This window comes from Semicossyphus pulcher, unplaced genomic scaffold (assembly GCF_022749685.1).
Source record: "Semicossyphus pulcher isolate SPU_LCO1_2020_fin unplaced genomic scaffold, fSemPul1.0.p SCAF_9, whole genome shotgun sequence".
Lineage (NCBI taxonomy): Eukaryota > Metazoa > Chordata > Actinopteri > Labriformes > Labridae > Semicossyphus > Semicossyphus pulcher.
In genome coordinates, this window is record NW_027211770.1 from 18,632,653 (window position 1) to 18,860,826 (window position 228,174).

The window sequence follows — 228,174 nt, forward strand, 5'->3', positions numbered from 1 at the left end:
ATCTGGATTTCTTCCTAAATAGCCTACATATATCATTTTCTATTAAATAATAATTGTGGACACTAATAGTAATACAATTCTCTTAAGGGAAATTCATTATTTTATTTATTTTTCCCTCTGGATTCAATTGTACTGAATCTACAAGTATCTATTAGCAACAGTTTATTAACATCAAGTTTTTTGGTTGGCAATTTTATATTGAAATAAGGTCTTTACTGTACTGTAGAAAGAAATATGTAAGTATGGCAAACATATAATTACTGAAACCCCCATTCCAACATAAAACAGGCAATTAACCAAAAATAAGTCTTTCTTTGACGTAATAATAATACAGAATTCATTCTTTTTACATATAATATACATGCCCTACTTTTTCTGAAGCAAAACTTTAACCATAACACAATGAATTACACATCATCCTAAAGAATATATTATAAACCTGCAGGGATACGTCAATCCTTGCCATAATATTACTTTGGTATAGTGTCTTTATGTAAGTCAATATTCGAGAGTTCTGGCTGATTTATGATGCTGAGATAGTTTCACTGATATGTTGCCAGCTTCAGAGACACTCAGCTAAAGGTTAAATCACCAGACTACTCTCACTTCAGTGAGCAGCTCACTCTGCAGGGAAGTGTGAAGGGTTTTGTATTGCCTCTAGGACAGCAAAGAATCTGAACATAAAGTGACAAATACCCATTTAATGATCTAATTTATAATGTCAGAGGAAATAACAACGCAGACACATCGGTATAAATCAGTGTTTATTTAGTGTCTTAATAATTTAAGAGTGTTTAACAAAGGGTTTGATGATTCTCTAGCTGCACCACCACAACCTTGCAGTATCTGTAGTGATCTAAAGCCGGCCTTGCTCTTTGTCTTCTGACACACAGATAAAGTAGAGATTATTACGTTCCTGGTCCGCCTCTGCTGCCCTGTTTGATCTTCCGACTGGGACGCCTCAGCCTGTGGCACACGTAGCTTAATAAGTAGAGACAACATTCCTGAGTGGCCTCTTGGACAGAAATTAGCAGCTCACATCCGTCTCACATCAGTCTCTATGGAGACCGCAGCCTCTACAAGCATTGTTTAAAACAAAGGCCACTAGGTGTAAGATTCATACTCTCACATTGAATCTAGGCTACACAGATCACAGACAGCGATGCTCTGAAGCTGGTTATACTCTCATTATCCAGTCTGTGAGCGAGTCCCACATAGAGGTTAATCTGTGGCAGTCCCTCTGTGGAAGTCACAGGGACGACAAATGATGAGTCTGTTCTGGTCCTGTTGCTGATTTAAGTTATGGTGCTGTAGATCCTTCCTGCTTCTCTTTGTAGACTCGGACAACAGCCTCACACACAAACTGGAACTGACACTGAAACACAGAAATAACATAGTGTTATTAGGTATTAAACGCTGCTGCTTTCAGAATGGTAATACTGGATATATATAAATGGATACATTTTTATTTTATTGTTAAAATATATCCCACTAACAAACGCTGTCCGCTGTCTTCCAGAAACTTTAAAACACATTAATGAGTGACTCTATTGCACTGGGTAACTTGTTTCTTTATCACCAAGAACGTGGTCAATCCAATATGCACCATGCTCCTGCAGTCACCTTAAATAACACACCAAACGCATATTAATGAAAGGCTAAAATAGTCCCTAAAAATGCCTGTTTTTACTGCAGTGTGAATAATACTTACCCCCTGCTTTTAAGAAATTAGGCCATGCTAGCAGCTCTATGAGGACGTACTTATGTATAATGGTACTTGAGCTAAATGCTAAAGTCAGCATGCTAACATATTAATGAAGACGTGCTAACATGCTGATGTTTAGCAGGTGTAATGTTCACCGTCTTAGTTTAACGTGTTTGCATGCTAACAGTTGTAAAATAAACACAAAGTAGAGGAAAGGCTGATGGGAGCTAAATGCTAAAGTCAGCATGCTAACATGTTAATGATGACTTGCTAACATGCTGATGTTTTGCAGGTATAATGTTGTAAAATACACACAAAGTACAGCAGAGGCTGATGTGAATTTAACTGTTATTTCAGATAATTGGCCCGAAACAAAAGTTTAAATGTATTGTTAGTGTCAACCTCACAGTGGAGCTAAGGGAAAAGTTAGAAAATAGTGACAGTAAATAGAATTTGTGGCTAGCAGCTCATGTATTCATAATTGAACTTTGAGCTAAATGCTAAACTCAGCATGCTAACATGTTAACTTGCTAACATGCTGAAGTTTAGCAGGTAAATTGTTTACCGTCTTTGTTTAGCGTGTTTGCATGCTAACAGTTAAACACAAAGTACAGCAGAGGCTGATGGGAGCTACATGCTTAAGTCAGCAAGTAGTTTTAAAACCATGATTGGTGCACTAATTTTTATGGGAAACCAAGTTATAGTTGTTAAAGTTGGTCTTAACCAAAGTGGTTGACTGACCAACAGTCCATGAAGCCATGCTGCTACTATCCATAAAAATAAAACTTACTATTGACTACATGTGCTGAGGAAGATTGTGTGATCTGAAAAACTCAAGAACAGGCTAATGAGTGGACTTGGTAGTTGGATTGATTTGTCATCTGTATGTTGACACCCAATTTAATATTTTTACACTTGCAGGAGGAACCAAAGAGTGTCACAGGCAAGGCAAGAAACCTGGAATTGATGGGAAAATGTACCAACACATTATTGGTTTTGGTCTTTTTATGGGATTTGTTGACAAAAATATAAACACAGAATAATCCCAGGCTCATCATTCAGCATATGGAGGGTTTGTCCTCTAACTGTGCCTGTTTTCCGTCACTGTCAGAGACACAAACACATGAGGGAAACCTGAGGAAGCTTTCCATCAGCACAAAAACATCAGAGAGAAGAAGCCTGCAGGGACAGGATCTCCTTTCAAAATAAGGGTGATAGTGGTGGCGGTAGTGGCCCAGAAGGAGGCTGGTGACTGGAGGGCTGCCATATTCCCAGCACTACCTCCCATCAAATCAATGAGTAACACTTTCCTCTCCCTCCACAGATACCACTGAGAGAGCGCGGTTTCCAGACCTCTGCTTGCCTCTTCTCACTCACCAGCCATCAGTGTGATACTGCGGCAGTCACATTTCTGCCAGTTAATGAAGGTTAAAGATGACAAAAACCCCACAGATGTCCAAAAGTGTGACATTAACCTCTAAAAATAATTTAGAGTTAATTTGACACAGTAAGTCTCCTGGAAATTTCTAATATGGGGTTCTAAGAGAAGCTCTTTCCTTCAACTGTATTTAACCAAACTATCGACAATTTAACATAATTATTATCCGGCTAATAAAGGCAAAAACCAAAGCTGCTGTTTTTATTTATTACAGAAACGTGATTTTCCAGGACTTAAAGGGCCATTTTGGCCGATTTTAAATCTCAGTCCTATCATGCTATTGTGGGCAGCTAATGCCATTATGGTAAAAAAAAATGCAAATTTGCTCTGTGCCTTTGGAGGACGCTATCCGCTTCTCCAACGTCGTACAACGCGTCATCTGGCAGAGGACAGGGAGCTTGCTAAACTACACTTCCTCAATCTAGGACGCCCGCCTCCAATGTCATGTCTCGTTCAAAATAGTCAGCTTTGAAATGTAGACCACAGACCCGAGGATTTTTTAGACGATCCACCGGTATATTCTCATCGTATTTCGGATTCTGAGCCATTGCCTGCAGCGAAAACGGTAGTATTTCAGTCCAGCGTCTCTCGCTGGGCCGTTCTTTTCAGGGGGAGAGGCGCAATGCATGCTGGGTGTTGTAGGAATGTAGAATGGGCGAAACCACGATCTGTTTGTACAACTTTCTCCACAGCTATGGCGCCAATTTCAAACATTATTGCTTCTATCGATTACAGAGAACACCAGCTTTGACTGACAGTGGCTTTTTCCAGGGGCGAACTGCTCCTTTAAGAACATTACAGTGAAGTGACCTTTGAGCTTTTGGGTAAAAAATGTCATCCCGTAATTATTTTATCCTAGCTACGGTTAAGCTACAACGTTAAATAAATAAGGTAAAAAACAGACACTGTAGCTGAGAGTATTATCATGAATCCCTTATCTGTGTCTCTGTACCGTGGTCTGAACCATCATGGCTCGCTGATCTCTCAGTGTTTTGACAATGTCCAGCGGGAACACCGGCCGACCCTCGTCCAACAGACACAGTGCCGTTTCCATGGTGATCAGAACACCTGTCCGTCCAATCCCAGCGCTGAAACAGTAATTCAAAACAAACATGAAGTGTGTAATAGAGGAAGGTACTAACATGCTGGAAATGCTCAATAGAGTAAGTGTGTGTGTGTGTGTGTGTGAGTGTTACCTGCAGTGTACCATTAGTGGCTCTTCACCTCTCCTCCTCTCCCTCACCGAGCTGATGAACAGCAGGAAGTCTGAAGGGTCATCGGGTACGCCGTGGTCCGGCCACGCGACATACTGCAGGTGTGTAACTGCACGTTCCTCGCCCCGCTAACACACACACACACACACACACACACACACACACACACACACACACACCAAACAAACAGACACACACACAGAGAAAGGCAGACAATCAGAGAGATTTAAAGTATTACATAACCTGTATTTAAAATGATAAACATGAAACATGAGACTGCAGCGCTGCAGGCTCACACACAGACAATATCCAGTGTGCGATAACACTAAAACCCATACAGGGGGAATAACAGAGCAGGTGAGCAGAACAAAACTGCACGTGACCAGTAGGTGAGATTAGGACATGTAGGGGGACACGGTGAGATGAAAACAGAAAAACAGGTGGAGGGGAGAGAGCATGGACTAGAGTTGAAAAAAAAAGTGAAGGCAGGGAGGAGAACGGCTGAGTTTAGAGTTTATACTGGTCATGTGACCTGTGACTCCATGCAGGGATTAACTCGCTCCGCCAGAGGAACAGATGGGCCCACACAGCAGTATCTGTGTATGCATGTGTGTGCATTCTGACTTCATGCCTCCTTGAGCATCATCTGTTTATTTACCTGTACGGTGTGTGGAGTACAGCTCCTTTAATAAGGTTATCTACCAAATAGTTGTTAGAAAGAAGAGCCTCACACCAAAACATACCTGCCCACCAACACCTACGTACAGGTGTGCTAAGAAACATTGTTAATACACCCTAATGCTCACACCCACCCACACACCAAACCACCCATATGGAAGTGAGTGTATGTTGGCTGATTGTTAGCTGCCCGTGGTGAGCTCTGCTATGTGACATATGGCACAAACATGGTACATGTCACTGCAAACATACAAACAGAAACGCTCCGTGTTGTGTGGTCATGCACGTGCTCTTCTCATGTTTCACGTGGATGATTTTGCTACAAGGGGCTAATTCTTTCTCATAATTTGGTAATCTGCCAACAGATTTTCCCAATTCCCAAAACAGTTAGGCAAATATAAGATCAGAAAACAGACAAAAGAGATGTCAATGATCTTGTTTTTATCTAAACAAAAGCCCCAAAGCCAAAATAAACAAGAAAAAGCTGCACATGTTCACATTTGAAAAGCTGAAACAAGACAATGTTTAAATATGTAAATTAATGATTTATCAAAAAGGTTGCTGATTCATTTACTGCTGTAATTAATTGATAATGATTGCAGCTGTATTTGCTTTTGTACCTGTGTGTGTGTCAGAGTGAACTGCCGCGTCACGTACGCCAGGTTGCACTCCTCTGAGTGACACTTCACCCGCATGTGCCCATAATCCTTGACTTCCGGCGGATGCGGCCAGTACTGGTGGCACTTGGTCTGCAAGTGTATGACATCAACAACAAATCACATTACATATGACGTGAGTCATCAGTCAGGATAAAATTTACTGTCCTTGCTACATCAGCTGAGCTCGGCTCTCATGAAGCCACACTTATGTTCAACAGCATGATAAATTCAAGCCGGCGGACTGAGGAAGAAAAGCAATTCATCAGGATGTGAACTGATTCTCAATTTATGGGTGTTTGTGTGTGTTGAGTGTGTATACATGTGTGGGTGCGTGTGATCTGAAGTAGACAGAAACTCAAGGTACTCGACTATCATCAGGAAAATGATCAATTAATGAAAGCATCTGGTAACCAGGCAACAGAGACAGAGACATATTCATTCAACAGGACCTTGATATCTTGCTGCCTCCGTCGATGTGTTTTCACCCTCAGATGATTTATCTCTCTGGCACCCTGCTCACACTTCATATTTAGCTTTTCCCTTCACACTGTAATTATTCACAACTGTGCCAATTGATTATTATTGTGTGCAAACATCACCGCTGAGGTTTGTTATTAAAATAATAATCCACCAAATAACATGAGGCAGCATGTAACAATGAGCACACAGTGCTGCCTGAACACTGTGTAAATGCACTGCTGGTATCGAGCTGTATAATTTAAAATGTTTCTCCTGTTTACTCCTTCCTGTGTAAATGTGGCTGTTTACAGGATAAAAGTAAGAACGTGTAGAAGTATGTATACCCGTCCCCTCTCTGTCAGAGTTGTTAGCATGATGATGGTGTGTGTCTGTTGCTCCCAAACAGTCTGCCAAAAGTGAGTGCAGGTCTGTGGCAACGGACCCTGAGCCGCAACATAACGTAAACATACACCAGACGCTGGGGGCGCCACCTAAGAGACGGACAAATAAACACACACAGATGCACACGCAGGACGCAGAGGATGAGTTTACATCAAAATGTCAGACAGGGACAGTTTCATATCAGTGATGCACACCGTAACGTGGCTGGCGTTGATGTAGTCCTCCTGGCCATTCAGCACCACTCTGGTGGCATCATCTGGAAGGAGAGCAGGACGTCAGTGCATGCGAGGGTCATAACAGAACCACAGGCTCCACCAATTAAATTTCATGAGATGCCACAGCAGTGAGCTCCACATCAAGGTTAGAAAGGTAGCACAGAGATGAGGTGGAGGGGGGAGCAGGTAGGGCACAGGGGGTTAGAATAAGAAGCACTTACAAGGTAAAACATCCTTATAACGATTCTTCTCCATGTTCTCAGGGAGCCGAGCATCGCTGAGAGTAAGACCAGGCTTCCTCCTGTATAAATTCTAGAAATTACAAGCAAAAAAAACACACACACATGCAGGTTAGCATATTGTGGCATCTTTGTTTTAGATTGTCAGGAGATTTGGGCCATCATCCGCCCTGATATCAGCACTTAAAAGGCTTGTTATGATCCCCACAAATACTGAGTGGAACAAAATCCCACTTTGAAAAAAAGTATTAACTGTACATAAAAGCTTTTAAATACCCTGTCACCGTTTAGCTCCCACCTGCATTTTTAATACCTCAAAGTGGAAACACAGTGTGCCAGACTGTATTCCTCTCTCCAGCTGCCTCATGGATTCCTCCAGTGTCGTGACCCGCTCCGACTGGCCCGATGACGGGGACTTGTCTCCCTGTGATTGGCCGGTGAGCGTGAGGGCGGGAGGCAACTGCAGCAGGGGTGCCACGCGGCCAGGACCTTAAATACAAGGAGAGTTCAAGGCTGTGATAAATATTCATTGAAACTTGACAAGACAGCGTGCACTTCTGAGTCACACGCAGCTGTCTTGTGTCTCTGTCTCTCATACACACACCTTTACGTCTGATAAGCAAGGCGAGCTCTCTGGAGTGCGACTCTCTGCTGGCTCGTATGAACATGACGACCTGGTCATGTGTGTGTTCAGAAATGTCTCGACCGTTGATGAGCACCACCAGGTCTCCCTCCAGGAGTTTGGGCTCACATCGACCCGCCTACAAACAACACAGGCTCATATAAAAGCTCCACAACAAACACCGCTCCATCTTTACAGTCAAATACATCTTGCGTTATAATTATCCATCAGTCCAAATTGTGCTTCTGTTTCATCATGAAAGCCATTGTGACACAACCTGGAGACAGCAGGCTGTCAAAACACAAACACCTCTGAGTCTGTTCTCACCGGAGAGTCAGGTTTAACGTGGGATATGGCTAGAGGCATCTTCTGATCCACCCCACCCTGGCAGGAGTTGGGAAATAAAATGGAGCAAGAGAGGAAGAGGAGGAGTGACAACAAAAACACAATGTGAGCAAACAACAAAAAACATTTAATACTTTGGCAAGGTAAAGGACGCAGGTAGAAGTGTAGGAGTTTCACCTACTTTAACATTGAAGCCAAACTTGCCCTCATGATCCGGGGCAATACATATAAGCATCAAGTCACTGTCGCCAAGCGCAGCCTGTGAAGACACGAGAGCTCAGAATCCAATCGCATTTACACACACAAGCACGGATACATAGTTATTACTTCAATTATTTTGACTGAAAAAAAGGAAAGTCACTATCTATCGCCAAATGAGGTAACACAATGGTGATTGAGCCTATGGCCCACTGATGAAAGCCTTTGCAGTTGCAGTATTACAGACTGGGTGTCGGAAAAAATCACAAGCGGCGCCCAGTTAGTGACACGTTTCCCATCACCCAGCAGTGGTTGGTCTGCCAGAGAGGGTAGGCGGAGCTAAGCGGCTGCTTTTCCGGTCTCTGCAAGTGTTGCGAGTAAACAGTAATCTACTATGACTCAACAAACAAAGAAAAGATCGATGACTACAGATACAACTTCAAAAATAAGTGAAAATCCAAAGAAAAGGAAACAAATTCGACGTTCAGATGAAGGCAAACAGTCTAAAAAGGAAAGCGACCGTCAGCGAGGAAAATTTAGGAGTTACAATCGGAGCCAACCGTGGACATTGGTTAAATTGGTGTCCTCCTGCAGTTACCTAGAGGTGCCAATGAGAACAAAGCTGAAATCTTCGAGATAACATCTTTAATGATTAGATAATAGACCTTATCGTAGTGTTGTAAGCTGTGGTCACCATCCTCCTCCCCGATGCTGTCATCAGTTTGCAACAAAGCTTCATCTGTCCCATGGCTGTAAGTGCCAGAAAGGCTGAAAGAGAAGAACAGAGGAGATTCTTTTCACCCTCAGTTGTAGATTGTAGAACGATGAGTTAATATGATCAAATCATAATTCTGACTACATCCTTATCCGTCACTGTTACTTTAAATAAATGTATTTGTATCTGCGACCATGTGCAAAATACATTAATCTCCAAAAAAGAGATTTGAAGCTTACAAGCTTATCTCCATCTTTAGTCCCTGTGCAGCTCAACTGTGGTTATGGACATAAATAGTGGGTTAATTTTGGGAACATATTCAATATCTGGTGGTCTACACAGTGTTCACCAGTAATCTCAAATGAACCTCTTTATGTCTTTCCAAACATCCACATATGAAACAATACAGAGTGGTGCCTCTTAAGTCTTGAATAAACCATCTTTGGTTGAGGCTTACTGCTGAAGAAAGGCACATGCATGAAGAGTTCCTTTTAGTAATTTAGCTAATCATTGGAGGTAACATCACAGCCAAATCTTAGAAAAATTGGAGGCAGCTGTCACATCAGTTGATTACGAGAATGCTTACCTCTTACATAAAGGTGAGACATTAGCATAAATGCGCTAAGTCAAACTTTAGACATAAAAATGATGAAACTTTCATGCCACCAAAGTCCACTGACATGACAGAGAGACTGAGAGTGTCCCTCAAAGGTAGAAACCGCATTTTTGTTGTAGCTGGTACTAACTCTTGGGGTGAGGAGTCTCCTTCACTGTCCTTGCTGCTGCTCACAGACACCCTGTACGTGTAGAAGACATCCTCCCCCTCTGACATGTCTTTCAGGTCATTGGTCAGTTCCACCGAGGAAGGACGAGGCTTACGGATGCCGTGGCGAATTCGAGGACTTCGCCTGCCAGAGAGACAAACCAGGTCAGGTTAGCTTTTCTAAAAACAAGGTGAATATAGGACTTATGAAATGACAGTGAAGAGAGAAGGACTGCAGCATCAAGAGCTTATAGTTCGGGTTGATCCTGCAGGTCGTACCAGTTGGGGGTGGACGGGGGCGATCTAGAAGGCAGACTCTTGGTCTCGAGATGCTCTGATGAAATTGACCTCCGCAGGACTGGGTTCCACACCATCCCCCCCACCACACGCTGGCACACTGGACCACTGCAAGTGAAGGATTTAAAGAGAGCTCAGTATTAATGACGTACATGTGAATGTACATGACCAAGCACAGGCTCACCTCTCAGGTTTACTGTTGCCCAGCCCCAGGTGTTGTGTTATCAGCTTCCTGTAGGACTGAACTGTGCTGTTGTTGAGTTTGGGACTCCGGGCAGTGCGGTTGGAGCTGAAGAAGGAGTGATGGTCCACGCAGGACCTCCACAGGTTCTTACAGGTCTTTGGACAGGGCAGAACCAGGGACACCTCACAATCCTGGGTCTCCCCCTGCAACATACACAGTTATTGTAATGTAACTCCCATATTCAAGGTCACATCACTGTTATGTTACTACAGAAATAAGAGGGGATAAAAACACTGCCTTATCTTATATTATTTATGAATGATTTATAACTTCCTGCCAAAAGTCTGGAGATGCATAAATCATTGTCATGTAAACAACTAAGTACACCATGCAAAAGCTGGGCTTGTATTTGTGCAATTTGAGCATAATTCCTGCGCCAATATTAGCAATACCAAAGCTCGATATAAAGCAAAAAAAGTTAATTAGTTTCGAGGAAATTTGTAACTGTTAGGAACAAATAAATCATCGAGGGACTCACATGTTTACGTTTCAGATGAATAACAAAGCGTCTCCTCTTGAATGAAATCTTGATGATGTTCCCCCTGCATGTGAACAATCAACTGGATAAAAGCTTCAGAAATTACAGGAAACAAGCCGTGCAATTAGTGGCATCATCATCACTCACCAGGGGAAGAAACTGGAGCAAATCATATTACAGAACACAGCAACACCACTGGAGGCCAAGCCCACCATCAGAGGGGCGTCGTTCGAGTCCTGACAGAAAGTAAGACGAGGCGAGAAGCGTCTCACGTGAGAGGAGGTTAGAATAAAACATGAAATATTTAATGAAAGTTTAATCAGGGTACCATGGCAGCATGCAGCTCCACTCCGTACAACTCCAGCGTCCGTGCCGTGTTGAGGAAACACAGCTCTGCCTCACTCTGCTTCAGCCCCCTGAAAGCACACAGAGTCACACATACAACAACAGCAAACCAGGTGTTTAAGAGGCAACTACATGTAAAGAACTATCTGGGTTACTTGTGCTGTGGATGCAGATCCTCCACTTTAGACAGGAAGTCTTCGTCCTGCCCGGGAATGAAGTAGCACTTAGAGAGGTACCCAGGAAGGCGGGGCGGACAGTGATCCCCCATCTCAGCTGCAGGTGATTGACAGAGAGCATCCACACACTGACATGTGCTGCTTATTTCGAGCGTCCTTATAAAGGACTATTACTCACACTGTTATTTTTAAGTCATTAATCATTTGTTTCTCGAGAAAGAGATGGGACTTACACTGCACTGCATAAGAGGACAACACTACAGCTGCACTCAGCGGGCACTGCAACCTGCAATCATACTCCATGATTATACATTGAAACAGCTAAATACAACTGTGCACAACTGGGTGGGAGGTTGAGTGTTGTGTTTAACTAACCGTCCTTCTCTAATGTCACTCCTGATCTGGAGGAAGTAGAGGTGCCTGCAGGGAAAACACAAGAGGAACTTTACTAACACAAGCCAAGTCCTCAGGAGGGTGTCGGGCTTTGAAGCCAGTCTGACAGTATCACATAGGGAAAGAGAGGTCAGGATGATCCTTTTTTTTTAGGTGCATCAACTTCCTTAGCAATTTTTTTAAATCATTAAGTCCTAAAAGTAGTAAAATTCACTTCTATGGTAGCTAACAGAAGGTGCAGCTAAGTTAAAATCCTTTGGCTTCAATCATCCCTGAACAACTGTCAAAGGAATTAAAACAACTAACGCTGTATCCAAACTAGGGATAGACCGATTATCGGCCGGGCTGATTGTCGGCGCCGATATTCGGCATTTCGGACGCATATCGGCATCTGCCTTTCTTTTTTTTTCATCTGACGGCCAATAATAGATCAATTTAAAACTGGGTTATTTTGGCTCTGATGCAGCCGCGCCCCTCTGTCTGCAGTCACTACTCTGTCTCCAGCATTGTCCCACCCACAGCACTGATTGGTTACACGCAGAGCCATGGCACAGGTAACAGCCCATCAGCAGTGAAAGCTGTGCATGCAGAGTGCTCACACACACGGCGGAGAGGAGAAAAAGTTCATTTCTTTGCAAATTTTATTTAACTTTGTTTTATTTACTTAATAAAACTTCAGGAAGTTATTTATTTATTTATTTAAATTTTCAGTTAACTTTATAAGAGATGCTGCTGACCCTGGGAACTCCCTGCGCTTTTTGTTTGTTTGTTTAATAAACATATGCTTAAAGGCATTTAAACAAAGTTAAGTGTTGGAGTTTGTATTATTCAAAATTTTGACGCCAATATTTCCCTTTTACTGCAAATGAATATCCGCTCCAAATATCGGTTATCGGCCTCCTTGACTACTAATAATCGGTATCGGCCCTGAAAGAACCATATTGGTCTATCTCTAATCCAAACCTTATAAATCCATATCTCACACCTGTATTGTCTGTTCGGTGCAGAAGCATCTTTAAAGGCGGGGTGTATTATGCTAAATGCAGCTCTCTAAAGCCTGCCGAGGCTACACTTTGTGACGTCACCAAGTGCAGCGTGTAGAAAAAACTGTGTGAAACCTGCCGTTCACAGCAGCCCGCAGACTGAGCTGAGAAGCCTGGGGATTACCCCCAACATACTTTTACCTACAGATTTGAAACTTTACCCACGTTTAGTCTGGACATCCAACACTGTAACATTATATATATCTCTTAAAATGTGAAACAGCATAATACCCCTTCTTTAAACATATTGGTGTTATTAGCCAAACTACAGGCCAGGCTCTGGTGATCGCATAGTTGGTCTGTCAGAAAGTTACTCTACAACCTTGACCCAGATTGAAATATCTTCTAAGTCTTCTACAGAGAAATATTTCAACATCTGAATTTTGGATTGCCACAAAACTTTCAACATACATTTATGGTTCCCAGAGGATAAATTGTACTAGCTGTGGTGATCCCCTGACTTTAGCTCCAGCTCCATCAGCAGGCTGACATTTGTGGTTTTGAGTGAAATGTTGCAAAACTATTGCATTGACTGTCACATAATCTGGTGCACACATTCCTGTCCTCCACAGGAACAACTGTAATAACTTTTATGATCTCCTGACTTTTCATCCAGTGCCATAATCAGGTCAGAATTACAACACTGTAGTTTATGACCTGCAAGACTGACATTTCCATCAGTCTCTGCTGCGTTTTGTGTTAGCTAATAAGCGAATATTAGCATGCAAACACACTAAACTTTGATTGTTAAAAGGCTAAACATTAGCAACTTTTTAGGATTGTAGCTGTACAGCCTAAAAGGGCTGCTAGCATGGCTACAGCCTTGTATAACTTTCAATAATAGCTTCAGCTGAATCACGAAAACAGGAACTTATTGATTAAACCGACCTGGAGTGAGACAAACGTTGATAGCTGACTAAAGAATGTCAAAAATGAATAAGACCCCAACCAGTAAATCCTTAATCTTCCTGATAATTTAAGTGACGAAGCAGGTTATTCAGATAGATATCTAGTGTGATATCACAGCTACAAAAACCCACATAACAGAGAGGCACGTGGACTCACCTTGTCTGTTCATGCTGCAGAGAGTTGGGATCAGAGATGAAGAATCGTACTCTGAAGTTCAGATAAAAGGGAGAAGCGAGACCTGCAGAGAGATGTCATCTTGTCAGAAATGGCTTATATCTATTGTTGCTAGTTCACCTCCTTCATCTACTGGACCTCTTCTACACCTCCTCAATATAAAAGAAATAAAATAAATCTTAAAACAACAATGTAAAAATACATTTGTCTAGAGATTCTGGGTAAAAGACTTCTGAATTCTCAGAAGGATACCTTTTATCTGCTTCTTCAAGGGTTTCTCAGGCTCCAACCATCTCTGACAGAGAGGGAGAGAGAGATTCATTAAGTGTAACGACTAACTGGGGCAAGAAAAAGCATCTATGTAAGCACACCCCATGGTTATAATCGTCTAAACAGCAATCAGCCAGTGTAATACATTACAATCTCAGCTCAAATGTGCAGCAGATGAACAGTGAGCTCACAGGAGAGTGTGTGTTGGCCGTGATGGAGGCGATGGCTGTGCTGGATTCTCTGATCTGCAGACTGAAGAGCTGCCTCTCCTGCAGGCCCAGGTGGTCACATACTTGGTCCAACAGAACAACACCTTCATCCTGCTTCTGAAAGATGGAAACAACAAACAACTTTAATATCGGCCAAAAACTTTGAGCGACATTTAACGGCTGATTATTTGTGACGATACCGTGCGATGTGTATAGATTGGGTTAATCTGTGGGCTTCTCTGTGCTGAGTTTAGAAATTAAAACTGGTTTTAAATCTGAAATGTTATTAAAAATCAGTCATAAAGATATACAGGTGATTTCCAAAAGACCATCTGCTGCACCACTCTCTGAGGTTTATCATTTTTAATTAATCACTTTGAGGGAAAACCCGCAGCTCATCCGCATTCCCCCATTTTCCTCCCCACTTTATGTTTCCAGAAACAAAGTCACATCACAAGAGGACAATGTTTACTGTAAACTGTGGCGAACACTGTGTTCTTGCAGCATGGAAACATCAATTTTGATGTATATGATCACAAAATCTGGGTGAAGATCGCTCTCAACCGGACGGAGAGAAACAATAAACCGCAGTCTACAGAGGACAAACAAAGAAGCCATAAAAAGAGAGTAATGAAGAGTTTATTATGGGAATCCTTCTGCACATTAAACCACAGCACTCCCCCTGCTCTCCCAGCGTCCACATAAAGACGCTGCACAGCCGCTGTCCTAGAAAGCAATATTGTGATTGCCTCGCTGCATGTGTGTGTTTATGCCTGTCACTGTGTGTCAGTATATACTGCTGTCAGGCTCTGCATGGCTTGCTATGCGGATCATGTAAAAAGGCTCCTACAGTTAGTGTGACAAGCTTCATGTAAGCAGGAGGTGAGCATGTCCTTCAAACTCAAGGTCAACGTGTTTAAGAAGAGGTGTGGATCAATGGGAGTGAGAAAGAATAGTCGTCACTACATCATACAGTGACACTGCAATCATTAGCAGAGCACAGAGACCGATAGAAGCAACATATGATCTCCTCATACACAGACAGGAAACAGGGTGTGTGTGTGTGTGTGTGTGTGTGTTTTGTGTGTGTGTTACGCACGCTGACTCTGAAGGTCTCGATTGTGCCGTCCAGCAGCTGAACTAGGCAGAGCAGGTCCGGTTTTGGCATGTCTGTTACCACGGTAACTCTGCCTCTCTCTCAAGACAAACACCCTGCCCTTAGCTCGTCACTGAGAGGGGACCTGGAAACACACAGACACACACACACATGACACACGCAACCACAAAAACAGTGTCAGATGTTTCCAGGCTGTTGTCTTCAAATGAAAGCACCTCCCTGAGGATGACATTGTGTGGTGAGTAATATATGTGCTGGATGGAGCATCGGGCTGCAGTGAGTAATGCACTGTGAATGCAGAGGAGTGACTGCTTGTGTGTGTGTGTGCGTGCGTGCGTGTGTGTGTAATTCCTTATTATTTGGCCTGGGTCTGAACATGTCCCTTCCCTCTCCCTGCCTCTCTCCGCCTTTCGCAGGCAGCTGAATGATAAGAATGTTAAACATTTTCAGAGCTGAACACGCCCATCAACAGCACTACAACTGATCTCAGAGCAGCCGCTAGAAGCAACATGAACACAAACACACACACATGCAATACTAATGCGTGCATGCACGTAGTCACTCAAGGCCAATAACTCAGCCTAGCTTTGAGACTACCAATCTGTGTGTGTATGCGAGCATCTATATGCATGCAAGTGTGTGTACGTACATGTGTCCTGTCTTGGTTTCCAGGTGAACGATTAATGGATCCAGGGCGGCTTGTCTCGCACACTGCTTCCTGAAAGGACACACAGAGTTTGGGTTAATGTTTGAACACAGTGACACACTTTGAATATGTTAAAACAGAGCTGGTCCCAGTTTGAAGACTTGTTTTCCATAATAACCCTCTCACAGGCAGGCCTCTGTTTGAATTTGAATTTGATGAAGTTAATGCTATATTTTAAAGCAGATTCATTATCAAAATAGGAAGTATGACTTCATCGTGTGTTTTGCATATTGCATCAATTTCTGACATCAGAAAGGTGGGAATGCAGTCCAACTTGCCAACTTTATGATGCTTTTAACAGTTAAAGATTTGTCAGACATGTCATTATTGCACAAGTTAAAAGTGAACATAGCAGGATTGAAAAAAAACCTAGCATAGATTATAAGGCTCAAATTTACTGCTCCACCAATCGTACACATACCAATGAATACACAGGGCCTATCAGAGTGTATCAGGCCCATATCTCTGTTGTCCGACTCTCCCAGTCTGTCGATAATGAACTCTGCGTTGACCCCGCTGTACTTTGAGCCACAGCGCGAACAAGGAACCTGTTGACAACCTGAAGTTTTTCTACAGCTACACCCAAGAGGAGGAACCCTTCACGGGCAAACTTTACTCAAACTACGGCGGAGCTCGCAACTACAACTTGGCAGTCTGAATGTTTTCTGTTTTTTGGGAAGAGAAGGTTTAAAAGACTAAAGAATAAAGTTGTTAATACCTCAGCGGTCTCTTCAGAGTCGGGTCATATTCCTCAAAGTGTCCGCTGTGAAAACCTCGGGACGGGGCGCGTCGGAAGAGCCAGGTATAGTTAGGTAAATATCCGGGACAAGTTTCTCATCCCTGGCTGCGCTGACTCCGCGCGGCCCCGCCCCTTTCGCCGCGCGCGCTCCCCGTGGGATGCGCGCTCAAAGAGGAGCGCGCGCGCGCGCAACGCTTAGTAAACACAGTAGCTTCGGATCATAAACCAAAGCGTTGCAGTAGGTCGATATTCATTTGGGCGCCTTTTCCCAAATATACTTAATTCATAACTTGGAGGAGGAAGATCTAACTATAGTCTACTCCAACCTTTTAAAACAACTAAAAGCATTTTCTGTAGCTACAAGTAGATTAAAAACTAGTAAAAATACCAAATTATGAGTTTAAAAAAATCTGCTTTCAAAACTTTTGTCAAGTAAAAGTACGTAAAATGATCATCAGGAGTACAGTATTTTAAGAATCTAACTGCATTAAACTGTTATAGGCTAGTATTAAATTGTTAATGAAGATGCTTCATTGTTTTAAGAAGCATTTAACTGTTGCTGTAGCTGTTTAAAATGTAGTTTGAGTCTACTTGATATACAGTTTGGTGGTTTAGTTTAGCTTGGTTTGGTAGCAAACCATTCAAAGCTAATGACTCACTGACCTCAGAGGCATGGCAAGAGTCCACAACAAGACACTAATTTTTGTGAGAATCAGTGATTCTGATTTGGCATTAAAATAATTAAAATACTCTACGTTGTACTCAAATACTACTCTTTAGTAAATGTAATATGTTATTGTTTTTTCCAGTTATTGTCGTGATCACCATGTGTCTTCAAAATGCTATCACAGATGTTAATTTTATACATTTTATAATGACTCATCAGTTAATGGGATGATTGCTGATTTGTTTTCTTAACTTGTTTAGAACTTGTTTTTCTTTCTTGTTTTCTCTAGTCATAGGAAAGTTTTAATTCTGGTTTCATGTTCTGGGCGACATGCTTTAAAGTTCACAGAATAACGCACACTGATCTTCATATAAGGAGGAGTCATAATGCATTGTGGGAAAGGAAGTTTTGTCCTTTTCTAATTGGCAGCTGATGGCAAGATGCTTTTATGAAGATTTCAATTCCTGAAGAAACAAGAGTGTCAGTCTATTTTACGAATTCCTCTGGTTTGCTGGCACCATCTACAGGACGGATGAAGTACTACTGTTGCTGTGTGTAGTGAGATATTTAATGTGCTGTATATACTGTATGTAAACTGCATTAAAACAGGCCTAACAACTACATTTAAACAGCTTGTACTAACCTTTAACACCAAACCATTCTGAAAGCCCCAATAAAATGTAATTTAGTTAAGTATATTTATCCTTTTACATATAATGCAGATACGTCAAACCTAAGTATTAGGGAAAAAAGTAGTAGCTACTACACTGTAGAAATACTCAGAATACACATAAGTAGCCGTGTGGAAATATCTATCACAAGTAAATGTCCTGCATTCAAAAGTAACAGTACAAGAGTATTAGCACCAACATATATTTTATACTCCCAAAAGTAACAGTACTCATTGTGCATAATGGGCCATTTCAGAGTGAATCTTACTATAACATTGGATTTTAATTATGGATTATATTCTTGTAGCCTATTAGTGTACTGTATAGCTTGTGCCTAAACTCTATTTTCACTCCTCAAGAAGGTCTGTAACCAAACTGCTTTGACCCAACATTTCCAAAGTCAACCAAAAATGTGTCTGCAGCTGACAGGACTCCCAGATATCTGACTGTAGGGATACATCCTGAGTTTGAAAAAACACAAGACATTCCTCCAGTTGAGAGACAATAATGATTTGAAAGTAAAATGAGATGCTTGAATTAGATAAATAAGGAAAAAGAAGAAGCTAAAAGTGGTGATAATGGATTCCCCCCCTCCTGTCAGGCCTGGTGCTGAGGCAGCGAACCAGTCCTGACTGGTGGGTTGGTTGGCGGCTGATCAACTTGTGTCTTTGGAGGGTTTCCACTCTTATCGGAATGCTGTTAGATAGTTGAGATGCGTGTGCTGTGTTCAGTGTCCCCTTGTTGCATGCCTGCAGAAGCAAAAACCAGCCCCGGCCAGTTCCCCTGTCCCATCAGAGTGATGGGACGAGAGGTGTCCCAGAAGGATCGGTCAGACTAGCAGAGGCCAGTTCACTTTGGGGTGACAGGTGGGAAGAGGAGAAGGGGGTGAGTGGCGGGGGGTCTTTCTCACCACCACTGTAAAAGAGAGGAACCTCCCCCTGTTGCTGTCGGAGGATCGGCTTTCTGCAACAGTAACCAAGACACCCTGTACTAACTCTGCCCTGAACCCAGCTGCTCCAGATTTAGACTCAGGGACAAGTTGCACCTTATGTTCTATTTATCTCATTTACACCCTCTTATTCTGACGGTATTACTGGGTCAATTTCCAAACGCTCATTTCCAAGTAACAGCAAAACTTTCTGTAAGAAATATGGGTTCATTTTTATCATGTTACAAGGCCCAGTCACTTTCTCTATCTAATTTCCATCTTTATAAAGATGTATGTTGTACCTCTCTGTCTCTCTTAAGAATTTGTTTACTACTTATAGTGCCAGACTTAAAATAGTTCCTCTTTCTATTTCCTTTTATTATATAACCACATGTGTATGAATTTGTGCTTATGTAATTCAGTCCCCAACAGGACAATCTGGACTTGATAGTGTCTGTGAAAGTGGGCAGCCTATACTGCTGTGATAAAGACAGCCAGCCACTGTAGGTCATATATCACAACCATAAAAGTATAGGTCTCTGGTGGTGTGGACAGGCCCTGGTCGGCCTCCTGCGTGCAGAGGCCACATGAGAAGAAAGAAACTATGTCATCATGTGCTGGAATGCTGTCATGAAATTTACACATGTAGTATGTGAACTTAATTTCTTTGTAGATCTCCGGTCATGAAAAATTATGTTTATGACGCCAAAGTAATATCTGAGCTGCATACATGCCCCTAATAAAGGCGTGATGAGAAAGACAGAAAAGTTATCTTAACAGGAACTCAATTGGTAACTTTACAGATATTATGACTACAGGGCAGTTTGCTGAGCACCCTGTCCCACTTTTCCTCAAGGGGGTCATGAGCTCCGTGTGCTGCCTTCAGGTACCAACAGATCTTTTCCTTTAGACCTGAAGTATTCTACTTGAGTATTATGACTGCTTTTGCTTTTTCACTGAACACAGCTCCTACTGCTATCAAGCATGTAACCTGTTCTGTATTTTGTGTTTATGTCTATTAATTTATCCCATAATTATTGGCTTTATAGTTTATAAACATTTTCTACTTTTTACTGGTTTATTTTCTAATTCTAAGCCTTTAGGTCTGCTGTTACGTTTGCAAGTCACTAAAAAAAGATGTAACTTGTAAGTAAGAAACAGCTAATTTCAGTCATCTGCAACAAAAAAAGCTCATTCATAATCATTAATAAATTATTTTTAAAAAATCATTAATAAATGGCTCTGAAACATCTGCAACATTCATGCCGTTTCAGACGTTTTTAAGTTCTTAATAAAAGAAGTTTGATCTGCAAGACCACAAGAGAGATTGTCCTCTTGTCACAAGCCAAAAACAAGGAACTTTTGTAAATATGTAACAATGCATTTCATGTTAAAGCGTTTTTTAAATGTTAAATACTAATTTGAAAAGAAATAACTTGTTTACAGCTGTTGCATAGATGAAGTGGAATAAAAAGTAGGCTACCATATACCCCCTTTGTTCGTTTTTGGTTCACACATTATAGCTTTGACATGTCCGAGGGTATGTAAATGCAGCATTGCCGGTGGTACTCTCCCACGACAACGGTTTTTAACTGAGCAGCGACGCACTGAAAGTTTGGAAGAAGAGAAGAGGCGGTTGCTGGACAGGCTGGCTTTACTGTGAACTGCTAACTGGTCTCAACATTTTTTAATGTGTTACAAATACCTCCAGTCAGTCAGTTAATTTTTTCTCCAGATGACTGTGACGAACGAACGAACGATGACCTATTCCAAGATGAGGGGGCTTGTTTCGTTTTTCTCAGGTAAATTCAGGTTGTCTTGGTAACCAACCTCTTTTAACGTGCGATAGCGTTCGAACGTCGTAGAAAGAAACCTGCTATATCGGACAAAAGGACCATATAGTATAAAGAGGTCAACCTAATAGTGCACGAATACTATATTTGAGTGTTTTTAACAAAGCTTCGTTCTTTTAAAAATGAATAAGAGCCAACCGTTGCTTATTAATTTTTCACAACTTCATTAAAGAGTGTCATGGTCATTAGATAACTTGACCTATTGAGTGGCTAACGCTTAATACAGCTGTTGAGCTCTTATGTAAGGGTCCTCTTGCATTTCTTACAGCTCTGCTCAAGGGGAAGAAAGTTGGCTTCAGTGACTTCCTACACAAGTTTGTTTCCAGTCAACAGCTTTGCCAACAGTATGTCAGCCAAACTTATTGTTTGCAACTTTTTGCTTTGTGCTGAATCTGATCAAAAAAACTCACATGTACTGCTTTTGACCTCCTGATTGAAGGCTGGACCCTCAGAAAATCCTGCTGCGACAGAGCAAATTGAGGAAAGCGAAGGAGGAGAAAGGTACAGGGGTGAGTAATTTACAGTGGGAAGATTTTTTAAAGACTGCTGCTCAGTGTTGACAGGAGTTGAAACTAAATCTGACCTCCTGACCTCCCTGTCCCTATGTCTTTTCTCTCCACAGAGCCCAGTCAACAGAGAAACCTCACAGTAAGTTTCTTCCTGACGCCAAGAATTATTTCATGACAGAATGAAACGTTAAAGATTACGATATTACTGACAAACAATTGAGGAGTGTGCCTTATTTGAAAATGTTACTGTCTGTTGACTTTGTATCTGCACACATATCTGACAGTTTTCTTTCATGGTGTTGACCAGAATGAAACCGTCAGATTTTGACTACCTCAAGGTTATCGGCAAGGGAAGCTTTGGGAAGGTAAGTGTTTTCATTATTTTGAGTTTTTGTGTTTGTGTTTGTGCTTGTGCGTGTTTTTTAGGGCAAAAATGACTGTTACTAATGTCGAACTGTTACAGGTGTTGCTGGCAAGGCACAGAAAACATGGAGGTTACTATGCTGTAAAAGTGCTGCAGAAACAAATGATTGTCAAGAGAAAAGAGGTAACTATCTATCTATCTTTCAGTGTATCTCTCAGTCTCATCTGTTGGTCTATCTGTCGGTCTATATGTCAGTCTGTCTGTATCCTTTGTGTCTCTGTAGCAGAGACATGTGATGGTTGAAAGGAGCGTGCTGCTGAAGGGACTACAACATCCATTCCTGGTGGGGCTCCACTTCTCTTTTCAGACATCTAACACGCTGTACTTTGTCCTGGACTACGTTAACGGAGGGGAGGTACGTGGATTAAAAATACTTCTCTCTGTCTGAGCTGTGTCTGCTTAAAAACGGGGGGGGGGGGGGAATACAAGTACTCCTTTGTCCACAACCAGTAGGCGATATAAGGAATGATGAGGAATGCCATCCCACTTGTGGCAAACTTCACCTTTGTGTTGGCCAAAAAGCCATATTTTAATTAAAGCTTTTACTATAGATGTTATGGTTGATCTTAGCTGCTTTGATTGGAATTTACAAATCTCTAGCATATAAACAGTAGAGTTAGATTAATATATTTTAAGGCTAAGCATAAGCCATTTTGAGGCTAACAGACACCTAAACCAGGCTCAACAGGTTGTAAGCAACGTCTCTAGGGTGTTGCTAATGTGTTGAATTTCATTGTAATTTGTGAAAATGTGTATTTGACCACTTATCTGTTTCCTCCCAGCTTTTCTACCATCTTCAGAGAGAGGGCTCATTTCCTGAACCCAGGGCTGCTTTCTACGCTGCAGAGATGCTCATGGCGTTGGGATACCTCCACTCTCTTGACATTGTTTACAGGTACAAACAAACACAGACACTCACACACACGCACGCACACTCAGAAATAGACAGTCAGTTCAATGCAAAGTCACTCTTGAAGGTTTTTTTTGGGCTCACTGGTTAAACATGTTTCCCGTGTTTAATTAATTCATACAGAGAAATCCCCATGAAACGTTCACTTTAATGAGAGCTCTGCATAGAAAATAATGTTACTAAAAACATACCATGTCCTCCAACGGCACATTAAATATAAATAGGAAAGTCAAGCGAGGTTAAACCAGACAAAAATGGAAGAAACAGCAGTATAAAGCTAACATAGCTTTTGCATGAACTCACAGATGAATCCAACACCCATTTGTTTCTCTGCCAGAGACCTGAAACCAGAGAACATCCTGCTGGACAGTGAGGGTCATGTGATGCTGACTGACTTTGGGCTTTGTAAAGAAGGGGTTGCCCTGGGTGGGATTATGCACACATTCTGTGGGACTCCAGAGTACCTCGCTCCAGAGGTGCTACAAGGACAACCATACAGTCCAGCTGTGGACTGGTGGGGCCTCGGCACTGTGCTGTTTGAGATGCTCTATGGAATGGTGAGCAGGAAGGGAAATTATCTTCTTCTTTTTTTTTTAAAACCCTTATCATCTTCTTCAGCCTCATCACTTTTCATCCATCTTCCTGCTGTCTCTCCCAGCCTCCGTTTTATAGCCGTAGCAAGGCAGAGATGTTTGAGAACATCCTTCACGCTCCTCTGCAGCTGCGTGCCGGTGTGTCTCAGGCTGCCTGCTCGCTGTTGGAGAGATTGCTGCAAAGAGACGTCAACAAACGCCTGGAAGGGAGCCGTGACCTTGTAAGTACAGACACAGAAACAAGCAATGATGTATGTTAATACACCTAAATACATAAGGTCTAATTTCAATGTGTCTCCAGCTGCAGCTGCAGGATCATCCCTTCTTTGCATCCACCAACTGGGACGACCTCCTGGCCAGGAAAGTCCGACCCCCATTCATCCCAGAAGTGGTAGGAGTGATTCAGAATTGTATTTTTTAAGTCAACACACAGTATACCCGTGTGTCTTAATTTTCCTGCTCCTTTCCAGACTGGTCCCTGTGATGTCAGCTACATCGACCCTGAGTTCACGCTCCTACCTGTCCCTGCTTCTGTGAACGGGAGGTGCCAGGCGGGCGGGACCAGCGAGGCCTTCCCAGGATTCTCCTTCATGAACCCTGTGGAGTACATGGCAGCCGAGCCAGTTTCATAACAACGGCAAATCCTCTGGGAGAATGTTTGTGACGATATTTATTTTACATAAATTATTAAATCAATGTCTTTTTTTAAACACTTTTGCAAAATATTCTTACAGAAACACTGCGATGAACTGTGTGTTTTAACACACCAAATTATAGTATATTTTTATGTTTTAACTGTTATTTAAAGCGTCTTTTCATAATGTGAAATAGGCTGGTCTCTGTTTCACAAGTCTTAGCTACCTTAATGTGTGAGTGTACTAAACAATAAACACTAAATCGGAAGCAGTTTTATTTGTTAGAGCTTAACATTTATATGTCAAAAATATAATACAACGGTCAAGTATTGCAACTTTCCCATTCTGTTTTTACATTCACAGCTTACAGTGGTACTGAAAATACTTCACAGGGTGCATTAAATCCTGCTTAGTGGCAGAGGCATTGTGCATGATCAAGCAAAATACAAAGAACATCTCATTACGGCATTTACATAAAAACAATAGGATGCCAATCTGTTGGCAACCCTTTAACGCAAATTGGACCCAGCTCTGACTTTACATTCGATTGTGAGGCATATTTTTTTGGAGTGACAAACAGAAAAGCCATCACTGTGGACCATCTTATGGGTGTCTCCAGGAAGAGAGCATCTGGTCTGATCCAAGTATGTTTATGAATCAGTTTAAACACAGAGTAGCTTTCTGTCTGTCAGTAGATGCTGAAGGAGGCGTAGCTCTGGTCACTCTGGCAGGTGAAGTAAGCTATCAGCTGACCATTGCAGATCATCAAAAACAAGCCGCTACCTGTTAAGCAATAAGAGCATTAGAAAAATTAGGCTGAAGCAATACCTTAGAGACTTCAAACCTGTAAGTGATGTTTTAATTACCTAAAGCCAGCCACCACTGCCACACCATGGGAAACTCCAACATCACTGCAACACAGAAACATATTGTGCAATTTCACAACACATTTGGGAATTTTTGTGTACCTTTGTAGATGTATTGTCAGATTTTCTGCTCACCTATGCTGGTGATTATCACATGCAGAAGAGTGACCGTAAGCGCGTAGTCCCAGACACGCCTCCTCACCACTGCAGCAAACAAAAGGCCGCTGCAGAAGTAGGTGAGCTCCAAGGAGAGGAGGTTCACTGCAAGAATGACCAGATTAATTGAACAAACATAAAGTGAGAAAAGTTCATACTCATTGTTGACAATATTGGCTGTATTTCATGTACCTACCCAAGTATTTGGAGTTAGATTCAGCAGGTTCAGTCTTAAAGTCAAATGGAATGAGTCCGTCGAAGTGATCCAACCTAAATGAAGGTTTTAAGGTTTAAAACATCATTTTATTTAGGAGTATTTATCATGAGGAAGAAGAATAAAGTCTACACTTTCTGAGTTTCCCTTGTTCAAAACCCTACCTTTACATTAGAGTAGATACGTTTAAAATGTATTGCCATTGCACATAGTACAAGTGCAGAGACAAGTAAATAAAGTTTAGCATTTTACCATAAGTGTAGAAAGCAGTAAAGCACAGATTTATGCGCATATGCACACATGGTTACATATGGTATGAATAGAAAGGTAGCTATGGATAGGAATGAATGGAAATATACACTCATTATAGCTTATTTTACTGATGTGTGTTGAACCTGGAGGCTCTTGGGAATCTGAGGCCTTTGCCCAGTTGTAAATCATACTTATTTTGCATTAGGTTTCATTCTTCTTCATATAATCTGATAATTTAGCTTGTTTCATTTGGAATTTGATTGTTCAAGATTTGTCTCAGGGTTGGTCATTTTGCTTTGAAGAGCTGGTTTGCATGCGTGTGAGGCTGTGCGCATGCGTGTGAGTTGTGCTCACCTGAAGGCACCAAAGCATACGCTCCCAATCATGTAGAAAAGAGAGTAAAATATGAACAGACACAGCAGCAGATTGAAGAGCACGGTCTGGAGGAATGAGGCACAGAGGGAAAGAAGATTTCACAATACAGTAACAAATTTGTCTAAGGAGCAAGAGCACATATTTTCCACGTAACGCAACATTACAAATACAAGCTGTGCCTGCAGTCTTACATCTTATAGGCTATCAGGCTGCAGTGGGAGGGATGAACGCTGTAGTTAAGCATGCAAGCAGCAAATCTTATCTGCTGCAAAACCTGACCGGCTGTTGTATCTGTTGTGGATCATCTTCATTTTTTTTTATCGCACATGATTTCTCCACTGTCGCTCCCGATTGACGGACTGACAGCTCACAGTCAGAGACGCATGATAAGGCTGAATTATAACATAAACTCTTACCTTTGAGTCGACCGCTTTGCCTTTGAATGCCATCTCATGGTTTGTGCTTGATGTTGTATTGCACAATAATCCAGGCTGCAGCACGATGCACGACCCCGTTAATCCCTACAGAAAGTGGACTTCTTCCGCCATCTAGCGACAAACACAAGACACAGACCTGCGCCTGTTCTACAGCCGAGGACTGAACTCAATTCACCTCGTATCAGGGCGGCCTTTGTTGACTGAAATAAAGACTTGTCTCACTATGTACCTGTTAGAAAGCGATTGAATGCGCGGATACTACAGCGATTATACGTAGAATAAACGCATGATTGAAAATGGCCCATAAAATGTGTTGCTTCAATTTACCGGGGATATCATAATATGTGGGAGGGATTGCATAGGCTACTGCTGGGTAGCTGGTGATAATTTGGTGAAACGTGAGTTTCAGAAACACTAGCGACACAACAATACTTCTTATCAATCTAAAGACCCCATACAGAGAAAGCTGCGTACAGTAATCTCTCAATTTAATTAAATGGATTAGCTGTCACATTAAAACCATCAAGCATACATCTAGTAGGCTAGAAGTGAGGTCATACCACATAGTTCGGTACACTAGCTTATAAGATATTTACTTTCAGCCACACTATAACCCCACAGTCGTATTTCAGCGTGTTTATACGTCGAGTTTTTGATGCTAAACTCAATATGTGTAGTCATCCTATTCGACTTAATTTACAGGGTTTGATGGAGCCAAACGCACTAGCTATTCTACCTGTATTTGCGTTTTAAGACCGAAATGAGTCCAGACTGCGTGTAACAACGTTTTTGGGTGGCTTTGATGAAAAAACTAGCACTTCGGGAATTTTACAGGCCCGAGTATTTAATCCTACAGTTAGCACCGCCGCTTACACACTGATTATCGCCTCTGCTCGGCTCTCATACACAAAAATTGGCCATTTTACGATAGTATTAGGTTTGAAAGCGGGGAAAAACAGGCAGTTGGACCAGAGGGGGAACTAACCGCTCCTCAACGGTCATAATGGAAGACACTGCGGTCCCTGCGCTCCATTGATACACACTCGTACTTCTTGGGGGGATACTTCTGAGGTTGTTGTGAGCTAAGAGCGGGTATGAGCTCCAGCCCACCAGTGGTATTCGTTATATCGGCACTGAACTGAGTTCTGGGCGTGTTATAAGTGCAGAAAGGCCTGGTATTGACCACCGATAGTAAACTGAACTTTTCCGAGACCCAAAGTTGTCAGGCAGCGCATCTTACACGCATGCGCATCCTTCTATCCAGCTCTAAATAAGAGTTAAAACAGAAACGAGGTGAGTTCCACATTTTGAAACAATACGGGCGTAAATACTCATTTATTGCCGTTAACAGTAGCAAAATTTGAAAAAACAGCCTTCGTTTTTCTGATTAGCGCTAGTTTACGTTATTTCCACTCTGATTTAAAACGGCGAGAATAAATCGTTTTTTCAAGTTTCTATTGAAGAAATTAATCATGCAACAATGTTGAAGCTCGTAACAGTAGGGCGGTGTTATTGTCGGTGTGTGTTATATTGTGCAAAATATATGCTTGTTGCAAAATGCGTTTTTCCTATTGTTATTAACCGGGAAACTTATTTATTACAGATTGTCCTTAGCTGCCTGCATCCAGTCACAATGCTACGGCTAGCCGTCTAGCACTCCTCAGTTCAGTTGAACGGAGCGGAGCTAGCTGCCTGTTAGCTTCATGTCAGCGCTAGCTAGCAACCTGGGCTGACATTCCGTGACAAGGGGAAAGTGAAGAAAATAACCCGAGTGAAGGAAAACAGCCATTCAGGAAATTACACAGCAAGCGTTCGCTTGTGTTCGACGCGTAGCGGCTTTGCATGATTTGTTTAAATGGGTAACTTGAGTAATTTACATAGTTTAAACGTGTTGGTGGCCTCTTCCTATGCTCCGCCATTTTGTATAAGACGAATGCTAATCATGGGCGCTCTTACATACACTTTATTTATGGCTAGAATAAAACTGAGGTCTTAAGTGCAAAGTCAAACTTAATCCAGATCTATTAGCTTGGGCTGTTCCATACTTTTCACATACTTATTGCCACCATTAAAACAGAAAATATCACCTTTATTTAGTGTTGAACATGCGTCAAGACTAAAACGTTATATCGTATTATTGGTGGGATTAAAACGCTTTTAAGTTTTGCCAGTCAGTGCAGAAAACAGTGTTCTCTTCACAATTGATAAACAAACTACCCTCTCAGTTGTTCATAAACAGGCAAACAAGCGATTTTAAGAGATACTGTTAAAACGAGGAAAAGATGAACTTGTGTGCTTAACTTAAAGTTTAGACACATTTTCCCATGTTTGTCACTGATCATGATGAAGGTTCACTCTGATGGGGCCGTTTTTGCTCGCATTTATCCGTTTGTTGATCAGCAAAACCATAATATTATTGACTGTTTTGTCTGAAATCGAAGTGCATGGTGTATCCTGCAAGTCAGCGCACAGTCGCCATCTAGCGGTGATGTTTTAGAAACGCTGTTTACAAGTGCAGGTAGAAACTGCATTTATCTTTGGGAGCACTTTGAGGGTAAAACCAGACAGGGGGGGCTGCTACACTTTCTCACATAAAAACACAAAATTATTTTACACTGTAAGTTTTGTTTTAATTTTCCGTCTATGACAATCCCTTTGATGTGACTGTGTTTATGTATGTGCAGGTTGGGGATATTGGAGGAGTGGGAATGACTGACACTCCACCTAGTGATGGCCCCTCCCAGGGAGCTGAGTTTGACATGATGGGTGCTCTGGACTGGAAGGACGGTATTGCCACGCTGCCAGGGAGTCCCTTCAGGGTACGAGAGATATTTAGGTGCCTGTCCAGGGTCCTCCCTGATTATTAAGTCTCTGACCACACACAGATTCATTAGGGCAGGGTAGCCCATTGTGTTTTGTAGAGTAGATGAGCCACTTACTCGTGACTTTGTAAACCTCTCAACCAGCCAACGTGCTTGCATCACCTTTTGTACTTACAATAATAATATTGCCATCATATAAAGCTTATTTGGCCCTAGGGTTTGACACTATTCTAATTATTAATGTAGCTCGGTGAGGACTTATTTATGTGGTAGAAGTAATCTAATATCATAGTAATCTTCAGGTTTGCTGTACCAATTTATGAACAAGGGACCTATGTTAAAGGAATCATTTGACATATCGTTTGTTTTTGTTTTCCTCGTGTCTTTCAGTTTCGCATGACAGAGTTTGGGACTCTTGAGATGGTCACAGACGTAGAGGTCAAAGGGCAGGAGGCTCAGCCTAAATCTGAGACCTTGGACCCTGCACAGTCTCACACTCCAACCCCTCCACCAGAGGGCCAATCACAGACAGCCACAGCCCCAGCTCCATCCAATCAGATTAAGCCAGGAGCATCTCAAAGTAAAGGTGAGACAGCACGTGTTTAACCCTTACAGCATTATTGTTATAAAGACTTGCAGTGTTTACTCTGTGTGCTGTTTTAAGTGAACCATTTCTGCCCCTTCATCCTGCTTTGTGCTCCAGCCCCCCGTCCTGTGCTTCTCTCTCTAGAGGAGGGCCCCAGTATGGAGGGCCCCAGTGTAGAGGTCGGTCCCAGTGTTGAAGTTGGCTCCAGTGCAGCAGAAATGGGCCCAAATGGGGAGCTTTCAAGGTGTCGGGCGTGTGGAGGCAGCGTTCCCAGGGATGCCCTCCTTCAGGGCAAATTCTGTAGCTCTATTTGTGCCCAACCCTCCAGTGGCAGGTAAAAAAAAAAACCATACACACATGTTGTATTCTGTCTTTGTTCAGATGATTTAGTTGAGGTGTTCATCATGAGCCAAACTTTTCTCTTCTGCAGATCGTCTCCAGGGGAAGCAAGGGAGAATCAAGCCATAGAGGGTGAGAGGCTGGGGAAACGTGTGCGCAAAAAGAGGAAGATCTACATGGACTCTGGTGATGAAGAGGAAGATAACCAAGAGGAACCAGAGGTCAGGAGCAAACTCTTTCCTTTAAAGAGCTGTTGTCCACCTAAGTGTTCAGTACCTGCTGTATTAACAAAGATAGGTGAGATAACAAGTTTGTAGTTCTGATTATTAAAGTGCTTTTTCATTTCCCCTTTTGTAGGAAAAAGCCAAGGCTACCAAAGGCAGAAGAGGTGCCAAAATTGCCAAACTGGGTATGTTAGACTGCTGACACAGTCTTATTGTTTCTAAATTTCATCAACATCTTTAAATGACTAATATGGCAAGCTAAATGTAGGACCTTAAAGGGTATTTTATACTACTAAAGATGATATTTTATGCCTTAAAAGAAGCCTTCAAGTCTTAGAAATGCAGCAGTTTAATGTCTGGTGAAGATAAAACCTCTAATATATCAGCTTTTATTTGTGTGTATGTGTTTTTTTGTCTTTTTGGCATTTAAGTAGCATTAAATTTTATAACATATGAAACTTACACGCACCCTTTGTGACACATGACAAGAATTAGTTTCTATTAAATAGGTTCAATCAACATTCGGGTCACACATAACTTCATCTGACTGCATCTGTATATTTCTAATTAATTACATGTGATGGAGGTCCTCATGCAACATCTTCAGTATATAAGACTTGGGTATTTCTTTTTCAGTGGCTGCCCCACCCAATAAGAAACGGTCATGGAGCTGGCCTGCTTACTTGGAAGAGGAGAAGTCAATCGCTGCTCCTGTTAAACTGTTCAAAGAGGTATTTTTGCTCTATAAACACGGGCAATTTAAGTTGTTTGAAACTACAACAGATGGTTTTGTTTATTTGTCCTCGGTTAAACTCAGTCATGACTCTCCTATGATGTCCGTTTGTCTCGCAGCACCAGTCGTTTCCTCAAAGCAGGAACAGCTTTAAGGTGGGGATGAAGCTGGAGGGTTTGGACCCGTCTCACCCGTCTCTGTTCTGTGTGCTCACTGTCGCAGAGGTACGACTGCTGATAGTTGTTTGTGGATTGTAATTCAGTAGAAGAACAAATAAATCACTTGTTTATAATTAAAAGCCTGACTCATCCTCATGTGCCATCCTTTTGCTTTCAGATCCAGGGCTACAGGGTAAGACTCCACTTTGATGGTTACCCAGAGTGCTATGACTTCTGGGCCAACGCCGACTCGTGGGATATGAAACCAGCTGGTTGGTGTGAGAAGAACGGACACAAATTATTGTTGCCTAAAGGTAAAAACATACAAACATAGACACACACTGACAAATCTACACATGATTTCAAAAGCAGCCCTCATGAGTAAGTTTGTCTCGTAGGCTGTAAGGATGGAGAGTTTAACTGGAGCATGTATGTGAAGAACTGCAGGGGTCAGCTGGCCCCGAAACACCTCTTTAAGAGCCTCAACACGGTGAGTAGTAAGACTCAAAAACAATCAGAGTGTTTGTAAATTTAGGGGTTTGTTTGTTCTAATTATGTACGTTTGTTTTATTGTAGTCTGTGACTCCGTCTGGATTCAGAGCGGGGATGAAGCTGGAGGCGGTCGACAGAAAGAACCCGACGTTGATCTGTGTAGCAACCATTGCTGCTGTCGTCGACAACCGATTGCTCATTCATTTTGACAACTGGGATGACACGTATGATTACTGGTGAGATTAAAACTGAAAGAACTGGTGGGATGCGCATATTTTCCCGAGCCCACTTTGGAGGACTGCTGAAGCTTTCAATCCGAGTGAATCTATGTTGGTTAAACATCTACACGAGCTAACCTGTGTACTATGAAGTATGGAGGGTAATAACTACAGTTTATGCAGATGGGACACATTGCAAAAAGTCCCCAAAAAATCGGCTATCTCAAATTTGTTATTAAATCCTAACTTGTTGTCATAATGTGCATGTTAACCTAGAAATTATTTTGTCAAGGTGTGACGCGAGCAGTCCGTACATCCATCCTGTGGGGTACTGTGAAGAGGCCCAGCTTACTCTGACCACTCCAGCTGGTAAGACACAGACCAAGACACACGTGGGTCAGTATAAACTATTTTCAATACAGTAGGAATCATATAGAATCTAACATAATCAGAATTAAATTTTTTAACTAATAAATATTTAGCAAAATGGAATGCACATTTATGTTATATTCAAATGTTACTATTGTAAGAAAGAATGTAAATATATATAAGCTTATTTTCTAAGTAAATTAATTGTGAAATGCATGCTGCTATAATTTGCTGTGGATATTATAAGTTATTTTTATCCACAGGATGTGTGTATGTTAATGTGCGGACTGTCTACGGCGACTGACGGATCAATGGGTGTTTATTTTCTCTCCTCAGAATATAAGCAGCCCAAGAGTTTCTCCTGGGAGAAATACCTGGAGGAGACGGGCACTCAGGCGGCTCCTGCTCGCGCTTTCAAGCCGGTACCAATCTACAAACACAAACACATTTATAACACGTAGAACAGTCTAGATATAGTTGTGATATTTTTGTTTGTTTGGTTGCAGCGGCCTCCGCACGGCTTCCAGATCGGGATGAAAGTGGAAGCTGTGGATAAGAGGAACCCCATGCTCATCCGAGTTGCAACCATATGGGACACAGAGGACCACAGGCTAAAGGTACGACATGTCCTCTCGTCGAGATGTCCTTTTTCTGCCGCTGTGTTCAGCCTGGGTATAATTAGCTTCTTCTTTCCCCTCCTCTTTCCTAGATTCATTTTGACGGCTGGAGTTCAGAGTACGACTACTGGGTGGAGACAGACTGCCCCGATCTGCACCCTGTGGGCTGGTGTCAGAAAACTGGACACCCGCTACAATATCCTAATGGTGAGACACTTTCTTCCAGCCCGTTCTGCCTCAGATTCAGTGAGGGCAGTCTGGGTTTCTCAGGAGAACATTTTACTTTCAACAGATGAGTCAGCAGTTTGTCTCTGCATTTATTTAACTCCTGGGAGTGTGGGTGAATCCATAATGAATTTAAAATGGAAATAGTATTGCAGGTTGTTTGCATACTTTTGTCAACACTTTCTTGTGCGCGTGTGTGTGTGCATTTTTAGGCTCCAGTGAAATAGTGACCGCCCCAGGACAAGGATGTCCTACCCCGGGATGCAACGGGGTTGGCCACATCAGAGGACCTCGCTATGGGACACACTACACGTTAGTAGCACATGCTCAGTTTAGAGCCTTCACAGTCTCCTTGTTTTCTTCCTCTACTCTTGACATTCCTTTTGTATAATACTTTTTGATATACTTAAAAATGCTGTTTGAAGTTCTGTCTCATTTTCTAATTTTTTTCTCAATCCTTGCTGCATCATATTACTGTTTCTCAAGCAGCACATTAATAATTAAATCCCGTCTCATTTTTAATCAATGTTTGGGGACTGTTTGTCATAAATAGAGGAGGAGAAGAAGAATCTCAGTGTTCTTAAATGTCATTTATACCCGTGTGGGCAGCCGGCGGTGTAAATGTGTTGCTTGTGTATGTGTGGGAGTTTTAAGTCTTTAGGGTGATTTCTTTAGCTGCTTTTCCTTCTCTTAGTTATAACCTGTTTTAATTGTAGAAGATCTCAATTAAAAAAGTGGATTTCTGTTGAATTCTGTCGACTCTCTCTTTTAGATTTGGTAACGTTTGCGTGTCTTTGTGTGTGCAGTCAGGTGAGCTGTCCGTACTCGGAGACGAACCTGAACAAGGAGGGCCTGCTGCCGGATCGACTCAGCGGGGAACGACCCCTCGCCCTCAGTGGACCTCATCCTCGCGGGCGACGCCCCGATTCCCAAACAATCACCACCACACAAACCGCCACAACGCCGGACCAGCCGGCGGGAGCTGAAGACGCCCAGAACAGGTATGCGTCACTCAACGAACAAAGCAGCAACACAATTTTGAAGCACTCCCAAGAGAAGTCTCTGTTTTGCATGCAACTCTATGGACGGGTCTGTACCTGAGAGTGGGTTATCTGTGTTGCTAGGAAACCGGTGACAGTGGAGGCTGAGCGTTCAGGACGCAACAGCCAGCCGGAGCCACCGGGTGGAGCCAGTGAGCAGAGCCACAATGGAACAAGGCCGAAACGGTACAGAGACCATCAAACCCGGCTGTAAAGAGAATGTCTCCTGTTTTCGAGACGAACTTCTGACTTCTGTTTTGTTGTCTCCAGGACTGCTCCTGTCCCCAAATATCTGAAAATGCACTATGTGAAAGAGGAGATCGGTGATAGTAAAGGTGTGTGTGATATAAATAAGACGAGATAAAAAGCATGTAAATCACAATCTCACCCACACTGATTTGCTGATTCCCCGCCTCCCTCTCCTCAGCCTCGCCAGACGCCATCTCTCTCCAGCAGGCCCTCCACGAGTCCGTGTTCTCCCCCGGCATCTCCGCCTCCCCCCCTCACCGGGTGGCTCTCTGCTGGGACAAACACTGCCAGCTGCTGCCTGAGGTCCTGGGGCTGACTGCCAAGAGAGTGGCCACTTGGAGCTCAGAGGAGGTCAGACATGCTCACACACACAGAGGAGACACATACTCCTCATTCAGTCATCCAGCGTGAAGGCGGCCAGTTGTTCAGGGAATCTGCATGTGTATTAAAGGAGAGAGTTATGTTTTAACGGTGCCTTTTAGTAGATGCACATTTATTGATTGAATCCTCCTGTGTTTGACTCTTTTGATTAAAGCTTTTCTCTATTTGTCCATCAGGTTGCCAGTTTTGTCAAAGGACTACCAGGATGTAAAGAACACGCTGCTACATTTAAAACAGAGGTAAGCACAACTTTGCTTGCAATGGTTATTTAAATTATGCTTTTTTGATTGGCACTTAACAGTATCCATTAGAATAAAGAATAACAGACAACAAAAGGAGGAGGAGGGAAAACAAAGAGTGCAATATTTCTAGTACAGTAATGTAAAATCATACATACAAAAAAACAAATCAGACAGCAGAAAATACAAGCTTTACACGCGTTTAAGTACTTATTTTTAAATCACACAATCATATCATCACACTTCATAACTAAACAGAACTTTATCCGACTGACAAACTCAGAAGATTTCATTAATCATCACTCTAATATAACCTCCTCTGAATTTATTGAGCCGTGGATGATGTCTTCAAATTGGTTGTTTTTAAGCGTGAGTTCGGTTAGAGATAGTTTTTCCCCTCCGGTTCTTGAGCCTAATGTCTCGTTTGGATTATCACACAACCACAAGGCTGCACTTCCCCCGCACTGAATGATAAACAGAAGATATAGTTCTAAAACACTAAAGAGGTTATTTCCTTTAATATGTCGTCAAAGAGAAATCTCATGGCTTTCCGATTCTTTTCTTTTGACTCATTTTCGATAAAGGTGCAGAAAAAAAGTTTTATCGAAACAGTTTTACTCAAGTAACTTATTTGTATTGGAAAACATACGTAGAGGAACGCACTAGTCTTTTTTTTTTAGTGTGGGTGCTACAACTTCAAAGCTGATACATAAGGTGCACACAGGTGGAGGTATTGCATAAGCACTGACTCAATCAGTTCAATATTTATATATTGCTGTTGCTACCTGTGTGTGGTCTGGTGTTGGACGGAAAGCAAAGGGAGAAAATAGTGAGAAATGTCTACAAATGTAAAAAAAAAAAAGTTAATTTAAGTATTGATAATTTGGACAAATCTACTAATTCATGTTTCCTGTGTTATAAAATACAGAAAGTGCAGACTACACATTAATGATAATATACATAAATACGGATCCGTAGCTGCTGGATGTGTAAATACACAACTGTTAACTAAACCGTTAACCACATCAACTTGAAAGATGCTGGATGATATGTCAGTGTTGTGTGTAACCCTAACTTATTTCTGCTGCTAATAAGTGTAAAGAAATCATTTATTGGAGGCTGAGTGATGGCACACATTAGGCCTCCTCCCTAAAACGTGATGATGACTTGCATTTTGCTTTAGTGTTTCTCCAACACTCTGATGGCCTCAGGATGTTAGGAGGGTCTACGAGCTGAGCTGCTGCTAGCTTCTTTCTCGCTGCTCAGCTTGTTTTTAGGTCAGGATTCCTTCAGTGTTCTTCTATCACAAGGTTTTTTACCGAGAGCTAAATTATCCACAGACGTCTCCTCCTCCGAAACAGACTGACAAGGTTATTAAAACTGTTAAAAACACTGAATAAAGCAGTTTCACCCTAGATATCAGAGTTTGCTCTGGAATGCTTTGGGGCTGCAAGCTGAGCTGTCTTTAACTCACTAGCTGACTAACATCCTGCATCAGGTTCAGTGATGTAGTTAAAAAGTAGGTTACATGACTTGATACTCTAATAAGTAGTCAGCTGAAAAAAATGATTTTTACTATCTGGCCATAAGCTGGTGTTTTTTTAGAGAACTGGGGAAGTTACAGTGATAGTTTGGATTTTTGGACACTAAGTTGTATGAAACACTTGCTAGTCGTGTGGTGGATGCAAAGCTATTAGCTTACTAACCGAGTCCCGTGGTCGGAGTTCTGTCCGGTTCCGAACGTAGAATAAGTAGTTCTGGTGAGATGCCAGGGTCATTAAACCAAAAAGTTTTACCCTACAAAAACAACACGCAGGCAATGGTGATCCATTTTCAACACAAAATCATCGTCCTAGGATTTCATATACTGCGCCGTTCTTTTGGCACTATTTTTTCTCTCTTGACAAATCCAGTATCACTACGCCTGCAGCAGGCCGGTTTGCTTTGCATCCACTACACTACTAGCAAGTATTTCATACAACTTGGTGTCCAAAAATCCAAACTATCCCTTTAAACATGAGACTCATGTAGGCTGCAATAGGAGTTGAATGTGGCCCTGAACTGAGTTGTCAAAGCTTTTTATAAAACGGCCAGATTTAATTTAAATGACAGAACTTATACATATGAAGGAGCAGGTAGAAGTTAAAAAGTTCACTGTATCAGTCTGTAAAAAAAGTGATGTGAAGCAAATCTTTTCTATCTTCACAGCAAATAGACGGCGAGGCCTTCCTGCTGCTCACCCAGGCGGACATCGTCAAGATCCTGTCAATCAAGTTAGGACCCGCCCTTAAAATCTACAACTCCATCCTCATGTTGAAGAACGCAGACGAGGAGTAAGAGCGAGTGATTCCTCAGCTCCTCTCCGGTTCCGTTTGCTCCACTTTCATCAACACTCAGCTGAAGACTTTTAAAGTCAGCCAGAACCGGTTTCATCTGTCGAACTCTGCAAAGCGCAGATACACGAGAGACACGAGCGGAAGCTGTCTTGAAAAAACGTCCGTCACCCCCCCCCCCCCCCGCCCTCCTCTCTCCATGATTGACAGAACTGATGAACCCTGAGAGAGCTCTAAATGAAACCATGAGGACTTATATCGTGTTTACTGAATCATTAAAAAAAAACTACAGGCACCTTCTATGCTTCTTAACATTGTACAGTCATGGTTCATTTCCTGTTTAATTTGAACTGTACTGGTGCTTGAGCTCACAGCAGATGGAACAAGCGTCTTTGTGCTTTTGTTGCTTTTTTTCTTGGCAACAACAATTTTTTTTTTCTTAAAAGCTGCAAAATACAATCGTGAGGCGGAGAGAGGTTTAAAATGTGAAACCCAGTGAAGCAGAAGCACTATGTAGTTCAGCCTTTCTCCTCTAGATGGAGAGAGCGAGCCGCTCCACAGGCCCAGAGGCGAGAGAGAGTTTGTTTAAACTGGAGTTGGCTGAAGCTGAAAGAGGGGGTATAAACTTTGTGTGTGTGTGTGCAGATGTGACTACGTGTGTTTGAGAAATGAGCATGTATTTTCCCACCAGCCTGTTTGTTGCTTTTCTGGTCAACGGATTGTTTTGTGACAAAGCAGAGCTAAGGGCTAAACCTTAAATCACGGAAACTTGCAGTCTTTTAAGGTGGAACGAGATAATGAACCAGCTCTGTTCTTCTCTATCTGCTCTTTGTTGTTGTTTTTGGGATGGGCACATGAATATGAATGTTTAAAAACAGCTTTTTTGTTGTTTTGTTGATATTGATCGTCTCATTTGGTTTGAACATCCTCCGGCATCCACTTGTACATAGAATACATCCACAGAAAGGACTCCCCTCGCTCCCTAACAGAGTTTACTCCTGCTTGGTTATGCAAAGGCTTGACTTCTGTCCACAGCGACGGACTTTGTGACAGTGAACTGAAACATACGAGCCTCAATTCATACCTGGATTTTGAGAAAAAAAAAAAAGAAACATTGTCAGTGTCTTTGTAAAAATCAGCGTGTACTTCAGCAAGTTGGAATGTGTACATCAGCAACTGTTTATATGCAAACAGCTTTTATTTATGTATTCTAATTTAAGGTAATGGTACGCTGTTTTTGCTCCGAGGTGTCTGTGGCCGCTTGGTGGAATGGGAGAAAATAAATGAGATGCACACTGCCTGTTGTCCTCGTTTCATCTCAGTGATCTCAGCACAGAAACACGCACATGTAGATCATCTTTTGGATTCTTTTTTGGAACTTAGATATTCAGTTTTTGTTTTGTAGATACAACCAAAAGTATTGTGTCTGATAGAATATGATAAAAAAAACCAAACAGCCATGGTTAAAAGAGTAAGTAAGAAAATATTGATGCACCTCAGTATCTTGATATGTTTGTGAAACGGCATCAATTCGAAAACACACTATACATTTCTAATAACATGCAAAGATTCAGATGGGCCAATGATGTTGTCTTAAGGCTCCTAAATTGAACCAAACGAAAATCACATCATGGCAGACTTCTTGATATCAGCAAATATTGAATTGTAACACAGTCATGAACACAATCATGAAAGGTGCAATACATGCATAACTCCAATATAGAGGTGTAACTCTCTATTATGATATTTAACCGTAGTTCTATAGTTGCCTAACAGACAGCGGTCCGGATTTAAATTGAACATTGTGGCGAGCTTGCGTGGACATCACAGATGGGAGACAGATTTTCTCACTTCAAACAACACCTGTGCCGTATTTACCGCTTAATTTGAGGTGGTGCTAGTGAATTCTAAACAGAACCATACGAGACTTGGACACACCTCATTAATCAAGACACGAGTCTTGGTCATGGTGGCTACATTGCTAGATAAACTGTAATGCTTTCCTAGCCACACAAACACTGGAAACACATTATATAACACCAACATAACTACAACAATCAAAACATGAACACACTGTCATTAAAACACACTAAAACAATGTGAACATCAACAGTCCCACAATGCTTTGTGCCTCACGTGACGGCACCCCCCTCTGGTCGCTACAATATGTATGCTATGTGGGCATATTTCATAGCTTTAAAAAGGCCCCAATGATTTAACATTGTACTCCTTTAATGAAGTTGGGCTCACATACAGTTTCACAAATAAAGGAGAAAAAAAAGACACAGTAGAACCAGTGATATTGTAATTTTTTTATCCCACACACCTTTCTGCCTTTTTCGAAACCTGGCACCTACTTTACCCACAATGCAACATCATTGGCGAAAGTTCAGTCGAACATTCAGGTGTGTTTAATTGATATTTGCCCCAAGCAGACATGAGCAGCAGGCCATCGAGGTCTCATTCTTTTCATCTCCATAACCTTAGATTTGTTTCATTTTTAACTTGTCTTGAGACCCATTCAACGGTGACTCAAATGACGTCACTTATCACAAATAATCAGACTTCATATTGTCCCTATGGAGCCACTTAAACCTCATACAGCTTTTATTGTCATGTATTAAGAAGGCTCTACAGGAACTTTACACAGACTTTGTGTCAAAGGTTAAAAAAATGTAGTTAACCCTTTACAATCAAAGCATCTACTAACATGAAACATCAAAGAATTGGAAAATTTGATGGTGGCCTGATTTTGGGGATATTTTTGAAAAGGCAAAATGTCAAAAAAACAAAAACTACTTTATCGATTAATCCACCTCTTTTGATCTCCTATGAAGGGAAGCTTCTTCTTCTTCTTCTTCGGTAAATTGATGTCTGGTGATCTCTAAGAATAACTGAGCTCAGCGTGGGACTGGCCTGGACCAGCCACTGATTCCCACGACCCCTCCTCTCCACACACAGAGACAAATCAAAACACGGGCTGCAGAGGCGCACAAGCAGCGAGGAGACACGGAGGCAGAGAGCAGCTTTGCACCACTTTTAGTAACACTGTTATTTACTCTAAAAGCTTCATTTTGGGCTCCGCAGCACCAGCTGTTGCTCCGCACACAGAAAAACTAAGGCTTGAAAACACGTCTTAATCTGAGGAGGAATTAGCGAAAGTCTGGATTTAATTTAGAATAAAGTGTTGGAGAAGACGCGCGGAGGAGAGGAAGGAGAAACGTAACTCGGGTTTTTTTATTTTGATAATGCCGAGGAGGCAGTTTCTGCTTCGGATTTACGTCCAAAACAAGGCAAGTACCCAAACTGGTTTTATACTGACTGCGTGTCAGTAACCGGACAGTTAGCTGCAGTGGATTTCTGTAGTCTACACCAGATCTGTCGAGCTGCATGAATTTAAATGTGACATTAAAGATGCATGTGTAAGAGCACTTCTAAGACATGACTTGATACCCAATCTTTGCTGGTGAATCGTGTTGTGTTCACTTGCCCCAGGGGAAATTATATCACGAGTTCAGTTTGGAGGGATTGCTGTAGTAACGTGACTCTTATTCATGGCTGCAGTGAGATTGAGTAGTGAAATCATGAGGTCCTGACAGGGGTCAGTCATGTTTAAGCCTCCTGCGGATGAATGAGTGTCTAAGTAACAGTTGAGTCCGGGTTCAGAGAGGCTGCTGCAGGGTTCAGTGGAGAGCTGAGAGTCTCTGTATGGCTCCACAGAGACACTGGAGGAGCTGCAGAAGGTTTGGCATCTCATTAACTCAGCCACATGTCTTATTAAAGCAGCTATTTCCTGTTGTGTGCATTGCAGAGTAAACTATCTCCTCTCCAACACCCCCTGTGCTCTCCCTCTGATGCTGCATGCTTCTTTTATTCTCCTATTTCTGCTCATTGTCCTGTTTTCTGTCTTCTCTTTGTGCAGTCTGAAGCCAGAGGATGACAGCAGCCAGTCCAGTCTGCAGCCCCGCCTCCTCCCACTCCTCCCACTCTTCACCTGCCTGCCTCCCAGCATGCCACAGACACCTGAGGAAAGGTAAAGCCCTCCAGACCAAACTCATCCTGCGCTCTGCCCCCGGCGTGTGGCTCATGCTGGGTGTAGCTGTGGTTCTGGTGGGGATGGCCGTTGCAGTGGCAGGCTATGTTTCGGCAGCACCAAAGCCAGCGGCTGGCCGAGGCAGCACCCACGTGGAGAGGATGAAACTGGCCGGTCCTGTGGTCATGGGAGTGGGCCTCTTCATCTTCATCTGCGCCGCCACGCTGCTGTACGAGAACCGGGACCGTGAAGTCCTCAGACGAGAGACACCAGACGACCTGGAGGATCTGAAGGGAGGAAACGGTTGGGATGACTCGCAGGACCAGCCCAGCTTCAGCTGTCAGGAGCAGTGGGAGTGTGGAGACGGTGAGCAAGGATGCTGGGCTACTCCGGCCCACGCGCGCCCCCTCTTAGACCAGAACTGTGGTCCTCCTCTTCCTCCTCCTCCGTTTGGCAGGAACAGACACAACATCAGCAGCAGGCCGTCCCCGCCGCCTCCTTCGGACGCAGGAGGTAGATGTAAAGAGGAATACAGAGAGGAGGAGGAGAAGGAGGGGAGATCAACGCTGTTGGCCCGAGTCCTGCACCACCAGGAGCCGACTCCTCACTCTCCCTCCCCCTGCCTCTCCATCTCCCACTCCTCAGTCTACTCAGACTCCTGCAACTCCAGTGAAATCAACTTCAACATACGGACAGGCTCTCCTCTGCCGCCTCAACACTGAACCTCCGACTTGTTCAACTCTTACTGTCTCATAAAATATGCATGATGAGATACATCGGTTTCACGTGCAGGCACTGAACAAAAGACGAGACTGTTTCTTGGTATGTTTTAGTGCCTCAGAATGGCGCAGTGGCTCTGAGTCACATTCTGTGAGGGGTTTTTTGTCCTACATCTTCTCTGACTCACCCACGTTTGAAAGATTGAAGCTGGGCTGTTTGATGTCAGCTGAACCCATCTTGTTGTCTTTGAACTCACCCGTGCCCAAAATCCCCAAAGCCACTGCTTGTTTGACCATATTAGGACGTGAGGAGGATTGCTGAAAACTTAGTTGGGTGCCATACCGGGAGAGGAACACACTTAGTCTACTCCCCCCTTCTATCTCTCTCTCACACACACACACATCCTCTCTGCAGAGATACAGAGTCTACATTTCCTCACTGGAGAGGTTTGGTAAGAGGATGAGCCAGATTAGGTCTCAATTAAGTCTTTATCTAATCTCACACATACTGTAATCTACTCTTTATCAGAGCAAATTGTGTCTCGGTATAAACAAGAGAAGCACAAAAGGCCACACAGCGCTCACTCCACACCTACAGCCACGCTATAAATACCAGCTGGTGCTCTGAACGCACGCAATGTGGACTTTTGTTTTTTTCTGTAATTCAACATTTCTTTGTAAATTCAGTGTCAGCTGCTCTGTTTTCTCCCTCTTCTCGAGTGAGATGTAAGAATTTCAATCAGTGTTGACAGAAAGAAAAGAGCATAGGAAAAATGTGTTGAGGCGGTTATGAGTGATTCCTGACGCAGCGTAACTGAGAAAAGCGGCCCTGTGAGTCGTGTAACTGAAGCCTCACTCTCCCACCATCCCGACCTTTCATCTCCTCTCTTCATCATCCGATTCCTACGCTTTTATTCAAATACTCCATCCTCCATCATCTCAATCCTGCAGCCAGAATAGAACAAAACAAAACAGAGTAATATGTTGTCAGGTCCAATTAAGCCAAAGCGAGCGTGTTTGAACAGAGCGAGAGGTAACGGGTAGGATTTTAATTATCGCCAGCATTTTCTCCTCCAGCCTCTAATTACACAGGGGATCAGTCTGAGGGGTTTTATAGGTGCTTCAGGACTGCGGAGTATTTCCTTGTTGTTCGGGCCCATGCTGGGATCCTGCCATCCAGATGACGACTGAGACTACAGTGTACAGTAATTTTCAGCCACACATTTCACTCACTAAAAAACAGCACCCATCTCTCGCACACTCACAGAGTCAGTGGAGGGTGGTGTGTAGGTTCAGGATGCTGTTTTAGGAGCTGGATGTATCTTTCAGGAGCGGAGAAGATGTGTTTGAATCTTGCAACAAGCTACAAGCAGCCTCCTTCGCACTTATCGCTCAGAAAAGCAGCTCCAACTCTGCACCCTCGCACATATACGAGTCCTTTTTCTCACTGTGAGATGCTCTGATGTGTTTACATGTAGAGGGGAAGATGCTGGACTGTAGGGCTGCATCTAAAAAATGTTGCATAAAATCAGTTGCCAGTTTTTTGGGGGGCTAAAATGTATGCACTGTTGAAACTGTTAAGAGAAGATTACTGGTCAAAATGGATCAAACAAGTATCAGAAAATTGTTGTTCTTTTTTTTTAGAGGGAACAACTGTCCAAAATGTAAAGAGACTTTTTTTATAAGGAAGAAAAACAAGAACATTTTACATTTGGAAACCAGCAAATGTTTCATATTGTTGCTTAAAAGAAATTACAATAAATCAACAACCATTTGAGCCCTGCTACCGTCAGAAATATTTATTCTCTCTTAAAATACATTCATGCAGAGTTTGATTTATGAGCCATCCCTAATGTTCAGATTAAAATGAGATAAAACCCATGACCCATATGACCAGCGAAGCAGCATCACAGAAGAGTCACTGTGGTTTCTTACATAATTCAGCGACTTGTTATTTTGCTGCATTGAGAATAAAACTGAATCAATCCCTCCTCTGAGAGATTAAGTGTGTTGATATCTAAGCAGACGGACTGGAGGCTGTAAGCTGCTTAACCCTGCGCTGACTCAGGAGCCATACTCCTTAAGAAAGCGGAGCTATGATAAACATATTTTCAGCGTGACAGGTGTGAGCGTCGGAGGATCAGCCGACCTCATCATGCTGGTTTAAATCACGTGTATTTCAAAGTTTTCACCTGTAACAGCACGAAAAGGGATCCAGTTATTCCATCCATCATTGTGAAAAAAGTTGAGCATCAGCTGGATTGAGAAATGTTTTCCAGGAATGTGACGCTTTCTTTTTTCTACATCTGGCATTAGGTACGTCATGTCACAGAGGGATGAGTTACAAGCTTGATTTGAAACATTCACGCTGTATCTTCTGTTCAAACAGCTAATAAACCAAATTTCTGACATTAAAGGAGACATAAAACCCTTCAGCTTCCACCCTCTCTTCTTTCACAGACCTTACAATCCAGGTGAGGGCTGTAATTTGCAGCTATTGCCCCCCAAAGACATCTCTTGTTTGATCATCCGCAGCCTCTCAGCAGTGTGATCAGTGCAGGGAAAATAGCAGGTGCTCTCCGCACTAATCCAATTTCAGCCCGAGTCCGGTCTCCTCCGCAGTCCTCATGGTGCAGTCAGTGGAAGAAGTATCCTGCTCAAAATGAAAGGACTGATATTCTGGGGTTTTGCCATTTTGATGCTCACACCTGCTCAAGGTAAGAGGACGTAGTACCTCGGATTATAGCTGGTGTAGATCAAACAGTGATTTCTGTTCTGTATCAACTGGGTATTAACGTCTTATTGAAGCCTCACAAGCAACAAGTTCTACTTGTTTCACAAAGCTGTGAACTATTTACTCATTAGGATTTGATTAGTTATGTCAAATTGATTTAAATCATACTTATACTGTCAAACCCTGCAATAAATCAGGGCTAAGAGTTTTTTTTTTTTTTTTTACCATAATTAGTTTGCACATGCTTTTCTTGATTAATCTATTCATTGTTGGCTTCAGTGTCGCTCAAAGACTCAAACGTTGACATCTTCTAATGTCTCCTTTTGATTAAACCCTCAAAAATGTAATTTATCATAATGTTGGACGATATAAAGCAGCACATTCTCACATTTGGGAGGCTGGAACCAACAGTTTTATGCTTAAAGAAAGACTCAATCAATTATTAGAATAGGTGTGTTAACCCGCTTATCAATAAATGTTGCAGCCCTTCAAAGTATCCTGACTTCATTAAGGTTATAAGGTTTTTTAATGTTTAAAAGAGTTGTAGATTCAACTATAAGACTTTTTGGAGGCAGTATTTAAATCTCCCCTCATTAACATAAAGTGGTTTAAAAAACCTTCTAATAAAGCAGCAGAACAGAAGTCTAAAAATGTCCACAAACAACCTTTATGAGTTCACGCTTAATTTCAGTATTGATGGATCAGACAGGTGTACCTAATACAGACTTCCTAATGCTCAAAATTGGCAACAGAGCTTTGATTTCGTAAGTTTGCACTTACCTCACGTCTATTTCGTCTGACCGTTCACCTGAGCTGGCACAAGCTAACGAGATGACAGGGGATAAGGATCATGAGCCTTCCTTAACTCAACTCATTGCCCCGCGAAGGAGATTAATTCGGTTCCAGCAGCAGCAGCCTATTGCAGTTCTGAGACCATCCATTGGCAACAAGATGGGCTATTCTTAGCATAAATATCTGACAGAGAGGCTGTAACATGCAAAAACACCTGGATAACAACACATTTTAGTAGCTAAATATGCTCTCGTTACAGTTATTTAAATATGAAATGGCACAGGTAGTATGAGCTTTAAACAACTGCAGTTTCCCACTGCAAAAAAGAGCTAACGAGTTGTATCACTTTCAGGGATTGTGCAGTACAGTGGGGCAGGGATAACTCAGGGTTTTTCCCACTTCAGCACAGAGTTGTTCTGCCAACTCTTTCTATTAATTCCAGTATCTGTCTGTTTAATAAAAACACGATGCAGCCCGAAGACTTGGAGCTCTCCCCGACTAACACAAGTCATCCACTCAAAGAAACAAATTCCAGACTGCTGCAGAATAAACAAAATATTTCTGAGATGCTTAAGTGCTCGACAGAATGTGGCTCATCAGTTTGGCTGGATGTCCTTCGATAGCTCTCCAGCAATTCACACATTCAGCACAGCCTGAATTATAAATGAGTCCAAGGAGCTATTATATAAAAGCCTCAAAATCTGAATAATCCAGAGTATTTCTTCCATTAACATTGTGTCTATAATTTAGATATGTATTGTTGTTCTTTGCTTATCTGTCTTGTATGTTGTTAACAGTTTTTCGTGCTGTTTCATCACCGATTTTGTGGAGTTTTCCCCTGAACTTTCTATCTTGCCATCCTGACCATGTTTCCTCAGTGTACTGGATGTTTTTTCATATTGTTATTAGACGCTGTGTCCTTCAGCTACATTTGCTGTCCAAATTCATGCCAGTAAAGCTTGTTTGTGTCAAACTGTTTCTGTGGCGTTTTTTTGGGCTCAGGTAAAGAGAGGGAGCCAGCAAAGCCGCTCTTGGAGTCAGTCGGAGCGGAGGAGGTTCTGAAATGTTTCCGTTGTGACCTGGGCTTCTGGGATGCCTGCTATACCACTGAAACCAACTGCAGCCGCAAGGAGGTCTGCTTCACGGGCAGAGGGAAGGCAGGTGTGTTGGATAGGGTCATCTCTGTAGTCAGTGTATGTTTATGAATTCATATCAGGGGGCTTTAATTTACTAAGAGATGTTACACTTATCTCCCCAGCTGATTCTCTGGACGTTAAGACTTTGGGGTGTGCGAAGGTGGAAGAGTGCGGCGTGGAAAAGAAGGTGGCGCTCTTCTCTGACACAACCATCTTTGTCATGACCAAATACTGCTGCAACACTCCCTTCTGCAACTCGGCGCACAAACGTCCGATCACCACGCTTTTCTATCTCTCTGTGGCTCTTCTAACTGTCTGGTACCTCTCTGAATCCTCGACGGGATCACAATGAACAAGCTGCATTTATATTTCTGCTGTCGAAACAAAAAGGAAAAAAGACTGTGAAGTGATGCTGAAAGGACTTTGACCATATGGTGAAGAAAAATCACCAGCATACTGTACTTTCATACGGCCCAGTAGACGACTTAATTGGAAAACGCTACTTAGATAATTAGAGCATAAACAGAAGTTTAGAGAGACTTCAATCCAACCAATCTGTTTGTTTTCTTTTCATCAGGGCATTTCCGTCTGAAAACAAGAAAAAAATCTAGCCTTTCAAACATTTGCAGTAAAATATTTATTTAAGTTATATTTAGTATAACAATTATCATATTTTTAGATAACTGTATCCTGAGCATCAGCTAAAGTATGCTGTCTGTCAAAACCAGCTGAACATTAGATAGTGAATGAACGAACTGACCATGGAGTTGTAGAAATGTGGTTAAAGTTGCGGCAGAACAGTTCAGCTGCGGTTCAGCAGCTCCCCAGCAGAGGGCAGGAGCTCCTCTTTCATGAAGTGCTGCAGGTCCAAGTCTTTGTCCTCCAGGTCGAGGCCCAGGAACTTCTCCACCACGGACCTACACCTGTCAACCACACACAATGCACATCTGCCTGTAAGACAGACTCTGCTCCCTTCTTTTTTGCTATTCGGTGCAGCTAAAGTTTAACGAACCTGTTTGCCTGCTCATCTGATGATGCTCTGTCAATGCGTTTGACGGGCCGCCCTGTCCTGTACAGTTCAGACACCTGACCAAACACACATACCCACAAACAGTCTGTCTAGCTGAGTCTCTGTCTGTGTTTGTGTAGCTAAGTTAGTGTTACCTCCACTCCTCTCTGTACGAGGCTGGTTGGCAGGCCTGCCAGAGTGGCGATGTTGGCAGCATAGCTAGACTGACAGATCCCTTCCTTCAGTTGGTACAAAAACACCAACTCATCACCGTCCACTGCTGTCTCCAGAGTCTAACACACAGACACACACACACACAAAGTTATAAAATAAACTTCTAATGACGTAAAACAAATCTCAAGTGGAGCCTCATTAGCTCATTGCTCACTATGAAGTCTGCAGTCAACATTATCCTGCAGCACAGACCTCACTGAACATTAATCAAATCCTTCAGGCTACATTTTACCACTGCACAATCTCAGCTTATCTTAGTACCAGAAGAGACAGCAGGTCGGAGGAGGGCAGGAGGCCCAGCTGCAGCAAACTGTGGAAGTTAGTGGCCAGCAGCACGTGAGGAACATCCGCCGGAGCTTTTCTCAGCCAATGAGAGATTGATGCAGCCAGCAGGGAGAGTCCATCCACCTGAAGGGGAACATTACACAGGGGCACTTTATCTTAATTTAATTTGGTCTTAAACTGTTTAATGCCTTTAACTATTAGACCCATGATAGCCTGAAATTGAGCCCTTGCCGGTACCAATAAATCAATTAACAGATAACAGAGCACCCTTACTGATCTGAGGATTTAAAGATCCACCAACCAGATGTCCCCTTGCTTTACTAAATGTTCACTTAATAAACAATGTAAATAATGTCACAGGTGATTACTTAATCTTTGATCACATTCACAACAGAATAGAAACTATATGTGTATTTAATTATAGTTTAATTCTCATGATAAAAGACAAATTAAAGTTTGTACGTTTACTTTGAAACTTTTTTTGTACAAATAGGTTACGTGTTTTTTCAGAATGAGGAGCTGCTGTCATTGTCTGACCATCTGAACTGCCAATAGGAGAAGAAAGCAGCAGCAGCAGTTTAGAAAAGCAGATTTTTTGAGAGGAGTTTTGCAATTATTTTTAAAAAATGTAATGTGAAAAAACTTGACATGGCGAGGGTTGTAACGACAAAGAGAGAAGGGGGTGCAGTCATATGGTACATGTCACCGCCTGCAGATAAAAGCTGAGAGTGTTACAGCTGTAATTTCCTTTCCCCCTTAAAGACATCGCCTCTCTTTTAGCTCTGTTTTTGCTCTCCACCAACTCCTGATGGAACTATCAGGCTCTAAATGCAACACTATGCTCAACATTTAGTTGCTAATTGAGTCAGTCTGTTGTTTAGTGCTGGGTAGGTTGGATACAATAAGGTTCGAGTTGAAAATAACAGCCTGCTGCGGCTAAATACGCTATTAGAGTGGTATGAGTAAACTAAAACAGGGAAGTTGTTTTCCAGGCAGCTGGACAATGAGCTGAAACTCGCTGTAATGCTCCACAAAGCTGATTGGAGCTGCAGATGTAGATGACAATTCTCTCTTGGTTCATCACTATGAGCGACCCCTTTCATACTGTCATATAAGGCATCATAATTATAAAAATATTGATTGTAGCCACTTTAAATTCTTCTTGTTAACATTTGTAAACAAGGATATGACAGAACTCATTGAGCCAACATTGGTAGTTTTCTTTTATTCTTTTCTACTGGCCTCTGCCTCCCACACCTCTTTTTCTTCTTAAATAAATAAAATTGCTTTGGACCCTCTCCGTCCCTCTCCAGAGTAACATGGCAGACAGTGATGGAGGAGTGCATAATCACAGCACTGTGAATGCCGTGTTTCCAAACACCCAGCAGGAAACGGGCTCAAGTTATAAAAATATAAAATGAAAAAAAAAAAGTATACATGAAATACTTTTAACAGCCTGCAGGTTGCACATATATAATTATTACTTCCCTAGCCTGTAGATGGCGCACATTAACACCTCTACTGTTCATCTGCACGTCTACAGCTGCTGCTATTTTGCTGCTTATAGGAGGCACATGTTGGGCTGAACTGAAGGTCTGTTCGTGCTGCAACTCCACAGTGCAGAATATTGTCTGGAGCTGGTTCCAGACGCTTTGAATGTAATGACACTGTGTGTCCTTGTTATGAGTGTACATATGTATTGTATTCACAAAGGGCTGGAGCAGGTTTGTTCTTACTGTGTTAGTTCCTTTTCCAAATTCATCGATGAGAACTAATGAGTTGCCGGTGCTGCTGTTCAGAGCCTGGGCCATCTGGAGAATAAAGACGCAGACTGTTAAACTACACTGGTCTGTTTTATTGTGTGAGTTTGTGTGTTTGTTTGCGTGTGTGTTATGGTTGTAGGCAGTAGTTGCTGTATAAAAATGTCTTGACAGGTGGAGAGTGGGAGTGAAGCTAGAGGCCAGTAGTGTTGGAAGTTCATATCTTTTATTTCCACACCCACACACAGAAATTCATACACTTAAGCTTGTGTGCATAGAAGTGTGAGTGTCTTGGGTACCTGGTTGAGGTCTATCAGGAAGGTGCTGAGGCCCACAGACACAGACTCTCTGCTCTGCATACGGGTAAAGATCCCATCCACGAGACCAATCTCTGCCTCCTTTGCGGGCACATCTGAGCCAATCAGAGCCATGAACACAATCAGACCCACCTGCCAAAACAAAAGAGAGGGTTTGTGTGTTTGGTCAGTGATTCTCAGTCAAAACTCCTACAAAGTGATAAATGAGTACACTGTCATTAAGAAGCTTTATTAACACCCTTAATTACAATCCTCTGATGTTTTTTCTAATGAAGTTGTAAATTACAGTTTCTTCTAATAATGGGGAAATGTAAATCATGTACATGACGACAGACGTTATCATCTAGCATAATGCTGAGGTTAGGTGACAGGTATATGTAGTGCCACTAAAACTACAAAAGAAACAGATGTTTATGTGCAATTATGCTAAAAGAATTGTTTAGCTTCTTAAAGATCTCTTTTAGGCCTGCTTGTATTAACAGCTTACTGGGAGTACAAAAAGAAAATAAAGAGGAAAGGTCAATTTAAAGTAAACAGAAGTACATGATGGGCCATATAAAGACAAGGACATGGCAAACCCGTGTCACTCTGACATGAAAGGTTGAGTATAATGCAGCTAGTCAAGACCAAACACAGTTTATCACTCTACTTGTTACTGAGATGATTTTTTTTTTCTCTGACTGTCCCACCTGTTTGAGGTAGATGCTTTTGCCAGATGAGTTTGGTCCCGTGATGATCTTGACTCGGCCCTGCGTCTCTAAGCACTGGAAGGAGTTGGCCACAAACACAGGGGAGCACAGCTCTAATAGAGGGTGTCTAGAAAATTGTAAAACACAGCTTTTATCAATCATGTGCTGCATTCTCATATTCAATACAATTTCTACATTATGTGTGTTTGTGTCACTGTTTGTAGTGTGTGAGTGCCTACCTGCCCTGTATAACTGTTATCTTCCTGTGGCTGGCCAGTTTGGGTGAGGTGTAGCTGTACTCTTGGGAGGCGCTGCTCATAGCCATCAGACAATCCAGCTCAGCAGTGAGATCCAAGACCTGCAAAACACACACATGGAACACACGGACTGTCCTGAACAGAGCGGGTTTGAAATGAAGCAAAATAGAAGGTGGCCTCAAGCAGAAGCTCACAAACTTCAGCTCAACAGGATTGTGGATGTGAAACGAGACGAGGCCTACGGCCTTTGTTTTGGATGTTTTGATAATTGTTGTTATTGGAATCCATTACATCAATAATAAAGTTGAGTTAGTGAGTAAATCTCAAACAAGATGTTCTGAGCTAAGCGTCACTTTAATAAAACCTAATATGTTTGAAACCAAGTCTGTATTGCAATAAATTGTTTTGTTTATTTTACATAATTTAATTGCCAAGCCTGCTTAATAATTAGAACATTTCAACCATCATTCATCATTGGTGCTGCCCATAGGGTCCTGCCTTAAAAATAACAATTAAACTTGCAATTACAGCAAGAGATAGATATGTCATCTGTCATGAGACACATATCACAGCACTTGAAAGCTATTCAGGACCTGTTTTCCAATCAGATGTACAACAACCCCCCCCTAAAGGAACACTGATAGCTGATACAACAAACTTCACATACACACTTTTGCTTTTGATCATTTTATTGAAGAGGGAGCTGTGTTATAAACCTTAGAACCTGGAAATGATGCATACCAACCTTGTAAAGAGAAGCGCTCCTCTCGAGGATTGTGTTCTGCAACTGTGTCATCACGGCTGTCTCCATGTCTGAGAAACAGGAAGTACCTTCAGTGATTCCTAATATTTCAGGTACACAGCTATCAGGTTAAAGTTTTCTGCTTGTGAGGAGGTAAAATACCTCTTATGTCACAGTGCATGTCTCCGAGGAGGTCGTCCAGCTCCTTGGTTCTCTGGCTGCGGTAGTGAAGACGATCCTCTGACAGAAACTAACCCATGGACAACAAGGAAAGGGCAGAGTACGACATGATGGTCTGTCATTTTGAAGAACTCAAAATTAATAAACATGTTGACAAGCTCACACACAAACCATAAAGTCAAGCCCCTCGATCTCAAAATCCTCTTTCTCCACCATGCTGGGGAGGCGAGGGACAGAGAGCAGGAATCCAATCTGTAATGAGATTTAAACAATGAGTACTGATATATGTGATGCTCCAGAGGAACTGTTCTGTATAAGTCCCACCCATTACACAGTTTAATTCAGGTAAAAACCAGATGAGTAAAAAAAAGATAAAAGCTTATAGCTGTGTAGACATAAAGTTCAGACCAGAGGGATGTAAATGACGCAGCAGGAGGGGATGCGAGCATCAAGGTGTTCAAGCTCTCGTCTGGCTACATCTGTCAGGAAGTCTGACAAGCCCATCATCCTCCTCTTCTCTAACAGAGGGAGGAAGCATTTTTAACACTTTGAACCACCACCATATATGCTTTAAAGGTATTGAAACAGGCCCATAACTGTTGGAGACTTCTGATCAGATTTTTCAACTTTCATTATGTATGTAACTCTTAGCACTTACTCTCATCAATTGCTGGGTCCACGTTCGGTTTGATAGTGAAGCGGTTCTCAGCTACGCTGCTTTCAAAATCCACCTACATGTTCAAAATGAGAGGTGGAGGCAAACTCAATAACACTCAACAGCCTGCAAAACAATTGTAAGCTACCAAGCATATCAACAAAAGCCAGGACACTCAGATTAACAGCCGTGTACTAAAGCGTGTCTCACAACTCTGCTGATGAGGGAGGCAATGTAGTGGAGGTCATCAGAGAAGCCTTCACTTATGTCACGAAAGAGCTGAATAGACTGAGGCAGGTGTCGCACTGTGTCTCTGATACACACCACACTGTACACTGTCTGACAAACAAACACAAACACAACATTTTGTACACGATTCTCAGAACTTCTCGGGTGGATAAGGAGTGTATAGTTATACTGTTGCTCCAACCTTATAGAGACTCTGCCAGTCGGTGACTTTAGTGTGAGAGAGAGACATCCTGCGCAGAAGAGTCTAACACACACAAACACACACTAGCTTTAGGCAAAGGCAAAGTTTCCATGTTCAGGTGGTGACACAGCAGGGAAATGGATAAATAGTCACAGATGTGGAGAAAAAAGGAGGTCATTGGTCGGAGCTGTTACTGGTATGTTACTGATGTTGCGCAGCGAGGACTGCAGGGTGCTCAGGGCGTCGGAGTTACGAGGGGACGTAAAGAAACGTATCACTTCCTGTCTCCTGTGTAACACGGACAGGTCCTGTGTCGGCCGCAGAAACCACTCACTGAAAGAAGAGAGGACACCACTTACAGATATGTTACGTCTATAATACAAATAGAACAAACGATGATTACATATTCCTGAGAGAGAACAATTACAGTGACCAGAGTGAACCGCCCATGTTGTGTGCAAGGAAAGTGGCTGAATCCCAATACAGTACAGTTCCACAATAATTATAGCATGGAATTAAAATCCACATAATAACATTGGTGAAACAACCAAAATAGATGATGTATTATGTGGGAAAAGATGACATATTTGTGTTGTTGCCATAGATACAAGCAGGAGAATGCAAACCTCGAATTTCCAAAATATTCTACAGGAATCGCAATGCAGCAGTGCTACAGTGTGTATGTACAGTATATGCAAAAATTAACAGCTAAGGTTGTATTTTCCAAAGTACTTATTGTTATAAATCAGTTAATTGTTTAATGTAATAATTCTAACCTAATTATTATGGTTATATGGTTGTAAAACTGAGTATCATAGTTTCTATGCATGATGTATAGCACTTTCAATTTCTGCTCTTAATTAAATTAACTATTAACTTGTCCTGACTATTAGTAGTAGTCATAGTACTAGTACTGTAGTAGAAGTGGTGGTGCTGCAGCAATAAATACTGGAGCTATCTGACATCAATTTCCCTAACCAACTGCAGATATTTGGCACACTGTTAAAGAGCATGGTGGTAAACACATCAAATAAGTTTAACTGGATACCAAGAAGTTCTCTGTTGATAAAGTAAAGGCCTCTTTTTTATTTTTATTTTTTTATCGTGTGGTTGTACTCCAGCAAGATCTGTTTCTCACCGTAACAGTTTGGAACCAAACTTGCACCTGCAGCGGTTCAGTATCCCTGCAACACACAATAAGAAAAATTAATGTATTAAAGCATGTATAAAAACACACAGAGGATTTATTTATGCGTACCATAAAGACTGAGTCCCTCCTTTTCACCGGAATGAAGCTTGTACACTGATGGGTGTAGTTCTGACTTGAAGATCTGAAGTACACTGGAACAAATACAAAGCCCTTCGTTATCTCTCCATCACTATCTGTCTCATCCAATAATAAATCTGATTTAAATACCACATTTTATGCAATTTAACATATTTATTTTATAGAAATACAGTTTTTATCACAAAAGGTGCCAAAACACAGTAACAAAAAACTACAGCAAAGATATGCAGAGAAAATACAGATCTAAATTTAGGAAGCAAGTTTGAGAGAATTGTCTATATTTTCTTTTAGAATTAACAGTCAAATGAAAATGAACTAAACAGCTGCAGTAAAGGTTGTAATTGTGGAACAAAGACTTGTGATAAAAGATTTGGTAGATCAGTGTCAGCTTTTGTCAGGAACATATATTGGACAATGATCATTTACGTAATAGAGACGGCGTTGGACCTCTTACCTGTAGGTGTCTCGGTCAATGCAGACAACACCTTCACTATATTGGGAACAAACAATTCACATTTTAAAAAAGCAACCTTTTTCATGTATGAAAACTTCTGCATCACATATGACAAGACATCACATATGATACATTGTATTACAGTAGATGTACAGAGCAGCTTACTATGAAAACACAATGTCTGAAATGTACACCAATGCTGCCTGTTTGACAATCTAAATACAGAGCAGTAAAAGGGACTGTTCATTGACAAAACTCATTATGGGTAATGTGTTATCACAGTCCAATCTGTGTGTGTGTATGTGTGTGTATTGCAAAGCTACATAAATGTGTGTCTAACAGTGTGTAGGCGTGAAACTGCAGGATAGGAACTCCAACACTGCTGTCTTCCAGCTCCACTCCTACTCTCCTCCTGTCCAGACATTTGAGCAGAGCACCCACTACCCTCAGCTATATAACAAATGAACACACACACAAACACACAAAATGATGGACAGCTCATGATAAGCTCCTGCATAATGATGGACTGATGGATAGAATGATATGTAGACAGCTGGCTCACCATCAGGGGTGAGTCAAAGGAGATACAGGAAGAGAGGTAGGACATTTTGTCTCTTTCTGAAATGGATGCAGGAAGGAAAGGCAGATGGGCAGAAAGTAGCCTCTGCTTACCGACCTCTACACCTGCAGGATTCAAAATAATCAGTAAATTTTGGAAAATCCTGCCAAAACATGATTCAGCTCATTTGATAAACATGGTTTGTGTTTATTACCAAAGTCAACAAAGGGATAAGTTACCACCTCTGGTTTGTAGTTTGGGTTTGAACCTTGGATACAACAGAGGGGGAAGAGAAAACAACAGTTAATTGTTTGACAGAAATAGTTATAATGAACAAAGAGGTTCCATGGGGTAAAACTCACTATCACTATCACATGCCCAGTTAAAGCCTAATAAAGCAGTGTCTAATATTTGTACAATCTTCTCCCTTATCACACTAGCTTGCTGCAGAGTTAAGCAACCCAAATCTAATTTCTTTCCCTTGACCTAGATTCCTCTTGTCTCACACCATGTCAAAACAAAAAATTCTGTCTTGTTTCCCCTCCCTATGCTAAGACTTTTGTCTCCCAGAACTCACCAAGTTGTTGCAGGAAGCGTGTCATACAGCGCTCCTGCTTTGCACTGGTAATTATAACATGGGGACTAATCTCCTGGATCACTAAACAAAATGAAAACAGGAAGTAGATGTACATGGTAGATGTTTAAGGAGACAAGCAAAAATATCTGTTTAAATAAATAACTACGTTTTTGAGCTATTGAAAATACATGAAAAACCTAAAGCTCAGCATATTATGGGGAAGAGAACCTAATTGTGTGTGCAACAGTCTGTGTATTGCTTACCTCTGGCCAGCAGGCGGAGCTCGTAGTTGTCAGGAGTGTCTTTCATAAGGTGTAAAGAAGAATCACTACTGTCATAGAAGCAGAGGGCCACCTGTCCATGCTGGACCAAAACACTCAGTAAAACCTGGTGACAAATATAAACAGGAGTAGCATCCTACTGCTGCAACTGTGAACTTCTCTCCTGTAACGTGAGCTTACCGCAGGTGAGCCCTCCTCCTCTTCTTCATCTCCATTTAGGCTTTGAGGGCCAAAAACTAACCCTGCTTCTCCTCTTCCTCTCAGACTTTCCAGTGCTGCCATGACCAGTTAACTCTTGATAGGAAAAGTGAAAAAAACTTCTAAATGTTAAGAAAAGGTAAAATATCAAAATTAAGCATTTAAAAAGAAATACAATGTTAATTTGATCTATTGAGGAATAAGTTAGCCAGAACTGTGTTAAGTCAATTTTGACCAGTAGAGCTAACTATCCGTTATGCTAGCTACCTCGAGCCTCAACTAACCCAACAAACTATTATGTTGTAGAAGCTGACGTATTATTATATTAACATTCTTAACTTAGTTGCTGAAATATACTTACAACAGTTGTCGGGACTTTGTTTAGTAAAGCTAACGTTTAATAAGGTCTAATTAATTAGTATAAGCGGATGTCTTTTCTAACAGGCAGTTACCCGGAGAGCCCCCCTTCACGTGCACTTATTTTTTGCGCGTGCCTTCTTCTGCCGCTGTTGTCATGACAACAGCGTTCAGGGTTATGTTTGGCCAAGTTGAACGTTTGTCTTCGACCAGATAAACATTACATAATCTGGCTCAACATAGAACAAAAGACGCAGACAAACAAGATTTAGTTGCTGTATTTACTGTTATTAAAGTAGGAAATAGTACAAACTGTATTTTCTCTCTGTTCGTTTTAGGGAGTGTTACCTCTGACTTTACAAGGGGAGAGTATGAAAACCATTTATGTAGGGAGGGGCTGCGTATTATTCCACAATAACAACACTTCTCTTTACTGACAGTGATTTATGTTTTCAATAAAGAAAGACTCCATGCCCCCAAACAACACTACCAAACTGTCTCTACTCTCTTTTCTCCCAAAGTTTATGAGAGGATGAAACATAATAAACAGCAATAATGAGAATATCAAATATAAGTCAGAGTCATTTAAGTCATTTATATTATACACAAAGAATGAAACAGCCAGAGTTTAAGATACATTCCCTTATTGAAATAGTACCCTCAAAATGACCCACATTTCTTGTTGCTTACTGTACAGTACAAATTGGTTTCAAAATATTATCAGTGAACTGGACTATGTACATTAATATATTACATAAATAAATAAATAAGATGAATGATAAATACATAATACTTCATATAAAAGTCATAAGATCTTTGTACACTGTGCAATTATTCACAAAACATTCCTATTGTGTGTATGTGTAGAAATTAATGACTAGATAGCAGGTAGTGCTGGAGACGAGGGGGTAGAGGCAGTTTATCTGTTTGATTCCGTCTCTGTTGTCCTAAGAACTGATGTACTGACAGTCCACATAAAGCCATGAGAGCAGGAGGATCGCCTGTTATGGAGAGAAAAGAAAAACTGTGTTAGTTTATAAGACCCAAGCAGATGTAACTAAAGCAGATCTGTGTAAAAACCTGCGTAAAACCTGATACTTACGTGTTGCACCATTCAGGTATCGTAGTCGTATGCTGGCTCCTCCTCTCACACTGCTCACGGCTGGAAACAGCTCCACTCCAAGAGGCAGGTCTTTAAAAGCCTCGCCAAGGAAGATGCCATCGACAATAATTCCCAGAGTGCCTGCATCTGCGTCCAGGACCAGCAGGACGCGCTCAGGGATGTGGAAAGGCGTCTCTGCCGACTTTAAGTGTGTTGAATTGGAGGAAAGTGGCCTAAAATTCTCTGCAGCCTCACAGTGACCCATTTTCCTCTTTCCTGGGTAAAGTCCGAGACTCTGACCAGCATGCCAGAGCTGATTGGTTTTGAGTTCCCAGCCCCAGGACTGTGAGTCTCCACCAATTAGCACGTTGTATCCCGAAGCCTGCAGAGGGCATGTCTGCCTTGAAATACCGATGACGGCGTGACTCCCCCTGTGGTTGGGGTTCCACAGCACCTCCCACACATGAAGCCCACTCTTCACGCCCATCTCCGCCCTCGCTCCATCGCTGCTCAGCTCGACAGGTGAGCGTGTCACTTCCTTTTTGCAGGCAGACAGCATGAAGTGAGGAGAACGGTGGACTGAGCTCCAGTGTGAGCGACTGTCTCCAGCGGCAACCGGAGTGGAGTTCAGAGTGACAGCAAGACGAGGCGAGGTTGGGACAGCCAGACATGAGAAAGCTGATGAAGAAGAGGGAGCGCTGTCTTCTGCACTGCTGTACAGCCAGGCTGAGAGTGAGAGACCCATCGGTACAAACAGTCTATACAGGTGAACACACAGGCAGGGTTACTGCGAAGTAGTCAGTGAGAAACTGTGGAGAAGACAGACAACAAAACATTACTTTATATAAAAAATATATTTGATCATTCTACAATAAGAGAGTTGCATTGCCTGCACCTGACATATAACTCTGACCTTTTATACTGACATGCAACTTGTGATTATTTTTCGTGATTTATTAATTAATTAATTTTTTTAAGAGTAAAGGAGGGTGTTGGAGTAAGGTTAAGAAATAGTGTAGAGAAAAATACGGTAGATTAAAGGTAGCAGAGAATAGAGTATAATAAGAAATTAAGAGTAGAAGAGCATAGGTACAGTACTGTAGAGTATATAAATGGCAAGCTATAAAAGAATGAAATAAAATAGAAAGAAAAGGGAAAAAAGTGCATTGGTTAAACAAAGAATACAATAAGATAGGTCAGAGTAGAATAGATTAAAGTAGTATTATGTGGTGCTGAATAGGGAGAAAAGGTCAAATAGACCAAAATATAGGTACAGTAGTACACTCAGTGGTGAGAGAAGTAGTTAGTTCCCTAAGTAAAAGATAGGCCTATAAAGTAAAAATACCCATTATATAGGCAAATATTGTGCAAATGGATATTATTGAAGTTGCACTGACATATAAACATTTAACATGATGATCAAATGATTGATATTTTTCATACTGTTTTTAGAGTCTGTAGTTGGTAAGCTGTCCACTGTCTGCAAGGTTAACTACTAGACATTGCTGTCAGATAAATTCAGTACGGTACAACATTTCCATCTTAAACATAGCTAGTTTAGTGTAACTTGAAGTTTAGTAACATATTTAAGTACCTGGCGAGTAAGAAAAAAATACAATAAGATAAATACAGAAAAACTGAAAGGTAGTATTGAGTTAAGAGTAGAAATATCTCCACGTGCTCAGATTAAAAAACAAACATGGTCTTGTACGCTTTCAATAAGTCTGTAAATCTTACCAGATGTTTTGCTGAATGCTCCCCTGTGGTGTCTGTTTCCAGTCATCCTCTGTCTGTGTTTTTATAACCTCTCTTATCAACCATAGTGCGTGTTATCGCTGCTCGGCAACGTAACCGCGACGTCCGCTCCGGTGTTTTGGTGGTGGTTTTTTGGACGACCTCCGAGCCGGGAACAGCATATTCCATCACTTCAGACTGACGCCACACAGAGCCGCAGCAACAAGGACGAGATCTCCTGACGTGTTTGTAAACTGATGGACGTTCAGCAGAAAAGATATCATACATTTACGTCTTATCTTACCCTTTGTATTATCTTGTTCTGTAATGAATGTAAACATAAATGGCGAAACACACGAAGAGGATAAAACTCGGGCATTTAATCAACAAAAAGATAAAAATGAAATAGAACCCAAAACGGCTCATTATTCCAGAGAGCGCATGCGGAGTGCGCATGAGGAGTGATAGTAGTTACGTTGTGCGTCCTGGACGCTGTCTTACAGGCAATGTGACGCACTGGTGGTCCAAACTAAGCAGAATTGATTTAAGAGATACTGCAAACTGTATTGAACATCAATGCCGTTAGTAGCCTACTAATATTTCTATGTTTCCTCAAAATTAATATAATGGAGAAAAAAAAGAAGAATGTTAACACTTTAGTGTTAAGTTAAGTTCAATTTTTTTTCTCTAATTAATTAAACCGTTGTTTGTTGTGTAGTATAGCTCATGTTCAAATGCTCTGTTTTGTCAGACCAGTAGTTTTATCAAGTATATCCAAGACTGAGATTAGTACTTAAAAATTCACATTTGGAACTGTATGGCAACATGGGTCAGTATGTTTTCTCAACTTTTTGCTTGATCAACAGGATTGAAATTCTGTAAATCAAATGTATCAATCAAATTTACTTTTCCACAAATAGTTCAGTTTAATCAAAAACATATCAGGTGTTCTGTAAAGAAACAGCACATTGATTTAATTCTGAGAAAACATTTAGTAATACCTATTACCTTAGAATTTGGATGCACACAACAACATATAGTTTATTTTGTATTTCCTCTCATTTCTGTGACCCTAACATCCTATGAGTCTCAGCAGATGAACACAACAATGGTGCATTCCTGCTGGGAACTATAATGAGAATTCGGAAAGTAAAACAGTCTTCCCCATCAAGCATGACAGCCAATCTATGCAGAGTATTGCCCCAAAAAACCCTTAGGAATACCAACAACTCATTTAACATCCTTTATGCGCATTTCATGATTTCTACTCCCAATCCCTTTCCCTCCTGATCATTTGTGTGAGGATTAAACAAGCCAAGTCTGTCCTATCAGTCTAACCTTGTTGTGAGTTTCAGCCCCGCCACTACCTCTCGTCCATGAGACATTACTGAGGCCTGCACTGTATGACACACTTTGATGCATGAAAGTGGGTCAACTTGTCATGTAATGTAGGTATATTTATGTTTTTAAAACTGTAGAGCACTTAGGCTGGTAAATCCTACAGTAATATATGACGAATTTATTCAGTTTTATAGATCCTTGTATAATTCCCCACTGGCCTTCAGCTTCAGGTGTCTATTTAACACCACTGTGAGGCATAGAGAATAAATGTGTTAGACAAGCTGTTAAATGTAAACTACTCATTGCTTGTTGGCATCAACCTCCACCCTGTAAAGGTAACAAAATCCACCTACGAGCACGTCTGAAGCTCACAGTGTGACATTTTACTCTGACTATGATAGTACTATAAAGGAACTGACATTGTTCTGTTAAAACCAGTGTAAAAAAAATATTTTTCCTTTTTATTTTACATTACAAGGAGAACACAAGTGATTTACAGAATGTGTTTCCTGTAGCAGACAAAAATCCGCAATCTGAAACCTGCATGTTGATATCAGATGGCTGATTTCCGGTATACAGCTTGTATATCATATAAAAGCATCACGAAACACATTCAGTTTTTGTTCTTTTCTCATGCATACAAGTTTTCCTATACATCGAAAAATAGAACCAGACATTTGTTCAGGATTTATTCAAGTCATATATGTAAAACCATCTCTCTTAAATTATAAATATTAACAGAACAGAAGAAAAGAATGCATTTTGATAAGATATTTTCAAATGTTAAAAACAGGCCAAAGCAACGAGTATGAGAACTGCTCACAGAGAACTGATCCAAGCAAAACCCCTCTTATTCATTTAATCCTCACATGGCAGGCTGACTTTGTGGCACCAAAATCCGTCCTACAATAAAAACCAAAGACAAACAATGTCACAAAAAATTTGTCACAATCATTTTTTTGTTGAAGTGTTGCAGTTTGTTTCCCTAATGCGGTCAAAACTTCCTGCTACATTAACAGTGATAGGTTTGGATGTGGAAACAATCACTTGTGCTGTTTGGTTCATGCTCTAGGATTTAAAACAGAAACAATATGCATCGATACAACCAGTTGCACTTCAGTCACAAACACGTGTAGGCTGTATCAGAGGCGGATACAGATGCTGGTATCAGTATCAGAATAACGTATTGTATCGGTTTTGTTGTAGTCTTTAATAAGGCCTATTTATCTCTACAAACTCTTAGCCTTCAATGCTAATAATGGAAGTTTAAAGAATCTGGTTCAGGCCATTGTTTGGTTAGTCTGGTCTCTTACCTGTTCTGTTCTTTAAGTAGGAAATTATCCCAGCACACATGAAGACCAGACCCAGCAGCAGCCCTGATGCCCCGACAGCGATCTTGTTCCTCTCAGACTCGGGTATTGACCCTGAAAACACATTTATCACAAACACTTTTACATTTTTACACAAATTAGATTTACATATTCATGAATTCAATGTGACGGACCACACCTCACAGCTCCTGTCACTCTCTTACCCCACTCATAAATCCTGGGCGTTTGGAAGCTGGCGTGCTCCACCTTACAGGAGATTTTCTCTCCAAATGTGGGCGTCAGCTCCAGGTAGGAGTGGATCTGGTAAAACCAGTTCCCATCGGGCAGCTCCTCCGTGGACGTCACATCAGATGTCGCCTCTTTTCCGTTCCTGAGCCAAGTCACATTGATTTGTTTGGGGTAGAAGCTGTATGCGCTGCAGACGAGAATGTTGGGGTGTTTGCTTCCTGCCACCTTAACTGAGCTCAGCCTGACTGACGGCTCGACTACAGGAAAGAACAAACGGACACAACAAGATGGCATGAAATGACAGAACCACTAAATATGAACTAATAATGGTTCGAATTTTTGCAAATTAATTTAATATTTTATAGCAGACCCACTAAAATACTTACTGGGGACCAATGGGAGGCTGAAGTGTAGAAGGTATCAAATTTGCATTAAAGTAATCTCTTAGATTTCATTTTAAAAAATGTCTGTTAAGTCACTATCTATCGCCAAATGAGGTAACACAATGACGATTGCTGCGATGGCCCACTGATGAAAGCCTTTGAATTTTCAGTATTTTGGACGTTGTGTTGGTGGCGACTTTTGCGGAAAAAAATCACAAGCGGTGCCCAGTTAGTGACGCGTTTTCCGTCACCCAGCAGTGGTTGGTCTGCCAGAGAGGGTAGTTTGACACTCAGGTGAACTCTAAAACTCTAAAAAGGAAAGCGACTGTCAGCAAGGAAAATCAAGAGTTTCAACCGTTACAACCGGAGCCAACCTTGGACGTCACACATGCGACACTGTCTTGATATCTGGGTTTATCTCCATAGGTGCCGCCAAAGAGAGCGAAACTGAGATCTTTGAGATTACAACTCTAAGGAAGAACCTTTAAAACCATTTAAATTGAATGCACTGTACATTATATCAACAAATACTATTCTATCAGTGCAAATGGAGTGACTCACATTTTTTTGTTATCATTTTCACATCTTTGTACCATTTAATATGGTATTTATAAAATTAATAAATAGCTTTGTTTTTTAATCCGATAATTACAAACATTCAGTAATTTAGCAAAAACACAGAAAACACTGTAAAGACCTCTCTACTTTATTTCTATGAAACAACATCATTGTCCTCTTGTACTTGCATATTTGTCCTGCTGCAAGTAACCAGTAAGAAATGTATTGATACCACATATAAACTGATAAAAACACTGTGAAATGAAATAGTAAATCACCTGGTTTTGAAAGGACTTCAAATGCAAAGGCGGTGTGGGTCTTGCATTTCTCTAAATTAATTTTCTCTTCTTTCAGAAAAGTAGGATTTTTGTTGAGGACATCTACGAATTCTTTTGCCTTCTTTGTGTAGCCGGTGTATTTTCCCTCAGTGCTGTTGTAACCACCCAAGAGCACCTTGTTGTAGAAGATTTGCGCCAGATAAACAACATCATCAGGTGAAGTAAACTGGCAGCGAAGCAAGCCATAACCAAAGAGCGCTTCTGTAACATAAAAGCAACAAGAGTTAGAAGACGTTAAAAGTTGCTGATCTACTCTCACACTGTCGATCAAGTTTCTCTTTTCAGCTGCAACAAAACAATTCAAAGCTTTTATTTCAATGTTGCTTACCTGCTCCTGAAATGAACAGAATACAGAGCAGTGGAAAGAAGCTGCATGTAAGCATGGTGACACATGAGAACAGATGTATGAAAAGTCAGAAATTATTTCACACAGAGAATATGAGGAAGTAAAGCAGCTGACTGTTAAACACGTTCCTCTTAGTAGGTGTGGCACATGTGGCGCATGCGTGCCACTTCTCCACAAAATGTACCGTGTGTGTTACAAACAGATCTCAAGAAGTAATCGGTAGTAACACACCTCATTCATTTTGAACTATAAAAAACTATGCTAAATGTAGTGACTAGTGGCTTAGATCATGCTTAGAGTGAAGCTGGGCTGTAACTGTGATGTGTATCGTTCCATAAAACCAAATCCAAAGTCCAAGTAACGATCAAAGTACTGAAACAAAAAGCAATAAATAATGACTGATCAACTGGTCAACAGAAAATACTTCACCCACTAAATTGTCTGCTTCCCTCCACCCAGCTATGACAAACCCGCCCCAGTGCGCATTGCTAGAAATTACATTTAAGCCATAGAAGGAGTGAAATGTAACATAATCAACACAGGTAAAACACACATGATGGCTCCTCCACTCAAGAAAACTACACAATGACCTTTTTATTTATAAAGGTCTCTTGCAAAGCTGCTGCAGCTCATCACCTCTCTGCGCTAATGTATAAACTGAACAGAAAAGATCTGTGGCCTATTTGACTCTATTTACTAAACACTAAATACTGAACTCTGGGAGACTGCGGTGACTATCAGAGGAATTTAAAACTTGAACGTCTCATTGCACAGGTCGATATTTAATGATTGATTGACATTTTACCTGATAAAGGTTATTTTATACAACAATTAAAATACAGACAACAGTGTTTTATTGAAACCTTAACATTCTTGTATTGCATATATATCCAAACAGACATGTTACATTGTAATGTTTGTACAATCAGATGTGGCTCAGGGGTAGAGTTGGTTGTCTTCTAATCAGAAGGTCAGTTGTTCGATCCCCAGCTCTGTCAGTCTACGTGTCCTTGGGCAAGAAACTGTGTGTGTGACTGTGATGACTGATTGACAGTTAGGCATTTTACGTAGCAGCCTCTTCCATCAGTGTGTGAATGTGACACGTAGTGTAAAGTGCTTCAACTGGTCATAAGACTAGAAAAGTGCTATGTAAGTACAGTCCATTTACCCTTTAACACAGCTACAATATGCTAGAATGTACAGTAAATACATTACAAGGAAGTGTAATTAAATTCGACCATAAAGCTCAGTTTTACATATAATGTAAAAAATCCAAAAGGCTTCCCTTAATAAAAAAGCAGATTAGTGACTTTACTGACTTTAGATTATAACTATTGTAAGACCAAAGTTTTGCATTCACACTGCTTCTTTTTGGTCTCAAATGGTAAGCTTCATGGATCTGTTTAAATTACTCTCCTCTTGATTTAAAACAAGTTTTCTGTATCTTTCTTAAAACTTGAGGAAGAAGAAATACATCCAGAAGAAGCAAAAGGTAAGTAAACATCATTATCTATCTATGCTATGCTGTGAATTGATTGACGAAATGGTGAAGGATTTTAATTGACCTTTGACCCCTTTAAAGACCCTCCTGAATCCAAAGTCCAAGTAACGATCAAAGTACTGAAACAAAAAGCAATAAATAATGACTGATCAACTGGTCAACAGAAAATACTTCACCCACTAAATTGTCTGCTTCCCTCCACCCAGCTATGACAAACCCGCCCCAGTGCGCATTGCTAGAAATTACATTTAAGCCATAGAAGGAGTGAAATGTAACATAATCAACACAGGTAAAACACACATGATGGCTCCTCCACTCAAGAAAACTACACAATGACCTTTTTATTTATAAAGGTCTCCTGCAAAGCTGCTGCAGCTCATCACCTCTCTGCGCTAATGTATAAACTGAACAGAAAAGATCTGTGGCCTATTGTGACTCTATTTACTAAACACTAAATACTGAACTCTGGGAGACTGCGGTGACTATCAGAGGAATTTAAAACTTGAACGTCTCATTGCACAGGTCGATATTTAATGATTGATTGACATTTTACCTGATAAAGGTTATTTTATACAACAATTAAAATACAGACAACAGTGTTTTATTGAAACCTTAACATTCTTGTATTGCATATATATCCAAACAGACATGTTACATTGTAATGTTTGTACAATCAGATGTGGCTCAGGGGTAGAGTTGGTTGTCTTCTAATCAGAAGGTCAGTTGTTCGATCCCCAGCTCTGTCAGTCTACGTGTCCTTGGGCAAGAAACTGTGTGTGTGACTGTGATGACTGATTGACAGTTAGGCATTTTACGTAGCAGCCTCTTCCATCAGTGTGTGAATGTGACACGTAGTGTAAAGTGCTTCAACTGGTCATAAGACTAGAAAAGTGCTATGTAAGTACAGTCCATTTACCCTTTAACAAAGCTACAATATGCTAGAATGTACAGTAAATACATTACAAGGAAGTGTAATTAAATTCGACCATAAAGCTCAGTTTTACATATAATGTAAAAAATCCAAAAGGCTTCCCTTAATAAAAAAGCAGATTAGTGACTTTACTGCTTTAGATTATAACTATTGTAAGACCAAAGTTTTGCATTCACACTGCTTCTTTTTGGTCTCAAATGGTAAGCTTCATGGATCTGTTTAAATAACTCTCCTCTTGATTTAAAACAAGTTTATGTAACTTTTGTTGAAGGGGAGCAAATGTGTACAAAACATGCATAAAGTACTCTCTTCAATTATTTAGATCTTAATTAAACTATAGAAAGAAATAACATCTGCAGGACTGATAGTCATACCCTCTCTCTAAATCAGTTCATGGTTAAAAAGACAATATACGCGTGATCAGTTGTGTAAAATTTAAATGTGTCATCATCACCATCCATTTCAGTAATCATTTGTGTCCATGATGCCCTTTAACCATTAAAAATGTTCCAACTGCGACCCCCAAGAAGCCCAGAGTCAGGCCCACTCCACAGAAAACATCTGGTCCAAGGCTGGGATGGCTGAATTCTGGTTCTGTAGAGGAAGTAAGAAAGTGAATGCATCTTTACAAGACCAACAAAACGTTTGTTTAAGTGGTTAAAAATAAAACACTCACGCCAGATCCTTGTTTGAGGCCTCTCCAGGGCCAAGTGCTCCACAGTGCAGCTGTAAATGTCCCCCTCCCTTGGCGTGAACTCCAGGGTTGAGAACGTGTGGAAAGTTTGATCGTCATTGGGATAATATTGTCCGAGCGACACCCCCTCCGACACCGGGAGGTCATTTTTGGTCCAGCTGACTTTGATGTAAGGTGGGTAGAAGTGATTGACAAAGCATGTGAGGGTGTTTTCAACTCCCAGCTGAACTTCTTCTGCAGGGTAGAGGATGCTCTCAGGGGGGTCTTTAAAAGGGTCAAAGGTCAATTAAAATCCTTCACCATTTCGTCAATCACTTCACAGCATAGCATAGATAAATAATGATGTTTACTTACCTTTTGCTTCTTCTGGATGTATTTCTTTTTCCTCAAATTTTAAAAAAGATAGCGCTATAGCACATGTTCTCTTCGCTTTCAAAGCATTTTTATAAACATGAAGGTCGCTAAATACTTCACTTGGGTTCACCACAAACAAAGGCGGCACGTTGTAGACAACCTCTTGTCTTTCAAAATCCACGTGTAAAATCTCCTCACTATCAAACTCGAACTGAACTTCAGTTGTGCTGTTCTCGTAGCAGCCCACAACATAGACAATTTCATGGGGAACTGAAAAACAAAGAAATGGAAATGAGAATTATAAATGTACTGGTGTTAACCTTTAAGGACAAATAGCTACATAGTCTAAAAAGCAAATATTCTCTACAGAAACTTTCAAAACCTTTAAGTTTCAGTCTTCACAAGAACAAAGTACAGTAAAACTCTTACTTTGTGTAGAGGCACAGAAGGTGTTCAGCATGAGAATAAGGAGAGAAGAGCTCTTCATGGTTTGGCTGCAGTACGGTTTCATTCCTCTGTGTGAACAAAAAATACTACTGTATCTTTTACCAGTCTTCACACACAAGAAAGTCGCTGAAGTGTGTTATGCATGTGTCTTTGATTAATCCGTAAAAACCTGCATCAAAGCCTCAGTAAGTTATTAGAGGCAATGGACTTTCACTATGAATCTATACAGATCCGTAACTAGAAATGGGAACTTCCTGACTCCTCCCTCTTATGTAAATGATTGATGGTAAAACAGTGGTTAAACTCGTTTTGTCAGAGACACGTTCTCTAAACTTGGCAGCGGAAGAGAAGTAAAAAAGTGAATAAAAAAACAGGAAATTGTGGTGTGAATGCTGTATGCTGAATAGCTGACGCTAAACTGCTAATGCTGTGCATGACATTTTAATGAATATAAGTATGAGAGATGTGGAATATGTTGTTGAAGAGCTGACGCTAAACAGTTAATGCTGAGCTTGAAAATTATTAATATAAATCATGTATGAAAGAGGTTGAAAGAAGCTGACGCTGACTGAATTGCTATGTGTTGAATGACAGATGTTAAATACTTCAATTTATGTTGAACAGCTGGGGGTTAACTGAATTGACATGTTTAATGTGTGAAGAAGTTGAAGGATGAAATGATGAAGATGACTGAGGAGGTGATGAGGATGATGGAGGAGTTTAAAATGAAAGACCAGCCTTGAAAAATGCTGTGTAGTGTTCATGTGTGTCAGCTGACCTCCAACTGAACTCAACTGTTGCCGTGGTAATGGTTAATTAGCACCAGCTGTGTGACTCCTTGGATGGGCAATTGATTTCACTGACATTTCAGGTGAAAACACCATCTCAAACTCCTGTCATTGTTTCAAGCCTTTAAATGCTATCAGCACACAAATCAAATCACAGCACCACGAGGGCCTGGTGAAGCAGTCAGGTAAATTGCAGGTCTCGGCTGCCAAAAATGTGGCCAGGGCAGCGACATACAAAAGTGCTCAGACTTGGACTTAGATTTAACATTGGAGCAGATGGGGCAGTTGGTCAAGTTTCTGTGTCAATTAGGCATCTCCTGGCAAAAGTGTACATTTTTTAGTTTTGATAACCCATCTAAAGAAATACCTACCATTTTATGCCAAAGTTATGTATGTGGAGTGAAAATTGTGGCCTCAGTTTCAATTTGTTTAGAAGGTGTCCAATTTACTTTTCAACATCCTCTCCCCTGTGACGATGACATTCCGCACTGTGATTTTGAACATTTCGCTGAAACTTTATGAACTTTGAAACGTGACTGTGATGAAGTATGAATGATATGAAAAAGTTGAAATAACTTGAAGAAAGCTGAAAGATGTGTGAATATTTCCATAAAGTGGAATGGAGTTTCTAATTGAATGTATGAATGAGCTGTAAAGTCGTGAAAAAGGTTAAAAAATTTTGAAAATGAGAAAATTTTCACCCATTACACCAACATTCCACCCATTCATTCAGATGGGATTTTTGTTCGGGAAAAAACGAGAATGTCGGAATTTTTGAATGGTATGAATGAGAAAAGTCATTCCGCATCGATCCTGAATGAGCCAAATGTTTTAATGGTTTGAATACGTTGAAAAATGTGGAAGGAGTAGCGAACCGAAAAACGCGGTGGAATAAATAAGTAGAATACATACAATACACACAGTGTGAATGCTGAGTCAGCATTCACACCAATTAGAGTCTTATGCCTAAGGGATAAATAACAGCCTGGCAGCAGAAAACACCTACCCCATTATCTTTAGTTTCAGAAATTACAGGTGATTGCTTCTTTACTGATGTGCAGGGGAGTTAAATATGCAGGTTATTTGCGTCTAATTTATCCTAGATTAAGGGCCAAAACTTTAGGTTTATGATGAAGGGGGTTAAACCCCTGCAAACAATCTTGAGTTCAAGTAACATTAGTAAGAAAACAATGTGCACAAAAAAGGTTACAAAAAGAACAAAAACAGAGGAGAAAAAAATAGTATCTCAGTCTTACACCAACAATAAGTAATTTCTGAAATTTGGTTTATTAGCTGCAAGTAAAAAAAAGTTATTGAACCGACAGAATTAATTTATTCTATCTCTCTATCTATGTATCTCTCTATGTATGTGTCTATCTATGTATGTGTCTGTCTGTCCGTCCTCACTCCACTCGCACTCCAAAATGTTTGGCTGTGTAAAAATCATATGTGTCATCACATCCATTTCAGTTATCATTTTGTCCATGATGCCCTTTAACTATTAAAAATGTTCCACCTGCAGCCCCCAAGAAGCCCAGAGTCAGGTCCACTCCACAAAAATAATCTGGTCCAAGGCTGGGATGGCTGAATTCTGGTTCTGTAAGTTAGAAAGTGAATAAAAATAAAACACTCATAGATTCTCTATGAATCTATTCGGAATAATTACTAGAAATGAGAACTTCCTGACTCCTCCCTCTTATGTAATTGATTGACGGGAAAACGTGGTTGAACCCGTTTTGCCAGAGATAGGTTATCTAAACTTGGCAGCAGAAGAGAAATAAGGAAGTGAATTAAAAACTTATCAAACATAAGATATTGAAGTAGATCAGGTTTTTATAACCTCTGTAATATACAACGTCTTCTTTAGTGCAGCAAATTAGGCCTGATTAAACAAATGTGGCCGGGTATTGAAAGTTGTATAGATTTCTTAAATAACATCTTCAATGAGAGACCAGGTGCTCACCAAAGGAACATTTCCATCTATTATCAATGTGTTCTGCATGTGGATCGAGAGCGCCATAATGTCAACCAGGGCCTGATTGAATGATTACAAAAAAGAGAACAAAATAAATTAGAGTCTTATGCTCAAGGGATAAATAACAGCCTGGCAGCTGAAAACACCTACCCCATTATCTTTTGTTTGTAAAAAAATAAGAGGTGATTGTTTGTTTATTGATGTGCAGGAGAGTTACATATGCAGGTTATTTGCGTCTCATTTACCCTAGATTAAGGGCCAAAACTGTAGGTTTTCTGATGAAGGGGGTTAAATCCCTGCAAACGATCTGGAGTTCAAGTAACACTAGTAAGAAAAAACAAATAATCACAAAAAAGGATTAATAAGGACAAGAACAAAGAAGAAGAAAATAGTACCTCAGTATTAGACCAACAATAATTGTGTCCCAAACTTCATCCAAGCTGTATCATTTAAGATACAAAAAAGCAACTGGACTGAAATGACAGAAAAACAGATAACATGATTTTAACCCTGACTTCTCATGCAGATTCCAGATTTCCTTACTTCAGAAGATATCCCCCATGTTGGGCTGCAGGTGACACTGAAGGTCTGTGGATGGATGCAAACTACAGACAAGTGAATGTTACACGACTAACAAGTGATGATGAAGAAAAGGAGGTAAAATGAGAAATGGTGGTAAAGGAGAAAACAACTTCTTGTTTGAGTGTCATATTAGCCTATATATAGTTATAGTTTTAAACCAAATATTTTGAGAGTGGCATTGTGTTCCAAGAGTTTGTTTACATTGAAACCCTGCTGTGAAAATGCTGATTTAATTTAATTAAAGCTTATCAGAAATCAAACAAATTGCTGAATACATCAGTGAAATAATATTACTGGTAAAACAATAACAACTGAGTTTTAAAAGATATAGAAAAGTGAAATGATTAATTTGATCAATTTATTGGGAAATTAGTAAGATCTCCAGTCAAATTTTACACTAACAATATTGGCGTTGTTCCTTATATTTTGGACTTGTAACGTTGAAACATTTTTTAGTTTAAGGAAACTTAATGGCATTTTAGGGCAAAGAGTATTGGTCATTTAAATTTATGCTGTGAAAAATAACAGCAGTCAGAAACATTTCATTACTTGGCCGGCAGGTGGCGCTGGAGGTCCGCAGAAGTTAGCGGTGCTGCGCGTGAAAGAAGCCGCCTGTTGGTGCTGTTCTGGGGCATGTGGCTCAGAGAGTGGGGCCGTCTTCCTCCCTGACCCTGGGCCATCGATGAAAAAACCGACCGAGCGGCAAAAGGGGCTGGGGATGCACAACAGGACGGAGGAAACACGGCTTCACAGGCGAAAAACCAGGAGTGCTGATGCTGCTGAACATGGAGCGTTGCCTCCTTTGCTCTGATGTGCGCGGACAGTGAGTTTAACAAAGCGAGAGGTTTGGACCTACTTTGTTTTTTTCTTTTAACCGTTGGTACAAACATCTGCAATGATGCGGGCTGTGGACTGGAGAGGAACCGCTGCGATTGTACTCTGCCTTTTTGGATACCTTTTCTCCAAAGCTGTCGCCAAAACACTACCTGAAGACTCAGCAACGCAAGGTAAAGGTGGTTTTAACGCTTAAGACTGCCCGCTTTGTCCTGAACAGCGGCTAGTTGGTGGCTATCATTGAGGCTAATGGAGCCGCTAGCCTGCTCGGATGCTGATGTGACCCAAAGTTAGCTAGCGTTAGCAACTTAGCCTGTGACAGAAAGAGAGCACGAAAACTTCTCTGAAATGTTTGTTATTAAGCCTGGTTTTATATCCGTGCATAACATTTTCAGCCGGCTGCCTTTTAATCCCACGTAATTAAATCTGCGTATTATACTTCTTTTAGTTGTAGAGCCTGAAATCTGCCCTCACGTTGTCCAGATACTGCAGCAGAGGAGTCCAGCTGCTGTGATTTGTCATATTTCAGCGTCACTACATTTCAAATAACACACTTTATCTGTCTTATGAGAGAAAAACCACCCTGTTCAGTTGCCCCACAGCAAGCAAATAAAAACCAACAAGGTCAAACTTTGGAGATGGCATTTGTGCTAGAGTTGCAGTAATGATTGTGTTACTTATAATATGCAGATTATTCTTTTGATTATTTAAAGCTCCTGTGAGGAGTTTTTTTCTGGTTGTGAAACAGTCTGAAATTAATTCTGATTACTCTATATGACCTACAAAAGTAAATCAGCGACAACATTGATTATTTATATATAGGTATTTTTAATGCCTGAAAACTGCTGACTGGGATAGGTGTCAGATGAAGTGATTAACTGCACGTTGCCCTTGTTTACATTTTCCAGTACAGAAAATTGAAAGTTAGTGATACATATAACTGCTAAAGAAAGCAGATCGCAATTTCCCAGGTTGACATTTCGAAATTGATTGTTTTGTTCAACTAACCTTGCTAAACTAACTAGCTAAAGCAGTTGCAGTACAAGAATGTTTTCAAAGAATAGATACTGGAAAGCTGCTTGAAAAAACAACAACTACAATACTATATACATATACAACACAAAATGAAGCATGACTGACTAAATTCCCCTTTAATATTCACAAATGATAAATTAAAGTCATTTTCTAAACCAAATGCCAAAACTTTTCTGGTTTTAACTTTGTTGTCTGTGAAAGAGAACTGGCCATTTTGGATGTTTTTACTATTTTCAAAATTTTTCTGGACGAAATCATAAATTCAGATAATAACTGATCATTAATTGAGTCACAAATAGAACAGTAAATATTGGTAGTGGGTTAAATGTCCATAGATAGCAGTGTTAACAGCGTTAGCAGCTAATCCATAACAGTAATTGTGGGTGAATGTATATAAGAAGGGTATGACTGGGTTTCCCTTCGCAGCGGCAGACACAAGTAAAGTTTAAAAGCCAGCGTGAATCACAATAATCTGTTGGCTTCTCATTTAGTCACTGACTTCAAAGCTTCCCTGTCATGTTTACTACTAAAGTGTAGCTACATCTGTTTAATCCATCACTTTTATCTCATGCACCGGCACACACAGCATTTTGACTGGCCTACATTCGGTGCTCTCACAACGACTGTGTTCACAGCAGAAATGTGAATGTAAATATACAGTAACTATTGCTATAAATCAGTCAGGGTTTAAAAAAAAAAAGAGCAACCATAGCCCTTATTTATGCCAAAAGTTGGTGTTGTTATTGATTTTATAGGAGCAGTTCAGGAGACTTTGGAAGGAGTTCCTCTTTTTTTAAGGAGGCATTATCGGCATCAAGTAAATTGTCTAAATTAACAACAACAAGCTCTGTTAAAGAACAAGGTGTAACTGCTTTGATAATTCCTAAGATTGCAGTGCTTGATGTCGGCGTTTCTCTGCTCTTTTTTTCTTTCTCACTCTTTTTCTCTGGTATTCACTTTGCCTCAGATTGACCTTCACTGGTCCCAGAGGGAGGGGATGATGTGTGTGTGACTGTGTGTGTTCAGGTCGATACTGAGGACTTCTCCTGGTCTGTCCAGCAGACAACATGGATGAGTGGAGCCAGACAGACAATCTCCCCGCAGATATAGATCTCACTCACATTACTGCTGCCCATAATAGGTATGGCATTGCATCTCCAGCAGACAAACATTCGCTAAAGCTGGACAGGGGCTGCCAGGAAGTATAGGACCGATCGAATCATATTGTCACCAGCTAGCAAAGTTTGATTTAAATCATGAAATGCTGCTTTGACTGATTGGACTTTAACAGAAGCCCACTTTAGGGAAGATATACTGTATGTAGTAGTTGTAGCTGTTGAAGGAGTAGTAGTGGTAGTTAATTTTGGCCTGTAGTGATAAGTACCATCTCACCACATCTCAAGGTTTTAATCTACCACATTGTCCTCCAGCTCTGGTCCACAGGACAGGCTGTAGACTGACATATACTTAACTGAACAGAGTCCATGTGAGAGAGGAGACCTGATGATGTAATCTTACTGCTGTGTCCCCTGCTGAGTTAATGGGATTGACCATCACTATCTAATCTCACATTTAATCCAGATGAAGGTAAATAGCAGACTGAACTTGTAGTCTTAAATTAAAATGGCAGACGGTTAAGGCAACAGACAGGAGTGTGTTTTTTTCCGACTTCTATTTTTTCAAACCACCATGCTTTGGGTTGCTCTGCACCTGTGTGTTACTACATGTTGATACATGTTTTGTCATCATACTTTTTCTCATTGTTCACATAACAAGATCCCTGTTTAGAAATCACCACACTAAGAGTTTGGTGTTTGTTATATCTAAATAGCAAACAGACAGCTTCAGCCCTTGTGCTTTACTTTGCTGTGGTTAAGTACTTATTACAACCAGAAACACAAACAACAGTCTGTTGGAGCTTGACATGCATCGATGCAATTTTCTTAGACTTGATTTTCCTTGCTTTCTTTTTGGTGCACATATAAGATATGACGTACAATCAATACACTCTTCAGTGTTTCACCTTTTTAAAACCGTGTGACAAGAGCCCTTATGCTCTTGTCACATGATTTGTGGTTTCTCTCGTTCTCATGTGCTCATGTTTGAGAGGGTGGAAAAAAATGTCTCGCTCTCATTTGCTGTTGCCATCTTCTGTTTTGTAACCAAACCAATCCCACATGATTGAATCGAAAGTAACTCCAGCTGAAACAGATAGTTGAAAAGATCAGTAACTATTTTAGTTATCCACCAGTTTTTTCTGACCAATGACAAACAGCTGCTGTTTGCAGGACATTTAGGACTTTACCTTGGGTTAGGGTTAGGGTGTTTATTTTTAGACTATTATACTCATAATACTGATTTATCAATAAAATGACAGGCAGCGTATTTAATTACAAACATATTCAGCTGCAAATCCTAGAAATCCTCCAAGATGGAGCTGGGAGAAGCAGTCTCTCTTTCTGTGTCTCTGTGTTAGTAGTTCAATAATAATTTATGTGAGTATTTTGATTGGCTAAAATGGCCCTATTCTTTCTATGAAACATTTGTAATAATTCAGATAAGTCCTCTTAATCTCTTTGACAACTACATAGATGTATTCAATTAAATGTCACAAGCTTATTATATGAAACCACATCTGAATGTTAGCCTGAGGGTAGCTAACAGTAGCAGCCATGTGAATCATTTTCCAAGGATTTTTAAAAAATCTTTCTCTTAAAGGTATAATAAGTGAGATTTTTCCTTGCATTTTGTCAACAACACGTTCAAACTGGGCCCCTCCTCCTGGGCTCTTCATCACCAGAAGCTCACTCTCACTCTCTCGCACGCCCACCCCGTCGAGCTAACACCGACACCATCACAGTTACCTTTGCGCCAGCATAACCGCCCGTTAGCTTGTCCTACCCAGTTTGAGGAACCTACCTGTCCAACAGAAAGAAGGCCAACTCTGCATCGCTCTTTCGCCATGTTCGCCGGTCTGAATGGGGCCCAGTTGCAAATTTGAACCACTCCCACACTCACCTGTAAGCTGTGATTGGCTGAGGGAACCACAACAGCGCCCCCTGAAAACGTCCCGTGCAAAGCAAAACAACAGAACAGATGCAGATGGAGTTGGTTCATTGAGAAAATAAAAGCATTATTTTCCATCAGGTATTTTCTGGTGCCATTAAACTATTGCAAAACAAGAGGGTGTATGGAGATGACATGGTTTAGAGAGTGACAGTCAACCGTCAAACTATGTACAAAACATGATGGAAATATTTGTTTCATGTATTATTGTTTTAAAGATATTTTTTTATGGCCTTTGCCTCTTTTTGTTGGATAGCTGTTAAGAGACAGGAAATGTGGGGAGCGGAGAGCGGGGGACGACATGAACCAAATGATGGGCAGACGGCGAGTTGAACCTGCGATCAGTGCGTCAAGGACTGCAGCTTCTGCACATTGGGCGCCCGCTCCACCAACCGAACCAAACCAGCGCCCATGTTTCATGTATTAATTTAAAGAAGGTTTAAGTCTCCTCATCGCTCCCCTTAGATCAGATGATTTGAGGTAGTTTCAGTAAAGGCTGGAGTGACGTTCAGGTCACATGCTTAATATGCAACTGCAACATGATGTTTTTGTTGAGTTTTGCTTGTTATGCATCGTGTTTTTATCAATGCACAAACTTTTCCAATTAATCTGTATTCGACGCAGGTTTTTTTTTTTTGGTTCGTCAGCAAAAACCCAGATTTTTTTCACTGGCATCACTCCGGTAACTTGTAAAAAGCTGCTGATTCTGGTTATCAGCGAACGTTGCAGCAGCAACTGTTTTACGGGATGTTGCGTACAAGCAAACTTTCCACTCAGCCTCGTGTGCAGAGAGCATCTGTTTCCCCCTCCTCTGTCTGGAAGAACACCAAACCCCCCTCACACACCCAGCGGAGGCCAGTCATACCAGGCATTTCCAGTTTATCACACCTCACTTTTATGGTGCAGAAATACTTTGCCTCCCTGTACCTACCTCATGATCAAACAGGCTTTAATTTAAGCTGTAGCGGCTAAAAAACCTGCACACAGTTATCAGTATTCTCCTCTTGGGTCTATTTATTTCTACCAGCATACAAACACACACAACCACCCCGCTGCTTTGGCTGCTGTTACTGGAGAATAATTGGTCTGAGATCGCAGCGTTGGACAGGCAGAACTCTCTTTGATGCCTTTGTCCTCCATATGGTACTCAATAATACACACCGATGAGGAGTTGCTGGTGGAGCTGCAGAATCAATGTTTGCTTCCACCATCTTCTTCTCTCCTGTGTGTCGGAGCAGAGGAGACTCCTAGCTTGTTTAACAATGATGTCACTACAGTGCTGATTTATTGGATGAGGACTGGGAGGGGACTGTTGCATCTGTCAGTCAGGGGTCTCCCAGGGGACTTCTTTCTAAAGTGAGCACAGCTGGTACCCCTAACAGCATATCAGTGTGAGTGGGACGGGAAGTGAGGTGTACACACACACACACACAAAATCCTAATCCGATAGGGAGTTTCTGTCAAGGGGAAATCCAGTCCTCTTTTTGTCTTTTTGATCCTCTGCTGTGCAAATGTAATAACGAGGAGGAATGGACTGAAGGGTCAGAAAGCAGCCGCAGAGCAGATCTTCACACCAGAGCTCTCTGGGTAATGATGTGTTTGGTTTGAGATTGAAACATTACTCTGCCAAACCTCGCCGCGTACAAAACACCACTTAACTTCCCCCGCTTGCAAAGGTATCATTTAGTACAGTGCTTTGTTGTTTTTTTTTAAGGTGGCTCCTGCACTCGGGCTGAACTCAAGACTGGTTCCTCACTGAGCACTGGGTCCTCGAGTGTGGGGGGAGGGGGATTCGTCTAGCCAGGGCGATACATGTATGTGTTAGCGTGTGTGTCACGGAGGGAGGGGTTACAAGAAAGAGTTACGACAAAATTCAGCATGGGGGAGGAGGGTATGTTAAGGTCCAAGGAAAACCTTTTCAGCCTTAATTGAAAGGTCACCGCGGGTCAGCAGGCAGCCAATGATCAAACAGAGTTTATGTTGTCATGCGTACAAAGACGGAGGGAGAGCGTGGGTTTGAGTGCATGTTAAATTATAGTGTTTTTGTACCAAGTTTGTTTTTTATCATACCTTTGGGATATAAAGCTGGAATTGGCTTTTTTGTTTGTTTTTCTGGTTTGAGATATAATGAGACTGTTTGAGCTGCGTCTCTGCTCAACAGTAAACAGATGTGTGCGCACTTTGTTTGGCAGCGGTGAAAATAACTATAAGAAAACTTTAAGGTACTTTTACTTGACTATCTTTATAGTCTACTTACATACATTTCAGAGGCAAATATTTAACTTTTTCAATTCAAAATTTGTATTCAATTTTAATATTTTTTGGGGGCTTTTAATAAGTAAGAGGACAGTGGATAGTGTCAGAAACAGGGGAGGAGAGAGTGGGGATGACACGAGGCAAACGGCCGTAGGTGGGAGTGGAGCCTGGGGCTGCCACTTTGAGGACTATACCCTCTGTACATGGGCAATTTAACCGCTGAGCTAAACTGGCGGCTACTACTACATTTATTTAATAACTTTGGTTACTTTACAGATTCATAGATAATAAAACAAACAATCAACAAATACATTCTGAGCGAATTATATATTATGAAAGATTAAGATAGGATTCTACTGACCCTATTGTGGGACGTTTTCAAGCTACCCAGAAGTAATTAAATGTAATTTCACTTTTACCAGCTGCAAATTAAAGATGTATATGATTCTGAAACAGAGAAGTAGTACTGTTAGCATTCTTTGATGTGAATAGTTTTAAAAACATGGCGTTTTTCTGTGTAATTCAGTATTTCCATTCTGTGTTCTTATCAGAATCTTAGTTCTCCTTCCAGCACAGTTGTGATGGGAGTGACTCTTTGGTTTGCATATTTTCATCCAGCACTGCAAATAAGGAGTTGGTTCGTATACAAACACAAATATGTTTATTTAATCAATCAATCAGCTGTAGTCAACCTTGTGTTAACCTTCCTTGTACATCTGTTGTTTCCTTCAAGTCCTAAAGGAGACTTTAGTGTGAGCCTCTTTTCAATCATCAGGCAGTGTGTGTAAACATCTTTATTCCTCCTCTCCATTAGAGAAGGTGTTTATATACACGGTTGTTTTTCCCTTCTGCTCCAAGCCTTCTTTGAGAGCGGGAAATGGTCTATTGTTTCAGAGAGGAAGTGCTGCTGGACAGAGTCCAGGAAACGGTCAGACGGCCGTCTCTTTGTGATTGGAGGAAGGCTGTCTCTGTGTGGAAGCATAGGGCCTGGCACTGAAACAAACCTGGTTAGATGAATGAGTGTATTTTAGACGCCTGTAATTATAACACCACTGAGTTTTATGTCTCTTTATCGCGAATGGTTATGGCGAATCTGCTGCAGTCTCTTCACACCAACACCCAGCTCAGTAAACACTCTCCTGTTTGTTCGCAGAGGTGACTCTGAAGGTTCACCTGAGCGATGCCAGCACCCACCAGCCCCTGGGAGGAGCCGCCATACAGCTCTTCGCCAACCACACTCCTGTAACCACGGAAACCTCATCAGCTGATGGCAACACCTACCTGCGCTTCCCCTACCGCCTTGGGACACCTTTGGTCGTCACCGCGACTAAGCAGGGATATGTGCCAAACTCTGTGCCCTGGAGTCCCACTAGATTACCTGGTAGGTGTGTGTGTGGGGGGGATTTTATAATAGCCACATTTAGATGGGGAGAGGTATTGATCTACATTTGTGCTGCCAGCTTAATGCTTGTGTAGATAAAATTGTGTGAGTTTAAAAGTGTGTGCCAGGTGTGTGAGCTAATGAGTGGAGTGCTCCATTACTAATTTATTACAATAGATGCCAAAACCCGGTGAGGGGGCAGCTTAAGCTTCCCTTTCACTAACACACACACTCACCCGCACAAAATACCTCCCAAGAGGCAGCAGTACATTGTGTGTGTGTGTGTGTGTGTACTGTGGGTTTGGGTGGTTATTATGAGCCAACGGAACGGCGGCCAATTGGATTATCACGCTTACCAGCTCTGAACAATGGAGGAGTGAAAGGAAGGAAGGAAGAGGAAAGAAGTGCAGTTTGCTGGGTCAGACTTGCGTCCCGCTCGGCAGACGGGATGAAAGCAGGACTATTAAAAATGTATAAAGATGGTTTAATGACTTGTTATGTCTGATGGACATCAGCAAAGTGGCCAGGTAGATTGCAGTTTGCTTCTTATCTCATTGTGAATTCATTCTGTGGGTTAATGTGGTGTGTGCACTCCTGTGTGTTTGTGTTGCAGTCTTTTCCTCCATCAGCCTGGACCTGCTGCCAGAAAGAGCTGCGACTCTGATGGTGTATGAAGACGTGGTGGAGATAGTTTCAGGATTACAAGGTAAACGCAGCGTGTGTGTGTGGATCATTTTTAGTCTAGTTAGCTTTTCACACAGCTCTTAGAGTGTTGCAGAGATTATGTATTATTGTTGCCCAACAAGGAAGTTAGCATTGTCAAAGTCCAATGTGATATTTTGACTGGATTTTGGATTATTGAAAGAAATAAGCTCTGCAGCATAGTTTGTGATTCTGCTAACTTTATTCTATAAATGGACTCTGCTACAGACACATGACTTCAATGTAACCATCAATAAGCTTCCAGATTGTCCATAATTGGCAAGATAAAAACCTCTGTTGTCTCTTTTTTTAAACTGGTAAAAAAAAAAAGCTTCGAAATTCCCGTGTGATGTATACAGACGTATTAAAATCTCTTAAGCTTGTGAAAACAGCAGATTTCCTGGGTTTTAAGACGCTTTGTTGCAGCATCATCCAAATCTTTTAATAGGGGCAGACTGGTTAAAAACAAGTCTCGACCAGTATTAAAAACGATCCCACCACAAGGTCCATTAAGTAGCTCTCTCAAAACAGGAAGTTAACATACATGAAGCCAAAGTTTGAGATAATAAGCTTGACAAATATTGGATATTAAATGTCAACAACTTATTTGCTGAGGAAGATCATGTGCTGCAATCAAAAGCTTTCAAAAAGCTGTTCAAAGACATTTTGGCGTCCTTAAAGATCATGAATTAACTTTTGATATCAGTTTTTTTCCCAGATTGTATGTTTGTTTGTTTTATAGCTTTTTGCCTTTTATTATAATGGACAGCTGAAGAGAGAGGGGTAGTGTAGGGAGTGGAGAGTGGGGGATGACTTGCACCAAATGATCAGCAGAATGGGTGTCGAGCCTGCAATCAGTACGTTGAGGACTGTGGCCTCTGTATATGGGGCTCTAACAAGTGAGCTAAACCAGCACCTAGGGCTGGGCGATACGGCCAAAATCCTATATCATGATATAGGATTTTTAATATCTCGATAACAGTATACATCACGATATATCTGGTAATTTAACAAATAATAAGTCTGTATGAAATAACAACATGTAATGCCTATTTTTGGAATTAAATACTTGACAAATAAGAGTACTGAGTCCTTTTCTGCACATTGTGTGCCCTCTCCATGTTAATAAACTGTCCCTCCGTCTATGGTTCACTCCAGGTTCACTCCCACTTGCAAGGATAACAACGTAAAGCGTGAAAATGACGTAAAAATAGCCGCTGGTTTTGTGACATCATGATAGAGACAATATAGAAAAACACATACGATAGACATTTTCATATTGTTTTGACGATGTATATCGTCATATTGTGCAGCCCTACCAGCACCCACAGATTTTATGTATTGAGGCACCTGAATGTGTCATCAGCAGCAAGAAGACATTGCTTGCTGAGGTTTTTCTACATCACGCTCGTACTTTGGGTAAAAGAATGAACCGTAAAATTCAGTATGTAAGACGCACTTTTAATAGTTTTTTTTCCATTTAATGCAGAGAGACGTTTTATTTTGTTACGGTTTTTTACCCAAGATCACCAGAGCTCAACTACCGCACCGGTAGCGAGCAGGATCGCAAACTCGACATGACGAAAATAGATGGTAGGCTTTAATTTGTGTGTTTTAAATGTGTTTCAAATGAAAATAAATGGAAATAGTGTTAAAAATAGTATGTATACACATTGTTATTAATAAATAGCTATAGAAAACCTGTTTAACCTCTGGAATACCCCAAAAACAGACTGCGTCTTATATTTAGTTTTTTATGACAAATAAGGTTTGTTTGGAAGAAAAATTGCAGAAATGTTGAACTACAGTTCAGAAATCAACATTTAGAAATCATCTCTAAGTCTGATTCTAACACATTTTAATAACAAAAAAAACACTGGATTACTCATATTGATAATAAGTTCAAATTATAAGGCAGACTGCTGAGTAAGATCTGACAGAAGAGACGATGAATAGTTCTCCCTCCTCCGTCCGCACACACACAAATGTAAATCCTGCGTCTGTCTTTGTTAGTGCGCCTCTTTGTTAAGGTTTGTGTAATTATATTAGATAAGGCTTTCTCACTCAGGCAGAATCAATACACAGTCTTTTGTCTGCTGGGCCTTTTGTGTGTATGTGACTGACAGGGGAGTAATTTAACATGTCAGCTGTGTTGTGTGACAAAGAAACTTCAGACACATCACATATAAATAGACAGACACCATTAACATCTTGCGTACACACTGCCTACAGCACGTGCCTCAGCCGAGCGTAGTTTGTGCCCTCTGTCCGACACTTTGTTCGTCACGATGTTGTGAACTTTGGCGCCCAAGGGAGTGATGAACCTTGGCATGTGGCACGAGGAAGGAGAATAAAAGAGGAGGAGGATACAGTATGTGCAGGAGAGTGGGGTTGTGGGTGGAGCAGTTGGAGAGAATGGGGGGGATGGGCAGAGTAGTGTCCGACAGAAGGAGGAACAGATGAAGTGAGAGGAAAGTGGAGGGAAGAAAGAAAAGAAGAGCTGAGGAAGGGAACACACAAAGAACAGAAAAGAGGGGTCATTTCCTGTCACAGAAACAGCCACAGAAGGAAACAGCATTTATATTTCAAGCTTTAGAGGAGCGTCAAAAAGAGACATGAAAGTTTAAAGATGCACAAACTGCAGAGCCAAAGACTCATGTCGAGTGCAACCTGAAACACTAACACAGTTTGAACACTCATATACAGCTGGATGTGTGTCTCACTGCTCAGGAATGTGCACTCACAGCCGGACCACAATGACATCACCTTGCTGAGTCCAGCTACATGCAGCTTTTCTTACTGTTTATTGCTCTGTTACTATATTTTGTTAATGGCAGGCAGAGACTGGAGGGAGAGAAATGAAAAGGACACAATTTGACAAAATATCAGAAGCATCACGCTTCGAGAAAAAATCAAGCGAGGCATTATCCTCTCTGCACTGATGGAGGAATTTATATAAACAACTGAAGTGAAGAAGAAGAGTACACAACATCAGCCTGTGACTGTGGACTAATGCTTTCGGGTCACCTCGTCACCGACAATTTGTCCAATTTCACGTCTGAATATAATGGATAAAGTGAAATTGAAACCCTTACATAAATTGAATCGTTCTCTGCTGTTTGTATGTACAGAAATGTGTTTTATACTTTGACTTGCAACTGTATATGAATACTATAGCGTATATATTAGGGCTGGGACAAGATATCGATATGGCAATAAATCGTTGTCCTGACTCAATACATTTGTTGATAGGCTGCCGCCAAATGTCCATATTTTAATTTACAAATATATGTTGCTCTAAACAGATTTCCCTGTGATTTTGACCCATCGTGTCACTACTTAGTGACTCCACGCGGCGTCGCTTATGACATGAATGAGGGTAATGGAAATGGACATGAATTGGCCGAAGAAGAAGTTAATAACCTCGAAGATTTTCATTTAAATAAAAGTCTGTTAAGTCACTATCTATTGCCGAATGAGGTAACACAATGGTGATTGAGCCTACTGATGAGAGCCTCTGCATTTGCAGTATTACAGCCTGGCTGTCGGTGACGACTTTCGTGGAAAAAATCACAAGCAGCGTCCAGTTAGTGACGCGTTTTCCATCACCCAGCAGTGGTTGGTCTGCCAGAGAGGGTAGCAACAAACACACTTGTTTGTAAAGCGGCTTTTTTTACGGTCTTTGCAAATGTTACTACAGTAATCTCCTATGGCTGAACAAACCAAGAAAAAGAAACAAATTTGACGCTCAGATGAAGGCAAACAGTCTAAAAAGGAAAGTGACCGTCAGCGAGGAAAATCGAGAGTTACAACCAGAGCCAACCGTGGACGTCACACATATGACACTGTTTGGATATCTGGGAAGTGTGCTCCCACAATTACCGTTCGTCACCATAGGTGCCGTCAAAGAGACTGAAACTGAGATCTTCGAGATTGGCACTGTAATCATATATCATGTGTCGTTATTGATTGTCTGGCAATATATCAATTATCGCAGAATCGCTGTATCGCGATATTATCGTTATCGCGGGTCGCGTATCGTGAGTTACTCTGTGATTCCCACACCAAGTATACATACACTGAAAAACGCAACACCCCACCTCCGCAACAGGCCAATATCACATTTGATTTGATACCTCAGTAACGCATCTTTATTTTTTTCTTTAAGCTTTTATTGTGAACATTTCTTAGTTTTACACTTTTTCAATGATTAATCGTCTTATTTTAGGAGCATTTGTCAAATAAAACCTATAAATTTATGGTAGATGCAGAACTGATGATTGTCTTTGCACCCTTGTGTTCTGGTGCTGCATTTTAAGAGAAAACAATGAGAGCTATTATAAAATGATTCAAGACGATATTGTATTTTTTTATTGTGGTACTTTCCTTCTTGGTCTGTGCCACTGAAGCATCTTTGTTCCCGGTGATCTTTAAAAATGAGTCACAACTATATCTTTTTTTCATGAAAAATCATCAAGATTTTTTATTACACAGCAACAGAGACACCATGACAGTGTTGAAAATAAATAATTTTAACAAGGCTGTGGATGTACATTGAACATGTCCATTGTTTCTGACTACCTCTGTCTGTTGCTCCTCCAGGTTTCAGACGTCAGCCCAGTGTTCATTTCCAGCGCCGAGCTCTGACTCTCCCTTCCAACACATCCTACGCTAACCTCACCGCTCTGCTCACCGTGGCCAGCTCCCCCCTGCACATCCAGCACTTTCCCCACCTGCAGGTCCTCAGCGGCAACAGTACAGGTGAGGCTAAAAAAAGACAAAAAAATACCGAATGGTAGCACAATGGAGTTTAAGACTGGACTGTAGGGGATAGGGCCAAGGAGAGTCAGGGAGCAGATGACAGGGGAGAGGGCTGCTGGGAGGGGGGTGGGGAGTGAAAGGAAGAAGCAGTGGTACATCAGAGAGTCCACCCTGGAGAGGTCTCTCTATCTGACCTCCTGAAACACAATAACCCCTGTGTGCGCTCTCTCTCTTTGCCCGCACACTTTCAGGCAGTCTCATCTTGATGTGTGTTGTATGATTTTGCGTGTCTTTGTGTGTTCCTCCTTCAGCTTTAATACCCCTCAAAAGACCCCCCTCCCCACAACACGTACCTTCTCCCTCCGGGCAACACAGGCATACTTGACACTTTCCAACCTCGGTCTCTCACTTTTTTCACTCTCCACCCGGTTTCCTTCTTTCCTGTCCTTCCCTTGTTTTCTTTCCTGTCTGTCTTTCCTCTGACAACTCTCCTTCATCTACGCTTTTTTATGTTACACCCCCCGTTGTCTGCTACTTTCACCGCCCCCCCTCCTGTGCACCTTACCCCACTCCCTTTTCCTTTATGCAGCATTTTCCTCTCTTACACTCTGCTGCTTCCCTCACAGGGACCGAGAAGAGGTTTGAGTTGACTCCTGTGGCAGCCATCTCTGTTCACCTATTGGCCAGCGACGGTGTGGAGCTGCAGGTGAACGAGCCAATCACGGTCTCCGTCCCTCTGCCGGACGACAGTGGCCTGAAGGAAAATGATCACATCCCTGCTTGGAGATTTGACCCGCGCTTTGGTATGTACGGACAGAAACACGAAAGCTCTTCTGACTTTTTAAGCTTCCTTTTACTCAAAATTTCTGCGTATTTATCTTCCACAAAGATCTCTGAAAAAACGTGCACTGCTGTAGTATATTTACTTCTATGTAAATGAGAGCTACTTCCATCGGCTAATGATTTATGGTGTGACTAGAATATTGGCAATAACACAAACCTTGTTAAATTCACCCACTGCAGCAGGGCCACAACTTGTAACTGTCTCTCATAGTGATGAATAAATTTATTCATAAAGTCACAAAGAATGGCCGACATGCGGCGCCACATTAATCTCCAAATTAAAACTCAAGATTGAACCATAGCTCTTAATCTGTTGAAATCTAGAACTGAAGTGAACCTGGGAGGGTCCCGCTCCTCCAGCAGAGACCCTTCAGGCCTCTGTGGAACCATTAAATCTGCCCCGTCAGACGTCGTGCTCGGTGACACACCCAGCTCCTCTTGGACAGGCTGATGGAAGACACTGATTAGATCATCAGCTGAGTCAGACGTGTCTCCACTACTAAACATCGTCGTGTGTACATTAGTCTCACATTTCCACATCTACTGTGTCTCCACATTATGTTCTTGCTGTGCTCGTGCATGTGCAAGACGGAGGTCTGTGAGGGCCTATTAGAATGCTTATTGTGAAGTAAATTGTACTAAGTTGTTTGATATAGAGCTGAAGTATTTAGTCGATTAATCGCTTGGTTGTGAAACGGAAGTATCTGCACCAAATGGCCACTGGGGGCAGCAGAAACAAACATGTAGACCAATACTAATGTGATAAGTTCACATGGATACATTTAAGTTGCTTGTTTACACATTCAGCAGACACAGTTTTGTTTTGGTCCAATAGTCATTTTACTTTGGGCTCTGTTTTGGTCTCCGCCCACTCCTGAGGGACATATCTGTCTCTTTGGCTGCTAAATGCTCCATAACATTCACACGCTGTGTCTTTCTTGCTGTTAATGCGGTGCAAGTCGTATATGGTGGCATCCTCGGAGCCTTTTTGCTGAAAACAACCTCCTGTTGAAAACAATGCTATGAGAGCGGCCTGAAAGCTTTTGGCCTGAGAACCACAACAACATGAGATACTCTGAAAGAGACTGAAGAGTCGGGGGCTAATTCTTCTTGGTGTTTCCCCCCCATTACTGACATAGTCATATAGCTACTTAAAGCTGTAAATATGCCAAAAACTTCACTGGTTCAAGCTGTGCCAGTATAAATATTGCTGATGTCTTTAAACTGAGAATGCGCTCTGAGAATTGTGGTGAGCATTTTTTAATGATTTAACTTTTTAATTTTTGGCTGACCGCCGGGGTCGGCCCGACACACGGGTCTGTACGTGACTGACTGAGTAACTGAGTGAGTGAGTGCATGACGGTACTTTCAGAGTCGTAGGGAGAGAGAGCTGCAACATCGCAATGGGCGTATCATGGAGCATGTTGGACCTCCACTGACGCGACTCTCTGTCTATACGGCTCTGGATACTTTGTTCGGGGAGTAGGCGGGGCTGCTCGTCCTCACCTACGTCCACAGCGCACACCTGCTTTCAAACACGTTGTCCTCAGCCTCATAAGGACAGTCCTTGTAACACATTGCCCACAAAAGCGCACATTGACCTGATGCGGTCAGCCACATTTTTAAACCAAATAATTGATGTGTTACAGAAGAAATAATCGTCAGATTGATTGATAATGAAATAATTGTGTCAGCCCTAGTTTAAACCTCTCTAACTAATCTGATTTTTCTGTGGCTTTTCTGAAAGGCAGGTTGACATTTAAATCTTAAAACTATCTTAAAAATATTACATATAATTGAAAGCAGCAGAAAACACAATTGCCTAATAGACTGAGGCAAACCCCTGCAGTCCATATACTGTATATGTGTTGAGTCAGAATACATACACATTAAGAAGAAGAATCTTTTACAGTAACATGTTGTAGTCCAAACAAAACAAGCAATCCTCTAAATCTACCCTTAAAACATTTCTGCCAGGCAAAAGGGCCAATCAGTGATTGCAATCTGGACTGTCTTTTGCTCTTGTGATGGTTTTTAAGATCTCGAGGCTCAGTTAAAAGTATCAACATCCAGAGCTTATAAAAAGGGCTTTGATAAAAGCTGAGAGCACACACGCACACGCACACACACACACGAGCACTTGTGGCCTACGCACAGCCTTTAGCAGCAAGTATTTCCACAACAGAAGCCATCCCAGGACCCCTCTCCGGGCTACATCTCGTGTTTCTTAGCAACCCACCAAATAAATAACACAACAGACAGGCACAGCTCCTGATTGAGTTCCTTCTCAGTGTGTGTGTGTGTGTGTGTGTGTGTGTGTGTGTGTTAATGTATGTGTTAAGCTGAGTATAAAAGACAGACACAAAGAGGTAACTATGAAATCCGCCTGATGCCTGTTTTGGAGGAATGCTTCAGTCAGATGAAACTCTCACAAAGAAGCTGGTTTTATTTTTGAAAGTGCGCACATGAACTACACGCACACACACGCACACACACACACACACACACACACACACACAGAAACCTGTTTCTCTAGTATAACTGACAACCCCTCATGTATTTTTACATCTTAATGGAGCATGGGGCAAGATGATGTCATATACAAACAGATCGAGTTCACCTGTGCGTGTCATTTGTAAACAGACGCACCTTCAACCTGAGAGGAGTCTGTTGCTGCCAGTACAGCTTCCCCACTACCTTCTAATGTAGACACAAAAAAAGACCCCATGCTCAGCTGTGTTGACTTTGCATGAATGGGACAAGAAGCAGTTAATGTACAGACTGTATTGACATTGTGACATTATTGACAATATAATGCATTGTGCTGAGGCAGTTGGCCGAATGTCTGCGGCGTATCGCATGAAAGCCTGGGAACAGAGTCATTGGATGTCAGTTTAAAACAGGTCAGTCACTGAGAGAGAGAGCGAGAGCGAGAGAGAGAGAGAGAGACAGACCACTCCCCTGTGGAACCAGGGTGAATCCGGGTAGGGCTGGGCACAGGGCCTGGTGTGTGTGTGTGTGTGTGTGTGAGGTGCTGAGTCACACAGCATCTCTCCTTTCTCCTGCCTCTGTTTCTATCGCCTATTCCCTTATCTCTCCCTCCACGCCTCCTTTTTGTTCCTCCTGTTTCCTCTTCTCATTTTTCCAGGCTCTCATATATATTTATCTTTCCTCATTGAATATCCCCTGCCTCTTCCCTCTTTGATTCCTCCTTCCTGAAAATCCATGCACATTCTTGACCCCTTTATGTCTTACAACTGTAAACAAACACAGAAACAAAGTAGCTCTCACCACTCCAGCCCTGAGACCCAAATGAGAGGAAGTGTGAAGGCACTGCTGGATGTTTCCTTTTTGGAGAAGCTTTACTTTAAGCCAATCAATCAGGGCCTTTGCCTTTGCTGTGTTTTTTTTGGGTACTGGCACTGCTCAAACTGCTATTGTGTGCCTGTTCACATGCTGTCAGTGGCATTAGACTGAGCACGCTGCCTCCCTGTGGCTGGTTTAGGTACTGCCAAAACACAGAATCCTCTCACACAGCTGAGCCGGAGATGTAATGGAGTTCGTTTTATTCACAGCTGAGAAGTACTGAGACACATTATACAAATATTAAAAGTTCTGCGCTATATTGTCTCTAATGGTTATCCATCATACTGTCTAACTTAAGTCTGTGGGATTGTGAAATAAGGCCGCTGCAGCGAGGACTTGGCCTCTGTAAATGGGTCGCACATTCTACTAACTGAGCTAAACTGACGCCCCTTTTAATTATTTTCTTGGTGGTCATAAAATGCCTTAAATTTTCTTTGACTATTTCTTAAGTCATAATCATAAATAAGGAACTTGACAAGTATCTTAGGGCAGCTAAGTAGAGTGCTGCCGTGTCCAAACACAGTTAATAAGAGTCAGATGGGAGTGTGCCGCAGGCCCTTTCAGTTGTCACTAATGCACCCAGTGAAGGGGGCTCTAATGCAGAATAATTGTTGGGAAATTTGATTTCACACTCTGACTGTGTGTTACTGTGTGTGTGCACACAGGTGCCTGGATAAAGAGCAGTTGGGGTCACGTGCAGAAGGAGGGCAACCAGCTCAGTCTGACCTACATTGCTCCTCAGCTGGGATATTGGGTGGCCGCCATGTCCCCACTACACTCAGGTGAGAGATGGACTGCTGTGACACAAATTATAATTACTGTAGAAAAACGCAACACATATTTTGGCACACCATATTCTGCATGCATGCTAGACGTGGACAGCATAGCAGACAGATGTAGAATATAAATATAGTCAAAAATGCTAGAGGAAAGACACTTAATGAATCCTGTTTCTTTATTTGCTCATCCTTACACCTCCTTTGATCTGTCAAACAGGTCCAGTGTTTGCGAAGGACATCAGCACATACCACACGGTGTTTTTGTTGGCTATACTAGGAGGGATGGCCCTCATCCTGCTCTGCCTGCTCTGCCTACTGCTGTACTACTGCAGGTGTGTGTGAAACACTTACCACAGCAACATGTTCGCTCTGAAAGACTGTCAGAAGACGCAGATTTGTCTCCAAAGATGTGAACACAAAGGCAGCATTTTGACGGTGCTATGAATACAAGAATATAATGAATCAGTTCTTATGAGTGGGAAAAAAAGGCTTTTTTTTTATTGGTGTTCATTGTGTACTTCTGCACCAGTATAGAAATGGCACTAGGATACTGTTTAACAGATTCTTCTTCAGATTCTTCTTCTACTGTAAATGTTGGTTTAGCCTCTTTTTCTGTTTACCCATTCTTCAGCTCTGATAGAGTACCAGCACTTTAGTGCTCACCTGCAATATTATGGTCCTACGAGATTCTGTTGTCCAATTCCCTGCCTCCTTTTATTCCAATGTATGTGTTTGGAAGAGTAATTTAAAGTCGAATCGTGTTCTCTGATTGAGCAATAACAACTGCTGTGTCTCTGTTCTGCAGGCGCCGCTGTATAAAGCCTCGAGGGTCTCACCGCAAGCTCACGCTGTCCTCTGGTGTGGACGGCAGTAAGAGGGACCAAGCCACCTCCATGTCCCACCTGAACCTCATCAGCAACGAGGTCTGTCTGCCTTACAGAGAGCATTAAAATCAAAGGCGAATGTTTTATAGAATACAGGAAACATTTGAATTTAGCCCCCCTGTCTGAGGAATCATCCAGCTGAGGGGTCCTTTAGAAGGAAATGAAACCCCTTCAAGTTGTATGAAGATGCTGCTAACTTCCCAGTGATGGACAGAAAAGGAAAAAAGAACCCCTAAAACTGGGAAGAATCAATTGTTTGCTCTGTTATTTTTGTGTCTGTGTTATATCGTGATTCAAATAATGTTTATTTAAAAAAGTTTCTCAACATTTCGTCTGTAGGTGCAGCTGGAACTTGTTTCCACAGCGACTGAGCCCGACATGACCACGCCGATGCTGAAGCCTTTCTCATACGAGCACCAAGACAATCAGCGTCAACACAGCATAATCCATCACAGCAAACACAGCCGCTCCTCTCTCGGCAACAGCCACCACGGCTCATCTCTTGGCAACCTGACGCCTCGCAGCAGAGACTACCGGCAGTCTGCGGAGACGTTCCAGTTAAAGTCTGCGCTTTCATCCGGAACAGACAGGGGCTACCGTCAATCATACACCTCCGTCTGCTCGTCCAGCAACCCCGTTTCAGATGCACTGTTGTCAGCCAATCACGGTCAGGTGTCTGCTAACCAGCTGAGCAGTGTTGGGCATGTCAATTGCATCTCCCCCTCTTCTCCTCCTCACTCCCCCAGCAGAGGGGAGGGATGTGAGTGCAGAGCTCCTGACTACCTTCTGTCCCGCTCTGTGGACCACCTGGAGCGTCCCAGCCCCCCGCTGCTTGCCCGGCCCGGCCAGCTGCTCTGCTGCGGCTCTGTGGACCTCCTCAGTGGAGGAGAAGGTTACCCGAGGGTACGTCCCACTCTGGTGATCCCCGCACACTACATGCGGCTGCCTGGGGAGCACCCTCTGTCTGGTCAGGCCCTCCTGCTGCAGACCGACCAGCAGAGCGACTTGGAGACCATCCAGGCTGAGCTCAATGCCTCACATTCCCAGCAGCCGCTGGGGCAAACTCCAACCGACTGTGCCCCAGGTCCCACCAAACAGAATGACGCAGAGGGCCGCGGCCTGTCGGGGTCTCTGTCGATTCCAGCAGCACTCGGGGAAACGGCTCTTGTGGAGATAAACAGTGAGGACACCTTGTTGGCTGAAAAGACTCTAATGGAGCTCAGAGGAGGGAAGCCCCTGCCTCACCCACGAGCCTGGTTTGTCTCGCTCGATGGACGCTCCAACGCCCATATTCGCCACTCCTACATCGACCTACAGCGGGCGGGGTGCCACAGCAACTCGCCAACTGGAGGAGGTCAACAGGGTAACAGCAGCAGTGGAAGGCGCAGCAATTGCAACGATGCCAGTCTGGACTCCGGTGTGGACCTGAACGAGCCGCGAGTGGGCCGCAGGGCGAGAGACGCAGAGCGGGAGGAAAGAGGAATCGAGAAAGGCAGGTTGAAGGGCATGACACCAGCCACAGCGTACACTCAGCTGGTGTATGTAGATGATCTGGATGGGGGAGGTAGCGAGGAGGAGACACCTAAGTGCAGTCCACAGGACAGTCAAACAGGACCCACCCTGTCAACAGAAACAGAGGGTCAGGGAGGCGATCAGGGGCAGGAGGATGTTAAGGGGGTAGAAATCCAAGAGGAGCCGCCTTCGCTCTCCTCTTCATCCCCGGCTTCTCCTCCTCCCTTGCCAACACCAGAGGGAGAGACTTTCAGGACTGATGGTGCGCTGCTCTCAGTGTCTCCTGATGATGATGCAGCGCACGAGGACGGAGAGGAGGAGAAGAAGAGTCCGTGGCAGAAGAGAGAGGAGCGACCTCTGCTGGCCTTCAACCTTAAATGATCCACAGATGACCACTTGAGGGATAGATTCACAGTTTCTCTTACTATAACACTCACATGTCCATATGTACATTTAGTGTTTTGGTCGCTTTAATTGTTCCTCCTGTACTTACTGACCCTCCTAAGAGGGATTTTCACTGTAAGTTACAGGGGACAAAATCCACTCCTTATTTTGTGCTGAAATGTATCCTTAGTTAAAAGCCAATTTGAGGCTGAAGCACTTCAATCAAGTGGGAATCCTACAAAATGAGTCTTTTTAGAGACAATATGTCTAATGTGAGGCAGATACAAGCTTTAGCTGAAATTCATTGTTCCAAAAAACACATGCTGTGGATTTTGTCACTAATTTCTCGCAATTGAAATCCCCTCATGGGTGGATCTATTTGCCGCTGGTATAGACAAGAGGAACAGCAGCCGACACTGTGCAATTGTACATACAGACATGCCAGTTTTGTTCGAGATAGATTGGAGAAAATGTGAAGCTGTCCTGTAACCACGATTTCCACTCTACCCAGACCTTAACATGAAGGAAATGGAAGCCCTTTGTTTTTTGTAACATAGCACTGAGAGAATATTTCAGCACTGGGACCCCTTCTTGTCTGGAGCATGAGGGGACCATTCAAATCCTTCATGAACTTCCAGGTCTCCTTTCTGAACTGACCACTGTTGTCGACTTCATGACACTCTGCAGCTCTTCGGGCTGGATGTACACATAGCTTGGGAGAAAAAATGGACTTCAGAGGCAAGAAATAAGATATTTTATGCACAACAAATATATGCCTTTTTTTTTAATAAATAGCCTTCCAAGCATAAAGGAAGTGTAGTAGAAACAGATGATGAGTTGTTCTCACAATCAAAAGACTTTAGGAATCTTTTCTCTCGAGCCATATTGGCTTCAGTCCACTGACGGTAACACTACAATTCTTTAAAGTGAGTTTATAACGCGAATGAAGCCACACTAACTTGATTTTTAAGGTTGTTGAGCATCTTTGAAAACACAGCGAGTGATTCTTTTCACAGGGAATTAAAAGACTCAAGAGTTTCTGCAAGCAAATCAGCCCCTACAAAAACCACCTAAATCCTGTGCTTTGCAAAGTTCTGAGTATGTTGCTAGAATTAAATCTAGCCCCTCGGACAGGTGTACAGGTGTTTACACGATCTACAGAGTTTTTGGACTGAAGAAATGAAACCACTATCCGCACTGCATTGTGATCATATAATGTGACACACCACCATGCTGGGTGGTTAGGATGTTATACCACTGCAAACTGTAGATTCACCCAAAATAATAGTGAGGTGTATTAATATGAAGGGTTTTGTATTTGTTGAACCACTGACCGGCATATTTTTGCTCTGACGGCTATGCATCACTTTTATACGGCTGCTTGAGATGCCTTTTTTTGTAATTTTAATCACTGATTTTAATTTGCCAACATGAAGTATTTTACCCCAAAATAGGCTTTTTTTTATTTCTTCTTATATTTTAAGGGCTTTTCTTCTTCTTCACCCGCCTTATTGTTAGACCTCCAAAAACAAACATACTGCGTACGTTTTACAAGAAACCAAACGATATTTGCATGCTGTATTTTCCTTTTTTCCCCCCATTCCTCCCGTTCCAAGTGCCTTTGAACAACCTGACTCCACAACAAATTTGTGGAACAGATTACCTTATTTATTTCTCGCCTTCTTTTGCCTTCAGCTTTCCTCCTCTACCTCAGCACTCCCTTTCTCTTCCACTCGTGAAAGAAAGCATGCAGTAAACTTCTCCTCAGCACTAGCGTGTAACAAGCTACACTGCAGACATCTCCGAAAATGTCTACCAGCTGCTGCAATCGTAAGAATCCTCTACAGTAATCAACAAGGCACCAATCTCTCTTTGAGGCAGCAGTTAAGGATTTATCGACGTTTTCAGTGTAGCATGGGATAGATAAAGCTAAGTGCGATTTGTATGTGAGCCTATCTGCAGGTCATTTCAGTGCATTTTCTTCTTTTTGTGTTTTAGAGGGTGAATGTTTGTCTGAAATATGTTCATGTTCACGTGCGTGGTAGCAGTGTTCATCTGCGATGCTGCTGGTTGTGAGTTTCTGTTTTCATACTGAGAAATAATCAACAAACATCCACACAATGTTCATATAGTCGTAGCAATCATATTAAAGAGTGTGTATAGTTCTTTTCTTTACCTCTACCTGGTTAAAATGAAATGTGAGTTGGTGTTGTGAATGGCCTCTTCTCTCTTAGTATCCCACAGCAACCTCCAGTTCTAGGGTGGAGTTGCAGTACAGCACCCCGAGTGTGTAACTTGGTTGCTTGCATTATATATTTGAAGCCTATTATTCTGAATAAACAGCCAAACTGGAATGATCTGTGTGTGTGTGTGTCTGTGTTTTCATAATTAACTTACTTTTCTATATCATGTTATAATAAGTTTGCATCCAACCACAGACCCTGTTTGTTATGATTGTGTTTTCTTTAGGAGCCCCCCTAGGAAAGGAGATTATGAGTTTATTTGCGTTTATGGCAGTAATTTGGAAGCATATTGTAAATAGAGTTAAGTGTTATAAACTGAAAAAAATTTAAATAGTCCATCTTTGTTCATATAAACTTTGAGAGAGCTCAAATGTTATATTTGAATATTACTGAAGTAGTTTCTCTGTTAAAGCAAAGACAGAATGTCAGTGTGTGGTGGTGGATGTGTGTACCTTGGAAGTATAATGATAGTTAAACTCGGGTACCACTGGACGTTGTAAGGTAGGAGTGTTTCTCTGTTTTCCCTCCAGTGGCCTCTAGGCGGCGCGGTTTCCTTCGGCATTTTCTTTGTTTTTCCATCCCTCGCCCGTTGCCCGTGATCTCTAATCATACGGGGCTGGCGATTTTTTAAAAACATTTTTATGATGGCGGAGGACAGTGAATCCGCGGCCAGCCAGCAGAGCCTGGAGCTAGATGACCAGGACACCTGCGGGATAGACGGAGACAACGAAGAAGAGAATGAGCATATGCAAGGGTGAGGATGGCCTGTCCGGTCCGGCGAGGAAACGCAGTAACGTTATTTCAGGGAGCCTGTTTGTGCAATGCCTGTTTATGTGTGTGCTCGGTCGGGAAAGGCTAGGGCAGTTTAGCTAACGTTAGCCGACACAAGCACAGCCAGGCAGCTTGCTATACGGCCGCTTTTCAAGCTGCTAACCACAGCAGAAGTGCTGATGGATACCTTTATAACATTGCTAGATTTGTTGTTTGACCGTGTGTGTTTTTACATACAAATGTACACTCCCAGCTAAGCTAGCGTCCCGACTGAATGACATGATGACAGCCAACGGTTGAGACAAACCGTTAGTTAGCTTGCTAACGTTAGGCTAGTTCAGCTGTCATTCGTTGCTATGGTAGCTAACGTTAGCTCTTTGCTGCTGCCATGGTTGTGTGCGTGCGTGCGTGCGTGCGTGTGTGTGTGTGTGTGCGTGCTTGTATGTGTGTTTGTGTGTGTGTCAGTCGTCAAAATGTGAGTCAAATAAAGTCAGCTCCCTTTTCAAGGATGTGTTCTGTTCGTTTTTGTTCATATCTTAAGGAGTCCAGGCGGAGATCTGGGGGCCAAGAGGAAGAAGAAGAAGCAGAAGAGGAAGAAAGAGAAGCCAAGCTCGGGGGGAGCCAAGTCTGACTCTGCCTCTGACTCCCAGGAGATCAAGGTACGATGATGACCCAGTGAAGATGTGCAAAGACCTTTTCATGGCAGGGACTAAAACCTAAAACCACCCACTAACCTAGTAGAGCCACGTCCCAGGCAGATGGTAGACAGGGTACTAGAAGGGTACATAAATAACCCAAGAATAACCTGCTTCTTTGCTTCAAGTGTGACCGGGTCAATCAGGGTTAAGCCACCCTGGCCTACACTTTGATCGTGACATATAGAAACCCTACATTACTGAGGCAACCCTACTTCCTAGTGTCGTATAGTCAGAGTAACCTTTAAAATATTACTACCCCGGTTATGTTTTTGCTCATATACCAAACATATCTTGGTTTTAAAAACAAGTACAAGCCCTACTGCATATGTACTAAATGTATTACTTTATGCTAGCTAGAGCTCTCTGATACAAAACTGAGATACTTTGGCACCTGAACACCTAATCTGAGTCTTATTTTATGTGGGCAGATTTAGTGTTGTGTCTAAATTATTCTAGACTTAAATTTCTACTGTTAAGATGAAGAAAGCAGCTCAAACTGAATCGTAAATGGCAGAAAGTGGCTAAGAGACACACAACATAGTACACAATCTTGATACAATAGGCAATGGGGAAGAATCACGAATCAAGTTTCATTCATACAATTACAGACTCTACCATTTATAGCAGCAAGAAAAGAAACACTAGAAACATGCACCACTAAAACTTAGCAGGGAGTGTTCCAAATTGCCTCCAATATCACAAACCTTGGCTTTTGTAAGGGTTGTATAAACAGGGACATTAAAAAACAGATTTTTCATGATCCATGTAAACATCATACCCTGAAAATGACCAAAATCAGGATTAAAACACACAGAGATACTATGTGCATGTAAACACAATATATCCGTTACCAATTAATATGAACAGCCAAAGAGGCTGGAACTTGTTTTTAATAGACCCAATAAGGCTTTGGGTTTAGGGTCTACATCTGTTGTCATTTTGGCTGTATTTATATTGAGTATGTCGTTCTGTCTTATGTGCACAGACTGTGTTACATGACACTGTATGTCCTGTCATGTCGAACATGCAGGAAAAGGTTCTTTTGTGTTCATATCGTACTTAAGGCACACTGTCTTGGTTTCTTATTCGTGTATGATTCCCTTCTCTACATGTAGAACCCAGGCTTGCCCATTCAAAAGCTGCAAGACATCCAAAGAGCCATGGAGCTGCTGTCCTGCCAGGGTCCAGCAAAGAGCATCGATGAGGCAGCCAAGCACAAGTACCAGTTCTGGGACACCCAGCCTGTGCCGAAGCTAAGTAAGTATCAGCTTGACTTAAATCAAGCAAAGCTTTGTCTGCTTTCTGTTAATTGTGCTGCAAAAAAGGTCCATATCATTTATAAATACAGTTTTTATTGAGGAAAGCATCCATTTAGGAACTCATAAGCTCTTAATTATTAAGTGATTATAAATTCAGCTTGCCCAATGAATGCTTACAGAAATTGTTAAGTTGCAATCCCTAACTCGAACAGTATCAGCGGTTACTTCAGCTTTCGGCAGCATGCGTATCATTCTTGAACACTGTTTCTGTTCACCAGTGCCATCTACTGGATATATTTTGTCATAGTCTGTGCTGCTCAGCTGTGAAGTTAAGTGGGGGTTCAGGGGTTCACTGGGCAAGCCTAGGGTCATTAGATTCAGCTCTTTCCATGACAACCATTAGCCAAAGATCAGAGATGTGTCCTATGCATACGAAGATAAGTAAGAAAGCATTGGAGCTCCTTTCCTTCACCCTTTGAGGAATTGACTGGCTCCTATCATTACTGCTACTTTAATACCTCCAGCTTGATTTACAAGGACTTTAGAACTTTTTCTAAGCATAAAGGTCTATGCTTCCGCAGCCCAGTTTGAAAAATACACCTTGATTTAGTGTTGGATCAGCATCGCCTAAAGAAGAAGCATGAAAAGGACATTAACCGGCCTGCTGGGAATGTGCTTATTGGAAAGTAGTTACTTTATCTTTAACGAGAGCTGTGCTATTTTTGCAGATGAGGTGGTGACGAGTCACGGGCCGATAGAAGCAGACAAAGAAAACATTAGACAGGAGCCATATTCCTTACCTCAAGGCTTTATGTGGGACACTCTGGATCTCAGCAATGCAGACATAGTAAGTACAGTGTTTATTCTAATGGTTATTTTCTTCATTAACTGATTACATTTATGATCTCTAAAGCCTCAGAAAGCAGTAAAAAATCTGTGTAATTATGTAAGAACAAGAAGGAAAGAACATCGACCCATCACATTTTTACTGACTGTCTTTATTGCTGTTTTTTCTTCAGCTGAAGGAGTTGTACACATTGTTAAATGAAAACTATGTGGAGGACGACGATAACATGTTCAGATTTGATTATTCACCTAATTTTCTCAAATGGTAAGTTCTGATGTTGCTTTTGTTATCACATATGTACCTACACTATCAAAGTGTCTGCCCTCCCGCTGAGCGTTTCCTCCCCTCTCAGGGCTCTGCGTCCCCCTGGCTGGTTACCACAGTGGCATTGTGGAGTGCGAGTGTCCTCGAATAAGAAGCTTGTTGGCTTCATCAGTGCCATCCCTGCAGATATACGCATCTATGACACGTGAGCACTCATAACTGACCATAAACATTTGGATCCGAGCAGTGATATGAGTCAATAAAACCCACCTTTTGCTGTGATTCATTAGTCTCCTTCTTTCCTTCTGCTGCTCCAGACTGAAGAGGATGGTTGAAATCAACTTCCTGTGTGTCCATAAGAAGCTGCGTTCAAAGCGTGTTGCTCCTGTCTTAATCAGAGAGATCACAAGGAGGGTGAACTTAGAGGGAATATTTCAGGCAGTATACACAGCTGGAGTGGTGCTGCCTAAACCTGTGTCCACATGCAGGTATGCTATACTACACATGGAGCTTAGTGTCAGAAAGTAATTTATAATATATACTCCTTGATTGTTATTCTCTTTGTTTCTGTGTGTTTCAGGTATTGGCATCGTTCTTTGAACCCCAGAAAACTTGTGGAAGTAAAATTCTCCCACCTGAGCAGAAACATGACCCTGCAAAGAACCATGAAACTCTACAGACTACCAGATGTAAACACCTGTCAATCCTGGATGTTCTTTTACAGTTCTTATCATTGGCAGGAACTAATGTGGACTCTTATCTTTACACCCCATACAGAGCACCAAGACTGCAGGTCTGCGGCCGATGGAGAGGCGTGACATCTGCCAGGTCACAGAGCTGCTACAGAAATACCTGAGACGTTTCCAACTTGCGCCTTCTATGGGAGAAGAGGAGGTGGCTCACTGGTTCCTGCCACAGGACAACATCATTGATACATATGTAGTAGAGGTATCTGTAATCAGTTTATATCCTAAAGATTCTGACGACACATCTCTTAGTTCTTTCTGTTTGAACTTTCATTGTTCCTCTCTCCTCTCAGGGAGCTGGTGGCGTACTGACAGATTTTGCTAGTTTCTACACTCTGCCCTCGACCGTGATGCATCACCCTCTACATAGGAGCCTGAAGGCCGCTTACTCTTTTTACAACGTTCATACACAAACCCCACTACTGGACTTAATGAATGATGCACTGATCCTGGCCAAACTGGTAATGTTTCTCTCTATGCAGATCTGTTGTAAAACACATGGCTCTACCAAGTAATTCAACTGTTTTCTGTTGTTAACTTTAAAGAGAAGGGAATGAGGCTGTGAGAGCTCCAAGTATAGGACTCAGTTAATTCTTGAAAAGTGAAACTCAAAAGAAACATTTCATTTCAATTTTAATGATTCTGTTTGTGATGTCATTCTGTGTGTTTAACAGAAAGGTTTTGATGTGTTCAATGCCTTGGATCTAATGGAGAATAAGGTGTTCCTGGAGAAGCTCAAGTTTGGCATAGGAGATGGAAATCTGCAGTATTACCTCTACAACTGGAAATGTCCTCCTATGGACCCTGATAAGGTCAGCAGCAGTTTTTTTTTTCTCAGCTGACAGTCAACTGTTGCTGCAGTCAAGGGGATGAGTAACACTGTACAAAAGTGGGGGTTAAGTTTTCCTTCCAGTCGGCAAAGGTTAAGTTGCTCATGCTTTAAACCTCATTATTTTTGCAGTAGTGTATATTAATAGAATAAATGCTTTCAATTTTTGCTGCACTAGTTATTTCTAAATCCTCATTAAGTTTGTGTTAAACGTTCCTCCCGTTTCTTTTTAACTACTAGCTAGGTCCAAACTAGTGATTAACTTAATTAGGCTGTCTGTTGCCCTTTTTACACTGTGGTTCCGCCTCAGCGCCGTAATGAAGCTCAGCCGTCATGCAGCCTTTGCCATTTTACATTGGACTGAGCAAAGCCGGCATTAAGCCGCCCCAGTGTGTTTTTAAAGAGCATTCCGGCGTTGCGGAAGCAAAATGTGCGCGAGGTGTAAATACACACACAGCACTGTTTCGCCCTGCCATCTCCGCTGTTTATACTGACACCGTTTCACCTCTGTTTCACCTCTGTTTCACCTCTGTTACACCTCTGTTACACCTCTGTTACTACCTCTGATGCCGGCTCAGAGGCGGAACGACCCCACCATTACGCCTCCCTGTGCTCTACATAGAAGACGAAACATAACAGACGCGTAATAATCCCGCCTTGAAGTGGCAGTGTGAAAAGGGCTTGTAACCGTCCTCTAAACAGGAAGCAACAGTAGCATCACAATCTGAATGTTAAATATATTTAACTGCCGATGTATGCAAGTTATGCATACATCTAGAAATCTGTTTGTTGACAGAGAGTGGAAATGTTTGATTAATCTTATCTAACTGCATTTGTCATACATTATTAGCATTTCATAATGTTTTATACATATATAAGCTAAGCTAAGCTAGTACTGTCAGTAAAGTTCAGCGAGCTACAAGTGAACAGCATCCAGCAGACAGTTTTGTTATTAATTTATCAGTGAAAACTCCGCTAACAGGTGAACTCTCTGTTTTTCAGGTTGGCCTGGTCCTTCAGTAGTAGGCCTCATCACAGCTGCTACACAAACACTGATCAAGAGGTCGTCAGCGACCTCCGGCTATTCCTTACCTGGACATACAGGTAGCCCAAGCTAGACAATGAGAACTACAACAGTAAAAAAAAAAAAAAAAAAAAAACAACAACCGAGAGTCTGGGAGGCGGTTCAGCCGGCACTCGTGTCATCAAGAACAATTCTCAGTTCACCTGGAGGTGAAAACTCTGAAATCATCAACATCCTGAATGTGAAGTCATGCTATGCCTGAGATACTCATACAGTACAATGCTCCTGACATGCACACTCACATTTAAAACACACCAGTTTGACATACAAGAGGATGCCTTGACATTGTGTATTATGTTTAGTTCGTCTCTCTCAGCAGACGCCTTGTTAAAGGGACCGGCATGTCGTTTCATTTTGCTGATATTGAACTATTTAAATGATAATCAACTGGTTCACATTACCGCAATACAAACATTTAGTCTTTCTCTCCCCACTGCAACGACACTTGCGGTATAAGAGGATCTTAAAGGCAACTGACTGTCTCATATCATGTGGCCAGAAGTTTTTCTGCTGCCTGTTTTTGGGCCTCAGAATAATTATACATGCTACAAAGGTGTTTGAGTGATCGCTGAAACACGAAAAGGGTTTTTTTCCTCAAGCATCCTGACGAGAAATATCAACTTTTAAATGTCAAATATCTGCACACACACAGGAACAAACAAGCATACACAAAAAGCAAGGACTCATTCGACTGGTGCATTGATATACATGTTTTTGTTGAAAATATATAGTTACCTGTACATTTAAAGCCAGATCATATTTATTCCTGTATTGTGAGTTTGGGGTTTGGGAGGGCTGATCCAAAGTATTTTCCTCAAACGTAGTGTAGACGTCACTGAGTTTGTTCAGACCATGTGGGTTCAAGTGGTTTTTGATGAAGAATGTATTGCATCAAAGAAGCACAATTTTTGAGTTCATAAACAAACAAAAGGGTTCTTTTTTTTTTAAAGGGTCAGATTTCAAAACAGATGTGTTGAGGTACATAAAATTCAACCTTGTTCTTTTTTTTTTTATATGAAGGATTTGAGCTGTTTATTTACATTACTAACCTGTCTCTGGGGTTGAATGGTGTGTTGTTAATTTAGCAAGTCAGTTAAAATTGAGGCAAACTACTAAGGATGGTAATTGCATGGTCTGTGCACAAAATGGGGAGGTTGAATTGCAACACCAAAGGGTGGGAAAAAAACCGCAAAAGTAACACTTAACTACAAACAGAGTGGATTTTATATGAAAACATTTTCAAAACAGTCTAGAGACAGTTTTGTAGCGTAAAAATGGCTTACTTTAATCAGTAGTGTTCTTAGTGTAGTTGCATTAAAAGCAGCCAAGGTCAGTTCTCTTTTGTTTATTTAGTCATTGTCACTCTGAGAAATGATCGGTCGTTACTTTCAGCAGCCTTTTTGCAGAGAGATGAATCACCGCAGCTGATTGGTCAATAGAAGTACAACACATGGCTTTACACATGAAAAAAGTGGATTCCCTCACCTGCTGCGGGATGTTCAATGTGTTCTTAATCAAACTCTGTGTTTAATAAGACAAAGAGAATTGAGCACAGGATTGAAGGTGAATAATTAAACAGCATTTATTCTGAACACAGCGGCTGCATTAACAAAAGCCTGTATTAGTAACCGCATCATTTTGAAACTTTCCCTGTTTTTTGGGTCCATTTTTATTGACTTCTGGAGTTTTTTTTATGGTACTGTATTAGTGTGTCCAAAAAATATCTATAAACTGTCCCTTTTTTTTTTAAGTGTGTTGTGCGGCTAAATGCGTGAAACAGTTCTGATATTTATAATTGTACTTTGCAAAATGTCTTAAGACGTCAATGTTCTTTTTCTTTAGAGTAACTCCCTTTACTCTCAACTTAAAGGGGGTTTCAACCTGAAAACAGATGTTTTTTGGGGAGTATTTGGCATTTCCCTGTATAAGGTCTTTAATGAAAAGCTGTTGTCAGACCACTTGTTCTGCGGTGGAGCTGCTGGTGAACTCAACGGTTAAAAAATGTTTGATAATTGTCTTTTTGCTCTGAGTTTGTTACTTTATGTCTGATGTCTGCATAACTTAAGAAGTAGAGGCTGCTGCCTTTTCTGTTGTCGATTTTTACTGTACGTGGTGTAGTTTCTTCTCATCCCTTTATATATTAGGAAGAAAAGACAAACAGTCAGTGCTTCAGGGTTCAAAGTTTTTTTTACCCATGAAAGGTCGAATGAGTTTCATTCACTAAGACGGACGTTACGGCATTTATTCTCCCTGAATCTGGGTTACTGAGTCAACGGTGTGCCTCATGGATGTCGGTTGTGTCACAGATGTGTTGCCTGCAGCTGTTTGAATGAGCATGTCAGTTGTGCTGCTGTGATGATTTTAGCGTTGTTACTTGCCACACCCTTTAGTGAGAACTCAACCTGAAGTACCTGCCTTATTTCAAAGATGTTTTGTTTTTTAATCAAGATTTTGGGGACGGGAGGGCGTACTTTTGAAATGGCAAACAGCTTTCTCTAAGTGAAGAACAATATTTTTATTCAAATCCATTGTATGCTGTGACAAAGCTGAAGAACTGTACCAGCATCATTTAGACATGACCCCATGCAAATAACAATCTGTTTCAACACACTCGTCAGCTATACCAGCATGGATATTTGATTGAATAAACTCACTTTAAAAAGGAACATGACTAATGTACTTGTTTATAACATGATGGAGCATAAGTTTTATCTTATGTAAACCGTAGAGTTTTTAAATTAACTCAGCCCAAAAAAGTTTTTCATTGGTTTGAGTCAGACCTTCAGTCAGATTTACACAAGAACACAACAAATATTTCAGTTGAGTAGGTTTAATTCAGAAACAAACCTTATGAACGTTCACTTGAAAATAAAGCTCACAGACAAAAGTTGACATTCCTATTAAAGAAACTTAGGATAATGTTTATCAACCAATTAATCTGCCAGCTGTCTTCACATTTGTTTTTGCTAAGAAATGAAAGTAATGACAAAAATAATGTATTTCCCACAGTCCAAGGCAACATCTCTTAACTGCTTATTTTATACCAACAGTCAAAGCTCACAGTTATTCAGCTTTAATTCACTGTGATGAGTTATCTCCAGCAAGTTACAAGTTCTTGCAAAGTGAACTACAAAGCATACTAAAGAATTACTGTATAATAAAGCATATATATATATATAATATAATACTAGACATTTTGTCCCTCTTCAGGCCTCTAAAATTCTTCAAGTGAAACAACCTAAGGATTAAAATATTCCTCGTCTTCCTTTAGTGTCTACAATGAGGCCATAACCTGTGAACGGGGCTCACAAGTACGCTCATTTTGAGTGGTCATATGCCTGAAGTAATGCTGGAAACCACTGAGCCAAAAAAGGAATGTTTCTTTTAATATTAAGAAAAGTTTCTGTTTTATTTATCCAGCTAGGACTTTACCTTTTTCTTTCTTTTCTTCGCAGAATTAGCAACAATTTTTTTCACTTTGAGAGGTTGCAGCGTGCAGGAGGAGGCAGACTCTGCGACATCAGATTCACTCTCTAGTTTCCTTTTCTGGCCCTTCTTCTGGACAGCGTCCTCCTTCTCCTTCTCCTCCTCAGGGTCGACAGAGTCTTCAGGTTTTACTCTCGGCACTGCACTTTGTAGCCAGGTAACATCTTGTGAGGGCACTCTGGGTGTAATAGCATCAACAGTGTCAGTGAACGCATCATCATCTTTGGATGTACAGTGTCTGAATCCCAAAGCGAGGACACTTTTCAGCCCCAGTGGCTCCGACACGCTTTGGCTCAGCCGAGGCACCTGGCAGGCCGGCACACCTCTGGTCACACTTAGAGCGATCAGGTGATCCGTCATGTGTTTTGGCTTCACAGACTTGCACACGAGTAACAGTTTGAGCTCGTTCTTCTCCAGAGCTTTGGTGACCTCGTTGATACCGATGGCCAGTTGTTTTCTGGCTGCCACATCTGTCCAGCCGTTTTTAGGAGAGTCCTTCACCTGAGCGTCCTGGCTCACCTGGGGAGCAGGTTCTGATGTAGTGCCAGGATTCTTGTTTTTCTTTTTCTTCCAGGGGCGAAACACTTTCACCTCTTTCTTCTCGAGACCTGTGGAAACGAGCTTGTCCTTCAGGGTTTTCAGGATAAAATGCATGTCTTCCTGGGGTAGTGGGCTCCATTTTGGAGTGAATGGTGATGTGAAGGAGGTCTTGGCTGGAGTATATCTTTTTATTTCCTTTTTGGTTGGTTTCCCTGCATTGGCCATGCCTCCTCTGAAATCAAGACAGGAAAGATATACAAACGAAATTGATATTACTCTTAATATAAAAAAAAAATACAGTTGAAATATGCCAAAGATGTTTGTCATAGCTTGTCCCTAGAGAGCACTGACTTTAGGAGACTGAACACACAGAAGGGTAAAGAGAGAAAAATATTTTATAGGCCTAAATAACAATTTAGATGGATGAAACATATAATACATTTTAAAAAATGATGGGGTACTAAATAAGAATAAAGACAAATTCTTTACAATTACAATACTTTGTCACAACTTACAGATCAAATTGAAAAGGATCGTTTTAAGAAACATTACGTCTTATAAATTAGCACCTAGTCTTTATAATACTGTCAGATTGTGTTAGGTGTGATTGTTACTGATTTAATGCAATACTTTTATTAAATAATTTTAATGACTGCCTGATGGGGAAAACCACATAAGTTGTGTGTTTTATGGTCAGTGAAGCAGCCACTGTCAGTCACTTCAGTTCGTGTTAGCCGTCAACTGCTACGAAGACTCTACACTTCCGTTAACCGTATCAACGTTGTTACTGTCAAACTACATACTCGTCAACTAATAGTGCTATGTAGTTTCCCTACCTGGTTATTAATCCAACGAAAGCACTTTTCTTTCACGAGTTTGGTGTTCCATTCACATGCTCAGTCCAACAACACGGGTGGACCACAGGGCGCCGCCATTTTTGTTTGAATTGAAATTCCGCAGCGCACACTAGTGGTCAGTTGGCGATATGAATTGTACCACATTCACATGGAGGCACGGCACAATTTATCAACGAAAGCTTCTAACATGTCAAAACAATTTTACCAGCCCTCTAGACGTAATATAAATAATAAAATAAATAGTTTGATTTGTTACAAACAATAGCTTCGAGAATAAATGTCTTGTATTTCTCGAGATAGGAAAAGGTGTTATTGAAACACCACTGAGTAGAAATGCTCATTTTCAAGGTGCGTTTGCATAATTATACGCAAATTAAAGTATATAGCTGCATTATAAGTATTAAATGAAAAGTAGGCTTCTTCTTGCGAAAATGTATGAATAACATGTCATTATTGAAGCGTATATAATGTGTAAGTAGCTGTAGTTTTGTCAGACCAGGACAAATGGGTGTAGTGCAGCAAAAACGAAGGCCTGTTTTTCTCTCTGAAATGTATGCGGAGTATCGGGTAACTTAAAATTGTGATACTTAGAAAGTCAAGTGACTGTGTGTGTGTGTGTGTGTGTGTGTGCGCGCGCGCGCGCGCGCGCGTGTGTGTGTCAGCCAATGAGCTCGTGAGCCGCTCTCTGCTCCCTCCTCTGCAGTCCTCTCCTTGGCTCACAGTATCGCATTGATCAGCTGTGCTGCAATTACAGCTGCGCAGATCCGTCCAGCGAACAGGGAATATACTGTACATTTATCTGAACTGCGGGGCTGCAGCTGCGAAAATGTCTCATCAGGTACAATATTATCTGCATTTGTTATCGTTTTATCTATCAGCGTAGCGCAGATGTAGGCTAAAGATTATCGCTATGAAGTGAATAACGGTTTTAGGGGAGGGGTGTTCACGCCAGCTAGTCCAAGTGCCGTCATCCATCTTTGACAGAGTGGGATGGGTACATGTAGGAAAAGAGTCTAAACGTATATTATTTAGATTTTTTGGGGGTCCTGCTAAGGCCACACTTACAGCTATTGCTATATTATAATAATACAAGATTATTAATAAATGACAGGATCTGGCTATGTAGGTTATAGATGGAGAGCATGTAAAAATGTCTTTATGTTTTAATGATCTTTATGGAATTGCTCAGATTTTAAATGTTATCATAAACATATACATTCCTACATTTTGGGACTTTTCGATAATGATCTGTTCTGAAAAGGCCCAGATCCTTTGTAAAGTAGATTATTCAAGTGGGCACAAAAGCACTAGAGTCTTGAATAAAAGCCCATTGTTCGACTCCAACTTGTGCAACAATAGGTTTCCCGGACTGTGCACCCTGACCAGAATACTACGCATAGACTTCTCTTTTATCTGTGTAATCAGTAACTGATTAACATGCAATTCAAATGTTATTGCTTTACACTCCTGCTTCACCACATATCTTAGACAGATCAATCTGAGTGGAAAAACAGGACATATTTACTCATCTTATGCAAAGATGATGTATTATTTCTTTTCTCCCCATCTGTTCCCTGCAGGCAGAGTTTGAGAAGCTGGCAGAGGATGTGAAGAAGGTGAAGACGAGGCCTACAGACCAGGAGCTGCTTGATCTGTATGGCCTTTATAAGCAGGCAGTTGTCGGAGACATTGACACAGGTATGACTTGCTACAGAAAAACACAACCACTTATATGTTAAATGATCCCTAAACTCTGAATGTTTCCTCCTTTTTGTGTTTTCTTACTATTATAGAAAGACCAGGAATGCTGGACTTAAAAGGGAAAGCCAAGTGGGATGCCTGGAACACTAGGAAAGGTAACAGGTTTAATGCTTGTAGGTGTAAAATGATAAATCAAGTTTGTTGCTTAGTCTTAGCTGTGATTTACCATGTTGTTCTGAACTACTTAATATCTGAATAGTCCTATTCAAGTGTCTTCAGATATGATAGCGCTCTGGAAGGCTGCTCCAAGACAAAGCAGTGCTTTGAGCTAAATGTTACAGGATTCTTTGTATCCAAGCTCCCTCTAAATGTGACACATTAAGGCCACCTTATACAGGGTTTTATTAGGGTTTTCGTATATGTTTTTCCCTAGGCAAAGTGTGTATGTTATGATGGGTCATTATGTTGAAACAACCCATTTACAGCAAGCACAATTTTCTTGATCGTAAACATTCAAATAGCTGCAGTTATATTTTTTACCATTCAAACTGCTTTTGAAAACATCAACTGCTTTTGTTCTTTTGCTGTTTGAACAACAAAGATAGCACCTACTGATTTGTTACCATAACTGAACATATGACCCTGGGAACATATGAATAACCTGTGCTGGCATGCTAACATGCTAAAAATGACAATGCAAATATGCTGTTCTTAAGCAGGTATACTGCCAGGTGCCATGTTCAGCATCTTAGTTTAGCCTGTTAGCATGTTAAGACTTGCTATGTCGCACTAAACACAAAATACATCGGAGCAAATATTGTTTCACAGGTATTTAATCATAAACAAAAGAACTGGACAAGTTTACATTTTGACCAGATTTTTGGTGCTACATAATATATTTTTTTAAATGAACCAGCAAAGAGATTCCAATTTATGCTGTGGGGGTTTTCAATGTGTACAGAATTGCATGACAATCCTGTTTTGAGACGTTTTACTGAAGGACATAATTTTTAACCTCGTGGTGGCAGAGGGAGAAACCAGGGAAACACCAAATTCAGTCGGATTCAGCATCTGGGTACCATAACCATTAATTTCATGGCAGTCTGTCAAGCAGTTGTACAGATATTTCAGGCGGGAACCAAAGTGGTGGACAGACTCAAATTTCCATCCATTGAACCATGCTGCTAGCGTGGCAAAAACAGTAACACATTGATTAATTGTGTTTTTAATCAAAATAACTTGTGTTTACACTTTCTTTCAGGAATGTCCAAGGATGATGCCATGACAGCCTACATTACACTTGCAAAGGAAATCATCAGCAAATATGGCATGTAAGGGTTGTGATAAACTAAAGTGACTGAAGAAGCGCAAGGAACTGTTCAACTAACTCAATTCAATGCTGCTGTCCATACAGCCAGTAGCCTTCAATGCTGCTGTCCATACAGCCAGTAGCCTTCTGCTTTCTGAGGCCATAATAATGCAGGATAAAATGATAAGTGATCAAATTACCTGTGATTTCTTACAATGATTTTTTTAACTTAGATTACTCCCAATTTATACATTGGAACAATTCTATGCATTTGTTAAAGTAAAAAAATATGACATTTTTAAATTGCTGTTTTATCTAATGTATGTAGATTCTTGTTGTAATCCATATGCGCACAGCAATATACTGTATACTTGGGCACTTTGAGACGTAGCTTGATTCCTAATCAGAACTGAACAAACTAAATGTGAACATACTGCACACAATAAAACCTCTTTTTGCACTGTTTTCAGTATTGTTTATATTGTCCTTTAGCCTACACTCTTTGATACAAATTTAGGGGAATAAATATTAGAAACACCAGTTAGCGTAATGCAATACAACACTGCTCTGATGTGATTTGAGAAAGAAACTGCACATTATAAAGGTCTTCAAGGTAGGATTTAATGCAGCACTGTATTTTAATGCAACTATATTTTTAAGTTATGTCATTTAAATTCTGTCAATTGAGAATATTTTTACTCATGACAAGGTCTGTAGATTTAGCTCTTGTTTACCCTAAATAATGTAGCAACTGAAACCTGTTTCAATGCACATATGAGTGAAAGTAGGACCTGGATTTAAATAACAGGAATACTCCAAATCCAGAAAAGAAAAGAGCCAGACCAATAACAATACACAACAAGTCAAGGGTTTCCACATACTTCTCTCTGTAAAACGTATTTGAATTTGGGTTTTGTGTCATTGACCAGTGGACCATGTCTACCATATTTGTTATTATCTCATAAGGCCGCTCTCTGTGTCACGTTTTGTGTAGCTACTTCTCTTGTTTAATGTTTACGACAACAATAAATTAATTCACTTGTCAACTCTCTGCAGCATAGAAAATCCTATTGATGCTTCATTATTACACTGATCAAATGTAGGTCAACCACAATCATCTGCGCATGCGCAGTAATATCTTCCGGGCTGGTTCTCGGATCGTTCCAGTTCAGTGGGGCAAAGGTGAGGAGCGCTGCTGCAGACAACACACTGAACGCCGTCCCCATTCTGCAGAATAAAGACATTTCTGCTGTGCTTGGATGAAGAGAGTCAACACAAACGGAAGGAGGTGAGCTGATAGAGGAGACGGTTTTAAAAGCTAGGAAGGAAGTTTTTAAATCAAGTTCGTTAAACTACAACGTGACCATCGTTGTTGCTGAAACAGCTTAAACTGAACCAAACACTGCAGACAGATCTAACGTTAGTGCACTGGAACGGCTACTACCGCCAGCTAGCATGGAAACCGTTTAGTTCCGTTTGGATTCATGACGTTAAACGAGTAACGAGTTTTATCAGTGCTTTTATCAAGCAGGTTGATAAGTCTGTATTACTTTGGAGCACGGGAAGAAGCCAGGTTATATCAACAACACTTGTGCAGTATTGTAGTCGTAAAAGAGGATTTTAACTTTACATGGCTTTGATGAAGAAAGCAAGACAGGCACGCGTTTAAAAGCTAATTCAAGAAAACTGTTAAATGTTGAAACAGCAGAAAAAGTCATAGTCTTTAGGGTATTTACAAAATGGTAAACGGACTCTGGTCAAAGTGAAATTCAAAGCTTGTGTCTGCTGTGTGTACCTGCTAAGGGATCATGAAATGCAATGTTATCAGCCTTACACACAACGTCATTGGAAGTAGATTCGGTTTAGCATTACTCTCGTTTAATAAGTGAGTGCTTGCACCACATATACGACTACGTTTGAAACAATAGATACCATCAATAATGTTTAAGGTTTAGATTTATTGTCAATATACTGTTATTTGTATACTGTGTATATATATATATATATATCTGTAACAATGTGTCAGATGCCTTGTATCATTTGTATGCAGACGACACAATAATTTATTGTTTTGCATCATCTGTTGTGGAAGCTTTCACTCTTTTACAATCGGCCTTTGATGTTGTTCAGGCCCGGCTGCAAAGGCTGAAGCTGGTTGTGAACATTGATAAGACGAAGGTCATGTTGTTTTCCAGGGCTTCTGTGCTGTCAAAAAATGTCCCTGTTTTAACTTGCAAGGGTACAGCCATTGAGCTGGTCTCATGTTATAAGTACCTGGGTTTCCATGTTGATCAAGGTCTGACTTTCAAGTTCCACATTTCAAGTTTAGTTTCTAAACTTAAAGTAAAATTGGGCTTTTACTTTAGGAATAGATCTTGCTTTTCTCATGGAGCAAGGAAATGCCTTGTGTCAGCAACCTTTCTTCCATTGCTTGACTATGGTGATGTACTGTACATGCATGCACCAGTCAAATGTTTACGATCACTGGATACTGTGTATCATTGTGCTCTGAGGTTTGTCACTGGATGCAAGAATCTGGCCCATCATTGCACTTTGTGCAAAGAAGCAAACTGGTCATCCCTGTCTGTCAGAAGATCCACTCATTGGTTGACTTTTATTTATAAGGCTTTACTTGGTCTGGTCCCATCCTACCTTGGCGTTCACCTTGTTAGGAACCATGGACATTATAGTCTACGATCCAATGACTTTTTTACCCTGACAGTCCCTCGTGTCCTCACAGAACTGGGAAAAAAGGCATTTCGGTACGCTGCTCCCTCTGCATGGAACTCACTGCAAGCTGAATTAAAATTGTCAGACTTGATCCCACTTGACAGCTTTGTTGAAACCCTTAGAATGAAGGAACTCGAAAGCATTGGTCTTTTTAAATCAGATGGTACACTCATTTAAACTATCTTTGTAATTTTTTGTTCTTTATTTTATTCACTGTGCGAATGTTGTTTGTGTTGTTATGATATTCATGGTGTTGTGTTTTGTATAATTTCTGCTGCCTCTTGGCCAGGTCACTTTTGAAAAAGAGATTCTATATCTCAACAAGCTTTTACCTGGTTAAATAAAGGTTAAATAAAAAAATATATATATATTAATAATACCATATAACAAATCATATACACTTGAAAATGCATATTTTTTGTGTGTTTAAGATCGGACTGAATTTGTCAATTGAGAGCTTTATTGTTAAAAAAAACAGTGATTTCTCAATTCAATTCAAACAACTGTATGAATCTGTCGAGGGACAGTTGGTTTGGAGCAGCTTGTGAATAAACATCATAAAAACACAGCAACGTACAGACAACAATAAGTTCTATGTAAGAGCTAAACTTTCTGCTGGTTCTAGCTTCCAAAGTGTGAGAATTTACCTATTTTCTTTTCACTGTTTGTCTCACAGTAAAAGACATTTGAATGTATCACCGTAGACAGTGGGAACTTAGACAGAAATTTCCCAACATATTTTAAGAAACAATTTATCAGCTAATCCAAAAAACTAATTGTGAGATTCATTTTTCATGAAAATAGTGGCTAGTGGCATCCCAACTGTGCTGTTTTGTATCCATGTACAGCTACTGTTGAGTACTTTGTTTCAACCAATTATGGCCAATTTCAAATATAGAAATATTTCTGTTGTTGTACAACGCTAATCTTGGTTTGTTGACCTGCAGAGTCAATATTTCAGACCGTTTTTGCTCTTTTGAGTTTGGATTTGTTGGATTTATGAAAGAAATCTTTTACAGATTGTTCTGTTGTCACATCAGTTGTGGATCCAGTTGTGACTCATACCCTATTACAAAAGTATTACACTGACATGTGGATGAGGCTGATAACATTTATTTGTATTACAGGGAGAAGAAATGGCTAATAATTTATCACAGTCTCTGCCTGAGCGGACCTTCCAATACCAAAGCAGCCTGCCATCCCTGCCTGTCCCCACACTCGGGATCACCCTGTCTAAGTACCTGGATGCAGGTAGGACAGTGGTTTTGTACAGCATGCTATGCTACCAATTTACTGTTTCAAGGCTAATATTTACAAAACAGGGATATGGACCTCAAATATTTACTTAAGCAAAATCTGTAAGTAATTCATGTACTTTGACGTGGGCTTTACTGCTGCACTTGCTGTTTGTTTTTTTACAATGACCAGATGCTCTGGTTAGTCTTTGACAGAATGAGTAATTTACATTACCTTGTTCTCCATCAGTTCGCCCATTTGCATCTGAGACGGAGTATAAGGCTACATTGGACATTGTGAAGAAATTTCAAGTGGGTGTTGGTGAAGAGCTGCACCAGAAACTTCTGCAAAGAGCCAAGACAAAGAGGAACTGGGTGCGTAACTGAGCTGTAAATGTCTTTTTGGTGTTACAGATTTTCTTTTCAGTCATACATGTTTTACAGATTTTTTTATTCCCCAGCTTGAAGAATGGTGGTTAGACGCCGCATATCTGGAGGTTCGCATCCCCTCTCAGCTGAATGTGAATTTCGGTGGCCCTGCACCTTACCTGGAGCACTGCTGGCCTCCTGAAGAGGGAACTCATCTGCAGAGGGCCAGTATCGCCACATGGCACACACTACAGTATTGGAACCTGATTCGAACGTGAGACATGTTCACACACATTTACAAGCTGTGTTATTTTTGTGATTTAAGCAGAAGTTGCTTTGCTTTTTACATCATTTTTTTTACTCTTTTAGGGAGAGGCTGCCTCCTCAGAAAGCTGGCAAAACAGCATTAGATATGGACCAGTTCAGAATGCTGTTCAGCACCTGCAAAGTACCTGGAGTACAGAAGGACACCCTTTATAACTACTTTAAAACAGGTAGGATGAACCAAGCTCTTATCTCTAACCTTTGGACACACCCGCATACTCTTTATCCCACTTATCCCGCTCAGCTTTCATATCACTGTTTTGTAATGTGTATTTTGTGCTGTCTCACAGAGAGTGAGGGTCCCTGCCCCTCCCATGTGGTTGTGATGTGTCGTGGAAGGTTCTTCACATTTGATGCAGTTTGTGATGGACAAATCCTCACTCCTCCAGAGCTACTCAGGTAGTGATTACACCCAAGTACACCCACCAGTCAAGAATAAAACCCAAATGTGAAGCTTCGTACCTAAAACAGTAAACTTCCTGTTTTAAAAATTTAATTAAACATTATAGAATGTCATCTCCCCCTGACTTTGAAATATTTAGCATTCTGCTAATTTGCCACAGGAGGGCGCTACGTAAGCGGCCTCTTTGGGAAACAGAGAAGGGGTGCTGCTCCTCCTCACATCTTAGCTCCACTCTATGGGGATATGAGAGACAGATGACGGCAGAGATTCAAGGACAGAGGAATTATTTTAGTGAGAGTGAGCAATGAAACAGCTATAACGGCTCTGAATACACTTCATGATAAGTCTGTGAAAGGCCGCAGTTAAAGGAATGTATTAGGAATAAGAGTAACTGCGGCTGTGCAGCTGTATGGGATACATATTTGTACTTCATTTTTCCTAAATGAGCCAAGATGCACTTAAAAAAAGAAGAGAAAAAACCTTTTGGGTGTGGAAGTAAAAAGTAGTTGTAGTTTCGTTTCGATGATTCTTTCTAGATTTGGACTTCAAACGCACATTTCTATAATAAACAAAATATTTGTATTGTATGCAGAAACGTGAATAACATTAGAGCTGCAGTTGGTGCTTCTACGGGTAGTTTACCTAAAATAAAGTACTGCAATCATTAAATCATGCAGGGTATCTGTAGGTACTAAGGCTTAAAAATATATGAAACGTCTTGGTAACACTTTATATTAAGGTGATTGTACTAAGCATTAGTTAATAGATAACAAGATCATTATACGTCCTTATGATTTGTCTATTACTATAAATATGTTAAGACTACATAAGTGCATAATAAAGGGTTTATTAACCTTATACGGTACTTTCTCACTGTAGATCAAATAGCTGGGGAAAAAAGGCATAATTAACTGTTAATAAGCGCATAGTTAATTGCTAATTACTGCATAATAAAGCATGTATTAATCTTCATAAAGCAACTGTAAAGCTTAATAAAGGCTTAACAATGGCTTTATAGGTAAGTAAGACTCAATGAATGAGAAGAAAGCTGTCTATAAATTGTGTACAAGTTTCTTATAAGTGCTTATAAATGTCTTATAATCTAGCAATAAACTTGATTATGATACTGTTATTAACACTTATATAGTGTTATTAGCATATATTTAATGTTAAAGCTGTAGTAGGTAACATTATTAAAACTAACTTTTTGTAATATTTGCTCAAACTGTCCCTTTAAACATGCAGTAGTACATGAGAGAGATAATCTGTTTTAAGATCATGTTCCTCTGGCTCCTCCTACTGCTCCTAATGGCATTTGTAAGAATCCAACGCTCCCGAAACACACAACCAATCAGAGCCGAGCAGTCTCTCAAGCTGCTGTCAATCACACCCTGCGCACATGGTTGCGCAGCACCACTACTTCAATCGTGTTGGTGGTGTAATACAACGGCTGCTGTATTTGTCATTTCACGTTTTTACGTAGTGTGGATATCTGGCTCCTTCAGTTGCTGTGGTTACTAGCCAGCACGCACATGACAGCCTCTTCTGCGGGGAGGGCTTTGGAGGCAGGACTGAGCACTGCGGAGAGAGAGAGGGAGGGACCTGGAAGTTGTAATCTTTCAAATTATTAACACTTATTACAAGGACCTTAATATAAAGCGTGATAGTTTAATTATCATATTCTGTAGAATCCATGTAATATCTTGCTTGGAAGTACTGAAAAATGGGATGTTGTGATAATAAATAGTTCTAGGCCATATCGTCTCTGCTGGTTATCCATCATATTTTAATGCTTTGCCCATTTTGAGTGTTGCCTTGTCTTGTTTCATGTGTGTGTTAACCTGTGCAGGCAGCTGAGCTTTGTGCAGAAGCATTGTGAGGGAGAGCCAGAGGGGGACGGAGTGAGCGCTCTCACCACAGAGGAGAGGACTCGCTGGGCAAAGGTAGGGGTACTAAAGTAAAGTAAATCATAAAGAGATGATGGATTGCATTTCTGGAAAGTTCTCATGTTACAAGAGCACTTTTGTATTTCAGTACTGGCACCATTTATGTGTTTACTGTCTCTGCAGGCCCGGGAGCATCTAATAAGCATTGATCCACACAATAAAACCATCCTCGAGACCATCCAGAGCAGCCTGTTCATCATATCTCTGGATGAAGCAAAACCCTACTCTTCTCCAGAGAACTACACAAATGTACGGGCTGCACTTAGTTGAATAATTTATGATAGCATGACTAACTGTTCACTGAAGGAAAGAGCTGTGCGTGATTGTGTGTCTTCCTATTCATGAATACAGATGGCTCTCGAAGCCCTCACAGGAAACCCTACCATCCGCTGGGGTGACAAATCGTACAATTCACTCGTGTTCTCAGACGGCACTTTTGGATCCAATTGTGATGTGAGTTAGACTCTGTGAAAGCCTGTCTGAAACATTTTTTATTTTGCTGTATAAAATCCTCAAAACATAACTCTTAAAATGTTAAAAATAATGGGTTAAAATCAATTCAAATTGTTTTGCAGCATTCACCCTATGATGCCATGGTGCTTGTGTCTCTGTGTTGGTATGTGGACCAGCAAATCAAAGCTACACAGGGCAAATGGAAGGTAAACGCTTACTATTATTTAATTGTGTACAATTTAAATGTATCCAGCCACTCCTCACACATTGATATCTTTGTTTTTAGGGCTCAGACGCAGTCAGACCCGTCCCCCCTCCTGAGGAGCTGGTGTTTACCGTGGACGAAAAAGTCCGTAAAGACATCCGCCTCGCCAAACAGCAATACCTGGAGTCGGTGAGCCAAAATGAAACACAACTAAATATACTAGAACATGACTTATCCATCGTCATATCTGTGTGACTGTCCACTCTGTCCCTGGCTTTGCAGTCGCAAGACCTGCAAGCTGTGTGTTACGCCTTCACAGCATTTGGAAAAGCAGCCATCAAAGAGAGGAAGTTGCATCCAGACACTTTTATTCAACTAGCAATGCAGTTAGCCTACTACAAACTGCACAAAGGGTATGGACTGGTTACAATATTTGACCGTGTCGTCACTGATGATTGAAGTATAACAAGTAATTGGCCCTGAATGTCTCATGTTCCCCCTCTCAGGCTGGGAAGTTGTTATGAGACCGCAATGACTCGCAAGTTCTACCACGCCAGGACGGAGACGATGCGACCCTGCACAGAGGAGGCTGTGAGCTGGTGTAAAATCATGATGGAACCCACGAGCGATGTGAGTTTTTATGTCTGAAACCCTGCACTTTTGACAAAATCACACAATTTACCGAAGGTAAAGCAGTCTTTACTCTTTTGACATGCTGAATGAACATTTTCCTGTCAGGCTAACGCCAAGAGGAAAGCGATGCAGCTGGCCTTCCACAAACACAACAAACTGATGGCTGAAGCCCAGGAAGGAAAAGGTTAGCCCATTTACAAACATGTAGTTGCTTTATTTTTCTACATAACTCTGTTTAGAAGTTGGAGCACCCTTTAAAAGTAGCTGTAATTATTACTGTAATGGTAATTGTTTTTTCTCCCAAATATAATAAACAAACTTCAAGAAACCAGGTTGAAGACAGAAGTTTGCTTTTAAAACCATTTGCCATTTACCAGTTAAACTTGTTTGACAAAAGGTATGGACTAACTGTTAAATTACATTTTGTATATAGTCTTTGTAGCCAAAAAGAAACAAATTTTAAAAGTGAATATCTTCATAGGTACTTTTTGAAGTCTTTGATCTCTTGTACAGCTGTGGGGCAATTAGTGGGCCTCTTGTTTGTATAATGCCCAAGGACCCATATAAATGTTTGCCAGAGTAAAAGTAAAGGAATAAAACACAAAACTTAAACTGTAAATTATACCACGACCGTGGATGTTGTTCTAACAACACATGAACTCCAGATAGGCAGTAATACTGGATAGCCCAGATAGCACTAAACTAATAGCATGAAAACTTCGTTTAAATCCCAATTAAACAAATGCAAGTGCAGCCACTATGTCAAAATGAGGCTGTGCCTACTGAAGCATCATCATCTCAGCTGTGCTTTTGTGATGTACTTTTTTTGGAATTGGAAATGTCAAAATTACTTAACATACATTTACGCAAAGACAACCTTTTTTTAATTTGTTTATTTGAAGAAAAGGGACAATGTACATTAATCAACATTCGAACAAAATGTAAATGCACCCGAGTTAGCTGAAGTTTTACTGCGTAGTCCCTTTTCCCAGATGTTATTGGCATCCTAAAAAAAAAACCAATTCAATAGGCCAATACTAGTTTGAGACAAAAAATTTAATAGTTTGTGATAAAAAAAATACCATACAGACAACATTAGACAACATGAGTGCATAGAAACCAATTCATGGGTGATATGCAAACATTTTAATCCATTTCTTGACATTACACTTAAAAGAATGATAAGGAGATCTCTTATTGACGGTGGTACTGAATTCCATTGATGTGATAATCTGAAGGAAAAGACGGCCTGACTAAATGCAGATTTTCTGAATGGGATTGTGCAGTTCCCCCTAACTGCACCTCTAGTTGCTCTGTTTATATTGTATTTGATGATGATGAAACCAGACAGAGGAGGAGGAGGAGCTAAACCATTCATAATCTCATATAAACACTTGATTATGAGTCAGATACACTTTTATTTGGACCTCTTTGTTACCGTTTGGTCTTTAATATTGCTTGTTTCAGGACTGTATGTTGTGTAAGTGATTTGGTTACACAGTTATTGTAACAATGTTGTAAAAGTTTGTACCGGTAGGGGTTGCTATAGTAACAGGATGTTCAGCTTAGACCAACTTGAAAGAGCACTTGTAATGACACTGGAGTTAGTGTCAATGTTTGTGCGATTTTGTACATGTTACTCGGATTTAATGAAGGAAGGAAGTGCTGATATGTCTTTGATAATCCATTTAATATTAATTTGTTAATTTGCAACACTGTCTCCAGGGTTCGACAGGCATCTTCTTGGGCTGTACCTCATCGCCAAAGAGGAGGGACGTCCTGTTCCTGATCTCTTCATGGATCCTCTCTATGCAAGAAGGTACTTGCTGTAAAGCTGATTTAATTTCTCTGAAACAGTTTGCGACATTGTGATAAATGGTCTGTCTAGCAAGCAGACTATAGACATTGTATTAGACTCTAGTGCTGGGGATGTGTGTGTATCTCTGCCTGTAACTTTGCTGTTTGTGTCTGCAGTGGTGGTGGGGGTAACTTCACGCTGTCGTCCAGTCTGGTGGGATACACCACAGTTCTCGGGGTTGTAGCTCCCATGGTGCACCATGGCTACGGCTTTTTCTACCGCATCAGAGACGACAGGTGGGCAGATGAGATGTAAAAATGTTTCTGCTGTTTCCCCTCGTGAAATCTTTTGCTCCAACTTTCTTTATTTCAGTTTGAGGTTTTATAACCATCATAAGGCAATTAGCTTTATATTTTCCTCATATTTGTTCTTTATTTATCCGATTTATAGTTGCACTATTGATGCTTTATTCCATCGTACCTTTAAGCAGTTTCTCTGCTTTTTCTCCTCCAGGATTGTGATCTCCGTCTCAGCGTGGAAATCTTGCCATCAGACAGATGCTGCCTCACTATTCAACAACTTCAGTAGCTGTATGCACGAGATGCTCCACCTGGCCACCACATCTCAGCTATAAGCCCTCACACCAGCAGGCTAACTGAACACAGGCTACTTTACATCTACATTTAAAAACCAATGCACACACTCTGCAAACCGTCAGTTTATAGCCGACAGCTAGCGATAGTCTTGTTTGTTCTCAGCACAGATCAATGCAAAGGTAGAGACTCAGTGCCACCAGGTTATATCCACTGGTTTTAGCCTTAAGAAAAGTAGTTAACTTTAGGTTGTATATACAGATCAGGTCAAAATTATTAGCCCCTCTATGAAATTTTAAGGGTTTTTTTCAGAAAGTGCTGTTAAACAGATCAATGAATTTTTGACACAGCTTTTCCAAACATCCTAGTTTTATTTTGGATGCTAACGTTATTTTACTTTGCACACAGAAACCAAACTAACAGGGTCAAAATTATTAGCCCCCTTAAGAACTGACCTTTTTATTGAGCCAAAGCACAAACCACTGTTGTCCAATCATGTGCTTTAACTCTGTAATGCTCAAAGCTTGTAATCAATCAATCAATCAAGTTAAAACTAAGGGTTGTCCTACACTTTACACACAGTATAAAAACCTCATTAAGGGTTTGAGCTTTTTTGAAAAAACAACTTAAAATTTCTATTTATTTTCCTGATTTTCCTGATTGTAGTAAAATTTTGTTGAGATTGTTTAATTTTAAATCCTGACAGTATTAATCCAGATTGAAGCTAACGTGATACTAAGGCCTTAGACATTTTTTTACGACGTCTTCCTCCAGCGGCCAGAGACACAAACTTGAGACTGTTATAAGCTGGAAATTTGAAGAATAGAGTATAATCTCTGGCTGTTTTGAATGTTAGATTTTTCTGTGAAAATAAAAGGCATTCCATATTAAACCCACAAGGATAACTTTGATTTAAGTTACATAAATGTGATTTTTAATGATTGAGATCTGACTATGAAAATCCACAAAAATTGGCTTTTACTTGACGAATCAAGTTGGATTTAAATATAAATCAGATTTTTCCAAGAAAGTAGTTGATGTATTACTGTACTTCTGACTGGTGATTTACTGTATATGAGCAAAATTGTACTGAACAAAAATATAAATTAACGTGTATTCTAGTTATAGATGTGGACAAATTATAGTGTGGGCACTAAAAATACCTGTGATATCGCCACACGTGCAGATAAAGGATATCTTTACATTTTTCTTTTTGTCTTAGAAAACACTGTTGCCTTCCAGTTGTGGTACACACACACTTCATTTAAAGCCTTACACCAATCTGTGTGTGATTGTTGACTTTTATATATGAAAAAATGTGAATGGGATTATTGTTCCTCCTTTAATCACCCAGCTAAAAATTGCTCTGTAATTTTAAGTCTGAACATAAATGAATGTGATTTTGAATATCCAGTGAGGTTTTCCTGAAAAATAAAGATGAGAAATTCTGTTTGATTTTTTAGTTTTGTCCATTAAAGCTCCCGTGAGGAACTTTTGGTTTGTGTTCATTTTGGCGCCCCCTGTGAACAAAGCCGTACCTCTCATGTCTTTGCAGATGTGAAGTTTGCCCAGGAAATATAAACAAAGGCAGCATGCAGTTAATCACTTCGTCTGACCAGCCAGCGGTTTCAGGCATTAAAAATAACGATATAGAAGTAATCAATCTTGTCGCTGATGGTCTGGTTTGCTTTTGTAGCTCATATAGAGTCATCAGAATTTATTTCAGCCTGTTTCATGACCAGCAAAAAACTCCTCACACTGAATATAAAACTTTAATAGTTAAATACAAGCATATTTTCCATAACAGTTTGTAATTCTGTGCATTTGTTGAAACAAAACAGTGATTTCAGCCAAAGTGTGTGACATCAATTCTAAACTGTGTATACAATACTCTTCCTGGGTTACTTTCAGGCACTTCTCATACATTATACACGGCATAATGACAATAAATTATCAAAGAATCTGCAAAAAGACATAATAGTAGAACCCAACTTACATGTGACGATGACTCCATTGTCAGAGCCACAGCTGATGCTCTATGATACATAATGATATAATAATTTCCAGTGTATTGTTTGGCTAAAATTTCTGTACATTTATCATCCTTATTTAGCACTTAACAGAGGTTGGCAGCAGAGATGAACTGTAGCTAAGGCTTTTTGGCATTAAGTAGATCCTCAGAAGAGGTGACTGGTCATGAATAAGTCCAAGCGTACAAGGCATACACTTGAATGCATCTTTTCAAACAAGGAGACGAAGTTGGAAAAACCTAAGAGGATACAAAACAGCAGGCTTTTTTTTTTTCCAGATCAGACATTTTGACTTGCCACAGTAGAACCACACATGCTACTTATAACATTCAAGTGTGACGGTATGCTGTGACTGTGGGCCAGCATGCACAATAGCAGGACCCTGAAACTGAAGCATCGTAACAGAATTCAGTCATTGATTTTATTGCCTGCTTTTCCTACTGTCACATGTCAAAATGTCTTGTGTAAAGGCGCTTAAACATGAAGACTCATGAACAGTAGTACAGAACTTGGGCGTTTGTCTGATCATATCCAGACTATTTCACCAAATAAGGAGCAGCCACAAAAAGGCTCCTACGGCTTTAAGGCCACTGATGTTCAGTCACAATGTGTATCACTGTTTGAAGCAGGGAGTTGATGATGATGATGAAGGTGAAGGCACAAATCATGAATTGTCCCCTCTGAAGAAACTCAATCAGTGTAGTCTTGCTCCCCGTGTCCTCTTATTCCCTCCCGTGGCCCATCTGTGTGGTGACCAGCATGTGGTAGACTCCCTTCTTGGCCAGCAGCTGTTGATGTGTCCCCAGTTCCGTCACCACTCCTCCCTGGAAGACAGCGATGCGGTCTGCGTTTTGGATGGTGGACAGACGGTGGGCTACGACGATACACGTCCTGCCCTTCCTGGCCTGGTCCAACGCGTCCTGCACCACCTGGACAGAGAACAATGAACCTCACATTAACTTAGATAAAAAAAAGACATCGTAAAATACATGAATGTTTTTAATAATTTGAGTCCATTTGCTTAGATCTTAAATTCCCCTTGAGCACAAAAAAGAATGTTTTGACTCGTTTTCCTGCATCATTTTTACTTTCTGAGAGTACTATCTTTTTTTTTTTTTACGAAGAAAAAATTTTAACTGAACCTTGACCAAATTCCTGTCATAATTTAATCTGGGTTTGCTTGTTTTCCCTCTTTCATAACATCTTTTAAAGATCTCATTACATTGTAAATGTTGTTTTAGATGTCTTCTATATTGCTCATCTTTCTTACCGGTGCAATAATACTTTATAAGATTGATTCATTCGTTGACTGTGTTCCAGCTCCAGCACCAGAATTATTATCATAAATCCGTCCTTCAAAGCATCAGAAGAGAAAAAGACAAACACTCACCTTCTCACTCTCGGTGTCGAGTGCAGAGGTGGCCTCGTCCAAGAGCAACAGTTTGGGGTTGCGGAGGATGGCTCGGGCGATGGCAATCCGCTGCTTCTGGCCTCCTGACAGCTGCGTTCCCTTATCTCCTGCCTGAGTGTTATACTTCTGCTCGAACGAACGCAGAGAGGGAGGGAGGGCACAGAATATTGTTACAGGTAAAAGACATTCAAAAAAATCTCCTTTCTCATCTTTTGCAGTATTTAATCATAATTTGGGTAAAGAATGCTTGACCCTGTAGTTTTATAACCCTTAGTTGAGTTGTGTAATCCCTGGCCCACAGACAAACACCACATCCGAGACAAACACCACATCCAAGGTGAAGTGTTTAATCTGAGACTACAATAACCCTGAGATGTTGTAAAGATAACAACTCCTCAACACAAAAAACAAACATCAAATCAAATACTTAAATCCACAGATGTTCCGACAACATTTTTCCCTCACCAATACAGATTCTGATAACTTCAGTATCAGCCCGATATAAATAATATTGGCGGAAAAACAGATGTTGTTTATTATTGTCACAATAATTCCGCTAAAACGAGACTGACAAATTGGAACACTTCATCACTCACCAGTGGCAGTTCCTCTATGAAGCTGTGGATGTTAGCTGCCCTAGCAGCGGCCTCTATCTCCTCCATGGACGGCACTCGGCTGTTGTCTCCATAGGCGATGTTTTCGGCCAAGGTGCAGTCGAACAGCACGGGCTCCTGGGAAACGATGCCGATCTGGGACCTCAACCAGTGGATGTTCAGCTGTTTTAAATTGACATCGTCCAACACCTGATGGAGTAAAATGGTATCAAAAATTAAAACAGAAGGAGTTGTTCAGGGTTATGTCTTAAACCTGCAATAATTCTTGTTATGTTCGACTCCTGAGGGAAATATCTGGCTATTTGGAAACTAAATACTCTCCCATGTTCAACAGCTATTCTCTTATTTTGAAACTAACAAAACAGTGAGCCTTGAGACTACATAAAGCCACAGGGAAGGCTGAGTCAGGTGACAATAGAAACAGAAATTTGCACACGATTAAAAGTTAACAAGTGACCAGAATACAAAAGGTGAGGATTTAGAAATGATACTATTTAAAAAGAAGACTGAATTTTTGAGGAGGAGCTTTAAAACATTGACCTTGTGATAACATGAGGAACGAGGAGATAGCAATACATACAAAAAATGTTTCCTGTGCAGGACTGCCAGCAACAAAACGAATCCCATCAAGATAAAATGCAATGGTGAAAGCAGTAAAGATAAAAACACGCTACACAGACCTCTCACTGTCCCTACCTTTCTAGTAGAGCACTGTAAAAGCGATCATAAATACACTGTCTGGCTAATCATTAGGCAACTGACAGTAGGTGAAGAGGCAGAGGCCTATTACAGAGAGCGTAGGCGTGTATTCTCACCACTCTCCCCTCTCTGGGGTCGTAGAACCTCTCCAGCAGCTGAATGGTGGTGCTCTTTCCACAGCCGCTGCTCCCCACCAAGGCCAGAGTCTCTCCCTTCTTCACCCTCAGGTTCAGCCCTTGCAGGATGGGCACATCGGGTCGTGAAGGGTAGTTAAACTTGACGTGGTCAAAGCGCACATTTCCTTCAAATGTGTTCTGTAGTTTAAAAAAAATGAGACAGAAAAGTTAGCATGTTTATCAAAAGCAGTTGTATTGGGTTTAATGCTCTCTGGCTTTGTGTTATGTACCGGTGACTCTCCCTGCTCCGACAGATTGTCAATGGCGGGCTCCCTGTGTATCAGCATCATGATGTGGGCAGCAGATACTTTGGCCTTAGCGTAGTTTGGAGCGAAGGAGTTGGCCTCTCCGACAGCCATGGCACCGTATAGGACAGCAGAAATCACACTGAGGGCGGAGGTTAAATGTACATTAGTTCGAACTTTCACATGCAAGTATAACAGGGACATCAGAGCGCTAAGCTAACGTGAACCAAGGACTTAGACCTTTGATGGTACATTGTACGTTATGAATCATAAAAGACAGTAAATGCAGAGGTGTTGCCTGAGAAGCTCACGGGTTAAAGGTGCAGAAGACATCATCGTAAAATCGTATCTGGCTCATTGATGGCTTTGAACTCTAGCTTACTTTTATCATGTCACGGGTACGTCTTCTTTTCTTTTACATAAATGAAGTAACAATGCAAAGATGAAATGGTTAATTTTATTAAATGTCAAATAGAAACAGCCACGTTTCCTTGTATGTTTAATCCACCTTATGTTACTAATTACTGGATTCCAACTTAAATGTGACGTTTTTAGCCATGCTAGCAACACAGCAAAGGCAAAGTCAGTGGGTCCCTTAAACCACCTTGGTCGAAACAATTCTTGGGTGACTTACCCAAAAACATTTCATGGTATGTAGTTATTTTAAATGCCTGAAACCGCGGGTGGAGGGGGTAGGTGTCAGACGAAGCGGTTAACTGCACGCTGCCTTTGTCGATCTCGTTAGCATGCTAATATTAGCATTACGCTCAAAGCACTACTATGCCAAAGTACAGACGTCAAAGAGCCCCTAGCATGGCTGTGGACTGTATTGTTTCCAAACTGATAACATGTTATACCATATAATGTGTTGTTCAAGTACTTGTTTTAGTATTTCTATATCACTCAAGATTAAAAAAAGGATTCCCTAATGGTTTGCACTTCTGTATATCAAAGAGCCAATTTTCTTGTGCATCACTTTCAACTACATTTCCTTTAATTCAGCATGACACACAGGGTGTCCTTGGATAACTTTTCATCTTGTAAAGTATGGAACAAATATATCAAAAGGTTTATGATCCATGTGTTGGAGTAAAACGCCTCATGGGAGTAAGGAGTTAAAATGTCTAATGTCCCTTCAGGTGTGATGAACTTTGGACTTTTGTATAACAGGTAGAACAATAATAATAAAGGCGATGGCTCCTCCCAACAATGACACACTGAATTATGTCAACATCCTGAAACACGTGTATGTGGCCATTGTACGACCATGGCGCAGGTGTCTTATGTGACCACGTGCTCACCCACAGCGGCCCTTCACCCGCTCCAGGCCAAGCTAATGATTAAAAGCCATATAAACAATCTCTCCTTGCAGGAGGAATGCTTTGAACAAATGATTCCTGCTGTAATCAAAGCTGCTGGACAATAGCTCCATTATAAATTAAAACGGCTGCCTTTTAATCTCCCTATTAGGTGACAAATAATACTGTTCACTAGTCTGTTTACTCACAGGAATACCCCCTCAACATCCATCCTCCCTTCCTTGATGAGCCAGGCTCCAAAGCGGAAACAGCCGGCATACGTGAAGTAGATCATGGCCTGGGAGAAGGAGTAGGTCAGACCGTACACATGGGCCTTTTTCTGGGCACTCCTGCACAGACAGAGGGAGAGAAAGGTGGCATCAGAGAGAGCACTACTCACTTTTTTGTTAATATATCCCATAGCATCGTTAACCGTACTTGTAAGGCACGTTGAGGTTTTCTTGATACAAAGACTCAAACTTGGGTTCTCTGTTGAGAGAGACAACAGTTCGGACATTCTCGATGGCCTCTGTAGCAATCTGTGGAGACGAAAGAAAATAATAGAATAGCCATTTCTCTGTATCTACTCAAACTTACTTTGGCACATCCCTCATTGAATTCCTACCTTTCCAGCCTTCTCCAACTCTTTCTTGTCCTCTGCAGCGTGTCCGGCGAGCAGCTGCATCTCCACAGCTCCGGCCGTCGCTATGATCGGCACCACAGCCAGGATGAGCAGCGTCAGCTCCCAGCCGTACACAAAGGAGATGATAACACCAGTGCCCATGTTGGCGAAGTTCTGCGTCAGCGTGGCCATACGCGCTCCGGTAGCCTGAGGTGGCGTGAAATATGGAAAACAAAGCAGACCATAAGATCACCGTGTCATTAGATGATTCTTTGTTGTGCTCTTTAGCAAACAGCTTTGTTTGTTGCCGTGTTGTGACTGCGTTTTGAGACGCACCCCTTGTACTTGTGCAGCGTCTGTTGCCAGTCTCGTGGTGAGCGCTCCAACACTATTTTTGGGGTCATCATACCAGCCGAGGTCCTACAAGAAAACAGGGATAATCATTTCCCTTTAAACATACATATGAATACAAATAGAATATATTAACTTATTGTCAATAATTTATGATCTGGAACAGTTCCCATATGAAGTCCTGTGTAGGTCTCTCATTCCAGTACTTTGCTATGTTGCACTCACCTGTCTCATCATGGACGTAAAGGCTTTGAGTCTCAGCTTCAGGGTCAGAATCTCTCCAGATTTACCAAAACAGTAACCCTGTTTAAAGGTAACAAAGGACAGAACTGTCACATCATCTGCATTTGTTACCACTACAACACCTTCATTTGGGCAAAGCACGTTTGAGTGTGTGTGACATTCTAACTGTGATATCTCTTTCATACAAGGCATGTTAAGTATGGTTTAAGAACAGTGTAACATTTTGGGAAGGCTAGGCAGATTTAGTGACAGTGGACAGAGGTAGGATAGTTGTTTTACCTTGTCTTGGGTCTTTATGCTAAGCTAAGCGAACAGACGGGCTATGAACAACTAATTTAAGCCAGCCTTTATGCGTGTTTGTACATGCATACCTGTAGAAACATGGTGACAAACGATATACCTCCAATAGCAGCGAACATCAGGGAAAAGAATGCAGATCTTTCCCTGATGACCTCTTGATTCGGCTCTGCAAACACCTTAGAGGAGAGAATGAACACCTCATTTATACTTTTCTCCAACATTTGGCAAATCAACATAAAACATTGAAATAACATTTGTGGTGGCACAAATACTGGAAAGGAACCTACGGTGATGATCTTGGAGAAGATGACGGCAAACAGTGGCTGCAGAGCTCCGTTGATGATGGCGCAGAAGGTCCCCACGAGAATGTACGGCCACTCGGGAATGTTGAGACGCATCACCCTAGAGAACGACACGGGGGGAGCGTCTTCCTGCAGAGAGAGGGAGAAAGAGCTGAATCACATCTCATCTCTGTTTATTCTCTGGGGAGTGATTCAGAAATTGCAACTGTGCTGGAGTTTATTTGGTCCATAACTGTTGTTATGAGTCGCTTCCTCCCTCATTGTAATGAAAATATATAGATCAAATAAGTTAAACATTTTACTTTTGATTCTTCTTTAAATGTATTTGTTGACCACAGCTCACCTCATCCATCTTGTCATGGCCGAGCTTGAACTTTTCTTTCTCCTCTCTGTCTCCCTCTGAGGGAGCGAAGGAGGAGCCTCTTGTGGACTTCCTCCTTAGAGAAGACTGCGACACAGACTTGACCAACGGGCTCTTCTCATCCGCAGACACCAGACCCTCTGACTCCATATCATCCTCGGCTTTCTGAAAAGTCTGTTGCAGGGAGAGGCAAAAAACATCAATGACCATTCTGAAATGGTTGAATTTCCCCCTGAGTTTAATGGGTGTGTACATTACCTGCATGGTGACTAGTGTATGGTAGACTCCTTCTTTATCCATCAGTTCGTTGTGAGTCCCCAGCTCTACAATTTCACCTTTCTGGAAGCCAGCGATGACGTCTGCGTTTCTAATGGTCGAGAGGCGGTGAGCCACAACGATGGTGGTACGACCCAGTCGGACCTGCACACAAAGATGTGTCAGATATGTACAAGATGGAGCCAAGATGTTTATTTGTGCAAAAACAAGATGTTTGTTGCACATTCATGAAAGCAAGGATAATATAAGAAGTCTAAAGCCATGCTAACATGCTAACGTCAAGCAGATAATGCCATGTTCACCATCAAAAGTCAGCTGTATTTAATGCTAATTAGCAGATGTCAGCATGCTAAGGCTGATTTTGCTATTGTGGCTGCATCATGTCAGTAGCCAAGACTGTAAAGACTGTAAAGAAAAGGAAAAGTTCAAAAACAGGGAGTGCATTCTTTTAGTTGTCACAAACACCGCAAAAGTTGTTGATGTTTTGTGTTCTTATGAACGGGAAAAAATATGGTTTAGCTTCACTAGACATTCCAGAGTCTTGAGTATAAAGAGCCAACAAACAGGAAGTCAGCTGGCTCTGGCTTAGCCATATGATGTCTGACAAGCAAACCATAAAGAAGCCTGCTTTGATAGGAATGAACGGTCAAGACAATTTGCTAAAAATCATAAACACCAACCTGCTGGGTGCGCTATTGGAAAAGTGAAGGAATGAGTAAAGTCAGAAGAATTTATACACTGGGGACAATAAATATTTGAATGAACGGTGAGGATGATGAGGATAATCTGTCTGACATTTCTTGAGTTTGTTGCTGAGCAGACCAAAAGAAAGTCCAACAAAGGTATATCTTAAAGCTCCTATAACGGGGCGCTTGTTTAGCTCGGTTCGTAGAGCGGGCGCCCCCAAGTTTTAAGGCTACAGTCCTTGATGCACTGATCGCAGGTTCGACACCCAGTCTGCTGATCCATTTGGAGCAGTCTCAGGCATTAAAAATATCTATATCGAAATAATCAGTCTTGTCTCTGATGGTCTGGCTTGCTTTTCTAGGTCATACAGATGCATCAGTACTATTTTAAACTGTTTCATAACCACCAAAAAACTAGCAAAAAAGCAGAGCATGTGTGTGTGTGCACCTTGTCGAGGGCAGATTGCACAATAGTCTCACTCTCAGCATCAAGAGCAGACGTGGCTTCGTCCAGAAGAAGGATCTTGGGGTTGCGGACTAGAGCTCGAGCAATTGCAATTCTCTGCTTCTGTCCTCCGCTCATCTGAGTCCCTCGGTCTCCCACCAGCGTCTCAAACTTCTGCTCAACGAGAAGAGTGTCAGCATTAGCAAGAGGTGGACAGAGGTCTTGCTAAACAAAGACAAAGAGAGTAATAAATATAAACATACATCAGGAAGGGTCATGATGAAGTCATAGGCGTTAGCCTCCTTGGTAGCTTGTTCGATCTCCTTCTGTGTCACGTCGAGTCGGCCGTATCTGATGTTTTCAGCGATGGTGGTGGCAAAGAGGATGGGCTCCTGACTCACCACGCCGATCATCTCTCTCAGGTAGCGGATGTTGAGAGAACGGATGTCATGGCCGTCAATATGCACCTAAAAGTCAAAGCCACATTTTTTTTTCAATAAGTACAAACAAGAAAGTCTACAAGTAATGTATTGTGGTGGTTATGGGATTTATGTGCCTCACTATTTCCCTACAGGTCAAAGTGACCTTCTAACGTGTCCGCTGGCTGACCACAAGCCTGGGGTGCATTTTTTTCCCCCAACACACAAGATATATTAGGTTAATTATGAACCTTTACAGGTGCTGCCAGGTGCTTTTGCTACCTTTGGAAAGAACCAGGCTTGAGGCTTTACTTGCAACGTTTAAGTAAACATCTGAAAGGGGAGCTGAAAGTATGGTTTAGAGACATCAAGAAGTAAATGTACAAGACCTCTGAAACCTGCTCCTTAACTCTGCATGAGGCTAGCAGCTGTTAGCACATAACACACGTGAATATCTGACTGAAGGTGCATTCTGGGTAATGTAGGTGCCATGTTAAGTTGGATAAGTACTTTTAGGTCCTAAAGTGTCCAGACAGCTGGACCATAGCAGACTGGATAAAGTAATAAATCTATCCATTGGAAGAATTGGTTTATGGATATCACTTACAGATCCTCCCTGCGGGTCGTAGAACCTCTGCAGCAGCTGGATCGTTGTGCTTTTACCACAACCGCTGCTACCCACCAAGGCAATGGTCTGTCCACTGGCCACGTTCAGAGACAAGTCATTTAATATCTACAAACGAAAAGATTATAGTTTTTAGATACTGTTGGAAGAACATCTACAGACGTTTTTTAATCAGCGTTTATGGTGAACATACTTTGACTTCCGGCCTCGAAGGGTAGGTGAAGTGGATGTTCCTGAACTCTATGTCTCCTTTGATGTAGTCGGGCTTAAAACCATCCTCTGAGAAGCTGTCGATGTTCGGGTTCTGTTGAGACAAGAGTGAACAATATTTATCAGAAAACTCAGCGTCCTTCTGGTTTTTAGTTTAGTCACAGTTGGATAAAGCAGCTGATTCTTATCATAACCTCAAACAGACAATGGAAGGAAGGCCGTTAGCCCTCCAGGTTAGGGTGAGCGTATTTAACAAGGCTAATGTTTATTTCCACAGCCCCCTGTGTGTTTTTGCTGCTCCGCTTGATGCTGCTAAACACACACAGTGTTCTGTTCTCTTTTGCTCTGCTGCGGATAAAAGGTAGCTCTGTGTTACAGGAGGATTTGTTTTATGTCTCTCCCAGTATTTCAGAAAGACGGAAACTTTATAAAGCAGCTTTCTCACTAAGACTTCACAAAGTGCTTCAATATCAAAAGAAAAAACATAAACACAATAAAAAGTTGTTAATAGAATAGACCTAAAAATCATTTCAAAAATGTGAATGAGAGGGGCGCTGGTTAGCTCAGTTGGTCCCATGTATAGAGGCTACAGTCCTCGACGCACTGATCGCAGGCTTGACTCCCGGTCTGCCGATCATTTGGTGCATGTCGCCTCCCCACTCTCTACTCCCCACATTTCCTGTCTCTCTTCAGCTGTCCTATCAATAAAGGCAAGAAGCCTTTATAAAAGAAACTAATGAAAGTTAGGAGTCAGGACGTCTAAGTCACATTTCCTCCAGTTTTGAGCTGAATGTACAGGATGACTAAAAGGCCCTGAGAGGATATTCCACACTCTTTCAGTTTCACTCGAGGCTGTTTTTCATGCTAATTTCCCATTCATGTGCAAACAGATATACTACTGACTAATAGTTTTTTAGAAAGCAGCATCCTGTATCTGTGTTTAAAAGCTAATTTGAATGAGTTGCCGTAGTGACTAACAGGTTCACTGTACACTAAGCACATGCACGAGGCATCCCAGAATAGCTTAAGACCAGAATCTGCATGAAATCACCCTCTAAGTGTTTCATTCAAACAGGTTACGCTGCATGTTTCTGAAGTTATATGAACTATTTTACACTCTGCCGTGCATGTGATAGTGGTGCTATATTCGCAAAACTGATACCTCTTTTAACCTTGCAGTCAATTCACGATAAGTTCACATAAGGGAGAGCTACAGCAGTGCAATATCAACCCTAATGACCTTCAGACTCAAACAGCAGGAGCGCCAATTAGAGAGAATCCAACATCTCATTACTGACTCCATGTTGTCGGCTTCATCAAAGCAGCGTCCCACAGAGCCGGAGTCCAGAGGTGCATGTTCAGTAATTTAAACTGACAACTCTCCAGCAGGAAATGAAATTAAAAAACATCTTTTTACATGTGTAGTCAGAGGGGGGAAAAAATGCATTTCTTACATGATCAATGATGCTGTAGACTTTATGTGCGGCTCCCCGGGCGCTGGCAAACGTCTGGATGTTGGGAGTAGTCTGCCCGACAGTGAACGCTCCGATAAGCACGACGAAGAACACCTTAAAACATGAACACATCATTGTTAGCTGCACTCAACTCCCTGTAAAAAATAATTCTTCCTTTTGCTTAAAGGGAATTGATGTCTACTCACGGTGAGTACAGTTCCAATGGTGTACTCCTTACTCAGGACGAGTGTGCTGCCGTACCAGAAGGCCAGAGCGTAGGACAGGTAGATCATCAGGAAGGTGAAGCCCATGGCGATGTTAGAGGAGATGGCCTTCTTTATTCCCATGTTCTTAGCATCCTCCAAGTTCTTGTTATATCTGTGGTACATCGCACAAAGTCAAAGTAAGGCTGAAGTACAAGTCTGATTGTAATGGCGACTGGAATTGGATTGCAGTGACAACAAGGCCCCTCGGCTTCGACAAATGTCCACATCAGTAGAAAACACTAATCCAATTCTGTGGGGTCTTTATCCAGTTACAGCCTTTTCCTTGGGTCTGATCGTGTAACAGACCAATATTTATTCTCCCTGCACAGATGTTTCCCTTTGCTGAATAGAAAATAACCACGTTTGTTCTCATAACTTCCTGTCAGATTAGTGTGTCAAAATATTGTTATGATATCAGGGTAAAAAGCACCTTGAATCTTGTGACACTGTGTTTTATGTATCCTACTAAACTCACCTCTTGATCTCTCTGTTCTGACCACTGAAGGCAAAAACGGTCCTGACAGCCGAGAGCACCTCTTCTGCCACGGCGCCAGCTTTAGCATACGCAGTCTGCTCTTTACTAGTGAAAGATGCTAGCACCTGTTCAGACAAGGGGAGGGGCAAAATGTTGGGCTGTGTCGACATTATGACTGTCGTTAAAATATGACCACAACAGAGGGATTTTTACCTTACTAAAAAGAGCGGCTGAAATGCCGAGAGCTGGGCTCACAGCCAGGATGACCAGAGTGAGTTTCCATCCTTTGCTGAAGCCGATGATGAAGGATGTGATGAAGGTGGTGTAGGCCTGGATCAGCATCCCCGCCTTGTCGCCAATACCCTCCTGGATCTTATAGACATCACTGTGAAGGGAAACATAACGGACTTTGCATTTACTAAAGAACTTAAAACACTAACCTTACAGGTCACATGATCATTGCACAGAGTCATCAACACCTGATATGACACTAGGATTTAAATGACTAATATTACATTTGAGTGTGTGATTTCCCTGTTACCCACTCTGTGAGACGTGTGTTGAGCTCTCCGGTCTCGGTGACATCGAACCAGCTGATCTCCTGCTTCATGATGCTGTGGAAGAACAACTGGCGGATGCGTCTGGCCTGCCGCCCGGCAGCCAGGGTCCAGAAGGAGACCTGTATGTAGGCTGCCACCAGCACCACGCCCCCCATGATGGAGTAGTAGATGGCATACCTGGAAGAAAACAGGTATTGTGACAAATCTGACAATAAAACTGCCTTTCATTAGACTTCAGGAGATCAGCTCTGATTGTAGTGATCAGGAAAGACTTACTCTGTCATGTCCTCCTGTAAGGTGCTGTTAATTGGTATGAAGGTGAAATCTGAAGACACACGGTAACAGAAAACATTGTTTAAAAGGTGTAAAATAGCTTCATTATTTATTTTGTTGTTACTCGTGTGTCTGTAACTGTAAACTCACTGGGGTTGCTAACGTTGAATTGAGGATGCATTGAGTCCATCACAAAGCTGTCTGTCATGTCCCCAAACACAATGCACATGACAGGAAGAATGACTCCGTTGACCATGGCCATCACTGTCCCGAAGAAGATCAGCACAATGTCTGAGCCGTTCGCAAACCTGAACTAAGATCACATGAAAGAGAGAGAGAGGAATGAAATAACGCAAGAGAGAGCAGCAGAGATCAGATCATCTACTGGATGTAAAAAGAAGTTTGAATTATGCAAACAGAGCAGGGAGAATCTTTAAACTTTCAGGAGCTATTATATTCTCGCAGCAGGGGACTGGATAAGTCCACCCAAACAACAGGAGGATGTGCTGCACTCCCACCCCACTTCCCCTCTCAGTCCAAACACACACACTTTGCTATTATACTTGTAAGACTATACCACTTTCTTTAGACATGACAATAATTTGACTGTAGAAAGTTAAAAGCAAAGCTAAACTTAGTGTCTCAAAGGCATTTTTAGAGATCACAATGTAATAAATGAACTTACCAGATCAATGGGGCCGACCATGGGCATCTTTGGCTCTTTTTCCTTCTTCTTCTTTCCATTCTTATCGTCATCGTTCTTGCTGTCATTGGATCAAATGTTTCAAAGTCTTTCAGCATAGCTCATTTCCCAAGAGACTAACTACAAGCAAATTTATACTCAGTTTTTTAAACACCACTCTTTGACATCTACTGAACTTGGTTAGAGAAAAAGAGAAAATATAAAAGTGCGTTTACCTCAATTCTCCATTTTGTTCGTGTTTGGCTGAGGACAGCATTTCCATCTCGTCCTTCACATCCATGTCTGGGTCCTATCAGAGGAAGAAGCGGTTTACAGCTCAGTCTAAACAGTTTATATTATCCTCTGTGAAATAAACTTATTTGTGGCAGCCTGGGATTCAAAGCTCATTCTATAGTTCATCATAACTGGAGCTCAATGAAACACATTAAACAGTAGAATGAAAAAGAAATAAAACCTTGGTAGGTCCACTGTTTCCCCGTCGTGTTCGTCCCAGACCCCTCTCTGTCCTCCGATCTATTTCTGACAGTGGTGGTGATCACACACAAGCCTGGACCAAAGGCTGTCCCCAACCCGCCTCCTCCTCCTCCCCTTGCTCCTCACGTGGCTTTATAGCAGCTGTACACTATCGCAGGGAAACCAGAGCGCTGACTTTAACCCGCTTCCGCACTCAAAGAAATAAGTTGCAGATTTGACTCCTTTCAAGATTCATATGGAGCTTTTTTTTTTATTATTTCTCCCCCGGGTTGTCAGTAAGAGAGTCTGCTGATCACGTCTGCTGCGCGAGGTGACGCAGGAAATAATTGATCACAGTCGGTAAACGGTCAGACAACAGCAGCAGGGGCGGGGCTAAGCATTCTGGCTACAGGTGCCTGTCTCCCTCTCAGATTGACCGGAGGGGGCCATCCTAAAAATGTTTGGTTGTGATGTCATGACTCAAAAACCGCTCAAAGCTATTTTTGAGTCATGATATTGATCAAATCTATACTCAAATGTTACATCTATCCTTACGTGCAATTGGCCATTTTCCTCTGATGTCACCCTCATGGTTGGAAGAATGAATAGGCGTCTGCTACTGTAAATAATTATAAGTCTAATACACACAACTCGCAAGGGTGTAAACAAAGCGCATGCTTCAAATACACACACACACTGCGCTGTTCCACATAACATTTGACCAATTCCTAGCTAACACTTGCGTTTCATAGTGTAACAAGATAAGATAGGAAAGGCAAACATTTCTAGCTAATGATGTGAAATATAGCTAATGGCCATATTAGAAAGGAATTAGATGGATGCTAACCTTTGTAACAAAGCTTTACAATTGCCCCCAACCATACTCCCTGATACAAGCTAGCCTTCTCGCTAGAACAACAAAGTTAACATTTGATAAGATATAAAATGATAGACAAAAGAAAGGTAATTAAAACTAGAATTATGTAAGTTCATGGATATTAAAGGTAAAACATTTTGAGAGAATACAATACTTCACTCTTGTGTCAGTGCTCTAAACTAGCAGATTGTTAGCTTATTTTAGATTAGCATAAAGACCAACCACAGTGGGAAACAGCTAGCCTGGCTCTGTCCAAAGTCTGTCCACCAGTAGCCTATGCTAACCCCTCGAGCTTTATGTTTAACAGTATTTCTTGTTTATTAATGAGAAAATTCTTTTGGAAAACTGAAGTTTAAGAGGACTTTGTGCGGGACGCAGTGGCTTACCTTGAGGAGTCTGTGCTGGTAGTCTAACACGTTTACCATCAAAATAAGACTCCAGAACCTCTTATTCTCATTATTAAATCAATATTTCATCTGTTATATTAAAAAAACCCAAAGTATACATATTTCAAGTTGTGTTCTTTAATCACTGGTTTGGTGCTTGGCCTTATTGTGAAGTCAAGCCATGATGTGGTCGGCACATAAAATTAAATTAAATGTCCAAGTTTTTAATTTGTTCCTGAAAATATTTTTCATAATTTTGTAATTTTCTTAGCATAGTTGTAGAGCTACTCGAGTGGCTGATGTAGGCCTTCTCTGTTAGAAAAGTATATCACCCACTTTGATATTGTGTCACTGTGACGTGTAATGCTGCATTAATGGAACTTTTTCAAATTATGACTTAAGTCTAACTTATAAAACTGAGACCCTGCACACATTTTGGGTTTATTTGTAGACATTTCCAGAAAGCTCAGGGGCTCTCATTTCCTGTTGATGAGCAAATATTGTTTCTGGTGTCAGGTTTGACGCGTTTCTGTGAATACATGTGGTGCTCCATTGCTTGAGGCACGTTAAGAACCAGAAGTATAGATGTAATTGGGGTTGCCAGTTTGATATTTAGCTTGTTTTTTTTTAATTTTTCATCTCCATATACTGTCACAGACTGTCGGGAGAAGAAGGGACTGTGACAAGAGTCTTGAGTCAGCTGTCTCGAGTTAAACTTGATTAAAACAAGTCGAGGACAGGAAGTATTCCTTTTTATTCTAACGTAACATTAATTCTAATTTGGCTTGTAATCATTTTTTTCGTTGAATTTAATATTTATACTTATCTCTATCTATTTTCAATAACTTTTAATACTCTACGTCTGTTGTGTCTTTCCCACAATAGATAGAGCAATTGATATCAGCAAAATAACATAGTGCTGACTGTATTTGTTCCAAGTAAGACAGGAGACGTCCAACAACCACAGTCCATAAAAGAAAATGTTATCTAAAGTCATAAAATATAACTTTGATGGTAAACCAGGTGTGCCTGTGTAAACATGATTTTTTTATTTTTTGGGTGGTTTTTTATGAAATAAAATATTTATAAATAATGTCCATGTCCAAGATTTAATCTGACACAGTGCTTTATACTTCTGTTTTGTTATCTGGGGTCAGCTTTTGTTAATATTCACTTATAATGTTGTTTTTCTGCAGTCAGAACAACACAATGATTAAAAGGATTTCAGTTTTAAAAAGAAATCTCCACTTGCTCTGAGAAAAAATGAAGAGAAAAGGAGAGAGGAGAAGATAAATAGAGGAGCACGTGTTGTTTACTGTGTGTGTGTGTGTGTGTGTGGTGTCGGATTGTCAATAACTGCCTCATATAAAGTCATAATGTTGTCTCAGTCAGGGTCAAAGGTACAGTAACACTGTTCATCGGTCATCAGGTTATAAAAACTCCTACTACACAGCAGACACAGCAAAAGTTAAAGATTAAAGAACATTTTTAAACCTAAAAAGGTCTTAACTTTGAGTCTATTTGTTTAGTAATAATATTACATACATGACTTAATCTTTACGGCTGAACTCTGACATGGCTTGTCTCAGTTCCAAAGCATCATAAAGACAGACTTCACCCTGTGTCATCGTCCTTGTCATCGTCATATTTCCCCCCTCTCCCATAAAACTGTCTTTGAAATGTAAGAGATATCCAAGAGTGTTATGAGAAGTACATCACACAGCCTCAGACTACATTACGCCTTTATATTGTACATGTAGGGCTTCTATAGTACTGGCATTTAGTTTAGATTTCCTCCCTAATAGTTATTCTCATGACAAGTTAAAGTAAAGCAGAGGCCCATCACGTTTCTTATCTCTGTCATAAGTACCAAAGCGAAGGTCATCACATTTACAACTGTGTCATGTGTTTCCTTCAAAGACCATTTATCACAACGTCACCGTCACCATGGGAAACATCTCTCCTGTGGTTCTTCAGTGGTTTGTTTCTTGACTCAGAGCACGTTCAGGCTGCACAGAGGTGAGAGGGTTTTGAAACTACATAAAACCACACACAGCACATTAGTGCAACACATGAAAAAGTCTCGCTGCTATTCTAGGGCAGTTTCTTACATTCACACACAAGAAAATAATGATTTAACCTGAGAACATTATTTGTCAAACATAAGTGGTAGTAAACAACAAAAGGATGTAATATTCAGGTACATGGTCAGGTCAAAACATACAGACGCTATTCAGTTAAATGACCAAAAACAGTATAAAACCTTCATAACATAATGGAATGTAATATAACAGCTCTGGAAAAAGTCACACATGTTGAGAGAGTGGTGGGAATTTTCAGTGTCAAACACTCATTTTCCTGCAAGCTGGTAAATTTGTAAATTTGTATTTACCAACGTGTGACTTTTAGCTGGAGGCTTTATTGCGTCATGTTGCTAACGTGAAGGACGCTTACACTGCCAGCCCCCTATCCCTTTGGGTTTGGGTCCACTGACTGGAGCAAGAGCCACACGGTGAGGACATTGAGGGGGTCACACATTGCATCACTGACTATCTGAACTTCTGTATGGATGTTGTGGTTCCCATTAAAACTGTGTGCTGCTTCCCAGACAAAATACCCTGGATTACAAGTAATGTCAAGGACATCCTTAACAGGAAAAAGAGAGCATTCAAAGCAGGAGACTGGCCAGAGCTGAAATGCATGCAGGGGGAACTCAAGGTTCAACTGAGAGAGGCAAAGGAGGAGTACAGAAAGAAGGTGGAGCAGAAGCTGCAGGTTAACAACATAAGGGAGGTCTAAGAGAAGGACCCTAGATAAACTGCTATCCATTCTGGACAATGCCCGCCACCCTCTGCACTCTGTCCCAGTACTTATTTAGTTATAAATCAATCCTCAGATAGATTTTGACACTGGGACACAAATTAGTTTATTATGTTTAACCCCAATTTGCTTAGCAATATTCTAAGAAGTATATCACACACATTGACCACACATTGGGACTTTTGCGGCCACTTGGGGTCTGGGAGTTTCACCAGTTTAAGCTGTCAATCATTATTGTTTAAAACTCAAGGCAAGAATACTTTCTGGAAATTGTTACATCAGCTGTAAAGGTTACTCCTTATTTGGTGGATGAAGGAGGCATGCAGCGAGGAGCGGAAGGAAGTGTAAATATAAAATTGGTGTGAACACTGACAGAATATGCACTTTTCTCTGGAGCCACTGGATGGCGCTGTCGTTCTTCAAGACTGAATTTAATAGCCACAATGAATTATCAAAATGTAAACAAATCAGATACTGGTATGTTCAAAACTAGACCGAAATGAGAAAAGGAACAAGATGCTGCGAAAGGTTTGTTTACGTCAAAGGGCAGATCTAATAGGTGAAAATACCTGTTTTTGACGTAATTCATATCATACTTATCCCACTTTGACGTCCGACGTCCAGGCGAAATTAAAACAGACCTTTTTACACACAAGACATTGTTTCTGTGTATGAATGATAAACAGACACTCCCACCTTCATTTACCTCCCCTCACTGATGGCAGGATAAAAACAATCTACCTCCACAGGACCCTCTACTGTCAGAAACAGCTCCCTTTATTTACAGCATCACACTTCCGGTTGGACAAATTTACCTTCAAAATAAAAGTAGGCCAATTTATCCGCCAATTAAGACAATTACAGCAAAAAATAAAGTCATGTCAAGTCAAGTCAAGTCAAACTTCATTTATATAGCACATTTCATACACAGGGCAACACAATGTGCTTCACATGAAGTGAAAGGCAAACACAAATTTATCACATAAGTTCATTATCAAAATTCAGAGCACAGAGTACAAAATGAAGTAAATAAAAAGTCAAATTTCAATATCACAACACTTATACACTCTCTCACGCTCCCTCTCCCAAGCACACACACACACACACACACACACACACACACACACACACACACACACACACACACACACACACACACACTAAAAGTTTTAGCCATAAACTGATGAAAAAAGTATAATAGTAATATACTTTTAGCAGTAATATAGCTAGTTAACTGCAGAAATGTGCTGTACTTTCTGTAAATTATGTTTCTATATTAAAGTCAAAGTGCTGTTACAGAGTTTATCACACTGTAAGAAATTCTTGTGAGGAAGTGGGCTACAAAACGTTTCCGAGCTGCCATACGAGCTTTTATTTTTTAAAGTACCAACCGGAAGTTCTCTAACATTTGACTTGTCTGTGGTTCGTTCCCCCCACCCTCAGCTACCCCTTCCTTCAGCTGAGCAGCGTGTGTTCCTCCGAGGTGACGGAGACAGCTGGTCCTGCCCTGGTGCTGCAGAGAGGGAGCGGAGCCACCGGCCGCAGCCACGGAAACGGGCCGGGGATGGCGTCGCTCGGCGTGGGGCTTCATCTCACCCGCAAGCGGGGAGCGGGCAGGAGCGCCGCGGTGGAGAGGAGGAACCTGCTGACGGTGTGCAGGTGGGGATTCCTCTTACTGATCTTTCTTTCATTGACAGGGAGGATGAAAGCAGCGTCTGCAGCTCAATGTCTGACGGCAGATTTGATCATTTCAGAGGCGCATGTTTGTTTGAGGTTAGCTTGAGGAGCAGGACTGAACCCAGTGGCTCCATCCTTATTTAGAAATATGACTTCATATGCAAATAGGAGAAAGTCATTCTGTGTTTGCTGGATGGGTTGCATTTAAATATTATTGCAAAGATATTTATATATTAGCTAGCTAACCTCGGGCAGATGCAATGTGTGTGTGTTTTTTTGACATTATAATTATCTTTTATTCACACACAATACACTTGCACGATCCCACCTGCACTATAAAACATTCATGAAATCACATTTCAGTCTAAATAACCCTCATAATGAGTTCACAGTGCGATCAAGACCAGGATTTTAGAAATACTTAGGCCAGAAGTCCAAATGCATCCATCACTACTCCACCCCCTGAAAGAACGTGGATTACTAATAATAAAACATATTAAAATGTTGTTGTTTTTTATATTTATGCACATTTTTGCATTCATGTTATGGTGCAATTTGACCTTTAACCTTTTTTGGCCTCAGGCTTAAATGATGATCTGTGTGAATGAAATCTGTGTATATTTGGTGTTTTTCTGCAGAATATGCAGTAAACAACACTGAGGACACAACCTTGCTGTCCTCAGTTTATTCCTCAATGTTTGATGGATGCTGAGGCACACACACACACACACACACACACACACACACACACACACACAGACACATGTCGCCTGCCCGCTTCTCCTCCCTCTCTGTGTCCGTTGTAGTGTTAGACTCTCTCTGCTCTGAGTATTGATCTGTGGTCCTCTTGGTGCTGCTGGCATGTCTGTCCCTCACTGACGGTCCCTGTGGTGTATTTAGGACAGAAGAGCAAAAGAGGGTCAAAGAAAAGGGAAGAAACTGAGAGAGTTCAGATAACAAACTAATAATGCTCCACCTGCTCCAGCTGCTCGGTCCGGCAGTTTACAATGTAACAAATGTAATTTCAAGGTCTCAGGTGTGTGGCTGTGCTTTGTATGATCCATTAACCTCAACTGAAACAGATGTAAGGAAAAGTAATAAGTCACAGGGGCTTCTCACGTGCTGACCTGTCTGATCCTTTCTCGCCTCCGCACCAGCCTTCAGCTCAAACTGATTGCCATAAGCAGAGCGGAGGAGGGAATGAGTGAGAAACTTGATGGCAGATTGACAAAATGAATGAGGAGAAGATTAATTAGAACTGGGGTTAAAGACAGGCAGAGGAAAACAACTTTGAGGGAGCTTTTAAGTTGTGAAATTCATCATCCTCTCCCGCACTGAGCGACAGCATCTTTTAGAGATGAATATAAAGCTTCTCTTTATAAGGTATGATAGTAAATATCTTTGTGTTTTTTATTGTGGATCAGAGTGGAGGAGCTGTGGAATCGAACTGTCGACTTTCCGATTAGAGGGCGACCCACTCTACGTCTGAGCCTCAGCCGTAGTGTTTACTTTATTTGTGTGTTACTAACATTAACAACTGAAAATTATCAACCTATAATACATCATTCTGCTGAGGTTTGTGTACAACAAGCCCCTTAACTTATTTTTTATGCTATGATAAATAAATCAGCGCTATCTCTTAAACACATTTCTCTGCTGAACTGGAAACATTTATGTTGACTCAATCAGCTTTTCCTTCATGTGCGGTGCAGTCGTCCGTCTTTTAGGCAAGCTGGAGACCCTCATTAGCTTTTGTTGTTCATATGGAAGCACAGGTGTTGCTCATAAAATGAATAATTACTACTCTGTTATTTAGGTGTCCCACTGCGATTATACAGATGTTACTGCCTTCATTTTTATTATTTACTCCTGTACTTTTTCTGCTGTAACATGTCAAAATGTATGAAAATGGTGCCTTCAAGTGCAGTGCAGTATATGGGGTTTGTTTGAATAACCATTGTGTTATTTTTGTTTAAAACGTTTATGAGTAGTCATATCACTGTGTTTGTAACTTCCCTCATACATAAGCATGAAGTTAAAATACAGAAAACAGATATTTCGCTCTTGTTTTGAAAGGGAACACGCTGATGTTGATGATTTTGTTTTCAGTTGCCTCGCAACGGGGTGCTCACGACTTCAAACACTTCAAAGCCTAAACTGTGTGCTCGACTTTTCATGACAACATCAGAGTTACATTTGAATGCAGTACTGTGGGTGCCAGGGGCAGATCCAGACTGTTTTGACTGAGGTGGCCCGACTCAGGCACTGACTTCTGCAGGGGTGTTCCCCCCCCCCCCTACACACACACACAAACACGCGACTAAATAGCATTTTCTTATATTCCTTGTGTATACTTTTTACCCTTAAAAAGTAACGCAACAGAATGGCAACATATCTCTTTTCCCATTGCCAGTGGAGTATACTGCTTTTCGGTCTCTTTTCTGCTGCGTCACTGTCACCGTCAAACACGCCGGAGAAACGGTTAGTAAACAGTGACAATGTTACGGTGGTTAGGTCTTTATTTTATCTATTACTCATTCAGTCTGTTTATCAAACTAGGCGGCGACCAATTTGGAACGATGTTCGAGCGCTGCTCGGACGGAGACGGGCGGAATTTGTAGCTAAGATGACAAGGAGGCGCAGAAGTTACTGACAGAGCATAGCATCAGGCCGGAAAGGGGTAGGAGATTAGCATGTCGCCCTGGGTTTTGTGTTCCCATCATTGCTTATCGGAGCTGAGGCGATAATTCCCCGGGTCTACTGCAGAGTCATTTGACCCGGGTCTGAATGCCAATTGTAACGGGTGTTAGTCGGTTTTTTGACCAGTGGGAAAGCAGTTTCAGATTTCAAGGGGGGCCCAGGCCACCCCTGGCCAACCCTCTGGATCTGCCCCTGGCAGTATTGTTGATGCTTGTAGGATTTAAGGACTCTCAGACTGTTCATCAACCATCATCAACACTTTTACTCAAGCAGCGCCTTTATATAATTGCATTTAAGTCCCCTAAAGTATAAAGATAAAGATAAAAGTGTTTTTTGATTTATTAAACTTTTTGAATTCCTCCATAAAGCACTTTTGCGAACACTTTCTTTTTCAAATATTCTTTGTAAATACATTTAACTTGGTATATGTATATATATGTATGTATATGGGAGTAAATTGTCTGCTGCAGGTGTCCTTAAACTTTGAACTGGCACCAATAGTTCTTTTTCAAAAGGATTTTTTTTATTCTTCCATGAAAGATGAAGATTTTTACTCTGTGATGTTGAAAGTAACTCTGAGGATATGTGCAATATATCCTACCCAGAGAGTAAACTCACTTCATGTTAATGTCCACAATATGTGGTCAAAAACATGTTCATGGAAACAAGACAAACTCAGTTCTTTCACAGGAAGCACATCCCTCTGTGGTCGCTGTGCTGCTAAGCAACGACAAAGAGAGATATGAAGTCAGATTATTCAGCTGACATTAAGACTACACACATTTTGTCAGTATTTGCACAACAGACACACACACTGACACGTTGCAGCTTGCTTCATTAACTCTCCTTCCTGTCTAATTAGTCCTGATCAGATTAGAGTGGGTCAGTGCACATGACTGTCATAGTGGGCAACACATTATTGCTGGATTCATCAGAGGGTATTAATCAAAGCCTCATTACAACAGTGGAGGCCAGGTAGGTTTATTTGTCATACCCTGTGATTAATTAGAGATGGTAAACCCTGTTCATTATTGTGGATATTCAAATGCTAGTGTCTAAAAATGGAGATGGATCCATCACATGATTAGAGGCGCATTCACTTCCATAAAGTTGGGGGACTCAGTAGGGACAGGTTTAAAATAAAAAGAATAGCTACTTTTATGTTTCAAGCTTGAAAATAACTTTATCCTACAGTTCCCATAATGCAACAAGTGGCATCTTTTTACTAGCTAGCTAATTAAGATCCCTTCAGTGCTTTGTTATAATTTGTGCTGATAGACCAACAGTGACTCCTCTCTTCTGCTTCATAAGTAAACTCTGTGAAGTTTCCCTTTAATCTGTAGGTCCAAAAACACATTTTTAACACCATATTTTTTCTCTTTTCAGGTTCTCGGTGAAGACTCTGCTGGACCGCTCCTGTTTTGAGACAATAGACGACACGTCTCCAGAGTTCGTTAACTTTGTTTCCATCCTTGAGCAAATACTCAGCCATCGACTCAAAGGTATAAAAATGAAGTGACTTTCCTCTTGTCCCAACGAAATCTATACAATCTATGCTGTTTGTTATATGCAGTTTTATCGCTTTTTTCCGTGGTAGGCGAGTGATAGGAAGAGAGGGATGATGTGTGATAATAAGAAGGAACATTGTGGTTTTAGTGTCTTTATACCTCCAACCCACAAGCAGCCTTGATATGCAAATGTTTTATGTTAAATACCAATGACTCATCGTTTTAAATAACAAGTTAAGGCAGGCACGGTCATTTCATTTCCCTTTATGAGATTAGTGTAAAGTCAAAGGACACTGTTGGAACATATTCGTAGTGAAAAGACTGAAAACAAAACCTGCCTGTTAAAGCTCTCATCCTCCAGCCTGTAAAAGAAATGAAAGTCCATTAAGTGCCTCTCTTTTTCTCTCAGGTCAGACGACTTGGTTTGGATATGAGAGTCCTCGGAGCTTCTGGGACTGCATAAAAGCAGCCTGCAGTAAAGTCCCTCATAACTGCATCCGAAGCATTGAGAGCATGGAGAACGTGCGATCATCGAGAGCCAAAGTGAGGATAAACTGGGATCAGGTTTAATTACATCAGGCAGCTGGGGAGACAAGAAGTTGACTCTTCAAACATTAACAGTCAAATAAAAACAAAGCATTTGATTTGATACAAAATAATATGTTTAAGACCATAACCACAACATTAAGTTTTGTATGCACAACATATCGTGACCTACATACACAATGCAGAATCAGGCTTTTGTGATTTTATCTTTCTGTACTTTATCCCCTTAAAAAGATCAAAGGGAGTCCAGCCAAGGATGTTAATATGTGACTCAGTCTCAACCCGCAGGGAGCAGAACAAACAGAGGAGCTAATATTGTTTCTTCAAAAAGGCTGCAGGAAAACACAACAAGAGGCGCTGTTTCTCTCTCTCTCTCACACACACACACACACACACACACACACTCTTTTTGTTATGCCTCGGGCTTTTCACCACAGTTCGTAGGATGTTCAGTCATGATACAGCCAAACAAACCGCGAGCTGAACTTCTGATACCAGGAAAGGTTAATCATGGTGTCTAAGTGGCATGTCAGTAACAGCCGTTCTCTGTGCTATATATGCATTTTGTGTACTTTATAATGGGGAAGAAGTTAAGATGCTTTTCCTGCAGCACCATTAGCAGGTCCACTTACACAGTATAATATGTCTACATCTGTCTACTGGAAGGATTGGCTCAAACTTAACTACGTTCATGCTTCTAAGACATTATAAATGTGTGTCTTTGAATGAAACACATTTCCTCCAGCCCCACAGGAAGCGTAACATTTGGGGTTTTGAGTAAAATGTCTCAATGTGTGTTTGATGGATTGCCATGAAAATGTGTACACACATCCATCCATCTAAGAAATGTAATCATTGATGATCCTCTGACTTTTAATGTAGTACCATCATCAGGTAAAAGTCGACCTCAGCTGTACTTTATGAGTAGTGCTAATTAGCAGAAATTAACACTTGCTAACACACTAAACTAAGATGGCTAACAAGGATAAGTGCTCTCAGTGAACAAACTGCTCCTCGTCGTCCCAATACTTAGAATGAACCTACCACATGACCCTCGATGGCCACCGCAACCCAAGCAGCATTGCCAACTTCAACAGACCCAGGCTCCGCCATGTGAGCTCCAGGACAATACTGATACTACCCACCCTACCACATGGCTTCTAATGGCCCACACAATTTGAACTTGTAGTTAGATGGGTAGCGAGAGCTGGCACATTAACAGGGTTATCAAATGGGCACCTCCCTTCACTCTTACTATTGCCTTTGTTTTGGCCCCCAACTGACATTATTTCTCCTCATCCAAATCCACTGACTTGTTTTAACTGTCTGACATCTCTGTGCTACAAACCCTCTACATCCCACTTCTGACCTTCCATCCTCCCTGCTGCATATCTAAGCTCTTTCCTTTCTGACGCTTCCTCCACTGAATCCTCCCAGGACACCGTCAGCCTATAAAACAAACTATCTGCTGACTCAGACCAAAACACTATGTTAGGCCTCAAGTTAGTGCAAACTATTTCCTGATACACACTACATCTGCTACACGTCAACATGTTAACAATGTCTTTCTGAGCATGTGTGCATTCTGATGTTAGTCAGGCTTCAGAGAGCAGCTAGCCTCCCTGTAATCTCTTGTTATGCTTGTTAGAGTCTTACTGGTGACATAAGCCTCCTCTAACAGCTTCAGTGTTTGTCTCTGCAGGGCAGAGCGTGGATCAGAGTGGTCCTGATGGAGAAAAGATTATCAGAATACATCTCATCCGCACTGAGGGAACTGAAAACCACCAGGTATTTATGTGGTACCCAATGAAATTGCAGGAAGGGTCTCTCTCTAACTACAGCTTTCTGCAGGAACATTTCTTACGCAGTAACTCAACACACATCCTGTCTGTTCTACTCTCTCTTTAATCCTCAGTGTAGATCCAGAGGAGGGTGAGCTCAATTAATGCTGTTTATGTGTGCACATGTGTCGACTGTAGGAGGTTTTATGAGGACGGAGCGATCATGCTGGGAGAGGAGGCGGGGCTGTTAGCAGACACACTCATCGGACTCAACACCATCGACTTCAGGTACTAATCATGTTATATTTTCTCTTCCTGTAGCTCAGCACTACTTTCTCTCCATATTTCTCTGCATGAGTACACTGCCAGTTTTGAGGTTGATTTGAAAGGCTTTCATTTTAATGATACAATTACGGTTTTAGTTGATTTTATTATTAACACAACAGTGTATTGTTTACTTATTGGTCCCCATGAAGGCAAAGAAATACTCTAAAGGTAAATCAATGTGTAAGAAAGAAGTGACACAGCTGTAAATCTGGTAAAAAAAAAAGCTGATTCTTGAATTTCACCTTCCTTTCTTCTTTTTTTTAGCTTCTGCCTGAAAGGAGAGGGTCTGGACGGCAGCTGCCCCGCTGTGATCGACTACACGCCTTACCTGAAGTTCACTCAAAGGTATATGAGGTCAAATAAAACATCCATAAAGAGCCAAATCATATCATTCACCTGTGTTATCTATCTATCTATCTAAGTCGTATTTACTGGGATTTACTTGTCTTGCAGCGCAGACAGCATCAGCAGCGACGAGGAGGAGATGAGGACTCTGGGGAGCAGCGGCAGCGAGAGCAGCACCCCCGACAAAACGGCCACCGCCGCCTCCATCTTCACCGAGCAGAGCAACCTGTTCAGCAAGTGCAAACGCTTTGAGCAGAAGTATCGCATGGCGCTGGAGCAGAAGGTAGCACCTGCGTGTGTTTTTATTTTGAGACAAACAAATCAGATGGTAATATAATCCAATGTGACATTTTGCTTGATGTCTGCCTGACAATTAGAGGCTGGAAATGTAAAAATACCAGAAGGGGAAAAGACAAACACACACTGATGTTATTTAATGTTCCTGTGTGTGGCCTCAGCTGTTATTGAAGATGCTGAGGCTGCCACACTTTCTGCTCTACGGTTTTTATTTGCTTTGAGACAAAACAAAGATGAGAGTATTTAGACATGGCAGCAAACTAACAAATTAAAAACTGCATGTATATGTGTGTGTGTGTGTGTGTGTGACTCAGGGTTACCTGGAAGAGCTGGTCCGTCTCCGAGAAGCCCAGCTGTCAGAGGCCGTGTCTCATAACAAAGCTCTTCAGCAGAGCCTGGCAGACACACACCTCTCACACACACTGGAGAAGGAGCAGCTTGAGTACATCGTACTGGAGCTTCAGGACCAACTGTGAGTTCAGGACAATATGTGTGTGTGTGTGTGTGTGTGTTTGTCAGCGAGTGCATCTGAGGTGCAGGGGACTGTGCAGCAGAACCAGCTGTGAGTCTGACATTCAGGAGTCAGGACTCAGCGAGGAGCCGGGAGGCTGCAGGTGGTTTGTTATTTATGTGTTGTTGAATCAATCGCAGTCGGTGCTGCTTTTAGCCGAGCGAAGCCGCATCAGCGCTGCGTCTTTCTTTCCATTAAAGTTCCAATCAGAGAGAAAAAGCTCTCTCAGGATTGAGCACTAATTCAACGTAGGCAGCAAAGTCTGTCGAGAGGGTTTGTGTCACGATCTCTGGAAACAAAGCTGCGTTCTCAAGCCAGAGCGATGAGTCAGTGCATGTTTTCAAATGCAAGGACAGTGAAAAGCAAAGTGATGCAGAGCGTGAGAGAGAGTGAGATGCTCATAGAAAAGTACAACAAATGAAGGATTCAGATTTTTTTTTTTCAAACAGAGACAGATGTGGGAGATGTCCTGTGTGTAGGCTGCAGAGATCAGAGGTAGCTGATAGTTTGTAGCGCCTGACTGGTGCAGTATTTTTGGATACCAATTTTTATGACTTAGAATAATGATTACTATAATTTTTTTGTCGCTGAAAGTCAAAACTTTTTATGTTAATTGTGCCTTAAGACTCTACATTGGTCCATATTATGTTTTTTTACTTAATTTAAAGCTTAATTTATGTGAGGAACTTTCAGTGTGTGTTGATTTTGGCGCCCCCTGTGGACAAAGCCGTACCTCTTATCTCTTTGCTGATTTTGTCCTGTACATGCTTTAGTGGTGGTTTTTAACCAAAGGTACAGGTATCACTCAGTTTAAATTTCTGCCCTGGAAAATGTAAACAAAGGCAGCGTGCAGTTCATTGCTTCATCTGTAACCTACCCCCCCACCAGCAGTTTCAGGCATTTAAAATAACCATATAGAAATAATCAATCATGTCGCCGATGGCCTGGTTTGCTTTTGTAGCTCATATAGAGTAATCAGAATTAATTTCAGTCTGTTTCATAACCAGCGAAAAACTCCTCACAGGAGCTTTAACGACTCCCTTCTTTTATTTAACAAGTATAATTATTCCAGAAATTGTCTCTCACTCTGGACGCTGTCTGTCGTCTCTAGGACGGTGCTGAAGAACAATGACTTGCGGTCCAGACAGGAGCTGACGGCCCACCTGACCAATCAGTGGCCCTCTCCAGTTGCCTTGGATGCCAACGCAGTTGCCTTGGATACGCTGCTGTACAGGAAGAGCAGGGGGCAGTGGGAGGAGTACGTAGCTGAGTCCGCCACAATCCAGGTTTAGTTTGGTTATGTCGAGGACTGCCAATAATTTTAATGTTATTTTATGTATATTAATTATTAATACATCTCAACTATAAATCATAAAACACTAAAATTATTTGAAATATATTTGTACAGGCAGCGATCTTGCTCAGTTATCATTTCAATTAACTGGAAAAGAAAAAATCATACCCTAGTTAGAAAAAAGTTCTTAGTGTAAACTTTCCAAGCTGGGGATGTACTTTACATCTTATTATTTATCTTTGTGTATCATCTGTATCCTTATTGGTTACTTTACGTATTCTTAAACCACAAAGTGACACAACCTATAGAATAAATAAGATGAGGGACTCAAAATGCACGGCTCACTCAAGGCAGGTAAAAGAGTTTAATGTCCAGTCCAGGTTCCATACACGGATCATCACAGTAAATAACCCAAAAGGGAAAGGCAAAAAGGCAAGGGAGAAAAATCAGGCTAAGGTCATACACAAAAATCACTCACTAGGAAAAATGCTGGAACAAGGCGACACGAAGGAACACACAACGAACTGACAATGAGGGGGAAGGCACAGAGCGTACAGAGTATACTGTACATACACAGGCAATCAAGGGGAAACAAGACACAGGTGGGTCTAATTAGGGCGGGTTGACACAGTAGGGAGCAGGGATCTGAAAGTCAGACAAGGGTGAGTTTCAAAATAAAACAGGAAATGATAATATAAATAAAAGCAAAACAAAAACATGACCTTAAGGAACTTGATGGACTGTATCACAGACAACCTATCTGCAAGAATTTGTTGGAAAAAACCATGGAGCAGGTAAAAATGGTACTTTAAGGATGATACAAACAATAAATGAGTGGAAAATGCCTCAAGACAAAAGATATTCAATTTACAATATTTATAATTGTAAATTACTTAATCAAACAAATCCATCAACTATAAAATGATTGTTGGTTTGTTTTTATAATTATATAAGTGTTTGTGCGATCTTAACTGATCCTCTGTCCTGTCTTTGCAGGAAGAGTTTCCAGAGTCTGGAGCAGCTGTCCACAGACATGAGCCTCTCACAGACGTCTCTGGAGCCGTCACACACTCTGAGTCTGGAGGCCCGGCCAGCCAGCAGCACACACTGGCCCCACCAAGGTACGCCTCCTCCTGCATGCAAGCGCTGTTCTCTAATCTTACATGAGCCTTAATCATGTGCACTGTCTCATTCAGGTAAAGAGGAAACTCCGTCCCTACGAGGTCTGTGTGGCTCCCTCACCTCCGTCTCCAGCTACAAGTCTCTGGCCAGCCTGAAGTCCAGCGAGTGTTTGGCCAGTCCTGCAGCAGAGATCTGCAGCCCCGGCATCACTCCTTCATAGCTACAAATAACACGAATAACACACACTGACACCAGGGCCAGACAATCCAGGAACTTTCTAGATGTAGGTGATGTAGATTTTCTGTTTGTAGACGTTTATGATCTGTATGTGGAGCACAGAGCTTTAATGGACGTCTGGTTTGCAAGATGAGAGTGGTGTAGCATGTTCCTTTAACTGTGTGTAAACTCAGCTCCATAAACCGAATAACGTCTTATACGTATGTTTAATGACTCTTTATAGAGCTTTTCCAGCTTTATTATCATGTTTTTGAAGTTGGTGTGAGAATTACCAAATCAAATCAAGTGGTTTTTTTTAACCCCCCTCCTTCTCTTAAAGGTTTTCCAGGAGATCTTAGCATGCTGAAACACTGACTGTAGATCAGATCAAAGTTTAGGAGCAAACAAAAAAAGCTTTGTGTGTTTAGTCTCTTGTCACTATGAATCATTTCCTGCAGTTAAGGGTCTTTTTTCTGTGCTGCCTCTAAAATCTTGTTTTTAATCTAGCAATCTCTTTGATTTAGGACGGTGACTCACATTTGTTCAGGTGTAAATATTCTCAGTTTTAAGTGTTACGTTGTCAGTGTTTCACATAACGCTGTATCACACTCTAGTTCTTAGTTCTCAGGTAAATGAAAATTCACCTCTTAGTTCTGGCTTTTATCACACACAGACTCTCGTTGTTACACCCTTTAAATGATCAAATGCAGTATTTTAATGGCTAGTTACTACAAATAGATCCTTCCCTTAACAAGTCCTACACTATTGATCTGCATTAGGACTCGTTCAAGGATATCTTAAAACAGATATGTTGACAGGAGGAACAAGCGTATTGGCAGGATAACAGTATAATGTGATTTGTATTATTGGTGACTAGCCATGTACCTCAACACTGAACTCATGACTTTGCCTTTAGCTTGTTGCAGCAGATGTTTTATTGGATTCTTTGCTTTTATATGCTTCATTTGGAATAAACTCCACTTATTTAAACAGTGACGATTTGACTGACATGTTCTTGTTGACAATGAACAGGTGTGTGAATAAAGCTAGAAGTTAATCAATAGAATAAAATTATTTCCAAAGGTATGCGTATGTAGATATGTATATGTATGTTTACATATGTCACAGTGTCTGATCAAACTAAAAAAATAACACTTATAGCGTCACACTCACATTCTTAGGGCATGCTATTAGCTGTTGTGCCCTTTTCTCTGTCCATCACACACACACATAATAAAAGTAACAAGGGATAGGACTGGAAGTACAAAACAGAGATCCTCTGTAAGTGCTTGGGATACACTGATTGGAGATGGACGCACACAGAATAACATGTGATGTAAGGACTTCAGGCACGATGCACATGATCCAAGTGCAAGAGGAAAATCACATAAATCTATGGCTGCCATCTACTGGATGTTCAATGCATCAAAAAGCATTTGATTTGAACACAGATGAGACAAATATTTCTGTCTAGTTGTGCGCATGAGATCTACACTGGTGAACATAAAAGCACAGAATATTAAACTACAAAAACTAATAACAAGCTTTTATATAAATCGTGATCATCTATAACATCTTGTTTTGCAGATATTAATCAGTTCATTTTGTTCACTTCCGCTGTGTTTAAATTTGGCAACATAAGCCTTTTGCTTCCCGGTGGAGTCCAGCAGTGACAAGTGACTGGACGACTATCAGGTGCTGCTGGTCTGCAGCGGCCCGAGCATCCTCTCCTGGTTGTGTTTGCGGAAAAAGGCCTTTCCAAACTCGTAAGTGCTGATCATGATGGCGCAGGCCGGAGCGACTTTGATCAGTCTGGGGAGGAAACCTGGAAGAGAGGCAACAGATAATAGGAGCAATTATGTGCTATTCAGTGAGGTATAAGTAAAAGAATTCACATAACAGCAGATGGTATCTACCTGCAAACAGTCCACCGACTCCATCCTGCGCCACAATCCTGCTCATCACGCTGAAGGTGGAGGTGGAGACCTCAGATGATACTGAGAAGACAGAGACAAAGTCTGATCCATCAGCCCAAATGAGCTTAACCACCCTTCCATTAACATTGACCTGTTAATAGTCACTGTGTTCACTCCTCCATTTTTTTTTAACGTGGCTTTAATGTAGCGAAATCCTTTTATTTCATGATGTCTCCTTGTTTCATAAATACAATCTATAACAGATTGCTCAACTCAAAACTAAGTTACACAGACACGTTTGTATCTTTGGCCACTTTTGGTTCACTAATGTTTTCTAAAGAAATTCAACACTGTGATAGATGAAAGGATTCCATGTTTGTAGTGAGCAGCAAAGCAATGTGCTCTGCTTGTTGAGGCTATTTCACATTATAAATTATATAAACTAATAGAAACATCTGGATGTTTGAACCATTCCCTGGGTAACCCTGTTTTGTATTTGGGTGACAAACAAATGAACCTTCATATATTTATTGCTAACTAGCTAATATGCGCTTTCAATCGCTAAGCTTAATATTAAACGTTTTCATCTGACAGAATTTAGTAGGAAGTGTGCAATGTGACATTGTGTAACCATAGTGGGCAGTTTAGGGCTGCATCGAACAAATGTTTTCACAGTCAAATAATCTGTCAGTTACTTTACAAATAATGGATTAGTTGTTTGGTAGATAAATTAAAATGTCTTGTTTTGTTTGGTACCCAAAGATATTCACTTCTACAAGATTGATAATATCTATATTGTTATTTTTAATGCCTGAAACTGCTGGCGGGGGTTAAGTGTCAGGCGAAGTGATTAACTACACGCCGCATGAGTGATACATATGACTGTTAAAGAAAGCAGGATAAGGTTTTCTGATCAAAAACACCACGTAAGCATGTACAGGACAAAATCAGAGAAGAGATAAGAGGTACGTCTTTGTCCACAGGGGGCGCCAAAATCAACACAAACCGAAAGTTCCTCACAGGAGCTTTAAAATAAAATAATAATATAGAATAAATGCCATAATTACAGTTCTTTGCTTGTAGCTCCCCCAGCTCCACCTGCCTTCTCGTTTTGACAACATCAAAAGGTAACGTTACAATGGATGCAATCTGAAAGAAACAGAAATATGTTTAAATACGCTGATGAAGTTTTACATTTCAATTTACGTATGAATTTATATGTTGTCTGTCAGATTCATTTCTATAATCTAAAGGCTGAAAAGTTGAATAGTGTGGAGATGCACTTACAGATCCAGACACCGCTCCAGATAAGAAGGTGATGGTAAACGTGGGCTCTCTGGTGTTATTTTGTTCACACAGCCAGCTCTTGCCCTTCTCGTAGTTGTACCAGTACATGGCTGAGAACGGCACGTCTCTGAACAGCGTGGGCCCCAAACCTCGCCACAGAGATCGCCAGCCTTCTGTCTCCACGGCCGAGCGGATGCAGGCGGTCAGCTCCCTGTAGGACTGTTTCTGAGACTGCACCTTAGTACGGATCAGCTCCAGAGGGCTGATCACTGTCGCTGAACCCACTGGTGATGAAACAGAAGAGAGAAAAGATCAAAACACATCTACAGATTTGGGCAAGGGCAAACATCCCAATGCCAGAGAGAAAAGACAGTCAAGACATTCCGCTCACCTCTTGCGACAGCTCCGGCCACAAGAGGAGCCTCCTGAGCGTAGTCTCCCATCCTGAGCCTCAGCGCTGCACACAGCTGGTCGTAGCACGTGAAGTAGATCACTGTAGCTGGGACTGCCATCACACTGGAGACAGCACATATAAAAATTTACATAAGTAACCCTTCCATCAAAATATACCAGTCAGGGGAAAAATTAAACCACAAAAACAACACAATAAATAAGTTAACATGATTAATTAAACACAAATTCCGTAACTGTTCGTTAACATATATTGCGCATATATGATCAGCCTTCAAGGAAATCTTTGGTGGTTTGCCACTAATAGGTGCATGTGAAACTAAAACACCCTTACTGAGTGCATCAGCTACGGCTCAAATGACTTCTAACCAACCGCATTTGCTCAATGAATCGGCTTTAAAAGGAGAGGAGGCTGACTGAAGTGCAAAGAAGGAATAAAAGAGACACAAGAGACTTCTCACTCACAGGGTTGGAGGCAGACCGCTCCACAATGACTTTATGCCTTCATGGCGTATTATCTTAACGAAGGCATCCTGCAAAAATACAGAGTTACAGTCAGTGTAGGAAGATGTGCTGTTAGGCTGTCCTCTTTTTTTGGTGACATACAATGGCTATGTGAAATTTCTTACCAGTGTGCCACTGAAGTGACTGGGCGCTTTGTACCAGACTTTGGAATTGCCATTTTCACACACACATATGTGGTCCATAAGTCCATTGCAGTAGACAAAGCATTTGCCTGAAAGACATTAAAGAAACATTTGTGTTAAACATCAATTAACATTTTGAGTATTAAACATTCTACTCGAATAACACGGTTCATATCTATTTTACCTTTGGGGAAGGGACTTTTCTGTGCTTGCAGTCTGATCTTCACAACATCTAAAGGAGTGACTGAAAGAAGCAAAAACTCAACATGAGCCTCTATATGTGTCATCAACAGGTGCACTGTAAAATGCTGCCATATGTAGTGTTTTTCTGTGCATTATGTATATCTACTGTAATGATATTATACAACAATTATAAATACATGAATTATGGGTTTTAGTTTTGTTTGCCAAGTGAGTAATGAGTGCCATCGTACGAGTGTTTTGGGAACTGTAGTTTATGATGCAGTTAAATTCTAACTATACATGCAGTTGAGTCAACACCAGTGTAAAATAGTAAAGTATTACATGATATTAAACTGTGTCATAGTTTTATTAAAAAAATAAAGTGCCACCTAAAAAATAAACTGAGTAGAAATTGAGTAGAAACCAGAACGGTAAAAAACAAAACAAAAACAGACGAGTTATGAGAAATGGTCAACAGTAATGTGGCACTACATGAGTAAAAACACCAGCCTAATTTGAAGGAAATTGGTAAACATGACAGTTAATCAGTCTTGGGATCTCACCCAACAATGATGTGAGAATGGCTCCAGAGCAGGACGCCACCATCTGTTGGAGTGGAGTAATGCCGCCGTTGGCAGAATTGGGACTTTGACCATTCATACTTTCCTCTTGAAACAAACAGATACAATTCTACATTAGACATGTTTTAATCTATGTTAGCCATCGTGTACGTAAGGATTGGTTTTCGTATACTGGGCTAATAAGCAGCCAAAGTACCATTAGCTTGGTTTGTGCGTTATGACAAAATCATACTAGATTACATGATGAAGAGAGCTACTTTAGCTAACGTCCTACCTTTTTAAAGCAAGTCTTCCATTAATACACTCATTCCTCTCAGGTTTTAACTTTGCCAACAGTATCACAGTTGCTACTGTCCTATGGGGCTTAATTGGAAGGCATAGCTCAAACACGTGAGTATGTCAGGGGCTGTAACCCCAGCTAGTTTGTCAGTTACAGCAAACATTACATGATAACAAAAGTTACGTAGTATTCATTTCAGCAGAGCACATTCTTGTCCTTTACGTTGTATTAAATATAGTACAAATATAGTACAGCCGCATATAGTATAGCATTTCTTTCGGAAATTATACAATTTCTTGATGCATTTTTTTTTAAATGTATCAATTTGTTTCGCTGTATGTTTTTACATAAATGAGGAAACATCACATTCATACACAAAGACTGCGTTTACCAAATCCGGTGTTGCCAGGTTTGAAGAGATTCCGTAAAACCTAACCCCTTTGCAGATTCTCGAAAGAATGGAAAGGACAGCATTGACGTTCATCAAAAACAAGTATGGCTAAACAATTATATTTGAAAGTATTGTATACATGTTTATAAGAACCCAGTGTAAGTATACTTTCAGAACGTAATGGTTTTAAGCGTGATCATGTTTACGTTGCAAGAAACTGTCAAACATGGCAACGTATGCTTCTTTGAGTATTGGATTTGAAGCGGGAAAGGGACGCCCGGCGAAGTAGTTACCTTGGAAGTTTAGTACAGCTGGCTTAACATTGTAAGACCGCTTTTCAAAGGATATTATGATGTAACAGACGTGCGAACGCTGCTCCCTTGTCGTTTATTAATGTTGGCTTACGAAATAATGTAACCTAAGTTGAGTTACGCAGCTAACCGTCAAACCTGTCTGTCCGCTGGAGAAACGAGACACGAACTTACGTTACACGGTTAGTTAAAGTCACTGCCAGTTGAACCTGGATAACCGGTTAACAATTCACATCACGTATTTCATTGCTCATATATTTTTATTTGGACGTTGTTTTTGCTTAATGTTGATCTTTTTTTGTAAATATCTCTGCCTTTGTTTACACACAGGAGACAGAAAAGGACTTCCTGGGGCATGTTGACTTAAGACAGGAAGCCAATACAAACATTTATTTTTCTCAATGAAAGAGAATAAAATGAAGCCAAAACGCATCCAGAGGAATACAAGACCAAATTGGCAAGGTAACATTATTGTTAACTCTCTTGTTTTATCAGTATGATTAAAGGCCGTTTCGTGCTTGACAGTTAAATTTAAAATGTAGGGTTAAGCTAATCATCGGTCTTTACCGTCACCGACTAAGATATTGATTATTTTATTTTATTGTCAAAAAAGTTGTCAGTCGGCACAATGTAACTTTAAATTGAGGGAACTTCAAGTCATGTCAGAGATAACAATTATTTATATAGCTAGCCCAAAACTAATATGTTTTGAATGGCTTTATAATCTCAACAGCACAGGAGTTATTCTCTCCTCAAACTCTCTTTCTGGACACAAAAATAGGAAAAAGGGGACAAACTTTAGAAAAAGACACAGCTGCTCTTTGTATCTCTGAATCTTTAACCATCAAAAATGTGATATTTGACCAATTCATCATTTTGGTTTGGAAAGTGAATCGTTTCATCTGTGTTTGATCACTTAAGTATTTATTCAAGCACTTCAGTTGAAACTACTACTGGACTCCCTCTCTCATCGTCTGACTTTGCTGATTGCTTTGTAGGGAAAGGAGTCGGTGCTGGAGATGACAAGGCGACACTGAGCCAAACTAAGCCTGCTCAAATCAAACCTTTTGCTGGGAAAGTGTTTTACCTGGATCTGCCATCGAACAGAATAGCAGAGACATTGGAGTGTGACATCAAGGAGCTCGGAGGGGTGAGGAAAGAAAAATATTCATTTCTCCTGTTTCAGTCTGAATTATACATGAAGTTTCTCGAAAGCCTCATCCTGTTTTTCTCTTGTTTGTGACTCAGACAGTCGAGAAGTTCTTCAGTAAAGAAATAAAGTTTCTGGTATCCAACAAGAGGGAGGCTCGATACGTAAATTGCCTCAAGCAGGACTCTCCGGTCCCCAGCCCAGACTCCGGACCGAGTTCACCTCACCCTCGCTCAAACCCTCACCGGCCTGGCAGCCATGGCGACGGCATCAAAAGCAGGTCTCAGGGACAAACAGACACTGTGAGTTCACTCTTAGTTCAGACATGTTTTTGAAATGCTCAGTCTCACTGCTTACCTGTGCCCTATTCCTCCTTGATCATATTTACAATTTGTCAATGTTTTAATTTACTGTTATTGTCTTGCAGTTAATTAAAAGTCGAGGGAAGTCTCTGGTGGAGAGAGTGGTGAAAAAGCAGGTTTGTGAAGTCAACACTAATGAGTTTAGAGAGGAACTGTTATAACCTCTTCGTTTTCTGTGCTAATACACACTTGTTTGTTTTTTAGGAGAGGGTTCAAATGAACAAGATCCTGTCAAATGCTCTGGAGTGGGGTGTGAAAATCCTTTACATAGATGGTAGGTTGAAGAGGTTCTATTGTTTTTTGTTACTTTACATCAACCCTTAGGTGCGTTATTTGAATGTTTAATGTAAATAATGGCTGAAAGTAGTTTTATTTTAATTTTCAAATTGCAGATATATTAGCCTATGTGCAGAAGAAAAAAAAGGGTGTCAACAGCCAGCGTCCTGCTACCACCGCTGTCAAAACAAGTGTAAGTTTACAGGTTCAAAATCTTCTATTAATCTTGTAAAACATTGCTGATATTTGGGGAATATTTTATAAAAGATTATTGGTTACATTTTGCTTTAAAATGTATTTTTTTTCCCGTCATTCTTTATAGGTCAAAGCTGAGTCAGCAGCAAAACACAGCTTACAGAAAGTCAAAGGTAAATGTCTTACACAGGTCGAAACAGGTTTTCTGAGCGTCTGTATTTATTACTCAGACTGTTTCTTTAAGGCACAAATGTTCAGCATTGATTTTGTGGCTTTATTAACACACGCTCAAATTAAAGTTGACCTAATGACATTTATTCCAGGAGGACGGATCGGTAAACCTTTCATCAAGGTCGAGGACTCCAGCAGGTAAGAGACAGTAGGTAACAAAAAGATGACCTCCACCAACTGTCTTTGAGCTGTTTACATCTGTTGACTATATATATTTTCCCTACTTTAGACACTATCGTCCAATCTACCTCACCATGCCGAACATGCCTGAGTTCAACCTGAAGATTGTTCCTCCTTGTAGTCCCTTCTGTGTTGAGGAGAAGGATCCTCCTGGGAACAAACAGCAGGGACGCAGGTACGGCGAATCTTCTCTGCTTTGTTTATAGCTAACTTTACACCTTGACAGAAATATGTAACACAGTCACAAGGATTTTATTTTGCTTTTTTAAACTTTTTCTTGTAGCAGTTCGTAAATTTTAACCTTTGTAACTACCACATCGCACCCAAATGTTCTGTAAAGGATATTATAAGGAGATATAACTTACTTACGTTGTCACGCAGCTCGTTTTGTGTTTCTCAGTGATCCGGTCATTTTACAGCCATGCTAGATGTTGAAGATGTTTTTCAGATTATTGACTGAAAATACAATTTCATACACATATCTTTCAGTTTGAAACGTTTAAATCAAAAGCTGAGTGTAAAGTTCTGTCGGTTTAAAGAGCGTGTCCACTGTTTGACTTGGTGGAGCCGCCCATCAAGACTGAATTAAAATGTTATCAAAATGCAGAAAACTGTTTTGATCTTAGTTTGGCTTTATTTGTGTGACCTCTGCTGCTGTGGGAACAGTGAAGAGAGAGGGCACGGCCGAAAGAAGAACAGGGACAAGAAACGAGGCGGCTACTGCGAGTGCTGTTTGATCAAATATGAGAACCTCACAATGGTAAGTTATTATCTTCCAATACAATCTGACTAAAGGGACGAAATTCATAGTAATATATAATAAGCCAAGACACTCACATGGTTTACATTGAGACGTTTTCACAATAAAGTAAAGGGCATATTTTCAGAGCTAACAAAGAGTTACAGCAAAGATTTAACCCAAATTTTATTTACTAATGTTTAAGTCAAGTTTGGACATTTCTTTGCCGTTATTACGTAATGTGTTGTAAGGAATATCGAATCACCAAATCAGCAGCTGGTAAGCTTTCAAACACTGTGAATTTGCAGCCTTTAACTAACTGATGTTGTCTTATTTAGCGTTTAACACCTAGAACAGAACGACATGTAGGGTGGGCGGCAAAACAGTAAATTCTAAAATTCGAGATGAAATGTCGTCTTGTGTAATAACATTGATACTACTGTGTAATGATACAAGTTACATAGTCCAGTGTGTTTCACTCTGATTAGATTGTCTGAAAAACAAATATGTGAATAGATGATTAATTATTAACTCACTGGACCGCTGCAGTTATCAATCATTTAACCTGGCTGATGTTTTATTTTTCTTAAAGCATCTTCAAAGTGAGCGTCACAAGGCTTTCTCAAGGAGTGACCAATATTTAGTTGTGGACCGACTGACTTCAACTCTTCCCTGCAACTTTATTCACATAAAAACTCAAGTAAAAAGGTAATTTGTTCCCATTCCTTTTAAATCTCTATTGACATTTCACGTTGTAATGTAAATGTATTCATACTTTTGAAATATCCCATGATCGATCCGTCTCTTCCTCTTTGCTCATCTCATCTGTTCTTTGCTTCCTGTCAGACCAAAGTGCAGTGTTTCCTCTCTTCTGGTTGCTCCTGGACCGTGTGGGAAAACTGAGCGAAGGCACGAGGGAGCTCTCGATACATCAGGGATTATTAAAGAAGAGCAACACCAGACTGTTGATGGGCACCAGGGATCGAATCCAGGACACACCTTAAAAAATGGATCAACTCCTGCTTCTGCTCCTCTGACTCACAGAGAGGAGGACAGGAGTAAATGTTACACTCACCCAGGCAGATCCAAGCACAAATCTCTGGCACGTAAATGGCTGTGCAGACAGAATTCAATGACTTCTTGCACTGATCAAGCAAGGCCGGGTCAAAATCCTCTGCCTCATACAGAAACAGCTCCCTCTAGAGGTGAGACTCTGGCCTCAACTCCCTCCAGAGTTTCTCAGGTTGACCCAATGGACCAAATGATAACAAAGGACATAAACAGCTCATCCTCTCACTTGTGCTCTATGAACAAACAGAATGAGGTTTCCTCAAAGAGCCTTCATGTAATAAATCAACAGGAGGAGTCTGATAAGAATCCGGAACCCTCCGTCTGCGGGGCTGTTCAGAACAAAATAACTGGAAACAGCTCTGAGGAGGAAGACATATTCCCTCCGGCACAAAACTTTTCTCCTGTTCGGAAAATAAAGAGGAAGGTCCGAGTTTATAAACGCAAAAGACGGAAAGTGGAGACTTCTGTTGAGGAGCCAAAAGACCTTCCTGACGACTCCATGCGGAAACTTTGGGAGCTTTTTGAGTCAAGCACTGACGTGGACGTGGAGTTCCTGGGGTTTTAGGACTAGAAGCAGCAAAAAATGAACTGGATCATTATTGCCTTTTCTAATACTAGAACCACACGGCTTTCTGTGCCATGGACTCTGCAGGACAATTGATTCTTCTTGTCTTCAGAAACATCGCCTTAAAGAGAAGAATGATCTACAGTGAATTATTTCGTTTCAGGGCTTTTATCAAGTTAAGCTGCAAGGTAGCTGCTGAGACCTTAAAGCATTTTGTTCACCTGATGGAGATATAGAATTTGAAAGATGTAAACCAGAACACAAATTACATTTATAATTGTCTTTATAGTGGTTTTAAAAAGGCTTTTTGCACATATTCTTGTGCTGCAGAAATGGGTTAAAATACGTTTTTGGCAGTTTGAATCTAAACTCAGCACAAAGATCCGTCAAATTGGACTAGAAATTGAAGAAATCAATTCAACTATATAATATTCACATGTCAAACATTTGTTTTAAATCAACTTGAAGGCCTTTTAGCACAAATCTGTAGCACATCTTGTTTTAATCTAAATCTGGGTGGGTTTACATTTAGTGAGAGAAATTGATAATAGCCACTTGCTTTTAACTGATGTAATTTGCATTAAAAAGGGATATAAATATAGAGAACATTCAGACTCTAAACTTGAACTCGCCGCAATTTATATGGACAAGTTTTATCCTTCAAAATGTCTTTGTGTCACCGTGTACTGGACTAACACCTCATGGTGACACCGCTCTGCAGACGCCTTTAAAGTCCCATCACAAAGTATTCCAAGGACAGAACAGTCCTTTTTATGGATCTTAAATTGGGCAGTACCAGAAAGATGTATTTTCATTTTGTCTTTACCGTTTAAAAATCTATAATACGTTTTTATAATACGTCTTACTCAAAGTTTACTGTACCTGCATGCAGTCTTATAACTGCATGTTCATTTAAAGGCCACCAAACGGCAGCTTTAGTCATATTGTTTTACCGTCATCTGGAGACAGTCAACTTAAATCTACCCAGACAACCTTACTGTGTGTGTGTATATAAAATACATGCCGTGGTTTCATGTGTATTTGAATGTGAATGCCCTGCAGGTTGGACGTGTGGTACTTGACATTATATATGACATTTTAGGATTATTCCTAAGTGCACTTTTAATGACCTGCCTTCATGTGCTTTTTCTGATGCATTAGCTCAGCGTCTCCCTCTTCTCTCTCTGCGTGTAGTGCATTAGCACGGTGCCCTTGTTTCCCTCACTGCTCTCAAATGGATGCACTGGGTCAAATGGGAGTCTCTGTGCCAATGGCATTAAAAAGACACAAGCAACAATGTGTTCCAAAGCAGGAGAGGACTGCAAATAAAAAGGAACGCTGAATGCAGACGGTGTCTTTTTTTGCCCATTATACAGATATTACCTGATGCCACTGTGCTTTTATGATTATGGTGCACGAACTACAGTTTATCTGACATTACTTTAACGAGACCTGCAACAATTCTTTGATTCATCATTTGCAAGAAAATGAGTTGTAAATTTTTTTTAATCACCAATAGTTTTGGTGAAATTTTCAAGCAAAAACGTGAAACATTTCCTGTTTTAATCTCATTACATGAAAGGATTTGCTGCTTTTCTTTGTCATTTCTCAAACTGAATGAAGAGTCTTTGGTTTTAGACTGTTGGTGGGACAAAAGGAGCAGTTTGAAGACGTCACTTTGGGCTCAGGGAAATCTTAATGAGCCTTTTTCACAATAAGTTCTTTACATTTATAGCAGATTCGATAATAACATCATTAGTCGCAGCCTTACTTTAAACTAAGGATGCCCGATATTGGATTTTCATGCCGTTATCCGATATGCCGATATTTTTGCTGATTGACGATTTTGATAACGATATATTAGGCACATGTTTTTTTTCCACCTAATTACAGAGAACATCAACTCTCCCCTGTAGAGAAATTGATATCATGCCCTACTCTAATGCACAAACCTACAGAACAAATGCAGGAACAAAGTCTTTAAACTGGAGACACAAAGAGAACATGCAAACTTTTAAGGCCTCAGTCCTGGTTGTATGAGTTTGTCATTGTGTGATATGTTTGTGACCCTGACCCACAAAATAAATACACACATATATTTTCCCCTTTTATTATTTTCTCTACAATTTACATAAAAAGTGTTTAAGCAAAAAAAAGTAAGTATTCCCTCAAAATAGTTTGGCTACATTATAAACCTTTTCGGGCTCTGAAAGCTGTAAATGTTTGCCAGTTTGTGTTGAACTCTTGCCTCAGAGCTGCATCATCTCCTTCAGTAAACCCAGCATGTGTCTGGAAGGAAATCTCTTGGGCAAATCCACACCTGCCTAAATCATCAGGTGTGATCAATCAAATCAACACTTGTGCAGGTCTGAGAAAGTGAAAGTAACATGAAAGTGTAAACAATGTTTAGCTTCTGTGAATGCATGAAATGTACAAGATAAGCATGTCAAATATAGTCAGGATTTTCAGTGATAAGAGATAAATATTGCTGCAGCCCAATAAGAGAAAACAAAGCGTAAACAAAAACAATGCAACCTCACGCGCACACAGGAATTCATTAACTCGGCTTTTTGGCTCCCTGACAGGTGCTGGACTGGCTCGTGCTGATAATAACAGGTAGAATTGGGCAGGAATGGCGCTTCTGCAGCAGTTGAACATGGAGGAAGGTGGAGGAGGAGGAGGCGGGTGTTGATGTGCGTCCAGCGGAAGGCCGGGCCGGCAGCTTTCCTCCATCCCGTCTCCACTGCTCGCTCATATTTATGCATTAGGCGTTTCTGCAGTGAGCCGCTGGATATTGATGTGTTTTAAGGAGGTGTTCCCAGTCCTCTCCTCCCCTTCATCCATCCCTGCCTCCCTCCCTCTTTCTCCCTCCCTCTCTCTCTCCTCCCTGCCTCCTCCGTGCTGCTGATCCGCGGGGTCTCGGTGCGCTCTCCCTCTCAGACGCGCTCGGCGTTCAGACTCGCGAGGACCCTGATGGCCCCGATCCGGAGGGACTGCGCTAACCACACGACCAGCCCCGGCTCCCATCTCCCCTAGCGAAGGCAGGACCCTGAGAGCCTGCTCCTGGAATACCGCATTGTTTTATAATTCCCAACAAAAGAGAGCGAGAGGAAGGTGATGATGCTGAGGATGCGCCCGCGATGGTGGATTTCCCTTTTGTGCGTCTGTGGATTGATGCACGTCGGTCACCAGAGCAGCCCTAATGCCCAAAATGGTAACTGATGCTATTTTAGATAATTGAATTATTGTCGCGCAAACAAAGCGTGAAAGCATCTTTACAGGCCCGTGTTGTTTTGTTTTTTCATCGTCTACTTCATGATCTCCATCTGAAATATGCATGTAGCCTGTAGCTGCTCCTTGTTATCAAAGCAAACAGGAGCAATCGACATTTCAGATGGCGCTGTTTGTGATGAATGTATCACTTGTGTAACGAGATGGTGTTTTCCTGTCTCTGTGTGCAGGAGACGCCTTGTCGAGCTTGAAGGCTCTTCGTGATGCAGGCAGGTTCGCGGGGAAGGAGGACACGGTGCCTCTCCGCCTGCTCTACAGCAGACACAACCACAGCCAGATCACCGAGGATGAGCTCAGCACCAGGGTGAAAGCCAGCTCCGGATCCACGCAGGTACACCGTGTTTTCAAAGGAGAGTCAATAATCAGTGCTGTGTGTGCTTCTGCTTCTTGTTTATGTTTGCATTGATTCCCCCCCACTCCTCTGCCCTCGTCCTCAGAGGGGAAATTAATAATTAGTTAATTGCAAACAAAACAGAAGAGGCTTGAAACATTTAGGCGGAAACAAGCTGCGCTAATGAGACTGTCTGCGGGTGCTATTTGGGTCATCACTGCCCTTATATGCAAAAAAACAGACCACTCTACCTTACACATGAGATATACAGCCTGTAGTAATAAGTCCTCAGTTGTCACGTTGACTCTGTCCACACTGTACATTTAGGGAATAATCAGCCGTAGTTGTCTTGCCATCAGGATAATGAATAATTAAGTGATTACTTGCATCTTGTGTGATCAGCTGGGCTGCTGTCCCAGCACCTACATCAGCTCAGATCCCATTAAGCAGCATTTTTCACTGTATTCATGAATGAAAGTAACCAAAGGATAGCTGTGAGAGCTTTACTGATATATTTGAGTTGACAATATCATCAACAGATTTTTACAGATATATGGGGGTATTGGTGGATGTAATGGCAGATATATGCGAAGAAGTTGCACCTTGTTTAACATAATTTAGAAACAGCATTGTCAGTACATAGTTTGTCCACAAGAGGGCACTGACAAGTTTATTTATCACAATATACCGCTTGATACAAGTAGACATATTACGAAATAACAACATTGATTTAATCCTCATAAAAAATGTTGTAATGTCATTGCATTATTTGGCTCTTGAATATCAACATCGGTATCAGACTCAAAAATCCAGTACCTTTTGGACTCTACAGATTAGATATGTGAGTATGTTATAATCTGCTGTGTTTTAAAGAGGGATTAGTTCCTAAAATAATTCATTTTAATAAGGATTTGACTCAACACATAAGTTTCCTGTTATGTAACATTATATGTATCGTAGCCGGCGTTTGGATGTCAGCACCGCATGTAGTCGAGTAAAAGCGGTAGGCTAACAGTCGGCTAAAGTTGGCTATGCATGGGTTAAACTAAAAAAAAAGTCATGGTAGTTGCCAAAAAACAACGAGGAAAACAGAATTGATTGAAAAGAAAGCCTACAATAGAAACTTTTGCCCTGATACAGTGCAATAATAATCACAGTCACTGCAGCAGTGTTCGCTGACTCAGTTCAGTGAAGCACCATGTCTGCTGGGTTCATTTCAACAGATGAGTCAATTAGCATTGATGCAAACCTGTCATGCGTTTTTAATTTGTCCGGCTAACGCTTGTGTAGGCTAGCTTATTCAGGGCCCGGAGAGTGGAGAGGGCTACAGATGGCAGCATGCAGGGAGGTGGCGCTAACCCTTTGTCTCTCCCACACCTCAGACAGAGCTGCAGCTCGATGGGTAAACAAGCTAGCAGGAACCATCTGCCATCAGATATCATTTTAATATTTTCCCTTTGAAGCTGATACTAATCTCCATCAAAGGTTTGTCAGGCAACACGGTCTTCCTGTGAAGTGGATTTTAAAGCCAGGAGGCTAATTTCTGCAGAGCGAGGGAGACTTTTTAAGTTCATACACAGGCCTTTAAGAAGATTTGCTCACACCGTGTCCTATCACGCTTAAACCCTCATATTTTCATGATTCGCTTCGGTGTAATTCCTGAGTTTACAGCCTTGGAGATGTATCTGTGTTACTTTTAGAAATGTGTTGTAATAAAAAATATATCAGAGTTTTAAACTACACTATAAAATATATGTTATAACGGAGGAATAGATCCAGGGTAGGAGGAGGAGGAAGCGTAAGCGTCTTTGATTCGCTTTCTGATGTTCTAAATCTCTCCATCTCAAGAGAATTGCACTGAGTGAAATCAGCCGTGATGTCACTTGCACAAAGTTTGATCAGTTATTGGCTGTTTTTAGATCAACAGCCTAAAAACAAATCTGTCAAGAACTTCTTAAAATGTGTGACACACAGGAAGTTATTTATAGACTTCTGTTGCTTTGCCTATTTTCAGTCTCAGACACAAACAGCTTCACCGCTGAATGAGCAATGGGGAGTTCAGCAAAGTGCTCCTGTTGTTTTGGTGGAAGAAACAAATGCTTGGGGTGGAATCAGTCCGAGTGTGTCTGCATCTGTTTGTACACTTGCCTTCCTGCCTCTGTGTGTCCAGTGGATTGATAGCACTTACAGTCATACTTCTAGATCATGAGTGGAAAGTAAAGCCTGCTATAACTCAGAAATCAATGTTAGAAGAGTCAGCGGTGGCATCAGAATATCGGCCCGACTCAGTCAAGCTGGGATGTGCTTTCATTAAACACAATTACTGGTACCTCCTCCCATCATGGATCCAATCTGCCGGATTAGATTTCATCACAAGCGTGCCATCTAAAGGGATTGCCCTTTGTACGTGCTCACACACACACACCCACACACACCCTCTTACCCGCTCATATATTCATTGACCACGCACAGACACACTCCTTCAAACAATAGAGTCTGTGGTCAATGGGGACCTCACAGGCTAAGGTCGTCCTTGGGTGAGCACAGCGGCACCTCCACAATTGGAAACACAAAAAAAAACGCACGCTCCCCCCTCGTTGTCATGCAGTGTCCGGTCTGTAATGAAGGTGGCAGCCCCGTGGGCTGAGTCTGGGGGAGGGGAGGGTGAGATGTGTTTTAGCTCAGCTGTGGGACTCCCCTCGACCTGCACAGGAATGATTGTAGGGACTTCTCATTGACCCAAGGGTGTGTAATAAAGCCTGTACCATATGTGCCCAGAGCTGAGAATGAATTCCCCCCCTCCAGATCAATCACACACAGCACATGCACATTTCAGTTTGTGTACATATCATTGCTTCCAGACAAAAATATGGCTTTAGTGCTTTTTAAACAAAACCAGTCTGGTAAACATAGAAATGAATGGGCATATAGGTAAAATAATAGAAGGCGACATTGTGCATGTTTACGTAATACATAAGGGTATTAGACAAACCGTGTGTCTAAATTTTAGCTCAAGTGTCACATGACAAACAAACATGTAATCCAGAAGAAGCCCTTGATGACTAAATACACGCAGTGATTTCTTACTGCTGATTGGTGCTGAAAAAAGACAATGAAGCCATCAATCACTGTCGATGAGAATTGATCCAACCATATGATAATGAGGTAACCTATAAATATGATAATTTATTCCTTTTGTAATAATTAAATAACCTGTCTTCTCTGCCTTTTAAGGTGAACCATGTGGCCCAGGCGAGCTTTCAAGTCGATGCTTTTGGAAGGAAATTCATCTTGGATGTTGAACTGAATCAGTGAGTATTACATTACATGTGTCTGTCTCTTTGGCTATCTGTCTGGATGGCTAAGTAAAAGCTATCTGTTTTGTCTGGCTGTCTAGTTATCTGACAGACGTGCTAGCTAGCATTCTCATTCTACAAAAGCCATTGGTTGTTTATACGAGTATCTGGCTGGCTGGCTGGCTGGCTGGCTACCTGTCTGTCTTGCTTGCTAGCTAAAAGCCACCTCTCTACCTGGCTATAGCAAGCTAAAAGCTATCTGTCTTTCTAGCTAGCCAGCTAATTAATATCCATATATCTATCTTTTTGGCTAGACAGCTACCTTTCTGTCTGTTTTGCTAGCTATGTCTGTATCTAGCTAGTTGTCTATCTTGCTAGTTAGCTAATAGTTCCGTCAGTTTGTCTGGCTTGTTAGCTTCATCTGTCTCATGTCTGGCTTGCTTACAAGCTTATAGCTATCCATCTGGCTTGCTAGTCGTCTGTCTGGATAGCTATCAAGCTATTTGGCTTTCTGTCCAGCTCGATAGCTATCTTTCTATCAGTCTGTCTTTAGCTATCTCTGTCAGGCTGGCTAGCTATCTGTTTGTTTGGGTATCTATCGGTCTGGCTATCATGACTCTCTGTCTGTGCGATGATTTCTTCACTGACGTTGTGTTAACAAATTTTATTTCCACTTTCCTAACTATGATTTTTTTTGATAAGCAGTGGCATGGCTGAGAATTACAATATTGTTTTGCTTTTAATGACTTACCTTGTTTAGAGAAATAATCTGAGCAGGAGTCAAACATCTTTCCATCGTGCTTAAACACCATTTTTTTTAGTAGAAGTTGGTCATTGTCGTACTGCTGGACAAAAATCACATTTTCCTGCCCTCTTAGTGCTGTTTGATAGTCGCTGTTTGGAACGTACATTTAAGACATCAACACATCAAATACTGCTGTATGTGCTGAAGGGGCCATCGTTTGAATGAGTGTATTTGTATCTGTGTATATGTGAGTGTTTGTGTGTGTGCAGCACTTATTGTGTGTATATATGTGTGTGTGTGTGTGTGTGTGTGTGTGTGTGATTTAGAAGTTCCATCATAATAGGAAGTGATTTATGGTAAAGGCCGGAGCACTGCCCTGTCAGACTCTGATATTGATCACAGAACTGCTGATGGAAAGTGAGGAGCTCTCTCTCCTTATTTTTCACTCCCGCTTCCTCTCTCTTGTTTTTTGCCCTTTTTTTAAATCCCTTTTTGGCTTCGTCCTTCCGAAACCTCTCCTCAGTTCTATTTCCGTTTCCCTCTGTCATGCTCTGAGACCACGGCTTGTTTGTCTCATTTAGCCCTCAAATAAAAAGCCTGTGAACTTGGCACACACGTTAGGTGATGCTGCCTGCTCATCACAGCAGAGTCACTCCCCTACTGAGTGAAATATTACATCACAGGAATTCCCAGGTTTAGAGGATTTGTTTCTGTAAAGCCTGCAGCTCACTGTGTGACGCACCGAACAGTCATGGATATAAAATATGCATCTGCACACACAAACATATCAATGCACTTTCATCATCCGCTGGTTTAATGCAGAATCATTAGTCATCTGTGTGACATTGTGGGCTCAAGGACAGCTGAAAAGAAACACTCGAGTGAAGTCTTGTTTTTCGCTCACCAGAGAGTGAATTAGCCTCCAATCAGGCAGCACTTGGCCACCATTTGACACGTGTGGTTCTGAATATGAATTAGGGACTGAAAGGTTGATCGAGCGCTGTACTGTGTTTATCTGTTTTCGTCTAAAAATCCTTGTCGCGGTGAAACATCCATTATCAATAAGCTAATACAAAGAAAAAGAGAAACTGTATGTCAGTCAATCAATCAATCTTTGTCTCTTTTTAACCATAAAACTACACAAATAAAAAGAGAAAAAAAGACGTATCGAGCAAGATCCGACATTTCCTAGTTCGAGCGTCTCAGTGATGAACTGATTTAGTAGTTTATAGATCAAATGAATGAAATTAAAAAGGGAAAAAGAGGATAAGAGTGAGTGTTTAAGTGGTTGTATAGTGTAGTCCCTCGCTGGGCAGATCTCCACTGTCCCTCTGTGTCTGAGTGCTTACACCCCGGGTTCCTCCTCCTCGTCCTGCTGCTGCCCTCCTCTGTCCTCATCATCGCCATCCACGACACTCCTCTGTGAGCCCCCCCCCCGCTTGACAGCCACGCCGATTTATTTACAGATAGCTTTCATGCCAGACAGATTAAACCAGCTGATGTGTGCGTGGGAGCAGGAGTGGGAGGCATTTTAGTTGAATGGTTTGAATTTTTGCTTCCCAGTAACAAAACCGGGTCCTCTCATTTTTGATCAATGAGTGACTCCTCTGCTGTGCATTTTTTTGTGTTTAATTGTTTTCATGAGCCAGCAGAAAGGTGTGTTTTTCAGCTCCAGTTTTCAGCTGCGTCTCTCTTTTTACATTATGTATCATCATCATTATCCTCCTCTCTCTCAGAGCCTTTGCCTCAAGTCATTGTTTCGCTGTAGACTGTGAGTAATAGCAGTGTAGGCGTTTTGTTAGAAAGTCATATGTCTTGTGAATTTGAACGCATGTGCTTTTTAGACACATGTAGGTTCTTAAATGTCGATTTTCAGCCCGGTGCTCTCAGTGTCAGAAAACGTACCTGACTTGTAGTTTCTCCACAAATGATTAGCATTGCTAGTAGCATGGCTCTGTGGATCACAGCGTCTGACTGATGATCGGTCCACCACTGAAATATGTAGCACCATCATGAAGTGAAAATGTTAAGCTTTGGTTTTTGACCGTATCGCTAAGAAACGAATAGCATTCCTCTCAGCCTGGGCTAACTTTGAGTTTGGCACTAATTTGCATATCTTAGCATGCTAACATGCTAAGAACTGTGTCTCAATTTGTTCACTTTGGCTACTTAGGAAAAGGGGCGGTCACTTTGTCGGCACAAATGGGTGAAATGCAAGTAAATACAAAGTGTAAGCAGTGGGCTGCATAGATGGAAGTGTCCAAATTATGACACAGCAATGGTTATCATAACGCTGCCTAGCATAAGCATGCTAGTATGCTAATATGAATGTACCTCACAGCACTGTATATATATATAAAGCCTTGCGGAGTTGCCTTTGATTGATAGGACAGCGAAGACTGACAGGAAGTATGGGGAGGAGATAGTGGGGAATGACATGCAGCAAAGGGCCGTGAGTCGGGGACTTTACCTAATCAGGTTAAGGGTCATTCAGTCTGCCTAAACCAGCCTGCACTGCTGGTGCACCCCTTCCTACGGAGCTAAACCCTAGTGAGGCATTTGCTGTACATAAAAACCTGATTAGAATAATCGTCTTATATTGGGATTATTATCAAGTATATGCATGTGTGTGCTGGAGTTGTTAACTCTTTCATTAGCAACATGCCGCATTGACACGAGCCGCTCATCTGAAGTGTGGTGGTTTATGAAGAGGAAGTCAGGAGGGGGTTGTGGTGGGTCATGGGGTCTTTACTCCCCCTCGCTGTCTTTGTCTTCCTCCTACTCCTCAATCTCAGCAGCCGGCTAAAATTTACCATTCATTGGATTGGAGAGACGAAAATGTGCACAGGATGGGGGGTTGCTTCACTTTTTCATCATCCTGAGCCTCCACACACACACACACACACACACATCTCCACCCTTGATTGGACCCTCCCACCTCACCCACTCTCCATTCAGCCATACCGCAACTACCCCTTCACCCCGCCTCCTCCACCTGCTCCCGCTGAATAATAGATGGTGCTGTAAGATTAAAGAAGGGTGTGAACAAGCATGTGTGCGTCTTCGTTGGTTTCCGGCTGGTCCAACGTGCGGCGGACGGGAAACATTGAGACGCTGTACGTGCACACTGCGACATATAACTGCAAAAGTACATATAAGATACAGACAGTCATGTACGTGTACACAAAAGTTGTTATGTCCAGTAGTGAAGCTCTACAGCTGTGAATAGATAAAATTGTTGTTTGTGCATTCAGTATAAGTCATTAAGCACTAAGTGCAGTGTGTGGCAAACAATCAATCAATCAATATCACAAAAACTATTATATTTTCTTTACATTGGTATATCAAATCAGTCAAACAGAAATTAATTCTGATCACTCTATATGAGCTACAAAAGCAAACCAGACCATCAGCGACAAGATTGATTATTTCTATATAGTTATTTTTAATGCCTGAAGCTGCTGATGGGGGGTAGGTGTCAGGCGAAGTGATAAACTGCACGCTGCCTTTGTTTACATTTTCCAAGGCAAACATTTTAAGTGACTGATAGATATGACTGTTAAAGAAAGCAGGATGAGATATTTTATTAAAAACCACCACTTTAGCATGTACAGGACAAAATCAGCAAAGAGATGAGAGGTACGGCTTTGTCCACAGGGGGTGCCAAAATCAACACACACTGAAAGTTCCTCACAGGAGCTTTAAAGTTCATACAGTAAACCAAAACCCCATGTAAATGTCATTTACATTCAAATCGTGATGATACGATGCCACTGAACGTTTAATTCAGTGATATTATTGAATTATTGTCCCGCCATAACTCAGCACATATATGAGGACGAGCTTTATAGTAGATCATCTGTGTTAATGTGTCTTTATCTTTTTTAAACGTTTATTTAACCAGGAAGTCCCTTGAGATTAAATCTCTTTTCCGAGGGAGACCTGGCCAAGACAACATACCAGTTACCAGATAAAACAATAACAAACAAGAAATACAATCATCAAATACACAAGGAAAGGACTCAGACCCGCTCAAAGCTGTTACATTTTTCAGAAACATGGACTTTTAACATGGCTTTAAATTGTTCCAGGAAAAGTTTTTTCCCTCGCTCTGTACAAACCCTTGGAACCTGGTAAGAGAGCCACCTAGCCTGTGGTTGTCTTTCTGTGCATGTGAGAGAACTAGTGAGCAGAGTGGACATGTCCATGTGATTGGTTATGTATGTTTTACAGTATGTGAGAGCAGACAGACAGAAGAACAGGTGGGGACGACTGGGACTAGTTTCATAACCTCTCTGTGTTACGAAATGATGCATCACAAAGAGAGGAGGCCTCTCCTCATGTTGACACTCACTGTTTTATTATTTCTACTACTGTGTCCTGTCAGCTTTCCCTTCTTTATGCTAATGCTGAGAGGTCAATTACAGGCAATGCCAAATGCATTATTCATCTCTGTGAAGGGTGTGTGTGTGTGTGTGTAGCAGGGATGATGATAGTGGGGAGGGGGGTAGAGCACTGATACAACCATGGGGTCTCTCAAACTGCCTTTATGTTAGGCATGATGCTAACCAAACATCCTCTGCTTCAGCGGTTTGATGAATGTGTTAATGTGTCGGTGTGTCTGGGCCTGGGTAGGAATGTGCGTGTGTGTGAAGAGTGTGTGTGTTAATATGAACCCTGAGAAGCGTGTGTCGTCTTGTCGGGGCCTCAGATGCGGAGGAGGCGCGTAAAGTGTTGTCTTAATTAGAGATAACAAGGACGGATCGACATGAATGAGGCACAGATGGAAACAGGGAGAATCAATACTTAAAGAGGAGGAAAAATGAAGAGAATGGGGGATAGGAAGCTAGGGAAGTGGATATTTTCTAACACGTTGTCACTGTTTGTGTTGTGATTCAACTGGGACAGGCCTTGGAGATGATCTGAATGTCAGTCATCTGACAACATCTTTGTGTTAAATGAGTGGGTTTACATTTTTTGGAAAACATCTCCTCCTACTTGTTTTTGAGCAGCATATCTGGAGGATTTTCTGCTTCTAAAAGTATTTTTCACCAACAACAATCTCTCGTTCACTTAAAGAAAATGCGGCTCAGCTGATGTCATGTTCACTCTTTTGATCCCTAAAATGTGTGTAGGTGTTCGGCTGATGCCGTGCTGTTACTTGAGCGCATCCCTGTGCGTATTCATCATGTGTCGCTTGTACGTACATGTGCACGCGGCCTCACATCTCCACATATATATGATTTACCTCCCTCTCATGTCCCATTCCGGGATGATATATCACCCTCCCGTGTCTAGCTCCCTGCATCCTGACATTGCTACAACCCAACTCTGCTCTTCTCCTCCTCTTCCACCTCCATCTCCGTCTCTCCTTCCTCTGTTCCCAGGTCTGTAATTTATTGCAGACAGGCGTGATCTGATTTACTGCAGACTTAATGAGAAAAACACAGAGTGGAGCGAGCGTGAGAGAGGAAGAGGGAGAGGAGGAGAGGGAAAAGAAATAGTTAAGGATGAAGAGAGAGAAGAGGACGGAGAGAGGGATGAGTGTGGATGTCCTTCATGCACCCTTGAGTCTTGGTGGGTGGGTTGAGTAAGAGCAGTAGGTAGGGTGAGATAGACTGGAGTGTGTTTTAGTGTGTGTGCATGCTCGAGGGAGGTACGTACTTGAAAGGAGTACCCTAAAAAGAAAATAGTCCCTGCTTCCTCCCCTCTCCATTCCTCTCCTCTCTTCATCCCCATCTCCCACTTCCTTGTTTCCCTCTCGCTCCAGGCAGGGCTCCTCTCTCTGATCTGTGTGTCCACTGATCACACACACACACTTGCTCACACTAAAGCTATGGGACTTATGTTTGTGTGTGTGAGTAAATGCAGAGCTCACAAACAGCATATTACAGTTTGTGTTTGCTAAGTGGCTCACAACACATCTAGAATTGTGTATTTACGGTGTGTGCTTGTATGTAAGGGAGTGATTGTATGTTTGTGTGAGTCTGATTGTGTTTTGCAGAGTTTGTGGTGTGTGTCGGGAAGGTGGATTTAAACTAATTTTATGGAGGTGAGCTTGGTTAATTAGACGAACAAATAGCAGCATGGGTGTTAGAGCTAACAGCGTGTACATGTGTGCGTTTTGGAGTGGGTGTTACATCAGAGGCCTTGCAAGTCTTAAAACAAAAGTCACATGACTGTATGTATACTGAAGCAGTTGTTAGCTTCAAAGTAGTTGTGGCCATTAAAGGATCCCTTTCTTGAACAAAAGTGATGTAAGTGATTCATGTCCTACTCAATGTATTTAAAATAAGCCCCAAACTCGCTGCTTTAGCCTTACTCAGCGTATTCAAATTTTTTCTCTGACGTCATGCTCAGAAGAATGCTGGTATCATGTCCGTCTAAGTTCCATGCCGTAAATTAAATTTACCTGGCAGTCGTTTTCATTTACTTCACGATAAATGACCAACTAAAAAGACAATGAACAGAAACGCCTCCAGGGGAAATCTGGCCGTAAAACAACATATTTGATAACCATTAGCTAACTTTAGACAACAGCTAATGCTAGCATTCAAATGCTTTCTAGATAACATTAAGTTAGCTAATATTTTATTTGTTCCTAGCTAACAGCAAGGCACTAAATAATTAACGTACTTACTAGCTATTAAAATATTAGCTAACTTGTTATCTAGAAAGCGCTTGCTTGCTAACGTAATGTTAGTTTGGAGTTTAAGCCTTTTTTATTTTATCATGTGACTCTACCAAATGATAATTTTTAGCTTTTAGCCTCTTCCCAGCCAACAGTTACATTAGCAAGTAGCTTGATGCTAATTTTAGCTGTTGTCTGGTTGAAGCTAATGGGTCTTCCAATATTTCTTATCTTGAGATATGACCAGATTTTCCTCTGCATTTTCACAGTTTTGTCTTTTCAGTTGCAGATCAATCTGTAAGCAGTGAAGTGACAACTGTTGGAAACCTACGACATTGTAACGGCATTCTAGCTTTACACCATGGGTATGACGTCATAGAAAAGTGGCCGCCATGTGAATATGGTCTAATGTAGTTTAAACTGTAGTTCAGTCAGTGTTTGAACAGGACGAAAAACAGTAGCCAAAAAAACTTGTTTAATGCACTCATGCACAGTATTGTTTGAGTATTGTTTACAGCCATGCTAGCAACTCTGTGAGACTGTACAGCAGTGCTTTGAGCTAAATGCTAACATCAGCATGCTAACATGCTCACAATACGATCTCTTGTGTATAAAACGATGTTCACCATCTTAGCTTTTATGCTGTAAGCATGGGAAAATGTCTTCAGTAGCACAAAACACAGAGAGTGCTGCTGAGGCTGATAGGAATGTCATTAATTCTGCCGGTATTTGGTTATTAACCAAAGTATTATGACAATATGAGGGATCACCTAGGTGATTAAATCCATCCCCAGGGGAAAATGAATGTGTGCACATAATTTTATGGCAATCCGTCAAATAGTGTTCAAGGCATTTTACTCCAAGCCACAATTGTCAACCTCACGGTGCAGAGGAATAGTCAGGGGTTCATCAAAGTCAGTAGGATGCATCATCAGGGCAGCATTAATGGCTGAACCAAATCTCATAGCAATCCCTCCAGTAGTTCTTGATATATTTTAGTCTGTACAAAAGTGGTCCATCCTTAGAGTGTAGCTGAAACCCTTTAAGAGCAGGGTTTGTGTTTGTACCCGTTTGCAGGATGTAAAGCACTGAACTACCAGCCTTCTCTTCTCTGCTCCTTCACTCTTCCTTCCCGTCTCCCCTTATATCCCTTTGTATCTTCACCCTCTGCCTCTCCCACCGCTCCTCCTTCCCCCTCTCTTCTGTCGAGCCGTCTCGACTCCGCGTGGAGGATTAGCGGAGACAAAGAGAGATCCAGGAGCTGACTGCAGATGAGGACAGGGACAGGAGGAGAGACTGTTGTTCTCTCAGCAGGAAAAGATACTAATGCCTCTCTAAAGACCATTGTCTCCTGTAGATTACTCCTTTCCCTCCGTCATGCTGAATAAAAATCAATCGAAAGTATGGTTTACTGTCAGGAGATTAACTATTTAACCAAATTTACCACTGTACAAAATCTGATGCAGTCGGTGGATAGATGGAGTGCAGATTTACCCACAAACACACATGTAATGATGAATGCGAGGACGTAAAATGATCATAAGTAAACAGTCGTGACTGTTTGGTCCCGGGTGTGCAGGCCTCCAAAAGTCTGTCTGTTTATCTGTTTACATGGAGTTCACTAACAAGCCACATGTTTTCACAGATACAGATCTGCATCTTCTTCTTCGTGCCCACAACATCCCGATGCACTGCATAATTCAGGAGGCCTCTTTATTCGGTCTGTATGTTGCGTGCTATAGACCCAGCTGCATAATGGACCCATGTCACAAAGATGAGGAGAGTATAAGCTTCTGGTCTCGTTTTTTTTTGCTCCTTTTGCGCCCGTATTTCTTGTTTGTGAGCATCCGTATTCCCCGTGCAATAAGAGCAGGGATCCGAGCGAGTGTGTCGGTGGAATTGCATGTCTGATAAGTGATTGGAGAGTGAATGAATTATAGCCTGGAGACCTTTAATGAGGCCTCAGTGGGAGGGAGGGTGAGGCTAGAGAAAGGGGGTGGTGGGCAGGTGAAAGCAGCTGCAGCTTTCCCTGAAGAGAAACCTCCTTCCCCCTTCCCTCCTTCGCTCCTTTTCACATCTTTATTTCTCTTACCCACCTTTCCATCGTGCTGCGCCCCCCCCCTCCATGTTTCCTCTGGTGCTCTTATCCCTACTCTCCCCTGCGTTTCCTCAGCATCCCCCCGCCTCATTATGAAGGCCTGACACAGCACATGTTCAGCCCTTTGTGTGCCGCTGCCCTTTTATTACAGGGTTAAATAGACAAAAATCCATATATGGAGCAGAAGTCTGTTTGATGACTACAGTGCTCGTGTGCAGATGTGAATAGATGTACGGATGCATCTGATTAAATGTGCTTCGTGTTGTTTTTTCACTTGTGTTGTGGGATGTTGGGGTGTATTAAGGAGAGTCTTTGAAAGCAGCTAGATTGGACTGCGTGAAAGCAATGAAAGGCCTGCTACCCCAACCCTTGTGCCAATCTACTGACACACACACACACACCGCTACACACATATAAACATTAGTCCTGCCAATCTGTCCTTTTGGTGCTGTTTTTCATCCCAGTGCCACGGCGCTGCCAGGCGACACAGATCGTGAGAGGAATTTTAGACCACACGGAAACTTTGTTTTTGTGTGTGTGCATGATTCACCTCAGGAGATCGAACCGGGTTGCCATAGCAGATGTCTTCGTCCAAAGCAGCTCAAAACAGAATGCTTTAAAGGCAGGGTGAAGTTTTGATGTGACTGACAGCCAGACGGACCCGGTGCACTCAGTTCACTTTTTACCTCCTCTTTTCAGAGCAACATTTTCCCAGCTGAAGCGGCGTCATTGCTCTCGGATTTGGTGTGTTTGTGTGTATGAGTGGGCTGACTGACATTAAAGTGTAGAGGAAGTGAGAGAGCGATGTGATTGCTATGTAAATGGCTGCTCAATGATGTAAGCTGAAAGCGGAGCGTCTGTGGATCCACCTCTAAATTCTCCTCCAGGCTTTGATTGACAGCCGGATGACAGCTCTCTAACAGATGTTGCCGTGCCGACGCTTGCAGAAATCTCTTTTTCAGTGTAGTCGAGGATAAGTGGAGTATTTAAAAAAGCTATGAGCAGAGAGATTGAGAGTAACAGACACTGAATGAGGCAGAAAATGAGCAGGGGGTGTGGGTGTTTCAGCCCCACATGTTGTCTGCAGGCTCCAGATGCAGCACAAGTATGCCTGACATGAGACAGAACACTTATACATCTGTTATTTTAAGCTTTTGCATGTGTAATGTTGTGATAATTTGTTGTATGTATGTACAGTTTCCCTCATCCTAATTCTTTTAGTTTATTCTTCTTAATGAAGGCCTCAACTTCTTTTAGAAAGACCGCCTCCCTCTGATCATCATTTATGCTAGAAGTTTGCAGCATTTGTCAACTGGGAGCTACATCGCATGCAAACCGCACATTAGAGTAAATCAGTGTTTGTATTTCTGCCACATTTTGTGTTTGTTTCTGTATCAAAGCAAAACTACAAAGCGAAGCACGCAGACTTTATACACAAGCGTGCGCACATGTTAACAGGAAGAGGGGGGATCGTGAGCGCTTTGCGAGGAGATGTGTGCGTGTGTGTGTCAGCGTGGGGGATGGGGTCACGGCTGAGTTTGCGTCTTTGTCTGTCAAATAAATTATTTAAATCCCCCAACAATTAAAGCTGAAATCTGTTATCAGCGTCCTCCATTAGAGGCCCGTGTGTCTGCCTTGCTGCCTCAGTATGCTGCTTGCTTGTTCCCCCTGCCTGCGCTCAGCGAGGGGCCGGATAAAGATCACAAGCTCTGAATCTTAAACACACATCCCAGCAGAACAAAGGCTAACAGCGCGGCTGTGACCCAGTGACTCATTCACACACCGAATGTCTTCATCACAGGAGTGTATGAATATTTTGACGGCAGCGCCTTTTGATGCAAAATGTGGATGAAATGTTTCGTGTGTTGGACCATGTTATTGCAAGTCTGAAGTGATCTGTGTGTAGGATGTGTGACCTGACATTAGAGGGTGTAAAATGTGTACGATGGGGGTTGCTTGTTTGACACCTATAGTGGGTATCATATACGAGAGCACTTGGCAGTGCATGATGGGATATCTGTTAGGGCCCTGAGCTCTGTATTCACACTTTGTGCCTTCCTCTCTTTAACTTTCACTGCCTCTCTCCTCTCCTCAGTCATTATTCCCCCCCTGACGGCCATTCTCTCCCTCTTTCCATTTTACTCTGCTCTCTCCGTGCATACTTTTTTTTTATTGCTGTAGCAAAATGCCCATTAGTCATCGGAGAGAGCAGCCTCCTCCTACAGTGCTTGTGTACGTGTGCACGCTGATGTCAGGGAGTTCGGGCGAATAATATAATAATATACGGTTTATCATCTGTGGAAAACTTTTGCTGCTTAAAAGAACGCTCAGTTAATATTTGAAAAACACATCATGTGTCTGCCTTCAAAGCAAAACAATTTCCCTCCATCTGCCTGATTATGACTCATTACAGGAAATCTTTCTGCTTTCACTCGTTTTGACCAAGATTTCACTCTTTTTAAATGGAGGAAAAAAACATGCTGGTCCATGTTATGATAGACTATGATAGACATAGAGTGTAACAGAGATGATGTAACCCAGCATTACTTTGAATCCCTCTACAAAAAGTGAGATTTGTCCATTGGATTTTGGATCATTGCACTATAATAACACATTGTCTTTAGCACTGTAATATCCACTAATGAAACCACTTTATGACTTTCAAGTGTAAATGCAGTCACCTGAAGTAAAAACATTACGCTAAAAACAAACACCATGTTAGCATAACCTCAACATCAAAACCACTAAGCTTCAATGTTCAGTTTAATCACATTTAATGTCTCTAACTAGCTCTGTTAGCCACATGCTAGCAACCACCTTTTAAGGTGCATGAAAACAACTTCAAAGGACGGAAGGAAGGAAGCCGAACATGCTAACTCAGTACTAGATTTTGAGACTCATTCCTGCAGTTGTCTGTTTGCTCTCTTGTTAAGAGATATAAGTGTAGATTGATACTTTTCCTATGTCTGTACGCCAAATATTTTGCCATAGTGGGCAGATACTTAGCTTAGCAGAGCTTAGCTTAGCTTAAAGTCTGGAAACGGGGGAAAACAGCTAGCCTGGCTCTGTCCAAAGGTTACAAAATCTGCCTACTACCTCTTCTAAACTCAGTAATTAATACGTTATTTCTCACTTTATTGAAAAATATGAAACATGCTAGTTTTACGGGGAGTTTACTGTTTGTTGGCCGGATGCCGTGACTTCTGGGAGTCTTGTCATTACCTTGGGGTTACAGTTACAAACTCGTCAACGTATTGTTTTTACACTTAGACAATTTATTTTCACCTTCGGAGAGAGACAACGGCACTATTTTTAGCTATTTCCAGTCATTCTGCTGAGCTAAGCTAGCAGGCTGCTAGCATTAGCTTCATACTTGATGTCCTGTACTGTAAAGAGAGATAGGTATCAATCTACTCAGTTACTATTCCACAGTTATGTGAGCACTTTACTTCTCTCTTTAAGCTCTTTCAAATGTCTTATGTCCCTCAACAGCCAAAATTATTACATTTACAGTGATGTCGTCGTTCAGTCTCACTATTATTATTAGCTCAGTTTTCTTCTGAAAGCTGTTTTTATCTGAATAATAACTCTGTCACATTCGTCTCCATATTTTAAATTATATGTTAAATAATACGGTGACATTATCATCACGTCATATTTATTGTTCTATCTGCATTCTTTGAAATGCAAATCTTTCACACTTGAGTTACATTGTCCTTCCTTCACTCACACTGTTGTTGTGACGCTGCAGAAGAGGCTGGTGTGTTTTGTGAGGGAACAAGATGAAGATTAATCCCACCTACTTGTCTCTTGTCTGGATATTGACAGGAAGTCACAGTTGATTGATGGCTTTTTGGTCCTGCGCGGGCGAATGGTCTGTTCAGATACGACACACCGTTTCAGCTCCGCAGTTTTGTGTCAGTTCCTGCAGTCTGACTGATAAACACAGCAGCCTACCTGTGATTTAGCAGATTTAGAGCCCTGATTCAGCAAATATTAACTAATTGTAATCTGATAGAAAAATTGTATCATACTGATTTTTGTGCTCCCCTCTTCTGGGTTATTTGTCTCACTTACATTGTGTGTGTTTGTGTATGTGTGAGTTTTTTTTGTGTGTTTACAAGCCTCAGATTACTGTTGGCTCTGGCCCGATTCTCTGAACGTGTAAGAATAAGAAATAAAAGCTCACTTCTCCCACAGTACTTTGTGTTTATATATGCTCCAATGACTTCATTTGTGAATGTGTGTGTGTGCCTGTGATCAGACCACCAATTTGTGAGAGCAACCTCACCCCATACTAAGTCAGCCATAACATTATGACCACTGAGAGGTCGAGTGAATAACATTGATTATCTGGTTACCGTGGCCCCTGTCAGTGGGTGGGATATATGGGCACATTTTGTCCTCAAAGTTGATGTTGAAGTTGAAGGAAAACCTGTGAACCAGCCACAGGGTCATGGGCGGTCAAGGCTCATTGATGCGTGTGGTGAGCGAAGACTCGCCCGTGTGGTCCGATCCAGCACAAGAGCTACTGTAGCTCAAACAGTTGAAAAATTCATGCTGGTTCTGATAGAAAGGTGTCAGAACACGCAGTGCATCACAGTTTGTTGTGTATGGGGCTGCGTAGCCGCAGACCGGTCCCTGGTCTACCGCTGAAAGCGCCTGCAATGGGGATGTGAGCATCAGAGCTGGACCACGGAGCAGTGGAAGAACGTGGCCTGGTCTGATGAATCAATTTTCTTTTACATCATGTGATTGGCCAGGTGCGTGTGCATCGCTTACCTGGGGAAGTCATGGCACCAGGATGCACTATGGGAAGAAGGCAAGCCGGTTGAGGCAGCGTGATGCTTTGGGGAATGTTCTGCTGGGGAACCTTGGGTCCTGCCGTTCATGTAGATGTTACTTTTACCACCTACCTAAACATTGTTGCAGACCAAGTACACCCCTTCATGGAAACGGTATTCCCTCATGGTAGTGGTCTCTTTCAGCAGGATAAGGCGCCCTGCCACACTGCACACAGGGTTCAGGAATGGTTTGAGGAACACGACAAAAAGTTCAAGGTGTTGACTTGGCCTCCAAATTCCCCAGATCTCGATCCAATCGAGCTTCTGTGGGATGTGCTCGACAAACAGGTCCGATCCATGGAGGCCCCACCTCGCAACTTACAGGACTTAAAGGATCTGCTGCTACGTCCTGGTGCCAGATACCTCAGCACACCTTCAGAGGTCTAGTGGAGTCCGTGCCTCAACGGGTCAGGGCTGTTTTAGCGGAAAAACATGGTCCTACACAATATTAGGCAGGTGGTCATGATGTTATGGCTGATTGATGTATTTTATTATATGTATAGATATTGAGCTTATTATATTAAGATGCTACAAAGATACTTTTGTCTGTCTATCTGTCCATCTATTGTTCTATTCTCCTATGTATCTCTCTGATGCTTAAACTTTTCCTGTGATATGTTTCAGGCTGAATAAGGGACAAATCCCCATTCATATGCCGCATTACGCTGTGTGTGTGTCTTTGTGTATGTGTGTTTGCACTATAGCTCATACATCTCTGTCTCAGATTGGGCCTGCAGTGTGTATCTCCGTTGGGATTCGTGGGTCCAGCTCTGCTGAGAAAGCACACACAGGCTGATTTCCTCTTATTTATGCCGTTCTTTCTCTTCCTTGCTCTCTCAATTTATTTCCTGCCTCCTTCCCATTCTGCCTGTGTCACTGCTTTTACTCCTGACTGACCTTTACTTGTCCTTCTTTCCTTGGACACACACACACACACACATACACACACAGCAGACATTTGCTAGAAGGCTGGATTTGTATAATTGTGTTTGTGTGAGTTTGCGTGCTGGAAATAGCCTCGTCCCTGTACACTGGTCATAATTAGCCGGGCTGATGCTCTGAAGCTTTGTGCTGCCAAGACCGAATACAATCGTCCTATAAAATACAAGCACACTTGTATAAGTGAGTGACACTAGAATGAACATCGCAATTGTTCTAACTTTATTTCTCTTTTGTCTCGCCTCTCTGTTCACAGTGATTTGCTGTCTTCGGGCTACGTGGAGAGGCATTTGTCAGAGAAAGGGAGGACTGTCGTCACCAATGTAAGATTCTGCAAATCATCTCTGCTCATGCTCACTCACACACGAGCGGTCAGAATGGAAGCTACAGTGTGTTTACGATGTCCTGGTGTTACCTTAAGTTTATTTCTAGTTGTGCAGCTGAGGATAAAAGCATGTTAACACAACATGCAGTTTTAACACCTTCTTAAAAGACTGTGTAATGTGTCACTCTGCAGGTAGCTGTTTTCAGCTAGCACAAAGCAACTAGCTGGTGAACATAGTGGAGAATTTAGCAGCTTAAGGGCCTGTGTCCACTAACAGTGTGTTTCAGAGCGCTTCTCTTCAGTGCTTAGTGTTGCTAGGTTATAGAAGTTGTCTGGGGGCACTTCCGCTTCCCTTGACCATTAAATCTGTTTGAAATCGCTCTGAATGTTTAATATTTACTTTTATTTAAGGACATTTTACACAGAAAACGTTAAAACAATGTAAAGGAATCCTGACATTAGCAGCAGCTCTAAGACCTGGAAATTGTACCCTCGTAAAAAAACAAAAGGATTAGCTTCTCCTTTGCTGTTGTTGTTGAAAAAGTTGCTATCTGAAGTCCCGCCTCTTCTTGATTTTGATTGGTCAGTGAGGGAGGAGTGACACTGACGAGAGCGGCGGTGTTACAAAATTGTGTTATTTTCAACTGAGAGCACAGCGACAAAAAACGGCTGATACCGAGAGAGCGTTTTTGCGCTTAGGACGCTGAACTGCATCGGTTTTGTACAGAAAATAGTTGCTGCTAACACAAAAAACACTGTTAGTGGACACAGGTCCTAAAAGCCGCAAGAGGTGGGTGGAGACTGAACAAAGAACTAAAAGAGAATAAATGGACAACTTCTATTGAAGGCTAACGCGCTCCATATCTGCTGGATTGGGAAGTTTCTGCCAGTTAAAAAAGAAAATAAAACATTAAAAGTTGTAAAAAAAAAATTGATAAGAATGAGATAAAATGTGGTAATTATGACAAAGAACGTTGAAATATGACATAAAAAGCAATAATACAAAAGCCAAAGTTATGTGATAGAAACTCGAAATAGAGCAAGAAATAGTGCTTCAGCGTCTTGCTCACTTCCTGAGAGCTCGTTCTTACACTTTTTAAACATAAAATATTTATGTGGAGATAACATGTCAACGTGGTATGTACATCTTGTTGTGCTGCCCCGATACTGCAGATATCAAAATATATCATCTCTTTAGCAAAAGCCCCGTAGCTTTAGGACTGCAACTAACATTTGTTTAATGCAGATTAATCTATAGATTACTTTCTTGATTTATCAAAAATGTTTGAGTGAAAAATGTTGATCAGTGTTTCCCACAGCCTAAGAAGACAAATGTCTTATGTCATCCACAACCCGTTAACGTTCAGTTTACTGTCATAGATCAATAGAGAAACCAGAAAATATCATGAAGCCAGAATCATAGAATGTTGCTTGTTTACTCAAACAGATCGATTGATTCCTAAACAAGTTTAAGAATAATGAAACAATTGACGATCAATTAATCGTTGCAGCTCTAAACAGCAGAATTACTTCCATTGAGCTGCAGTGCACCATGTTTGCTGACGTCCACCAGGACCGCCTGCTTAATTTGCTAATGAGAATCAATCACAATGTGGTTGGAAAACAAGAGCGCACATTAATACCAGGTGAACATGCAGGAAGGTAATATATAAAGCTTCAGATCAGATGTTAGTACCAGGTGTATCTAGGATGTACCAAACATGCTGTGATGTTTAGCTAACTGTGATTCCAAATAACTGTAATGTATCTGAATCGACTCCTCTGAAATCTTCAGCTGCTACAGGTCCCCCCCCTCCCTGAGCCTTTCATTGGTTAATCAATGTGTGACTTAGCACACACACAGAAATCACAGCCGATCCAGCCGCCCAGTCTCTGCTCAGCTTACATTTCAGAGCTCCAGCGTGGAGCAGTAGCCGCGGCCTGAACCTTCAGCTAACATGAAATTAAGATTTCTGTGATAATCCTCTGAAATCTGGACTTCAGTTACAGGACATCCACCGAGGCGTCGCGTTACACCACATAAGTGGGGGGATTATAAGGGTCAGGATTTACTCAGCTAAGCAGCAGATTAGTGAGATATTAGATACTTTACAGAGAATGATCCAAATTATTACACCACGTATCCTGTGATGTAGTCTCCTTTAATTATGGAACTTATTATGAAGCCATCTTTCTGTGAATTAATTCACCTTAGATGTGGAAAGAATAAGAGTCCAGTCCGACCAAGGCCAGTCGCCTTTTGGATTAAGCTTGGAAAGAATAAGAGGCGCTCTTTATTAATGGCCGCTGCTCCAGGAGGTTAATATGAGACAAGCTCCTGTTTGTTACTCTGCTCACAGAGGTCAAACTGTCAGCTGTCATAACACAGCTGCTGCTCTGATATCCCTCTGTTCATGGAGCACATCCGCAAATGTAGCACAAATGTGGCAACAGTTAGCTTTTTGTTCACAGTCAGTGTTTTGAATGAAGGGAGAAATTACAAATCCTTGTTTAGCACAAACTTAGGACATCCCACTGTTTAACTACAGCTAACACGATGCTACAGCTGTCTGTTATAAAGAATTTATAATACAATGTTCCCATGTTAGCTCATGCAGCGTCAGTTTGGCTTAAATGTGTAAAGTTTTATTTTTTAGTATTGATTTGTAGATAGAAAACTCAAAGGCTCAAACTTACATGGGGTCTAGGGGTTGGCTGTATCGATACAACTCCCTATTACTAAATATATTATATATAAGACGTATTCTGGAAAATCAGTTAAAACACTGTTTAATAAAACAACCTGACAGGAATGTCTTATCTGAGGACGTCAATCAGCTCCTACATTTTAAAAAGTGTTACTGCTGCTGCTACAAGAACCGACAAACAAAAATGCATGAAAACATTACACTCACTTTAAAACAGGGCTGCACGGCGGAGCAGCGGTTAGAGCTGTCGCCTCACAGCTAGAAGGATCCTAGTTCGCATCTCGATTCGGACGCAGGGCCTGTGTGGAGTTTGCATGTTCTCCCTGTGCATGCGGGTGCTCTCGTTTCCTCCCACAGTCCAAACACACGCTCGTTGGCTTCGTTGGTGACTCTAAAATCGCCTGTAGCTGTGAATGTGAGCGTTAAAGGTTGTCTGTCTCTATGTGTCAACCCTGTGATTGACTGGTGATCCGTGCAGGTGTAACCCCGCCTCTCGCCTGATGACACCTGGGATGGGCTCCACTTTAGAATAGCATTACACTGTACACTCCACTGTATGTAGTTAAGTTGCGATTTAGGTGAAATAACAACCCTGCAAGTTTAAAAGTGAGAATTATTCTTTATAATAATGATACAGTTAAAAACCTTCAATACAAGATGAATTACATGTCTGAACTCTATGACCATGGTGTAGTGATCGGGTTTGTTATACACTACTTTAAGTGTCTACTTTATAGAGTACTCAAAGTGTTTATTTATAGAGTAAGTCTGCCTTAATATGGACACCCCCATTATACTGTATAAAGCTCCAGCGCCATTAAGCAGTCATTCTCATTCATCTTCAGCATCGCTCACGAAGGCCTGATCACCCAATAGTTTAGATACATTGCAATAAATATTAAATAACCTTTCAAAAATTCTCTGTCACATTGTCCAGCCCTGTACAGTAGGTAAAGCATGAGTAATTGTCATAGTGCTTCATCTTAACATGCACATTATGTTACAAGAGGGCAGAGCGTCCTACTTGTTAACAATCTGACTGACCTCCACCTTTCATTGTGCATTGTGGTGTCCACGTTAGATGATTAATTACTCCTATATGGGTCTGAGGAGATCACGGATCTGACTGAATAAGTAACACACACATGCAGTGAGGATGTACCCACAGCGCTGGGTTTCGGGTGTTTCTTTCTTTCGATGAGAAGTGGAGCAGAAGGTTCTGGGCGACAGGGGAGGAGAGACGCGGGGATAGTAGAGCACAGCTCCACTTAAAAATAGCTCTCTCTGTGTCTCTTTAGTTCACGCTCGCTCTACGTCTCTTTACCCGACCTCTCTCTCCCTCTTCTTCTGTGGCTCCATTTAGGTTTATCTACCAAACTTGTCCTTCTGATGCACCCCATTCATATATTTTCGATCTGTCCTTTTCCCTCTAATGCCAATAATACTCTGCTGTTAGCTGTGCTTTAGTCTTATTGGTCGTTTCTGGTCATCCCAAATGTAATATTATAGACACAGAGAAGGTTGTTTTGATACATGCCTGAGGCTCATATCGTGTTCACTATGTCCTTTAAAAATCTGATTCAGAAATGATAGATATGAGACATAATTGGATCTTAGAGAGCGCGTGAGAGCAGAGACGGGTAAGAGTCAGGAACAGCAACAAAAACAAATCATTTATGAGGAATCTTTTTTACAAATGACTTCTTTGAAACTTTAAACAATTTTAACTCTTCTACTCCCTTTAAACCTAAAAGAGTCCCTTTGTTCCAATTAAGGGAAATCTTACAGCGACAGTTGAGTGTTGTTTGTCGAGTAAATAAAAGCTATAGAGATGGTTCACTTAGCTCAAAATAAAGAGAAACAGGGGAAACAACTGTCAAAAAAGTAACAAAATCCACCTACCAGCACGTTTAAAGCTCACAAATTAATACATTCTATCACCTCTTTAGTCCACACAAAAAACAAAGTGTAAAAACATCAGTTTGTAGTTGTTCAGAGTCTCTTTATGGCGACGATACTAAACAAGATTTAATGTATTTATAAGTGAGCCTTGGAGTTGCTGTTCGGCGCATTTTGTAACCCTTGGACAGCCGTGCTCTGTTTCTGCTTACCTAAATGCTAAGCTAAGCTAACAAGCTGCTGGTTCCAGCTCCAAACTTGACAAGTAGATATGAGTTTGTATCCAGTTTCTCGTCTAATTCAAGCAAGTCAGTGAATACAAGTATGTCTAAAATGATATTGTAACGTAAGGGTTCAGTGTTTGGTGGTTGGATCACTCTTGTTGTTTGGTTAACTTTCTTAAGCATCACTAAACACTTCATCAGCTTCTCAACAAAAACACTTCCTCATTCCTGATCACATGTCACTGAACTAACCAATCAGAAGCCAGGATGACGTTAAAAAATATCCCAAAGTAGATTCAGCAAATAATTGCCTCAGTTTTAAAGATGGAGGAGAGAATATTCAAACATGTCAATGACAACTTGGCGTGGGCGTGTTGGGTAGACGGTAGCTCAGTCAGTAGGGACATGGCTTGGAATACCCCAACGGCTCGGGGCGCTTGTCCATGTGCAGCCCCCTCACTCTGACATCTCTCCACTAATACGTGTCCAGAGGGTCCTGTTTGTGTGTGTGTGTATGTGTATTCCTGGCCTTTGTGTGTGTAGCATGTTTGTGTAAAGCATGTCTTCTTCTTTGTAAACACAAATATGTAACTTGTTCACTGTATAAAACAATGTAAACATTTTTGGCTGACTGCCGGGTGACTGCCTGACTGACTGACTGACTGACTGACTGAATGAGTGAGTGACGGTACTTTCAGAGCCGTAGAGAAAGAGAGATGCGACATCACAATGGCGGATCATGGAGCATATTGGACCCCCACTGACACAACACTCTGTCTACATGGCTCTGGACACTTTGTTCGGGGAGTAGGCAGGGCTGCTCCTCCGCTGTCCTCACCTACGTCTGCAGCGCGCACCTGCTTTCAAACACGTCATTGGCCTCATAAGACAGTCCTTGTAACACATTGCCCACAAAAGCGCACACTGACCTGATGCGGTCAGCCATGCGGTTTTGATCTAGTCTTGTTACCTTCACTTCTAAACCTCACAACATTTTGACACTGCAACTTTATAGCATCAGTTAAAGGAACACCCTCTCCTTTTCAAACATGACAGCATTCACCTGAAAAAGTTGGGTACATGAGGAAATACTTTTTTAAGTGTAGAGTGGAAGTGGTGTTTAGAGCCCTGACCTCAAACCCATCCAACACTTTTGGGATGAACTGGAAGGCCTTTAATCAGGGGCTGACCTCACTCACTGACGCTGTTGTGGCTGAATGGGAGCAAATTCCTGCAGCCAGGTTCCAACACCTTATGTAAGCCTTCATTATAAAGCCTGTCGTTCAGGTTTTCGCACACTTTTTTCGACATGTCGAACAGAATAAAAATTGATACATGCGTCCTCACGCAAACCCGTAGGACAGACATGGATTTGGGTGAATTCCAGAGGGAGGGCTGTAGGTAGAAGTGGATGGAGCTGTGCGTTGCTGAGCGTCAGACTGAGGAGCAGAAATTGATCCTCTGATAAAAGCTGCGTTTCCTCAGGGAGGCCGGCTTCCTGCCTAATGGCTGTTAGGCAGCAATGATGGACCAGGAAGAGATGGCCTGCAGAGCACTTAGACACTTAGACATCATACACGTCTATAGAAAATAAAAGTGTGTTTACGCTCGCAGGACGCACACACACACACACACACACACACACGCACACAGACAGATGGAGATGGAGAGAATGAGTGGTCGACGACGAGTCGTGACGGAGATGGAAACATTTTTACAAGTGACCGATGCTGTGGCCTCTTATTGTGGGCAGAAGTCAGCATGGAGTCACAGAGCAGTTAACACACAGATGGTCGTGCACAGTGCCACACAAACACACACTCAGTGCATGCACACACACACACACATCAACACCAGATCATACTTGCACTCGTGTTAGCAAATGAATTCTGTGTGATTGATCGCTCTGAAGTCATTTCCTGATGGATTATGGTAATAAAAGCAGCAAGTGCAGTTTTTCACTCAGTGTTTGAGACATTTCAGAAGGCGACCGTGTGTGTGTGTGTGTGTGTGTGTGTGTGTGTGTGATCTTAATCTGTGTGTGTTTGTGTTTTCTCACAGGGAGGAGAGCACTGCTACTATCAGGGGACGGTCAGAGACATTCCGCGCTCCTTCGTGGCTCTCTCGACCTGTCATGGCTTACAGTAAGTATGAATATTGTGTGTATCTCACTTTATATGTGTGTGTGTTCTCCAGTCAACAGTGCTGCTGGGCCTTGCTCTCATTTATCCATTAGGTCAATGCAATTAGTTTTACCCCCCCCCTTCTGCGTCTCTCTGCATTTTGTAGTACACAGGTTATCACTCGCGCAGACAGGTGCTGCTCACATGTCTCTCCTTCTATTCTCTACCAAGCGCTGGTATTTTTAGAGTTTGTGCTCTGAAGCGTTGCGGAGAGAGACGGGTCAGAAATAAGGCCTGCTGGGAGGGCCGCGCGTCCACTGTTTATGCGTGTTGTGAGTTCCTATATGTGTGATTGTGTATCTCCTCTATGTATGAAGAGGAGAGAAGCGAGGGAGGGGCGTTCCTGCAGGGAAAACATGCTTTATTTTTGGCACTGAATGATACTGTGTGCGAACAACACAAAGCTTGCATAAAAAGTTATGTTATTATAAAAGTAATAATTGGGTGTAACACATGTGCGTGTATTACAGTTTTTTCACAGTTGCTTACACACATTTCCTCTAAGGAAACAGTGTATTACAAAAACTGTGAACTAAGATAAAAACACATTTTTTTTAATTTACAGAAAAGTTTACACTCACTGTCTTTGTTTTTGCAGTAAAGGAGCCTTAAACAATAAGGGGTTCAAACTGGGCTAGAAGAAGCTCCTTGTCAGTCTGATTAACTGCTCATTCATTAACAGTAATCTTTGTAATCATGCCATTATTCATCATGTCAGAGTTTGAACCTCTAAGACTATTAATTGTTCTGAGCAATTGATTGTTATCCCCTTTCCAGAGTTTAGAAGAGGTTCTTCCATATATGTTTATGGAATTATGTCCACATGTGGAAACAACATGGACACTACTAAGGCTATGTTAGGTTTGCAGCCTCTAGGGTCAACAGGGAACGTGTCGGGAGTGTCTGGTTAAGCCAGTGTTTCGCGATAAGGACTTCCAGCCATACTTCCTTTTCCGTGTGCTGCATTGTTTACACTGCAGTTAGCGACTTGAGTAGCGACCGTGTGTTCAGATTAAAAGTGAAGCAAAATTCGCCTCCCCCAGATATGTCAGCACAATAAACGGCATAATTTCTTGGTTCATTAAATCCCCCAGAGGAGCGTTCGTTTATCTGTTCCTGGTGAGTCTCAGTTTCTCTGTAAATAGTCAGTTACACAGAGACTCTGGTTAACTACTGCGGTATGAACCCCAAAAAAAAACTTTTTACTTTCAATAAATGGGTAAAAGTTTGCAGAAATGTCAACATCATGATGCAGATTAGTAAAAAGTAAAAATAAAGCTTTGTCAGGTCTGTCCTCAAGAGGAAAAGAAAACTACTTTTAAAATGCTCGTTTGTTGAATGGAGGTCAAATCCATCATTTCTGGTACATTCAAGGAAGTCGGGAAATCTAAATGCTGAACTGCTTTGGCGACACAGCGTCAAGCGGATTTGTCTCAAGATTAAATATTTGATCTAAAATGGATTATTAGCTGAACTGAGTCTAAATGTCTGTTAATAGAGATTAAATAGAAGCTAAATCGTTGTCAGACCGGTGATGGGAGCCGGGACGTCGTTAAGGCAGATTGCGTCCTGCCTGCTTTTGCTCTTCCTGCATACGCCGCAACTTGCTGATACATGATTGAATATACTACTCAGACCATGAAAACCAGATCACTTCCTGTGCTAAAATCCAGTCACTATGTAGAATCTGGAAATACTTTTATACATGTTGTGTGTCTTACCGTAAAATCTGGAATATAAGTCGCAGTCTGTTTTTGGGGTAATCCCAGAGGGGGAAAAGTTGTTCTATAGCTATTTATTAATAAAAACATGTGTACAAGTTATATACAAATTACATGTGAGCAAAAAAAATGATATGCAATAAATTAATTAATAAAAAGGTTCTTACAACTTTACGACCTCTGGCTGAACTGAATGAATAGTTAATCAATGCAGGAAGTAAACTCAGCTAATTAAGGAAATCAGATTGCTAAACTAGTTTAACTCAGGCTTTTTAATACCGTCTGCATATTTCATGTGATTGTGGCAGCATGTTTGTCAGCAAATTATGGACCCGGTGCACACAAACTAATGAGAGGGAGTGCATGAATAAGTTGAAGCAAAACAAAGTAAATGCGTCACACATTTAATGAATTAGTCCAAATATTAGTGTGGTGTGTTGTAATACAGCTGTCAGGCTCATTCTGGAGTATACTGGATTTATTTGAATAAACATATCTCATGTCTTGGGTGTGTTCATGACTTGTTTTCCTTAAGGTAGGAAGAAATACCCGAGCAGACAATCAAACAGACACACCCAAAGCCGTGTACACAAAATCATTTGTGTATATGTGTGTGTGTTCGGGTGAGAGAGACAACGAGAGGGGGTAGTTACGGGAGTGCACTGTGGTGTCAGGGGGTTAGACATTAGAGGGAGAGTATTTCCCTTATGCTGAGTCAGGTATTTACCATAATATACTGTACATCCTGCTCTCTCCTCTTTCTTTCTCGACACACGCACACACACGCACACACACGCACACACAAACTCTCTCTGCAATGCAATAGGGTATTAACTGTATGAAGAGAGAAAGTGCTCTCAGCCTCATCCATCCCAAGACGCAGACAGTAAAGTATCGACTCAGGTTCCTGTTTTAGCAAATCATCACCTGATTAACAAATTATCAGCCCGAACACTTTGCTTACTCATTCCTCAGGCATCCGTTCAATCTGTTATTTCGTATAAACGGCACTGAAAAAATATTCTGTAACTTTGACCTGTTTTTTTCCCTCTTTTTTTCCCCGTGTGTGTAATCTGCTCTAAGTGCAATGTTGGACCAGAACAGACCGTGTGTTGAAGGTGAATTCTGTGCGTTAAAGGCCAGATATAAGTAGAAAAGAAAGGCAGGGTCAGATGGAAGAGAAAGACAGATGTGTGTGTGTGTTTACCCGTGTGGCTTCGCAGTTTGACCCGACCAATCTCCTAAAAGCTTCCGATAAAGTTAATTAGCGGATGACGCGTGTTAAAGTACACATGCGCACACGCAGGCGGGCGGAGACAAGAAGACCTTCAACCAGCTGCTGAATGAGAAATTGATCTTTGGATGGTGGATTGATGTTTGTGTTTCAGGGTTTTTTCCCTCACACACCTTTCTGTCATATATTTCTTTAGTTTTTAGGCGTTTAAAGGACTGCTAAAATTCACCCTCGTCATGAACCAGTCTGAACTCCAGAGATAAAATCCTGAGGTGACCTTTAAGTTCTGCCGTGTGAGGGAATCTCAGATGGATGCCCTTTTGTCTCACATTATCCTCCACCCTTCCTTTAAGCCGAACATGTCCCGGACACAGCAGCCAGGACAGACGAGAAATCTGTCCCAAACTGCACCTCGTAGGAGTGCGTCACAGTCATTATTCTGACAAATGCAGCAATAATACAATAAAACCCCGCCGGGCAGGCACTGAAATGGCTAATGTGTCGTTCTGATGGCGGAGGAGGGGCTGAATTCTGATGCATTAGTTCATTTGAAACTACAGCGACAGGTGTTGATATGTGCTCTCTCTCTCTCTCTCTTTCAGTGGGATGTTTTTCGATGGCAATCACACCTACATGATTGAGCCTGGAGGAGAGGGCAGCAGCCAAGTAAGTACTCTGCAAATCTGTACCAAAATGTATGTACTTACAGGAGCTGCTGATGTCTATTCATTCTCTCTCCTGCTACCTCCTCACATCCGGCCCTGCTGTGTCGGTTGTTCCCGGCCTTTTTCTGCCTGATGTGTCACCACATCCTCTATCAGAGTGTCAGAGCTCAAGTAGCCGCTTGTCATCACTTCTTGACATCTTCCATACTTGTCATCTTTAATGCTTTTGACCTCAATATTTTTAACTCTGTGCAGATTCAGATTATCTATATTGTCCCTCAAGGGGAGATTTGTTTTGCTGCGGGAGCACACAGAACCACACAATACACAAGGATCATCAGAAAAAACAGACCCAATTAAGACCAAACTTAAAGTCAGACACAATATAATAGGACAATATCAAAAACACCAACATTAAAATCAATAAAAAGGATTAAACTGTCGGCTGCATAAAACCAGCAATTTCAACACATTTGTTGATGTTTGAAATTTAAACAGGCATATTTTGATTATTTCTGACAAGACTAAATTATGAATTGATTAATCAATCAGCAGATTACTCAGTAATGGAAACAAGTTAGTCGAAGCGTCTCTGTGAATACTGTCACATCATTTTTATTCATAAAACAAATAGTTATCTTTGGCTATTTATGGCCTGTTGGTTAGGATGCTATAATCTCTGATCCCATTGGCTATATATGATGATGATATAGCCTCTGATGACAATGCTGAACATGTCAGGTGTGTCCGGTTTAGCCAGAGGTTAGTGATAAACGACTTCTAGTCAAGACTTCCTCTTCTGCGTGCTGCATCATTTACAGAAAAGAATTCGACATCATGATGCAGATTTGTAAAAAGTAAGAATGAAGCTTTGTCAGGTCTTTCCTCAAGAGGAGAAGCAAACTACATTTAAAATGCTCGTTTGTTCAACAGAGGTCGGATCAATCATTTCTGATGCATTCGAGGAAGTCAAGGGAATTAATCTCAAGTTGAATTTTTGATCTAGAACAAATTGTTAGCTGAACTTTCTGCAGATGTTTATAGATCATAAATAAGCTAAATCAATGTCAGATGGCCGCTAATGGGAGCTGGGATGTCATTACGGGGGATTACGCTCCGTCTGCTTTTGCTCTCCGCGTGGGACTGTTTTTCCGGCATACGCCGCAGCCTGCTGATAGGTGATTGGTCAAAGCTGCTCGGACTACAAGCGTAGTACAGACGCAAACCAGAACACTGGCCGAAGCTACTTCTATGTGGAATCTGTAAATAGTGATTAGGATGCAGGGCCACATAACTACAACATCCATAGTTTGTATCCAGCGTGTCTCTCTTTAAGAATGTATGTGCATTTGCTTGTTAGGCTGATGTTCACTTTTACTTTTGGTACTATTGCCTCGACTTTTATTATCGGATGTGTGTATATTTTTGGTGGACAACAATATGTATTAATATATGTACAGTATATTCTTATAACTACACCCTGATTGCTCCTTATTAGCTGAGCTACACAGTCTCTCAGTGAACCTCTTGGCAGCTGCAGAAGAGCTTCAGCACAGTGTGTACAGCAGATGATAAGTGAGAATGGTTTTCCTGGTATTACAGGATTCATAAAGGGGTCAGTTATTGTCCTGAGAGGAGGATGAGACAAATCTGAATCAGTTACAGATCACACACCCGGCCGTCGACCCGTCTTCTAATGAACCCAGAGTGTGGCGGAGAGGTCTCAGGACGGAGAGATTTGCTGGATTACAAAGCCTGCAGACAGCAGAGAAGCCTACAGCCAATTAGATAATAACAATTACAGGCATTACAGTGGGAAGATCTGAGATTTTCTAAAGACGCCTTGAGCTTGAGAGTGAAGGAACATGCTGCTGATACTGTGTCCTTTCTGCTCTAATTAAAACGTCCAGAAGAAGTGCGCGCCTGGTGTTAATCAGAGAGGGACGAAAGGGGACAAGATAAGAGGGGTCAGGGATTATTGTCTGTGTTTGTGTCCACTTGTGTGTGCGTGTTCTTGTGTGGAAGTGTCTATGTGCACTCAGGGGTGCTGAAAGTGGTGCCTGGCACACAGAGCTGTTTAAGATTCATCCCCATATGACAGTTTTAGTGCCAGTGGTGTTGAAAGACAGGTGAGGGGCGGTCATAGAGAGAATGGACAGAAGGACAGAGAAACTGTGGACGCTAAGTGGTTTTGTTCTAGCGGTAGCTTTTTCACTGTTATACTAAATGAAATATGGTATTGATTTCGAATTAACATGATAGAGAATTATGAATGTATAAATAAGATAGAGGAAAGAGAAAGAAGACAACCATGTATAAGTCCACCGTCTTTATTTCACATATGGCTACACTTCGTCTGGCCTCCTCCTCGTCACCCCTCTGCCTCCGTCGTTCCTCTCCAGCATTTTCTGGAGAGTCTGAATTATTCAAGCGCTGAGAGAGAGCGAGAGATCTTAACTAAGAATACTGCTGCGGCGCTCGTCTTCAGAGATACAGTATCTTGGTTCCCTTTTTTTTGGTCATTCACAGACAGTGACGTAAAATGCACAAAAAAGGAGGAGGCTCTCTACTAGTTGAGTTTTATGTTACATGGCAAACATTTAGCCAAAACACAGCTGCATATTAACTATTTAAAACACAGACATCTTCTCAAAGTACATGTACAAAGCCAAAAAAACGTAATTCATAACTTTATTATCAGATTTACATCATTTCAGGTCACATATGTTCAATAACAACATGCAAATAAATCGCACCAAACAAGATGTAAGCCTGATAGATGGCACATTAATAGATGGTTAAGTACAGTATTTTGCTTAAATACAATGTTAAAGTACCTATACTTTCTTTTACAGTTGTGTAGAGGGTTTATTATTACTTACCTAACATGATAAATCAGTTAAACGTACCTTTTTCGCACTAAACTTTCACAAATTTTTCTGCCTATTGAGTACTTTTAGTTTAAAGGGGGGGTATTATGCTCATTTCAAGGTTCATATTTCACTCTGTGATACCTGTGCAGTAGCTTAGCATAATTTACAGTTAAAAAACTCCTCGTTTGGGGCGCTGTTTAGCTCAGTTGGTATAGCAGGCGCCCCATGTACAGAGGCTGCAGTCCTCGTCGCACTGATCGCAGGTTCAACTCCCAGTCTGGCGATCATTTGGTGCATGTCATCCCCCACTCTCTACTCCCAACATTTCCTGTCTATCTTCAACTGTCCTATAAATAAAGCCAAAGGCCAAAAAATAATCTTTAAAAAAAAAAAAAACTCCTCGTTTTTCTCACACTGGTGCTCTGTGCAGGCCCTCATACAGCCTCTGCCTGAGACGACTCAGTCAGCTCTGTCCCTTTAAGAAACACCGCCTATACAAGCCCACTTTCTTCTGATTGGCCAGCTCTCCGAAGCCTGCTGAGGCTGCACTTTGTGACATCACAGCGTGTAGAAAATACTGTGTGAAACCTGGCGTTCACAGCAGCCTGCAGACTGAGCTGAGAAGCCTGGGGATTACTCCAACATACTTTTACCTACAGACATTATATATATGTCTTAAAATGTGAAACAGCATAATACCTCCTCTTTTCATATGTCAATAATTGTATCTGGTTTAGCTGATAATACTGTATACTTAATTTGACTGATAACATAAAGTAACATTTCGTATGAATTTATGTATTTTTTATCACAACTTTTGCTCAAAAGACATTTTCTGAAAGTGTTTGGCACACAGTTCCATTGCAGTGTTGGTTTTGGCTTGTTAGGTGTGGGAATTCTGTCTTCCTGACGATGCAAGGGACAGCGCTGCTGCCAGGCACGCAGGTAGCTGTCAGTTTGTCAGCAAGTGGCTCTGGATGTCTGCTCCCTGCAGGCGACGGTCCCCACTGACTGCCTCCCTGGGACCCTGGGTCCCTCTCTCTGTGTATCTATTTCTCTATTTCACTCTCTGTATCTTTGTCTCTTCGACAGTCTGTTTGGTCTGCAGTTGTCCTTCACATCAATAAGTCTAAATGCTCTCCATGTATCCTGTGTATCAAGGCTCTAAAAAGTATGTGTTTTTGTGCTTTGGAGTTTAATTGAGAGGGCTCTATCGCTTTCAAACTTTGCATCCTCAGTCATGTTCTTGTAACAGCCTGAAACAGCCACATCTCACTTCTGATCAGTTAGTGACTGTATTAAATGCAGAGGCTGCAGTGTCATGGGATGCACCACTAATTCCGGCTGTTCTGATCTAGTTGAAAGTGATGAAAAAATAAACATGACAGGATGGGGTGTGTGTTGACTCCGAGCCTGCATGACTCCTGTCGGCCATATGGTAAATCCATCTGCCCTTCTTCCGCCAAGGCAGAAAAAAAGTTTCAGGATGTTAGCTAAGTGTGTCCCGAACAAGCTCGCACGTTTCTGCGGCTGAACTGGTTTCAAAGTGTCTCATCAGGTTATGTAAATAGGCTTGTGGACAAGTCGACTGCAGATGTTAGCAACACAAAGCAGCAGAATTAAAGTTCACAAGCCAAGAACGAGATGTTCCTGAGCTACGTGGCTGATAGATCCTGCACTTCTTGAGTGTGTTCGTGTCTGCGTGTGCATGCAGACAACTTGCAGGGAGGGTTTATTATGCTGGCTTGCACATGCAGAAAACAACATATGCTTAGCCCTCGTGTTTTTTCTAGACACCTTCCCAACCCCACCTGCACCTCGGGGCCTCTGCGGCTACATCGCAGCATCTCTTTTAGCGAGACGGAACATGGTGCTGTTTTGTTGATGCTGCAGTGTTAGAGCACATTTCAACTACAAAGGCTAGTCAAAGCAGTGTTATTATTGCGTTCTGCATAATAAACAGCATGTTTCAGTGTGTTAACAAGCTCTTATTGATAAGTTGATTGAGAAACAGTATGTCCTAAATCCATACTTTGCAGGATTTCAGAACGTAGCGTGCTCACACTAGAAAAGTAATGAACTGAAATGTAACCAAAGCAGACAGTTTGCATACTTAATGTTGATGCACACTTTACTCCCACAATGCAATGCACCTATGAAAAGGAGGAGCTGCTTACAGCTAAAAATACCTATATATATATATGAAGTTAGAGGACACATATTTACTTTGTTGCAGGTATTGTGCCTATTCCTGTTTGTATAAAGCATCCAAGTATGTTGTTTTTTGTATGCTAACAGCTAATACAGTTAGCTTACAAAATCAAAGCCCTCTATGATTTAGAATGAAGTATGTTGTATTGATTTAAGACAGAGTCTACAGCCTGTGAGCTCTGTGGCACAGTGAAGCTTTGAGCTAAATGCTCAGCTAGCTAACACGTTCACAATGACAATGCTAACATACTGGAGTTAAGCAAAGATAGCAAATGTTAGCATGCTAGTATTTGCTACTTAGCACTACTCACAAAATTCAGCCGAGGCTGTTGGGAACGTGATAGTTTTGTAAATGATTTGACAAAATGACATTTTGGCCTGCTTAGATATGACTACATTAAATATTAAGCTAGTATTATTAAAATTCATGCTTTGGGTGAATGTGCAAAACTGATATTTGTTGGAGTAGACGAACACTGCCTGCCAAGTAAAACCCTTTGTGTAGGCAAAAATTACATTTTAATTTATAAATGTGACTATTTTGGCTTTTTGTGGTTGTAGACGGTTAGCATCTCAAATCTGACCTGCAAACTGACCTGCACTAACAACATACGGAGAGGTTGGAAATATGAGGGACTAAAGAGGAGGGGGTGGGGAGTCAAAGGGTGAAGGAAGGGGTGTGTGGATGGGGGTGGTGGCAGGTTAAAGGGTGGGGGTGTTTGCATAAGGTGCCAAGAGGAGGATTTTTATACTAGAATAAAAAGCTCAGTGTGTGTTGGAGCCGATGGGATTAAAGAAAGGGGGTCTCCTTGTGGCCTGAAGCCAACTTCATGTTACTAAACCTGGACCTGCTCATTTACACATGCAGGGAGAGCGAGACTGAAAAGCATGTTACCCCTCCCTGCTTTATATTCATGAGCCAGCAGTCTGTGTCTGAGGTACCATCTCCCTTGGCAACCAAGGCTCCGCCCCCGTCTCTTTGTGGCCGACATATGAACGCCATCTGTGTTTAGACCTTAAATCTCCGTCTCTACTCGCTCCCTGCAGAGTCTATACGCTGTGTGTGTGTGTGTTTTTTACAGTGCTGTTTGGCTGGGCGTGATGAACAAAGAAGAGGCTGGACAAGAAAATGCTTTATTACAACGTTTAAATCAGGAGAAACTCGTCCGATAAGGACGGATTGTGCTGTGTGCAAATATCACACACTTCTATTAATTATGGTCTTATTAATCATCGGCTGCTAAACTCTCAGTCAACATGAAAGTGTCACATCAAAGAAGGACTTGGCTCCAATTATGACTGCTGTAATTTAGGCTGGTGGCTGTTAATCCAGACGCCCGGTCCACAAGGACTACATCAAAGATAACACAAAACACTGCAGCGCTGAAAGATTCATTTTAATAGAGTGCTCACTGTTGTTAATTGGCTCTGGCTTCTCTCTCAAGCCTTAATGTGATAACTTCAATATTTACCCACAGAGCGGATCAGAGTTCAGGGTGAACGTTCATGAGTTTATGTCTTGTTGTAGCTTTTAAAGTGCAAAGAAAAGCAGAGTTACTGTTGCATTTTGCATTGTCATATATCACAGTGTATAAATGATTAGTTCAGGGACAGAAAATATACCAACAATTTTTAAAACTGATGAATTATTAATGTAATTGACCCAGTCCCCAATCAATTCAGCTTCTCCAGTACAATGTTAATACATTTTTAATTTGGTTTTTGATCAAAGGTGGGACAAAACAAACCTCTTTGAGCTGGCAGCTATTGTTTTCAGTTTACAGCACACAAACAGGCTAATAGAAAACTTCCCAGGTGACAGCCAAGGGACATTATTGAATATTTACTGGTAAGTATGAACAAAAAATCTAGTGTGAATCCATTTTCCATTGTGAATTTAAAACTGCTGGCTATGTGGCAGAAACCCAGAAACACAGGGGCTGAACAAGCCAACAGCTTGACTACTTGTCTTTCTCGTCAAAGCAAACAACTGAACAAATGCAGCTCTGTTAATAAACATTAATGTGATTTATTCTAAAGTGAAATGAAGCTGCTGATATACATTAACATGTTCTCAGATGTTTGCTGTTAAACATAATGCTGCATAAACAGGGGCTAAATGAACACCTGCACAGCATAGTGCAACATTTATGAACCCTGTATTCACTTTTAGGCGCATTCAATAAAAAACCAATAATAGTGTACAATGTAGGGTTCACCTCTTTTCTCTGGCCTTTAACACCACATAGGTTGTTGATTTTATGTGCACAGATATTTTATCTGAGGTGAACAGTCTAGTAATTTATTATGTTTTATGTTCTTTTATTTTTAGTATTCTGACTTTTCATTATGTTTTATTGTATTTATCTTACTGTACAGCACTTTGGAAACCTTTGCGTTTATTTAAAATTGTGCTTTATAAATAAAATGGATTGGATTGGATTGGATAGGGTTCAGACTGGCATATGGACAACGTTTAGGGATTAAGGAATTACAGAAGGAACTCAAAGTTTGTTTGATGATACATTTCTGGGAAACTCGAGCCTGTCAACTGCTCGATTTCTAAATCAAACTGAAAATGTGTAATCAGCTGAAAGTATCATCAGAGCAGATACGTGCTGACTCTGTCCATGTTTGTGAATCATAAATCAGTCAGGTTGATATGTTGCTTTCCCTCTTAGTTTTGTCACAGTTGGGGGATGATACATAGATACTCAGTAAATAGGGTTTGTTATTGTTGGACCATCACATAAAGAGGTTTGCAATACTTTATGATTTATGTTTTTAATAAAACTAAAAAACAGTGTAGAAAAAAAGACAACATCACTGATCTTTTGTAAAATAACATGATTACAACAACAGACGGTGTGGAGATCTTGATCAGTGCTTATTATGCAAAACATACAGAAGGCAAGAGTTAAATTTGGCTTAATCACAAGGACTACCACCACTGAACAGCCTAACGACATCATATTTCAGCTGAGCTGGCAGAAGGTTCAGATGATCATCGGCACTTTCATTCCTGCCGTGTCTCTTAGTGTTTTAGAAATTACAGTTTATAATTATGTAACAGGCCAGCATGTAAATCCACACAGTCATCAAAGCCTTCTTCTGTACATTATATATAACACAGCTAAAAAACTTTAGTGCCATTTTTTGACATACACATTAAAGAACATGTTAATGATTGAGTAGTGTGTTAGAAAATACCAACAGCTAACAAAGTCAGTGAACAAAGGCAATGCAAACTGGCACAGTATTCACATAATTAGTGCATTAAAAACATTAACAGCTGCTCTTCACAGGGCGCTCTTATATTACAACAATAACAGTTCATATCACACAACAAACAGGTGAGTCAGTTACAAGTTGTTCATTCAGAACAACAGAATTTTAACCTCATGACAGTGTTATCTTCAGTAGTGATAATAGAAGGCTCCCACAGTTTAAGCTTTACATAAGCAAAAGTGAATTTGTGTAGTAAAATGTGTTCTATATAAACAAATGTAACAGAGCAACACAGTTCTGCTGACTGGTTTTCATTAGTTATGTGGCAACCAGCATACAGCTCCATTTATCATAAGTCAAAAGTCTGTGTAATGTTTTGCTTGTAGTAAGTTGGTCCATTGGCACCTTAAGCAAGTTAGGAGCTAGTGATCAAATGTTCAGGGGTCCTACTCTCCTGGTAAAACAGTGAAATAAGCTACTATAGTTGGTTGAGGTTTCTTTATCTGTTTCTGGCTGTAAATAACTTCATTTGCTTCCATTTCTACAATACGAGGCTGAATACATTCAGCAATTTTGGATACATGCACAGAAAATGTCATCCTTCATATAGCACCTCCAGTGTTCTTTGACTGGGTCTCATCTTCTATAATCAGCACTTTGCAGACCTGGACTGGCTGACTGAATTCTTGCAGCTATCACTCTCTGGGCTGTAAATAGCTCTCATATTATTAAGTTCCATCAATCACACTCTGTTAGTTTTATCAGCAGTGAACGTGATGATATCAGCTTCCCTTCTCTTACTGTCCCTGCGTCAAGACGGGAATGTCGATCTCTATGGCAGACATGCGTGAGCGGGAAGAGTAGCGGTGGCCTGCGTAGCTGGATGTGTAGCCTTGAGATGGAGCGTAGCTCTGCGATGGTGCGTAACTCTGTGATGGTGCGTAACTCTGTGAGGGAGCGTAACTGTAGGCCTGGGTCCCTCCCACTTCTGAACCATACCCATCTGGAGCAGAAATCTGAGACATGTACACCTGCGGCGGGGCCGGGGCGACCACACTTTGTGCGTAGCCCTGGGAGGGCAAATAAGGCTGGGTGTCAATCACTGTGGGGGGATAAGTCTGTGGTGGGAACGGCTGTGGACCGTAAACTGGGGAAGGAGGATATCCGTTTGCAGTGAGAGGCTGGGCGGACAGAGATGTAGGCATGGAGGGCAGTGGCAACCAGAAGGGCGAAGGCAGCTTTTTACACATACAGTACCACATGAACATCAGCAGGGCAGCCAGCATTAGCCCCCCAGAGCAGCCTATGGATACATACACAGCAAAGCCATCAGAGAAAATGTTGTCATATCTCATGTTCATTGCCTTGGTGCGGAACAGGAACCACACTGAGGGTGCCATGGCGATAGCTCCGCCCAGGAATAAGAACATCCCCGCCACCAGGTGACATCCTGCGCTGTTGACCAGGAAACTGATGGTCTTGATGTCCGGTTCAGGCTTGTCTGAGCAGCAGCAGGTCTTACACATTCCTGACATGCACAGCAGCAGGGCCAGAGAGCCGAGCAGCAGGCCTGTTGGCAGACAGAACTGCAGGAGCCGCAGATCCAGCTGGTCCACTTTAGAGTACCACTGGAAACACAGGAAGACATGATTTATTTTTTAGGACATAAAAGAAAACAAGGAATATCAGAGGGGAATTTTCTTAAAGTAATACCTCTGAATCATAGTAGTAACATCCTGAATAGCCATCCTGTTTCACACATTTAGCCCACAGCCCATCATACACGCTGATATTCTTGGCATTACGATTGAAGGTGACGAGTCTGGTTACACGCCACTGTGGGATAAACGCTGCCACAGCAATCCCTCCCACAGACACAATGGCAATGATGAAGGCAAACGCGTTGGTGGCGTGGATGTCCCGGCAGGACATGGTGGGTGCTGACAGGAACTGAGGCCAAGACGAGAGATCCTGTTTAAACAGATGAGGAGATAAAGTCAGACAAGTGGATAGAGAAAAGCCCATAATGTGACTACAGTAATTATTTTCTATGTACACAGAAGTCCTGGTCCTTAGAAAAAGGCATGGTTATACAAGTTCTTCAAATGGCCCAATTATTATTTAAGTAAGCTAACTGTGCCACAGACTGACCTAGCTATGGGCAACCCCCCAGTATTTCTATTCACCACAGTGTAGTTGACCCAATATCTGCTGTCCCCGAGAAACAATGCTCTCATTTCATTAGCAAACAAAGTGGGGATGACTTGGGGGCTGAGGTTGCAGGGCAAGAGCGTATATACTGCAGCACATTACATAGACTGTACAGCTAAACAATAAGCACTTGATTTATGCTTGAGGTTCCTTTATATGACAGCATGTAGCAGTGACTGACCATGGCTCTGTGAAAACTCCTGTATGCTTTAATATCATCCCTCCTAGATATTTGCATTTTGAATTTGAATTCAGATGTAAGCCGACTGATAAAAACATATATATTCAAATGGGAGTATATTAAAAACAACAAGCAAAGATAACCCCTTTTCCCAATTATTTTCACTGGTGGCCAGGCTTTTGAAGTAAGGGCAAGTTGGACTGTCCAGTTCTAATATGTTTTATCTGTATTTAATGAATTATTTCACCCTTCATTCAAAATTATTATATTATTGTGCACTTCATGCCATTTTATTTTGTCTTCATAATTGTAGTACTGGAATCTTTCACTTTGATTGTATAGCACCGTTATACATTATATTTACATTTATAAATGCGGTCACCATGGAAATAAGTGACTAAACTGCGCGAGCAGAGGTGACGTCATGGCGCCATACAATACTGACATTTTGTGATTAACAATAAATAATAACCAAGTGATAATTTGACTGTAGGAAGCTGTTATTACATTACATTGGCTGCCAGATAACTCCATACTGTCCGCTACTGTAACGTTATGCTAATTAATAACTTTATCAGGCTTGCTAACAGCTAGCTTACCTAAACGTTACGTTAGCTCTTTAGCCCGTAGACTGGTCTGAAATAAACGATTATCTAAATAATAGCTAGACTTATCAACAAACTAAATTATTAAAACACTCACAAGAAAGTGTGGTAACATATAAATGGGCTAATTAACCAACATTAAACGCTGCCGTTAGATCGTTAATTTGCTAATCGCTAACAAGTTAGCAACAGCAACCTGTTGCGTCCCAAAATCCTTAACGTGTAGCTCAAACACGGCAACTATGTTCAGTGTGGACTACAATACCTTTTATTTCCAGCAGTTCAATCGTGTTTAGATGGCATTTAGCCTTGCCCTGCTTCACACGCCCGAATACGAACCAACTCAGAGCCCTTTTTACAAAATTACAGTAGATTGAAGCGTAAACAGGATGTGGCCTCATAATAGTACCAGTATGTCTGCTGCCCTCAGTGTTGTCTTACAGGTTGTTCACGCATGCGTGGGCGATTTTCTTCTTCGTTCACTGATCAAATCACATTTATTTTCCTACACTGAGGAGAGAAAGACTCAAATCAAGGGGGTTGATAAAATTAGTTTCAAATTAAAAGAAGATTTGAAAAGGAGGAGAGCAAAAATAGCACAAGAGGGAAAAAGTATTATCCAGAAATAGATTAAAAATATGCAAATAGATCCATTTACTATAAATTGCAAACATATTACTTGGTCTGCTATTAACATTCATGTTCAATGGCTGCAAAGTGTTTTATAAAGTCTGCTGATGTATTGCCAAACCCTCTCTAACGTTTGTTTGTCTGTTGGTTTGTTGTTGTTTGTTTCTGTCAAATTATTTGTCTGAGGATTCTCTGAGGTGATTCTTGCCATCCTCTTTGCTTAGGCTTTCACAGATCTAACTACAGTTTCAAAGGGGGAGTGTGTGTTTGTATGTGTTCAAGCGATATTAACAAAATGAACAGTCCACCTACTAAACACACTCTTCAGCTCATCAATACAGATTAGACACATCAGACAAGCAGCAAGGACATGAAACCTAATGTGAACTTCAACACACCATTCAGCATTCTACAACTGAATCCCTCTTTTCTGTCTTTCAGGGAGATGTTCACATTCACATGGTCTATAAATCTGCAGGGCAAGAGGGATTTAATGATCTCCTGAATGGTAAGATGATGACTGAAGACATCTTATTTATTTATTTCTCATTTTTTATTCATGTTTATCAGAAAAGGTGCTCCTGACTGCTTTGATATCTGCACATGAAGTTTAATTGTAATGAAATCTTCTGCTTCTCAGGTGATTTTCCAGAGCCGCCTTTTCCCAGCCCACCTTTTCCCGGGTCGAAAGTTGTTCACAGGAGAAAAAAGAGACAGGTATGACTCCTCTGCAGGCAAAAATAATCTTCATCAGAGGGATGCTGATGGAGTTATGATCTGCACGTTTGTGTTTGTGATTGTACCGTTTCCTGTTCTTATGAATTTATGCTAATTCATAAAGCTAAAGAGAGACTATGTTTCTTCTCTCAGCTCCAATACAACAGCTCCCCAACCCTCTGTCTCCTTCTTCTTCTTCTTCATTAAATATTTACCTTGCGAGTAGCGGCTGCTTCAAACCACCTCGTCTTTTCTCAGACACAGTCAGATGTCTGCAGCTGTCTGTCCCTCTGAGTCGCTCTCATCTTTATTTGGAAGATGGAAAACCGACTTTTTAGCTTTGCAGAGTTCATCGTTTTTTTTTTGTTTTTCTCTCTTACTTTCACTGTGACGCAGGAGACCTGAGTCGAACTTTGTGTGCACATTGTGTGTTTGTTTTATGAAAATGTCCCTGATGTCTTTTTATGTGATAAAAATGGCAAACTGTGTTTTTTTTCTCAGGCTCCACACGTGTCAAGAAGTGTAGAGGATGAGACCAAATACATTGAGCTGATGGTGATCAATGACCATCTAATGGTAAGACTTTAACTACACAGATATGATATAGATGTACACTTATGATAGACTATATACGGTGAAATTATAAAATAGTGAACCTCTCATATATTTAGTACCCAGAAGCCAAAAGTATCTGTGTCTGAACATAATGAGTTGAGTTGGAGAGATTTAGTATAACAGCTGTTCAGAGAACATCCTCATTATAGCACATATTTGTAAATTGAATTGTTGGAAAAATGTCAAATTTGTGCAACCATACACCCTGCTTATCGTTGCTGTCTCGTGTCTTGTAAGCACGTATGGGCTGGGCACCATTTGGCGCCGGACTATCAGACAGAATAATATCATCACTTATGTTATACTTTATGTTGATAAGAGCATAGCACAGGATGCTGGGCGAGCTGAGAGTGAACAATAGAAATGAAGTAAGTGCTTGCACTCTTCAGGCAGTCTGAATCCTCCCTTTATTGTGTATAAACCAGACAGTTTTCACCGGAATGGCCCTGACTGAAATCTGCCTGGAATTGTTTTAGACTCAATGAAGGTGATATCTGCAGCAAAAACAAATGTGCACAGCTGCTCCTTTTAGACATTGAAATGACATGAAATGAATCTGTTCCAGATTGTGAATCACACTTGTGTTTGTTTCCTCTCCATCCCTCTCTCTCTCTCTCTCTCTCTCTCTGTCTCTCTCTTCAGTACAAGAAGCATCGGCTTTCCGTTGGGCACACGAATAACTATGCTAAGTCAGTGGTCAATATGGCTGACATGGTAAGAATTGTATTGATCCTCTTCTTGGAAAGCTTTCCACAAGCACTCCCAGGTATTGGGGCTGCACATTGCACAGTTCTCTGCTTTAACCAACCACACGCTCTGCAATTAAAACATCTCCTGGCTCATAATGTGCTGCCGGCAGCCATTAACCAGCCGGTCAGGATATTTCACTGAAACAGCAGCGACATCCCAACAGTACTGAGGCAGATTTTTCTATGTTTCTTTATGGGTAGCCACATCTGGGTGCTGTGCTACTGAAATCTGACCTGCTGCAGGGTCATGTCTGTAAGCTGAGAGGCTTGAGAAGCTGTGGAAAGGTTGCGCTTTTTGCCGTGTCCTTGAAGAGGATCATATGAAGCAGACTCTATTTGGGAAGAACACATTGATTTCCATGTACCAGTATAGAATAGATGCTTTTTCCGAGCGTAGGCCCCAGCGTCGAGTCACTGAGGCCACATTCACAGTTATAAATAATACAGTACTGGCTTATAAGTGACAGTAATTATAAATGTACAGACAAAACAAAAGAGAAATATTACTATAAACTAAATGTGTATACAATATGTGAACCTTAAATATTTTTCTGCGACTAATTTTCAACAGCAAAGTAAGAACTCTCACACTCATCAAATACATGTAAAAAGCTGTTTTCTTTAACTTCTCTTTAATGCTCACTCTGTGATTTTAAAGCCACCCTGAGAAGAAAGTGTTACAGAAAGAAATGCAGCTATAAATGTGTATCCATAAATAATAACATGTCAAAGTGGGCCTTTACATGTGGCAATTGCATGTTCTCCCCGTGCATGTGCGGGTTCCCTCCGGGCATCCCGGCTTCCTCCTACAGTCCAAACGCATGCTCGTCAGGCGTCCCCAGCCTCCCGCCCATTGACAGCTGGGATAGGCTCCAGCTCCCCGTGACACTGAACAGGTTTAGCGGTGTAGATGATGGATGGATGGAAAACTGAACAAAGAGTGTTTATAATGTTTCCTTCATAATTCAGCACCAGCACTTCCAGTCATGGAGGGTTCTTGCTCAAGTTTACTTTGAAGTCACAGAGATAGGCATCTGGTTTTTTGAAAAAAGAATACCACATGGTGATCTTGGAGAAACCCAGAAACAGAACTTTCTACTGCTCTGTCGGTGTTTCCAAATGCTTGAAGACTTTCTACAAGTTTTATCAGACTGATTTTTTGTGCGCATCGTACAAACTGAACAAGGACGCATTGTTTACGGCTACAATCTTTGTTCAGTTCTGAATATAGAGGCAACAGACATCTTTTCATCCTGATATTGAGAGGAAAATATACATTCGAAAGTTGGTGTTGACCTTCAGGAGATCCCTGGTTGTTTTATTTTCTTAAAACCAGATGCCTGGCAGTGTGACTCATTTGTACTGAGGGCACACCTGGGCGATTCCAGCTCTTAATGTGCACAAACTGATGTGAGGTTGGTGTTGTAGGGCCCAGATTTCATTGAACCGTGCACATATCACTGACCGCTTCCTCTCTGCACCATCAGCTTTGTTTTTGGCATTCAGCTTAAACAAAGAGGCTTTACTCTGTCCTCTTCTCCTGTGTTTGTCCGAATGATTTCCATCTTATAAAAGCAAACACATTATTTGCCATCCAGTTTGCTCCCTCCATGTCCTTCAGACGGTTACCCTTGTTGACTCCGTCTAGCCGCCTGTAACGTGCTGCTGTCTGCTGGCGGGGTCATATTGATCATCCTGACTGTGTGACTGCTGCTCTGATGACAAACAGCTGGAGATGTTGATGAATATGAGGAATGCCAGTCACATTTAGTATCGATCAGGCTGTATCATTTGATATTATTTACTTTCAACTTTTGGACTTATACTAGATTCACTTTCATTCCCCAGATTTTCAAGGAACAGCTTAATACCAGGATTGTGCTTGTTGCCATGGAAACGTGGTCAGCTGACAACAAGTTCAACATCGACGACGACCCCATGGTGACGCTGAGGGAGTTCATGAAGTATCGGAAAGACTTCATCAAGGAGAAATGCGACTCTGTCCACCTCTTCTCGTGAGTCCGAACATCTAGAAGGATTTCCTCTTTCACGCGACGCCCCACAACCTTTTTTTTATTTAACACATAACTTTATTTCTTTATCAGAGGGAACCGCTTTCACAGCAGCTGGGGAGGAGCCTCCTACATGGGAGGAGTCTGCTCGCTGACCAAAGGAGGAGGAGTCAATGAGGTGAGACACAAGTTATGGTTACAGACTTCACGGTCAGTTCACTTCATTAGAGGATGTAGGCAACTATTTATATTTACATTCCTACATTTCAATACTGTGCAGTAATTTCTATTATTCAATATAGTTGTAATCTTGATGCCATTTAGTTTCTGTTATTCCCTCTAATGCACGAATCCATGCATTTTAAAGCTGCTTTTCTCCAAACCCATCTAATAATCTCTTTATTTTCCATCTCCTGATGTTTCTCTCCTCACTTTCTGTCTGTCCGTCTGTCTGTTTCTGTCCCTTCTTCAGTACGGGAAAACAGATGAGATGGCCATCACGCTCGCTCAGTCTCTCGGACAGAACATCGGCATCTTCTCTGACAAGAAGAGGATCCTTAATGGTACAACACTAAACCTTAAGTCCTCTTTATTTATCACACACTAACGTTTTTGTTTTATAGAAAGATGAGATTGATGGGGTTTTCATTTTTATTTTTTTCCAGGCGAGTGCAAGTGTGACGATCGGTGGTCGGGCTGCATCATGGATGATGTTGGGTAAGTTACTTTTACAGCACATTTCTCCATCAAATCATCACCTCAAAGCCACAATGAAGGCAGACAACAGATTTTATGAAAAAAAAACCTCAGCTGAGATAGAAACATTCTTCAATTGATTCAAATTCATAGACGTCTTCAAAGTTCAAAGAGTTACAAAGAAACATAAGCAAAAAAGTCTGCACATTTCTCTGCTCAAGAATGTACTTCCTGTTTTTAAATCGGTCATGTCACCAAAGAGTTAAACGAACTGTGACTTACAGATAGATGAAAGTATAACACTTGGGGATAATATTTGTTAATAATTTAATTGAAACTTTATTGATAGCAGTTCAAATTTGATAATTACATTTAAATGTTTGTTTGCAGGTTTATTATATTTGTTAGGAACCATTCACACTATTACACTGAATGTTACCATTTGACATGTTGCGCCAGAGTTATCCTTAAGGTGATTTTTATCTTCAGTCTCTTGGCAGATAACTAATAAAACATGTACACAGTGACAGAGCAGAAACAAGACAAAGAGGACGCACAGTTGCACCTCTCTCTCTCTTCCTCTCTCTCTCTCTCTGATTCTCTCACTTAAACAGACACACACACACACACACACCATGTCAACAACAAATATTAGTCAAATATGTCTGCCTCTAAAATGGAGTGTTGTTGTAGTATCATCATTCACCTCTAGGTGTCAGCCTATGTGTATTTTCTATACAGCTCGTTTATATAACTTCATTGGTTTCTTTCAGCTGTAATGTGTTACATAATCTTTCGCTTGCTAAGATTAGAAAAAGGTGATGAATCAGTCTGTGTATGTTTTGTGTTCTCATGCAGAAGTCATGACAGTGTTTGTCTTAAAATGCGTTTTATTCACATCTGCAGTGTTTATACTGTACGGGAGCTTGGCATTGTAAACACACAGATGTGACTGTGACGTGTCTGCCATGTGTGTGTATGTGTGTGTGTGTACCCCTCTTCTTAAATACTTCTCGCGTTCCCCCTCTATCCCGAATGGGACAGCAGGTGAGCAGACGCTTGGCTAGACCGTTGCCTGTGCTGTTACTGAACCAGCTGGCTGCCTCGGAGGGGTTGTCAGTCATCACAACCTTTCCCATCTCATCCGACAGCTCTACAGCCGCTGCGGCCCCCGGCTTCTCTTTTTTATTCAGATGATATGAACAAATACAGTTTGATGTCTCTTTAACACACCAGCTGTATTTTTCATCATCATTTTCTACTATTTCACATAAACTTTATGTGTATTCTTCAGTTTTTTGGCCGACGTCACCGGCTGATCAGCCAAGAAAAACACATTAATTTGATAATTCTAATTATAAATAGGCTCCTCCTCCCTCCTGCCCTTTAAAAGTCAAGACTTTCATCCGCTCTGTTTGTCCATGTCTAACCGATTGATACAGTCTGCAATGTCATTCATCCCCCTTTGATAATGGTAACCCCCCCTCTAACAGTTCCTGTCCAGACTCTGCACTTTTCGAGCTCTGTAATAAACCTGCTATTACATCATGTGGTCATGTGACAGAGGACCCTTATGTGACCCTAATATGTGAGCTGTCCCATATTATTACGATTCAAGTCAATGGTATTTCAGACACGTGTATTCAATGAGCAAACCTCAGTCATGTCCATTGATGGATGTTTCTTTTGATCCCTCAGCACCTGCATGTGTGATCAACCTAACTGACTAACTCCTCTCACATCTTCGCAGGGTTCAGCTGCTGTTTGTGAGTGTGTGCATGTTCAGTATGTGTGTGTGTGTGTGAGTCGATTTTATTCCTACGCAGCGTGTGTGGCAGCCTCTTAAATCCCAACTAGACCTATTATTGATAAGGCAGGTCGAACAGTCCTTAAGAGAATAAACGCACAAATCAATGTTTGTTAACGCATTAGGGTCCAGTTAGGATTTAAACTGTTGTACAACATAATGATGAAGGGTGAAACATTGAGAAAATGTAAATAGTGTGAAAAGTATTGTTTTAAAACATTAATGCAGAGACTAGTAAATAATTGTGGTTCAATGACTGCCATGACTCTGTACCACCACTAGGAGGTGACAGGCTGACTGTGAATGAATGACAGAGGAAAGAAAGACGTTTTACTGGATACATGAGGTGCATTATTTAATAAATCTGCCTCTAAATAATACTGAGGTGCTCGTGCTGAAAGTTTTGAATACATATTTCTATCCAATGTTCTTCCTGTGTGCTGTGACATATAAAAGACGTCATCATCGCCGAATAACACTATCAGTCCACTTAGTGATGGTTGCACTTCTCCTGGTGACTTCTGGCGAATCATTCGAGCACGTTTCATTTTTGTTTCACCCCTTATTTCTCTTCAAACGGGGAGTTCACACTACAAGATTTTAGCTGTGACAACCTCAAACCTGATTAGAAATCTACCTGAAATATTGTAGTGTACTTCATCCAGCATCAACGCGTCATCATTACAGTCTCTTCATACAACCATTATCACTGTAGGTGGCTTTCATGTTAGATTATGACGACCTTTCGCAGCCCCCCCCACCCGACTCTCTCCGGCTCTGTTATTGCATTGTCTCCTGATGAGCAGCTCTCTAGTTCGACGTGTGCCGGCAGCATAATCAGCACTGAGCACGACTGTGCAGCAGAGGATAATAACACATAAGTGCTGCGCGGGTTTGGGTCGATGTCATTAAGAGCATCAGAATGAACCCCTGACATTTGACTGGGATAGATTTGCACAAATACTTTAGATGCTGATTTGGCTACAGAGGAGTCAAGCTTCATATTTAAACATTTTAAAGGAACATTGAAGAGCTGACGATGCCGACTGTACAGCTTGATTTCTGTTCTCTGAGTATCTTAGCGCCACAGTTTCACATGATAATGCAATAACTGTTCACAAGTGAGTCATTTTCAGGACAAATTCATTCCATGTGCGTCCAACACGTCTCCATATAATCCTCAAAATCTTAGTCACACTGTATGTCTACCTCCTTGTTATAGAAAGGATCTCCTCTGAACTGTAAGTATGGTGAACCTGAGGTAACACCTGATATATTCATGCTATGTAAGAAATACAAACTCAAATAAGGCAAACCAGCTGTGTCTCTGTCTGTCCAATGAAAGTAAATTGATGTATGTGTGTGTACAAACCTGCAATAATGATATATATTTTGTTTGTCCTGTGATGTGTTTTGGGGAGCGAGCCCCCTCTCCCCCACTGTCACCTGAGAATTCAGTCTGTACGTAAAAATCTGCTGCGTTTGTGTTGAACAGCTTCTACCTGCCCAAGAGGTTCTCCGACTGCAACGTGGAGGAGTTTCACAACTTTCTCAACAGCGGTGGAGGAGCCTGTCTGTTCAACAAACCCCTGAAGGTTCGTCACACTCTCACATATAAACACACTCATACATATACGTGTCTACTTAGTAGATTAAGCATTAATCTTCCTAATTTCCTCATTTAGCTGTTGGACCCTCCGGTGTGTGGAAACGGCTTTGTGGAGCCCGGAGAGGAGTGTGACTGTGGCAGCCCGGCGGTAAGTCACAGTGCTCCTGTGGATGAGAGTGGATGGATGCTAATAGGGATTCAATTTACAGTCCTAAAGGGGAAACTTGATAATCATGCAAGGTCAAAGTGACCGGCTACTTAGCCGACAACAAAACCCCCTGCTGTGTCAGACTGTGCCAAATAAGAGCTAATTTAAAGTAATGATTTAATTGGAGAAATCAAGGCACCAAAATAGACGATACGGATAAAACCTTACATGAAAGGCTGAAACAAATCACATTTAATCATAAGCAGACCACTGAGAGCTGTTTCTTTTTTTGGTCTTTCAGGAGTGTGCCCGAGAGGGCGAGGCCTGCTGCAACAAGTGCACCCTGACCCAAGGCTCCAAGTGTAGCGACGGACTCTGCTGCAACAACTGCCAGGTACACATTTGGTCTTCAATTCACCTTCTTCTCTGGGCTTTAGTCATTTCAGTATAATTTTCTGGTTTCAAACAGCTAAGGGACCTGAAATGAACTATGTGACAATAAGTTTCAGCTGCTTTCCCAGTGACCATTCTAGCCCTCTTCAAACTTCACCCGACTACTAGTGAATTAGTTATGACAGCCTTTAAAGGGCCAGTTCGCCGATTTTCAACCTCAGTCCTATCAGGCTATTATGGGGAGCTAATGCCATAATGGTAGGAAAAAAATGTCATCACGCTCTGTGCCTGTGGAGGACGCTATCTGGTTCTCCAATGGGCCCGGAAAAAACCTCCGCCAGATGACGCATTTTATGCAGCCAGCGAGCTCGCTACACTTCCTCAATCTAGGACGCCCGCCTCCGATGTCACGTCTCGTTCAAAGTCGTCAGGTTTGAAATGTTTACTGCAGACCTGAAGATTTTTTAGACGCTCCACCGGTATATTCTCGTTGTATTTCGAAATCTGTACCGCTCTGAGCCATTGCCTGCAGCGATCAGTGTGGCTGGAAAACTGTAGTATTTCACTCCAGCGTCTCTCGCTGGGCCGTTCCTTTCAGAGGGAGGGGCGCAATGCACTCTGGGTGTTGTAGGAATGTAGAATGGGTGAAATAAAGAGCTTTTTGTACAACTTTCTCCACAGCTATGGCGCCAATTTCAAATTGCTTCTATCGATTATAGAGAACACCAGCTTTGACTGACAGCAGCTTTTTCCAGGGGAGAATCGCTCCTTTAAGCACTCCTAAATATCTGAAAATGAATGTTGTTTAGTGGAAGAGTACACTGAACTGTCATGGCTGTAATATTGGTAGTATGGGATTTAAAGCTGTTCCTTGCTGACACAAACCCCAATTACAAACACTCAGAGTCTTATATTGTTTGCTGCTTCAGATGGAGTTCATGGGAGTCGTGTGCAGAGATGCAGTGAATGACTGTGACATCCCGGAAAACTGCACCGGCAACTCAAGCCAGGTGAGCACGAGCTTCCCTCACGCAGTTTTCTCTAACTACAGGCTCACACATGCATCACTGTATCTCTGATGTTTCCTTCTTTATGTTTGTTAGTGTCCTCAAAATGTGCACAAGATGGACGGCTACACGTGTGAAAAGGACCAGGTGAGATGTTTGACTCATGGTTATTCGAGCCTTGCTGTATTTTTCATTTAAAAAAGACAAGCTTATATTTCTGTGCTGTATTTCTCCCCACAGGGTCGCTGCTTCAATGGAAGGTGCAAAACCAAAGACAGGCAGTGCAAGTACATCTGGGGAGAGAGTAAGTGTGATTAGATACTATGTGCAAATGAGAAAGACTGCATGCATCTTAGCACATGCTCATTGTGTTTCATTTGTCTTTCCCTCAGAGGCAACAGCAGCCGACAAGTTCTGCTACGAGAAGTTAAACATCGAAGGGACGGAGAAAGGGAACTGTGGGAAGGACAAGGACACCTGGATCCAGTGTAACAAACAGTGAGCCAGTCCTTTCCGTGAGCAAACCGGTTCTGACATTCTGTTATTTTACTGTCTGTAATGGTTTGGTTTCATCTTTGCTTTCAGGGATGTTCACTGCGGCTACCTGCTGTGCTCCAACATCTCACCTGCCCCGCGTCTGGGAGAGCTGCAGGGAGGCCTGACCTCCTTCTCTGTAGCCCGTCACAGTGCTTCTCTGGACTGCAGGTACACATCATCGTGGAAAATGTTTTGTATTTAAAGCAGCTAAAAAAGTGTGTAACAGAATTCTGACAGCAATGTGATTTCACCAAGTGCTGTGTCAGTGACTCAGGCGTGTGTGTTTTTCAGTGGTGCTCACGTGCTGATCGATGGAGACACCGATCTGGGCTACGTGGAGGACGGCACGGCCTGCGGGACAGACCGCGTCTGCTTCAACCACAAATGTCTCCCCATCCAACAGTTTAACTTCAGCACCTGCCCTGGGACCACCGACAAGACCATCTGCTCCGGACACGGGGTACACACATGCAGTGAACACGCCTTCACAAATTAACATACGAGTGTACAACTGTTTTAGCCACTTTACTGAAGTAGTTATCATACAGTAGTTAGATCAGGGTAATAGTGGCTTTATGATGGTCCCTGTCCCTGTCTGTCCTAATCGACTACAAACCCCAAACATCCTTTTAATAATTCAGCAATCTCGTCAATTTGAGGTTTGATATACCATTTTTCTTTAGGTCCCATGACTCTTTGTTACCACAATGTTGTTGATAGGGTTCTTTCTTGTAGTTTAATCTATTTTTTATATATTTCTCTGTCTAAGAATTGCATATCTAACAGTCCCACATAAGGGGAGATCCTAAACAATTGTTTAGAAGACATAATGTCAGGTCTAATTTGCCTGACCTAGCTTGTAACAATAATTACACCAGTTAAATATATAGGTTACATAACTAAGCAACATCACATGAGAGGGAGTGATGTTGTATGACCTCGAGTGTGAGTGCTTTTTTACAACAGTTACACAAGCGGCAAATAGTAACAATAAAAAAGTAACAATCAACAACAGAATACTTTTTCTCCTCTAACTCAACTAGTTCGACAACTTTTGTTGCTAAGCAACCCAAACATTCTCCTGTACTGAGTCTACAGGTTACCACAGATCAGCTGTTTTTTATCATGTGTTTGTTTTAATTTATCATCAACCAGTGAAATAAGAGTCTGCTGTGTGATTCAGAGGCACCAGCTTGATTAATGTAGACATACACGGCTTCCTTTAATGTTAATTAACAGTATTCAGAACACCTGGCTGGGGCGGAGTGATACACTGAGTGAAAAGTCCCTGTGATGTTATTCTCTATATCAGCACTCAAGGCCAATCAGATTACTTGGTCAGAAGTAACTGTTGTGTTATTGAAAACATTAGATTCACTTAATGTTACTTTAAAATAGCTCTATGGAAGAATATATTGAGTAGTTACACATGACTAACAGGAAGTGTGGCACTCTTCAAAGTAAGAAGAGAGTATAAATTACAAACAAGGTAATTGCTTTATTATCGTTTTTGTGTCTTATTACTGTAGTTGAGTATCAGCATAACAGTTTGCCTCTGAACAGCTTCGTAATTACATCAGCCTCCCAAAACCTTGCTTTCTATTAAGCAATTTCAATAAGATAAATTAAGTTGGAACGTTATTAATCCCAAAGGAAATTCTTGTGCTCCAAAATTAAAGTACACAATAAGAGAGAGCAAAATATCAACTAAAAGTTAAAATAAAATATAAAGTCTGTGGATTGAATTTAAAGAGACAGCACCTGCTAGAACAACAACACAAAATTAAGCAGAAAGTAGTGATGGCAATTATTATGCACTGTAATATGTACTGCAAGGGTTAAGCATCCAACATCTTATATGAAAATACATCTGTGACCTCACAGTCTTTGTGTTCTCATGCTGCAGGTGTGCAGCAGTGAGCTGAAGTGCGTGTGTTACCTGGGCTGGGCAGGAGAGGACTGTAACTCCACGTCTCCTCTCAGTTATCTTGTGGTGGGCCCGACCGCCGCAGTCTCAGGTAGAGACGCCTCACCGTTCAGTACCTCTATCCTGACCTCTCTGCATCTCACATTCTCTGCTCATCCTCTTCTTCTTCTCCTTTCTTTTATTTCTCTGCTTTTCATACACGTGTCTCAACTCTCTCCACCTCATCTTTCAGTTCTTCTTCTAAAATCCCTCCCTTCACAAATCTCATTCACAGATGTTATGTTGAATATTTGAAGCTTTTGTTTGTCGCATTTCTCTTTGTTTATTTTTCTGTGTTGGGTTCATGCGTGCTCATTAAAACCAGCTGCATTTGTATTCACTGAACCATGCACGTCATTCTTTTAGTTTGTCATTATTTTCACACTCATTCTTTGTCGACAGGCTGATGTCTTTGACGGAGTGACTTGAGGTCAGATTTGAGTTCCTTTTCATTGTTTGTCCTGTCTTTGATCCTGTCATTCTCCTGCTCCTCGTCCTCTCTCACCCAACGCCAGCTCACCTCGGTTGATTGTTTCTGACAGTTATTGTATTTAAAAAGCTGTTTTTATTGTTATCCTGAACGGGAACCTACTGCGAGTTCCCCTCAGTGTAACGCTGCAGGTGACAGCAGTTTGGTTGTTCCCAGTTTTGCCCCCCTTGTTCTCCTTTTACACTTCTCCTGCTAAACGTTCTGTGTGATCTGCTGCAGTGTTTTGTGGTTTGTGTATCCCCCCGCGTCCACATGATTCAGGAAACAAGAGGCAAACATCCAATTAACACAAAACCTGCTCCCTACTCTCCTCTCTCTCTCTCTCTATCTCCCTCCCCTCCTCTGTCTCAGGTATCACCAGTACCAACGTCATCATTGGAGCCATCGTCGGCTCCATCCTCGTCCTCGCCCTCATAATGGCTGTTACAGCCTGGTGTTACAAGTGAGTGTCCCTGCAGCCTGCATACAGCATGTGATGCTTTAAATCAGGAGGAATCACAGGGAGAAATCTGAGGAGGCTTTACTCGTAACAGGATAGATAAGATAAGATAAGATAATATAAGATAAGCAGGAAGACAAGATAGCAAGAAAGTAAATAGAAATAAAAAAATAAAATATAAATAAGAGGTATATACAACTGGTAAACAAGTAGGTGTATATGACATGTATGGTTACTAGCAGCAGCATTTTAACAGTATGAGATAATACAGTATGATATGATGTATAACTATACGATATAGTACGATATAAGGTGCAATGTAAAAGTGGCAATTAAATACAGTACGTTATATTACAGTATGTATATGTATATAATGTAAGATATGGAATATTAAGTGAATAATACAAATGTAATATTAAGGTAGAATTGCAATAATATAGTATAATAGTATAATACAATACACAGTATGTGGTATCAACAATAATAATAATAATAGTATAATGTAAAGTACAGCAGTAAAGACGGTGACGATGTAATATGGTGTTGTACGGGACAGTCTGGTACAGTATGTATAGTCTAATATGACTATATATGTATTATAATATAATATACTATAATGATAATAATAATAACACTAATAATGATAATATGACATATTGAGTATAATATGGAGATAAATAGTAAGTATAATATAGTATATGAAGAAACAGAATAGGGAGGAAAAAACACTTCTTTCCTATCTTTTATTATTCTTCAACTTAAATAATTTGAGATGTAAATTTATGATCTGGAAGATTTTCAGTCCAATAAATGTCTCTAAATGTAAAGTCTCTGTAATCTCAGAATAATGAACAATCTCTTAAACAAAGCAAAAATAAATCTGTCTTTGGTTCAAGTAATCACACTTGACATACACATCCATTGACAAGGGGTAGCTAAAAGTTATTACTGCTTTGTTTAGAGGGGACGTAAGTCAGCACAGCTGGGAATCAATACATGTGTATCAATGCATTTGACAAAAGTTCTGTTATTGCTTGGCTGATGATTCTTGTGTTTCTCTTCTCAGGAGCTACAAGCAGAGATGCTACGTTGAGTCTGAGGTTCATCGAAGATTCTGCCGGTTTGCCCACTTTAACTTTGTTTTCTATCTGTTCTTTCAATGTTGTTTTTTTATCAGTTTTTTGCCGCAGTGTTTCTTATTTTTTCTAAGGGTTAAAACATAACAACGCCTTCCTCTTAAATGATCCAAAAATCCACATCCTGAATCAACTTTGGGAAGAAAATATCCTCCTATCAACACCACAGACGGAATTTACTCAGTTATTCAATTTAAAATACATTTTATAGTATTATAGCCTCAGAATATATTGCACGTTTAGTACTCACACCTCAGTGCAACAACTAACACCTGTTTTTAGCGAGTCGTAAAAAGTCTTCCAGGAAATATAGATCAATCATTGAGGGAACTATTTGTCTAACATCATAAATTAATGACTGATAACTTTGTGAGAAGATTTAACGTTGGATTTTTCTGTTACTCCCTCTCTAAACGCTTTCTTGTGTATCTCCAGGCAAATGCCCCCAGGCGACTATGTCACAAAGCCTGGGGACGCAGACTCCTTTTACAGCGACATGCCTCCGGGCGTCAGCACAAACTCCGGCTGCAGCTCCAAGAAGAGGTCAGCCTGCCTGTCGCACCTGCAGATTTGCACCCTGTCCTTCACTCCCTCCATCCCATCCATTTCTCAGAACATCTTACTGTTTGGCTTCAGGTGTGCCATCTCATCATCACTCATTCATTCGCTGGCATATTGTGTGTGTGTGTGGGTGCGTGCGTGTGTAAATCACTTGTGTGTTTATGCTGTATCATGCTGTGTTCCTCTCATGGCTGTCATTCTGCATCTTTCTCTGTGAACGTTTAAGAATTCAACCAAAATGTTTGAAAATATAAACATTTTGTCAAAGGAGAAGTGAGCACTGCTGCATTTCTCATATAATCACATCACATTCAGCTGTCAGGATGTTTCTCAGTTTGCAATGGTGTCTTCCTCCTCTCCTCTATCTGCATTATCGCTCTCTCTTGTGTCCATTGCTTCATCAGGAGCAGAGCAGTGTTTTTGCTGCTTAGAAGGACGATGTTGTACTGATAATATTCTGCCGTGTGTGTGTGTGTGTGTGTACCTGTGTGTGTAGATCTAATGGCCTATCCCACTCATGGAGTGAGAGAATCCCAGATGCCAAGCACATTTCTGACATCTGTGAAAATGGGCGACCGAGGAGCAACTCATGGCAAGGTAACAAACAAATCCCTAACACTTACCCAACCTAAAACAACACATCATGTCCTGAAAGTGTTTTTCATCTACAACTTAAAGCTCCTGTGAGGAGTTTTGAGCTGGTTACGAAACAGACTGAAATTAATACTGATGCCTCTTTATGACCTACAAAAGTAAACAAGACCATCAGTAAAAACGTAGTTATTTTTAATGCCTCTCGGTGCTGCCACCGGGTCGGTGTCAGACGAAGCGACTTGCAGCAACCTGAGTGAAAGTGCCTTTGTTTACATTTTACATGGAAAAGTTTCACAGTAGATGACACATTAACTAACACTGAAAACATCAAAATGAAGCAGACACAGTTTAAACCTGAACATGTGTGCTTGTGTTCTGTGTGTCTCCAGGAAATCTGAGCGGTAATCGCAAGAAGCTGAAAGGAAAGAAGTTTCGTGCTCGCTCTAACTCCACAGAGTAAGTTCATCTGTAGGTCATGTTGTGAGATGATTGGAAGTTGTACGCGGGATATGCAGCTGAAGAGACGATCTCTTAGAAAATAGAATTATTTGGTTCTAAAGCTAGCTCTGTTCTTTATTTTATATTTGCCAAAATGTCAACAAATCCCATTAAAAAGACCAAAACAAACAATGTTTTAGTCTTTCACTAATTTTGACACTTGGGTCTCAAGTATATATTTCAACAGGACACTGAGGTTTCTGCCAAATTCTTTTGAGGGGTAGAAGTAAAAGTTTGACCATATTTGGATGAGAGGGTGGATACATATTGCCTTTATCCTGACTGTCAATCACAAAGAAGCCACGCCCTAAAACATACCCTGCTTTATCATGTCTGTTAATCTAAATGAGAACATCATTGACTACATGAACTTCAAACTTGAATGAAGAAGACTTACTGAGGTAATATAGCTGGCTGAGCAGAAGCTCATTTTCTCATAGACCCTGTACAGTTTGACTTCTTTTTCACAACCAGTGATGTCGCCCCCTGCTGTCCATTACAAAAAGAGCAGGTTTAACGCACTTCATTTCAGACCAAGTAGCTACAACCACTTCTTGTATATAGTCTATGGTTTAAATGACTTTAAACAATCAGGCTTTGGCCATTCAAATGGTACATCCCAGTAGGATAAACTCATTGTTGGTTTTGGTTTTCATTAGACTTGTTGACAATAAATTAAGAATATTATAATCCTTTTCCTTTTAAGGTTTAGCATAGCTGTAAAAACATTTAAAGAACAAATGCTTCAAATTTCGTGTCAGAGATAAAGCTCTGTACACAGTTGCACTGAGCCTCACAAGCTAGTCGAGTCAGAAGACAGTGAGGTCACGTTGTCACCTGCAGCGTGAATTCTCAGCTCGTCTCTGGCTTGTGAGGCTGCTCTTTACCTCGAGCGACTCTACCTGTGAACGAATGAAGTGTTCGCATTTCTGCCTGTTGACATTGAGCAGTTTGCATCGGCTGCGTCCCAGCCTGGCGTGTTGGTTTGATCGCTTGTGGGTTTGAGGCAGTCGCAGTGCACCTTTTTCTCACTGCAAGCATGAGTCTGACTGAGCGGCGAGAAGCTAACTGCTTGGAATGATGCGACATGTAGCCGATAAGCAGCTGAGCCTGAAACACACGACACAGTTGTTTGTGATTTCCATGGTGCCGTGTTCATCCGAAACCACACACAGGTCTGTCCGCCATCTTCTCACCATTTTTCTCGATTGCATCGTGGTGTTTGTTCAGGATATCTCTGCTCTGCTCTGCTTTCCTAAAATATCTCCTCTTCCTCTCTCCCTTCCCCCTCACTCGCTTATTTCTGGATACTTTATGTCCTTTTCATTTTCTTTTCCTTCCTTCCTTTTCTCTCTTCTCCCCCTCCTTGTGTTGTGTCCATCACCCCCCCTCCCCCTCCCACAGGTATTTAACCCCTCGCTCCAAAACAGAGTTTTATGATGTAACTAAGTGGGTAGAAGATGTGAATAAAAACACTGAAGGACCTTACCTTAGGTATAACCTCAGACCATGTCCTGTACCCCACACGCTTGTCTAAACCCCTCACTTTTTATTTGATTTGTGGCTTGGTCAGAGAAAGTAACAGCTAGCTCTAGTGTGGTCTAAGGTTTAAATGTCGTATCTCCGAGAAAATATAAGCGACAGCTGGCATGTTGGGACTTGGAGTTTGTAAAAGGGGTTTGTTAACGAGCATTAAGAAGAGGTTTTCTGCTTTACATTATAATATGTTTTATTTAATGTTTTTTTATCAGCTGCACTTTACTTTGCAGGTTTATTTTGGCAAAGCGTTCTGCTCTATCTTATTGCAAATGAAAAATCCTGGCTCTTACTGCCTGTGCTAGTTTAACAGAATATTCCTAATTTCTCCTTACTCCCTCCTTTGCTTCCCCTCCTCAGTCTGTTGTCTCCTCAGCATGTTGTGTGTCGTTCTGTCAGCGTGTGTCTGTGAGTCGACCCCACCTTGCTTCCAGTGACCTCACATGCCTTCGCATCATTGTGCTGTCACTGCCGAGCCAAACGCTGGCATCATCACTGTGCTGCTGTGACAGACCGTAGGCCACCGCTCTGATCGTGTAGATAAACTCGAGCCCCGTTTTCACTTCTTCAAGCTAAAAGTCACAGAGCCGTCAATCAGCACTGTGATCTATAGACCCTCACCGTGTCCAAGAGCACCCCCACCCCTCCCCTCCCTCTGTTATCAAACCTCCTGAGGGACAAAAACAATCCAAAGGAGTGGAGAGATGTGGAGGGTGACATCAGGGAGCCCTGCGTCCAGAACTTCCAGAAGACAAACTGTGTAACAGACTATTTTGTTATTTCCAGCAGTGCCATTGATATAAACTACTCCTGATGAAATCGTATGTACCACAAAGCAACAGGTGCTTTGAAACAACATTTCCTTCTCTGCAGTTGGCTTATAAGGACTGTATTCAGAGTCATTAACACACACTTATTTACTGAAATAACATAACAAGACCATACAGGAGCACACAGCCACACTAGCAGCTCAGTGAAGTTATATGTGTGTTAAATTTCATCACTATTGTATCCAGTGAATGTAGAGATATTTCAGCCTCGACTGCCTGATGATGAGCCAAACATTTTTTATTAAATCAATTCATTTTGCAGGAAATTCTTAAGATACATTTAAGATTTATTATGAGAAAGAAAGAACCCTCTGGAACCAGGCATCCATCAACACTTTCTCCACTCCTTTGTCCGATCCCCATATGTCCCATCAGCTCACAGCAGTGCTGTAAACAAGTCCATGAGGAGAGCTTCTAAACAGGCCCTCTCCCTCTGATTCTCTCAGTCTGTTCTCACCCAGCTCCGGTCTGGTCTGCCGTCACGGTCGCCTCTTCCAGGCTCACTGCTCCCAGCATCGCTCATTTAAACACGCGCAGCAGCAATTTTTTTTCTAACAGTGTCTAAAGGTGAAATTCTGCTCATTCTGGCATCTTTTGTGTTAGAAGATAATGCTGTGGCAGGCCGAAGCACGTGAGTTACAGGAAACTATGACCATGACCACACCGCTGCTGGGAACTGTGTACGGCTGTGTTCAGAGGTTGACCCTAAAAGCTAAGAGCCGTGGATACACTTGTGTTTTATTAGATTACACGGTCTGTCTGCCTCTGTGCTAATGATGACAGTAGTAAGAGCTTTTAGGATCAACCTCTCCCTGTAGGAAGGTGAATAGGAGGATGTTGCCCAAAGTCACAGACAGATCTCACATTAGCTCAACTTACAGAAAGTGAACTCATTTTTCCATCTGTGTCTTTGGCCAACGTCATCCTAAACCATCCGGTGCGGAAGAGGCGATCTCTTAATGATGTCACTTCCTCTTTTCCTCAGGACGCTATCTCCTGCGAAGTCTCCAACTTCCTCTACAGGATCTATTGCATCCAGCAGGAGATACCCGTACCCCATGCCCCCCCTCCCCGATGACCACAGGAAAGGCAACAGGCAGAGCGCCAGGGCAAGTATCAACCAGGAACACGTGCAAGCACTAGATCTGTCGTGATCAAACCTCGAGTAGATTCTTTTAGATCCCACTTTACTTAGTGAAATGTTATATTATATACTGAAATGAATACATGTTAGAGTGTCTTATTTTCTCTCCCCCATCCCGTCTTCTCGTCCCCTCAGCTGTGGGAGACTTCAATATAACAGCCCTGTTACCCACTCTGCAAAAGACCTTAAGGAACTACACTTGTGTCTCCTTTTCTATGAATGAAA

The 228,174-nt window shown here is 41.4% G+C and overlaps 19 protein-coding genes across 23 annotated transcripts; 9 read left to right on the forward strand and 10 right to left on the reverse strand.

Annotated features, from left to right (window-relative positions):
* Window positions 1–757: 757 nt before the first annotated feature.
* ptpn3 (protein tyrosine phosphatase non-receptor type 3) lies at window positions 758–16,862 on the reverse strand. Its single transcript, XM_069656140.1, has 27 exons — window positions 16,732–16,862; window positions 15,957–16,025; window positions 15,290–15,431; window positions 14,173–14,307; window positions 13,964–14,006; window positions 13,694–13,775; window positions 11,568–11,612; window positions 11,426–11,478; window positions 11,172–11,289; window positions 11,000–11,087; window positions 10,819–10,907; window positions 10,672–10,735; window positions 10,134–10,336; window positions 9,932–10,057; window positions 9,636–9,797; window positions 8,840–8,942; window positions 8,158–8,235; window positions 7,959–8,015; window positions 7,614–7,770; window positions 7,323–7,498; window positions 6,992–7,082; window positions 6,750–6,811; window positions 6,498–6,644; window positions 5,656–5,784; window positions 4,340–4,485; window positions 4,096–4,231; window positions 758–1,375 (listed from the first exon to the last, which is right to left on the reverse strand). The coding sequence occupies exons 3-27, from the start codon at window positions 15,356–15,358 to the stop codon at window positions 1,301–1,303; spliced, it is 2,634 nt and encodes an 877-aa protein (XP_069512241.1). The 5' UTR covers window positions 15,359–15,431; window positions 15,957–16,025; window positions 16,732–16,862; the 3' UTR covers window positions 758–1,300.
* A 3,891-nt stretch (window positions 16,863–20,753) lies between these two features.
* On the forward strand, window positions 20,754–24,161 carry sgk2b (serum/glucocorticoid regulated kinase 2b). Its single transcript, XM_069655685.1, has 12 exons — window positions 20,754–20,820; window positions 21,140–21,215; window positions 21,311–21,380; window positions 21,494–21,519; window positions 21,688–21,745; window positions 21,844–21,927; window positions 22,028–22,159; window positions 22,587–22,699; window positions 23,052–23,271; window positions 23,373–23,528; window positions 23,609–23,698; window positions 23,778–24,161. Exons 1-12 carry the CDS (start codon window positions 20,754–20,756, stop codon window positions 23,937–23,939), a joined length of 1,254 nt encoding a protein of 417 aa, XP_069511786.1. The 3' UTR covers window positions 23,940–24,161.
* Window positions 24,162–24,199: 38 nt separating this feature from the next.
* LOC138583724 (putative transmembrane protein 244) lies at window positions 24,200–26,284 on the reverse strand. The gene is made up of 6 exons (XM_069655686.1): window positions 26,222–26,284; window positions 25,785–25,870; window positions 25,161–25,234; window positions 24,944–25,069; window positions 24,809–24,853; window positions 24,200–24,725 (listed from the first exon to the last, which is right to left on the reverse strand). The coding sequence occupies exons 1-6, from the start codon at window positions 26,252–26,254 to the stop codon at window positions 24,631–24,633; spliced, it is 459 nt and encodes a 152-aa protein (XP_069511787.1). The 5' UTR covers window positions 26,255–26,284; the 3' UTR covers window positions 24,200–24,630.
* A 1,209-nt stretch (window positions 26,285–27,493) lies between these two features.
* Window positions 27,494–38,565, forward strand: l3mbtl1b (L3MBTL histone methyl-lysine binding protein 1b). Its single transcript, XM_069655812.1, has 22 exons — window positions 27,494–27,535; window positions 28,927–29,061; window positions 29,455–29,650; window positions 29,768–29,984; window positions 30,081–30,210; window positions 30,347–30,398; window positions 30,850–30,944; window positions 31,066–31,170; window positions 31,283–31,418; window positions 31,503–31,594; window positions 31,681–31,832; window positions 32,107–32,210; window positions 32,520–32,605; window positions 32,690–32,800; window positions 32,893–33,007; window positions 33,238–33,337; window positions 33,832–34,026; window positions 34,150–34,251; window positions 34,336–34,400; window positions 34,493–34,665; window positions 34,872–34,934; window positions 37,143–38,565. The coding sequence occupies exons 2-22, from the start codon at window positions 28,951–28,953 to the stop codon at window positions 37,269–37,271; spliced, it is 2,529 nt and encodes an 842-aa protein (XP_069511913.1). The 5' UTR covers window positions 27,494–27,535; window positions 28,927–28,950; the 3' UTR covers window positions 37,272–38,565.
* A 2,638-nt stretch (window positions 38,566–41,203) lies between these two features.
* Window positions 41,204–44,485, forward strand: LOC138584390 (uncharacterized). The gene has a single exon (XM_069656610.1). The coding sequence runs from the start codon at window positions 41,204–41,206 to the stop codon at window positions 42,020–42,022; it is 819 nt and encodes a 272-aa protein (XP_069512711.1). The 3' UTR covers window positions 42,023–44,485.
* A 2,998-nt stretch (window positions 44,486–47,483) lies between these two features.
* msh5 (mutS homolog 5) lies at window positions 47,484–56,680 on the reverse strand. The gene is made up of 25 exons (XM_069656348.1): window positions 56,579–56,680; window positions 56,381–56,504; window positions 56,118–56,198; window positions 55,755–55,808; window positions 55,544–55,665; window positions 55,322–55,431; window positions 54,982–55,017; window positions 54,498–54,580; window positions 54,378–54,423; window positions 53,434–53,572; window positions 53,240–53,302; window positions 53,020–53,148; window positions 52,813–52,885; window positions 52,563–52,672; window positions 52,326–52,406; window positions 52,137–52,224; window positions 51,978–52,045; window positions 51,215–51,333; window positions 50,976–51,102; window positions 50,269–50,418; window positions 49,946–50,020; window positions 48,186–48,332; window positions 47,846–47,983; window positions 47,694–47,767; window positions 47,484–47,604 (listed from the first exon to the last, which is right to left on the reverse strand). Exons 1-25 carry the CDS (start codon window positions 56,678–56,680, stop codon window positions 47,484–47,486), a joined length of 2,460 nt encoding a protein of 819 aa, XP_069512449.1.
* A 551-nt stretch (window positions 56,681–57,231) lies between these two features.
* Window positions 57,232–60,349, reverse strand: LOC138584574 (SPRY domain-containing SOCS box protein 2). The gene is made up of 3 exons (XM_069656843.1): window positions 59,793–60,349; window positions 58,056–58,864; window positions 57,232–57,954 (listed from the first exon to the last, which is right to left on the reverse strand). Exons 2-3 carry the CDS (start codon window positions 58,798–58,800, stop codon window positions 57,824–57,826), a joined length of 876 nt encoding a protein of 291 aa, XP_069512944.1. The 5' UTR covers window positions 58,801–58,864; window positions 59,793–60,349; the 3' UTR covers window positions 57,232–57,823.
* Window positions 60,350–61,570: 1,221 nt separating this feature from the next.
* On the reverse strand, window positions 61,571–64,817 carry LOC138584302 (rano class II histocompatibility antigen, A beta chain-like). Of its 2 annotated transcripts, none has more exons than XM_069656499.1 (5): window positions 64,297–64,817; window positions 63,909–64,166; window positions 62,665–62,946; window positions 62,444–62,554; window positions 61,571–62,033 (listed from the first exon to the last, which is right to left on the reverse strand). In XM_069656499.1, the coding sequence occupies exons 1-5, from the start codon at window positions 64,349–64,351 to the stop codon at window positions 61,996–61,998; spliced, it is 744 nt and encodes a 247-aa protein (XP_069512600.1). In that variant the 5' UTR covers window positions 64,352–64,817; the 3' UTR covers window positions 61,571–61,995. The 2 variants fall into 2 exon arrangements, with proteins under 2 accessions (XP_069512600.1, XP_069512599.1); XM_069656498.1 differs by having other exon boundaries at window positions 63,909–64,169; window positions 64,297–64,816.
* A 1,602-nt stretch (window positions 64,818–66,419) lies between these two features.
* On the reverse strand, window positions 66,420–68,461 carry LOC138583613 (H-2 class II histocompatibility antigen, A-U alpha chain-like). The gene is made up of 4 exons (XM_069655518.1): window positions 68,224–68,461; window positions 67,795–68,064; window positions 67,423–67,704; window positions 66,420–67,340 (listed from the first exon to the last, which is right to left on the reverse strand). The coding sequence occupies exons 1-4, from the start codon at window positions 68,303–68,305 to the stop codon at window positions 67,216–67,218; spliced, it is 759 nt and encodes a 252-aa protein (XP_069511619.1). The 5' UTR covers window positions 68,306–68,461; the 3' UTR covers window positions 66,420–67,215.
* A 3,768-nt stretch (window positions 68,462–72,229) lies between these two features.
* fam171a1 (family with sequence similarity 171 member A1) lies at window positions 72,230–95,736 on the forward strand. Its single transcript, XM_069656497.1, has 9 exons — window positions 72,230–72,593; window positions 79,931–80,158; window positions 80,772–80,864; window positions 85,463–85,621; window positions 86,248–86,424; window positions 90,496–90,612; window positions 90,827–90,941; window positions 91,415–91,532; window positions 91,833–95,736. Exons 1-9 carry the CDS (start codon window positions 72,482–72,484, stop codon window positions 93,384–93,386), a joined length of 2,673 nt encoding a protein of 890 aa, XP_069512598.1. The 5' UTR covers window positions 72,230–72,481; the 3' UTR covers window positions 93,387–95,736.
* Window positions 95,737–96,232: 496 nt separating this feature from the next.
* Window positions 96,233–104,790, forward strand: nmt2 (N-myristoyltransferase 2). The gene is made up of 12 exons (XM_069656566.1): window positions 96,233–96,386; window positions 96,945–97,062; window positions 98,217–98,358; window positions 99,089–99,207; window positions 99,380–99,471; window positions 99,560–99,676; window positions 99,789–99,959; window positions 100,052–100,160; window positions 100,249–100,419; window positions 100,511–100,678; window positions 100,892–101,029; window positions 102,049–104,790. Exons 1-12 carry the CDS (start codon window positions 96,274–96,276, stop codon window positions 102,067–102,069), a joined length of 1,479 nt encoding a protein of 492 aa, XP_069512667.1. The 5' UTR covers window positions 96,233–96,273; the 3' UTR covers window positions 102,070–104,790.
* A 168-nt stretch (window positions 104,791–104,958) lies between these two features.
* On the reverse strand, window positions 104,959–107,070 carry rpp38 (ribonuclease P/MRP 38 subunit). The gene is made up of 2 exons (XM_069655943.1): window positions 106,993–107,070; window positions 104,959–106,388 (listed from the first exon to the last, which is right to left on the reverse strand). The coding sequence occupies exon 2, from the start codon at window positions 106,379–106,381 to the stop codon at window positions 105,551–105,553; it is 831 nt and encodes a 276-aa protein (XP_069512044.1). The 5' UTR covers window positions 106,382–106,388; window positions 106,993–107,070; the 3' UTR covers window positions 104,959–105,550.
* A 676-nt stretch (window positions 107,071–107,746) lies between these two features.
* Window positions 107,747–122,203, forward strand: LOC138583889 (acyl-CoA-binding domain-containing protein 7-like). Of its 3 annotated transcripts, XM_069655942.1 has the most exons (18): window positions 107,747–107,851; window positions 108,594–108,711; window positions 108,807–108,869; window positions 114,239–114,363; window positions 114,450–114,631; window positions 114,727–114,851; window positions 114,972–115,080; window positions 116,934–117,027; window positions 117,154–117,279; window positions 117,382–117,483; window positions 117,606–117,689; window positions 117,770–117,877; window positions 117,971–118,101; window positions 118,195–118,318; window positions 118,427–118,505; window positions 120,047–120,140; window positions 120,296–120,415; window positions 120,633–122,203. In XM_069655942.1, exons 1-18 carry the CDS (start codon window positions 107,840–107,842, stop codon window positions 120,751–120,753), a joined length of 1,917 nt encoding a protein of 638 aa, XP_069512043.1. In that variant the 5' UTR covers window positions 107,747–107,839; the 3' UTR covers window positions 120,754–122,203. The 3 variants fall into 3 exon arrangements, with proteins under 3 accessions (XP_069512043.1, XP_069512042.1, XP_069512041.1); XM_069655940.1 differs by lacking the exons at window positions 107,747–107,851; window positions 108,594–108,711; window positions 108,807–108,869 and adding exons at window positions 111,211–111,311; window positions 113,881–114,004; XM_069655941.1 differs by lacking the exons at window positions 114,239–114,363; window positions 114,450–114,631; window positions 114,727–114,851; ... (10 more) ...; window positions 120,296–120,415; window positions 120,633–122,203 and adding an exon at window positions 109,976–110,488.
* Window positions 122,204–122,474: 271 nt separating this feature from the next.
* abcb4 (ATP-binding cassette, sub-family B (MDR/TAP), member 4) lies at window positions 122,475–136,314 on the reverse strand. Its single transcript, XM_069655624.1, has 28 exons — window positions 136,211–136,314; window positions 135,972–136,045; window positions 135,739–135,817; window positions 135,204–135,366; window positions 135,057–135,105; window positions 134,766–134,957; window positions 134,434–134,605; window positions 134,221–134,345; window positions 133,686–133,857; window positions 133,480–133,593; window positions 132,009–132,119; window positions 131,798–131,923; window positions 131,035–131,238; window positions 130,775–130,945; window positions 129,623–129,784; window positions 129,347–129,538; window positions 128,989–129,132; window positions 128,773–128,877; window positions 128,384–128,461; window positions 128,144–128,227; window positions 127,811–128,014; window positions 127,624–127,724; window positions 127,395–127,535; window positions 125,873–126,029; window positions 125,583–125,780; window positions 124,750–124,956; window positions 124,133–124,279; window positions 122,475–123,671 (listed from the first exon to the last, which is right to left on the reverse strand). The coding sequence occupies exons 2-28, from the start codon at window positions 136,034–136,036 to the stop codon at window positions 123,465–123,467; spliced, it is 3,870 nt and encodes a 1,289-aa protein (XP_069511725.1). The 5' UTR covers window positions 136,037–136,045; window positions 136,211–136,314; the 3' UTR covers window positions 122,475–123,464.
* Window positions 136,315–141,836: 5,522 nt separating this feature from the next.
* Window positions 141,837–153,612, forward strand: rundc3b (RUN domain containing 3b). Of its 2 annotated transcripts, none has more exons than XM_069656489.1 (11): window positions 141,837–141,951; window positions 146,056–146,171; window positions 146,587–146,720; window positions 148,426–148,511; window positions 148,703–148,792; window positions 149,096–149,176; window positions 149,285–149,459; window positions 149,788–149,945; window positions 151,096–151,242; window positions 152,275–152,399; window positions 152,475–153,612. In XM_069656489.1, exons 1-11 carry the CDS (start codon window positions 141,857–141,859, stop codon window positions 152,618–152,620), a joined length of 1,353 nt encoding a protein of 450 aa, XP_069512590.1. In that variant the 5' UTR covers window positions 141,837–141,856; the 3' UTR covers window positions 152,621–153,612. The 2 variants fall into 2 exon arrangements, with proteins under 2 accessions (XP_069512590.1, XP_069512591.1); XM_069656490.1 differs by having other exon boundaries at window positions 151,096–151,270; window positions 152,475–152,562.
* slc25a40 (solute carrier family 25 member 40) lies at window positions 153,528–158,076 on the reverse strand. Its single transcript, XM_069656491.1, has 10 exons — window positions 157,916–158,076; window positions 157,624–157,728; window positions 157,062–157,121; window positions 156,860–156,966; window positions 156,696–156,763; window positions 156,211–156,335; window positions 155,820–156,103; window positions 155,600–155,681; window positions 154,533–154,613; window positions 153,528–154,441 (listed from the first exon to the last, which is right to left on the reverse strand). Exons 2-10 carry the CDS (start codon window positions 157,718–157,720, stop codon window positions 154,308–154,310), a joined length of 1,038 nt encoding a protein of 345 aa, XP_069512592.1. The 5' UTR covers window positions 157,721–157,728; window positions 157,916–158,076; the 3' UTR covers window positions 153,528–154,307.
* A 963-nt stretch (window positions 158,077–159,039) lies between these two features.
* dbf4 (DBF4-CDC7 kinase regulatory subunit) lies at window positions 159,040–164,738 on the forward strand. Its single transcript, XM_069656349.1, has 12 exons — window positions 159,040–159,085; window positions 159,622–159,773; window positions 159,872–160,075; window positions 160,201–160,251; window positions 160,340–160,409; window positions 160,528–160,616; window positions 160,734–160,779; window positions 160,930–160,975; window positions 161,067–161,192; window positions 161,684–161,777; window positions 162,349–162,464; window positions 162,603–164,738. Exons 1-12 carry the CDS (start codon window positions 159,040–159,042, stop codon window positions 163,390–163,392), a joined length of 1,830 nt encoding a protein of 609 aa, XP_069512450.1. The 3' UTR covers window positions 163,393–164,738.
* A 1,607-nt stretch (window positions 164,739–166,345) lies between these two features.
* Window positions 166,346–224,401, forward strand: adam22 (ADAM metallopeptidase domain 22). The gene is made up of 29 exons (XM_069655915.1): window positions 166,346–166,606; window positions 166,854–167,014; window positions 170,249–170,325; window positions 185,824–185,890; window positions 192,785–192,867; window positions 196,464–196,527; window positions 208,907–208,973; window positions 209,106–209,182; window positions 209,684–209,758; window positions 210,440–210,511; window positions 212,395–212,561; window positions 212,652–212,736; window positions 213,031–213,121; window positions 213,224–213,275; window positions 216,557–216,656; window positions 216,747–216,818; window positions 217,120–217,212; window positions 218,141–218,221; window positions 218,315–218,365; window positions 218,459–218,522; window positions 218,611–218,716; window positions 218,804–218,923; window positions 219,047–219,215; window positions 220,662–220,773; window positions 221,563–221,653; window positions 222,717–222,770; window positions 223,222–223,329; window positions 223,844–223,944; window positions 224,331–224,401. Exons 1-29 carry the CDS (start codon window positions 166,510–166,512, stop codon window positions 224,399–224,401), a joined length of 2,628 nt encoding a protein of 875 aa, XP_069512016.1. The 5' UTR covers window positions 166,346–166,509.
* Window positions 204,397–208,218, reverse strand: cldn12 (claudin 12). Its single transcript, XM_069655917.1, has 3 exons — window positions 208,101–208,218; window positions 206,552–206,809; window positions 204,397–206,466 (listed from the first exon to the last, which is right to left on the reverse strand). The coding sequence occupies exons 2-3, from the start codon at window positions 206,768–206,770 to the stop codon at window positions 205,636–205,638; spliced, it is 1,050 nt and encodes a 349-aa protein (XP_069512018.1). The 5' UTR covers window positions 206,771–206,809; window positions 208,101–208,218; the 3' UTR covers window positions 204,397–205,635.
* Window positions 224,402–228,174: the final 3,773 nt, after the last annotated feature.

What these genes read in the sequence shown, in the direction of transcription:
- ptpn3 (XM_069656140.1), bottom strand. Translation starts at nt 15,358, where the DNA reads ATGCCAAAACCGGACCTGCTCTGCCTAGTTCAGCTGCTGGACGGCACA. An exon ending in CCACTAATGGTACACTGCAG is followed by an intron (nt 4,232 to 4,339) that starts GTAACACTCACA and finishes TTACTGTTTCAG; the next exon opens with CGCTGGGATTGGACGGACAG. An exon ending in CCATGATGGTTCAGACCACG is followed by an intron (nt 1,376 to 4,095) that starts GTACAGAGACAC and finishes TCTGTGTTTCAG; the next exon opens with TGTCAGTTCCAGTTTGTGTG.
- sgk2b (XM_069655685.1), top strand. Translation starts at nt 20,754, where the DNA reads ATGACTGTGACGAACGAACGAACGATGACCTATTCCAAGATGAGGGGG. An exon ending in TGATTGTCAAGAGAAAAGAG is followed by an intron (nt 21,928 to 22,027) that starts GTAACTATCTAT and finishes GTGTCTCTGTAG; the next exon opens with CAGAGACATGTGATGGTTGA. An exon ending in TCTCTTGACATTGTTTACAG is followed by an intron (nt 22,700 to 23,051) that starts GTACAAACAAAC and finishes TTTCTCTGCCAG; the next exon opens with AGACCTGAAACCAGAGAACA.
- LOC138583724 (XM_069655686.1), bottom strand. Translation starts at nt 26,254, where the DNA reads ATGGCATTCAAAGGCAAAGCGGTCGACTCAAAG. An exon ending in GCAAAGCGGTCGACTCAAAG is followed by an intron (nt 25,871 to 26,221) that starts GTAAGAGTTTAT and finishes TCATTCCTCCAG; the next exon opens with ACCGTGCTCTTCAATCTGCT. An exon ending in GTATGCTTTGGTGCCTTCAG is followed by an intron (nt 25,235 to 25,784) that starts GTGAGCACAACT and finishes ACCTTCATTTAG; the next exon opens with GTTGGATCACTTCGACGGAC.
- l3mbtl1b (XM_069655812.1), top strand. Translation starts at nt 28,951, where the DNA reads ATGACTGACACTCCACCTAGTGATGGCCCCTCCCAGGGAGCTGAGTTT. An exon ending in CTGTTAAACTGTTCAAAGAG is followed by an intron (nt 30,945 to 31,065) that starts GTATTTTTGCTC and finishes TTTGTCTCGCAG; the next exon opens with CACCAGTCGTTTCCTCAAAG. An exon ending in GATGACACGTATGATTACTG is followed by an intron (nt 31,833 to 32,106) that starts GTGAGATTAAAA and finishes TATTTTGTCAAG; the next exon opens with GTGTGACGCGAGCAGTCCGT.
- LOC138584390 (XM_069656610.1), top strand. Translation starts at nt 41,204, where the DNA reads ATGACAGCAGCCAGTCCAGTCTGCAGCCCCGCCTCCTCCCACTCCTCC.
- msh5 (XM_069656348.1), bottom strand. Translation starts at nt 56,680, where the DNA reads ATGGCAGCACTGGAAAGTCTGAGAGGAAGAGGAGAAGCAGGGTTAGTT. An exon ending in GCGTCATTTACATCCCTCTG is followed by an intron (nt 52,407 to 52,562) that starts GTCTGAACTTTA and finishes ATCTCATTACAG; the next exon opens with ATTGGATTCCTGCTCTCTGT. An exon ending in TTGGAAAAGGAACTAACACA is followed by an intron (nt 48,333 to 49,945) that starts GTAAGAACAAAC and finishes GTTCCCCTTCAG; the next exon opens with GTGGATGGACTCTCCCTGCT.
- LOC138584574 (XM_069656843.1), bottom strand. Translation starts at nt 58,800, where the DNA reads ATGGGTCTCTCACTCTCAGCCTGGCTGTACAGCAGTGCAGAAGACAGC. An exon ending in ATACCTGAATGGTGCAACAC is followed by an intron (nt 57,955 to 58,055) that starts GTAAGTATCAGG and finishes TCTCCATAACAG; the next exon opens with GCGATCCTCCTGCTCTCATG.
- LOC138584302 (XM_069656498.1), bottom strand. Translation starts at nt 64,351, where the DNA reads ATGCTTACATGCAGCTTCTTTCCACTGCTCTGTATTCTGTTCATTTCA. An exon ending in GCCCAGGATTTATGAGTGGG is followed by an intron (nt 62,555 to 62,664) that starts GTAAGAGAGTGA and finishes ATGTGTTTTCAG; the next exon opens with GGTCAATACCCGAGTCTGAG. An exon ending in CTACTTAAAGAACAGAACAG is followed by an intron (nt 62,034 to 62,443) that starts GTAAGAGACCAG and finishes TTTTTATTGTAG; the next exon opens with GACGGATTTTGGTGCCACAA.
- LOC138583613 (XM_069655518.1), bottom strand. Translation starts at nt 68,305, where the DNA reads ATGAAACCGTACTGCAGCCAAACCATGAAGAGCTCTTCTCTCCTTATT. An exon ending in CTTCTGTGCCTCTACACAAA is followed by an intron (nt 68,065 to 68,223) that starts GTAAGAGTTTTA and finishes TTTGTTTTTCAG; the next exon opens with TTCCCCATGAAATTGTCTAT. An exon ending in GCCTCAAACAAGGATCTGGC is followed by an intron (nt 67,341 to 67,422) that starts GTGAGTGTTTTA and finishes CTTCCTCTACAG; the next exon opens with AACCAGAATTCAGCCATCCC.
- fam171a1 (XM_069656497.1), top strand. Translation starts at nt 72,482, where the DNA reads ATGATGCGGGCTGTGGACTGGAGAGGAACCGCTGCGATTGTACTCTGC. An exon ending in GAGATTTGACCCGCGCTTTG is followed by an intron (nt 86,425 to 90,495) that starts GTATGTACGGAC and finishes GTGTGCACACAG; the next exon opens with GTGCCTGGATAAAGAGCAGT. An exon ending in CTACTGCTGTACTACTGCAG is followed by an intron (nt 90,942 to 91,414) that starts GTGTGTGTGAAA and finishes TCTGTTCTGCAG; the next exon opens with GCGCCGCTGTATAAAGCCTC.
- nmt2 (XM_069656566.1), top strand. Translation starts at nt 96,274, where the DNA reads ATGATGGCGGAGGACAGTGAATCCGCGGCCAGCCAGCAGAGCCTGGAG. An exon ending in TCACCTAATTTTCTCAAATG is followed by an intron (nt 99,472 to 99,559) that starts GTAAGTTCTGAT and finishes CTCCCCTCTCAG; the next exon opens with GGCTCTGCGTCCCCCTGGCT. An exon ending in GATATACGCATCTATGACAC is followed by an intron (nt 99,677 to 99,788) that starts GTGAGCACTCAT and finishes CTGCTGCTCCAG; the next exon opens with ACTGAAGAGGATGGTTGAAA.
- rpp38 (XM_069655943.1), bottom strand. Translation starts at nt 106,381, where the DNA reads ATGGCCAATGCAGGGAAACCAACCAAAAAGGAAATAAAAAGATATACT.
- LOC138583889 (XM_069655942.1), top strand. An exon ending in CCAAGACAAAGAGGAACTGG is followed by an intron (nt 114,364 to 114,449) that starts GTGCGTAACTGA and finishes TTTATTCCCCAG; the next exon opens with CTTGAAGAATGGTGGTTAGA. An exon ending in AACAGCAATACCTGGAGTCG is followed by an intron (nt 117,878 to 117,970) that starts GTGAGCCAAAAT and finishes CTGGCTTTGCAG; the next exon opens with TCGCAAGACCTGCAAGCTGT.
- abcb4 (XM_069655624.1), bottom strand. Translation starts at nt 136,036, where the DNA reads ATGGATGTGAAGGACGAGATGGAAATGCTGTCCTCAGCCAAACACGAA. An exon ending in TCATAGAGGAACTGCCACTG is followed by an intron (nt 124,280 to 124,749) that starts GTGAGTGATGAA and finishes TCGTTCGAGCAG; the next exon opens with AAGTATAACACTCAGGCAGG. An exon ending in TCGACACCGAGAGTGAGAAG is followed by an intron (nt 123,672 to 124,132) that starts GTGAGTGTTTGT and finishes TTCTCTGTCCAG; the next exon opens with GTGGTGCAGGACGCGTTGGA.
- rundc3b (XM_069656489.1), top strand. Translation starts at nt 141,857, where the DNA reads ATGGCGTCGCTCGGCGTGGGGCTTCATCTCACCCGCAAGCGGGGAGCG. An exon ending in TGCGATCATCGAGAGCCAAA is followed by an intron (nt 146,721 to 148,425) that starts GTGAGGATAAAC and finishes TTGTCTCTGCAG; the next exon opens with GGCAGAGCGTGGATCAGAGT. An exon ending in TACCTGAAGTTCACTCAAAG is followed by an intron (nt 149,177 to 149,284) that starts GTATATGAGGTC and finishes CTTGTCTTGCAG; the next exon opens with CGCAGACAGCATCAGCAGCG.
- slc25a40 (XM_069656491.1), bottom strand. Translation starts at nt 157,720, where the DNA reads ATGAATGGTCAAAGTCCCAATTCTGCCAACGGCGGCATTACTCCACTC. An exon ending in CTGGAGCGGTGTCTGGATCT is followed by an intron (nt 155,682 to 155,819) that starts GTAAGTGCATCT and finishes TGTTTCTTTCAG; the next exon opens with ATTGCATCCATTGTAACGTT. An exon ending in AGTCGGTGGACTGTTTGCAG is followed by an intron (nt 154,442 to 154,532) that starts GTAGATACCATC and finishes CCTCTCTTCCAG; the next exon opens with GTTTCCTCCCCAGACTGATC.
- dbf4 (XM_069656349.1), top strand. Translation starts at nt 159,040, where the DNA reads ATGAAGCCAAAACGCATCCAGAGGAATACAAGACCAAATTGGCAAG. An exon ending in AAGGTCGAGGACTCCAGCAG is followed by an intron (nt 160,976 to 161,066) that starts GTAAGAGACAGT and finishes TCCCTACTTTAG; the next exon opens with ACACTATCGTCCAATCTACC. An exon ending in AATATGAGAACCTCACAATG is followed by an intron (nt 161,778 to 162,348) that starts GTAAGTTATTAT and finishes TTTTTCTTAAAG; the next exon opens with CATCTTCAAAGTGAGCGTCA.
- adam22 (XM_069655915.1), top strand. Translation starts at nt 166,510, where the DNA reads ATGATGCTGAGGATGCGCCCGCGATGGTGGATTTCCCTTTTGTGCGTC. An exon ending in GGAGGACTGTCGTCACCAAT is followed by an intron (nt 185,891 to 192,784) that starts GTAAGATTCTGC and finishes GTTTTCTCACAG; the next exon opens with GGAGGAGAGCACTGCTACTA. An exon ending in TGGTCAATATGGCTGACATG is followed by an intron (nt 210,512 to 212,394) that starts GTAAGAATTGTA and finishes TTCATTCCCCAG; the next exon opens with ATTTTCAAGGAACAGCTTAA.
- cldn12 (XM_069655917.1), bottom strand. Translation starts at nt 206,770, where the DNA reads ATGTCCTGCCGGGACATCCACGCCACCAACGCGTTTGCCTTCATCATT. An exon ending in GTTACTACTATGATTCAGAG is followed by an intron (nt 206,467 to 206,551) that starts GTATTACTTTAA and finishes CTGTGTTTCCAG; the next exon opens with TGGTACTCTAAAGTGGACCA.